The sequence below is a fragment of the Scleropages formosus genome, chromosome 4, assembly GCF_900964775.1.
Source record: "Scleropages formosus chromosome 4, fSclFor1.1, whole genome shotgun sequence".
In the NCBI taxonomy this organism is placed as follows: Eukaryota; Metazoa; Chordata; class Actinopteri; order Osteoglossiformes; family Osteoglossidae; genus Scleropages; species Scleropages formosus.
The window spans coordinates 3,487,892-3,767,994 of record NC_041809.1 but is presented as its reverse complement, the minus strand read 5'-3'; the positions used below and the strand labels follow the sequence as shown (position 1 = coordinate 3,767,994).

Below are 280,103 nucleotides of genomic sequence, written 5' to 3'. Positions count from 1 at the left end.
GGTAGCTGATGGAAGTTTCCGGGGCTGAACGAACTGTACTCAGCAGTGGTTCGGAAGTGACCCAGATTGCGTGACTGTCACGCGGAACACGGGGAGCCGGGACGGCTGAACCCAAGTCCGGCGTTGTTCGTCTGAAGTTGAGGGAAGAGGCAAGTTCTCAAAACCAGGGACGGGCGAAGGGTCGGTCGATGGGCGAACGGGACGGGAACGAGGATCCGTGGACGTGGTCGGAGAACGAAGCAAGGAGTCAAAAAACCGGAGATCGTGAATAGAGTAAGTGTGTGTGTAGTAACGCGAGGAAGGGCGGTTGTCCCAAACGAGATTCCGCAACGGTACGGGAGCTGAAGAGGGTCTTTATAAGGTGAGCGATTACTCAGGAGCTAGTGCGGAGTCAGGTGTTGTCGCTTGTGTCGTGGGCACGGACGTGACAGTGACACCCTGCGATGATGTGTAGTAAAGTTCAGAGTACGGGAAGTCCTCCAGCACGCCGTAGGTGTCGGACGTGATGGTGACCGCATATCAATATAGAGATGTTTCTGCACGTGCCCGAGTTCACCAAAGCAATTGTATTGTTTTGTTTTACGTGAACTGACATTACGAACGGGAACATGAATATCCACACGAAAGTGTCGGGTGCAGTCGTTCTTCCAGACTTTTTTCACGCTGTGAGTTCAGAATCCCATTTGTGTCTTCAAAAGAGTCCCGCTTTTGCCAAATAGCATAAACAGTCTGCATGTGTATGTGTTACTTTTACTGGTGAATTTTTTAGAGCATTTTCTCGATCTTTAGAAAACGAAAAGCAGCCGCTGGAAAGAAAGAATCCGCATGCATTGCGCTGCGATGAAGTAAGAGGAAGATGCTCATTTGAAGGTTGTCTGCTCTGAACGCATTCAAGGTTGCTCACTTCCCAGCGATTCTACAAATCAAAACAGGAAAGATTAGTCATTAAAAAGAATTTTTTACAAAAAAAATGTAATTTTCTTGATAGCAGCACAGGCCGTGACATGGCGGAATGCTGCTGGATCTCTCCAGGCTGTCTTTTATTGCTTTCAACAGTGGTGCAAGGCTGAGATGGAAGCAGTCACCAAGCTGAGATAAAATCTGAATGTCTGAATATTTCATCAGTTTATTGAACAAGGTGCAATTTGGCCCGAGGCGCGTACGAGAGAGAAAGAAAATGCTGAGCATTGTTTTACACTGTAGCTAGAAGCACAGTTACAGCGATGGGATCTTTACAGAAGATAAATTTTGCCGTTAAAACCCTGTGAAAGATGCACTTGTGCGTTCATGACATTTAGCGGAGCAGCACCTTGGAAATTTTCCCTCAACCATCTCCAGCGTTAAGAGATCTCAGGCATTCGCAGGAGCATCTCTATTTTTAGTCACCAGTCACCTGTTTGGAGCACGACTGCGCAGAAAAGATTCACGAACTTAACATGAAGGGCGACAAGGTGGCACAGCAGGTAGTGCTTGTGCCTCATTGATCACGCGTGGCTCTCTTTTCCCCATGTTCAAGTGAGGTTTCCTCCAGGCGCTCTGGTTTCCTCCCAAACCCCAAAGACATGTGTTTCAGGTGAACTGGTGACTCTCAGGTGACCCTAGCGTATGTGTGAGCGAGCGAATGAGTGTGCGTGATTGCCTTGTCATGGACCGTGTCACGCCCTGTCCAGCTTGAAATCCCACCCCCAGCTGTATAAACAAGTAAATAATTATAAGTTGCTTTGGAGAAAAGCATCAGCTAAATGCAAATGAAAGGTTCTCACCAGATGTTATCCATCACAGATGTGCATTCATTTGCAAAGGGCGTATAGCCACGCTGATGCTAATGCATCCTTGTGTTCCGCCCCATTTTTTAATGCAGACTGACGCTTGCCAATCACAACCCGGTCAAAACCTTCTAGCGTCTTCTCCCTCGTTCTGCGGTGACGTACCGCATTATATAGGTAAGCTGGAATTCTGTATCGCAGGCAATAACACAATAAGAAACAATTGAAAGTGAAACATAACACTCAGAAATGAACAGCAATATAATAAAAAGTGGATAACAGAAGTGTGAAAACTAAGTACACTCCACGAACCGCAACCCTGCGCTGGACAAGCGGTAATTGATAACGGATTAATTAATTCACTAGAACACAAGAACCGAAAACATTATCCAAAAAAAGATAAAAAAGGATGGTTTTCGGAAAATGTTCCAACGGACGCTGGGATTTCTGAACAGGGACGAAAGGAGGACGGAGACAGTGAAACGGCAGAAAGAGGAGAGAGAAGGTAAAACATTTCGGTATTTCATGCAGAGTTTTGCCGATTCCACGTGTTTCAGCTCCCACTTCCTTGTCTGAGCGAAGCTGCTCAGAAAGAGGACAAAGGACACGCTGTGAACGGAAAAATGACTCCCAAGCTCGTTTAATGAGAGCGCCCTAATCAGCAGCAGCGAGCGCAGAGGATTTAAGGGTAACCCGAGGGTCTTTTCTTTATCCTCCATTGTGTTACTCAACAATCCCATTCGCTTCTGCCCCTTCGACCCTGAACTCCGAAAGCGGCGCGCGCGGAGACGTCCCGGCGAAGTCCCGCGCTCATTTGAGCGCGAATTAGAGCTCGGAGCGACGGTCGCGCGGTCTCTGCCGTGATCACCGCGCCCGGATGAGAGGGTCGCCTACCGCTCCCAGGCGTGGGTTCCAGCTTCAGCCGCCTCTTTCAAGTCACCTGAATTCACGCAGGCCAACGGCTTAAGAGGAGATGGTGCGAGTGGCGCGGCGCTCCGAGAACGGACGACTAAACCGTCCGGCACCGTCTCTTGGATGTTAGTCTCAAAGAGTCGGCGCAAAACCAACTCCTTTCATGCGAAAGCAGCCGTCAGCTTTTAAAAGCGCACACTTTGCCAGTTTTAAGGCAGCGCAGTTTTATAATATTTTGTTGTGTGATTTTGGTGATTAGTTTCCTTTTTTTTTCTTTCCCCCCCCCTATTTTGATCCTTAAGGGGTTTTTTGGGAAATCTATAATGCAGTCAGACCGTGGACTTCGATCTGTATCTCAAGGACGGGCCCAGAGCAATAAAGAAGCTGTCAAGAAGAGGAATGTGTGGTCTCTCCGGGAAAAGGGCCCTTCTGATGTGGTGATGACACAAAAAGCAAACGCTAATAAGCACTTACTAGCGCTCAGTGAATCCGGGAGCTGCTGGCTCTGTAGACGATTCCCACCGGTATCCCAGGAAACCGGTCTGCTTGATCTTTACCAGTGTGTGTGTGTGTGTGTGTGTGTGTGTGTGTGTGTGTGTGTGTGTGTGTGTGTTAGTGGTCTGTTGTAACAAAGAGAGGCAGTTTCTTTGCCTGCTTTCCCAGTGAGTGGAAACACGGAGATGCCGCTCGGGCCAAATCAAAGTCGGTAGGAAGGTTATGGCCCGTTGTACGATGTGGAGGAGTTCCGCCGAACATCACTCTCTACACTGCTTTAAAACTGGACCACAGCAAGGTGGATCGGGAGACACTCTGGAACGAGTATATCTATACATTTTCCTTAACCACTTGTTCTGGTCAGGGTCACAGAAGTTCAGAGCCTATCCCAGCACCACTGGGCTCGAGGCTGAGGAGGGGTCCATCACAAGGAAAACACACACACACACACACACACACACACACACACACACACGAAAAGGGCAGAGTCAGCTGTTCACCTCTAACATGGCTTTGGACTGTGGGAGGAAGCCAGAATGTCAGTAAAAAGGAGACACACGTGAACACGAAAATTCCAAACGGACCGGACCGGATTCGAAGTGACGTCCGAACCCGCAGCCCGGGAGGGATGCCGCCTGCTGCGCCACCCCCGTCCGCACTGGAACAGGTTGTGTGTAATGTAGCATATTTTTGCAGGATGACACACAACGTCTTTTCCGTATGTTTTCTAGAAGGAACTGAAAAAAATTATTCTCTGTCCACTTTAAGGCGGCGATCTGCCTGTGGCCGGCTGGCCGAGCTGCGTGCGGACCTGTGGGGGCTGAGCTTTCTATTTAACTGAACATAAGACACAGCGTGCAGAGCCATTGAGAAGAGGCTTTACGGAACAGCTCCCGTGGAACGATGACACGACTATTCACACGTTTGATCCTCTCACTTTTTCCCCGTATCCTGCAACACACCCCTCTCAAGGGCGTCGCAGAGCACGCGTCTGCCCCCTGACCCCGCGACCCCCTTTGGTCGGACCCCCGATCCCACGCCCTGGATGACATCAACAATCAAAACAGCGTGTTTCCTTTAATGTCCCCTCTCGGGACCCCCCCAGTCCTATGCAATGGGGTGGTGAGGGGTTCTGGGAAATGTCACCGAGCCCCAGGATTCTGGGTAAATACCAGTCCTGTGGCGTTCTCGCACCTAAGAGCCCCGGATCGGCTCTCTGGAGACGCTGCTGGAGAGCTCTCGGTCGCCGTCGGCAACGGGTGATGCCGAAGCACGTCGCGGTCCAGATGGACTCCGAGAGGCGGTCGCACCGTGCGGACGGGAGGGGTTCGGACAGACTCCCATCCAGAGGGTCCCAGAGGGTGAAAGTTGAAACAACAGCGCTGTGTACAGGCGCTCATTCGCTCACGTTACCGTACTTCCAGTGTATTGTTAGAGCTCAGACGTTTGTCGACTGGGGGTTTTTGATACACGACTTCTTCGCCCAGCCAGTCTGCGCAAACATTTACGCAAATTCAACATTTTTGGTACAAAATATCAGCGCTTGCACTTGTCTTCGGCCGTCGCTGGCAAGTTCTTCCGCATCCCGTGTATTTTATTTATCCCGAGAGGAGTTTCGCTTCGATTCGGCAAAAAATAAGCATGTATGTTTACGTACGTTTCACACAGCTCAGGTCATCACAGGCATTGTCACCGGGAGGTCGGAGATCGGTTTCAGATCCCTGCCGGGCTGCTCACCTGCCCGCTAGCGAAGCCGCCGTGTTTCGAGCTCGACGTCCCGCTGCAGTCGCTGAGGTGCCGAACGGCCCTAATTGGCTGGATGTATTGTGTGTCACGCCATCTTTTACCTTTTCTTCTACTTGTGAGTTATAACAAGGAGTGCCAAAAACAGGGTGACTGCCCATTAAAAAGGTGCAGGTCTGAACATACTGTTAGATGTTCCTCCTTCCTTTTTCATGGTTTCACTAATTAGCAGAACATTCCGATGCCCCCCATCAGCTGTTCCTGTAATTGTGAGCCCGCGTACCCCCCAGCGGCCCCATTAAACTGTCCCCGCATTGTGGGCCATTTCCGTATTACGGTTCATATCCTGAAAGGTCTGCGATGTTTGAAAGACTGCCGATGCCAAGCGACCCCCCCCCCCCCCCGCCCAGCCGCCCATAAGGTGCGGATCCCTGGGTCGTCTGTAATTGAAATACGTTTTTCATTGCTTTTCCATGCCAGCCCTCTGCATGTGACAGGAACACGTCTGGTTCTGATTTGTCTCTAATGCTTGGTAGCAAAACGTGTGTCTGTGGCCGAATAATCAGTAGCACACGCTTTCACGGAAAACGGCGCTGTCGTTTGTCCTCCATGCCCTACGGTAATTGCATGTCCTTTTTTTTCATACTTTTGCATTTTCCACATTCCGTTCGAAAGCGTGTCGGCTCCTGATGGACTGGCTGTTGTGATCAACCCATCAGGATGTTTTATGAAACCGCTGGGGGATCCATTTGAGTCCCAGCTGAGTCATTGCAGAATTCACCACCGAGGGATTCGTGTGATGGAGTTGGACTCCCAGCTGAGTCATTGCAGCCAAAAGAAGGGTTGCCATCGAAACACTTATTTTTCATAATAGTTCCCTAATGGTTTCCATAAGCAGGAATTCACATTTTTATCAAGATGCAAGTTTTTCAAATTATTCAGTGGAAACAAACTACCAACGTGCACATTTATCAAGCGGAGATCTAGCATTTCTACTATCAGAGGAGCAGAACCGGCGAACAGTCGGTGCTGTGAGTCCGTAGAGCGCGCACTGCATCATCTCACTGGTGAGGAGGCCCTCTGGGGGCGGGGCGGGGCGGTGTCTCCCGCGGAGGCGTCTGCTCTTCGACAGCCACGTCCAAAGCCAAGGTCATCCTTCACCTCGAGCATCCCGTGGGGCTGCGCAGGTCAGGACCGTGCGCCTGATGCCGGGCCTTCGACATAATCGCAGCACGCTTCTCTCCTCGAAACGGCGGTGGCAGCCTCAGCTGGGGGCCCTTGGTCCCGCGCCTCTGTTCCAGTCCCTGAATTTCACATTAACTTGAGGGAGCAGGACGTGTCCTTTCCGATGCCCCGGGAACATCCCGGCACAGCGAAGTAAGAAGGGCGCCGAGTGCCGAACCTGTGTGCCGTATCGATCCGTCCCCTGGCCGCAGGAATTTCGCCGCGTTACAGCCAACAGATATTTACCAGCACTAAACCAGGAAGACTCTCACTGTATTTTTTCCAAACTGTTTTTTTGAACTTATTGGAACGCAGTGCCCTTGGTTGAAATGCATTGCTATATATAAGCCGTCGTTGACTCATATTTGTATGCTTTCTGTCTCATATTTGAATATTCTGGCCTTTTCTTTAAATATGCTAAATAAAAACCTGCGCTTTTCTAAATGCATTATGTCAAATCACATTTTTCTTTCCCACCGCTTCGATGGTTTCATTCAGACAGTGGCGCTCGCAAGCCTAGAGATGGGAGCGGAGGATGAAAAATGCAACAATGATGGGTTTCGTGGGGGAACCGGCGAAAAAAGGGAGTTCTTTAATAATTAAAGTGGCCCAGAGGATATCACCTGACCTTTAAGGTGGAGTGAATGGCGAGGGCTCTCTGCTCACAGCTCCACACCCTGCGAGAAGACACCTTTCCTAATTAATGTTACCCACAACATCAGATCGCCCGCTCCGCTCGACCCTCTTACCCTCCGTGCTCACGTCGCTCCCCACCGACCACGAAATGTCAAGAAGGCAAACGAAGGAGCGACTGGCATTCGGAGGGAGGCGCCACACACTTTGCTCCGGGCCGCGTGTAATTGGCTCCGGCTCGGTGTCACACGCCCGCTAGCGCGGAGGACGGGAGAGCAGCGGGGCTCTAGACACCCACCTGCCACATCCCAGGCGGTGCTGGCTGAACTTAGGCAACTGCAGCCCACCTGGATCTGACAAGCTGACACAGTTCCGTATCGTGGTTCTTCAAAAGACAGACTGCTTGCTTGATATAGTGCAGCTCAGTGGCAACAGACAGCCAGGCTGTCCACGCTGTGATTTACACTTTCTCATTTCGCCCTTAGCACTCGTCCCCAAAGCCACGAAGAAATTAAGCTCATGAGTCGCACCCCTGCCCCATCCGCTCGACCCGTGGGCTGATGGGCACCGATCGATACATGAATGACAAGGCGTCCTCGGAAGGTTTCTCCTGGTTGACTTTAGAGAAGTAGCCGAGCAGCAACGCGCCACCCTCTCCGCAGGGGCACAATACGGAGGACAAACACATCTGAGATTACGGTCCATTGAAGCTCTTCCACGTTACGTTTGTACATGTAACTTACTCGGGGTTGTTTTTTTTTCTCCGTTTGCCTTAATTTCTGGCTGAAGCTGTGCACACCGAGGGGCCTTCTCCATGACACTAACAAACGTGCCAAGCGTCACGACAGCACCGAAGGGGACCTGAAAGCCAAAATCGGTTCCTCCTTTTAGACACGCGAATGAGGAAAGGGTCCATCCACTCGTAGCAAATACGTCAACAGCGGAACATCCTGCATTCGAATGAAGTGAAACAGCTTCCCACTCTCCCCTGTCAGAGTATCATTAAGTATAAATGACTTTGGAGCACGCAGAACGGGGGTGTTCAGGATGATGCTGACTGTGGCCAGTTGTAGGGCGGAGGGAACCACGTGGCAGGATCGAGGCACGGGGCAGCGGGTTTTCCAACAAAACAGGTTTATTTCAAACACACCCCCCAGAAGAGAGCCCTTTCAGGCAACCCACTAACAAAACAAAAACCGCCCTCTCCAAGCTTTCCTCCAAAACAGGCTTCTCCGAAAACACCGCTCTCCAAAGCGCTCAGGCCAGCTGCCTTTATAGTGCCTTCTTATTAGCCTTGAGTGGGTGCAGCTGGTCCTCGATATTCACCAAGGGCAGGGGGCGTGTCCTTGAGAGCTGTCCATCTTGCAGATCCCCCCGCCTGCCCTGGATTGGACCGTCCAGCAGCTCACGCAGTGATAATAAAAGCAATATGACTCTTTCAAGGCAACGTCAGGTCAGTAAATTCAAGTGAACGCTGCAGTTTAAATGCTGATTTACTGGCAAATATGAGGCTCGAGGTTCCTCTATTCCAATTACAGTGTGAAAGACAATGGACAGTGCATGTTATGAGTCATAACCGTCTGCACGTACAGCTAAAATTCCCAAAGTGTTACAAACCCATGGGCATGAGATACAATGAGAGTCGACGGTCAGAATGTGCGGCAGCAAGAAATGTGGACCCGAGAAAGCGTTGAAGTCCAACTGTCATGGATCCCACACGGCCCGTCTTCCTCCGCGGCCGATTCCTCAATCGCGCCGAATCCATCTCTTTAATGACGTGCGCCTTCGTTCCTGGCACGCCGCACAGGGCATTTGGTGCGCAGCGACAGCAGGAACAAATGCGGGAGGCGGGGGCGATGGTGGACACGGGATGGTGGATGGAAGGAGAGCTGCGTGAATAAAGGGGGCTGCTCTGGTGTGTGTCAAAATGCAGGAATGCATCACATTAATATCAATATTTGGTATTACCCCCAGCCTGGGGCGTCGTGCGTAAACACACACGACAACGGGAACAATAACACTGTGAAATATGCTCATAAATTTCAAGGCTCTGCCGTGGTCTGGAGCTCTATTGGACGGAGCCGTGCTGCAAATTGCCTCCTTTTATTTGGGTTTTTCACTTCGATCGGCGACAATATCCTGCTCCGCAAACGCCATCGCTGCTCAGCTCTGCCTGGAAAGCTATAAGAATCTAGAGTGTAAGAACACACATGCGCATGTGTGTGCGCGTGTGTCTCTGGCTCCGTGTATTCATGCGTCGCGGTAACTGGTACGTGCGGTACTCACCGGCCCCCCGTCCCTCGCCGACCTGTAAAGACCGCTGGACCCCACCTCTCTCCCACCACGCACGCACTTCAGAGTCTCACCATGAGGGTCACGTACGGGTGTTCACGATTTTGCTGGTCTAATGCAGGGTCGTGGCGGTCCTGAGCCTATCCTGGAAACATAGGGCATGGTGGCGGATGGATGGAAGACCAGTCCATCGCAGGGAAATTATGTAGTATATGGACATACAAACACACACGCACTCGGAGCAATCTGAAGTCACCCATTGACCCGAAACACGTATCTTTGGATCGTGGCAGGAAACTAGAGCACCTGGACGAAAGCCACGCAAACAGGGCTGCAACGCACAAACGTCCCACAGGCTGACCGTGACCAAACACGCAGCCCCAGAGCCGTGAAGCGCCAGCGCTACCTGCTGCACCACCATACTGCCCAGTAAAAAAGTAAATAAGGAGAAAGTTGAGTGACAGAAGACTTACAATGTGAAAATTGTGTGGGAATTGAGGCCTTTCCGCTGCCGTCAGCAGACACGGAGCAACCGACCGGAGCAAGGCCCCTCCCCACCCTCATTTCCGCCATAAAGGTGTAGTAGGATATAGCAAGAATAGCCAGTGAGCAACCGGGAGGGCCGTAGCTTTGCGAACGCACCTCATATTCACCCACCCGGCACACACGCCACGTGTCCACACTTATTGTCAGTTACTGAAAATATTCAAATAATTACAGTGCCTCCCCAGCTCCACCTATGAGAGCGCAGCCTTTAATGGCAGGGAGTAATTATCGAAATGTCAATGAACCTTTTTCCAGTGCGGCTCAACCCGTCTCTGGGAGGCTCGAGCGTTTTTTCCGCAGCTTTTCTCCAGACCTTGTCCAGCTCGGGCTCCTGGAAGGCCTCCCACTTGCGTGTACTTAATTGGACCCTTCATTAATCGTTCGTGCCACAGGTTCGCTAATTATACGCTTTTCGGTGCCGCACGGAGGGACGCCACAAATATGAAAGCTAATTGATCTCGGGATTTTTCTTCCTTCCTTTTTTTCCTTTCAAAACCCACATTTAAATTGCCTCCAGGCCGCTGAAATGGCCCGTGGGGTGGAGTCCAGGGCAGCAGAGAGGACAGTTCTTATAGAGACGTCCTGGAGGAAGACAAACGCGAGACTCTGCTGCTGGCTGATTTACCGTGGTACTCAGCCTTCAGTAAATATCTTGCCCTAAGAAGAATAAAACTGTTCGCTAACTCTGCGGAGGTCCCGCTAACAAAGGCAACAGAGAAATATAATGTGAGAGCGAAGGGTCAAAGGGCGCGCTTCCACAAAACAAGCAAAGAGAGGATCATAAAGCATCTGTGACATTTCACATCGCTTCTTTTATTATTATTAAATTCACAAAGGCTTTTAAAGCTCTCAGTCATACAAGGTATTATGTCCATAAAGTACCTTGAAAGGAATGGTCCACGACAGGCCTTCTGCAAGGGTGCCGTTGTCCGGTCCTTCAAGGCAGAACAAATGCGACTTAATCGTACGTGGCGCGGAAGTGCGTGTCGCACCTGACGCGGTGTCAGGTGCTCCGGCGGCACGGCGCCGAGGTGAAGCCATCGGGCATTAGCTGTGCCGTTACGTTGCCCTCCTGAGCTCCCGGGCTAACGGACGTGAACCCGCGGCGTCGTCCGAGCCGAGGCCGCTCCCTCCGTGCCCCGATTTCCCGCGGGAGTTCGATGCGCGGTGACGGTGTCGCCCCGGCTCCTGCCCCCAGCGGTGCAGCCTGCAGAGAGGGCGTTGGGCGCACAGCTCCGCCTGCTGGGGGACCGAGTGATCGGTGTAAATTATTATTATTATCATTATTATTATTGTTATTACTGCTATTACATTTATTCATTCAGTTGATGCTTGTCTTCTAAGCGACTGACAGTATTTGTAATTATTTACAAATAATAATATAATTATTGACCCAGTTATATTACTGGGTAATTTTGACTTGAGCAATTTAGGGTAAGTACAATGTTCAAGGCTACTATAGCAGGACTACTATTCTTATCGTTATTACTATCTATTTACCCATCATTATTTAAAGCGCCACTGACTTGGGGGAGGGGGGTTGAAATTCAGGTGCATCTCCTGGAGTCGGGAACCTGTCCGAGAGGACTGGAGGCCTTGATGAAGCTCAGCCACAGGTTTGCTCACCTTGAGAGCCGGTGCTGCCCTCATTCACAGGCTAACCTGCGAAAGGTCAGCAAAAAGCACGGAGGTCGTGGTCGGGGTGGGGGTGATCACAGGAAAGGTACGTATGTTCCTTCGTTGCATCGGCAGAGGAAGAACCCAGAAACATTCAGATTCTGAATATAAGCTGCAATACTCTGTAAGCTCCTTTCAAGTCAACATGAGAAGCCCAAACCTTCTCATGGGTGAGGGGCGGCACCTCAGTGCCCCATGATTCCTGGCCAAACACGGCACGTAATGGAATAAAATGATGTCCAGTAACGCTCTGCAAGTGGATGATTTGATATCTTGTTACCAAATAAATAAATAAAAAATAAAACCTTGTTACCGGCATCCTGATCCACCTGTGCTCTGAAAGCCATCGTCTAGGATTGGTTAAGAGCAAAAGTAAGGTACACACACACACACACACACACACACACACACACACACACACACACTTTCAGAACCGCTTGTCCCATACGGGGTCACAGGGAACCGGAGCCTACCCGGCAACACAGGGCGTAAGGCCAGAGGGGGAGGGGACACACCCAGGACGGGACGCCAGTCCGCCGCAAGGCACCCCAAGCGGAACTCGAACCCCAGACCCACCGGACAGCAGGACTGCGGTCCAACCCACTGCGCCACCGCGCCCCCAAAAGTAAGGTATATTCTTTTAAATGATCAGTAAAGTTAGGTTATCTCTTTTGAAGGATGGAGACCCCAGCCTCGTGAAAGCCTACTGGATGATCGTGAATTGATTTATCTGACACTTTTCTCCCGAGTGACTTACAATGTGAGCTTTCTACACTGACTTACTTAGCCAGATTAACCCATTCATACAGCCGGGTAAATTTTATTGTATCAGTTAAACTAAGTAGCTTGATCAAGGGTACTGCAGCAAGAGGTGGGATTCAAGCCACTAACCGCTACCCCACCTGCTGGCCTAGATGTTGTAGCTACAGGGCTGTGTGTGGACCCATCCCATCAGCCGGTCTCTTTGTGCTCATGAGTTTTCTTTGGAACTGTAACACTGCTTGGACGCCAAAGAAAAGACATTACACTGATTATTACCACGGGGGTGCGGTGGCGCAGTGGGTTGGACCGCAGTCCTGCTCTCCGGTGGGTCTGGGGTTTGAGTCCCGCTTGGGGTGCCTTGTGACGGACTGGCGTCCCGTCCTGGGTGTGTCCCCTTCCCCCTCCGGCCTTACGCCCTGTGTTGCTGGGTAGGCTCCGGTTCCCCGTGACCCCGTAAGGGACAAGCGGTTCTGACAATGTGTGTGTGTGTGTGTGATTATTACCACCGTCCAGATATTCCCATGTCCATCTACGTGCTCTGTGGTATAACTAGCCTTGAACAAGCTACGATAACTGACCTAGAAGTGTGATATTAATATTTCCAAATCAATGTTACACTTGCTTTAAGCATGAAAATGCATCAGGATATGACATGGAAAACACACATTATGTAATGCATACTAAAATCTAAAAAAAAAATAAAAACAGACATGGAAAAGGAACACAATTAATATCTCTCTTGCCTGATTGCAGGCTCTGGAGGAGACTGTCACTTACGAATTTTGACTTGAACGGCTGTGTGTCTGAAAGTTACATAATGAGATGGCAACCACGGAATAAACGGATTTTAATAATCAAATAAAGGCTGGAACACGCGTGGTGCTCTGAGAGCAGAGACTCTTTAGAGCCGTCGCAGACCCACAGTCCCTTTAAAATGAAAACAAACACGCAATTCTCCCCAGTAGAATCTGTCACGTGGAATAGAGAACAAGAGCGTTAAAGGGAATAAATTTGTTCCGTCCCTTTAAACCTTGGGGCGCCACTTTCTTTTTTGTTCGGAAAAATCTTCCTGTGCAAAAATAGCAGGATTAAAGTAAGTTTGTTTTTCTTTTGACATGCCTTTTTCTGTCTTTGATGACTTTCATTTAATTAACACTAATGGAAATTTTTTTTTTAATTATTAATTGTGCAGCAGGGAAGCAGTGACTGGACACCTATGTGTGTCATGAAGGCTGTTATTTGGGATTATTAAAGACGGGTGAATGAGCAGTGTTGGTATGGCCTGGTCTCGCATCAGGCTCCTCCCACAACCCCTCCCATGTCCCCTCCTACAGTTCCACTGATGGTTCCTCAGGCCGCAGCAGAAGGTCACTTTCCCGAGGTGGCTTGTTACGTGATGCGTGCCCGTTTCCCTCATACCCGACAAGAAATCACAGGACTCATCATTTCCAGTGGAAACGCTTTCCAGCTCTGGTTATCACGCTGATGGTGCGCGTTCTTGCCCTCCCTCTCAAACCCCGCTGGTAAAACACCTACGTCTGGTTAACAGCGAGAACATCCAAAGGTCCAACTGATGTCCCTGTGGAGCCCAAGGAATAACCCAACCCTACACGAAGCTCGTGTTGCCTGGAGAGTTGTCCCATGGGGACCTATACAATAGCGTCCAAGACAAAGTTCAGAAAGGGAACTTTACAGACCTTTCTGCAGGGGGTGACCCTGGACAAAAGTGTCACCCTAAGAGGGGATGACAGGTGACCACAGATTTGCACAGGCAGCCAACCTGTAAAGACAATCAGGAATAAGTCCACCTGGGTTCAGAACTTGCTGCTCATAGAGGAACCAAAATCCAGTGGCTGGCCTTGGGTTTGGAGATGACGGCAGAAGGTCCAGCTGTTGTACATCAGCTCCTCACTTTGGAGCAAAGACCGTTGACACAAGCATTAGGCACAGCGCATTCTCCATCCGAACCCAGGTCATCGGTCTCGTTGCCTTCCACCACTCACGCCGTGTCCAGCCAGAGGCTGTAGACTCCCAGAACCCACCCTGACCATTTAAAAAACACAACTGACCCTCAGCACTTGCTGAGATCTGAATACCACAAGCAACACTGATTAGTTCTGCTGTACCTGCAAGGTCACGCAGTCAAACTGACGTCATCAAGTCAAAGAGCTAGAAAATCCGTACAGCCAGTCAATGTCTTCTAAGTCAATTTTATTTGTAACTGAGAGCAAATTTTCCTCAGGTTGACCTGCAGATGACCTCAGGTCTAAAACATTAACATGCGCTCCATATGGGGTTAAGCACTGGCAAATCATATTTATAATAGCTGTTATAAATATACAATGTATGCATAATTTATTTCAATGGAGTCGGTGCTGCAAGATTCAGCTGTGAGCATCATATTTTCCGCTTTTCACATGGCTGATACATCCCTGCAGTAAAAACCATATTTAACTGGTGGTTTCATAGCAGTCGGCTATTTTTACTGCATGGTGCGGTCTTGTTTTATGACCAAAGAAAAAAAGGAAATACATTTGGAACGTAGGTAGAAGTATCACTTCCATAACATCTGCGTATATGAAAATGCAAAGTGATGGATTATGCATGGTTTACTGTCCCTTTGATCTTGCTAATGCCGATGTCAGGTTCTGTAACGCTGAAATTATTTTAATACAGGGGTTACGTAAGGTAAATGAAGATACAATTAAAATCGACGATAATTAATAGTCAAGCACCCCCACGGAGGGTTATGTGTAGATATATCTGTGAGGGGTCAGTCATTCATAAGCAGAACAGTATAAAAGACAGCCAGTTTTGAAAAAGTATTGAAATGTATGCAAGAGTCTACCCTACTGCAATACACACACACACACATTTTCAGAACCGCTTGTCCCATACAGGGTCACGGGGAACCGGAGCCTACCCGGTAACACAGGGCGTAAGGGGAGGGGACACACCCAGGACGGGACACCAGTCCGTCGCAAGGCACCCCAAGCGGGACTCGAACCCCAGACCCACTAGAGAGCAGGACCGTGGTCCAACCCACTGCGCCACCGCACCCCGTCAGTTCCCTACTGCAATAAACAGGTTTTAATTTTATGTAATACTTACTCCGTGTAACATAAGCAGCGAATGCCATTGATATTTTTCCCCAATAATAAAGCCAAAGGAACCAGCAACGAGGAAGCATGAACAAAGCCCTGTATATACTAACACTTCCAGCTACCCATGCACTCACTACACAGGCAGATTTATTTTACTATTTTCAATCATTTTTAAAATTAGTATCAAAACAAATCTAATAAAACTGTTGATGACAATAACAATACATCATCTCCTCCACCAATGTGGAAAATCTGGAGCGCGGTCCCATTCATTAAATGAGCACGTCCAGCGTTCATCAGCTCCTGGCCACTCTCGGCGTTCTTTATTATCAGCATAATCAATAAAACTTTAATACCATAAACACCCCTCAAATTATTTATGGGAAGGTTAAATGAAAAAAAATACTTGGTTAGGCTCTTCATTTAAACATTTTAATTGACTTCAAGCTGCATTAAAATTAAAAATAATTCTGGCCCCGAAAAAAAGGCATTTGCTGCACTACTCAGTGCTGAACGCAGACCAGTTCATCCCATAAACATGTGCAGCACTCTTCATCCAGCGATCAATCGGCCGCAAGCAGAAACACCGGACACGAGCTGTAAACACCGTGGAGGTGAGTTCAAAGACGTTAGACACGCACTACTTCGCAACATTTAAAAGAAAAATCTAACAATAACCTAAGAAAATGCAATTAAAAATAAACACGGTAATATTCAGATCTCTAACAGAAATTGTGAGACGAGGAACCGGTGTACGTTTGGTTCGTATAATCCATGCCTCAGCATCCTCGCATAGAACTGAGAAACACCTGTGAAAAGAGGATCTGATTTCCTGTCTCGGTACCACTCAGGAGTAATGTAGTGCAAATAGGCTGCAAATGTCAGGATTTTAGCAAGTCAGGAGTCATTTTCGTTTCATTTTAGCTCTCGGAAGACTGTACACATGTACCTCAGGCCATTCGTTGAAAGGAAAACAGGAAAGCAGGAGAGGCATACAGCCGTGGCCACGACACGGTCCTCCACACCAACTGCTCGGCACAGAGACGCCGTCCATGTGGGAAGTGCGAGATTTGCTGGACACGGGACGCGTTTGCACGGCGACGGGGGGCTCCGTGGACGACGCTCCTCGGACAAGCGTCTCTCTCAACACGCTTCACGTCGGCCGTCCTCACCTGTGCGACAGCTTGACTCTCCCACGTGCTCGTTCTTCTCGAGGTCGCGAGTGCCGCTGCTCGGTCTCCAGCTTGTGAACGTGGTAATACGAGTTTAGAGGCAGGTATAAATGGGACAACGTAGTAAGATGAGGGGATGAGGTGTGCGTCAGGGCCCTGATGATGCGTTCGGGTCCTACTCGTGCGTCGGGGTTCCCGCGATACGTTGGCCTCCCACCCATCGCTGGGCCCCGGTGACCTCTCAGGGTTTCAGTGATGTCATGGGTCCCAAGTGATGCCTCGAGGTTTGCGCCTTGTGCTGAGGTTTCACCGGAATGTTGGGGTGTGAGCCACACGTTAGGGTTCGAAGGACAGCTTCCAGTGATATTTCGGGGTCTGAGGGATGTGTCAGGGTCCGGATGTTAAGCACGCACGGGTGTTCGCAGGGCGCCCTGAGGGCCTGCGAGTCTCTAGGAGGGGCGGAAATTAGGAAACATCGGGGCGCCCACAGCGAGGAAGGGGGGGTGGGAGAGAGAGCGAGTGAGTGTGAGAGAGAGCGAGAGCGAGAGAGAGAGAGAGAGAGAGAGAGAGAGAGCGAGATGGTTACAAGTGAGTCGCTTTGAGCAGAACGCGAACAGCGCCGCACGCCGGGGACGCGCTCCAGTCGCGAACGCGCCGCAGTCGCTCCTCCTCGAGCTCCGATCCCGAGTCGCGCGGCGCTGCGCTGCGCTCGCCTGCCGGCCAAGAAGCTACGGGGCGAAGAATGAGGAAGGAGTGTGCGCGCACCGGCTTCTCCCGCACGGCGCGTCAGATCCGCTGATAAGATCGGCGCGTGCATGGCCGTCCGGGAGGGTCGGCGTCCTGCGGATCTCATATAAAAAGCGAGCGCGAGCGCGAAGCCGAGTCACTTAGTTTCCGCCGCCGCCTGCACGCTCGCGGCGGGTCTGCTCCTCCTCCTCCTCCTCCTCCTCCTCCTCTGCTGCTGCTGCTGGCCATCCATCCATCCATCATCGACCGTCTCCTCAGAAGGTACGGAGCTGCCGGCTCCTCCGCGGGCTCCCGCATGGACGCGAACCGCGTGCGCGCACACCGGGTCCGGGGTGGCTGCCTGGCTTCGGTCCGGAGCGCAGGTCCTCGCTACCTGCTGCCGATCTGATCGTCGCGGGGACCGAGGCTCGTCCTCGGGCGAGCCGAGCGCGCGCCCTTCCTTCGCGTGTTTCTATGATCCGCGGCGGGTTCGCGTTTTCGAGCGTCTCTCCTCCATCGCTCTGATTCGTCTGCAGTCACTTTGATCATTTGTATCGCTGCAAAGTGTCCTTTTAAAATGCGTCTCGAAGCGCCCCGACAGCAGTCGCGTACGTGAGTAAATGATCGCAACAGCTACTTTGCAAAGTCAATCGATCATGTGGCTGAGCGCTGCACCCAAAACTCACTTTGGCTTCACGTACCACCTGCGCGTGTGTGAGGGAGAATGTGTGAAACAATGTGTTTCTTTTATTCTTTTTATGATTTCCACATTTTATCCTCTACTACACATGATTTTCTAGAGCTTCTCCCATTTTCACCGGATTTTTGCGAAGCTTTTGTGTGCCAGGTGTGCATATGGTCATCATGTGTTTGTGCGCCGATGCGTCCGAGGAGCGCGCGAGACGTGTGTGTGCAGCGTGTACGTGGACGTTATATTAGACACGCTTTGACACACAGCTGCGTTCCGCGGGAAAAGCGCGCGAGCTCCGCCGGCCGGGACAGATCATGGCGCGTTCGGACACATGGATGCGCGCTCCTTTGCTCTGTCATTTTGCTGTCCATTTAATTTGACTGTTACAATTACTGTCTCCGCCCGCTGCCGCCGGTGGGTGCCCCATCTCATCGTCTTCATCTCCGTCCGTGTCCCTCATCAGCACCGTCATCTCCATCCACCGCGTGCTCCCGCGTAGTGACGCGCCGCAGCGCGAGCAGAGCGACCGTGACCCCCCAGACCGCATATTTCGGGTCTCTGCTCGAGCGAGATAATCATGTCCCAGTCCTGTGAAACGGACGGGGACACTTATTGTGATACATTAATTTTCATTTTTATATGAAGTAAACGTGGAGGGTTCACCAGAGGAAGACTGCTATTATTATTATTATTATTATTATTATTATTATTATTATTATTATTATTATTATGCCAAGCGATTCTGAACATGTTTTAACAGAGTTGGCTGCTAAACACTACACTTATACACTTAATGTTGCAGCTTTCTGGTTTTTCTTTTCCCCCCAGAAAATTATTAACAATCCTTCTCTCCTCTTTGTATGTACAGGCGTGGGAAGAACTGGACTGTAGGATCCTTCTTGGCATCACCATGGAACGCTCGCAGATGTCGTCCCTCTTCTCCCTGTGTCTCAAGCTCGGAATTGTACTGGCGGTCTTGTTCTTGAGAATTCCGCAAGTGAACACCGAGAGCCCAGAGCCCATTCCCGATCAGGATGCCCATCCGGTAGCCAACAGCACGCATTCATGCTCCGGAACATATCAGTGTGCACCAGGTGTGATCCTTCCGGTGTGGGAACCCCAGAATCCATCCTTCGGGGACAAAGTGGCCAGGGCCACAGTCTACTTTGTGGCATTGGTGTACATGTTCCTGGGAGTCTCCATCATTGCAGATCGCTTCATGGCATCCATCGAGGTCATCACCTCACAGGAGAAAGAGATAACCATCAAGAAGCCCAACGGAGAAACTACCACGACCACGGTGAGGATATGGAACGAGACAGTGTCCAATCTCACTTTGATGGCCCTCGGATCCTCTGCTCCCGAAATCCTGCTGTCGGTTATTGAAGTGTGCGGCCACAACTTCAATGCCGGCGACCTTGGCCCGAGCACCATTGTGGGCAGCGCGGCATTCAACATGTTTGTCATCATCGGGATCTGCGTCTATGTCGTCCCCGACGGGGAGCACCGGAAGGTCAAGCATCTGAGAGTGTTCTTTGTGACAGCCACCTGGAGCATATTTGCGTACATCTGGCTTTACTTGATTTTGGCTGTCTTCACCCCAGGCGTCGTCCAGGTGTGGGAAGGGCTGCTGACTCTGTTTTTCTTCCCGTTGTGCGTCGTGTTTGCCTGGGTTGCTGACCGCAGGCTCTTGTTCTACAAATACGTGTACAAACGGTACAGAGCCGGGAAACAGCGGGGGATGATTATCGAGACCGAGGGCGATCGACCGCTTCCGTCCAAGGTTGACATTGAGATGGATGGCAAGATGCTCAACTCCCACGCTGTTGACTTCATAGATGGGACTCTTGGTCTGGACCTGGAAGACAAAGACCTGGACGAGGAGGAAACGAGGCGGGATATGGCTAAAATCCTCAAGGAGCTGAAGCAGAAGCACCCTGACAAGGAGATGGAACAACTAATCGAGCTGGCAAACTACCAGGTCCTGAGCCAACAGCAAAAAAGCAGGGCCTTTTACCGTTGCCAGGCCACCAGACTAATGACGGGGGCAGGGAACATCCTGAAGAAGCATGCCGCAGACCAGGCCAGGAAGGCTGTGAGCATGCATGAGGTGCGTTCCGACATTGCCGAAAGTGACCCAGTATCTAAAATCTTCTTTGAGCCAGCTTCATACCAGTGCCTGGAAAACTGTGGCACCGTGGCTGTGAACGTGATGCGGCGTGGCGGCGACCTCAGCAAAACCATCTCCGTGGAGTACCGCACCGAGGATGGCACCGCCAACGCCGGGTCCGATTACGAATTCACGGAGGGCGTGGTGGTCTTCAAGCCCGGCGAGACGCAGAAGGAGATCCGCGTGGGCATCATTGACGATGACATATTTGAGGAGGACGAGAACTTCTTGATCCACCTCAGCAATGTGAAGGTTCTTACGGAGGGCACCGAGGAAGAGAACCCCGAAGCCAATCACGTGGAGACCATAGCCTGCTTGGGCGTGCCTTCCACTGCCACGGTGACCATCTTTGACGACGACCACGCCGGGATCTTCACGTTTGAAGAGTCAGTGGCACACGTGAGCGAGAGCGTTGGCACTATGGAGGCGAAGGTCCTGCGCACCTCCGGAGCACGTGGGGTGGTTCTTGTCCCCTACAAGACCATCGAAGGTACGGCAAAAGGAGGAGGCGAGGACTTTGAGGACAGCCAGGGAGTGCTGGAGTTCCAGAACGATGAGATTTTGTAAGTACTTGTTCGCATCGACCATTGACCTGCCTTTTTTTCTGTTCTACCATTTGAAAGCCATGCAGTCGTGTTCTTTCACTGACCGCACACTGCTAGACGGTAGGATGGCATGTGCTTCATCCAGAAAGATGTCAAATCATACTTAGACAAGCCAAGCAGTCTTCGGCAGTGTACCGAACTGCAGGTCTTCAGTGTGCTGTCAGTTAATCGTGTTGTTCGGAAGAAAAAAAACACATGACTGTTTTCAGTGTTTTTTCAATGCCTGCGGTATGACATGGTCATGGTGCCGTGGTGAACGTTGTGCTTGTGTGCTGCAGCAAGTCGTCATCGACCTCCCCTGTTCCTCCACTGCTTCCTCTCCTCTCTCGTTTTTTTTTTTTTTTCTGCTTGTCCTTGGGCTTTGCTTCCTGCTGTTGAACTGTCCATCCTATTTTCATGGACCTGGTCCAGCTTCATTTCATACGCTAACCTCTGACCTTTTGGGGCATCCTGGGATGATGCTCAGAGATGCTGGAAATGTTCTTGTCCAGATGTGACTCTCTTGGTAAACGCCTTAACTTGGATGGTTTTTTATGATCCCTATACTTATGTTAAACAACATGAGCTGAGCATGGAATCTATTTTTTAGATATTTCCATAATCTGAGCAACAGGAAGGTACACATTGTACTGGTAAAACAATCATTTTTGTGTATCAAGCCTCTTTGTGGCCATTTTTTTGCAAATTCATTCTGATCACTGGTTTTCTGATATTATGGTCTTGTTAGATGCTACAGTTGCTGAGAAGACATAGACGGCTCGTGGCATTTCTTTGTCAAACCGCATTTTCCAGCTGTGTTCTGTGGTGCAGCGCAGGGAGGCCCAGAGTTGCTGCCAGAACCCTTTGGCTCCACCTGAGGTTTGAAGGGTCTCTAAATTGCACTTTCCCACATGGACGAGGACACGGATGCAGAGGCCGTTACCATGTTGGGTTTCAGCACAGCCTTCCCGGAGCACGTAGAGTAGTTTTCATGGTCCGGCAACACTTGCGTAGACAAAGTGATGGGCTGAGGCTGGGGGTTCGACGTGTTCACGGTGGCGGAGGAGAGTGGATCCAGGGAGGGTAGTGTGCCACCACTGGCAAGATTCGACCGCTGAGGTCTGCGGCATTGTTTCCTATCTGAACTCTCAACGCTCGGTTTGAGGTGGAACGCCACCAGATTGGTTTAAAACCTTGACCTGGAAATGAAAAAGGATGAAAATAACAGGAACGGGAGGCCCTAGAAAGAAGAAGAAACGGAGGTGACATTTCGCTTTAGCGAAACAGATTAGAACACGGATGTTATAAATCACGATGCCCGTGGCTACCGACATCCTAATTTTTCATCACTCTAACTTTGTCAAAGTGTGATGGAAAGTTTTATATTTCACTCTGATAGAGGGCGGAGCATAAGTTTCTTTTTTTTTTTTTGTCATAAGCACTGAGATGCAGATTCCAAGTCTGGATTGGAGTGAGTTTGAGGGCAGCTGTCTTCCCAGAGACTCTCCAGGGAAGGTCTTGTGGTGGCGGTGAGGGAATTCAGAAGAAGTGGGAAGCCATGGGAAAAGAGAGTTTGCCCCATTTACTATGACAATGCGATTGGACGGATGATTATTCGCCGCAGGACAGATCGTAGGCAGACAATTACCACAGGACTATTTAAAGATCGGATACCTATTCTTGATGGTGCGCGCGCACACACACACGCACACACGCACACACGCACTCACGCGCGCACGCGCGACAGGCTGGAGATGCTGGGCTGGGCTCTTTTGGGTGGGCCCCCCAGTTTACATCTCGCTGTCAGTTCGACACGGCCTGGGTGTATGTTGTTGAGATTTGGAGGACAGGAGTGTTTGGGACCTGCCGCTGTGGTTTGTATGTGAAGATAAAAAAATGTCAAGTGTGGCAAACGGCTTGTCGGAGAGCCCTCTGTTGCGGCTGGGTGGCATCATTTTTAATTCATGTCACATGGCCTGCAAATCTGCCCCTGTTTTCCACACCCTAAGCGGTCACACTATTATTTCATGCACAAAGTGCAAGCGCACTCGCTCCTGCCAAGTCGGAGATATTCCTAATTCTTGGGGGCCGGAGAAGGCGGAACGGTGTAAAATGACGACCGTGTCTCCGATCGCAAAGGCCGACGTAGATGTGATGTGACGCTGACGTGCGCGAACGGCCTGGTGAGATCCGCCGTGCGCCGGAATGTGTTGATCGCGAGCCGCTAAATACCTGGGACTAACAACGTAGCACATTTTCGGTTTACACTTAGCAAAGGGCAAAGAGGACAGTCCACACTTCCCCCGCGCTGTTTTCCTTCTTTATTCCCAGTGATGCGACATCCACTTATTTGAATTTGAAAGCGCACGAGAAGGAGCTGACCCGTGGGCAGGGGAGAGCGTACATCTTCACATCTTGCCAGAAACGAACTTCAGAAGGCATCACGTTGGGGGGGGGGGCAGGGGGCAATCTTCTGAGCATTCAAAAGGAGGAGGAGCTACGTTCCTTTCAGAGGGGAATCAAACGTTGGCACAAATTATTCCAGCATTCTGCTCCTCGGTGTGTGAAACCACTTTTATGAGCCCTCTTTGCTTCTTACTGGAGTCTCCTTGTGCAGTTGCTGGGGGTCCACTGAGGACACCTTTGGAGGGTCTCGTGAGGATACCAAGGTGTGTGTTGGGCCCTGAGATCCGTGTCATCTCCGCTGGAACGCCCAACGCCTTTGCTTTGCTTCTTGCCTATGCCAATGGCTAGACTTCTTGTCCGGCTGCCTTATTTACAGCTTGAAAGGGATGGAGCTCTGCCCCGGAGTCTGATAACGAGGTACCCCGACAGTCACCGGCAGTACTTCCATTAGCGCGGTACCGTGCGTCATCCGTGACGCCTTAGCCGCCGGAGTTTGCTCCGACTTGCATCGACTCGCCTCTTTGAAAGATCCCCGGCGCAAGACGGAGCGGCTGGGAGGCCGGTTCGAACGAAGATGAATGGACTGCCCGATGCTGTGTTATGACTTTTAGTGCAGCTGTCAGTGTTACCGCCCGACCTGGTGTTTCGACATGGCCCGTAGTGTCCTCCTGTGACATGATTTAATTAAAAAGCATAGAGGAGCATTAAAAGTAGAGTGTCTGGCAGGGCTAGATATGAGTCGTTAATGACGCTGTGTCGCCGTGCCGGTGGAAGAAATCTTTTTGCGTATTTAACATGTGACAGCCCAGTCTTGTCGCTCTGACCGTAACTGGGGGGACCACCGTGAGAGGGACTCGCCTCTCGAAGGCGACGCCGCAGCACATGTGGTATGCGGTCGGAGAACTCGGGGCCCCGCGTTCCCACCCCGGCAGGGTCCGCTCTCTTCCGATCTGCGTGGCTCGCACCGCAGCGTTTCCTGTTTCCACGTTTTTTTAAGCATGTCAAACACAAGGCAAGAAAGGACACTAGCGAAGTACAGTGTACGCTGACGTACACTTGCCGTACGGGTGTGAGAGGACAGGTTGCTACAGGAGACCCCATGGGGTGCGGCGAGAGCCTCATATCGGTCATCACGTAACGTGTACAAGTACATGCGTTGTGTCCACACTGAGCACACAAAAGACCCATGTTTGTACCGTGTTTATGTTAGCTGACGCAGCAGTGGGGCAGGAACGGGGTTTTTCACGTCGAATTGCAGGGACTACCGTTGATCGCAGGTCCTCGAGACGGGGTGCGGCTGAGGAAGGGCTTCGAAACCTCAAGAGAACGTTGCAGATGTCCTCGTGCGGCTTGGGGAAGGCGTTCTCGCTGTCACCTCTCCTCGGGGACCAGGACGCGGGTCACCGTTGGCCAAGCTGCGGCGCAGGATTGCTTAAATGAAAAATTAAGTGGAAACAGCTGCTTCGGCGAGGGGGTGTATCTCTCGGCAGCAGATGCAGCTAAGTGCAGCACGTGGGCACGGTTGCCACGTAGGGCGGCGCGGCTCGAGTACGTTCGGCCGCATGCGGAAAGGGTGCGGAAGTGGCTCGCGGGAAAGCGGAGGGAAAGGGCTCGGCGCCAACGGGTCAGGCTCTTCCACAAAGGCCTCGATGACGTGGAAATGTCGAAATCACGGCGCGTGACTATTTGGTGTCTGGGCCGATAAAGGCTTCTGACCATCTTCTGACCATCTGACCACAGTTGCGCATTGGAACCTGTTGCCCAGTGCGCTGTAGTTCCGCCCTCTGCAGTCATCGCCGCTGTCTAACTACCGTTCTTCGTCAGGTGACATTTGAGAGCTTCCTGCTTGGGCTCTCGCTCGACCGACGACGGGACCTTTTAAAGGGCCCCTTGCTTCCTGCTCTTTCGTGCTGTCACTGTCCCCACCCTCCCAACATTTCCGAAAGGTCTAATGCCGCGCCCAGACTTTGCACCATTTCCTCGGCAATCTCGACGTAGCTTAGCAACACCCGCCATTGCCACCACCACCATCACCACATCGCCAGAACACTTTGAACACGCTCTCGGAGTGCTCGTCAGCGATTGGCTGCCGTGGAGGCAGCAACGTGTCTAGCGGTGCTATTCCACCCTCATGTAAAGCGGGAGCCCCACTGCATTGTGGGGGAAGTTGTGGAATCTAACAGGATGTTGCAGAACTGTCTTTGAGAAATTTGTTGCCACAGTTTCTGACCAAAAGGTGAAGTTTTTGCTTAATAAATACATATGTAAGCATTTCAATGATAATTATTATGAATCTCCGTTTAACGGGTAGCGTAGGGTTAGAGCTGCTGCCTTGGGACCGAAAGGTTGCAGCTTTAAATCTCACCTCGACCTGTCATACCCTTGAGCAAGATACTTACCCTAAATTACCCCAGTAAAATTACCCAGCTGTGTAAATGGCTAAATAATTGTAAAGTAGCTAAACATTGTGAGCTGCTTTAGAGAAAACAGTTAAATAAGAAAAGGTGAACAAAGTGACTTCCAGTGTCAGAGAATCTACTTCCCACTGATATACACATTTTTTTATGGCATGGTAATTTTACTGAATCAGTTCAGGATAAGTACCTTTATCCAGAGCACAGCGGCAGGAGCAGGGACTGAACAGGGAACGGGCGGAATAATATTTATGTAGCATTAACAAAGCCCAGTAAACATGTACTATGTTGTGAGTGTCGAAGTGTTAAATTACCGCACGGTACCACGGGGCTCCGATTCAGGAAACTTCATTTGGGTCACAGTTTAAAAGATTTGTTCAAAGTCGTTTGTGATTTAAATCTATTTATAATGGCCGTTTAATAAATTTAGGACATTTTTTTTTAATCGTTAAAGGAAGGTTATTTGACTTTTGGGCACCGGTGTATGAAGCTGCCTGAGGACTGAACAGCCCCAACGAAGAAGGGTTGTGGTTCTCATGAAGAGGTAAAGGATGCTGCCGCTGATGAGGGTGACGGTGAAGATGGCGTTCCTGTCGATAATGTGAGTCTCGATCCCAGACTCTCTTTCGGTGAGACGTGGGTACCGCACGGAAGCGGGACGTTCTCCGCAGGGGGGCTGCCGGTGAAGGGTGCTCTTCAAACCAGAGCTCCCAGGTAATTATGTCCCATAAACTGTGAGAGGCCCGGGATCGCTCTCTTCTTCGTGCGAAGGGCCGGCGTCCAAAACCGAGGTCCAGCATTTGTCCGGGGAGTGGGGGTAACCGGTGTGGGCCCTACTCTCTGGGTGGGGCTTGTGGGCCGGACCCGCCTCGTCCCACCGCTCACAGCATCCGTGATGTTTCGCGATGTTTTTGCGGTGCTCAAGGGCACGGAGAGGACAGAGCGGCGGAGCACAGACGTGGCACCTGCATCGTCTCTCTGCTGATGGGAAACGTGTCACTGTTCAGTGCCACCGGTGACCCCTGAGGATGCAGCGTGTCTGTCTGGGTAGCGGGGAGTTCCTGAAAGAATGCTTCAAAAAAGTGTGTGTGTGTGTGTGTGTGTGTGTGTGTGTGTTGATTTTGGACTCACCTTGCGCGGGTCCTGCAAAGCTCTTTGCTTTCTGTGCACTGGTGGATTGCTGGACTACTGGAGGTTTATCTGATGCTGGTAAGAGCTTTCTCCCCCCAGATACACACACACACACACACACACACACACACACACACACACACTCTGGACCTGTGCCCCCATTCCTCCGGTTTCTTGGGCCTTTAATATCCCTCTATGTGGCGCTTTCAGGAAGGAACACATACAGTGCATAATGAATGAGCCTTGGGGGGTCAATATCACCTCCCCACCACACACACACACACACACACACACACACACCAATCCACACCTCTTGCTGTATCAGAAGACGACACGCTTTCTACACATCTTAATATTTTAAGGAATTTAAATAAAACTGAGTCAGCCATCATACGCAGCCTTAGTGAATAATGTGCGATACGCTGGATGTGTCGATGACATGATCGACGTAGGTACGGGTGTGTGCGAGCGTCACATTTCCCACAGCGACGGTGGCGGGCCGTCGGTGCAGAACCTGCTGTGTCTCTGCCTTGCATTTTGGGGAACAGCAGGACTTTGCACAGCCAAGTAGCCTGGGTTGTGCCGCTCGGAGCCGCACCAGCTGTTCCCACAGCCTGGAGACATTGGACCCAGTAGAGCGTGTCAGTCTGCATGCATGTACATGAGTGTGTGTGTGTGTGTATGTGTCTTCACTGGACGGTCTTTGGGTGGTCACTGGGCAGTCGCCGGGCGGTCATGCATCATGACCTCTAAACACGGGGCTGGCTGCAGAACCTGTCTTTATGGTCAATCACAATTTTCCCGGGTTAGAGCTCCTTCCTCCCTTTTTCAAACGATAAGAGCTGATGTGTTTTTTTCCGTCCTCGCCAGATACACTAATTATAGACGAGGAGATGCGGACGCACACTTGTTCTCTTGCACAGAATGAAATCGAAACATGAAACCGTTAAAAAAAAAAAACCACACACGCACACACACACACCGTCCGGTGTTCATAGGTATCAGGTTATTTTTTTAATGATGTTAAACCTTTGGCCGTATTCCACCCTCGGTGATCGCAGGATCCTCACTAATAAAGGTGTGTTCATTTATTCATATGGTTATTTATTTATTCAGGATGTGCAGTGGAGGTCTCTCCCAGTCAGAGACCTCTAGAGGGATACACTAGTGCGGGTGTCTCAGGTCATTGAAGGGGGGGGGGGGGGTGAGTGGCATTGTTCTTGTTTCATGCAATTTGAGTTTTGTGAAGTTTCAATAATGAGGTACAATAAAGCTTTACAATGTTAAGCTCCTTACAATGACGTACCCATTTTTCAGGCTGGGTAATTTTACTGAGCAATTGAGGGTAAGTACCTTGTTCAAGGGTACTGCAGCTGGAGGGGGGAATTCAAACCTGTAACTTTCAGGTCCAAAGGCAGCAGCTTTAAGTACTGCGCTACCAGCTGACCATGTGAAGTGTCCTGCAGGTAGTGGTGTTTACCACAGCAGGCCATCACACATATACACACACAAAAGAAAAGAAAAGGAAAGGCACCTGAGTGACAGGACAAGTGGTCAGGGATGGTGAGTGAGGAATACATACGCGCGCACACACCATCGGAACCGCTTGTCCCATATGGGGTCGCGGGGAGCCGGAGCCTAACTCGGCAACGCAGGGCGAAAGGCCGGAGGGGGAGGGGACACACCCGGGACGGGACGCCAGTCCGTCGCGAGGCGCCCCAAGCGGGACTCGAACCCCAGACCCACCGGAGAGCAGGACCCGGTCCAACCCACTGCACCGGTAACGAATAAATAAATGTTAATTGTAACGATACTGTAAACAGTAAATAAGAATGAAATCGTAGAATAGTAAGGACACTCCAGCAAGTGGCGTAGCCGCCTGGGGGGTCATCGGGGTCCCCACTATTTGCAGCGGTCCGTTTGCTCCTGAGCCGAGATGTCGACTCCCGGCGTTTAACCTAGAAAACATTTTGCCCACTTTTTGTTTTCTTTCTCCAGAGGACTTTCCCTGCCTCCCTCCCGCATAATGAATAATAAAAGGCCGGGAGGATGCTCTTCCGAGGCGTGACGGGGAAAGGCCGTGTCGGGCGGTCCCGTGACGCTCTCACCGGCGGTCCGGTCCGATGCCGCGTGTGCAATTTGAAATCCCTGCTCTGAAGAACGTGCGCTCACGTTAATATTTTTAGAAAACATTTTCACTGTGCGGCTCCAGTTTATGTCCTGAGGCTGTTTCTCCAGCGGGCGCTCAATCGATACGCGATCCCACGTTTCACGCTGCCGTCGGCCATGACCTTTGTTCAGGCCTGTCGGGCGGGTTCGGCTCAGGGATTTGCCCCGTATTGTTCCGTTTCCCCGATCCGATGCAGGAGGGCTGCCGTCGTGACCCCGCTCAGCCGCTCCCTCGGAGCCAGGAATGCCACGAGGGGTTGCCATGGATACCGCACCGCGAGCGACCGGGGGCGGTCCCGTGATTTCTCACACGTACCAAACCAGCGGGACTCGTGCAGCCGTTTAAAGTCTCGCAAAGTGCGTTCATGTAGCCGGGGCTGCGGTTATATTCCGCTGACCTTTAGTGTTAGAGCGATGCGACCGAGAACATCGGCGCCTCAACCCGCAGAGACTCCATTTCCTCCGTCTCCAGCGTCCAGGACAGGAGATGCTGTCAGTGAGGGACAGAGGACTATAAAACAGAGATTAAAACAGCATATCATTGTCATTAGATCTAAATCATCATTAGTTTAGGATGGAAAGCCAGCCGCGCGCACACACACACACACACACACGCACACACACACCAATACTCGCACAGATGGGTGATACTACTGCTTTTACTAAAGCTTTTAGCTGGAACTGGGTGATGGCTTTTAAAAGCGATGACCCCCTAGATAAGACTTCCGCCCACTTCCCACCTGCAGGTGTACAGAATTTCATTATTGTCGTATGTATGTAACAAACATAATGAAATTCTTGTGTTACAGTCCTCTCTTCCCACAATAATACAGACAGGGGTGTCCAAAAAAATACAAAAAACAGTAACAATACAAGACAAAATAACACAGGGCAATAGAATACAGTAATACAAGAACAAGACAATTCAACAGTAAAATTTATTTTAGGTGAGAAGGCAACGTGGTGTTCTGCTTCCGGAGGCTCGTGCTCAGAACAGGCCTGGAAGCACCTGGCGAACACGCACCGTCCATGTGCCCGCGTCACTCCCTGCCAGGCCGTTCACCTCGGTTCACAAGGACTCGGTGTGATTCGGGGGGGGGGGGGTCCGGCATAGGGCCTGCCGCTGCGCTGTCGTGAGTGACGAGAAACCCGATAACATAATAGCGGAGTACAGCAGGAGGGCAGGTGGAAGGTGGGAGAGTCCCAGCGCTGGGCCTGAACAAAGGCCGCCTGAATACATGCGAATAGGCGCCGGGACGTTCGCTCGTATCTCTCAAGATCCGTTGAGCTGACGTAGCCGGACTAGAGGGTTTCCAAAACAAGGGCTGGCAAGCGTTTGCCGCGGTTCCGTGCCCCCCGCAGTCATCCAGAACCACAATAGTGGCACTTTCCATTTACACACCTGTGGTGCGCATGCAGACTCGCGCCTTCTCGCTACAATGTCCCCGTATGGTAATCGCTTGGTACCGGCGCAGGTTGGCCCCGGGTGAGAATCGGCCGTAAAGGTGCCGGAGTGCTTCGGCGACACCGAGTCCCGGAGGGGAGCGTGGCACGCCGGTCAAACGGAGAATTCGCGCACCGGCCGAGCTCTCGCGCCACGTTGAGAGCCGATGGACAATACTTTGTGAAAGCGGGACGTGTGCACTTTTGGCATTAATATTCGTATGGGCATCCCGCACTTCTGTAAGTGTTCCGCTGCGCGTTTCGCATTCGGTGCCCTGTTCCGGGTTCACGGCCCCTGCGACTTTCCATTCTGTCAGGGCAGCGCAGGTGGCCTTCCCGTAAATACCGGCGTTATTTATCGCGCGTCCTTCCGCCGGCCAACTCCGGCGTCTCCGAGGAACGGCGGCGACTCCGCTGCCCGGGGGAGGCGACATCTTGTTATGCCGGAGGTATGAGATTTAGAGCCGGGCCAAAAGACCGGCGGCTCGTGGTGCTTTTCCACAAGGAACGTTTCCCCACTGCTGACAGGCAAAAGGAGAGTCTGCCCTAAGGCAGCGTTCATTTTATCGCTTTTTCCGCCCATGGAATACATAGAGAAGGAGAGTGGGAATGACCAAAATAACTGGCCCCTGGGGGAATGGAAACGACGAAGGGTTGGCTGCGTGTTCAGGTTTGCGTCACACACGGGGCAGGGAAACCCTGCGTGTGGGTCTCAGGAAGCGGGACAGGCCGCACGCCACGGCGGGGGGGGGGGGGGGGGTCCGATCAGCTCGACGTCAATTCGGAACGCCCACCCTCATCTCCTCCGCTGCGTCAGACTGAATGCGGATCGCAGGGCGCGGCGGGCGGCCGATACCGGGCCTCTGGACGGCAGAGTGCCGAGCCGCACGTGCGTGTCGCTAATGAAAAGCCCGTAGAGCGTTAATGCGGCGCACGCATTCATTGAGTCACACATTCGTCTCACCGCTCAGAGGCCTTTGAGGAAACGGCGCGCTGGAGACGGAGCGATTCCGCACACGCCGCTTAAAGCATCGCATCGATTGGTCTGGACCACAAAGAGATGCCGTCTCCTTCTCCCGCCTTCTTCCCTCGTCCTCCCAAAGGGATCCCTCCAGTTCCCTACAGGGAAGGAAATGTGAGGTTGTGGTCGTTTGCGTTTGTTTCGTACGACCATGATATAGGCATCGAGAGGGGACATGCCACGGATGGTAGGCTCCAGGGAGAAAACGTGAGATCAAACCGGGCCCGGTTTTCATCTGGTGCTGGGGGAGGAGCTTCTGGTCTGGTGGGTGGTGCTACCTCTCAGGGGGGCAGCGCTTCTGTGTCAGATGGGCGGAGCTGTATTTCAGACGAGCGGCTCGTAGCTGCGGGCGTTTGAATGCAGATGAGCTGGAGGAGGGGGGAGGGAGCTTCCAGGGAACCCTCTGAAGGCTTTTTTGATTACCAAAAGGAAAACGTGTTTCAAAGTGCTTCATTAAGCCATCGACGGGGAAAGAGCTCCCTGTTGTTTGTTTAGATTTATTCGCCGGTGCTGAATGAACAGACGCACTTGTCGGAGACGTGTAGTCGGCGTCGGATCGGATAAACGTGCGCGGTGAGAGCCAGTGACCCCCGTCGCACGTGCCGATTGCTCTCTTCTCTGAACAGCGAATCATAGCTGATCGTTTTGTGTTTTATCAAATTGGGAACGAGATGTTCCGATTCGTGACGTCCCTGAGCGCACCACACTCTCCGTATAAAGAAGAGTATGCATGACGGCGTGAAACTGACAGGGCGAAGAAGTGACCCAAGGCCCAGGAGAACTCCTTCCTTACTGGTTCTGGGTTCCATGGCCCTCCCTCTGATGGACTGAGTCTGCTCACCTACCCGGTCCCAGTACTGCTCTCTCTTTGGACGAAAAGAGAGCTACATTGTCCACAATGGACCACATCTGTGTACGTCTTACTCTCCTAATGACTGTCGATGTCTTTGTCCCGCTAGGGACAACATTGTGATGCCTCTGCACCCTCCTCATGTTCATGGTCCCTGAGGAGCCCTATCTGAGCCAAGTCCAAATGAGGCAGTCCTGCACGGCTGCTGACCCACAGGTCGTCGCCAGGGTCCAAACCCATTATCGGACCCTAGCCCAAGCCAGACAGCGATGGGGCAGCACATGCCAATGCTCCGTGGGGGTCATTGCCTGCCTGCAACAGAAGCGCCGTGCAGCAAAGCAGGGTGACCCCAGGAGAACAGGTCAGGTGCCATAATTGGCCATCTGTCTGCGCGCGTCGGTGAAAAGAGAAACCTTTTAAGGATCGCTTTTAATAACAATGGCAAGAACCTCTTCCCATCACTGGCAGCTTTCTCTCCTCCCCAGAGACTGCAGCTGTGTTCTTCAGGGGACAGAGTTCTGTATCTCTCCTACTTGAGCTGCCTGAGCTTGCAGCTCCTTTTCCTTTGAGGGTGATGAGACACCCCAACTGACCATCTTCATACATCCCGAGTTACTTCTGTGGTTGTTTAACACTGTAACACAACGGATCGCTGTGGGCAAATTTAGTCCTCTTTGCCCACTTAAAAGTGTAAACAAATCATACCGCCATCCACTGGGTGTGCTGAGTGGTCCCAGAAGCACATCAGTGCAAAATTAATTGATGTTTATGCTCTAAATGGATGTACACAAGTTTCCTTCTGTTAAATGTTCTCTTGTACAGTCGAGAGGCGCTCCTACGTAAAGTAATCCAAGCATCTCTTTGAAAGCCGTCCCCTCTTCGTTGGCCTCCGCGGCGGGGGGAGCTTTGGGTATCACAGGCAGAACACCTATGGGATTGTCAGCACACAACGAACCTTTGGCTCTGGAAAGGCATCAGACGTGTATTTGCTGTCCGGCGTTTGTCCCGGGGATCTGGAACCGTGGCTCTCTCGGAGGCCGCTCTTATGCGAAATTAACTCGGAGCAGGAAAGAAACGGAACTCAAAAAGTGCGGCTCACCTTATGTCCCAGAAATTCCACGGCAACGAGGAGCATGAGGTGTGTAAATGAGGGCACCCATCCCGCCTTAATGGGGGCAATATCCCGAATCCCTCTGGGGTGTGTCCTGCTTTATCTGCCTGCGCAACAAAAACCCATTTTCTGCGTCCTGGTTTATTTCCTTATTTTTAGCTGGCATTGCCGCCGGTGTGCCTCGTCATTCAGTCGTCCTCGGGAGCTGTGGAATTGGAAGTGGGCACAATGACTGTGATGACTAGGATCTGAGAGATGAGAAGTAGCACCGGGCAGGGCCTCGATGACAGGTCTGCTCCCCTAGCGTCTGGAGAGCGCCTTCCGTATACTCTCTGGGACCTGGGAGATGAGGCGAACGCATACGGCGCCGGAACAAGATTAGCGCCAAATAGCTTCCTTGCAACACACAGCTGTCAGGCCATGGAACACAGTCCCAAAGAGTAGGAGAGCCTTCACAGGTCTCCTTATCATTGCCAAAAATATGAATGAACACTGCTCCTCTGTAATATGAAATCTCACCTTTGAGGTGAGCTCATTATTCTCCTTTATGGAGGATTTTTTGCTGAGTCTGAGGATATGCTAACGAGGGAAGGTTATTTCAGGTGTTTGGTTTTTTTCATGACAACTGAAGCAGAAGAAGATGGCATAATGAGAAGATAAGATGATGAGATTTCGGAGCACAAGTAGTCTCCTTCCGCAGCACCCGAAGGCCTCTCAGGGAATGTGGAGCTGTTGACTTCTGACTTCCAGGAGACTAAATGTGAAAGGATGTCCAAAGAGCTCTTCAGTGGCATCAACCTAAGTGCTACCTGGTCCCCTATGGAAGAATTCAAACATTGGGTACACTCTTGCCTCTTTTCAAACAAATGGGACCCTGCCAGCACTGTTTGTTACAAGGGATGAGCGCCAGCCCCTCCGCCCCTTAGCCCCGGCTCTTCGGTTTTTGGATCGCTTTGTTGACTCTGTGGTCCAGATCCACTTACAGGGCTGTAATGGAGAAATGGTGCAGCTGAGAGCGCTCTCTCTGGCAGTCTGGACTGCGTGTCATTGGCTCTGTGTTGGTGGATGGTGGAGCTAGAAGCCACGTGTTGTTCTCTTCAGGCTTTTACATCTACGCCGATCAGCCAAAACATTAAAACCATCTGCCTAATATTGTGTAGGTCCCCCTTATGCCGCCAAAACAGCTCTGAGCCGTCGAGGCATGGACTGCACAAGACTTCTGATGGTGTGCAGTGGTATCTGGCAACAAGGTATTAGCAGCAGATCCTATAAGTCCTGTAAGTTGCGAGGTGGGGCCTCCATGGACCGGACTTGTTTTTTCCAGCACATCCCACAGGTGAGCGATCGGATTGAGATCTGGGGAATTTGAAGGTCATGTCAACACCCTGAACTTTCCAACAATTTTTGCAGTGTGGCAGAGCGCATTACCCTGTTTCCATCAGGGAATACCGTTGCTATGAAGGGGTGTGTAGCAGACCCACCCGAGCGATGGCCAAGACTTGACTGATGATGGTTTAGTTGATTTATTGAAACTAACTTGACAACCTCCACCAACGTAAGAGCTGGTAAAAAAAAAAAGAAAGACAAATATTTAACATTTAGCTTCCGTTCAGTCCTTCGGCAATATTATCTGAGTACGTTAAACAGAGCCGTAACATAACCATCTCATTTCCATGGACAAAACAAGTACAATTACAAAAAAAAAAAAGAAAACATTTACAACAATATACATGTACAAACCTTGTGCCTCTTCGGAGGGTTGCGAATCCTTGCATTAAATAAATTATTTAGTTCTTGTAGCACGCAGCTAACCACAAGCTGGGCTAAGTTTATCTGCGCGCCAACCGCATTAAACTAATTCTTCAAATCTAAATGCAGGGCTCTTTGGAATACACGATCATGTCAAAATAAAAGCCCCCTTATAATGACCGTATGCTATTGCAGTTATATGACAAAATAAAAGTACAAATACAAAAGGAAAAATTTAACAAAGGTATTCACAAAGGAAGACAAGTTTTAAACATCAACTGGGGTCCTTTACAGGGTGTATGTGGTCTGCAGCAATCTTTAGGTAGGTGGTATGCGTTAAAGTAACATCCACATGAATGCCAGGACCCAAGGTTTCCCAGCAGAACACTGCCCAGAGCCTCGCACTGCCTTCTCCGGCTTGCCTTCTTCCCATAGTGCATCTCACTGCCATCTCTTCTCCAGGTAAACGATGCACACACACCCAGCTGTCTGCATTATCTAAAAGAAAATTTGATTCGTCAGACAAGGCCACCTTCTTCCATTGCTCCGTGGTCCAGTTCTGATGCTCACGTGCTCATTGTACACGCTCCCAGCGGTGCAAGGGGGTCAGTATGGGCACTCTGATCACTCTATAGCTACGCAGCCCCATATGCGGCAAACTGCGATGCGCTGTGGTCTGACACCTTTCTATCGTGGCTAGCATTAAGGTTCTCCGCAATTTGTGCTACAGTAGCTCTTCTGTGGGATCGGACCAGACGGGCTAACCTTCGCTCCCCATGCGCATCAGTGAGCCTTGAGCGACCATGACCCTGTTGCTGGTTCATCGGTTGTCCTTTCTTGGACCACTTTTGGTAGGTACTAACTACTGAATACTGGCAAGAGCCCACAAGACCTGCAGTTTTGGAGATGCTCTGACCCAGTTGTCTAGCCATCATGATTTGGCCCTTGTCAAAGTCGCTCAGATCCTTATGTTTGCCCATTTTTCCTGCTTCCAACACATCAAATTCAAGAACTGACTGTTCACTTGCTGCCTAATATATCCCACCCTTTAACAGGTGCCATTCTAATGAGATAATCAGTGTTGTTCACTTTACCTGTCAGTGGTTTTAATGTTGTGGCTGATAAGTGTATATCCACAGTAAATCTTCCCAATGTGCACCACGCCTGTCCATTCAACACCAAACCACAAACAAGATGCAATGCATGTCCACAGCTGTGTATAGTTGGCATGAGAACAGAAATTTCTCCTGTATTGTCAGAAATATTTCCCCTTGTGTTGAAGTTTACAGTAAATTATCCAGAGAGGCAGGTGTGTGTTTTCTGTTGTCTTCCTAAAGACCTGAGATGTTATAGTGCTGATTAGTGATGGATTATTTTGACTAAAAGCACTATTTCAACTGTTCATGCAACATTTAGCACGGTCCTATTGGTGACGTGAATGATGGGAGCCTCAGAGCTGGTACTGGAGGCATGCTGGGCCTTGGCTGGATTGTCTTTCGGGACTTCAGGGTGCAATTTAGAGGTTGCAGCAACTGCGACGTCACTCAGTGCCACGCTCCACCAATCTCCAAGTGTCCTTCGAAGGATATCTGAGCATTTATCATGTTAAAACTTATGTACCGACTCAACCAGCCTCACACCTGCAGGAGACTGGAGAACGTGTAATAAAAACATCCAGCAGCTCCCTCGACACCCCTCTTCCAATCAGGTCTAACAAAGCTTCGGCATCAACCAGCAGACCGGACCATTGCAGCACCCTCAAAACTTGCACATCCACTTCACCGCCATGGTACCAGAACCAAAATAATGAGTGTTGTACGTATAAAAAGTATGTCTCGGGCTTCCTGAGGGATATCAAGTGTCTCAAGAGAGGTGCTGTGCTGGGGAAAGGTGATAGGATGGTGTCTGCGAACTCCATGAGAAGCTAAGACTCGCCTCGGCGTTCTTCATGCCAACATAATTGGTTGCTTCGTAGGCTGGGATGTTATAGAGACCATGCCTTGGATGCGGCTGCAGGGCTGTGTGGATGGGTGCGAGGGTGTTTTGCACTCTCCTCAAACGGAGCTCAGCAAAGCTCGGCTTCTGTGAAAGGGGTTGCGTGATCCCCATGAATTCAAATCCGTATAAAGCCTTGTTGGTTCTCGTGGCCTTTGTCAAACTAGCAGTGCAAAGCCAATCCTCCCCACCTCCAGGCTGACATGCCTCACTGTGTTTGTGCCGAAACCTCCAGCCCTCTAGTTGTCAGGATGAGTCGGTTATTGTTTTCCTAAAAGGCACAACTTCAGACAGAGGTGAGAAGTGGGAGCGAGAAGCAGAGCGTGGTCCGTCTCTCTGAGGCTTCCAGCTCTTTCCTATAGACCATCGTATTCTTTTATCCGGATCTGGTTGCACTTAAACACAGGAAATTCTCACCAACAAAGGAGGATTATTACTTGTGTTTTTATTCGTATCATATTTTTAGATGTCTCTTTTAAAAGGAAGTTTGACCTGCTGAGTGCATTTCCTATATTTCTGAGATGTATAGGATTGTAAGATGTAGTTCCGTTTCTGTTGTTCTCCTCTGTTTCAGTCTGTTCTCCACCACACACATCTTTTTAAATGTATACTGTCCAGAAATTCTGCTTCCCAGAAATTTTTCCCTAGTTATTCGTACGAGAGCTCTGATCTGTAGACGACCTTACCGTTGTGGAATCATTAGAGTCCCCGTAAAGTCTCCACAACGCCAACCATGAAGAACCAGGCCAGCTGCCACTAGTGTCTCTCATTTTCGGCAGGACCTTGCACGGTTGCATCAGTTATCTCTCCAGGAGTGACTCGGTGCCCCGACCGTCATTCTGCCCTCCTTCCAGTCCATCCCTTGTAGGTCGGGTCTCATTGCCTTCCACCGTTTCATCTCCATCTGGAGCTCCAGCCCCAGCTTTAGGGACAGCGCCCTATGAGCTGCCCAGATTCCTCATCTAGACAGGATAGACACATCGTGGGCATGGGACGCTGAGGATGTTGCTTGGACAGCTCGAGCAGCTTGGGTGTTCACAGCTGTTGTCAGATCTGCGGCAGCTCCTAGTATGGGCGTCCGATCTGCTGCGTGTCCCTGCTGCCTCCTCAGCATGGGATACTCCCAGCTCACAAAATGAGCTGTCAGCTAAAACACGGGGTGGTCGCTCACAGCGAGGAGCACCCGACAAAGATCCACCGGATGCCACATGCCATTGGTTACAGGTGTTTCGGGCTCCAGCTCTTTCTTTCCGTGCTGAAAGAGAGGCGCTCTGTCGTCTGTCACGGCCACACGGACGCTGTCTCGTACGTCTGTGGCAGCTGCTTCCTTTGATTAATGCAGGCGGGGCCTCGGGTTGAGGGAGACGCGGTCGCAAGGAGGACGTCCAGCTCAGTTCTTGGTAGATAATTAAGGCAACGACAGGGTTTGGCTGGGTCGCTTTCCAAAATCTCAGCCCTCCCAGGGCCTCTTCAGGCAAGGACAGCCTGCCTCTCCTGTCCAGAGAGAGAGTCTGGGTGACAAATTGCCAGGCATGCGTGGACACATATCGCACTCTGTGTCTCCTGGGTGCTCCTTCTTTACACTGCGGTGTGTTATATCAAATAATATCCTTCCAGTGCTCCTGTGCTTTCCAAGCAGGAATCAGTGATGTTAATGTACAGAGGACTAGTTAATGTTTCTGACCTCTCCTTGAACCCTGCAAATCAATAATAATACAGAATGAACCATGGAACCATAATGCTTGTTGCTCCAAACAGCTGCAGCAGAAGGGTGGTCATAAACATTTCCCGTTGCCACGGATTCATCACTCTCTCATCCTCATGACTGTAATAGTCACTGCCGAATTCACATGCAGATCTTGGGCAGGCATAGATGGAGGATGCTGCCACTACCGGCTGGACCTGTAGCACTCTGCATACAGTAGGTGCTTTCAATGCGTGTGACGATGGACATCAGGTAAATCAAATCAGACCGACTGGACAATGGCATGCTGCTTTGGGCAGAGCCCGAACTTGGGCTCGTTGAATCGACAAGCAAGGCCGAACTTGATTGCGGTCTTTAAAATAAGGTGTTGGAATGGACTTTACAGTTGTCCCAGTGGCCAGCATTAAAGCATCTGATCGAGCGTGTCTCGAGTATCAGTAAAAGTCAAGCTTTAATTGATCGTTTGGCAGATCTCACATTTTACTTCATCTGCAGCGTTGGCATTTTCCCTCAGTATCTCCGTCTCTCTCTGCTCCTCTCACTCTCAGTTTTCGCTGGGAGTCGATGCATACTTGAAGCCGGTCCTGTTCTGCAGTTTGCCTGAACGCGTGCTCTCTCCCGCTTTCTTATTTGGAAAATTGATGAGAAAAAATGGGCATCATCTGATGGTGGCATTCGCTCAAGCTGCTGAGTACGTCCATCACCTGAGTCCCAAAGGACAACGGGCCATGTGAGGACAGCTTGTTGGAGGAGGTGAGGTTCAGGCCTCTTTCTGGTCCTTTGACCCCCTGCTGCCGCTTCCTCTAATTGCCCCCGTAAGAAGGGCCAGTAGTCTTAAGCCTTAAGCTGCCTATGTCGCATGGCTGAGAGCAGAAGCCGCATCCGCGGCCCAGAGCCTCGACAAGGACACCGAGCGCACGTTTAGGAACCGAGCTAATTTCTCCCGAGGAAACGGCTGCGGACCAACCCTAAACGGCGCTCTTTCTTTCTGAAGCAAAGCCAACTAGCTGCCATTCTGCGCTGTCCACATGCGCCTGAGCGCCGTTTCAAGGAATTTTTCCAGTTTGTTGCGCAAAGACCAATTAAAATACGTGGGAAATGTTGTCAGTCTTTTTAAAGTCATATCATTTGGAATGTGTTTTCGGTGTTTCCAGCTTTGTTTGCCGCCACAGGGCCCGAGGAATTTAAAGGCAGGGGGTTAAGGCTTGTTTCGAAACCATGCGGAATTCCTTTCTCGATACACTGGACACACACTGATTACTGGGGTACACAAATAACATGAGTGGTGCATGTCTTCCGTGCTGCCGAGATGGTCTCGATAAGGGGGCAAGGTCACTTACGTAACCATCTTGACCCGTTGAAGCCATCTGATGCCATGGCCCCGTTACACTCAAGGAGCACAGTGTGACGTTGAGTTATTTGGGCCAGAGCAGGTGCCCCACCCTGCTACCCAGACACCCACACCTTCCACCCCTGCAGGGCATCTTCCATCATTCCCTGCTATTGTTCTGTGACCTAAGGACAATTTCTTGTTTCTCGATGTTCTTGCTGCCTGTAATATCCAACCTCAAGGGCGAAGTCGTTGGTTGATGGCACAGTGCGCCCAGTCGCCGACGTCGAGCACTCCGCCGTCCGTGCCGTTTGTTCTTCTGAGCGAGCCTCTTTGTCCAGCTCGCTGTTCCGAAGCTGCTCCTTGGCACTGCAGCGAGCCTGGGTCCTCCCTGCAGCGGAGCTGCTTTGCCGCAGTGTCGCTTTGCTCCTCCTTCAGCACAGGAAGGGACTGAGTATGTGGGGGGCCGTGTGTCACACTGGCTCTGACATCAACTCCTTCCTGCCGGTAAAGTCGAGTCGATCTGTCGCCATGACTTCTTCCTGTCTGAGAATTTGCTCTGTGGGCTGATCCTCCAAGAAGGAGCCTGCATGGACACTAGATGCGGGCCCCCCCGGATGTAAGATTCTGTCATGGTTTCACAGGCCTGGTGCGTGTTTTGTAGGTGTGTGAAAGTTGGTGACTTTTTCCACCTCGCACACATCGCCTAGTTAACTACAAAATCATCATGAAGCAGCCATGAGCAGAGGTGGAATGAGGAGACCTAGTCAGACACGTTCAGATGGAAGGCAAGAGGCGGGTGGTGCGTTTGTCCGAGATTGGGCTCCCGGATGGGGGTGACCGATCTAAACGCCGGGAAACGGCACGAGCCTCTTTGTCAAATTGCTCACATCGCCATCGATGGTCCTGGAGCTGTGGCTCAAGGGGCTGTGCGTGTCTGCACTCAAACAGCCCACATGCCCTTTCCCAGGGTGCCTCTACAAGACCTTTCTTGATTTTTTTTTTTTTTTTGGTGTGTTGATTTATTTTTAAAGGAGAGCTGTTGCGAAAGCAAAATGTCCCCTTATGGAATAAAAACACGTACATGCGGCAAACACACACAGACACGCACAGACCTGTTCCCACTAGTATCGTACACACATTGACAACCATGTTCTCTGGATATCATGTGTTTTATCTTGCAGGACCTCCTGCTTTCCTGTTCTGCCCATCTTCACATTTCTCTCTCTCTCTCTCTCTCTCTCTCTCTCTCTCTCTCTCGCTCTCTCTCTCTCCCCCCCCCCCCCCTTTCCCCGTAACATCCAACAAGCACAATGACAGTCCTTTCAAAGCTCTCCTCCATCCTAACCTCCTCGATCTGCCCCTGCTGCCATTTCAAACCTTCCGGTTCTCCCCTCCTCCGTGCACGGCATGTGGCCGTTTTTCTATAAGTGCACCCTGCGGCGCCCACCAAACACCGGTCGCCCCTTCTCGGGTCCGTTCTCCGATGAGCACTTCAGATATCGCCGAATGGATTACCGCAAACTGGCGGAATCCAGTTGCCATGTAAGGAATTGCGAGCAGAATGCCGCCGGCGAAATGGCCACGACTCCCTCCCTCTCCCTCCCTCTCTCCCTCCGACTCTATCAGCTTGGTTTTGATTTGTTTGCTTTGTCCGTGCGATGGTTACTGTCAGGTTGGCGAATGGTCGAGTGGTGCGCTTTCCATCCGGAGAACTGGAGAGCGATTCGTTCGGCCCTGCTAACGGCCTTAATCTGTCCTCCGTAATCCCTGGGGCAAATCATGTTCGTCCTCGACGTGCGAACAGGGCTGCGATCGTGGTGCAGCAAGACACCCGGTGCCCACCGGGAATAAAGGTGCCCTCCAAGGCGCAGCTGGCCACTGGTTGCGCAGTCAAGTGAGAAGAGCTTAGTCCTTACAGACCGGGTCCTCTGGGCTGCGGGTGGGGCTCGGTCGTCCACGTCCGGTCGATGGTGTCCCTGGTCACTCCAGCTGCGCACAAACCCCAGATACGGATCAGGCCTCATTCCTCGGCTGCAACTGAGGAAATAGACGCATTCCCCTCCAGCAGGCGTTTTGTTCCGCAGAGCCCATCCTCTTTATTAAATAGTGGCTACACACACACACTAAGCTCACACCACCGGGGTCGGGCTTTGCCTCGAGCGGGTCCGTTGGGTTTGTTAATGTCCCTCACAGGAGCACAGTGCTCTCCTGGCAAACCACATGTGACCAAGACAGATGATCTATGGGCCTTTTCTCCAGGCATCCCGAGAACACCAGAGTCTCCGTCCAGTTTCGAGGGCCACAGACATCCTCGTAAAGAGGTCTCAGCCGCGTGGACTTGAAGGCCGTTACATTCCACAAATGCCCAAAGCCTCATGTCAGAGCAGTATTCCGAGCTTTAAAGGGATTCTGTGCTCTTTTTATGAAAGCGTGTTGGAATCACCGGTGCCTCACCAGGGTTTGTTGTGGACCCAAGCTCAGGGAATGATGGGGGAGGGGTGTGTCACCTCGGAAATCACTCAGGGTGGGCAACAGTGAGTTTTCTCCTGCATTCTTGCCAAAGGAGACCAAACATCAGCGAGATGATTCTGATTTACGGTCAACGCGCCGACTGATGATAGAGACAGGCGAGAGCGAGTCGGTGCCTCCTTTGTGTCCAGCTTCCTGTATGGCTGCCCAGGTTCAAGTCCCCGAGTGGACCTTGCCGATTTGCTTCCGTCCAATTTGATCATCTGATAAATCGATAAACGTCTCGCTTGGAGAAGACGCATTTGCCGACCTACTAAAATGAATGCGTACCAGCTGCAGTGCGGTTCTCTTCTCTTCTCTTCTCTTCTTGAGCTAAAGCACTGCAGGCGGGAGCACGTATCCCATCGGCCCTTGCAGTTCTGCACTCGCAGATGTTGACCGAGGGGGTGGCCGAGATGCCGGAATGCCGGAAAAATGCCAATCCAGATGGTCCCAGGGAGTCCGTAAGCCAGGGAAGCTCCCCTTGAGTCCAGAGGTTTCATCATATTTCTTGTAGCTGTTGTAGGTTCACATGAATTTTTAGAAGTGCGTAAATCTGAATTATTATTTGCATTAATTTTTCGAAGACGTGGAAAGACGAATAACCGGTGCCTGCTGAACCTGTTCTTCTAAAACTTTGCAATTTTCCAGTCAAAGGACCCAGATTTGACTCCCACCTCCTGCTGTAGTACCCCTGATCAAGGTATTGAGGAACTGATGATTACCATGCTGTATAAGTGGGTAAATCAGTGTAAGTACCTTAGTGTACAAACCGCGTCATGTAAGTCGATTTGAGCGTCAGATGGACAAATCGGTGTAAACGTAGTGTAATCCCACCTCCTTCTGACCCGCCTGCAGCTTTATTTCTGTGCTCCACATCATGTCAGACACCGCGAGTACACAACCGTCACGCGCAGATACACGCCGAGGCCCGTCTCAGATTTACACCGATTTACACTAACGGAATTTTCAATTAAAACACCATAACCGAGCGCCGCTTTATTTGCCGCTTTATTTGCCACGATGACTGCCACCGATCTGATAGTGGTGGGAGCACAAAGGAGCAGATGGATGTGTGTTTAACAGAAACACAATTAAAGTACACAGATAGCGATCGTTATGAATTATTAACCTCATTGCTGCACTGCGGTCCCGTCTTTGAAATGAGCCGCGCTGTTTGTTCGGGCAAATGAGCCGCTCTGTCTCTGTATCAGAAACATATCGCAGGCCGTGTGTGAAGATGCAGCAGAGAAATAAATCCCTAGAACCCCACGGGGGGATGGATAATATGCGCTTATCTGCCAGCGCATGTGCCAAAGCTCTTCCAGGGCCACGAGTTTTAGTACTTTTTGAAGTTTGCAGAATGAAAAAAGAACGTACGAGGGTGACCGAAAAAACTTTCGCTCCGGATGGTTCCGTTCCTGATCTGTGTCCTGCACGACCAGGGCTGGTCGATGCCCAGGTTGGGCGACGCGCGCGACACGAGCTCAGATGATAACCGACCAATAACTGCTCGCGTGCAGCACCGGCAGTTTCGTCAAGTGAGCGTTTGTACCAGTCGATCATGTGAGACCTATTACCTGCAGAATGGTTAGCAGTGTCTGAAACGTGAAGGAATCACTGTGGAGAATTTCGATTATGGGAAACGCATCTGGAAGACGGGATGCTGGTGCCGCGCAGAGACGGATTGGTCCCGGATGCTCCGTGGCCTCGTTGCTTTGCGTCCTTATTGTGTACCATGTTCTGATTTCTTAATGTTTTTTTTCCTTACCGTAATTCCTTCTCCTGCGGAATTCTTTTCAGAACCAGATGTGGGCTCGCATCGCAGTCCCAGTGCAGAAAGCTGGGTCTCGTTTCTCAGTTTTTTCCGCTCTGCCTGTTGAATCGAACACCGCAATCCACCTTTAATTAAGGTTATGAATGGTATGAATGATGAGGCCCTATTTAAGTAAATCCAATCTCGCTTTTTTGGGGAAGATGTATATTTTCATTTTAACTCGCGTCTGAAGTGAAACCCCCACCTCCCGATGCACGCCGTGCCTGCTGTGTTGATAAGGTGCTCAGTGTTCATCTTTTCCAACAAAGATGCTGATGCGGAGGATGTCGTATCGATCTCCTCCTTGGCTGCTTGGCAGCGGCGGTTATGGATTATATGTGGTTATTCACTGGTACAGCCTCTGCAGCTGCAGCTGGGATTACTCGAACCTGGGTTCATCCTGAGCACTTGTTGGGGGGGGGGTCAGCGCAGAGGGAAAGGAACCTCAGCTGTGGGGTTTTTCGTGGGAGCGAACACCATGGCTGCGGAAGCGTAGGTCCCAGAAGTGTGTGTCTCTGACGTGCGCTGTCCATCCTGGGGGGGCATCGGGTCAGACCTGCAAACTAAGAATGTGGGTTTGCATCCTTCTTCCGCTGTCCTACCTTTCAGTAAAGTACTTGCCCTGAATCAGCATAGCAAAAGCTCCCCAGCTGTATAAATGGGCAAATCAGTGCAAGTACTGTAGGTTAGTGCGCAAACATCACACTGTAAGTCACCTTGGAGAATGGAATCGGATAAAAAAAGAATTATAATATTAATAATTCCGGTGCAAACCTCAACCTGACATCCAGGTTTATCTGATCTTCTTGATATCTGTTTGGTCAGTATGGAGGGCCCTGTGGAGGCACTAGCTCTTCTAAAGAGTGTTTTTTACTGCTGCAGATCTGGTTCCAGCTTGTTGACGTAAGTAGTGTTAGTTATAGGATCTCCGTGGTTCACAAGGCCATCGCAGCTCCTTGGATTCATTCATGACAACAGATGTTCTCCAAACAGGCCCAAGCTGCTATTTGCCCCAATCTGAACCTGCCTGTTCTGACATCTGTGTGTGTGTGTGTGAGCGGCTGTAAGATTGCGTGTGGGACCAGAGATCATTAAGCAGAAATGATGATCAGTCAGTATCATCAGTGGATCAGAATTAAATATGCAGCACGTACTCTCATTTAGTCATTCAGCTGATTGGCAGGTCGGGGCAAACTCTGTGCCCCTCACTTTGCAGCAATAAATTTAATGTGTCAGGTAACAGTCGTGCCCCCCCCCCCCCGTCTCTGCATAGTCAATGTTATTGTTGGGGGGGTTGCTCTGTAGATCCTACATGGAGGCCTGGAATTGATTATGTGAAAAGGAAGTCAGCAGGTCCTGAGTGCTGTGTGTTGGGGAGAGTATGGGGGGGGGTTGACAGGACCTCCTCGGTCGACTGGAGGTCCTAAGTCCACTGGAGTGTATCGATGTCCCCTTTCTTTTTGTCCCGCTTGACTGAGAGCTGTCGTGTTCATTCGGCTTCTGCACACCGACAACCTGATCAAACGCATTTACAGAGACTGGACCTTCAGCAAAGTGGGAGGGGCTTCTAGAAAGGCTCCCCTCTGCAGATTTCAGGTGGACCCCCAGTGGAGGCGACATTTCCTCACCTTTATTCACAAGTCCTCCTCTGCCTGGCATGACACACCTGCCCTGTGCCATGTGGCGCAGGCTGCCGGCGCGTTGTCAAGGCAACCATGGCAGAGTAAATATACCTATTTGTCCCTGAAAAGCATGTTCAGCGGAGAAATATAATCCAAGACTAGTCTTAGCATCTCTTTGAAAGCAAGCCCAACAGACACAGGGGATAACTGCTCAGGAAGGACTGTTATCCAAAGCACCTCACGGTTTTTACATTTATCTGACCCTTTTCTCCAAAGTGACTTAGGATTATTTAGCCGCATGCGATTCATAAGTAAACCTAGTTTGTTACTTTCCACTTGATGCACATCGCTCGAGTAGGTGCATGAAACGCAGGGTAGATGAATGCTGATAACCTTCCTACAATTTTTTTTTTTTTTATATAAGATACACAAACACTTACATACAATTATACAGCTGGGTTATTTTACAGGAGCAATTTAGGGTAAGTCCCTTGCTCAAGGGTACTGCAGCTGGAGGTGGCATGCGGTGATTTGGTCCAAATCCTGCAGTTTTTACCACTGTACTAGCAGCTACCTCAGGTTTTTATCACTGTACCCTGCAGGATGTTTCGCGGAAACCGCTCGGGTGCAGCACCTGTCCTCTACGGTATAACAGCAGGCTCCCTCCTGACATTGGATCATTCTCCTCATAGGTTAAATTTGCCTTAGCAGTTAGCGGAAACTCCACCCCACTGCGTGTGCCTCTGTGCCCCCGGTCAGTGCTGCCGGTCAGTGCTGCAAAGCTTTCTTGCATCCTAGCAACAGCAGAATTTCAGAAACAACGTATTGCCTGAAACGCAGAGAGTACAAAAGATATGTGCGTATTAGCAATAATATTTGTACAATCAAGCTCTGTCTGCAGTGAAGACCCACCCGCTGGACGTGCGGAGTGGTGTTTTCTGACCCACAGGGGCTGTTCCTGTATCTCTTTCGCATGTTGTTGATTCTCATCGTCACTCTTGTGATTACTGGTGACCTGTGCAGCTGGTTCTTTTATCCACAGCAAATCTGAGTCATTGACCCGTGTATACAGTTGGGTATTTCTGTTGAAGAAATTCAGAATAAGTACGGTTGCATTAATATTTATTCGTTTAGCAGACGCTTTTCCCCAAAGCAACATACATCCCGGTACTTTGCTGAAGCACTAGGCAGTGGGACTCGAACCTGTAACCGGCAGAATTTGACCTGGAGCCCAGCCGTCGCCGGATCGGTTCTGTTGCTGACACCCCGATGGCGAACCTTCACTTGAGCACTGCCTTGAAAAGACCGACACCAATTCTAAAGGCAGCAACTGCTAATGAGCAGGAAGACAAATCAAGGCTTTTAAATTTCTTTTGAGATCATCGGCGGTGATACATTTTTACACTTGCTTTTCGTTTCAGGCGTCTTGACCTTTTGGAGATATATCTGTTTAGAGGACGTTTCAAGTCACGCGCGCGGAGAAAGCGGGTTTCTGAAAAACACCGTTTTCCTTGCAGCCGCTCGCTCTCGCCGTTTGGGAAAGCGCAAAGCGGAACCGATTACCGTTGGAGATCGGTGTTACCGTTCAGTTCCGGGGCGCGACGTGGCGGTCTGAGTGTCCGCAGAGTCTCCGTAACCCAACTACGGCAGTCGCCTGTCTATGAACCAAAAAAATCACCTTCAAAGTTCACTGAATGTCACGCAACGTAAACTATTTATGAAACCGGCTGGCTTCTGTGGTGCTGTAATTATCTATTAAGTGATGCCGTAGAGAAGGTTTCTCAGCATGTATAAATGGGGGTTTGTGGCGGAACCCGCACCAGCACACCCCCGGCAGCGTCACGCAGCAGTCACACTGCATTTACCCTCTCGACGGATAAACGCTTCCGGTCACGACGAGATCTCTGTAAGAGCCGCGCACTGCCGTGTTCACGCGTCTCCAGACGGCGCATCCCGAACCAGACCGTTCGTTAAGTTATTCCATTTTTCTCCAACGCCTCCGTCCCGCCCCACACGACACCTGTCAAATGCATCCGGGCGAAATATCTATTACTCTGAGTAGCCCGAGGGGCCTCGCTGGAGACGACGGGCCGTGACGATGACCTCGTCTGCATGGGGTCCTCACGTACCGTCGCGGTGCCGAGATCCTCCTGTACACCTGTCCGGGAACGCGGGCCAGCAGTTCACCTGGAACCCGGGTGGCGGGTGAGATGAACGCCATCGGGGTTCTTTGCTTTGTTCCCGTCACGGTTCGTTCTAGTTCTGAGCAGGGAATGGCGAAGCAAAGGTTTAAAAGTCTCCTTAGATGTCCTGGCCAAAGTGGGCCATGGAGCAGGGCTCACCTTTCTAGGGCTCTTTCCCTGAGACGGTGATTCCTGGTGCCTCACTGCTGCCGGGATGCACCCTACGCTTTGGGTGATGAGACAGGAAACATTTTAGGTTGAGGCTCCAGCAACTGAATATTTCTGTTGCTCAATTCGATTATAACACGCTCCATATGTTATGGAATGTGTAAGGCTTACTCACCATAATCCACGCGGTGAAACAGCAAATCAATTTTAATTTTTATTTTCCTTTACTAATTTAATGGCTCGATCGCTTTTCAGGCTGCGCTTCACGGGGACAGTTTTTGACAGAGTTGGTATTCCCGTGTGACAGCTTAAGGACCCCTTGTTTTTCATTACATATTTGGGAACAAAAAATGTACAGATTTATTTTGGTAGGCAAAGTCAAACCCGTGGTCCAAAAGGCCATGGAAAGAAAACAGAAAAAATAAACTTTTTTTCTTCCCTAATTTTCCATCATTTTCAGTCGATTCCAGTCGAAGACCAGACGATCGGCCAGCGGCGTATCCCCCCAACCAGACTGTTCAGGGTGTCCCTTCCACGGGGTGTGACGTTCCGCTGCCAAGTTGACCGCTGTCTTTACACACTGCATGTCACACAGTGCAGAGGTTTAGATCTGGCACTGGTTGGTCAATGGACATCTGGTCATCTCTCCTTTGCCCCACCCCCTTTTACAGGCCAGTGACTGATGATGTCGTTGGTAACCTCTTGGTTTTCGGCCCTTTAAGTCTCATTGTACAGGAGAAGTATGCCTTCATCTTTCAAGGCCTTGGGTCTCACAAAGCCCTGGTCTCCCCAGCAGCATTTCCACTGTGGGAAAGGAGCGCCGTCAAGGGCAACTCTAGTATGCTCGTGAAGAATTTTTTATTTTTTAAAAACTTGCTCAAATAAATACGTATGAGTTAGCGCAGATAATTGCTTGGCAGGTGGCAGGTGTTTCATACATGCCAAACCTTGAGTCACGCTAAACGTTAATTGCTCTGAAGGAAGTAATAATAAAAAGGCTTGAGCAATGCTAGTAAAGCAGGATAACTGAATTCACTGGCACTCGAAGGCTGCTTGGAGGGAGGGTTCCAAATGGAAAAGCTCAACCAATAGGGGGCGCTCTCGGGTACAGCCCAAGTTTGGCGGTGACGGCGTGCGATGCAGGATGCGGTTTAGAAACAGTTCCGCCACCACGCAAGGCCTCTTTGCCTCATGGATTTCCAACAGAAGCAACTGAGAGTTTCCTGAACAAGGTAAACGACTTGTAATTCCATGTCAGTTACCGCATTTGCATGAAAGAAAAGGAATACAAGGCTTAGAGTTTCCATTAGCTCTCCGGACCTCATTTTCAACCTTCCCTTTCTCCTCCTTGCAAGCCCTCGTGCTTTCTCTTCGGGTATCCCTGAAACGCTCCGCTCCACGTAGCACATCATCCACGTGTCCTCAAAAGCAACAATTTAACCCCCTTTTTTTTCAGATTTTAATCTCGTAAAACTGGGACTAGCGGCGTCTCGGGATGGTGGCAAAAATGGGTTTGGAAATGGATTCACGGTGCTTTTTTGCCACGGAGGAATGAGCGGCGGAGGCATGCAGGCGAAGGAGCAAACGCGGCCCACGTGTAGAATAGGAGGGAAACAAACGACGCGGTACACGGTAAAGACTCGAAGGTTCGTTTTACTCGAAGATGTGCATTTTATACGGCACCAAGCACACTGATGGAGTTTTTGTGGACGGAGGTCTAAGGATCTCAATTTCTCCCTTTTTTTCTTTTCCACTTTAAAACTTACCAAGAGGTGATGAAAGTGTTGTCAGTGTGTTGGATTAAGTTACATTTACATTTCTGTGCCTCTCGCGCTCTCCCTCCCTCACTCCCTCCCTCCCTCCCTCCCTCCCTCCCTCTGTCGCTCGCTCTCTTTTTGGCTCAGTGCCTTGTTTTGAAAGGCAGCATAAACTCCAGCATATTTTCCATGACTTCAGCCTGAAACAAACGAGTATACCGCTTTGCCTAGCGACCGCGGGTCCGGCGGCAGGGTGAGAAACATCCTCCGCGGAGGGCATGGAAAAAAGCGGGCAGGGGTGGGGGTTGGGGGGTAACCGGGCAACTCGGGAACGTTTGTCTAAGCGACGCATTTGTGCAAAGTGCTGTTAGCGCCCGTGCCAATCCGCTAACACTTTGTCCGCGATTAGCGAGCCGGTGATTATTCCACGATGGAATAATGAGGGTCAGTAATGTTTCCTCTTCGAGTCGAAGCGTCCCCCCTCTTCAGTGTCGGGCCATCTGAGCGACTCCAAAACCTTTCTTAGGAGCAAACTCATGAATATTCAGCTTTAGAACATCCTGAAGCGTTTTCCCGTCCTCTCCGCGTGTCCCGCTTGTCACGTGGCGCCTCCAAGCCCTTCAGTTCTGTTTCTTAAAATGAACCTCTTCGTAAGCAGATGTAGGAGGCTCGGGGATAAACAGCTCGGACGTCCTGACGTTCCCTTCCAGCCCAAACTCCTGGAGCTCTGCGATCTGTACTACGGTAATCACGATATCTGCGCAGATTCTATAAAAAGTACACCTACACCTGTGTTTGTGGCACAAGTCTTTGAGAAAAGGCCAGGGCTCTGCAATCAGCACTTGCAGAAAACCTCCACGGTCCAAGAGAAACACAGATATATATAGAGCAGAGCAGCTGAACGGGCATTTATCTAACCGTGCAGCCTTGGCCCACTTTTCAGGACGTCTCTTCTGCTCCGCTGGCTGGTGCATCGAAGAATTCCTACTAATCGACTTAAAACTTACACAGTTAGTTAAGGGATTTGTTGCTGGACTAATCGCTCTGCACATCTTTTTTCCGTGAAGCAGTAGCGGTGCATTAAGTCGGAGGCTGCGAGCGCCACGGACGGGAAGAGAAGGGCGAGCGCTTTTCCCCCAGCTTCCCCGTCTCAGGAATCCCGCGGCTTCCCGTGCGGCAAACCCCCACACGGCCATGGCGGCTCGAACACGCCGTCAACCTTCTGTCTTCCGACATCCGCCGCCCGCTCAGGAAAGACCGGGCAGGAGCAGCTATAAAGCCTCATTATTTTCAGAAACATGTCTGACACTTTAATAAGGGGGGAAAATCACCCACCAGAGACACTGCACTGCTGGGAAAATGATGGCTTTTGTGGACACAGAGAGGGTGTGTTGTGTCTCGCTGTTGTTCTGGGGAGCTGACAAACAGAGGGGGGGGAGAGAGGTTGATGTAGGATAAGAAAAGGGCCGAGGGAGCACGTGCCGGAATCGTCCGTCTGCGCTGTACAGATGCAGAACGCAAAGTCTAATAGTGTGCAACTGGATGCCTGGATGGCTGTGGGACAGGAAGAGGGACAGTGCCTGATGGCACAGGCTCTCTCCTGGCTGCTCCTCTCACAACCCACTAACATCACCGATGCCTGGGAGAATAAAGACCAGCTCAGTTTGCTGGCGTAAAGGGTGTGGAGGGAGAATATCCTCAGCGGGAGCAATTGCTCTGCCTAATTGGGCAGTTTAAATACTTGAACAGTTTCCTGGGAGCAAGAATGGGGTAAAATGTGGTGGCTGAGCTCCCAGAGGCAGCAGGTAGGGTGGCGGTCACAGCCGTCGCCTTGAAATCATAAGACCGGGGCTCGAATCCCCCTCCTGCTGTAATACCCTTGATTGAGGGACTTACCCTGAACCGACAGAGTAAAAATTACCCTGCTGTTTAAATGAGTAAATCAGTGTATGGGAATCTGACAATGTCAGTCGCCTTGGACGAAATGATCAGATTTCAGCTCTTGTTATTAGCAGTAGGATGGCTGGGCTCAGGCTCACGTTCCTCGGGCTCTTCCTTGTCCCCCTTCATGGTCAGAGCTCGCCAGAGATGGCCGTGCCGTAATGCCGCTCACTGCGCCCGTACTGTGACTGTATCTGACAGCAAGGATTCGAGGCACAGATTAGGTTATTGATGCTTTGCTGTTGTCGTTTTTATTTTTTAACTTGTTTGTCCTCTTATGGCTGAGCTCGTGGAGGACAATAAACGGCTCACCGTGAGCGCGGGGCTCATATCGATCGCAGGGTAGCGTGGAGCCCAGCTGCCTCGCGGCGTCTCGGGTGCTACTCTAATAGGTTTATTCCAGGGAGGTCCTTGAATGGACACAAGCTGCATACAGAGCAGCCCCCCTACCGCCAAACCTGCCTCCACCCCCAGAGGTGTCCCTGTGCTTTCAGCGTGCCGGCCTGGGGGGGGGGCAGCTGTCGCCTTGCCCTTACAGCTCTACCGGACAGCTGCAGGTTGGGTTTTCGCAACGAGCTCTCGTGATGGGCCCAAGTGCGGAAAAGCCGTGGTCGTCGGCTTGGCTAAACTAGCCTCCGTTTCACTTCCATTTACTAAAGACTCCCCTTCGGCAGTTCTTTCAAGATCTGATGAAAGATGGAATTGCTACAAGATCTTTCTTAAGCTCCAGGTGGGGCTGCACTGTTTTCCCTCCCTTCTCCTCCCGATGATCACAGGCCACTAAGGGGTTCATCAGCAGCTTTCATTCGACGCCGATTCCGCACCGAGGGCACGGGGCGGGGGATGACAAACAATGTATTTGCTCTTATCTATTTGTGGAAAGTCTGTTTTTGTAAATATTTATGGCACTTGAGGGTATCGTTTTGATGCACTGCGTGGAGTCAAGCTTTTTTCCAAATGTCGTTCCGTTTATTTTAAGCCAGAACCATCATCATTTTCATAAGCTGGGACTTCTCAAATGGTATGTTCTTGTACTGTTTCCAAAAAAATGCTTTTTTGTTGGGGGGGGGGGGGGGGGGGGGGGTGAGGTTTGGGATTTAATATGGCATTTTAGCTGTGCTCTCTCTGTTGAGGTCATAAAAATACCTGATGTAAAAAATGTAGCAGCGAAGTATAATTACCGTAGGAAAGCCGTTGAATGAAAATGCATCGCGTTCATTTGAATGGAACCGTTTTCAAGAAGGCATAACAACCGTTCAGCGCTTCTTTAGCCTCCTGCAAAGGGCTCACAGTCATGTACAACTATTGTGCATTAATTATTCAGTAGCCCAAGAAATTGGCCAAGTGCTGCGATACTTAAGCTCATAGCGCTCATTAAAATAACATGTCTGTATTAAAGAAGCACCGTGTGCAGAATGTGTCCTCGGGTTAGTGTCTATGGAGGGTGGAGCCAATTAACGCAAGCGAGTCTGTCTTAGGGAAAGGACGTATCTCCGTGTCCACGATGACACCTTTGATAGCTGTGCGTAGCAGCCCATGTGCAGAGCTGGAGGGCGAATCGGACGCGAAGCCCGAGGTTTGTAGAGATGACTTGGAGCTGCTTGCACTCAGGATGTCCAAGAAGACGCTTTGCAGAAAACCCGGCCTCAGTCAGGCAGCCTGGCAGATTTGCTGGACACTGCGTGCTTGGGGGTGGGAGGGGGAACCGGTGGCGCAGTGGGGTTGACCGGGTCCTGCTCTCTAGTGGGCCTGGGGTTCGAGTACGACTTGGGGTGCCTTGCAGCGGACTGGCATCCCGTCGTGGGTGTGTCCCCTCCCCCTCCAGCCCTACGCCCTGCGTTGCCGGGCTAGGCCCCGGCTCCCCGTGACCCCATATGGGACAAGTGGTTTCAGATGATGATGATGATGATGCAAGCCTCGCTCTATTAATATGACAGACACTTGAGCTCATTTTAGCCAAATCCTGCATCTTGCAGAACGGTTCTTTCCTCCCGAGTGAACGAAGGCCTCTTCTCCTTGCGCTTCCTACCCATTGTGTGTTCGGTTTAATCAGCTCTCATTAATAAGGAGGCATCCTTTATGACCATGACTTGCCAAGTGAAATTACAACCCTTAAGATTATGGGCAGGATTGAGTGCTGCTGTATTACCTTTCAGTAAACTCATTAAGTACCAGAGACCTTAGTTGGAGGGCTTCTATTAGTCTCCTGTGGACGTTTGGATATTCATTATCCTGAAGCAGGAAGCGCTGTCTGGAGAGCAAGTGCCCCCCTCCCGCTTCACTGTCATAGCTCATGGACTCTCAGTGAATAATTTAGTAAACAAGTCCTTAATGTAATTAAAAAACAAACGTGAAGCAAACCATCCGGTCGTTCGCCGGATGCCACACAGGTACACGTGTGAGGCGCGGCTTTGGTCGCCGCAACCGATCCGCAGCTGCGGCGCATGTGGGGTTTTGACGTGTTGACAGAGCCGCGCTTTCCTCTGTGCAATTTGACAACGCCACGGCGGGACCGACACGGAGGGAAACCTCCTCTCTGTGAACGCTAAGACACCGGAGGACCTTTCGTGTCTCCCAGTGGGGACCTGGAGTTCTCATCGCCTCCGTCTTCAGTCGCATTGGTTTTCTTCACTGTTTAGGCCTTTTGCTTGGCACGACGGTTTCGCCACACAGCGCGGCTTTTGTGCCGTTAAACACGCTGCCCGTGCCTCTCCCTGCAGCCTGACTTTGTTCCTTTTTTGAGTCTAATTCTAATCAAATCGGGTTCAAGTCAAGTTACACGTATATTAGCATTATGCTAATCAAGTCACGTTAACCAGCAATTAGCATCAGGTCCTGACATCGTGCTAACCAATTTGTATATTAGTATTATGCTAATCAAGTCCAGTCCTAACATCATGCTAACCAGTAGTTAGCGTAGTGATTAGAGCTGCGTTTGGATTTGCAGGCTGTCACCTCGCTGCCTAGTTCCTGCCTTAGTACCCTTGGTCTTGAACCCGTCCTAAATTGTTCCAGAAATTTCCCAGCTGCGTAAACAAGTAAAAGTCATTGTAAGAGAAGTGTCTGCTAAATGAATAACAAAATTCATAACTTACCATGTTATGCAAGTCATAACCTTGTACTAAGCCTGCTAAGTCGTAGCACGAGCCAAGGACACCACGGCGCAGCGATAGCGCAGTAGCGCGGGTGCATCTACTGTAACTGTGGAGCTACGTCGCTATATTCATCGGATATCTTCAGCCCCCAAGTGTGCAGTTTTCTTTTTCTTTACAAGTGCATTTATCTGTCATTTTTATCTCAGACTACTTGCAATAGCACAGCTAAGAACCTAAAAAACTCCAAGTTGAAAGAAGGAACAGAATATTATGTTTGAACTGCAGTTTATATTCATTTCTACAACGTGCAGCATTTACACCAGGCCAGGGATTTCTGCAGTGCTTTGACCTTCATGTATAAAGTGCCCAGTATGGAGATGAAGGTCTGAAGTTTAAATTATTACAGTTGTCAGTTGCTAAGGGCATATAGCACACGATGAGTTCGCCGGGGGTGCGCTGCTGGGTCCACTGAGAATCAAAACTATATAGGCTAAATTAGATGATGGGATATTGTTGGATCTTGGACTTTAACCAAACGGCACCGAGCAGTGCGAATTCAAATGAATTCCGTAAATGTCACTGTGCCCTGATTCATCATTAGGTCACCGTTTGTCGGGAATCTTGGCCAATTTTTTTCTCGGTTCTCAAAGCTGAAATGGAAAAATTTCTCTGTTAGGCAGACTTTGTCATAGCATAATAATTGATTTAGGCTCTTTAGGTTTCGTTCCCTTTTCTTCCCCAGCTTAATTTGTTTTTATGAAGTCTGGCTGTGTTCTCTAGGGCTGGGGAGTTATGGGTTTATGGCAAAGCAGAAAATGTAAAAATAATTGTGGGTAGCTAATCATCTCCATGAATTCTGAAATGGAAGCGGAGTGCAGACCTGTCATGCCTGTTGGCGTGGAAACAGCAGGGCTAATGACAGATTCCATGGGCAACCTAAGTATGATGTATGAGCCCGGGACGGTCATCTCGCAGAATTAATGTTTGCCATTACGATGACTGACGGCAGAGTGGAATTCTTTTGTTCGGGTAACGTTAATCACCAACGCAGAAAGAGAGAGGCGGAAAGATCAGACGGATATAAGGGGCATCGGAGACGTATAGATTTGCCCCTTCCTGGTGGTCCGACATCCAAACACTTCAGCTTTCCGAGCATGCGGTCAGCGCGCCATTTTGAAGCGAGTTGGTTCTCAGCTGAGCTGTCGGCAGGCCGCCTCAATGCATGCTGGGAGGACAGCACCACGTGGGCCTTTGCCGTTGAAAGCGAGACACCAGAGCGTCCTCCTCAAGGTTTCTGGAGCATCCTTCTCCTTCCCGTAGGAGTGGGATTTCATTTACCGACCTCTTGCAGGCAGCTTTACGGGGGCCTTTGTTACCACGTAGGGCAGTGACATAACTGCCAGATACCCATGTTAGGGGCACCGTTCAGGTGACGCTCACACACTCTAGTTGTGTGTTTGCACACACCTTTTGAAGTCAGAAGCCATTTTAACCCAATGGTTGTTTCTACAACTACAGAGCACGCAGTACGTAAATAGACTACCTGTACATGCAACCTTTGGATACCGTTGCAGTGGACAGTTATATGTATTTATTTGGTTGACACTTTTCTCTGAAGTGATTTGCTCATTTATGCAGCTGCACAACTTTTTTGTATCACTTGTCGCTAGGTACCTCAATCCACAATACTACCGCAGGAGATGGGATTCAAACCTGGGCTGTTTGAGCGCAAGGTGGCACCTGTAACCATTACGCCATCTGCTGCCCCGTATGCATCTGACTGTTGCGAAATTATCCGAAAGTTTATCACCACAGGGTGACTGTGCTATTAAAAATATGTTCCCTTGATTTATTTGTACCTCCTAAACTAAAAACTACAATCATTTCTCAATGTAATTATTGTCAATCATGCATCAGTTAATTGTTCAGGGGCGAAGAACAATTAATGAACCATTATTTCATCAAATAATGAGTTAATATATCATAATTACATGTATAAATGTGCTGTGAATGCAATATTTGACAGGAAAAGGAGCACGAAATGCTGATGTGCAGCATGTCAGATCACGGTCAGATCTCCGTCAGAGGCCCAATCAGGCCTCATTAATGGCGCAGCTGGCAGGACGAAGGGCGCGCGCAGTGGGCCAGGGCTGGAAACTGCTGCGTAGCAGGGCAGCCCTCAGCCAAGGCTAATTCCCCGAGCTGGAATTTATACGTTAATTATTAAGCGCTGCTCATTGCCACTGGCTTTGAGCGGCTTGTGCTGCGTCATCGCGGGTTGCCATTGGTTTCAGCTGCGGGGGAATCGGCAGGGACTCAAAAAGCCTTCCGGCAAAAAGCGGCGCCGTCCGTGTAGCTCCTCCCTTGTCGTGTGATCAATTCAATCGGAGGAAATTATTTCGAGGGGCTCGGCCCGGTCACTCATGGACCAGCGCGTGACGTCTTTCTGCAACGACTGTGACCCACCGGGGTTGTCCAGTGCAAAGGGGGACCTAGGGAATGTTGGGACTTCCATTTGACAAGCTGACACCCAGCAGGTAGTGGCGTTGGGTCAAAGGGAGACGTGTTTCTCCCTGATCTCCGTTTGCACCTGTGCATTTTGTTCATTTTTAACCGGCTCTCTTTTTACACAAATAGAAGTGCCCGTGGCTTGTAATGCTACCTCTTTTCAGAGTAAGTGTAATGCAATCTTCTAACGCCACTCCTGATGTTGCTCACCAGAAATGGCATTTGTTTTTATTTGGGGTTAAAGCAAGCTGGCTGGGAGATCGTTCTCCACCTGCGTTCGGCTCAGACTTTCCGAGAATTGCAGCGCTGCCTTTTCTCGGTAACTATGCACAGCAGGTAATTTGTAAGTAAAGACAGCAGAAAGGTCGTGTCTACCTGCTGTATTCAGACATGGGTCTATGCACTTACATGAATGGCTTTATTATTTACAGCCCCCATGATGATGATAATAATATGCTTTATTGAACTCAGAACCCACATTGCAGAACTTCATTGAATCTTCATCTATAATTTTCCTTACCATAGTCTGTGTGATGCAGCAGTTTGCATGAATGTTCGTCTCCTACTGTTATAGCAGTTAATCCTTAGTTTATCGCTGATTACGTCACCTTGTTTGTTATTCCTGTAAAGAGTAACTAAAGACATAAACTAAAATAATGTCTATCCAAAGCGACAAGTGTATGCCATCAGCTGTCTTCCATGGGTGCAATTTGTATTAGTGCTCTTTAAGCTCCTGAAGATGCAGATTAGACTCTCCTTTGAAATCACACTGGAAAGGGGATTATGAAGATAACCTGGATCTTGACAAAGCCATCTGTCTGATCGTGGCTGGCCACACCAGGTGAATGGCCACTACGTTTCTCAAGTTATGGGTCTCACCTGAATTCATAGCTCAAGGTGATCAAACAGTCTTTTCTGAATGGCAACCAAAAATGGTTTATGTGTTAGTCTAAGTTTGCGACAGGACTCAATAAAAAGTGCGGCATAGGCTACGGCTGTTTCAGCCACTTGGTGAGGACTGTCTGACTGGTTGTCAGAACATCTGCCCAGGTTCCCTCCGGCAGAGTGTCAACACACGAGGTTCCAGTCAGTCAAAGTCTCCTAACAGCCGGGCATACTCCCAAATCCCATTTCCAAGGTCGCGCCTTGTCAGAACTCATCTTAGTGGACACAGAAGTCCAGTGCAAAAGAGCTTGCTTTTGATTTCAGGTGCATTGTGGAACACGTTGTCATTGGGACCGCAATGTCCGATGCACTCGTCACGGTCTAAACTAGAGCCCAGCACTTGGTCTAAGTAACGTGAAGAATGATCTGCAGCAGTCAAAGCCCCGTGGTGCATTGTATCCATCACTTACCTCTAATCAAAGTCGTTCATACGCCAATTCAAGTTCCACAACTTCTCAAAGTGGTTGTCAGGTAGAGCAAAGGGTTGAAACTCTAACCTCCAAGACACTGGATTAAATGAGGAGGAAAATATCTTCTCCCCGATTTGTGATTCCCTATTGAGGTTTAAAAAAAACTGGCCTAATTGTTGACTGGGACATTGTAGGAGAAAGCTTTGTAGAGTCATGTCCTTCAAAGGTCATTGGCCTCTTTTTGTTTTGTGGAGCAGGAACACGTGTGCTTTTACAGCGTCCTGTCCAGCAGACACCGTGGTAGGACATGACCCTTCTTCCTCCACAAAGGAGAGCATAGCATCGGCTGCTCATCTGCACGAGCTTCATTTTCTTGACAGCTATGCACTGAAAGTGTCCGGCGAGCTGCGGGTGGTTTTCTGAGCCATTCAGGGTGAAGGAGTCAGGACCACAAATGGTGGGGTGGGATGTCTGCCAAATCACCTCACTGCTGAAATGATTCCTCCAATGTCTAGTAGGATGTGGAGAACCTGCAACATCCCTCTCACTCTCAGAATACAGTACTAGTATCAGGCTGTTTATTGAACATCCTGTGTCTTCTCTGTTGTCTCAAAAATGGTACAAAAAGGCGTGAATTTGTGGTCATTGTTGAGCCTACGGGTCTTTGAAGAAAATCAACCAAAGTGTTTCTGAAAGTGTTGCACTGTTTTCATCTTTCACCCCTTTGTTATGTCTCGTTGGTAATGTTTAGACCCTCTCCGTTTCTGTTGTCCCGCTGGATTTCGGTCTCCAGATGCCGTCATCGCGCTCTGGCACAACTACTTATGTGCTCGTGTCCAGAAATGGTGTCATTCTCAGATTCAGTACCCTGGGTCAGGAGTGGGTGACCGATGCAGAGGCCCAAGGAGAGCACCGCATCACGTTGATGAGTAGACCGGCCAAGCGAGGAAACCTCCTGTCCGCAGCTCAGCAGAGGCAGGCGCCTGCCAGTCCGCAAGGGAGCCTCGGCTGACCGCTTCCTTTCCGACTCCAGGGCATACCGAGTGTCACCAGGAAGGACGGTGGCTATGCGACTGCTGCTCGTTGACATTCTGCAGGTGTCTCGGGCACCAAGAAGAAGTGTGATAGTGCTGTTGCTGGTCACAGTTGCTGGGAGATGTTGCTCAAAAAACCCAGGTCGCCCGATCCAATAAAAGCCACTTCAGCAGCTGAGTCACCTGGGATCTTCCTAATCCCTGCTTTCCAGCTCACCGATCAAGGCTATCAGTGTGAGCAGGAGTGCGACATGATAGCCAAGCTCTGTAACTCTTCAGAAAGAGGAGGCGAGACACTGGACCTGAGAAACTGAACAGGGACTCTGGAGAGTCGGGTAGAGTTGGGCTGAAGTGGGTCTATCGTAAGAGCATTTGACGCCTTTGGAACAAGTTCTGTCTCTGGCGTACGGGAGGCTTCATTTTAATTTTAACGCTTAAGATGCACAACAACTGAAAGGAGTTCCGGAATGCGTGGCTACCCTCGTGAAACTTCTTAGATACTACTTTGTTCTGACACGTGTGAAGTTTGCCAGTTCTCCACATACTGTTCCTGCCTCCATGTTGCAGCGACCCAGTGCTGTTAATAAAGTTAAAATGAAAATTAAAAAGCCCATTTCGAATGCTGCTGTTGCTCATCTAGGCCACTGGGGCTCGGAGAAACGGCGAAGCATTGAGTTGGATGTGATGAACAGCTTTAATCTCTTCCCCTCTGCACATCACCGCCCTCATCCCTGGTTCTCTGGCTTTCAGGAGGAGCCGAAATGAACCGATAGTACTGTTGCTGGGACGGAAAGCTCCGGAACATGGGGGCAGCACGCCGAACGCTGCCTTAGAACCGTGCGGTGGCTGCACCTCCAGCATTAACATCTCTGCCTCGATGCTTTAGTTGCAGTAGGGAAGGATGTGTGTTAACATTAGTCACCTGGTGGCAAGCAATTGATTAAAAATGAGCCCAGCAGTAGCTGTAATGCTGATAAATATGCATTTATTGACTGGATCTGAGCTGGTGCATTACTCCCCCAAGTTAAATAGCCTGCGGTGCGTAACTTCAAATTAACATAAGGGATGAAAACCATAGAAACGTTTGCAGTTGCTTGCATAAATCTGGAAGGGTTGCGTTTGGCACGGACTGTATTTTTCCGCGGTGGAAAGACCAGTCTGAACACGGTTTGTACTGCGGGTGAGGTCAATCGAGAAAATGGGGGCACGGTGCCACACCTGCCCTTACCGTGAACCACGCGCCGATGAATGAGGCGTGTGGCACGGCGCCTCCCAGTGAGACCCGTGGGCACTGCAGCGGCACCACGGACCTCCGGGAGGGGAGGCGATCTGCCATTTTGACACGTGAGCGTCGACGGATGGCTTCGCTTGGCGAGCGGCTTGTCTTTGATGGCATTGCGAATGCAACTTTTCTGCCTATGCAGCGAATTGAGGCTGCTCTCTCGTGCCCCCCCCCACCCAACCCCCACCGCTCCACAGTTGCCGGGGAAAGTCTTTGTCTTCCAGGAGCAGTGATCTATGAGCGCAACACATTTCAGATTCTAATTGCCTTAATGGAGACTTGTTGGTCCCGGCGGAGTTCTTGATTTAATTGCACCGGTCAGGATCGCGTTGCTGGGTTCGCTCACGGCGCCCGAAAGCTCGGCGAGGGCCTTTTCCATCGACGGGGGGGCTGTCTGTGTATCAACAGTCTTATTAATTAATGTTATTGTGAGACAAAAAGCTAATGTACTCCGTCTTCGAGAAACTGCAGCACGCTTAAAGACAACCTTTTTTTACATCGTTAGTGCATCGCTGCGTGTGTGTGTGTGTGCGCGTGTCCACGTTATCCTCCAATCTCTGTGAGATACACCAACAGCCAGAAGAATCGGCGGTAAAAGCGGGCCCTTTCTCTCGTTGGGCGCGATTGTTTGGCTCGCACAAAGGAGCGCACAAAGGCGCGGAAAGGGACGCCCAAAGCTTTCCCGTGCAATAAAAGCGTGTGTCAGTACACGCCGAGCCATCTGTCAAATCACAAAGCAGCGCTAATTACCCGAGCCGAGCGCTCCCGGCAGCGCCGTGCCGCTGACCCGCCGGCCCATCGAGTGTTCCGCCGATGCGGCGGCTCTGTTTGGCGAACGCCTCGCAGTGCGGGAGAGGGCGCGACCTGCGACGGGCTACGTAATAAAGCCAATACACGTGGGTGTCGTGTAGCTGGGGGTCTCACCTCCGCTTAGCTGCGTGACGGTGACCGACAGCCCTCTTTTCTAAAGGAAAGCTGCTGCCGCTCACCTGGGTAAATACCCCTCCGCCAGGCTACTGCCCTCCTTGCTTGTTTACCAGCTGTGTGGCGATCACAGCGCACCTTGAAGTCCTGTTCTTCTACGCATGACTCCCTCTTCTCCTTGGTCGCCTCCTCCTGATTTGGGGAGTTTGCGGGGCTGCCGATATCATGCCGACGCGTCCGTCGGAATGGCACGGGGTGAACCGTAGACCCGCGGAGCCTCCCCTTTTCCGACAGGTTGTGCCCTTACAGGGAGGGCGCCTCCTGCTGGCAGTCCCTGGAAGTGAGCTGCTCCCACTCTGGTCTTCCTCAAGCGTCCAGCTCGTGAAACTGGAGCTCGGTTCATTTGGCCTGGTGGCAGTTTGTCTCTCGACTTGCGTGCGTGAAGGTTTTTGGGTCCAGCTGACAATGAATTAATCGGGGAGGGCCAACGCCTTTGGTCACTGTGGTTACTATAACTGTCTCACGTAATCCACACTTTGGAGCAGAGCGATAAAGACGGTGGCAGTGTGTGCGTATGTGTGTGTGAAATTACATTCCATCCACACTTTGCAGACCAAGAAGGCAGAAACAGCCCATCTGGTCCTCCTACACACAACTGTTCACTCTGAACCTGTACCTCAAATGTGCAGACCCTATAGCTCAAGAACACCATGGCTACAGTGCATGAAGTGATATTAGGGAGAATGTGTGTGCGTGTGTGTGTGCGCGCGCGTGTTTCTGTGCGGACCGGTCTGCCGTGCTTCACAACATTCGCATCTCTCACAGCTAAATAAACTGCGCAGACAATGTCGCGCTCGTGACAAATTGAAAACGCCTTTTGATTAAATTAAAACAAATTAGCCGCACTGCAGCGCGGTGCCAGCCGTGCAAATAGAGGTATCGCAATTTAGATTATTTAAACATGCGCTTCTTTCAATTAGAGCAAATCATTTCCCTATTCTCCCCAACAGAATTACCGCACATTTCAATGAATTCAGCAGCAGCGTGCGATTATTCATATGCAGCCAAGGCCTCTTCCCCTCGTGCCGAAGTGACGGGAAAGATCATTTCTAACACCAGATAAATTTTCTTTTTTTAAAGGCTGCTGCTCTTGCGCTGCCTGGTTTAATTCATTCGTGCATCCATTATCGATAGCCGCTCGTCCATTTCGTGGCTGAACCACATGCCTTTGAATCGTGGGAGGAAACCAGAGCACCTGGAGCAAACCCACACAAACGGGGAGAACATGGCAACTGCACACAGACTGAGCCAGATATGAACCCACATCCTGTCTTGCAGCACACGCGCTTTGAGGCAGCAGCACTACCTGCTGCAACACCCTACCACCCCATTGCCTGCGTTTTTTAGATGTTAATAATTGTTGACTTCCTCACTTTTCTGCAGTCCCATCCCTTTGACCGTGGGCTCCCCCTCCCTTCCCCTTACGTGTCCCTCTAAATGTGTACTCGCGGCACACATGATGCACGCACACGCCAAGGTACGAAATGCCCGTTCGGATTGAATAGACGTTGACTGGCGGGTCTGTAATTTCCCGTCGCGGGAACTGAACTTCGCAGAATCATTTCTTCGGCCCTCGTTTCCGTTAGTCAGTACAAGGCCGTGCGGGCGACCTTATTTTGATACCGTTGAAAAACTCTGTCACGGTTTGTCACAGAGTTTGGACTTGATGGAGGACGACCTCTACCTGTCTAAAACAAAGGTGAGGGAACGTCAGTCCCCAGTTTTTCACGGCCAGAGGCAAAGTAATTGGATACCGTATGAACTGAGAGTAAGAAACATATTTGGCAGCACAGACTCAGACCAGATCTGTTGGAAATCTCTTCATCGAAACCTTTAGTTCCTCTTCTTAGGGAAAAAAACAATAGATGACAATGATTAAATGTGTTTTGCGTCCAATTAAATGTGTTGCTTTCTCCAGTCACATCGCGTGGACTGGTTCATCGCCGCCGTTGTTTTTCGGATCCAGGTTCAAGGTGAGAAGCCAGGAATTGGTCCTCCACCACCATGGATCCCACTGAGCAGCCCCATCATGATGACGGCTTAAGAGCCACTTAAGGGTAGCGAATGAAGGGAACGCAGTCCATTACCTTCAGATTGGGTCCAGCACCGAAAAGCTCAGTCCACCGTCTACCCTGGACCTTGTGCAGCCAGGCTATACACTTGTACCCATGTGCTCCTTTTCTTTGTGGATTGTTGGACCTGCAGGACTGGTCACGGTCACGTAGCCTTTGAATGACAGCTCCCCTAGCCACAGACCAACTACAGGAGATTGGAATGCGAGCGCTGAGCTGCCTCCTGCTGTTCTGTTGCGCTCCGGTCGCTGGTTTCAGTCTTTAACAGCTCAGGCGTTACCACCCTGAGCAGTGAGCCTCTCACATTCACCCTCTTGTCATCAGCTGAAGTGGATTAAAACTGAAGCTACATTAATGGGAAGTTATGCCACCCTGTCTTCATTCATGCTGCGCAACTGGGAGCCAATAGCCTGAACCCAGCCAAAATATCAACACGTCATCGTAATCGAAGCTCGGAAAAAGACTATTTAACGTACGCCAGTCAAGCTTGATGGGAAATGAATTTTTCGAGAGCCGCGGCGCTCGTATTGAATCGCACGTGTAGCAACTCCTTGAGATGTGCAGAATAAGACGATAATAGGTGGTGTGCTTGAGCAAGCAGGCAGCTGACACCATCGCCTTACACACGTCACACTCTATTAGCCACCGAGTCACTCGGTTAAATCGCGTAAACAGGCTTAGCAGCCAGGCCTAGTCCCTCGCCGTAAAAAGGATGTCCTACGCAATCCGGGGGGTTTATTTTTGTATTCATCTTAATGTTGCGTTCTTCTCTGGGGCACGTGGCCCTGCGGATTCTCCGAGAACGCAGGGTTTTCGGGAGAAACGGAAACATGCTTCAGCAGGCTTCACGCACGTCTTCCGTGCTCCACAGGCACCAGACTAAAGCCCACTCATGTAGGACGATTGGCGAGAGATGAAGGAAGTATCTGCTGGCTGTGTAATCCTCAGGGAGAGGCGGGGCTTCTTGGCCCGTGGTGGCAGGGGGGATGATCGCAGAGACTTGCTTGAGATGGGGAAGTGGGCGTAATATTTGGTGTCAGTGTTCTACCCAAGAGGGGTATGAAATAAAATAGGTCTTGTCTTGTATTAGTCACTCTCCTGAGCGAAAAACCATGTCTACCATCAGGCTTCCTGGGGTTGTCATTCATGCGTTGCCCATCCTGTCCTCTTTGGCTCAGCTTATTGACAACCCCAACCTTGCCTCTATGGAAGGTTTGATGACTCATATTATTCATAGGCCCATTCTGGACTCTTTGGACCTGCTGTTTATTCATTTATTTGCCACTTTTTCTCCAAAGCAACTTAAAGCATTAAGCTACCTACAGTTGTTCACCCGTTACATAGTTGGGTAATTTTGTTTTTATTTAAGCAATTTAGGATAAGTTCTATGTTGAACCATGCTTGAGCCTGCTACCTCCAAGTGCTCTAAAGCCAAAGGTGGCAGCTCTAACCACTATGCTTCAGGACCCCTTGGTCATTCACAGCCTACCTTGGCCTCATTGCGCCAGTCAGTCACCCTTGTTGGGCTGGGCTGATCATTCATCTACAGACGACCCTGGCCGACTCCATATGGCTCATGACTGCTTTCCTCGCTGCTTTCCTCTTACTTGGCTTGAATTAATTGAATTCTAACTCATGTCACTCACCTTTCCTTCACTTCCCAGAGATCACGACTTCTTCACAGCCTTTGACTTGAGGAATTTTGTTACTGTCACTCATTACATTGCTGGAAGATACAGGGACAGTTTCCTCCCAGTCACACGATTGTTTGAGCTTGTAATTCTCGTAACGCTCTAATTCACTGACATGTCAGATTTGTATTCGCTGCTCCTGACATCTCAAAGTGGGCTGAGGTGAGGAGATGGAAATGTGAATCTTCCGAACAGATGGGATTATTTGGAGGATAATTAGGGCCCCATTAATGAATAGAAGTAGAAAAATGGGTATATTTCCCAACATGCGGACAACTCCAGTGTTGAAATCGTGAGTCAGCTGTGTAATTCTTCACAAGGTCGGTGGACTGATTGCCCTGGACCAACACCGGCATGGTCACATCTGACACTGACAGAGCTGTTCTTTATCGGAACCATTCCCTTGAAGGACATGCAGTGGTGCAACGAAGCTGCTGTGGAACCTCTCCTCTTGACGAGATGTTCTGGATGCCCATTCGTGTCGCTGCCGTGAGACCGGTGCTGGCAGTGGCTGTCTGAAACGGAGACCTCGTGGCGACTCCTCACGCTTAATTACCATCTCCTGGGTGTAATTAATGCTGGTGTCAAAGCGAGAGAAACATATGGTGCTTCCATACATCTGTCTTACTCTAAAAGACACTTTTCGTGCAAAATGAAAGGAAAAGGCGGCATGTGCTACGAAAATGAGCTGCGTGCTCAGTCCAACTCTTGTGCTCCAAAGTATGTTTTATGCATGAAAAGAGTTTGATGGGGATGTTGATGAGGAGAGTGGAAGTAATCTTTTCCTTGGGGTGTTTCAGTCAACCGAGGGGCTCTGAGCTTGTAAATATTTACCTCTAATGCGATGTGCTCCAGCAACACTGCATGCAATAACACTTCGGGAGACGAAGTCGTAAAAAGCCGTATTGAGCGGCGTGGGCTTCGTAAATCAACACATTCTCCAGCACCCTCACCGACTGAACGCCAAAGGGTGCCCGCGTGGTTCCTTTTCAACGTTCATTCAGCGTGCGTTAAGCAAAATGAACAAAGTGTATTGGGAGACACAGGGAGAAAAAAGGGGCGGAAGAATCGTTTCTTAATGCCGGAATTCCCAACGGTCAGTGCCGCTCGGCGCGTCTGCCATTTACTCTGCAGCGAGGCAGAGCCAGAATGTTAAATGTGAGCTTCTGCATATCAGGCTGACTGAAATAACAACGGGAGGTGAAGTATTGTCCCGCAGACGTCGTTTGTCTTACTTTTCAGCCTGTAGTCCGTGTATCTCTTGAATTAGATGAAAAAACCACTTAAGTGGTTCTCCATTAATTCCTGGCCTGCGCTCTTTTTCTCCTTCCTCTTTTCAGATTTTTTCTTGTTTTGGTCTGCGTGTGCCGTTTCCGTGGCAACGACGGGCCCGCTTCAAACTGAGGTTGTCATTTTAAAAATCATCTGAGAAGCAGGTTTGGACAGGGATCCGCGTTGTGTTCGCGTTGTTCTCCCCTTTAATTCATTAACATTCTGGGGGGCTTTTTTGCCATTTAACTCTGCTCATCCGTGAAGCACCTCACTCCCAGCGGACAGATATGGATCTCGGTTCGGCAAATAAGCCAAACTGAGAAGTAAAATGAGGGTCAGAGCACTTTCTGTTGTGCAGTCACTATACTTTGATACCATTAATCTGCAGTCGGTGTTTCAGCAAAGCTGTCCATCAGGGACCCCCAGCCTTCCCATGACCAAAGCCTCTCAGCTTAGCAGCCAAGTCGATGTCTTGCTGTCAGCTCCCTTTTCCGCAGGATTATCTGAGAGACTGGAGTCCCAGCAGGCCCTGTGTTTCTCCAGTGCTTTCCTCGTGGAGCACTTTGGTAAAGTGTTTTAGCCATCGCTTTGTTTGAGGGCTGAATGCAGTCGCTCCCTGTCCCGGCAGATTCTCTCGCATCTTCCCTTCAGTGCTGCCCTACTGGATGCCATCCAGGTTGCTCCACAGGAGCATTCCCATATCAAGCACTCACAGGTAAATGGGCAACTAAGCTGTAGTGAGGGCACTTTAAACCTAGGGTCGCACTGCAACCTAATATTTGTCTCAGCTGTGTTTTTTTACCGTAGCTCCGAGCTGGACCAGCTGGCTCTTTTACTCAAGCGATTCAGTGTAAGTGCCAAGCTGGAGCCTACAGAACACCACTCTGTGCACAGCTCCTGCTCCAGCCCCATCTGGACTCCTAGCGAATCCTTTCTGGATGTCCTTCCAACACTCGCAGGCAGCATAGTCCAGGTGCTTGTCTGGTTTTCGTGCCCACGCAACACCCCCCACACAACCCCTCTGGTATTCATGTGTCACCCCCTCCCCGTCATTCCCTGCTCGGATTGGGTTTAGCACCTGCGTTTGTCTTCTCCAGCAAAGTCAAACCAGTTTCCAGATCTTCAGGGTGCTTAACAGGAAAACCACTCAGGGGTCACCTTTCCATAGCACTCAGTCCACTTAACCCATTCTCAACTCAACCTGTTGCCTACATCTCCACCACATCTAGAGTGCAGCACTTGATCCACTTGTAGGAGCTGACATGTTCTTCTTTTCTGCTTTGTATACACACCACCACTTGCACTCACCAGCTAGTTTATTAGTTAAAGCTGGCTGGTACAGACTGGTGGTGGGGGTATAATGGCATGGGAAATGTTTTCCTTGTACATATTAGGTCTTTTAGTACCAACTGAGCATTGTTTGAATGTACATTGTTGTTGAGCAGGTTCAGCCTTCCAAAGCAGTCTAGCCTTTCGCAAGTTGACACTTCCAGTAGGATAATGTCATCTCAGGATGGTTCCACAGATATGACTGAGCCCTTTCTTTATTCTGTGGCCTTCATAGTCTCCAGCCAATGGAGCATCTCTGGGATTACATTTACATTTATTTATTTAGCTGATGCTTTTCTCCAAAGCAGCTTACAATGTTAAACTACTTATACTTACAAATTTATAGAGGTAGGTAGTTTTTCATTGGAGCAATTTTACATACCTTTCCCAAGGGTGTTACAGCTGGAGGTGGGAATCAAACCTACAACCCTTAAGTCCAAAGGAAGCAACTACACTACCAGCTGTCCCCATGAAGTGATGAAGGGATGAAATGGAATGTAACGTTAACAGAATGAATATGTTGTTGAAATTGTCAAACACCTTGCTGCTGAATCCATACACAATTTTATTCTGGCAAAAGGGACTCCCACCCAGTTCTAGCTGGTGTACCTACTAAAGGCCGTCCACTGCTGAACCATGGTACCAGTGAACTTGTTTTTAATGAGAACTGTCTCTGTGGTTCTCTTACTGGCACGTCGTTTTGTGTTTGTACACAACGACCCCATATGTTGCCCTGGACGTAAGCGATAGCTAAATTAATAAAATGTAAATATTTATGTTTTTTCACTCATTCTTCCTGATACCTTTGATTGTATGTGTGCATTGTTGTGGCAGTACTTAGCACAGATTGTATGTGGGCTGTTCTGGATTAATGCAGATCTTGGTGTTGCTGCCAGCGGAGGATGAGCCTACGGGAAGAACTTGTTGATGGCAGTTTCCATTCGAGGTTAATTGTCTGGTGACCTGGTCGAATCTCGTTCCTCCGCGTGGACCTGCAAGTGGTTTGTGTGGGAATATTAAAGGCCCCCATGCAGAAAAGGTTCCTGTCACAGCTGGCTTCTCATTTGGTTTCTTATTCTCTGTTTTTTTGACACACAGAGGGAATACTGGGAATGTTGGAAGTGTCAGAAACCACCTCCTACCTGCAAGATTGTGTATGGCAGTGTTTACCTTTGGAGGAAAGTCACTTTTGGCAGTGCGTTTTGTAGTCAGATATCATACATCAGTAGGCATGCTGTGCCAGCTCACGGTAGCAAAGGGGACAAAGGTAAAATCAAGTGGGACACACAACATTATATTTACATTTATATATTCAGCAGATGCTTTTCTCTAAAGCAACTTCCAATGAACTCTATGTAGTGTTACCAGCCCACACACCTTATTCATCGCAGTGAATTACACTGCTAGATACACTGCTTACGAGGGGTCACTCATCCATACATCAGTGGAACACACGCTCTCTGTCACTCACACACTATGGGGGAGCCTGAACAGCATGTCTTCAGACTGTGGGAGTAAACCAGAGCACCCAGAGGAAACCCACGCAGACAGAACATGCCAACTCCACACAGACTGAGCGGGAATCAAACCCACATCCTCCTGCACAACCCAAGTGCTCCAAGACGGCAACGCTACTTGCGGTGCCGCCCGTAGATAATTAAGCAAGACTTGCTTTACACAAGAAACATAAGTTCCAGTAAACCTTCACTGAACTGCCCAACATGTATGTAAATTGCATATAAGTGTTCATCAGGCAGCAGTGATGTCAGATGTGGTGAACGCACAGAGTAAAATGAAAGTTGAGGAAATGCTAATGGAATGCAAGTCTCCAGAGGAGAGGTATGTGAGGTTGCGATTGGCATGTGCTCAGCAGCTCCGTGTCTGAACTTGCATTCCCCGTTGGGCTGGTGCCACAGAAGCGCGTGCAGATCTGAGACGCTGCAGCATCTGGAGAGGTGGTCTCCCTCCAGCTCCATCAGTGGTATCTCTCCTTCTTTTGACCTTCTCTGCGAGGAGAAGCACAGATGGGAACCTTGGGAGAGGTGAGGAGAGCAGCAGCACCAGTCTCTACCCTCTGAACAATATCACGCCTCTGTGTCATGATCTTTGGCGATTCCTCGTGTTTATTTCACCGCAAGAGCTATCCGACCATCTGGGCTGCAAGGTGATGCTGCTGCTGGGCTCTTGTGTGTTCCTTCAGACCAGCAGAACAATGGACTCTTCACAAGATCCAGGTCATCCATGCAGACTGGAACCACTGGACCAAGAGCCAGAGACAGTGTCTCTTAGAGGGTTTGTTCATTAAGAAGGGAAATTCTGCCCTTTTTAGTCAGTTCTTCATGATGTCACAGCAGGTGACATAGTGCTTTGAAGTTCTTGTAGTCAAAGGTCCTGGGGTTCAATCTCCAGTTTCACTGTAGTACCCTTTAGAAGCCCACTTACCTTAAATTGCTGCAGCAAAAATTACACTGCTGTATTAAAGGGTAAATCATAGTGAGTAACTTAGTGTACAAACACAACACTGTAGGTCTCTCTGGAGAAAAGCCTCAGCAAAATGAATAAAAAATAATGTAATCTCTGGTGCTCCTTCTCCAGGGGCCGTGCCCCGGGTGCGAGTAAGTCCCCTCTTTAACACTCTGTTCTCACTCGGCAGGGCTGGAGGGCTGTGACGATATACTTTTTAATGTATTCATCTTTAATGAACGCTTTGAATATTAATAATGGCCAGTGCTTTGTGTGGAGCCTCATTTTATTTTCCAGCACACACCTCTCTTTTGAGAGTTGGATAGTTGGGTGGGAAGCATTGGATTGTGGGAAGACGCAGTATGTGAAATGGCAGGTATTTCCAGCATATTATTTTTCCATGGATGCCACACTTATGCGACGTTCTTCTCCCAGAGTCCAAATATGTGTGTGTGTGTGTGTGTGTGTGTATATGATGAAAATTTGTCTGTTGTGTCTCTTTGTGTGTGTTTGCTCTCTGATGGACTGGCATCCCGTTCAGATTGTGCTCCACCTTCAGACACGCGTCACCACACTGTCTAGCATTTGCACATCCCAGAAACAACCCAGGAGGGTCACTTCTGGGCCAAGAATTGGCACCGACTCAGACTCCTTACCACTCATACTGCTTTGACTCCTGAACACTAGACTCCTCAGCACTTAGTGACGAGAGCCAGGCCCTCGTCCATCAGCCGGCGCCTGCTTTGCGAGAACCGGGCAGGGACTTCCGTTACCTCCAGGAGCACCCAGCACCCCAGCGAGCCATCAGATCCTTCAATCACAGTCTCTCTGTATCTCATCCTCGAGTGTCCGCCACGGGTTTGAGCAGGAGCAAGGGCTTTGTGAGCCCTTCCCTCAGCGCTCCCACGGCCTGGACTTTTATGCACTCAAAGAGGTCTTTGTTTTGACAGTTGTCTTGGTACCACAACCTGCCCCCTTATTTATGTGATTTCTTGAGAAATACCATTTACCGGTCCCATAGATTGCAGGGTGTCATAAACAAGAGGAGAGCAAATGCATTGTGTTTTAGTTAAGAGAACAAGCTGAGACACTGGGAACCGGAAGTCAACAGGGAAGCCTGTCCAAAACACTCTTTGACACAAAGCATTGACCTGCAGAGTGAAAACGCCCTTGTTTTGGTCTGAGGAAGATGTCAGTGCCGTGAGTGACCAGGTACTCAATGGGATGGACCTGGCCTTCTCCGTGTCACCACTCCCGCCTGAGAAATCCCTCTGCTTAGGGGCTTCTTTGACCATTCGGACCACTGAGCGCCACGGGAGGGTGAGAGAGCTGACAAGGCCTGTGAACTCCAGCAAGTCCAAGGTCAGCTGGAGGTTAACCAGCTCATTTGTGCCATTAATATTATACGAGTCTTGCGTGCAGTTGCGACATCTCACTGAACATGCCCGTCATGAATCACAGTACTGATTAAATTCCATTGCCTTTACACTATAATTCACTGGTGATTCCTGTGTAATGACTGTGAACTGTTAAGTATTTATAAACCCAGAGAGGCCTCAGTGAGTGTTGCCCAGGAAATTCAGGAGCTGAGACCACTCTTAGTGCAGCAGGACAATTTGAAAAGAATCCTCTTTTTCCCTTGTCTCCTTTCCATCCCCGTCTTCCACCTTGAAGTTTACAGAGATGAAGGAGTGTGTATCATTTGTCCAGAGGCCATGCATATCGTATCGCACTGTATACACACACCCTCGCGCTCATTGCGTCGCGCCACCGCGACCGTGCTGATAACACTCTGTCTTTCTCGGAAATGAATTAGCTGGGCTTTGGAAATATAATCACCCTTTTATCAATGCTGCTTTTTAGCGTTCCGGCTGTAATGGTGGTGTGTCTTCTCCACTCGAAGGTGTACTGCCAGCGCCCGGCTGTGTTTACCACACTCACACATTCCTGTGTAAGTTGTTTATTGTGCAGAATACATATATTTCCAGTTTATATACAGTGCAGGTTGGGCACGTCTGATGTTCTCGGCATCTCCAAACAAAGTGCCCCGAGGCTGAAACTCTACCTCTGCTTATTTATGTAAAGATAAGTATAATGATTAGGAGTTGTGATTCTGTGCAGTGTTCTGAAAGTCTGGGACATTTGTCTTCAACATTAAAATCTCGGGTTTAATATTGTTTTTAGTCGACCGACTGGGTTCCGCTGTGGCTCTTTGATCCGACTCTTGGTAAGGAAGTGCATTTCCGCGGTGAAGATGTTTCATGACTCACACAGCAGGGATGCATGGCATGAAATGTAAGGTTAAAAAAAAAAAAAAAGTTCTCGTTCCAAGAGCAGCACTACTGTTACTAAACGAGGTTGAAGGTATAAAGATAGTAATAACCTGAGGGCTAAGCGAGAAAGGAATGACCGAGAGCAGGCCACTGCTTGTGTGTGTGTGTGTGTGTCCGCAGCAGCATAATCTTGGTGCACTTTCTGACACACATTGGTTTTCCTGTTTACACCCTCCCCCCAACCCCCCTCACTCAGTATCGACTGCTTCCCCTTTCAGGCAATATTAAAATTTAATTTATGGCTGGAGTTCTATTTTCCATCGTGGCTGCCCCCTGACGGTCTAAACGACATCGTGTCTTCGGGTCATCGGGTTCTCCTTTGGTTCTGCCATATGTGCTCTGCATACCATGGAAGGACCGGAATGGGGAAAGGTCAAGGTTCATGTGTAAAAGACATTGCCCTTATATGGTGCTGCTGACACTGGCTACTCCGATGGCCACCGCGGGGACCTGGACAGTCGCAGGCAAAGTAGTCCCACCCAGCACTGGGTTTCAGAGGAAGCGGTTTTGTGCCGCAGCAAAACAATGGGGAAAAAAATAGCTTCATCTTCTCAACAGCCTTGTGCGTAGCGACTCGGGGGAGTTACTAATCAAAGAGGAGTGTATCTGAGGCCTGACGACCATCACTCATACACGGTTTGTCAGTTTACACCCCGCAGCTTCCATTGCTGCGGCTGTAGGGGTCACACCCTCCTCACTTTTTGCTGGACGCCGTGAGGCAGAAGGACAGAGTCCGACAGAGAAAGAGGAAACAAGGTCAGAAGATGTCTGAGGTCATTAGTCACCCTTGGTTTTACTGCAGACATGGTCCTCCAAATCTTGGCCAGCCTCATTGTTTTGGTGTCTGTGGTGCGCTGCTCCGTGGATCACTTAGTGCACCGTCTTCCGTTCTGAAAGAAAATGACCCAACTGCTGTGAAACCGTTGGGGAAAACGTCGCTTCGTTTCACTTCTGTTTACAAGCTGTTGGGACCTTGGCTCAGATCTCGATTCGGTTTTGTTTTCGGTGCTGCTGAGAACACGGTTTTCTTTATGGTTGGGAGCGTGAGGTTGTTCATCAGCAACGATGCAAAGGTAACCTCCAGGGCCCAGTCTGCCCAGCAGCATCCTCACTCTACCCAGTAGGCATTGTGTTCTTTTTTCATGAAGAGCCTGCTTTGGGGCTGTTGGAGCCATTCACTGATGTCATTTTGAGAGAAAAAAGCAGCCAAGTTCCTCATAACAGGAAACGGGGATTGTGCCTGCAGAAGGTGAGATCATGGTGGCCGCGAAAGAGGAGCTCCCACTTTGCAGCTCTGTTGAGTGTCAAAGAGCCTCCGCTTTGCCTTCGCCTCTGATCCGATTGAGGAAGGCGCACAGGAGCAGGTAGGGACTGCAGCAGGGTGTCACGGCGCTAACATGATATTTGGGAGGACCTGCAGGGTCAAGTCGCGGTTGCGAGCATGGTGAGCTGTTGACACGCCTTCGCTGGAAAACGCTGGGATGACAGAGGTGCGAGGAGCCTGACGGACTTGTCCCTGCGAGTCCCACACGAGTGCACGTTTAGTCTGTGGTTCCGCGGAATTTTGCCATCGCGTCTCCTCTTCCTAGCCTTCGACGAGCAACAAATCTGGGTCTCTGTCCCTCTGAAAATGAACGGAACGTGGGGGCCAGCTGTTCCAGACTTGAGCGTTTTTTTTATGATCTTGAATTTTTCCATGTCAGGGGCGCATGTCCTGATGAGGAAACAAGCTACTTCAAGAACATACAACAGTTCCAGCCCATATATCATGCCTTTTATAACCGTACTGGCCTGCGCCCCGGTACACATTAGCAACAATAATTTTTTTCCCGTGAACACAGACTGTTTTTGTCCCATGCAGCTGAAAGTCGTTTCGTGTAGCACTTGCGTCCCGAAAGCTCAACACCGATTCTCGCTTTCATCCCTGGCTCTATCCAGCTGATCTGGCATCGTGCTCCCTGTCTCGGTCACCCGAGGGAAAACTCAGCATTAAAATTTATTCGTTTTGTTGCGGTGTCGTCAGGCATCCAAAATATTTTCCCAGCGCTTGCCACGTCCACCTCGTCGTTTCGATTAGTACCACTTGAATCTCGGCTCCAGTTCAACCCAGTGAAATAAGCGCAACGCAATGAGATTATAACTCGGCAGCTGTTATGCGGTTGAAACTATTCCGGAAGTCCTGGGTCAGAAGTTCAAAGAAGTCCGAGAGCATCACCTGCAGCTTTGTCTTGTCAACCGGTCTTGCTGGTTGTCTGCGTTAACTAGTCCTGCCTTAGTATTCCAGTGCCTTAGCACCTTGGGCTCCCGACTTCCAGCATGGGGAGAACATACGGCAAAATGAAGAACATTAAAAAGGGATTCTTTACAAGCCAGGCCACAGAGGAACCCTCTTCTCTTTTTTAATTTCACCATGTCTGTTTTCCTGTTTCAGACACTTAACTCACTGAGGTTATTTTTTTCACTCAAGTGGCTAAAGCTGACATTCCCTTAAATCACACAGAATAATTGAGAAGGTGAAACAGCCTAAAGTGTAACTGTTCTGCATTAATGCAGCTGCCGCATACTGTAAAGTACCCGTGAGATAATGCGGCACATTTATGCGCAGCCTTTACGGCGGATTGGCTTTTTAAATGTGCAGAGAAAAAAATATTGCTTTCTGATGCATAAAAAAGCGGAATAGAGAGCAAGAGTCGGCAGTGTGAGGTTTACAGCTCGCCGCTCATCCTTCCAGTGACGTCCCGAGGAGACCGGTCTGCAGAGAGAACCTTCTCCTCTCGCCTTCTTGGCTGCTGTGTGCCGGGCTGCGTGTTGCGTGATTTATCATATGACGGGCGGCCGGGGATCGTGGGCCTGTCATAACAGATAAGCAATATATTTAAAGGGCACTTTGTTAGCGAGGGGGGTTGCAGCACAGGGAGTTTACTGATGACACATGAACGAAAGTCAGATTGCAACTTGTTGGTTTTCAGTGGAAGCCTTAACCATCCACAGCATGCAGTGCTATGGATTTTCCATTGGTGGGTGGGGGGAGAGTAAGGGGGAGTGGAACAGCAGTGCTGTGGGGTGCTTGCCGGGAGTGACGACAAGGGCTGCGTGCGGTACGAGCGGAACCATGGGCCAGACCTCCTCCTCGGTCTGCCTCCCATGAGCAGAAGGCACTGTCAGAGTGGATTTACCCACACGCGCTTCTGTTCGAAGGCGGAATGTAGGGCGATGGCGATCACCCAGAGCTTTAAACAAAATGCCGATAGATGGGGGTTTGAGATTTAAAAAAACTGGGAGCAAACAATGTTCTGTGGCAGTGACACTCATCTTTATTGCTTTGTGTCGGAGAGAGAGACGGGCGCTGCTCTGAATACCTGAGCGCGAGTGGCGGTGGCACCACCCAGGGAAAGCCCTTCTAACGTCCCGCTTCCGCACCCGTCTCCTCTGGAGCGGACAGAAACTGATCGTCTGCCCAAGTTCTGTCAGGCTGCAGGAAGCCCGTGGACAGGCTGGACAGAGGTTAGGTAAGGGTTCGAGAAGAACGGGACATGGAAGATAACCTTAATGAGGGTGAACGTCCCCTTCCGGAAGGTTTTGCCCACGTACAGTTTGTCTTGCTTTTCTTGCCTCCCTCCACAGCGCACTGGGTTTCCAGCCCGCCAAACCTCTCCATGGTTTCCATTATAAACCGAGATGCCCCGCATTGAAAAGCCTCTCGGGTCACTGTTCGATAAGGCCGTCCAACCCTTGGGTTAATTCCTATCTGAAAGGAGCTTCATTTGACTCATAATTTTATGATTTTACTTTTGTCTTGAGTTGCTCTCCGGTTGACATTCCTTACTGTCGTATGCATCCTTTTCCATCTCTGTGATTAATAGTTGTACACCAGCAGGGCACTGAATGAGACAGAAATAGGGCACCTCTATAGATTGGAAGTGTCTCTTTAATCCCTGTATGATTTATAAGATAATCTTCCTATCCACGTCGTTGGCGTGTAACAGCACGTTACTTCATTACAGTGCAAATCAATTTTGAGAGGAGTTAATTTTATTTATTTGGTGGTTAATCATCACAGACCTGTTGCCCTCGTGTCAAACTGAGTAAGAATATTTTGTGAGCCATCTTGAAGAGGGAAAGCTTTCAATCTTTTATTCCTTTTCTATCAAGGCCGTTGAACAGTCATCAGCAGCACCGTGACCTTTCTAGGTCACTATTGATTGGTATTGATACTTTTATCCGGATAAAGCATTGGCTTAAGAGAAACGGTTGGGTGATTTGTAGAGGATCCTGTTCTCCCCGGTCACCTTGATGCTAGACCCCTGTGAGATAATCTCTTGGGAATGACTGCCGTGATGATTCTCATTCGGCCGCCCAAGCCAGCGTCAGATGCTGGTGAGAACAGATGCGCCTTGGGTTCAGTTGCCACGGAGTTTGTCAGTGGTACTGAGGGGAGGTTCACTTCTTCAGGCAGATCTTTCAAACAGAGCTGTCTTGGCACAGGGCTGCAACCCCAGGGGAAATGTCCTTTCCTCCGTTATCACTCCCCTCCGTCCTCATGGATTTCAGCTGTTTGACGATGCAGCCTGAAGGCCTGCTGGTGTCACATCCGTTTGGGTGCCCTTTATTGGCTCAAAAGGATGGAAAAGGTTCCCTTGACTCAGTAAATGGCACTTTGAAAAATTATGGGGTCTGGGGACATAGGCTTGTTGAACACATACAGTATGACCAACTTTAGTATCATTCATGAAAAGTGTATGTAATCATTAACCGATTTTGCTCCACTGCAAAGCACCTGGTCCGTTCTAAGGACCGTCCTCTTCTGGTCACGAGGTGGAATTGCTAATTTTCTCTTCCATACAGCTGCTAAGAAGTTATTTCTTTGGTCACTCTCACTGTCATCAGGCTCATCAATGGCCTCGTCATCTACTAGGTTTATGGAGCTTTTTCTTTGAAGCAAGCTTAGCATTATATCCTACCTGTGCTACAGAGAGCTGACCAAGGAAATGGCCAAATTTGATTCCCCTGCCAGCAGAACCTCTCTACCTGCCCCCCTGCTGCCCAGCACCACCACCCAAAAGGGACAGAAGAGCAGGAGCAGCAGCAAAGTGAGAGAATCCATAATTAATGATAAACTAAATGTAACAAGGGCTGTTATCACCACTGAGTTTTAACATTACTTTATACTGGCGCTCAGAGAGCCGGAACTGCTTTTAATTAAGTTAATTATATAAGACCTGCCTTTTAAGTGCCTGCCTACCCCCTTGGGACGGGCGGAGTAATGGGACCAAAAACTAGGTGAAGAAAGTATCGGCCTTCTTTCTGTAGCGACACAACACCGCCGTTCCAGCACAGAAGGCGGAGCGAGACAAAGGTGTTACGTGAGTGAGTTTTGTACTTTCTAGAGCGGCAGCTCGGGTTAAATTGGTCTCTCTTGGTGTTACAGAGGCCTGTCCTTCCAACACAGTGCACAGTGCTCCTGGACTCCCTACTCAACTTAATGCATTGGCTCCATAGATCCTGAGACTAAACTATTAAGCAGCACTGGACAACACTGGGCTTCATGACCACATTATTGAAAGCTCACAATTCAAATATCTTGCGGCAGATTTACGTAATATATGAGCGAGGCTGTTACGCAGAAGAAGATAAAGAAGATGTTCTTTTACGCCAGTAAAAACTGCTGAGCAGAGATTCAGTAGGAATCATCCCCTTCCTCGACTTTACATTTTCACAGTGCTTTGACAGCTTTGACATTTCTGTGTTTGACATACAGAATCTTATTTAAAGTTAGTTACTTTGGACGGAAATCCACTACTCCTCACACATTAAATGGCTGTAGATAATACATATTGGTGCTAAAGTGTGATTTGTATTATTTTCATCGTAGAATTGTTTTTCGGATTATTACTTTGGGATCTGGTACTGTGCGTAAGGCTGGTATGTGAAGGGATCTGGTATTGTGTATAGCGGTATGTAATGGGAACGGAGCAAAAGGTTAGCTGCCTCAGTTAAGAACAAAAGCAAAATGTTCAGGTGAGTGTACCAGGTGATGGGCTGTCAGAGGACTGGCTGCACTAAGTCTAGTTTGTGCTTGAAGCTATTGAAAAGTGCTTGTTTGTCCTCAGCATTTCAGTGCATCCCACTGGTATCTAAGGCTTTTCGTAATCCAGGGGCATTCCTGTGGTCAGGACTGCCCTTGTACCCCAGCATGGGGTAACCAGAGAAACGGTGGATTGAGGGACATACCCATCATGAGCTCTGACCCTCGGGAGTGGCGTGAGACCAGGTTTGTCACGTCTTGTGTGATTCTTTCCAGCAAAGGGAAACTTGGGCTGGCAGACTGCAAGGAAATGGTAAAACAGCCAGCCAATAAGATAAGCAACTTAACAATCGATAGCCCAACGGGAGGATTCGCTCCGACAGAAAGATGGTAGGGAGGAAGTAACACGACCAACAAAACGGGAGGAAGTAGAGAAACAGGTAGCCAGTAGAGAACAAGCAATAAGCTAGATAGCCGACAGAGAGGAAGTGCTTAATTAGCCAGCCAATAGCAAGGTAGCAGTTAGACAAGAAAACCAATAGGATGGAAGCAATTGGCCAGTTAGCAAATAGAGATGAAGCACTAGACAGTCAGCCAACAGCGAGGAAGCAGTAAGATAGATAGCCAGTTGTCAGGAAGCAATTAATAGGCAGCCAATAGAGATTAAGCACTAAGAAAGCCAGCCAATAGTTTGGAAGCAGTTAGCCAGCTGGCAAATGAAGAGGATGTACTAAGACCGCCAGCCAATAGCGAGGAAGCACAGCATGCTCTCGCGAAGAGCAGATGGCCGTGGCGCCACCTGGGGCGCTGGCACCCAGCGTTGCCTTAATTATCCCGTTCTCTTGAAAAGCTGAGAGAGAAAAAAGAGGGAACATTTGAGATGTTCTGTTTCCACCGAGCGCGAAGATTTACAGTTTTCCAACCGACGTGTTTGTAGCCAAAGAGCGCACCGTGTGCCGTCGTACAGCAGTTGCCGCCTGGAAGCCGTCAGTGCGGCGCGAGAGTGGCGGTGCGGCGCGCACTTGTTTTAAGTAGATGGATTGCCACTGTCACAGGACCCGTTTGCAGCAGAATTCCATTTTGACTTGAAATGTGGTGCCGGTCCCTTGTCGACCCCATGTTTTGTATAATTTGCCCACATAAGGAGGGAACGGACAGGCGGTGCTCGGCAAGGGAAAGTTTAATACGACTATGCCACGACGACAGGTCAGCACTGGAGGAGTGGTCTGACCCAGCAGCCCCAAACCCGGCTCCGCCTCGCCTCCAAATTCATATTCAAATTTGCCTTGCATGCATGACAACTTGACTTGTGCCTCAAAATCAACTGACAGCAAAACGTAGAAGGGACTGCGTAAGAGTTCAGCATCGCACCAGCAAACAAACGCATGAGAAAATAGCAGCATGCTCCTCGTTTCTGAAAGGTGTCACGTGCTCACGTTTCGTAGCAATTAATTGTGTCGGAACGTACCGGAAGGGGCATACTGAGCCGTCAGCTGTCTACGGCTGATGTCTTCCTCTCGTTTTTTTCAGTGTCGGGAGGAACAAATTGCATGTTTACAGCCTTCCTATGTCCTTCTCCCGGTCTCTCTCTTTCTCTGCCCCCCCCCCCTTCCCTGTGGGTGATCAGTCCGTCTGGCAGAGAGCCTTGAAGGACGCGGTTTCATGTGTCCTCGTTCTCGGATTCTGCCGTGGACAATGAGGAGGGAGAAATAACAGGATTTATTACCAGTACGTTTTTTGTGTTGTGTGAAAACCTTGGCACGGGGGGGGGGGTTGAGAGAGTCCGACGGGGGTGGCTGAAGGCACACTGGGCTGACAGTTACAGTAGGAGATAGGTTTCACATTCCAGGACCCAGTAAAAGTTGTGAGCTATGGTGTTACTGTGCAAAATTTGCAAAACCGCACATTTGGTTAAATCTTACCCACAATGCAGTGCTTCCACGAAATCATTTAGTTATGTCCAAGTCAGGCTTTGGTTAAACGACTCAATATTTAGAGAGAAGTGAAGTGCTGCATACTGGAGTCGATGGCTTCTTTCCTCTGGTTGGAGTGTTCATGGCCACGCCATGCCTGACGTTCTTTTTTCTCGAACCCGACCGCAGAGACCACCTTCTTCTCCGGCACATTCCACAGCTGCTGTCTCCTTTGCTGAAAGCCTGAATCCTCAGTGTTCTTCCTCTTAGACTGTATCCTCGTTTTGATCGTCTGTGGAGAGGGAGATCGATGTTGGTGGTGCGGGGCATCACAAGCGTGGCCTCCATCCTCCAACCATGTCTCGCGGAATGATGGCCATCGATCAACACCTGTGTGTTCTCTCTCCTCAACCCTGTCCACATGGTGCCCCTCAGCCGCAGGGACATACAAAACATTTTGAGTTGCTCCCGTTAGACAGAACGAGGATGCGTTAACCCACTGGCACCCCCCCACTAAGGCCTTCGCAACTTCCCCAGGGTTGACACCTTGCTTATTTTCTCCCACTTGCGGTTGTCCAACAATGGCAGCGCATTCAATCAAACATTGTTTTGGGTGCCGTGGTTCTCCATGTCGCCAGGAACATGTCCAGAAACTGGACGCCAGTTCATGATCACCAGGGTCATGTCAGGTCCTCCGTGTCCATTGACTCTGAGTGTCCCCAAGGCAAAGCCCTGGGTTTCCTCGGGGTCAGTTACTGCAGAGTCTCATAGTCCTCCATCTCTAGCTGAACCCACAGTTGCTCTTTCAATATCTTTTCAACTACTTATATGAAATAAGTGGGGAAAAAAAACAATAGTGATATTTTGCACTTCACTTTAAAGAATTTTCTTGCCTTGTTATATTTCACCCAACCAGCTATCAGCACAAATGAAGCCATTGCCCATCCTGCAGTCCAGTCTTGCAGAAGCTTCTTCTCACAGGACTGACGGAGGATGTTGGCCGGCTGTGCTGTTTCCAGAAAGAGCTTTCTGTGAATTCCCACTCCGTGGCCCTTTGGTGCTCCTGACAAAGTTGACTATGCAGGCAGAAGCAGATAACTAACAAAAGAGTTGGAATGGTGCCCCCTCTTTTTCAGAGCCTAGAGTAGACATTTCTTGCTGAACTCAAGTCGCGTGACAGAGCGTTGCCTTGTAGCAGAGTCCAGCTTCAACCACAAGTCATCTTCCTGTCACCCAGCACATGGCCCAGAGGACTGCGAAAGTCCCTCTGGCCTCTGCTGAATAGTGCAGACCTTCATAAAACCATCCACCTTTCTGCCCCAAATCCTGAGCACCACCTGCAGGTTCTAAAACCAGATCTTGGGTTTTGTTTGTTTTCCTTTGACTCTGCTCAAGCCAAGCCGCCTTGTCTGCTCCTTCGCTGACAAGTCTAGGTAGACTCAGGTCTTAACAAAATTAAGCAGAGGGCACTGCGCTCAATTAGCATAATATTTACATGTGTTTGGAGTAAGGGGTTGAACTGATTTGGCAGGCGGGAGATTATAAGAACGTGTTTATTACCTGTGATCAGGGGACCGATAGCAAACAACTTTGACAGAGCTGGACGAAAGCCCCCTCCCAGCTGTTTGTTTCTGGAGCGCTGCTTTCTCGGTCATGGAGATAATAGGCGTTTGATCTTTTGAAAAGCGGCATTCGACACATCGCTTGTCTGTTGCCACAAAGCTTTGAAGAAATCAGCTTTCCTGCTGTTACTCAAAGCATTTGCTCGAATTTGGGGCTCCAGCTTCACGGAGCGTCCGCACGCACAGCTGCCAGAGTGGCGTTCCGGTGAAGTCCAGTTAAGGTGACAAGACAATGGACCAGTTGGCTAATGGACCCTTGCGGCTCAGAATCAGTAGGGCGGTACCTGGCGCTCATCCCCTTGGGGTGCTGCACTCGGCCCGAGGCGGTCGTGTACAGGCATCGTGCTTTTCCAGACAAACAAAGCCCTGATTGTGCGTGACAGCGGAACACAGTCTGAGGTCACAGGAGGGATGTGAAGACGTGTCACTTCGCTGGGCTCTGGTCACCCAGAACTCTGGGTGCTTTAAAGGGGACATGGGGGAAAGAGGTCTATGCAGCTGGAAGGGAGAGCACTTCATCTCTGAGAGTTTATGAAAAATAGGCCCTTCGACATGGGACGCTTTCCGGTGTTGAGGATAAGAAGATCACCCAGATGATCTTCAGTCTTTGCTCCCAGGGGGGTCCTGCTGTGGAGACCAAGAGTCACGCACCGTAAGGACGATTTCTGTCAGTCAGTAACGCTCCGAGGGCACACACAGACAGAATACTGGAAATTAATGGGGATATGTTATTGTCTGCAGGTCTCGGGGTTCCTATGTCCTCATTCCAGACCACCATCCGTGTTGCTTCCGAGGACGGAGATTGCTGTTCCGAGGTCTGCGCTTTCCATCCGTTCGCTTGTTTGTAGCTGTGCAAACACCGTGGCTTGGTGGACCATGGATCACTGCAAAAATCCAAACTGAGCTGAAATGTAGGGCGAAAAGCGCAGACTACCGTGTCTGCAAAGAGACCGCAAACAGAACCCAATAAAATGGTGTCGTTTGCTAAGCCCTGCCTGGTTTGTTTGATTTTCCCCTTATTTGCGGCACTTTAACCTTGACAGCGGCGAGGAGAAATGCCGCTCTTCGTCTGCGGCTTGTCTGCAGAAAGGCTCTGGTTCCTACAGAGCATCAGAGGGATGCGTTGCAATCGAACGGCGTTGAGTTCTGTTCTGTTTCCGCTCAAAAATCCGCTCCACGCGTACGGCCCTTTCCCGTAGTGTTCTGCAACTGTTACTCATCTGCGCTTTATTGTTACACTCGTTCCCGCGGTATCTTAGCGCATTGACAATTGTTGTTTTTTCCCTATTGTTATTACAATTATTGGTTTTATTTATTTAATTGTCTCTTTTTTTGCTCTTAGCAACCATTAAAAGCACAGTGGTAAACACTTAAACATAATGAAGTAATTACACATGTCACCAGGGTTTACAGTAGCTGTGCTTTTTGCCCACGAAAACATGAGCTATTAACATGCAACTGGACCAGCGGATTGCTTTTTAAAACAAGCGCACTTGAACCTGTCCACCTTGTTGGTGGCACCGGAGACGTAAGCACGGGCAGCCAGTGAGCGTCAACGCTCACGGTGATGGACAGCCGTTGGGTGAACCTGGAGCTCCGTAGCACCCGCTCTACCCAGCCGCTTCCTCTCCATATTTGTTAAGCTGGTGTAAACAGGCTTCCCGGGGTGCTCCATGTGTCCAGGAACATTACTTTGAGTGCCTTATTTGGACAACTCGGCTCCGGAGATGGGACGGCTGATTTGAGCTCCCCGGAGAGACAAGCCAAAAGTCACACTAGTCGAGCTAGCAGAGAAGGCAGAGATACGCTGCTCGTGAGAGAGACCAGTCCACCTGTAAGGGTCGAGCCCGGCATCCGCTCTCCAAAGCGGACCGCGCGGCTCCGAGGTAGCGGAATGATGAGGTCCACGTTTTCCGCTGACCCCTGCCTACACGCCACAGTTTGTAAATGTCCGCCGTTACTATGGACATAAGCTGTATGTGTACCGAATGCCGTTCCGTCTGCTTTACCCATCGTCCATCACGGTAGCTCCGGCGCTGTAGAGACACAGCCGAGCTCTTGAAGGTTCGCTAAAGCTCCCGAAGGCTCGTCTTCCGTTCTTGTTTAATCGGGGAGGTTGGGGGATGGGGGGGCAGACGGGGTCCATCCATCTGTTTAGCAACTCGCAGCTCCTCAGAAGGCCAAACGAAACTCAACAGGCATGTTGGACCGGGGGACTCGGGAGCAGCTCTTCCGTCGTCACGATGGTTCAGAGAGGTTAATTCCGCATGCTACTGAGGAGTCCGCATATTCATTCCATGTGGTGACACTCTTATTCCGTCCTAAGAAATATGAGTGACGGGGCCATCTTGCTGCGTAGTGGGTAGAGCCCTGGCCGTGAAATGAAAAGAACCTGGGTTCGAACCTCCCGCAGGTCCCATGGCACCTAGAAGCAAGGTGTTTACCCTGAAATGCTACAGTTATCCAGCTGTAAAAAGGGGTGAATCAACGTAAGGGGCTTAGTATACAGACCTAACAATGCAAACAAACCTTGGAGAAAGGTGTGAGATAGAAGTAATAGTTAATAATGATGAATGAGAAGGAGCCCGTTGGCTTCATTTGCACTTGGTCCTGGATCACCTTCCTCCACCGACTCCAGCAACGGTGGCTCCATTCTGCCGTTCTGCGGTTCCACTCTTATATAAGACGTGGTAAAATCCTGCTAATATTACATGTGTGCAAGTACCTATTTCTGCCCTCCCCGTGGCACTGGAATACTAATTTGGCTCGCGCGGCGTCATAAAAGCGCAACGGGGTACGGCGTGCCGCAAACGCGCTTGCTCACCCCGCCCCCCCGGCAGCACGCCCCCACACTTTCGCGGCGCACGGACACGGTTTTGTTCGCATCTTTGTTTTGTCTGCATCTAAAATCCGTCCACCCACAAACGGTTCGGATGCAAATATTTCACGGAGAGCGTGCCAGAGGCCACGCGCTCTCCCGAAGCACTTGTTGGGCGTTTGTCAGTCACGGGCGCACGTGTGTGTGTGTGTGTGTGTGTGTGTGGGCGTGCGATGCTGTTTCTCTGACAGAGCTTTTCGACCGTTATGGTGGAATAAGGGTGGTTACTCCGACTTTATTTTGCAGCTCCGCAGCGATACTCCAACAGTAAATGGGGCAACTGGTAGCGCAGAGCTTATAGCTGCTGCTGCCTCTGGACCCAACGGGCACGGGCTCAAATCCCACCGCCAGCTGTAGTACCTTTGAGCGAGGTACTTACACTAAATTGCTCCCGTAAAATTACCCAGCTGTAGAAACGGGTAAATAACTGTAAATACCTTAACATTGTAAGTTGCTTTGGAGAAAAGTGTTAAATGAATAAACGTAAGTGACAAGGATGTTTCGTTAGGAGCAATCACATGCTGGATACTTCACTCTTGGGTCCAGCTCTGATGGGGCTGTTTTTTCTTTGTTTGCATGTCTGTTTGTCTTGCGGTTGTTCTCCATTTCCACAGAATTGTTAGATAGCTCACAGCTGCGTTGTACAGGCGTTTCAAACGAGATGGGTGAAATATTTTTAAAAGGCCTCGCACTACGGTTGAGGAGGCTCGAATCGCATTCAGAAGCTCTGCTTTGGAAGTCACGTCCCCGGAAGCTCGCCGCGAGTGCCGGACGTGTGTCCTGTTTGGTGGGAACTCGTCGGCGGGACGTACTGTCTGTGTCCCTACCGAGCGTTGAACCCGGGACGCTGGCGCACGCAAGTCAAGTGTGCCATCTGCTGTGGGTCAAGGTGATGCCCTCATAGATGGCGGGCTGGTAGCTGGGTGGACGATGGAATAAAGTCCGCAGAGAGTACTGGATGGGAACTCTTGGGCGCCAACTAGCGGTGAACCGCAGGATCTCGAGCTCCATCGCGCACCCAGAAGGCAACCGTAGCTCATGGGGCGAAAGACCCGGGCGGCCGGTGACCACCGGAAGGGCGCGAACCGTCCGACCTCCCCCTCTGCCCTCCGCCCCCAGTGCGGTGGCGCTTCCGGCTATAATTTTTCGTGACGATGAAAACCGCTCTCTGATACGTTCCGGAACCCCCCTCCTCCGGCGCGGCCCATTTTCACGAAGAACAGAGGAGCACTTTCTGCAAGTCCCTGCCTTACCGTGGTGACCCACATTCTCCTTTCCTGAATCGTGCAGGAAGGCTGAGCATATCTACAAATGTGCTTCATTTGCAGCGTTGCTGCCATTACCGAGATAATGCCCGCTGGGAGAGGGACGGGCACGTCCGTTACGGAAAGGGACTCGCTCTAAACGGTGCGGCTCGGCCGGTTTTTTGCGGCGTAGAACAGCGAAATTGCTGTAAATCTGCGCTTAGTGTCAGGAATAGCAAATCAAGTTTCCCGATCTGTGTCAATAGGCCATTTTTGGGCATTTCCATTTCAGTTCATGCGGTCGGTGGCGCTCCGGTTAGAAAAGCGAACGGACAGACGCGCCGGCATCCGGAATGCTGAGCAGTAAATCATTTTCTGCGCGTAAATCATTTATGATTTGCAGGAAATTACATCTGAGCCCTTTGAATGCGATCCAGCGCGAGCAGCACCAGGGGTGACTTCAACTCTCGGACCTCGCTGGCCTCCGGTTCTCGGCCCCGTTTCACGTTTCGTTAGCGGGTCTCGGTCACAGAAGCCGAGGTGCGCGCTGCGTGTGTGCGTGCGTGCGCACGTGTCCACTCTGCGATGTGCGAGAACCACTGCGCTAAGATCTGGAAACCATCGAGCCCCTTTTGTATGTAATCACATAGTTTGTTGCCATGGCGACTAAGTCTTGCGCGGCATGTGAAACGATGACTTTTTTAATCTAACTCGGTTATTAATCTGTACCTCTGTTGGCTGCATTTTTTGGCTGTCAGGTTCCAGCTGCTGCGCTCTGCAGAAGTAGGTCTCGTACATTTACCACGGTACAGCTCTCCTCCTGGAAGGGGCACCAAGGAAACCAATCTTTTCTCACGAAAAAAAGGCTCCATTGAGTGCGCATTGACTGCAGCGGGCTCTCGACCATAGAATTTTGCTTTCTTCATCCCGAGTTGCCGTTGCTGGAGTGACGGATTGAAAACATCATTATTTATTTATTCCGATGCTTCTCTCCAAGGTGACTCATAGTGAGGTTTATGCACTAAGCTACTTACCCGTGATACTGTCCCAAATAATTTACCCTTTCAGACATCTGTGTAATTTTTACTGTATTCATTCAGGCTAAGTGCCTCGATCAAGAGGTGGGATGTGAATGTGGGACCTTCAGGGTATAAGGCAGAAGCTCTAACCACTATGCCACCTGCTGCCAGAGACACAATACATGTGTCATATGGGTGTTCCCTTTGCTAAGAAGGCTTTAAATGGATGTCCATTTATATGGTTGTGAATAAGTATTTTATTGATCAGGTCGGTAAAATGCAGGTTAAGATGACTCCTCAGGAGGCAGTGCTCCTCAGGGTCACATGGAAGTGGAGGGCAATTCATTCATGAATAATTCACAGCATTTGGGGAAGAGCATAAGTGCACGTGTGTGTGTGTGTGTGTGTGTGTGTGTGTGTGTGTGTACGTTCCTACATTCCATCTGTGTCTCACAAGAACTTTGAGTGTAATTATAATGTGTCAAAGGAGGTGTGTGTCATTTCCAGTGCGTCCACACGCACGCGACGATCCCCTGCACGACACACACACTCCTCGAGCAGGTGTGCAGCAGCAGTGTGGTGAAGTCCGACCGGGACAGTTCAGGAGACAGGCGAGATCCGCAATCCCCTGCTCCGGGATGCGACGCTCGACTGCGGGCGCGAGCCCCGCTGCGTCGGGCTCTTTATTAAGCCAAGCGCCGGCACGGTGGCTGTGGCCGGAGAGAGCGTCTGCTCTGGATCGCACATCAGCAGCCAGGCGGTTGTACAGTTACCGGAAACCCTGGAGAGGCAGAAGTTTGCTCCCCATCCCCCCCCCGCAATGCCCTCACATGGTGCTCATGGGCTCTCGGCAGGGTGCCCGGTGTCTCCGAGACCCCGGATGAGTGCCACGCGATTGCCACCGTTTGCGGATGCGATGCCAGCTTGGCATTCGCAGGTCCACTCCAGTGGTGAGCGTTCACATCGCGCCATTCCCAGAATTCCCTGGGGCGACTCCAGGAGAGAAGGTGCCCTGGATGCCGATTGCCCGTCTCTTTTGGGCTGGGAGGTGTTGGAAATCAGGAGTTACGGGGTCCTGAAAACACACACGCAGAATGACACAGAGATATGATCGATCACATACTGTAGTTACACAAGCAAACGCTTTTATTCTGTTTTTATTTCTGTTAAAACTGCGGATTTTTTTTAATCCAAATTTATTTTGCTTTAGAATTGTTTCAGGGTCTAGAATCGTCTAGGTGGCGTGGTGGTTACAGCTGAATCCCACCTCCTACTGTGTTTTTTATCTATTTTATTTGATTGATTGATTGATTGATTGATTGATTAAGAGAATAGAACTAAACTGAGTGTCACGTCCACGCCCACAACTCAACCGACAGCACCTGACTCTGGTCCAGCACTTGACTAACTGCTCATCCTTTAAAAGACCCTCTTCAGCTCCCATATCTTTGCAGAATCTCGTCAGAGACAACCGCCCTCCTTCATGACATCCAGTTCACACTCAGCCCTTGTTCTCAGTTCTCGTCCTCCGGTTTTCGTCCTTTCTCTTTGTCTCCTGACCTCGTCCGTGGATCCTCGCTTTAACTCCAACCTCCGATCGACCGACCATTCGCCTGTCCCCGACTCGGAGAACTTTCCTTATCCCCTGAATCCAGACGAACGACTCCGCGCTTGGGTCCCGCCGTCTCGGTTCTCTCGGCCCCGCGTGACACCGAGTCACAGCGGCGCAGAGACAGAAATCGTGCTCTGAGAAATACATCCACATACAACAAGGGTGTGCTCTTACAGTATTTCATGTCGGATCATGTACTACTGCCTACAAGGATCCAGAAAGGTGTCGACATTCCGAAATTGGACTTAATTATTATGCAGATCGAGTGTAATGTGTTTCTAGAGAACAAAAGAACAATAAAAAAGCTCTTACCGTGTTTATGGAGAGAACATCAGGTACAAACTATCACCGCAATCAGTATATTATTGTATGTTTCACTGCTGTAGTACCCCTGAGCAATGCGCTCACCCTGATTTGCTCCGGCTCTCTAAGAGGGTAGATGAGTATAAATAGCTTAACTCTCTTTGTCACTTTGGAGGAAACCATCAGATAAATGGAAATGCTCAGCAGTGATTTATTTGTCATAAATATGTATTTATTCAAACACATGGACTTTCCGGCAGGTTCTGTGCAATAAGTTGTAGGCGTTCATTTACGGTGCGGTATTAGTTATGTTTCCAGCTACTGCGGTACTAAATGGTAGGCGAAGGGAAAGCGGGCAGAGAGGAGGGAAGGAGGCTGAAGATGGAGGGAAGCGGAACTGAGCTCGTGGGACACCGAGTTTGATCTCCGCTTGTTCGTTGTCTCGCGCATTTCCGGCGATCCAGCTCATTGCTGGATCGCGCTCCTTCTCTGCGCTGTGCTATAATTCGCCGTGGACAGATGCGGCCGCGCACCATAATTAAATCTGCCTCTGCCGGCGGGCAGACCGGGCTGGGGCCGCGAAGCCAAAACCGAGCGACTCAGCGGTTCTCCTGTACGGCCCCGTCGCCCAGAGGATAAGCGGTTCGGTCAAAGACGATGGCAGTTTTTACGGGGGTCAACTTGGGTCGTCTCACGCGTGATTCGATCCAAAGCCCCGGGCTGCGGCTGAAGACAGACAGTGCGGTTAAGGAGCCGTTGGCACTGTTGTTAGAGCTGCTGCCTTTGGGCTTGGGACTGACAGGTTTAAATCCCACCTCCTGCTGTAGTATCCTTACACTTATTTATTTAGCTGGTGCATTTACAGCGTTAAGCTACGTACACTGATTTACCTATTTATTCAGCTGGGTAATTTTTACTGTATCAGTTGAGGGTAAGTACCTTGACGAAGGGTACTCCAACAGGAGGTGGGATTAAAGCCTGCATATTTCAAGTCCAATGGCAGCAGCTCTAACCAGTATGCCACCTGCTGTACTGTAAGTATGGTACCCTGAACCGATGACCCTGTTGTATAAAAGGGTAAATCAGTGTAAATGGCTCTGGCTTCACAGGAAAAGCGTCAGACAAATGAATGAGTGTAATGTAAGGAGGTAGCGTGATGATGTGTCTTTCATCAGACCTGCAGGCTGCAGGAGCTTGTCAAGTCGCTAATGTTATCACTCTGAGACGCCAGTCAGGCATGTGTTCTAGCCCAGGGCTGTAACCACCGGGCCCTTTATTACCTCTTACCCGCCCTGATGGCAGGTAACACAATACATGGCAGGGCAATTCTGCGTTGCTCCGGTGATCCAGCTGCGGGGACCGTGGTCAGTCAGCCTCCCGCTCCTTGGAATGGACAGTTGAGTCAGGGGGATCGTCATGAATCACAGTCCCCCTCTTTACTGTGGTCCCTGCGCTCAGGGGCGATCGGGAGGAGAGAGAGGGAACGCGCCGCCGGGAGAACGTGATTTGTGTCGACTTGCTTTCCCTGCCAAGACGAGCGCCGCGTATTAATCACCGAAATACTGCTGCAGCCCGTGCTGGGAGGGCACTGGCCTTCGACCCCCCCCTCCCTCCCGACACACACCAGGGCTTCTTAACTGAGGGCCCCTTCCTGTGCTTCCGTGTGTTTGGCCGTTATTGCAATGGAGTGGAGGTGCGAAGTGCTGTGCGTGGAGGGTAAGTGGCTGCGGGCGCTGCTGCTCCCTTTCGAGTCGGCGGTTCTCGGTACCGTGGTACTCAAGGTCGTTTACCCCCGTGTGTACTGTAGAGCGTGTTTGGAACGGGTTACAAAGCAGCAATTGCGGCGTGTGTTTCCGTAGATGAGCTCCGTGCCCTGTCATCGCTTTTTCTTTCTTTTTGCACGCCACCCTCTGCTCACGGTGGTCCCGTGGAGCCGTGCGAGCATGGCCACTGCATGCCCCTTCCTCCTGCCGCTGCCCCGCCTCCGCCACCCTCACGCCTGTCATTTCCTCACGCTCCTGCTTCTGCAACCTGTTGTTCTTCTCTTTCTGTTTCAGCAAAACTATAAAGATCAAAATAATTGATGACGAGGAGTATGAGAAAAACAAGACCTTCTTCGTTGAGATCGGGGAGCCGCGCCTGGTGGAGATGAGTGAGAGGAAAGGTGGGGGGACCTGCCCTGAGGCCTAGGCCCCACTGCCTGCCCCATCTGCCACCCCCGAGTCTGGCCTCCCCTGCCGGATCCACCCTCGACTAACGTGTGTTCACACCACTAGGAGGCGCCGCACAAGGAGAGGCAATCCAGCAGCGAAACGAGACCCAGCCCGTTTCCTGGATACGGGCGACTCCCTCTGGGGAACCAAATCTGACCTCTTTAACTCTGTGAAATATAATGCGCTGATGCAGCATAGCTTTAAATGCAGTGAGTCCAAAGATGCCGAAGCCATATTTACGTTACGGTGGCCAGCGCTGCCTTCGCTGCCCATTGGCTCGAGTGAAAACGCGGTCATTCGCAGTGACGCATGACACCGGTGCCTCTCCTTTCTGTACGCCCAGGCTTGGTTTGAATGCACTTGGGACAAACGTCCGCCGCCCAGGCCGAGCACGCTCCGCCACGCGTTAACGCGGCGCGGCACGGGCGGCGCGGCCGTCGGTTCGCGCATGAGTGTTTTATGTGCATGATTCCAACCTCCCCCCCCATGTTGTCTTGTGTCCCCGCAGGAAGACCATAACCATTAAAATACTTGACCGAGAGGAGTATGGTAAGCAGTCCTACTTCTACGTAGAGCTGCAGGAGCCACAGTGGAAGCAGCGAGGATGGACAGGTGTGAGAGTTCACAGTTTGAAAGGGCACAACGTCTCAGAGCTCAGGCAGCTTGGCCCCCCTCTCTCTCTTTCTCTCTCTCTCTCTCTCTCTCTCTCTCTCTCTCTCTTCCCCCCCACTTCCACACCGTGTTCCTCTCTCGCCTTGCTGCACTTACAAGGCTGGACTAACAGAAGCCCCTGACCACAGTAAAGGAGACCCCCACCAGATATTACCCAAACCGTCTATGAGGGTACGGCGGGCTTGTTGCGTTGACTGCTCTCCACATCAGGGCTCCGTGGTGAGAAGCATCCATGCTATGCTGCACCCAGCACAGCAATGACATGGGTTCCTCCTTGTGTCGTCCCCCTCCCCCCGTCTTCCCGAGCCCGGGGCCCCGTGGTCGTAAAGCTGTCATGGTCCGTAGCCCCGTGTGGGAAGCGGATTGCGCCCGGTGACACAAAGCCCTTCCCCACTAACCGTTTCCCCATGAAGAACTAACGCGCTGCGAGCAACACATCCAGAGGAGGGGGTGGCAAAAATGTAGCAGTGCCCCACGCTTAAGGTCCAACATGTAAACAGCAGGGTTTTCCATTTATTAGTAGAAAAATAACATTCCTTTTAATGGAGAGGCCGCTCCGCGTCATTATTAATACCCCGGGAAATTGACGTGTCGTAAAGGAAGTAACGAAGCTCGGACAAGTACAAACTGTTTAGTTAGCAGAAAACAGAGATTACCCGTTTGCGGCATAATCTCCCCAACTGGTGCTGGGTCTTAAATGGATCTGTTTTACAGGAAGATAAATATTTATCCAGCTGCTAATACAGAAACGTTGCCGTTCGAAGGGAGCGTAATCGCACCATTTGGCGCTCACCGCGCTCCTGTTCCCTTTTACGCCGGAGCCTTAGGTTAAAGGGCCATCGAAAATTTACCGTTATTAATGCCCGTTGTTTTTGCAATTGTTTTATTAATGAAGTGCATTACATCGCTCCCTAAGCCCAGTTCTAGATGTTTGTCTTCCTTTTTTTCCCCCCAACATGGCCACCTTCCAACGATATCAGTCATCGGTTTGCACGCAGACGGCAAGGAAAGCAGTCGTTCATCGTAGCCCGAGCTGCACGCAGCGGTACGAAGGCTGCCGGAAGACGTTCACCCAACTAACTATTTACATTATTGTGTTATCGTTCGACGGAACCGTATGATCCGTGTCGAACCGCTGCGGCGCGCTGGATGCGAGGAGCAGAAACAAAGTGTTCTCGCACCATCGTTCGCCCCTCACTGGAGCGCGCCGTCCTCGCCGTCTCACTCGCAGATGTACTCAATAAATTACCGCGGGCCTCGGGAGACGACGATCACAAAGAATCGGCAATGAGTGACTGAGCGGAACAAGCAAACACTAATTAAACCGCTCTTCTCGCTTTTGAACTGTACTTTTAAGCCATGATTCGTCTCCCCCCGGTTAGCGCCGCTCGGGGAGATGGCGGAGAGCGCCTCCTTTAAGGTGCGCTACCGGAGGCCTCTCGAAACACAGTCGTCAAATAAGCGTAATCCTCAAAAGTCGCTTTTCCCTGACGAGCACTTCTGCCAATTAAAGTCTGACTAAATCCGAAGTGAATCGCGACGACGGCAGTGTCGCGCGTGAGCTCTGCGGCGTGCCGTCGCAGTCTCCGCATGTCACCTGGAGAACCAAGGGGTTTGGCTGTAGCGCAAGCGTTTATTCGGCCATAAAATAAATTGTTTCCTCGATAGACCCCTGCTAGCTCATACCTTGGCCCTAAATATCCCATATTTAGAAGGAGCTACACTAAAAAAATTGAAAAAGCAATAGTTGTTATGCACCTAAGCGCTGTGGGTCCCCAGAGATAAAAATCAACATATATTTGCAAAATCTGTTATCCATGAACATTGAAGGAAAATAATGGTCACAATCTCGTGATAATTTTTTTAAAAATATTTTTTATATTGTCATAACTCATTTTGCTCCTGTTGTCTACATTGTAGTCGTAAATGCTGTAGGAGTCGTATATTGCTTATGTTCGACAGACTCCTAGAGAAGGACCAGTAGTTGAGGTAGTCGACTTTTCAACTGTAGAGCAAAACATACAGTTTATGTAGCTACAGCTGCAAAATTTATGAGATATTGGTTTATATAATAAAAGAGGAATACAGAGTAGCGTTTTTTTTTTTTTTTTCATTTACGAAAATATAACTTTCAGCTTTAGCTATCCGTCAATCACATATTTTTCTGAAGAGCGTTTTTCCGAGCCGGAAAACGTATGATCGACAAGGAACCTGTTTCACCGACCCTTTAGGTTGTTTGAGGTCTCTTAGCTGAACTGGGGTCGCATGACAGGAAGTGTTGGAACGATTGGCCCGAGTTCCGGAAAGTTCCGCCCTCCAGAAAGTGCCGGACCCCCGATGTCCCCCACCTTGCATGTGTCCCTCTTCCACCTGATTAATGTCCTGTAGTTGTCTGCTTGTGTTTCACGAGTCTAACGTTGATCTTTCTTTTCTTTCCTTCCGCCTTTATGTTTCTTGCTTTTCTGACTTGATTTCTGTGTGTTCTGCTTATTTTCACATCTTCAGCCATATTGCTGCATGAGTGTGGTAAGCTTTTCTCCTTTTATTCTTCTTCATTTGTCTTTTTCATACGCAAAATGCTCTTAGTATTATTTGATTCTGCTGTCTCAACTGCCTTGCTCTCCAAATTGCTCATGTCTTGCTTGTCAAATGCACAAAAGATGCACTGACTTCTGTTCTGTTAGTGGAAATTTCTGCTGAAAAGCTATTGAAAAGCTTCACAGTTTCATTGTACAGAAGCAGCAACATTCATAAGTAACTAAAAAAATATATGGCTGTTTAATATTTATTTTAGAAGTGAGTGCATCTTGTTTCAGATTTTAATTGGGTTTGTTTTATTTTGATATGCATTGCAGCACTCGTGTTTTTACGTAGTATTATTAACTGGCAGATATTTATTTATGTACATTTACCCAGCTGGACTGATAACGTTAGTTGTGTAACACTGAAATAGTTAGGCAACCCTAACCGTTACAGTAAGTAACATTATCCAGGTCAGACAAACTATATAATTCCTAATTTTATTTACCTTTTAAGTTGCTTTCTTTAAATTACAGTGTTTGTTCTGTCTCATGTATCAACTACCTGTGTTTTTCCTTTAAATTACTCAAACTTGGTAAAAAAGAAACAATTCAGACATTACTGTTGTGGTTATAATGCAGCTCCAATCATCATCTGTGATTCTACCGTTTAAAAATGCAAATATTTGTCTTGGATGTTTTTTTTCGCCTGTAATGGAAGTGCTTGGAAGTTCTCTGTTCAAAAAAGGAGGGATTGAGCAACGTGCAACCTACGCCATCCTCCAGTTCGTACGTTCAAGTACCTAAACTGTGAGGATCTGCTCTGCCGAAGAGACCAAATTAGCCCAGTAATATATGCATTTTTGAGAATGTTAAAATGAGCCTGAAAGAGATCCGATTGCCTGTGGATTACAGAATCGCACAAGCAAAATATCACCAGTAGAATCATTTGCATAGTTTATGATTAAAAAAAATATTGTTTTCTAATCATGGCGAAATGATGTTTATCCAGAAGGCTGAAGGGGCTTTACGTTAGTGCTATAAATAATTTCCTTTGCCTAAAAACATTGTTCTTCTGTTTCCTTGTTTTTTCCTGTTAAATAGATTGGATCTCAAGCTTCAGAAAGGGCCCATGACTTCATGTCAGGGAATCAGTGCTGTAAATCATAGGGATATGAAAAGCAAGGAGCCAAGACCGAACTGTAAAACGCGGTACAAATTCCCCATTAGAAAGCTTGACAGAAGTCTTGATGACCCACTCCCACTCAAGTGAATTGAATGGGACAGGCTTCTAGCATTTAAACCGGGGGATATTATTTTGTCAAATACAAAACAGCCAAGGATCGGAAAGATTGTTCTGTACCCTGTTATTTCCGTGGTGCTGTTACAAAATTGCTCACATTTCCATCAAGGAACACTGAAGAGTATGCAGGGCCGTGTAAAGTATTGCACGCTGTCAAATACCTTGAGAGTGAGCGTCACAGTGAGGTTAGATCATTTAAATTTTGTCGTGGTTCATCTGAGAGGTATAAAAGGTAAGAGCAAAACTCTTAAATCTGATGTGGTAAAAAGCAAGCGGCGTTTCACGGTCAGGAGTGTCAACCTAGTGCTGCTACTCAGGACCACCAACCTGCCGTCTCCAGCTTCTCCTACCACAGAGGTAGGCTACGCTGGTCATCACCTGGGGTGCCTTCCACCCCTCCTGGGACGTAGGCCACCAACAAGGGCTCTCCTGGCATCTCTGTCCCTTCCCTGACCTGAGATGTCTTGAAGTTTCGTTATTGGCGTTTCTGTAGCTGGAAAGGTTTTTACGGTGTGGGGTAGCTAGCCCCACGCCCAACCCTCCTCCTTTCTCAGCCAGGCTCGGGACCATCCATGGCGGAGTTAGGTCATCACCTAGAGAGCTTTAATTACTCAGATGAACCTGCCTTCGAAGACAAAACAGTAATACAGAAACCTCTGGGTTTCCTTCATCTAATGCCCTCCAGCCCCACAGCACATGCTTACGTTTCACGGAACTTTATTAGGCACAAGTTTCCCAGAAGATCCAGGTGTGCGATGGGGGATATATTTTTCCAACTTCAGCTCTTATATTAGGCGAAGAGCCCTTTTGTGTGGAACGGCTGTGTTCTACCAAGAGTGCACTTTTGTTTTTGCATTAAAGCAAGAGCCTGTAGATACTCCCACACGTTGGGGCCAAAATGAACGTATACAAGTTTCGCTTAAGGTCCAGAAACCCAAACTGGGGCCCAGACGCTTGTTCCAGCATGTTCCTTTTCAACGTTGTTCAATGAGAGATCAGATTGGAGTCCAAGAGGATTACATATTAACTTTAAAACGCAGGAAGTAGGAAACGTTCCCTTGCAAATCCTCAAGTGAGGGAAAAAAAGCAGAGTTAATTCTTGGAGGACCTCTACTTGGAAGAGCAAAGAAACTGCAGTGTGGCTTTTTCCAAAAAGTTGAAATGGGCTCCTGCATTGCAGCATGGATGCTCGCACCTCCTCCCTTGAGCTCATAAGCCCATTAGGGAGGGGAGAGCGAGAAGCACAGTTTTGTGTAATGCAATGGCAGAGCCACTTTTCACACTTAAACTCCTTAGTCATAGGCCTACTCTTATTTCCCCCCCTGGAATGTGAACATCAAAGCGTGGAAACCTGCGTTGACCACGAGCCATGCACGGCCATCTAGGCTGGCTCCGCCACCTTGGGTTCAGGCCCCTTCTTCAAAGGAAGAGGGATACGAAAGAGACACGCTTGTAAATGCAAATGAGAGCGTCTGAGCTCATCAGCCAGTCGGGACGGGAATCTGGCAGGTAACGGTCCCTCGTGGGGTGGGGACACCTGGAAATTTGCACTTCACACTGCGGAAGCTCAAGCTCATTTCCAGACTGCGAGACTAACGGGTCGCTGGGAGCCGCGGGACGGGACAGCTGCCGCTTTTTCCTTGGGTCGCGGAAGATGGCGGAGTTATAGAGAGAGGAGGATCGAGAGAGAGGGACAGAGAGAGGAGAGCGGCAGCAATGTTTAAAACACATGCTTGCTGGGTGAAAAATAAAGATGCGTGTACCCGACGGTGTGACTACACTTGATGAAACGCTCGAAGCCTAATAAAGTACAAATACGTGCAGACGAGAGCGTGGCTATTTGCGGTTTGACGGCTGTGATGCGGCCAACAGCTTCTCGCAGATCTCGGGGAGTCCACCGTGGATCCTTTTTGCCAAATTGGACATGAGATACCTCTGGACTGGAGGAGGCAGGGTCCTGAGAGTGTGCTCAGTCAGACCGGCAGTGCAGTATTTTTTTTTGTTTTTTTTTTTACCGCCGCTGTACTTCCCAAGTATTTTCCTGGCAGTCTCTCCTGGGCTGCACAGTTATTTCCAGTCGACAGGAGCGGGACGTGTCGGGGTTGACATCATCAGCTGTCTGCAGGAACGCCGCACAGGTGACGCGCACACGTGTCAGCCCAGACCGACGGGTGAGGGGCCCGTTCCCCACCCTGCCCTACTTCCGCACACAGTCTCCACGAGCCGTCGGAAACCAACAGCGTCAAAAAGCATCACAAGCGTTGCGCCTGCAGCGTGAAATTTGTGCGCCCTAATAACCCCAACTTAGCTCGGGAGATGCCATCAGATGTGCATTTAAGTGGCAAATTATAGGTCTCGCCGCTTCATTTGAGGCCAGCCATGTATTTACTTTTCAGTGCTGGCTTCGCGGTCATGTTAAAGTGTACTCCCAAATTTGTTTTAAAATACATTTCTGCTGGCCCACTGGAATTTGGTCCAAGTCTCAATTATCTTTTGACAGTCAATAAAACACTCTCCCAGGGGATTCAAGCCCACTTAAGCTTGATGTGTATATTGCAGTAATTTTGTCTGCATGAAGACAGGCGATAAATAAAGGCTTTGCATCATCCAGCACCACGGCGGATTGAGGTCCGGCATAAAGTCCAGGGAAGGTGGTGGGATCTAGCAGATCGGCTGTTTGCTGCCGCCCATCTATAGCTCAGCCTTATAGCTTCTTCTTCAGTTTTCACACCAAATATCATTATTTAAGATACAGATATAGAAAGGTTTTTGGCCCATGCAAAGAGCTTTCAAATCATTATGTACAGCATGTTTGGTCAAAAAATTTTTCATGAAAGATTTTTGCAGCGTTTGTCTTATTGTCAAGTGTGGATTTGTGAATTTGTACCCTGTTTGGATCAGACCTTCACTGATCATCTTAGCCCTAGCTTGCTTGGTTTCTTGCCTTAAGCGGCATCGTTGGAGGTAGGTGATGAAGTTCCAGCACCTGGTACCGTCGCTAACTTCCTGAGTGGTTCCTTGTTCCCTTACAGAGGAAGAGGAGGCAGGCGGCGAGGAAGAGGAAGAACCGCTCACTGGGAAGGACGAGGAGGAGCGCCGTATCGCCGAGATGGGCCGGCCCATGTTGGGGGAGCATGTGAAGCTTGAAGTGGTCATCGAGGAGTCTTACGAGTTTAAGGTAGAGCAGTGAGCACTTGCCACTCCATCAAAAAGATTAGCTTGACCTCACAGGAGGGCAGCAGAAAGCTTTGCTTAGAAGATCTCGGAATTTTTCGGACCCTCTTTGTTCACAGGGGTCTCAGAGGTTAATTGCACATGGCCTTTCAAAGTTATTGCTTGACCCAGAGACCCGCAACTTTTTTTGACAGCCTAACATCTCAGACCTGAAACGCAATGGTGTTGACCGTGCACGAAACTTGTCTGGATTCAAGGCTTCCAGATCCTAAAATGACAAAGTTGGCAGCAAGTGAAATAGTCCAGTCAGATCCCATCAGACTGGGAAAGAGGCCCATTGTGGTTTTTGGTCTTCTTTGGTCTTCTTCCCAAAAAAAAATATAATTGTGGTGCATCCAGTAGTTTCCTGGTGAGGAAACCATAATGGCTTGCAAAGTTAATCCATCTGCAGCGAGATTTCATTCTTCTACTGGCCATTGCCCATATATGCAGCCCTCGGGAATCCCCTTCTCCTGCTCTGATGCTGTCAACCAAAAAGCTTGTTGACAGACTCAAAGCTCCTGAACTTTTGTTGTTTCGGGCTGAAATTCTTGTTTTTTTAGAAGAGTGCAGGGCAAATCCTGAAGGAAACGTATAAGGTCAGCACTCAGCATTAATTCCTTTTAAGGTTCTTATTAGATTCTTATTGGGTTCTTCCGCAGCAGCAGCATCAGCCTTGGCTTCTCCTTTCCTTCGGAATGCGTTGCCTGCAGGCCGTCATGGCCACATAACTCGCCTGTTCCGCTTACGTTTTTAGCGGGAACTTGGAGGGGTTGGATGGTGATGGTGATGGTAAGAGATGTCATGGTTTATGTGATGGCTTCACCACTGTGCTCATATTTACTTTTCACTCTCATCTAAAATGACAACATATTCCAGCGTCAAAGCACAGTGACACCTTGGCATGGCTCCCTTAGTCGCGATGTGTATCTACATTAGAGTGTTGCGTAAGCTTCTCTTTATGGGGTCTATTAAACATTGATGTTTTTTCTTTTCAGAATACTGTGGACAAACTTATCAAGAAGACAAACCTGGCCCTGTTAGTGGGGACAAACAGCTGGAGGGACCAGTTCATTGAAGCCATCACCGTGAGCGCTGGTGAGTGTCTTCATAGCCCTGCTGTAGTACCTTCATGTGCCCTCTGGTGGCTGTAACCAGTGATGTGCCTCCACATTGAGTCTTCTGGTGCTGGTGCCATGGTTTCAAGGGCTTTCCACAGCTCTGCTCTCATTTCTGTGATCAATTTACAGTATTTCATTTTTTTTCTGAGTCCTTCGCCACCAATTAAAGCAACAAGTTTCGTCTTGTGAGTTATGATTGTCTGATAATCCCAAGGCTTGCATTTTAGGACAAGATACAATTTGATGTTCCACCCAACTCTGGGAGACTCTATTAAAAGACCTGCCTCAAGTCTGTTTCCCATATGCCTCATGGGAGGTGAAATCCACCATGACTATGGCTCAGTTTCCTACTCTTCTGCAATCTAAATCTAGGAAAAGTAAACCCTGTATCTGATATGCTATAGTGAAGAGTTTCCGTTTTGCCTTACCCCAGAGCTTTGAGGACTAGGCTGACAACATTCTTACATAGTTGGCATAACATATCTACTGGTGAATGAAAACCAGATTTTCTCTCTGTCCTTACATGTCTTCACTAGGTCATTCGTACAAGCAAAGATCACATGGTGACGCAGCTGTGTCTCACATGACTGCATTTCTGTTAGGCGGAGTTAATGAAATATCTTCGGCTTGTTTACAGAAGTGTGCACAAAATCGAAAGGCAGAAGAAAAACGCTGCCGTGACCTCATCTCTGTGAAATTGAAACTTCATAGCAGAAAGGGTTTTATTCCATAAGAAAAAAAGAAGGAACCTCAGTCTCCCACTTGACACAGCGCGTGGTACCTTTGATTATCTCGGCTTCCAACGCCCCCAGAGCTGCACCTTTCTTCAGTCTGCATCAGCATAGCCCTGTAACGATGCCTGTTCTAGTGTCCATGGATAAGTCTTCCATGATCGTGTACCTCCATCTCGCCTCCCAATCACCAATGCAGCAGTAAGGTGTTGATGAGTAGAAGGTACTTCCTGAGGTGACAGACATTCCACTTGCCACTAAATTGGAGAATGAGAAGACAGGGTTCTCGTCATCAGCCTTGCTGATGGCTCGTCTGAAATCTAATCTCAGCTTGAGCGCCTAGGGGAACATTACTGTGTGATTGACCCATTTGGCCTGAGGGTAGCTCCGCTCTTGGTTCTTCCCGGGGCCAGAGGGCAGACGGTCCAATCGAAAATCTGGCTTTTTTCTTGTTGCCCTCTGAGGATCCTACCGGCTTGCAAGACTCTAACAGGCAAGCCAGAAGTAGCAGTAGGTCCTTCCAGAACTAGGTGTTAGTGTCTCACTTCAGCTGCACACCTCTTGGCAACAGCACGTCCGCTCCGGTTTTCTCATCTTCCTTTTCTCTGCCAAATTTCTGCCACCCTTAACAACTATGCTCAACAGCTCCGGATGCTCCGCTGCTCAAAATGTGCAGCGCTGTGCAGCTTGAAAAATTGATCAGGCTTCTTCTTCCACCACCAGCCTCTTCACTTCTTCCCACATTTATTCTTCTCCAGATGGGAAAATAATTGTTTTGTGAAACATTCAGAATATGTGAAAAAGCTCTCAGGGGAAGAAGAGTGAAAGGAGAATCAGTAAAACTAACTAATGGCATTTATTAAGGGCATTACAGATCTGCGGAGAGCTGACGAATTGCACCGCCATGGCAGCTCACAATGTTCATACCTTCCTTCAGTTCTGTGGGCCGCACAGCTCATTGATACGTGCTTCTCGCTTATGGAGGCAGATGAGTCAGATGTTTTTTTCCTGATGTTTTGCAAATGTCACTCTTTCGAAGTGCAATTAGATGATTCAGAGTGATGCACCTGTTGAAGTGATTAAATCGTCACTCTGCACTCTGTCCCGTAATTTTTCTCAGCCGGGGTTCGAGTAGTCGAAGATTTTTTTGTTCCTCAACCCAGTTAAAGGAAACTTGTCAGTAAGAATGGAGACACAGACATAACCAAGACCTCATTTCGCTGATATGTTTGACCGCTGAGTTCATCAGCCATAACCGCTGATAGCCAGCTGATTTCCGAGGCTGCCAACTGCAGGAAACTGTAATCAGCTCCCCGATAACAATACAACGTTATTTATTGAGGAAGACAAAGTGCCGGCGGGCTTCCGCTAACGCTTCATCGTCAGGTGGTGACAAACCAACAGCCTCTCACCTCAGGGGAAGGCTAATTTCCTTTTCATCTAAAGTGTGACTTTCCTCCTGATTGCATCCCTCTGGTGACTGATCCGCACATCTTTATTAAACTGCAGTGATTTTTTTTCTGGGTTGGAATAAGGAGTCCCTCCAAACCCAGTTGAAGAGGTGATTGGGCACTATCGGGCAGATGGGCCTATTTTATTGTCCTTGACGCAGTGGGGGCTCATGATCATTTCTGCCTCTTCTGGCGGAAAAAAGATGTGACAATTGCAGCAGGTTGGAATAGAGGTTTGGCATGAGAGGCAGATCCAGGCTTGCCTGCCGAGGTGCCCCAGTCTTGCCTGGTGCCATGGCTTCTCCCTTTCCAGTTAACATGAGCGAGACTTTCACTGGGGCACCAGCTTCCCCTGTTCCACCCATTTCCAACCCCGCTGCCCCGTGCCCTCCATGGAGCTGGTGCTCGGAGGGCCACCCCATCTCTTTGGCAGTGCTGGAGGGACAGTTGAACTGTCCTTTAACAGGTGTCGTGGTTTTACACTCAGAATCATTCTGGTTTGGGTCTACAAAACATTGAGATGAGCGCAGCTAAATCAGCTGTGGACCCTCACAAAACACAGATTGTGAATGTCGAGAATGTTCCAGACATGAGGGCACCATATCCGATAGCCAAACCAGATGAATCGCTTCAAGTCAGAAATGATCTTGCACAGCAGGCCGTCCCAGCGAATAATAACCATGGCTAAGGTGTGCGGTAGCTTAACTAAGATCAATCACTTAACTGCAGTGAAATGCTATTATTGCAGATTGATTCTTGTCACAGGGCCGTTGGAACGGTCGATTACGGAAGCGTTGTAATTAATAGGAATCGGAAACGATTGCCGCTTACATCGACGTTCGCCGAGCACACGGAATGACTGATTACCGGAGCATTTGGATTCTGCATTGCCAACACACTTCTGGTTGCGTCCTGACCCTCCGGTTTTGCACAGCTGAAAATCCAGAATGCAGCTGCAGTAGAAAAACTTCAGTCGTGATCATAACAAATGAAGAAATGAAGCCCACAAGAGCTTTCCTGAGCCCTTTTTCCCCAATCCACCTATAGGAGAGAGCTGCACTGGTACCGTGGAGGCACACCAAGAGTCTCCCTCGCAGCAGACGGTAATGAAGCAGGTGGCCCAGACCTGACCTCACCACCATGGGGGGCGTGGTAATTAAGAGCCCTTTACCACCACCACAGAATTCTCTGAAACCCTAAGAATTTCCCCAAATTAATGACGCTAATTATATTAGAAGTCGTTAGAGAGAGGCTTCCCAACCAAGAGGTTTCCTTGTTTTGTTGCATGAACAGGGATTTCTCTTCATAGGGCCACATGTTTTTGTTTCTATGTGAGTGTGAGTGATTTTCAAAGCCAGCTCTTTGTTCCAGTTTTATTAATTTATTTATTTATTTATTGCTCTTAGTAGTACTAATACGAATTTGTTCCCGCAAGTCTCTGCTCCCCTCCATTAGCGTGATGGACATCAGCGGGTCGGAGCTTCTGGAGGTGAGCAGGGAAACCTATCCTCCCTGCTGGGTCAAACAGTGGAGTTAGCGCGTTTTTGTTTAAGTCTGTGTGTGTGTGTGTGTGTGTGTGCATCTGTGTTCTTCTGCCCATGCCAGTGCACATCTAAAACATATTTTTTCCACATTTTCCCCACACACAAATTCATCACTCACCAACCCAGGATAATAAGACCCTCAGGATAATGCAGGGCATTATATTAATTACCCTTGAGTAGAAACTTAGAGATTGTGGGAAGGACCCAGCGACTGATTTAATTATGTTTGTTCCCGAGGAAAAGTAACAAAAAAACAGTCTCAGTTTAGCCATTGCCTGTAATGGCGGATGAACTGGTGCTAACATTGCAGACAATCCCCCCCCCCCCCCCCGGTTTGCTATGGAAAAAAATCTATGAACATGTCTGGGATTTGAAGCTACCCAGCAGCCCACAGGAGGGCTTTACTACTTCGGCCTTGAGCTTTCGGACTCCATATGATGTGGCAACGAGGTTCGTGACCAAAGTGGGACTGAGGGTTGGCGCCTCCCGAGTGAAACGCGCGGAAGCTCTGGGAACCACATCGCTGAGATCCCTCCTGACTTATACTCTGCATAATGCCTGTGGCATGTGGTAGGACTGGGAGAAGGGAAGAAAAGTCACCCTGGAGGTCATCCCCGAACGACGAGCACGAGCTCGCAGTCCACGGAACGAACGAATCTGTGCGGAGCTTCTTCATTTATTTGATGATTATTACAGCTAAACTGCGCAGACTGTGGTACCGCTGGGAATGACGGAGCCGGTCGGCAGTAGCCCGAGCGTCGCCCCACAAGTCACAGCGAAGCACGGAGAGCCAAACGCGGCGCGCATGCCGATGGAGACGAGCGCTGTCGCAGTGCCATTAATCTCCCCAGCGGGATGCAGGCGGGAGGCGGCACAGCGGAACGAATCACTGCGAACTACGCAGAGCTTCCTCTCGCCGCCCGCTTCCTTAATGAACTGCTGTCAATTAACGGGGAGCGCGGCTCTCTGAGCTGCCACCGTGCGATTAGAAGGTGCTTTTTCCCGTCCCTTTCATCGCGAAATGGGCAAATGACGCGCACGGGTGCTGGGGCTGCAGGGGCGGTCGCACTCGGCGGGGAGCCGTGAAAGGAGGCGGCATCTCCCGTATTCGGGCCCACACAGCTGAACGCCTTCACCGGAGCAAGTGGGACGGGACTGCTGGGCATTATCAACTCCAGCGGCCATGATCCTCCTTCACGCCCGCTGCCCCTCCGTGTCACCGTGTGACAGGAATAAAAACGAGGAGCTCTTTCCTTCCTCAGGTTCTCCTGCCCTCACCTCGCGTTCAAGGGCTAAGTGGTCAATTTAGGGACATTTCAGCTGGACGCCTTGGTCCTTTCAGCAAATCCGTGGAATCGCTGTATTCATATCCTCCTGTGCCTCTTCCACCAAAATTCCCACGTCTTTTGAGACGTTTGGACATCAGCCCTCAAACGAAACCTTCCGGCAGGGCTGGTGCAAAGGTCTCCACTCCTAAAGAAGCAAGCCCTCATCTGGCTTTCCCCTTGGGACACGAAACGTGCTCTGTCTCCCGACCCCCTCCCTTCCTCTGTTGCTACGATTTAATTAATAACTGGGGAAATATTTGTCCCTCGACGAATGCATTCCAATTCTTCGCCATGCTTCAGTAAGCCCTCATAGAGCACGGCAAAATCAAACTGGGACATCTCCCTCACACTCTTCGACGTACAGTATTACGAGGAGGGCAGAAATGCATGTCCACAGGAGAGAGCGGGTCGCGATAATGGGACACGTGGCTGCCTTACGCGGGCGTGAGCCAACATTACCGAGCCAGGTGCCGCAGGGCTCTTTTTGAAAAAGACACAAGGCCTTCGCTGGGCTGTGACACAGTGATCGCCTCTTTGTCTTTCCATCACCTGTGTCTCTCACTCTATTCTAACCCTAGCCCTTCCTCACTCAAAGGTGTCAGAAGCTTCTCCTTTTCATTGTGGAATTTCCTGAAAATGGCGATTCCGCCGGAACAGTCGTTTAATGAAACGCCAAAGCCATGAAGACCCGCCAGAGCTTCAGATGATGAGCACTGGTAGCGAAAGGTCCAATGGCTGCTCCTTCTTCACACCTTTCCTTTGCTTCAAACTGGTTTTGGGCGTTTGTTCAATGAAGTACAAAGGAGCCAGGTGTGTGAGTCCAGAAAGTTCCATCTCATTTGGTGGCATAGCACTAACCGTACCCTTTGTATGACGACTCTGTCGCAAGAAACTTCTTCGGCAGGAAGCAAAACGATTGCAGTTACGTCTGGCCAAAGAGCTGGAAGAATGCTGCGATCATTTAATTAAATCAAAACAAGACATATAATTAAGTCAAAGCATGTGGCTCATTTATTGGACCTCCTAATGATGTTTGTTTCGCGTACTCTATGTATTCCTTGGTAGCTTTTGTCCTTGTCTGGGAACAGGCACCTTTCGTTTGCACCCTTAACCACATCAAGTGCTGCACACCCCAGTACAGCACCTGCGGACGAGTACAGGAACCGTACATGTTTATTATTTTATTATTTGAACTTTATTATTACCATGACCCTTGCCTTAGCCGAAGCCTGTCATCGTTTTCTAAGGGAATCTGCACTATCCTACAATAAACTACTCATTAATTCGCCCATTTCTATAGCTGGGCAGTTTTTACTCTATCAGTTCAGGGTCAGCAGATCTGCAGCATTTTACAGCGAGGTTTCAAACCCAGGCTCTTTGATTCCATGGAAATGGTTTGAACCATTACCACACCTGCTACCTCTTATACACGTGCCCTTGGCAGAAAAGAGTGAGCGCCCAGTTTTACCCTGCTTCCTCTGCGTCGTACTACACTGCATTCAGCAGCACTCTCGAGAAAAGCCTCGTTCGCTTCTCGTTTTCTGTCAGCAAACACATTTCTCATCAGACAGTATTTCGCAGCCGGCGACATATCGTGTTTTTTGTGTCTGCTCGTACGAGCTTCTGGATACGTTCTGATTCACGACAGAAATGAACCAAAAGCACGCAGAAGAGGATTATTAATGATGACTGTACGGTGTGTACCGCGTTCAGTCAACATGCACCTTCCTTTGGATTCAAATGCGTGATGAATGTGGCGAAAAGCGGCGGTGCGGCAGTTTAGTTACATCTGCGCCGGGGGCTCCCCTCGGCGCGAATGTGATTGTAAATCCGGGTGCTGAAAAGCACTGGGAGGCGAGCTGGTGCTCTTTTTATTCCAAACAAAACTCGTGGCCTTGCCTACTTATGTGATTCATTATGAAATATTGTCTAATTGAATAACATCAGCCGGTCGGGCTCGTTCCGCTTTCTCGTTTTTTGTAGTCGTGGGCTTTTTTTACGTTTTCCTCCATCGCCATGTACCCTGCGAGCTAGTTGTCGCTTTCTCCCAATTAACCTTGAATTTGTGTGACCTGTAGGGCTCATTCCATTCAGATGTCACGTGACTTGAAGTTATGCTCATCCGATCTCGAACCTTGACTTGCACTGCGCTTGTCTTTCCTTGAACCACGTACTCACTCATCTACTCTTGAACGATGTGATTCGCCCGTCTACTCTTCAACCATTTGATTTACCCTGTACTCATTTTTTCTTGAACCTTGTGATGTACCCTGGACTCATCTACCCTCGAACCATGTTGCATACCCTGCGCTCATCATGTTGTTCTGACTTTGCCTGGGATCGTTTGTCTTCTCTTGAGCCTTCTCACTTCTCTTATTCTAGCTTCGATCAGTGTGACATACTTGAACACATATAGGTAACTTTTCTGTTTTTCTCCACCCAACTGAACTGCACAACAAACAGAAGCTTTGGCTGAATGGAGCTACTCCTCGCTGGTGTGTAAACCCAATGCTAATGTATACACATAAAGCAGCTGAAGCGACTACCAGATGTAATTTTACAGAAGATTAACAGAGGTGTCACTCTGCCACAGGAAAAGCTATTCTCCTCAGTAGTTGACAGGTAAGTTCTTAAGGTGTATAAATACAGATGAATCTGGCCTGATTCTTTCATGTGTTATAAACAGATGGGTCATACATATTAGCAGTGCACTCCAGCTTTCTCCCATGCTGAGAAGACATGCTGATCAGATAAAAATAGTGGTTCTAGTTAGTGGTTCTAATCTGTCTTTAGAATGAAATTTTCCCAGTTTAAGTCTGCTCCTCATGTAGTGTCCTTGATCAAGGTACTTTCCCTGAATGACTCCAGTAAGAATATTCCACTGTATGAATCGGTAAAGCAGAGTGAAGTTGCTCATCTAACATTGTAAGTCACCTTGGATGAAGGTTTTAGTTAAATTGTCAATGGTTGAATGGATGGACTGGCAGATGGGTGGCTTAGGTGGATAGATGGACAGAGGAATCGATGAAGTGGTGGGATGAATGAACAGATTCAAGAGTGGATTCAAGGATAAATGGATGGATGGATGGATGGATGGATGGATGGATGGATGGATGGATGGATGGACTCCACATAAAGTCTTTCCCTGTTGTGCTTCTTTTGAGAGAAAGCGGACAGTTTTAGACAGAATACTCTGGTAGTAATGCTGGACTTTTGGGAAAATGTCTTCTTTTCACCCTCAGGACTCCTCCCTCCCAATGCCACAGTTCATACACAAGTCTAGCAGTGAGATTAAGGCACCAGAGCACATATGCACCTGCAGAGATGGTTAAGATGAATGTAGGCAATGGAAGCGCTGGTCCAAGCAGGAGAAGCTGATCCTCTCCATCGATGTAAGCAGCTTCCAGGCCTCTAGGCTGTATGTCATGGTCCAGCTTTAACACTGTGTGGGTTGATGGACAAGCAGAGCTCTGAGAGCGTCCTGCATTAACCACTAAATCTGTCCCTACCTCCATATTGCCTCTGACAGCAACAAAATTTTACAGTTGCTCACTGCTGCCCTTGAGGCTAATGGCCCAAGACGTGTCGACTGAATTTATTTACTCGCTCATCCGGCAGACCCTCATTCAAGGTGACTTGCATTTTACATTACCCATTTATGCGGCATATACTCATAAGGAGCATACGTGCAAGATTGGATTTTGCACTCAGCCTGGACACAAGTCCAACCCCTTAATGAATGATTCACACTGTGTGTTGTCATTTTCCGAACGCTATGAGTGGCTATTGACCTGTATTACAGAGAGGTCACGGTGTGTAGGTCCCTCAGCAGTGCAGCGGTACTTCGGACGAGGGAGCCGCAGGGTTCCTCACCGCACGCCATTGTGCCGTGTCCCTGCCGTGTCCACAGCGCTTTGTGTATGACGTGAGTTTTTCGTGTTGGGGCAGCAGTTACGCTCCTGCTGAACACGTCCAACGTTAACCTGTGTTTCTCGCATTGACGTTCGTTTTTCCCCCACATTTTCCGTGGGACCCTTCCCGTTAGCAGGTGTTGCGTTCACATCACAGAAGCTTTTAATAAACAACAATGTCTGAGTCACGCATCGGCAAAAGCGTGCATAAAGGACACAAAAATCGGTCGACATCATCAGCCCCTTTCAGAGATGTGCGGAAAGGCTTACTCATCTGTGCTCTTATCCTCGACGGTCGGAAACGGCTCTCCGCGCAAAAGCGAAAAGACGGCTGAAAAATAGAAAATTCTGCTACTAATTCGGGCATGTGAGGAGCCCACCAGATGTTGTCTCCGTTAATATCATTAGACAAATTTCCCTAATTTAATTTGGGAACCTTATCTCTCTGTATGCTAGGAACCTATTTTGAGTCTGCGATGGGCAGGCGGCTTCCGTGGGGGACGGAAGCCCCGAACAAACAAAACCGTATCCTTACCGATAGGGTAATTGGGTTGGCTGCGTTGACCTCCTAGTGCAGCATCTCGAGATAAAAAATTGATAAATAACGTTTTTGAGCGATGGCGATTTGTGACCAACGCACCTTGGTACCGTCTGGCTTCCCACGTCACGATGTCGCCGGTGCTTCCGTTCAGCCGACCTCCCTGGACCCTCACGGAGGCCTCGAGGATGTTCTTCCAGGTGTGCGAAGGGTCTTTCACACATCCGATGTGCTTGGTGTGTGATGGCGGAATGAAGAGTTTTGTGAATATTAACGCTTTTTGCTCTATGTATTGGTACACTTTGTACTCGATCGTCTTGTACACCAGACAAGCCGCCCGGAAACCCTGCACGATGAATCGCTGCCTTTTTCCACTAACTAATGATTTACACCTTAAACACCAGGTGTGCTTGGTAATCATCTAAATTATGGCATCAATGCAACATTTAGCCACTCCAGCAGAACAGAAAACAGCCCCCCTTGGTGATTCACATTGGGCAAAACTGTCCCCCGTCATATGAAAGTCTGGCAATTGAATGCAGGGTCAGACGGTGTCAGTCATGGGGGAGCTAGATTTGTACAGTTAATCCGGGGACCCGAGGTGGATGACTTACTGCCCTGAACTGCTGTTGAATCGTGCGATTTAAGTGATTAATTCTATAATTAAGGCTTAAAGGAGGAGTCGAGGGGGAGCGATAAGAACCCCATGACCATCTGGAGCGGTCTGACCCATTCCTGATCCTGGGAAAATGGCTCCCGATTTGTGTGATTTTTAGATCAAGTTCTGGAGCACAAATTTCTTAGTTAATGTAGGAATTATTTCCGAAAAAGCGGTCACTCTTCGAGCCGTTCGCGGATCCTTGGATGTTCCTGACGGGAAGTTGATTTCTGGCTGCTGTTCAGCTCTACAGCCCCGTAACCTTTCAACACGAGCCCAACGTGACACGAAGAAGGGTCTTCCGTCTGGCTCAGCCGACAGTCCGCCTCCGTGACGCGACACGCGTTTTGATTTCATTTCGCCGAATTAGCCGAAGTCGCCCTCATATCCAGAATCTTGTCCGACACGGTAAGATCTGGCAAGTTGCTTCGGCTACATAGACGAGACGCGGCCGATGGTTCTTTCGTTTGTCACGCTGCCCCCTCTGCTCAGCGTTCTCCGAACACCATTCAGGTGGACACGGTCCCTCCGAGTCGTCCAATTCAAAGGCACGTCGAGAAGCCCCGGAGGAGCCCTGCAGCGAGGCCGGACAAAGAACCCGGCAACTAACACGGCCGTGCTGCCGTCTGATTCGCTGCAACCCATCCCCATGTGTTGAGCGTTGATGGCAGATGATGGCAAGCGGCGCTCGGTTTGTTGTGCGGTTGATGACCGCTGACAAGGAAAGACACAATAGGAGCACATCTGCGTTGCGCGAACGCGCCATCTCTTCTGTGAATATTCCGGATGCTTTCGGAGTGCGGTCTAACCTCGGCTCGCGTCCCTTTGTAAAGTCGGCGTCAGCACGTAGGTGCCGCCGCACATTTCTCCTCGCTCCGGAAAGGAAAGCGAAGAACAAACAGAGTGACGGTAATGGCTTTTCAAGCGAGACGACCTTTCGTGAGCGGCTCTGCTGTCCCTCGCACAAGTGTCCTGACATTCAGCGTGAAAGAAAAGGCTTTTTCAAAAAAAACGAAGCGGGGAAGGTGCCAAGTGCGCAGTTCCTGATGTGGGTTAATTTTTACCTCCTGCTTTATCTGGCGCTCAGGGAAAGAAGGAGCATTATGTGGAGAAAAGAAGGGCACTTTAAAGCTCTGTCCACTCCGAGCTGGAGAGAGTGCCATTTCTCAGGTGAGACTGAAGGTTGTTATTATGGCCCCCCCATAATGGTCTCCCGTCCCTCCCTCTCCCTCCCTCCCTCCCTCCCTCCAGGCGAGGACGACGATGACGAGGACTGCGGAGAGGAGAAGCTGCCCTCCTGCTTCGACTATGTCATGCACTTCCTGACTGTGTTCTGGAAGGTTCTGTTTGCCTTCGTCCCGCCCACGGAGTACTGGAACGGCTGGGCCTGCTTCGTGGTGTCCATCTGCATGATCGGCCTTCTGACGGCTTTCATCGGCGACCTGGCTTCCCACTTCGGCTGCACCATCGGCCTGAAGGACTCCGTCACCGCCGTGGTGTTCGTGGCCCTCGGCACCTCGGTACCCGGTGAGACCCCGGTGATCCAGCTCCCCATATTGTTTGTTCACGGTATTGCTGTGAAACCTCCATATCTGAAGGGGCTCCCATAATCCCTCTTCTCATAGTGCGGGTTCTCTCCATAACTGAGCTGCGGTTCAAAGAAAGCGGCGACTTAGGAGCAGATGACGCTTGCAAACGTGAGAGATTATTTTAACGATTGGCAGTAAAGGCTTCTCTTTTGCCTTTAGTCTTGAATAACCTGGAGGGGAGGATCCACTTCATAATTCGTGCGGTATTTCATATTTCACGGTGCTCTTCCAAACACCGCCAGGTGCAGCTGCACTGTAGTGACCGTCAATATCGGGGTTACGGGACACTCTCTCAATAATGCATGACCAGTTATATTAGTCTGTGTTATTGCTTTCGGTCCCCCGCCTCCGTTCGCACCGCCTCGTTTTCGGCGCCGTCCTCCACGTGCCGTCGGCTGCTCGGCGCAGACACGCGACGGCCACGGCTGCGCACGGCCGATTCGATTTGAATGCCGCCTCCTCCCCCCGTTCCGGGGTAATTACTGCAAACGGGAGTCCGCGGTGCATCTCTAACTCTCGGATTAGCCTCATTTGTCATGGTTTGCGGAGCGAGCGCGGCGTAATAATCCCCCGGCCGGGGGAAAAAACTAATTGCCGAACGACAGAAAGTAATGCAATTCTGCCCTTGCGATGTGTGGCAGTCTGGCTTCGGCAGCAAACGCGGAAGCAAACGCCCGGCACCGTCGAACCGGGCTCGGGAGAGAGGGACGGCGCAGACGTCCTCCTCTGACGGACGGCCCGGGCTGGATGGAACGCTGGAACGCAGGAGGCGAATATGAATGAACCCCATGAGCGCTTTGCTTTTTCCCTTCAGCTTGCAAACATTAGGTTGATGAATTGTGCTGGAAGGGCCTGTGTGCGTGCATGCGTGTGTGTGTGTGTGTGTGGCTAGTACGCTCCACTGCCCCTATACGTGTGACAATAAACAAATGGGCAGTAGGGCTACGGAGGCTCCGTCGTGGCTTTCGGCTTTCGGCACGGCCACATTTCCAAACGCGGCGCAGCTGTCCTCACCTTTCCCGAAGGCCCAATTAGCAAATTGCAGGTCTGGCAACAGCTCCTTCCTGCAGGGCCACATGAAGCTGTTTTTTTTTTTTTTTAATTTAATTTTCTAATTCATACTGTTTACATAGTGGTTGCAGGTCACTGCCTCTCCACAATAGTCCTCATGCAAATGCTTGATGGAATCTTTTCTTTCTGTCCACCTTCTGAACACGTAGCATGTATTAACAACCGGCCCTTAAACATTATCTCGGTTTTTCAGCAGAAATGCTCCGCATCCTAGGCTTGGTTTAAGGTCACAAGGTGACATTGACACAAAGTGCAGCAGGAGTCCGCGAAGAGACCTCGATTTGGCCCAGACGCTGCTCTCCCTGCCCTCGGGCGAACGGGTAGCCTCGAGAAAAGAAGATCGTCCCCAGTACCGAGCGCCGATGTTCCGCTCCGCTTTACATTGCGCTCTCGCTTGTGCCTAAAATGACGGCTCTCATGCCGTCTTCACCGGACCTCGACCACGGCGAGCTTTCGCTCGCTTGGGCCGAACCGGAGCCGACGCCGGAAGGACGGGTCCGGTTCCGAGTCTCGCAGCCCGGCGTGAGACACGTGCGCTCCTTCTCATTCCGGCCCTTAAATCGCCCTCGTAAGGCAGCTGCTCGTGTCTCAAGAGGCGGCGAACGCAGCGTAGAGATAGTACCGCTGTCAAAGTGCTGCTGAGCTGAAGAGACACAGCTGACCAGGTCCTACACGACTAGCTGGGGGATTCAGTTGTTAAAGGTCCTCTTCTGGAGGTCTTTGACTTCGCTCCCGTCTTTGGGTTGTGATCCGTGTCCGCCCGGGTGTGCCAGAAATCCGGACCCCTATCTGAAGGGGCTGTGCCGGTTTCGAACCGTTTGGGCCGATCTCACGTGGCGCAGAGTGTAATCTGAAGCTGGTTTGCTCCAGCCCCACAACCCTTGATCGGAATACTCACCCAGAATGGCCCCGGTAAAACCCCCTGCTCTGTGTTTGAGTCGAACGCTGTAAATTGCTTTAGATAGGAGCGTCGGCTAAGCAATGAATTAATAATAATGAGCGGTGGAGCGGAGCGGTGCGAACGAGCTCGCGGCTGCGGAACGAGGCCCTCCTCGTTCCGCGGGTGCCGTCGGTTATGTCCGGACGATCCTTCTCCGCGCCTGGCGCCCCCTGCCTGAGCACGTTTTTTCAGGACGGTCACGCGCACGGTTGCCGCGTGCGAGGTTCGCGAAGGACGACCGCTGTTCCGATGCGCCCTGACCGAGACGCAGCCCGAATGCTTCCCGGGACACTAATTATTATTCGTGTGTGATGATAGAATGAGGAAGGCATATTCCCCCACCTCGCTGTTTGCTCCCATGTACCCAGCGCCCGCTATCAAAGTATACAAATATTCCAGAGCCCCTTTGTGTGATTGTCAAATTGATTTATCGCTTTTGGTAATTTAGTCATCCGCGGGATCCGAGAACAGACCGTCGGTTTAAACCACGGCTGGCAGCGCCGACCGAAACAGACGGTCGCATCGCGGTTACACTTCCGATTTGGCCGCGCTAGAAAGAGACTCGAAACGATCTGTCGCAAACCCTCCGGCTCGCGGGGACGGTTGCGGTCTGAGGAATTCTGGGAGGAAATCCACGACCGACCTCGCTCGTCTCGGTTCGCCGCTCTCGTTCCCTGCGAACGCGGCTGCTCTCAATAGGCTCCTTCTGTCTCTGTTCCCTCTCATCCTCCCCCCTGTGCCAGACACCTTCGCCAGCAAGGTGGCGGCCATCCAGGACCAGTATGCGGACGCCTCCATCGGGAACGTGACGGGCAGCAACGCGGTCAACGTGTTCTTGGGCATCGGCGTGGCCTGGTCCATCGCCGCCATCTACCACCACTCGCGCGGGAAGCAGTTCCTGGTGGACCCGGGCAACCTGGCCTTCTCCGTCACCCTCTTCACCATCTTCGCGTTCATCTGCGTCTTCGTGCTCTTGTACCGGCGGAGGCCCGAGATCGGCGGCGAGCTGGGGGGCCCGCGGACTCCCAAAGTGCTCACGGCGCTGCTGTTCGTCAGCCTCTGGCTTCTGTACATTCTGTTCTCGTCGCTGGAGGCCTACTGCCACATCAAGAGTTTCTAAGGGAACGCGCTCGGCGAGAGTCCGCTTTCGGAGGAGTCGACGAGGAAGCTGAGGAAGAACTTTTTCGCGCTCTTTTTTAATCGACATTTTGTCATTTTTTTTCAACGCCCCGCCCGTCCGACCTATTCGCCCCCTCCCCGCCATTGTTAATCGCTAAAGGGATGAATCGCTTCTCGAAAACGAAGGGAGGACAACGCTCGGAAAGAGGCGGCCTTTGCGAAGGAGGAAGGATTTTTTCCGAAAATTATATTTCAATAAGAACAGGAAAGACCAATATGCAATGAGCAAAGAATGATCACTTAAATACTGCTTGAAAGATGTCCATATTGGTTCCTGTATAACCACGTTTAGAAAACTATTACTGTGTAGCATGTCTCTTTCATAGCAGCTCCATGGAAACCCTAATATATACTTTTACATGTTTGTAGAAACAAATGGATCGGGGGAGGGGGGGTGTGTTGTTAAAATAACTAAAGTCTGAGCCCAACGTAATGCAGAACCGCACCGATGCCAAACAAAAGCAGCCCGAAGACTAGAGATGCTGCACTTCGCAGAACGAACGCCCCGGGGGGTCCGACCCTTCTGAACCGTCCTTTCGGTGCTTTCTGTCGGAACTCAAATTAGGGACGGGAGCTGCCGCTAACAACCCGCCAACCCGCAGCCTCCGATGCGCCCGCGCCGTACCCTACGCGTAGAGCAGGTAATAGACTCGAAGCGTCCGCGTTCTTCTGTTGGCTCATCTCGCCGCGCTTAGTGAAATATTTGGATTCGTTTCTTATCATACACGTAAACGCGTAAGGAAACCTGGTAGTGAATGTCGTTCAAATTAGCGTCAGTTAACGCTGCCTACGCTGCGGTGCGTTAGTGCGGAAAAATGCCTACCGTGTGTCTCAGTAAGAGAAACTTTTCTAAGGCTTTTTTAAATCACTTCCTTAAAGATGTTAACGGCCTCTTGTGCGGTCGCACGGCGCTCTCGCTCACCGTCCCCACGAGCTCTTCGGTGTCAAATACTCGTATCAGTGATGATTATATTTACCGTAACTCTTATTTCTCTATATATGGTGTGTCTGTGAGCAGCGGTTGTGACCCCTGACACCCGGCCCGTCGCCTCGGTGCCTTCGCCTACACCCGAGGAGGGCTCCCGAGGGGCGGCGGAGTCGTATCGCCGCGGCAACCGCCGTTCCGCTTCCGGCGCGCTCCTCCGTCGTACAGGTCGGCGAGACACGTTAACGTGCGGCTAGTTAACGCGAGCGGCGACGCGGCCGTCCGCGGATATTTTGAACATGTGAAAGTTACGCCGGAGAACATGGGAGAGGCTTCGCTTCAGAGCACCGCTTAGACCACGAGAGCTGCAGGAACACCAAGGAGCTGCGGATGGTACCTGTATATTTATACATTAGAATTGCTTTTTTTTTTTTAGTAATAAGGCGTACTGGAAGCCCACATTTCTTACCAGTCTTTCTTTTATACGCTATACTCTCTCTTTAACAGCTGTAAAATCTATAGCTTAGAGCGGCTGCACGCGGATCGTCTCTTTTGGGGTTCGAGCTCCTTGCGAGATTCTCTTTGCCTTGACTTTGCGGCTAGAAGCGGCCTCCGAAGGGGCGCGCGCCGGAGGGCGAGGTCGCCGGCCGCGGCCCGCACGCCTCGCCGGGGGGACGCGGCCGTAAGGAAGGCGCCGGCGAGCTCGACGCAACGGTTCGCTTTTGTACGTGACGTTTCCTCGGAGCGGCGGAGCGGACGAGCCTCGGCACTGTTCCGCCGCTCAGGAACTTTAACTTTCGGAGCGTTTGTACGGAACTTGACCGCGCGGGGTTGCGGACCGCATCCCGCGCTCTCCGACGTCGAACTTTTCCCGACTTTACAGCTCTCTTTATCGTTTTTCAGGTTAAGAACTGGGTCTGGGGGTTTCTAGCAGTCTAGCTTGATCGCGAGGGGAAAACACGCTGCGAGCTCTCTAAGCCCCGCAGCGTGAACTCGTATCGTCCGTCGAAAGCTCGTTTTCTTCCCTCGTCGAAGCAAGTCTACGGCAGCGGAACGCGTCATCCCAGGACCCCGTATCTACGCGCGCTCGTCTTTTTTGTGCTACAAAGCAAAGGAAAACGCTGCGCTCCCGACCGTCGCTAAAAACAAAGAGGAGCGACCGCGACGCCCCCGCCGACCAAGACTTCGCCAATAAGGGCGAAAGACGCGGAGAAAGAAAGCGAAGAAAACGAGAAGGAGACGGGGGAACGGACTGGCGCTCCGCTCTGGTAATTGCGTCTCCCGCCAACGAAAACGGGACAATAAAAAAGGAAAAAACGCGTGTCAAGCGCAGCCATACGTCGTCTCGTCTCGTCACGTCGCGGCGGAGCTCCCCGGCCGAAGCCCTCCGCTCAGCCTCGTGTGTCTATGGTGTGTGTGCGGCCTTCCGGCGCCGCGTCCTCCTGTGGCCCCCCCCAACCCCCCCGCCATATCCATATTTGGGAATGTTTATGTGGTACTTGTAAACACTGTGCATGGATGAAAACATGTCTGTATATAGTAAGCAGTATCCCAGTCAGTCCTTACCGTTGAGAAGGTTTGAATGTTGTATAGATTTCGACGTAGGTTTCCTTTTTGTTGGTGTTCTGTTTTTAAAACGTTGATTTAATTCAAGCATCTGTGTTCTCCTGATCGACCGAGGGCAGTTTCCCCTTGCGCGTTCGGATGGGTGGAAAAAGGCAGTATCTGGTGTTCTTGTGCGAGAGGGTAAACGCCACAGGAATGTATGCGCCGTCGAGGTCGTGAGGCTACCGGGATCAGCGGCATCGCTACCGCTTAGACTTGTATTATTGTTCTTCTTATTATTATTATTATTGTTATTATTTTACAGTCAAAAGAGAACTGTGTAAATCAGAGGATATTTTATCACTCCGAAGTTCATATGTATATATACTGTACAGCGTTTCCATGGTGACACCGTACACTACTACGTCCTTACAGACAGACAGTTCAGAGTATTTATTCTGAGACCCTTGGAAGCCACAAGAATGACAAATATTGCCTTTTGTAGAAGGAGCTCTGCGAAGCCGGTTATCTTGTTTTTCCTCTGTGCTCAGCAGTGTGTGTTTTGCAATATTTTTTCCTAAGCGTTCGACGACTCGCTCTCTCGGAAACTTTGAGTACATCCGGAGATAAAAACAGGGAAATTCTATCGGCCTGTCCACGCGGCAGGAGAATTACAACTACGACGTTACGGTACAAGGTTGACGTCGGCTTCCGTTCCCGGGCGGCCGCGGGGCGGCCCCGGAGCGGCGGCCGCTCGGAGGAGCCCGGGGAGCCTCCGGGTGCCCACCAGTCCAGCCGCGTGGCGCTCGAGGGCCGCCCGGTACGGGGAGCTCGATGGCGCTCGTCGCAGGATCATAGTGCACTTTACGAAGGATCTACTAATATCTACTTATGCCCTATATGTTTGACGTGTTTAAAAAAAAATGAATAGCCGCGTTGTTGCAGTTTTGTTTAACAAAAAAAAACAAAAAAAAAACGTTTTGGAATTTGATTGTCAGCTGTGTTTTGAGCAAAGTCTCGAAATAAGAGTAAATTTTAATCTGCGGTCGAAGACGTAGTGCTGGTGATAGAGGCGTGTCCAGGGTGACGTGTCACGTCCAGGGTGACGTGTCACGTCCCAGGCCGTGCGCAGGGCATCGTGTAGGGAATAGGGAAGGGGGGTGCGTTCAGGGAATGAGGCTCATGTCCACGCTGTGGTCATGGTACGGTAGCCGTGCACGGCGTGTATCGATATGTTCTCAAGCACCCTTCGTTACCTACGCCGCAGCCTCGTTCAGGGTTTGGATGTATTTTTGAACATTTCCTTCGTCGTGTTAAATTTTACAGGGTTCGGTGTGGGATGTGTTTGTTGCTTCGTTGGTTTCGGTTTTTTGTTCGTTTTCTTTTTCTTTCCGAAATATCTGAATATCATGAGTTCTGTTTTCTCTGTTTGTTAGTTTTCGTTTTATTTTTTCGTTTCACACATGGAAGGAAGGAAGTATACACTAACTGTGATTGCTATACATGGTACACTTCTTGACACAGAAAATAAAGTTTGGGATATCCTGTTTCAAAGACTCTCGAGTATGACGGTGTTTGTGCAGGTGCCGTAGGGTTGCCGTCGGGGTGCGCTTCGCTTCCCTCGGATCAAGAAGGAGATCTTCGTACGAGGAAGGATCCGACAGCGACGGAAAAACGCATCGCGGTCTCCTCCGCTGGAACGAGGAGGTCCGCGAGGCCGAGCGCCGGACGCCGCCGGGCCGCCTCTTCGTCCGTTGTTTTTCTGTTCTCGAAAGCGTGCTCGGCAACGTAGTAAAAACGGGGTACGGGTTTCGACTTGTGACTCGGCCGATCGGTTCACGAATATTACTAAACGCACGTTCCATCTGCCGGGGTCTTTTCCAGAGTTTCGGCGGAGACGGACGGCGAGTTCCTGGGAAGTCGCTCGAGCACGAAACGATATCTCTTCAGCTTCCTGTTTTCTCTGTTTACGGAGCTAAAAACAGTCCCCGGCCCTGAGAATCCCGACGGTCTGGTCGCGGGCTTTGCGATTCACGTGCATTTCCATACATGGCAAAGGAACGTCCGCTCCCCCCCCCGCCCCCTTCACACGTAACATGTGGCGCCGAGTGCTGCAGAGCTTCGCGAACACTCCGTATGTCGCCGCTGTCCTTCGGGTCACGGGACACTTGCGCGCGTCTTCCGCTGGACGCGTCGCTGCCAGGACGGCGGGCCTTAACACATTGCCTCCTCTCTCGCTCCCATCGGGGACCAGTTTCACAACCCTGCTGCGTCCTGCACTTATTTGCCTCATATCCGTATTACGGGGGGGGCGGCGGCACAGCGGGTTTGACCAGGTCCTGCTCTCCCGCGGGTCTGGGGTTCGAGTCCCGCTCGGGGTGCCTTGCGCCGGACTTGCGTCCCATCCTGGGTGCGTCCCCTCCCCCTCCGGCCCTACGCCCCGCCTTGCCGGGTTGGGCTCCGGCTCCCCGCGACCCCAAATGGGACAAGCGGTTTCAGACTGCGCGTCTGTGTGCGTATCCGTACTACGCTCAGAAAATGTGTAATTTCACACTTGATCGGTTTCCGCGGCGGGAACGTACAGCCACAGTTAAGCACTTTTCCGGGGTGAAGTGGCAGCGCCCTCCTCGAACACTCGGTCGCTGGGCCTTAACCGCTACGCCGCATGCGGCTGCGTGAGTGTACAAGGGACGCGGTCCTACATCTCCAGTCCTGCGCTGCACCTAAGGGGACGTCTGGACCACGGTGTTCTTTACGGTCGCTTTCAGGACCTGCGTTACCCTTGTGTCACAGTTTATCAGTACAGAGAATGTGAATGTGATGCTCTACACGGTAAAAGTGACTGGTTTTCATACAACGAAAACTTTATCGCTGCGATCATCTGAAAAGAATGATGTGAATACTTGCGGTCCTTCGCTCAGCCGTGGAGAAGCCTCTTTCTACCTATGCGCTCGTTCTTTAACGGATGATCTCGCCTTGAAAAGGTCCACAATCCACCCCCCTCTGCCACTCACTCGAACCGCTTTAAATGCCAAGTTTTGTTTACAGCTTCTGCCACGTCGTTCCGAGTCGCGCTTTGTTCGGGAAACTGCCTCTTCTGCCTCCGTGGAGCACGACCGCAAATGCAGGCGTCGCAATGACCGCGATCGGAGGAGTCGTGGTAACGAGTTACATTTACCCCGTTACATGTGCTCGGTCGCTCGCATTTCAGGAGAAGCTCTATTTTCCCCAGATGGTTTGACATTGACACTTTTTGCTTTCGCTCAAGTACATTTGAAAAAACGCAAGTTTAAATGTATTGAATGGGTCGAGACCCTTAGGGTTAGGGTTAGGGTTCGGATAAACCCGAACCCAAAGTGTTTTCATATTGTCACATTTGAATTTTGTCAGCCTTGCGCAGCTGTTACGTTATGAGTTGCGCTGAGCTGCAATTTTTTTATTAATATAAGCACACAAACTATGCTAAGAGGAACGGCACTGCTATTCCTAATATGTTCCTGCCCAGTAATACTAAAGTAAATGTTTGAGGAAAAAGGAACATTTTTATTTATACGCACAATTTATCGTTGGTCTGCAGTATTTTAATTTGCTTATAATTGTCAGGGGAGAGTTGTGAATGAATTTCTAATTCATCTGGTGCATGAACTCCACATCCACTGTAAAAAGTTGTTGCCCTTTTCCTGAATAGAGCCACTGCCTTACAGTGAAAGGTCACAAGTTCAAATCTCTTCTCCTGTTGGAGAACCAGTGATCGTGGTACTTATCCTGAATTGCTCAGTAAGAATTAAGGTAAGTTGCTTTGGCCAAAGGTGTCAGTTTAATAATAATAATAATAATAACACCACACACAGTGTCTGAACCACTTGTCCCATTCGGGGTCACGGGGAGCCAGAGCCTAACCCGGCAACACAGGGCATAAGGCCGGAGGGGGAGGGGACGCACCCAGGACGGGACGCCAGTCCGTCACAAGGCACTCCAAGCGGGATTTGAACCCCAGACCCACTGGAGAGCAGGACCCGGTCAAACCCACTGCGCCAACGCGATAATAATAATAATAATAATAATAATAATAATAATAATAATAGCAGCTGGCAGACTGTGGTCTTTTGTTTGCTTTCTATTTATTTGCTCAGTCTAATCGACAGTATCTGATTGGGTTTTTCGGTGGTTACTTTTACCTGAGTATTGTTTTTCGTTGCTTTTCCTCCTACCCACCGCTGGCTCTGATCCCTCGAAGGTCGGCTGCTCCAAGGTGACGCGTTATTGTAAAAACAACATAAAGGGGGATCTGGATTATACAAGCGAATCTGTGTGGCAAAAGACTAAGACTTGCCCCTCTGAATTATCATATTTATTTGTAAATGTGTGTTGTAAACATAGCCATAGGTGGTACAAAATAGCAAAAACAATGTTTGCAAAGTTCCCAGAATGTCCCCATTAGTGTGCTCAGATAAGCCCTTGAGTCATATTCAATTATGCCATTGCCAGCGAGAAGGAAAAGAGGGGTGGGGATTGTGCAAATGAGCATTTGAGAATTTATCTTTTACATAATGTGCAGCAGAGCCCCGTGCTTTCCCAGCATGCAGTGCAGCTCAGCAAAAGGAACTTGTTCAATTGTCACATCCAGTAAACTGTGAACCGTGGGCCTGCGAAGGTGACGCTGTTCTGGGGAGCGACTGGTAAATATTGGATTGCAAGAGCTTTCAGAAACGCCGCCGCCGCCGTCACTCCCACCGCGATTCGCCGGGCGAGGCCCCCGGCCGTTGCTCGGCTCGCGTGCGCGTCGAGGCCTCGTGAGCGACGGCAAGTTGTTGCCCTGGGCGTGGACGTTTTCGCAGCCGTTTGTGCGGCCGCTTCCTGGACGGTACCTGGAGTTCATTTCCGCTACTTTATCAGCGTCCCGTTGACGGCGCTCGGGACTAAACTCGCCGCTGCTCCGGGACACATTTACATCACACGGTGACTTGATGTCGCTGTCAACGCATCTAAGTTCCAGAGCAAGATAAGTGCTTCTATTATTTCAGCATTTTAGGCTGCAATTGTTCTGTCCAAACCCACTGGCGCTTGTGAGCACTGGAGGGTAAAGCGCTCTCTCTGCGGTCCAACAGCAGCATCCCGGCTGGCGCCTGAAGCAACTTCAAGGTATGAATTCAAGGTTTTCGACAGTAACCACAGAAAAAGAATATGTAGGGTACTTGAGTACGGGGTCATTGCGAGGGCATACTGGTTCCCGCACTGATGGAGATTAAGGAAGTGTACTTTACCACTTGTACCCTGTTGAAGTCAGTCCTATCCACTGAGGGGGTGGGGTCGGGGGAAGAGCCCCTAAGGAAGAGACCCAGGAGGGAAGCACTATTAACCAAACCAACGGTGAAATTGGGGGTCACAGATGGCTTCCTCCGAAAGGAGGTTAAGAGCCGCAGTAAAGAGAGGCTCCGCCTCCCTCCTTTCTGTAAGAGCACTTTTACGAGCACATTTACCGTACGCTGTATTTCACTCCCGTACAGTAACACAACGAAACGCAAAGCCCATTTTACGGCAGATGAGATGTCGCTGCTTAATTTTGTGTCTTGATTCATGCCGAACGCCGGTGCGAGGCGTCTCGGAGTGTGGCCCGACATTGAGGGTCACGGTACGAGTGAGTTAAATTAGTGTACAATGCGGTATACTAGGGTCCGGGGTGAGCTAAATTAGTGTACCTCATGCCACGGTTGCTGCCAAAGCTGCCGTCTTTTCCCATAATGCAATTGTCCTTGGCATGCGCTCCCGCTCTCAGGTTATTCGTCTGCGAAGCGTCACTGTTTCCTGCCTCCAGACCAGTGAGCAGCGGAGACGATTGGCCAGTCGACTTGCGGTATTTACCGCCGTCCGGCCGAGACACCGTCCGTCATACCACCGTGGGGTCGGAGGCACTCAATCCTTTCTCTTTTTTCCCCCTTTTCCATGATCTGACTATTTACTCCCCCCCACCGCCGGCCGGTCGGCACAAGACAACAATACCATCGCTGTTGAATAAACATGAATGAACACCAAGGCTGCTGCTGTTAACAAAAATTATCCATGTTTATGTAATAAAATACTATTGAAAGGTTAAAGGTCTGTCATCTATTACAATTACATTTACCCGCCCCTTTTTACCACACTCCATGGGGATGATGGCAGGAGTTTGGCACATGAAGCAGCTTTGCAGGTAGGAGAACGCGCATTTCCACTAACAGCGGGTGACGCACTGCTTAGCGCTGTTAACTTGACACCTGAAGGTCCTGGGTTCAACTCCTGCTCTACTGTAATACCATCTATCGAGGTACTTACCCTGAACTGGTGCAGTAAAATGACCCAACTGTGTGTCTGGGTCAATCACTGCAAGTCACTTCGTTTACAAACCCAACATCGTAAATGTCTGTTGCAAAAGAGTCAGATAACTAAAAATTGATAACACTGGACATCTGAAAGCCTTGATTTCTCTAATACTATAGTAACTGTGTTTACCATAGTACATTGAGTCATTTAGCTGATGCTTTTCTCCAAACAACTTACAATGTTAAGCTACTTATAGTTATTTACCCATCTATACAGCTGGCTAATTTTACTCAAGCAATTTAAGGTAAGTACCTTGCTCAGGGGTACTACAGCTGGAGGTGGGGTTCAAACCCATGACCTTTGGGTCTAAAGGCAGCACTTCTAAACATTATGCTTCCACTGTCCCACAGTGCATACCTTCTTAATGATCCATTTCGGCACATGAACGCTGTTCTTCTCGCAAACACAGATATGCTACGGTACAGGCTATAGACCGAGGTGGAAAGGCGAGCGAAAAAAATGCAAATGAGTCGAGACGAGAGCAGCGGCGTGGTTTGTAAGGGCGGACGGCGATGCGAGCGCACCGTTCGGCTACGTTTTCCCTCCGCCCGAGTGGAATTAATGAGCTTGGCTGCGGTTGTAAGGCTCGTTTCAAAGGCACCGTTTACTCAGGACGACTGTTCCATGCACACATTGGCGCTCCGTCCCAGCATGCTTTGCGGCAGGATAGCCACCGTTGTCCTTCCACAAATGTGCCGCGCCGGATTTCGTCCGCTAATGCCCTTACCCAAAGCGCTGACCCGCACCGCACCGGCGACCCAGGCGAGGCGCTTTTTCTACCAAGGGCAGCGAGAAGCGCCAAACGGAACGCAGTCGGGCCCCCGGTTCGACTCTTAATTTATTCTTTTGTTCCATTTCTGGCTCTCTTGCTCGGAGAAGTTTGCGAAACCCCCGCAGGACTGTCTGTTCCTCGCACCGCGGCTTGGAAGCCCCACAGACGCGTACCAGTTCCAGTTTGGAAGCCGCCGGTTCCTCGAGCTCCTGCTGAAACGCTTTGACTTGATTCGCTTAGCAGATGGACCTTTAAGGGCAGCGCTCACCTTCCCGAGCTGCAGCGTCCGGCTCCCGTCCGCAGAGCTGGGCTTCTGGGGGAACGGTTGACTCCAAGCGCCTTGCCGGAGGACATAACATCTCCTCGTGCGATTCACCGCGGTACACACACAGAGAGAGAGAGAGAGAGAGTTCCAGACAGAGCCCTGCTGTCGTATCTGGATCGGGGTTCTTAGCTTTAAAACCTCCAGTAAAACTCACAATTCTGCAACGGAGCGACATCATAACCTCCCGACACGGCGACCGTGTTCTTTACATCTACTGCATTTATTCACGTAGCAGAGAAAAATGCAAAAAAGAGCACCACGTCAACGGAAGGAGGGATTTGGATTCGGACACGTGCTTCCAGAGTACAGTCAATTTGTCACATACCATGGTATAAAAAAGTGCACATCACACGAGTAGCTGCTTAAAGGTTTATCCATTATTCAACAATTTCTAATCGAAAGATGGTTAAATGTCAACATTTACACGTTTCTCATGCACTGAAGAGATCAGGGGAGTGCGAGTCCGAAAGAGGACAGTTCGTAGGCCCTTCGTAAGTGCAAAGAGGGATTCGGCAGTTCTGAGTGAGAGGGGGAGGTCATTCCACGACGTCGGAGTCAGAACCGAAAACCTTTGCGCTTTTCGCGGTGGACCTTTTGTGTGCGGGACCACCCGGCGGGCAGAGGTGGGGGAGCGTAGCAGCGTGGTAGGGGTGTAGAGAGCGGTCAGGTCTCCTAGATGTCGGGGAGCAGATCCGTCGAGGTCACGGTGCTAGAGGTAGAGCTCGACATCCGGTCACGGCCGAGCCTGCAGAGAGACGGAAGGGATCCCTCCTCCGTTTCTTCCGAGTCACAGTCGCGCTCATTTGGTTTTTATGTAAAGAAAACGTCAAAGTGCCGTGTCTTTTGTGTGAAAATCCGCGCGCGGCTCTCTCTCGCGGCACCGATCGCTCCACGTCAGGCCCATTGTCAAAAGGGACTTGTTTTCAGTTCGACGCTTTAATTGGCGCCTCGTCGTCCCGCCGCCGCGTTCGACGCCGGCGAAGAGTCGGCGTGATCCGCGCCTTTGACGGCGACGGCGCTCGTGCCGAGGCCCCACGCCGACACCGTCCGCGCGTGCGACCAGCTGTCGGATAAAGAGCACGCCTCGGCGGCGTCCCTCCCCTCTTCCGCACGTGTCTCGGGTGACTGTCCGCACGCGGCTCCGCGTCGCACGTGCACCGAAGCGGCAAGGACGACGGCCACCCCGACCTGTCGGAGGAGGCGCTTTACCCTGCTGTCCCACGTGTCCTCGGAGCTATAAGCTGCCTGCGGTTCGCAGGTCAGAGGTCTAAACCCGTAGAAGCAGAAGTCGGGTCTCGCGCAGAGCTGCGCGAGCGGGACGAAAGCGCCGACCGGAGGCACCCGGTCAGTGTCCGGTGAGGCCCAGGGGACGATGCGCACGACACGTGAGTCAACCGATCGTTTCCGTTTCCGCTGAAGTGCGTTCGGTGACATACGGAACAAATCTGCCTCCGGACTAAAGCTTCATGGGCTACGAGCGAAACGGAGGTGTCTACGGCTGTGCTGAATCTCAAATAACTGTGCTGGACCTTGTAGAACCGTACCGGACCATGTAGGACCGTGCCGACCTTGTATCGCTGCTAGAGCCTTTCCAACCGTATTGGACCGTATTTAACCGTGCTGGACCACGTTGGACCATGCCGACCGTTTATGGCTGCTAGAGCTTCTCGAATCATTCTGGACCGCGCTTAACTATACTGCACCATGCAAGACCATGCTGGACCTCACATAACCGTGCTGGACGTCGTAGAATCGTACTGGACCTTGTAGAACTGCGTTGAGCTTCGTTAGAACCGTGTGGAGCGGAAAAGGAGTCACGCAAGGATGTTCATCGCACGGCGCGCTGGAAAAATGTCATCAAAATGTCGTTCGACTCATAAATGCGGCGCGGACGCATTGCAAACACAAACTGTTCGCCGAGGGGTCTCCCGCAATCAGACGTCCCTCGCGAGCGCGGTAAAACCACGTAACGCGGAACACGCCGCACTTCTCGCGTACTCTGCGGTGCCTGGTGACGCTCTTGGCCTTTTCCTGGGTTCCATCTGTTTGTTCGCTCTCCCTCCTGTCTCTCCTCCTGCGTCTTCTGCTCCCGCTGCACAACTTCGGTCCGGTGCAAAGTCGAATAAAGTAAACTCGCTTTTAACCCCATTTCTGCTACGTGCACCTTACCACTTTATGACGACTTTATTAAACAATTGTCTCACTTGTAGGGGTCGGGCGGAAGTTCTTACAGGTGCGCAAAGTGCTGGTAGCGCAGCGGTTGGAGCCGGTCGGACCCCAGGGCTGCGGGTTTGAGTCCCGCCTCCATCCGTCATACCCTCGAGCGGGGTATTTTCCCTAAATTGCCGCAGTGAAATTACCCAGCTGTATACATAACTGTAGGTACTTTAACGTGGTAAGTCGCTTCGGAGAAAAGCGTCAGCTCGCTGAGCGAATGAGTCCGAGAGTTAGTTCGACTTGCAGTCGCGGTGCACGACGGCTCTAGTAAACGTCCCGACGAGAACGCGAGAAAGCAGTCAGGAAAATGCTGGACTCCATCTGCAAAGGTGTCATTTTCTGCACTCTGACTCTCCGGGCTCAAATAATCCATCTGGACCAATAAACCAGACCTCCCGTATCGAAGATCAAAGCTACATTATATTTACGGGCTGCGAGAGACTCGGAAGCCTCTTTGAGACGTGATGCGAGACGCTGGACGGAGGCGAGTGCGTTTGCTTCTCGGGACCCGCTCACCCACCGGGGGTCGCGACCTCAAGCTTCCCCCAAGGCATTAACTTGACCCCGGGGGGCGTAGCGGTCGGAGCTGCTGCCGCCTCTGGATTCGAAGGTCGCGGGTTTGAATCCCACCTCCTGCTGTCGTTCCCTCGATCGAGATACTTACCCAGGATCGCTCCTGGAGAAATTACCTGGCTGCGTAAGTGGGTAAAACGCTGTAATCGGCTTAACAGTGGAAGTCTCTTTGGGGAAAAGCGGAAACGCAAACGCATCGAGAGCCGAGCGCGGCCGACCGCCCCGAACCGTCCCGCGTGTTACGGCGACGAGGACCGCGGTCGTTTCCCGGCGCGGCGGGGCCCGGCGATGAGCGCCACAGCCGCTGTTCGCCTTGCCCGGCCGAACAGGAAGTAAGCGGCGTCGACGTAGCGGAAGCGGATGAATGAGCGCGGACGGTCCCTGGAAGCGGTCGCGGTCATTCGCGGAGCGCCTTATTAGCACGGCGGAGACTCTTCTAATCGACTCGGTGCCGTCGGCCTGCGTTTACGGAGCCTCCGGGGGGGGTTAGGGTTTGTAGGGAAAATTATGAGCGTTCTACACGGGCACGTGGAAATTTGGACTGCGTCAACATGCAGCAGAGACACGCAAGGTCTTGCCTAAAACGCTCGCGAACAAATACGTGCCGCACATTTCTAATGCACGTAATAAGAGCGGCGCCACGGCGGACCCACGTCAGCGACTCGTAGCTCGAGGCGCCGGAGGTTTTATTGCACGTTCCGTCTCATTTTCACGCATCGTGGAATTCACGCGGGCAGCGTGGGGTGTGTGTTACTGGAGCGATGCAATGGGGGGAGTCGGAGCAATTCTGGAAACGCTCGCAGCAACACCCGTTCACGTTCTTATGCAGGGATTAGAGAGTATAGTTTAGTGTAGCTCACACACACACACACACACACACTTTGAACCCACTTATCCCGAGCGGGGTCACGGCGAACTGGAGCCCAACCCGGCAACACAGGGCGTAAGGCCGGAGGGGGAGGGGACACACCCGGGACGGGACGCCAGTCCGTCGCAAAGCACCCCAAGCGGGACTCGAACCCCAGACCCACCGGAGAGGAGGACCCGGTCCAACCCACCGCACCACCCTCGCTAAAATATCATCAAATCATAATTTTTTTATGTAACAAGAAGTGCTGTTAACCAACGTTCTTAAAGTGGAATGTTGAGAAGTCAAACGTTCATATTTCGGAGAGTCACCGTCCTTGTGTTTTCCTTTCCGGCTCACTGACAGTTACCGTACAGGTCCGGTGTACCTCCGGTGGACCATTTACGCACCGTCACAGTAAAAGTCCCACAGCCCCCGTCAACGTGTAACCCGCACCTTAGCCGCACGGTCACCGTGACGCGACCAGAAGGGAAGACCCCCCCCGTGAGCGGAAGCCGTTCCTCCGCAGCCATCCGCCCGCAAGCGGCACTTCGGTCAACGTGACGAGCGCTTGCGACCGACCCCACGGACCACAGCTTAAATAAAACGGTCGAAGCGAAGCGAGCGCTCCGGCGAACACGGCCGCGGGGGGATGAGAACGGTCGCGGTGCCGCACCACGTCGACGCTGCGGTCATTCCCCGCCCATGGGATACGGAGCAGCAGGGCTTCTCGTCCACACGGCGATTCCTGTTCGGATGAGTTGCGTGGCGTCGCCTCTGAACGGGAGCGTGAACACGTGTGACTAAGAGGGCACGTCACGTGCTCCTGTGCCCCACGTCCTTTTGGAGAGCGGGACGTTAACGTGCCGGGCAGTCGCCAGAGCGAACCGGGTCGGAGGAGCGAGCGAACGCACGCACGCTCGGCCCGGGTTCTAAACCTCCGCCGGAAGCTGCGGGGGGTCGGGACCCGGGGTAAGCCGACACCGATGCGACACGTGAGCTAGTTAACGTGTCCCGAAGGGATGGGGAAAAGTGTCCGGGCTCCTCCGTGGTGCCGCTCCACCGTAGCCATCGTCCCAGGACGCAGGAAGCAACCGCGTAACAACCGATGACGACCGCTGCCTGTGACGTGGTTCCTGGGACTTCGAACCCACTAGTTAATAGTGGCCGAGGGAAATCCAGGGTGGGGTCGCAGCAGGAGTAGCGTGGCGGTGAGAAGCAATGACAATATCACATACTTCTTGCGACGGCACGGCAGTGCTGGGGCCCCGCAGGGCCTGGGCCGTGTCAGCGGACGCGGGTTCGATAGCAGGTCGGTACGCGCGCAGTTTACGTCGTGAACGGGTGGGCGAGAGACGGGAGCTGCGGGGAAAGGGTCTGTTTTTTGGGGTCGGTCAGTTTTGGTTTGAAATAAATGTTTTATTATTGAAAAACTTGCTGCCTTGTGCCCTGGTCCTGCCCACCGTGTTCTCACCATGTTCTCACCATGTTCCCGTGCGTTTCCTCCATGTGTCAGTGTACCGTAGTGCATCTAACACTAAGTCCCCTTGGATACAGGTGCGAGACGAATACTCGTTCGTAAATACTCGTTAATTATCGTACGTCGCTACGATGAAGCGAAATTAATTTAACGAACATAAATGCAAATGTGACGTATCGAGTCGGACATTTCGGCGTGTTTCACGGGCGCCGGCGTGCTGCGCTAATGTGACCCCGCGGGGGCCCGCGGTCGGCGTCGGCCCAACGGCACGGCGCTCTTTCCGACCGCTGGCAGGTTGCGCTTACGTAACTGTCATTTCTCACAGATGTCGGACAAAAGACAAATTAACGCGTTTGCAGATATTAAAGCAAATGTTCCTGTTGAGCTGGGGGGGGGGGGGGGGGGGGTCAAGGGAAGAAAATTATTGCATTTCTTTTAATTCTGCAGAAGAGTGTGTCTTCTTCCTTCGGGCGACTACTTTTATTGGAGGACGAGTTCATCGACCGTGGATTTATAAACAAACCACATACAGCATAAGCTCAGGCGCAGTGTAAATTATTACCGTTACTCGGCTCGCGCTTGAAAGTGCGACTTCCAGGATCCGATCCATTTACGCACCAGGCTGTTTTTACCACGGGGATACACGGTAAGCGCCTCGATCGGGTTACGGAGGTGACCCAGGGCTGGCGGAAAAGGGTTCCTCGTTTGTCACGAGCACATCCCCCAGCAGGGGGCGCCGGTGCGAAAGCGGACGGGCGCGAGCGGACGCGAACGCGTCTAGGACGACGGGCCCCCGTCGGCGGGGGGCGGGGCGTCTCCTCCCCGGGCGAAGAGATCCGGCAGGTTCTCGACAGTCTCGCGGAAGTGCTCGTCCACGTCGCGATGGCGCCGTGCCGGGAGAACAGCTGCTCCAGGTACGCCTCGACGCAGGACTCGGCCGTGAGCGGCGGGCCGTCGTCTAGGGGCGGCACGTCGGCGGACTCGCCCAGCTCCCTGTCGCGGACGCTGTACCCCGGGACGGCAACGTCGGCCACGGCCTCCTCCGCGGGCTGCCCCGCCCAGCGCCTCGAGATGCGCACCGCGCCGGCTTTGTAGCGGCGGTAGGCGCTCAGCGGCTCGGACAGGTCGCGGCGGTACGCGGCGAGGGCCGCGCGGGCCGGTTCCGCGCCGCCCCCGTCCATCCGGGCGGCCGGATGAGCATGTGGCCGTGGAGCGCGCCGCACGGCGCCCTTGATCTGCGTCAACCGGTAGCTCAGCTCAGCCTCCAGGCGCCGCGTGTCCTCGCGCAGGCGCCCCGCGTCCGACGCGTGCATCCGACACCGCTTCGGGTACTCCTCCGTGACGTCGCGCAGCTCCGTCACCTTGCCCTCCGCGCCGGCGCCGGGGGGGGACCTCCGGCTGGACGCGTACACCGTCTCCATCGCCATGGAGATGACGAGGGCCAGGAGGCCCGTTACGCGGGGCTCCTCGGTGAAGCTCCTTGAGGTACGCCGGGGCCCTGTCGTCCACTTGCTTCCGCAGGCGCCGCGGCGACTCCTGACGCCGCACGTCAGCATGACAACGCAAACAACTCACTGGTTACCTTAACCACATGTTCGCTACATTACAGGAATATTCATCACTGCTCATATAACTAGAAATGAACCACATTAGTTACACTAACTACATATAAACTATATTAGAGGAATATTAGCGCTCATATTTCAGTAATGTTAGGCGAACCAAATATGGTTGCATTAGCCATATATTAACAAATTTGAATGAACAATAGAACAGCAGGGCGCTTTGTGAGACTTCACCCGTTATATCACGTCTTCCAGGCACGGGTCTGGTTCCTTGAACGCCACGGGCGGGCGGAGCTGGGAGCGGTCCAGCAGGGTCGGGTCAATGCCCACGTCCGGCAGGGCATCGGCCGCCAGCATGGCTTCGTAGAGCCGCGCCCCTACAGCCGCCCGGTACTGCTCCTTGTCCTCGGAGGAAACCGCCAGCCCCATGTGTACTGTGCCGGGGGGGTCACAGCACAGCACAGTACAGCTTATATTTTAATCAGTTAGCGGAGACCAAAGCGACTTACAGCGTTAAACTACACACGCTTATTCACCCATTTATTCAGCTGGGTAATTTTACCAGACCACTGGAGGGTAAGTACCTTGTTCAAAGATACTACATCTGGGATTCGAACCTGCAACCCGAAGACAGCTGTTCTAACCACTACGCTACCAGGTGTCCCACAGCAGCCTCCTCGCTGTCCATTACCATGAAACGCAAAGTTTGGAATAATCCGTGTCCTTTCATTCGGCTTCGTTGCGTCTTTTGTTTTTTTAACGAAAACATTTTAATAAATAAACATCAAACCACCACCTGCAAAAATGTACATTCGTAGTTTACATCCATCACTTAAAGAACACTTCCATTTTTAAAAAGTAAGACTTACCTAGTTGACCCCACGCAGCTCCTAATAACTTAGGCTTTAACCTCGGTGTTTGTTTATCCGGCTGCCCGCTGCTCTTCGAACCCTCGGCCCGCGGAGCCGCGCGCGGCGATCCGGGGGGTCAGAGGTCACCGACCACAACGGAGCACGGTAAGAGAGGAGCTGTTTGGCCGGAAGGGCACTGACTGAGCTGAGGTCACCGTACACCGCGACCGCGACCCCGACCCCGGCAGCCCCCGGTCGGCCACTCCGCTCATCCTCCGGCGGGACAAACGCCGAAACCCCGCGTGCACGCCCACACGCGCTCGTGTCCTACCTCCGGACGCAGAGAAACGGCCGAGGGCTCCGATACAACAGAAGCAAAGCCGAGACGGACCGGCCAGAGTTTACGGTGACGAAAAACTAGAGCGCCCTCTAGTGGCGCCCGGAGGTCAGGCCGGAAAAAGCTCCGCGGCTCCGGGCGCGCGGTTCCGCCCGAGGGTAAGCATAGCGCCCGAGTGCCTCGGCGTACCAGCAGGGGGCGTCACCACACGGTGACAGCATTTGCGCGCGTGAGCGTCTGACCTCCTTCGCCCGTGACCTTTGACCTGCACCGCGGCAATAAACATCTACTGCCTCCGCGCATAAATCCTGAAGGAGGGGTTAAGGGCTCTGGGTGGAGCTCTGCACAGCGACATGATCTCTCAGCTCCGGGCTACAGCGGTGTGGAGTCACGCCAGCCTTTGACCGAGTTCGCCGGGTACGGCATTGCGGGGTTATTAGGAAACGCGCTCGGTCCGTCGCGACCGGGTGGTCCCCGTGCCGACCGTGTCGGAGACCGGTGGGAAGGAGCGGGGGGGGGGACGTTCCATCCGCCGCCTCCCACACCGCTTCCTGCCTATCGCTTCCAGGCCGCTCCAGCTGGGCACCATCACGTGTGGTCAGCCCGCAGCGGTCACTCCTCTGTTCTACACTTCTGTAGTCACCCTGCGAAGGTGTGTCGAAAGTCAGCCGTCAGAGCCGATGAAAGGCGGGGGGGGCGGGGCCTCTACCTTCATCTCCCGCTTTTCGGAGATAAATATGTAAATATCTGTTTTGTGGCCCAAAGGCCGGAAACTTCTGAGTATTTTCATAAAAATGAAAATGAAGCCGCGGGCCTCCAACCGCACTTTTTAAATCGCTGTTTTAATTAACTTGATTCCATTTGCTTCCATAATATGAACGAATCTCTGGCAGTCGGTCGGTGGAGGGGTGGGGGGGGTGTCTCCCCACTAACTGAGCCGAAACGAGGACCCTTTGACCGCGCGACGTATTTACGTTTGGGGTTCAGCAGCACCGGGGGGTGCAAAAGTTCGAAGGAAGACGGTTTGCGTGAACGTTTATTTGTTCACGTCTGCTTAACGGAGATTCAGTGCCCTTTAATGTGGCCTCTATTAAATTACCTTTTAATTGCGTGGTAATTGGCGCTTAATTACCCTGCCGGTACCAGATGAAAAGTGACTAATTTCACCTAAGTGTAATGAATGACTACAATGGGCTCTAATCTTATTTCGGTCGCCTCGCGCTCCTGCGCCGTTTCCCTCGCTGGCGAGGGAAGCCAGATGTTGTTATTATCATCATCATTATTATTGTTATTGTTATTATTATTATTATTACAATGCCTGGATCTAGTAGGGCTTTTGAGGAATAGGGCCATTCTTCACAGCACAGATTCATAGTGAAAGAAGCAAGAAGTACTGCGCTCCCACACACACACACACACACACACAATGTCTGAGATCCCTCCCATCAAATCCTGGGCCACACCCTCTGCCAACACACACACACACACACACACACTGTACAGCCCCCCGACAGCACATCACACAGGAAACCCCAAGGTCTGACTCGTTGACAAGCCGCCAATAAAACATAACAAGTGAGCTGTCACCACCGTGGCCCCATTGCCCCCACATTGCTTGGAGTGGGCGGAGCCAACGGGGTGTGTGTGTGTGTGTGTGTGTGTGTGTGAGTGAGATGTTTTGCACCCCAGCGTGGTTGAGTGGCAGTTGTGCTGGTAATGCCCCGCCCTCTCTGTGGGACATTTTTTTTTTTTTCTTTTTTAACCCTTTCACACGGAGCTGTACAGACACACACACACACACACACACACACACACACACACACACACACACACACACACACACACACACAGAGTGACCTTTCCTGTGACCTTCCTGCTGAGCAAACCTGCAGCTGAAAACCTCGCCTGCTGCTGCGTAAGCCTTTAGCAACGGGGGCGGGGTTACATTATCACTAGCGGCACCCCCCATGGAGTGGGACTAGAGCAGGAGCCCTACTGAATCCTGGAGCTGGATGCGGGTCCGATGATGGTCGACTCAGCCTTGGCATACAGCCAGCTGGGCAAGACAGGCCTCGGGAATATCGCAATCCTTGAGGGAGGAGTCGCACCAGTGTCTGTGTGTGTGTGTGTGTGTGTGTGTGTGTGCGCACACTCACACCGAACCACCACAGCGGTACGCCTGTGCCGTGTCCACAGCCCCTCCTCGGCGCAGATGCAGGAAAACGTTGGCTCGGCGTCCCATTCGGGGTATCGTCACCAGGCAGGGATTTGGACGCGACCCACTTTGCCAGCGGTACCTCGCAAGGAGGGACCTCACAGGTCCGGGGCCTAAGGAACAGCGAAAAGGGGTTTCTTTCTGCAATGGCACCACTGTCTGTGTGTGTGTGTGTGTGTGTGTGTGTGTGTGTGTGTGTGTGTGTGTGTGTGTGTGTGTCTCATGTAACGGTGTACGGAGGCGGACATAATATGTGTGTCCCCTCAGGTCGTTAAATATGCAGCCAAACCTACATATAATATAGTTTCACATACAAATGTGGTAAATATAAATGCATACACACACACACACACACACACACACACACACACACACAATGCACATCCTCCTCCATGTCCACTCTAGAGGACAAAACGTACATGCTGCAGTGCTGAGCCCTAATGCACCTCATAGAGTACATTCTACACTATTAAATGATGTTACATGTTTGGGGGTGGGGCTTGGAGAACTTTCTGGAAATCATAGAAATACATCCTAACAAAAATATTCTTTCGCTGGGTCTCAGTAGGATAACTGATATATTTTTTTCAACCTATTTCCTATTTACATGTTTGGTTACTTACATGCGTATCTACGTACACATATGTCGCGTGTATCGCTCCAGCAGGTGTCGGGTTTTAGCCCCGCGATGCCTTCGATGCGGTTCGGTCCCTCTCTCGCCTCTCCGCGAGGGGTTCGTCTCGGCGTGGCGTCCAGCCAGCGGGCGGGGCCATCGAGGGCCCGTCCGCAGGGGCCGCGTCCTCAGAGCCGCCGTGAGACGACGGCACCGGCGCTCTGCCGGTTCGAGGGCCGAACACACGACTCCAAGTCTCTCATCATTCAGCAGCTGTGATGGAGAACAGGACTAGGAAACTTCTGGAAGGTTTGTTTGTGGCAACATAATCCATACTGGAACCCGAACCCATCAACGGGAGCGTTACGCTCTGGGCGTGTGTGTGTGTGTGTGTGTGTGTGTGTGTGTGCCAGTGAGCCTGCCTTCTGTGAGGAGGGCATCATCAGGCACCTGAGAGGCTAAAAAAAGTAATTAAGCTCGTACAGTATTTGTAAGACTGGCACAGGGTTACATCATCAGCAGGTGAGGAGGGTAGGGGACGCGCTGACCTGGAAGCGACTCCTTGGAGGTCGTCCCACAGCCGACGCGCCATATGGCCCTTCGCGTGCCGTATCACGTAAGCCCTGCGAGAGGCGCCGCATATCGACGCGCATCCTAGACCAAAGAGCAGACCCCCCCCACCACACACACACACACACACACACACACACACACACACACACACACACTCCTCAGGCTCTGCAGCTCACAGCAGCCAATGGGCTCACGGCACAGCGTATCCGAGCCTCGGCCTGCAGGGAAGCACACAGTGGCGCAGCAGCGTCCTCTAGTGGACATCTGGAGGACGGACACCGAGAAACACCGAACATCCGTAAGAAGTGCACCGGGTCCGAGTCCTGCTGGTCTGGAGCCTATCCCAGAAACAGTGGGCTCTCTCACACACACACACACACACACAATTGAGTGTGACCAGCTGACCCCAAACACACCCCTATGGACTGAGGGAGGAAACCAAAGAGCAAAGTGAACACATGATCTGAGCTGGACTCGAACCTACGCCCAGACAGCCCAGGTGCACCGGCGATTAATCACAAGCAAATCAGAGCTTTATAATAAATAGCACTTCGCTCAGTAGCAGCACACGACCCCCCTGCCGCTGCTCGCGGCTTTTCGGGGGCCAGCAATCAGCGAAGGTTATTAATAATCCTCTTGCATAAGACAATTTTTATTAAATGTATTATTATAAATGGTATTAAATGTATTATAATAAATTAGTCTGTTCTTTGCTCCAGGTCACACCAGCAAGAGGTACATTTAAACCTAGAACCTTCCGATAACGAGGCTTCAACCACTACACCCCCTAGGGACCATAAGCTGAAAGGAATGGCTTCCTAAACGTTAGAAACTGGAGACGCCGGGGATCGAACCCGGAACCTCATACATGCAAAGCATGCGCTCTACCGCTGAGCTACATCCCCAGCACGCGCGTTCCGCTGACTCCGGCCGGAGAGACACATTCCGAAGTGCTGTGTCAGTAATGCCCGGATGTGCCGAGTAGGACAGGCTCGCATAAAGCGTGTTCAGCATCTGATGCTTCCCCGGAAGGGGGCGCTCTATCAGTGGGGATGTAGCTCAGTGGTAGAGCGCATGCTTTGCATGTATGAGGCCCCGGGTTCGGTCCCCGGCATCTCCATTGTACCACCCGCGAGTAAGAAACGCTTTTAATACATTTTTGAAAATAATAAATGCGTTAAAATTAAATTCGTTGAAGAACTATGTAGAAAACATAGTTGAAATAACAATGAAACAGAGCAGGAATGGCTTCCAGGAATGCAAAAGAGAAATCGATTGTAAAAGAGTTAAAAATTATTATATCTTCTATATGAATTATTATTATCATTAAGCCAGTTAGCTAAATTACTATTAAATTATTCATTTCTACATCTCGGTAATGTTTACTGTACCGGTTCAGGTAAGTAAGTAGGCTGAAGAACTGCACTACTTTTTAAATAACGTCTTTACATACTGAACTTTCTTCTCCTGTAGATGTTATTTGCGTTTAAGTTGCGTTCACCATTCCTGCAGAGCGCTGCAGATATAATTTCTTCATCTGGGGATGTAGCTCAGCGGTAGAGCGCATGCTTTGCATGTATGAGGTCTCGGGTTCGATCCCCGGCATCTCCAGCTATTCCTACTTTATGCACTTTGTTTACCTCGTATTGAAGAGGCTCCTGCTAAGAACGCAACTGTAAACGGAGTAATTCGTAAAGGTAATTGTAAAATCGAGCTCCACTCTGTGTCCGCTGCCAAACCGAGCTCGATTCTCCCGGAGATTCGACTCCTCGATGCCGCGAAACTTGGGCAGTTAATGTGAATCACGTCATCGTGGAAAAGGGAACGAATGAAGCGGGGGTGGGGGATTCCAATTACGCTTAATGGCCAATGAGGTTCCACATATTGAATAGGGGTGGTTCAAATTACGCTTAATGACCAATGAGGTTCCACATATTGAATACTGACCAATGACGTCGTGCTGTTGATGTTGGTTACTGATCAATGAAAGTGTCGCTTATATCCACTGCCGGAAGAACGTGAAGTTAAAAAAAAGCGTAATACGAAAGTGACGTCAAAAAGACAGACTTAATATAAATACAAATGTAATTAATTACCTAACTTTTAATTAGTTTTAACTGCTTTCCATTTTCTCTACTTAGTTTAATGACTTTTTTTTAGTTTGCGCAAAAATGATTTGTATTTATTGATAAAGCAAGTTAAAATCCGTTAAACTTCAGGGTGCAGTATTGGTGGGTAGTTTGTTTATTAGTTGCCCGATGTATATTTTAAATGTAGTTTTAAGTGGCATTAATAAGGGCTTACAGGCGAAAAGACGTGACCACGTGGAGATGCCGGGGATCGAACCCGGGGCCTCATACATGCAAAGCATGCGCTCTACCGCTGAGCTACATCCCCGTCTACAAATTTAGCCATAAGGCTAGGTGCAGCTCTGTGCTCTTTTCATTTGTCACACACACCGCACACAACCTTCTACTCTCCCATGCTTTCCCAGGGGGGTCCCCATGAGGACAGTGAGCCCAGAACTCCCACGGTGCCATTTTCCCATCGGATCCTGCCTCCCCCCGCCCCTCCAGGTGTTGTGTCAAGTGGCTCCGCTCAGCCCACTTGTCTCATTTACATGTGTTTTACCCCAAAGCCCATTGAAACCACTGCTAATTCATTCTACAGCTATTAACTTCTGCAGGTGTTACTTGGACTAATTAGGATGTGACGTCACGCAACTCCTCCCCCCCATAACTGTGACTTTCATTGTGCGAAGAAAGGAATTCGGCAAATACACAGAAAACGCCGTTCACGCACACAGGCGCCCTCTACTGGTAGCAAGGTGGAAGAACGCGGGAAGTGACGTAGGACGAGTGGGTCAAACGCGATCCGGTTCCGGGTCGACGCTGCCGAACTGGGTTCGCGCGATGGATATTTCAATGGCTGGGGAGCGTAAAGGCGTTTCCAGAGAAGACCTCGGACACATGGAGGAGACGGACGGTGACTCGGGCCCCCTGCGGTTCTACTGCACGGCGGGGAGGGGCCTCGAACCCTTCCTCGTCGACGAGGTGGGCCTCCGGCTGGCGGCCAGCGATGTGAGTAGGCTCACGAGTACGCGTGCGCCCCCTTGTGGCCGTCGAGCGCGTTCGCAGCAGGGTTGGTGCGACGTAAAAACTGCTCTCTCCCCCCCGGTAGGTGACCTGCGTGTCCGGGAAGGTCTTCTTCAGCACGAGCGCCCCCATCAGGGCGGTGGCGGGACTGAAGAGCGCAGAGCGCCTGTTCCTGCTGCTGGAGGAAAGGGCGCCCCCCAGCGGCGACCTCAGCTCAGGTGATGACTTTAAAAAAAATAAAGTGTTGTTATTATTATTATTATTATTACTATTAATATTATTATTGTTATTTAAGAATAATGTGGGGCTTTTTTTTGCCCCGTACCCTTAAATAGGTGTGGTTACTCAGCATCATGGACCTTTAGCTCCCACTTCTGAACGTGACTTTTGATACTCTGTGTAAACAAAGTCGGTGTTACAGCGATTTACCTGTCATATCGCTGGGTAATTTTTACTGTATCAGTGCAGGGTGAGTATCTTTCCCAAGGATGCGACAGCAGGAGGCGGCACTCAAACCCAGCACCTTGAGGCTGCAAGGCCCCGGTCCCGAACGGCTGCGGTTCTCACCCCCAGGGCTCCAGCTGAACGGCGGTCGCGCTCTGCCCGCAGGTCCGGCGAGACGTCTGATCCAGGAGAGCGTCGTCACGCAGCGCCACCGCTGGACTCACGGGCTCCGTTTGTGGCGCCGTCTGAGATGGGCGCCGGGGGAACCGGGCCTCGAAACGTCCGTCGCCGGCCGTGGCCGGAAGAGGAAGCGGCAGGGGGCCGAGCGCTCGGAGAGGGACGGCTCCCGGCAGGAGCGCGATCCCGAACGCGAGGCTCCGTGGGTGTCCGACGAGGGGCGCGGCCCGGCCCGGACGGCGCGCCCCGAGGACGGTGACCCCGGCGACGGCCGGCTCCGGCCGGTGACCTTCAGAGTGTGTTGCCGCAGCAGCGGCGCCGCGGCTCGCGGGTTCAGCCCCCAGGTTAGCGTCCCGCTGCGCGGAGTGGCCTCGCGTCGTGCCTCCCGCAATTCCCGGCGTCTTCCTGACGCGCGTCGCGTCCGCAGTGCCGTGTGAGCGGCGAGCCGCCTTTGATGCCGTGGCCGTTGCGGAACGTCGCTCATTCCCTTGATGTCGTTGGCAGGACCTGGGGCGGCTGATTGGGAGCGCCATCAGCAAGCAGCTCTGCTGGAGGGTGGACCTGAGAACGCCCGATCTGGAGGTACGACCGCACGCGGTGCCGGCGAGGTCGAGCGCGCCGCTCGGGACCACTTTCACACCCTCTTGGTTTCCTTCATGAGGAGAGCGACATTACCCACGCTGCTCTGTTTCTCTGTGTCTTTTCACGTGTAGGTTAATGTGCATTTAACAGATGACCGCTGGGTGACCGGGCTGCCACTTTTAAGGTCGGTCAGTTAAACCACGGCTTCGAACCTGTAGAGCCTTGCGTCAGTTCTGATGCTAAACGCTGGGGTCCCCCCCCAACCCCCAAATGCCGTTTCTGCCTTTTTCCCAGGCTTCCCCTGGCCCATCGAAGCTACATCAGGACCACAGGGCTGAGGTCAACGGTCGCCTGGGCAATGGCTTCGGTTGCTGAAATTAAAGTGGGTGCCTTGTCGTTCCTGGGCTGCGAGTTCGAATCCGACTCAATCCGTGTGCAGCTTGCATGCTCTCGTCATTTCTCCGTGGGTTTCCTTCGGGCGCTCTGGTTTCCTCCCGCAGTCAAGAGACATGTTTCCAGCGAATAGCTGACTCTAAATTGCCCCTCAGTGTGTGAGTGAATGAGTGTGTGTTGCGCTGTTCTGCTCCAGCGGGCTAATGATTGTAGGTAGTACAGTGTATCTGGTAATGGAAGTCCTGCTCCCAGGGCAAAGTGAGAAGACTGCAATGCATCATGGGTATTTTTGGGTCTGTCCAAGCCACCCAAAGGAACCGGGGTGACTGCTTCTCTCTGAAGGTCTGCTCTTTCGGCCCAAGCAGCCGGGCTCCCTGGTGCTCGACCCGATGTGCGGCGTGGGAACGGTGCTGTTGGAGGCCGCCAAGGAGTGTCAGGTGGGACTAGAACCGTTATTTCCGTCACATGACACCGTGACACGTGTGGCTGAGCCCCCGTGTGTAACGGGGTGTAGCGGACACGGACCTCCTCGAGAGAAGGACCTCGGTCTCGGACACGCAGTTACCCCCGACGCGTCCCGCCCCCCCCATCCTCGCACTGCGGCGTGTTTCTGCCGGAGCGATGTTGTTTATTTCGGCACTTTTTGTTCGCTCGTTAATTCGGGGAGCCGCTTCTCATCTGCCCGGCGACATTTGCGAGAACAAAGGCTGCAACAGGTCTTTGGTGTTTGTTTGGGTTGGCGCTCGGCGGCGCTCATTACCGGCCCCGTAGGCGTCCGCGCACCACCCCTCCCGACGAGCGTGTCTCGGAGCGGCATCCCTCCGCCGGAGACTCGGATTTACCGCGGAACATACTTCAGCTAAAAGTGCAGCGAGGCTCTGCGTACATAGCGGGTACATTCGAGGTGTGCCTCACCTGTCCGAATCCACAAGCGTGCTCAGATGAAGATGATTGCTTATCATTCACTGTGGATGTGTGTGTGTTTCCATGCAGAATGCCTTTTTTGTGGGCATGGACATCGATGCCTCGCAGCTGATGAAAGCCAGTGAAAACATTCACTTCGCGGAGCTCAGTGAGCGTATTCATCTCGTGCAGTCCTCTGTCACCGGTACGACTCATGGTTCAGCCATTTACCCTGGTTTTACTGCAGTTCAGCTCAGTACATTACAGGTATTTATATAGCTGAACCTTTTCTCCAAAGGGGCAAGTGGTTTTTACCCCTTTACACAGCCAGGTAATTTTAGTGTAGTAATTTAGTGTACATGTTGTGCTCTAGGGAGCTACAGCAGGGATTTGAACCTGCAACTTTTGTGCTTGAAGGCAGCAGTTCTAACTGCTACACTACCAGGTGGCTCCTTTGAAACCTTTTCACCAGTGTAAACCTGGTGTGTTTCTGTTAATACAGGCGTGTGAAATAGCGCAGCCGTAGACGTACGAGTGCCGTGGTTTTACCGTAGTTTTACTCCTTGCGGTTTCCGGCCGAAGCAGCGAAGGCAGATGGGAGCAGCAGTGACGGGAGCCCTGGAAACAATGAATATTTCATCTGACCCTTTTGCAGCGATTCCACTGCCCCCCCGCAGCGTGGACGCTGTCGTCTGCGACGTCCCCTTCGGGAGGAAGTTTGGCAGCAGAGCTGACGCTGCGGCCTCTTTGCCGGCCGCCGTGAAGGAGATGGCGAGGTGAGCGAGACCGCGATGAAAACACAAACGTACGCACACCCACACACACAGAGCCCCGGCGCGCGGTGCCGTCACCTCGACGAAACATCCATTTGACGCCTCGTCTCGGTGCTGCGCTCTCCACCGATGACGTGTGTCGGGAACGCCGCTCTGCCACATCCTGTCGCTGCATTTCAGCACGTGTCCCGCAGCCACAGAGGCACCGGTTGCCGCGGTGACGCCACGACACAGGTGAGGAGGCAGCCGGGAGCGGTCAAGCGTTCCGTGACGGAGGTGTGCTCTGGATGCAGGGTGCTTCGTGTGGACGGGGTCCTGGTCCTGCTGCTCAGCCCCCAGCTGTCCGTCCTCCTGGGGAAAGCCCTGGGTCCCCGGTCCCCGGCCGAGAGCCTCGGAGACGAGACGGGAGGAGTCCCCGACATCGAGGCCGCAGGGGGGCGGGTCACACCGCCGCTCTCATCCCTGCGGCCTTGCAGCTCCCACCGAGTGGGTCTCGGAGCCACAGACGCCATCATACACAAGTACAGGAAGGGGCCCCCAGGGGCCTGGAAAGATGACTGAGCCCCAGCTTGTGCACTGAGATCATAGCAGGACCCTGTGTGCGTGTGCGTGTGCGTGTGCGTTTGTGTGTGTGTGTGTGTGTATGTGTGTGTGTGTGTGTGTGTGTGTGTGTGTGTGTGTGAGAGAGAGAGAGAGAGAGAGAGAGAGAGAGAGAGACTCAATACAGAATACACGGCAGTTCTGTTGAGGCACAGTGTTACTTTTATAGAACTGATTACTGCGGGGGCAGCTAGGAGCCCCTCTATGTCTTTCACATTTGACCGATTCTCAGCATTTCATATTTTTTAAAAAAATAATAATAAACAGACTTCCGCCAGTGTTGTGTTTTAGATTTTTATTGATTTGCATTTTCAGAATGGAACACAAGCTCACAGAACTGTTTCAGAAACACCGATGGTCCGGCAGTCCGGCAGGGGGGGCGAGCCTCAGACGACCTTCTCGCTCTCGTCCCTTGCTGTTGGCCTCGGACCGGATGGGGGGTGAGAGGTCACACTAACAAGCGGGGTTTGCTCCCGGTCACGTCTGTGCTCCCCGAGGCACTGACCACAGTGACAGTTTTTAAAACATCTTGACCGGGTTTCCATGGAAACGACCATCGCGCTCCTCACACGTGTGTAGCAACAGAGGAATGAACACTCCCTAAAGAAGTGGCCTGAAGGGGGGCTCTTCACACACCCTCACCCAACACATCGCTGACCAGTCTTTCACACACTAATACCCATAATTCCATGGGGGAGGGAGGGGGATTCGAACGCAGGACCGTCATCAGAACAAGAGCTGAACCACGCAGTTCCTCAGTGGTCTCGGAGCCACCCTTTGAGACACAGATTAACAGCTGGGAGCAGATTTACAAAATCTGGGGCGAAAGGCTCGTGACCCCAACCTCACCGAAGCGTCTCACGGTCATGTGACGAAAGGGGTCGTGGGGAGGGGCGGCCCGTCAGACAGACGAGTCCCGGGCCGACTTGGAGCGCAGGGCTTTGGCGCGGCTCACGAACGGGAAGGTGGTGCACAGGCAGCCCGACGCCACCGTGAGCCCCAGGCTGACCCACGCGCAGAAAATGGACCAGCTGTAACCGCGGTCCACGTCGGCGGGGAGCCCATAGATGAAGGGCGGCACTCGGGACAGGTCGTAGGAGACGCTGGCTGCGTAGGTGCACAGGGAGATGGTGCAGAAGATACCTGAAGAAGAGGCACGAGATCAACCTGAGGGTCTCTGCGGGCGAAACTCTTTGACCGTGGTCATGCAGCAGTTGCAGTACCACGGAGTATCTACAGGTGTGTTCCAACCGTGAGAAGAATTAATTCCACGGAGCGGATTTGGCCGGGGCCTCCCTTGCGGCGGGCCTGAGGTTCTAGTCCTGCTTGGGGGTGCCTTGCGGTGGACTGGTGTCCAGTCCTGGGTGTGTCCCCTCCCCCTCCAACCCCGCACCCCGTGTTGCCGGGTTAGGCTCCGGTTCGCCGCGACCCCGCTTGAGATAAGCGATTGTGCGTGTGTGTTTATCCTCCAGATATTTACCATAGAAGTTTGACTTTTTGACACAACAGGTCTCACTTCTGGCCCCACCGCCACTTTAGAAGTGACGTTCACTGTCGGTCTCACGGACGTTAAAGAGCCTGGTAAGATTACGGTAAGCGTGCGAGTGCGTGGCGGAGCGGGGGCTGCTTTTTTAAAGGCGGAGTAGGTAAGGGCGACGAGACATCGGACGCATGACGCCTCTGAGGGTTTTGAGCCGAGATGGCAGCCTGCGAAGACCTCGAAGAGCGGCGGGGCGAGCGTGTGCGGCGTGCCAGCGAGCGGATGTGCCGCGGGGCCCCGCCTACCTGCCATGAGGAAGAGAAGGCCGGACACGTGCTGAGTGAGGCTCTCCTCCCAGAAGAAGCTGACGGAGGCCACGATGCAGCCGCACAGCAGAACGGCGGCCGCCATGCCCAGGAATCCCGCCGTGATGCGTCGCAGATCTTGGGTGGGGGGGAGGCAGAACCACAGCTCACCGGAGTGAATCTGGACTTTACATTCATTCACCTGAGACTTTTCTCCAAAACGACTTACAACGTTAAGCGTCTTACACCCATTTGCCTGTTTATACAAGTGGGTAATCTTTACCCATCAATTCCAAGTAAGCACTTTGATCAAAGGCGCTACAGCAGGAGGTGGGATTTGAACCCGGGGCCTTCTCGGGAGCACGCCGATCTCCTAGGTATCCCGCAACGCCACGCTTCCCGTAGGACGCGAGAGCGGCTCCGTGCGCCCGACGGAGCCACGGCAGGTAAGTCACCTGGATGGGAAGTCTTCGGTGTCACTTCCTGTGGGGGGTGGGGGGTACTTACGCAGGAGGTGCCACTCGTCCTGCTGGATCGTCCTGGTCAGGTTGAACGGGATGTTCCTCAGCCGGATGGGCTGCGAGAAGTGGTACTTGACGGGGGTGCATCGCTGGGCGATACCTGTGCGGGAAAAGGGTTCGAGTCACAGCAGCACACGCTCGGCGCCAGGGGTTCCGGACTGATGCGGACCCCCCGAGGCGTGCCAGCGCTGTGGGGAAACTGCGGCCGCGAGGGGGCGCGCGTGGCGCACTTTAACGTGGACGCGGTGAACCCCGCGCTCGGCCGAAGCAACATACGGGGTGAGACGCGCAGCAAAATACAGTAAATCCAGGTGATCGGAGGGTCACGTGTCACACCTGGAAGCACGTGCATTCGTCAGCGGTCAGATAACGTGAGGACGGAAGAGCAGCGACGCACGAAGCCCCGCTCCACGTTTTCCCGCACGCGCGTGAAGGAATGAAGAGTCTCGGCGGCGCTGCCAGGGGAGTGTAAAAGACTGAGGTGTAAAAACAGCACCGTTCTCGTCGGCTTCCTTCATCTCCGGGCTTCGCAATGAATGATGATCTTTATCTTTATCATCTTGCCGTCATTTCTCTGTTAGGAACTAAACTTTATGTCGAGTTTTTTTAAACTTTCCTCACGCAGCAGTCTGTCGCTAATTTTAGTCTCACCACTTTTTTTCGTTTCTGCTGTCTGAGGTGTCACACTTGCCGTATCTTTTTGTTTTCAAATAACCGCGAGCGTGCGTGCGTGTGGGAGAGAGAGAGGTGCGCGCGCGCGCTCGGTGTGTTTCTGCTCCTCTTTCCTGCGCGATTTTCAAAGCACATGCCATGATTCTGCTTTTGGCACAAACCAGGTACAGTTTCTTAGTTACTATGAAATGACACAACAACGGCCGCGTTTTACCGCCGCTCGACTTATTACACCGTATCAGTGTCACTCGGTGTCAATTTCCCAGTAACTCGATTGTGTCACCGGCGGGACCCGTTCGTTCGTTCCGCTTGGGATCAGCTGCAGGCAGGAGGTGTGTGTGTGTGTGTGCGTGCGTGCGCTTACGTGCTGGATTCGGCGGTGTGTGTTTTTGGAATCCACTGGTTCTTGGTGGAAACAGCGTGGGAATCGATCGGGGCGAAGGACTCCGTGCGTCTCGCGCTCTCAGTGCCCCCCCCCCCCAGTCAGTGTCCCCGCGGTGTCCCCGGTCTCCCAGGTGTCCCCCAGCGTGCGGACAGCTCGCGCCCTACCTTTGGCTATGAGGCTGTCGATGTCCTCGTCCACGCCCAGGTAGTAGCACTTCCTCCAGAGTCCCGCGTGGGTGGAGAAGAGCGGGCGCCCGCACTCGGTCTCCAGGACCCCCATGCCCACGATGGAGCGCCAGTTCTCCAGCAGCTCCTCCTCGCGGCTGCCGACGTGCACGGCGCGCAGGAGCGCGAGGCTGCGCCGCGAGCCGCCGCCGCTGCCGCCGCCGCCGCCGCCGCCCCCCACCAGGGGCAGGTGGTAGATGGGCATGAGGCGGTTGCGGCTCCGGGGCTCCCCGGACTCGGCGCCGTGGCGCTCGCAGTTGGCGCGGTGCCTCGCCGTGTCCGTCTCGTACCAGTGGTCCGTGAAGATGGCGGTGGTCAGCAGGGCGAGCGAGAGCGCGCTCAGGGCCAGGCTCGCGGCAGTCACCGCGCGCTGCTTCTCCATCATCATCCGATGATCACCGGGAGGAACATCGGCGCAGCCTCCCGGCATCAGCTGACCGCGCGCACCCCGCCGCGGACCACGCGGTCCGTTCTGCGGCTCGCTCGCCCAGGTCTGACCCGCGCGCCCGCTCTTGTCTTCGCCCGCGCCTCGAGGACCGACGGCTGCCACGCGCGACGCGCGCGCGCACGGAGCGTGCCGGGGACCGACTGGGGTGTCACGCTCTGCCGACACCAGCGAGCAGCTGTGGGTGGGTCGCGATGGCGGGGGGGGGAGGGCGGGGGGGGGGGAGACCAGTGGTGTATTGGTTCTTAAATGACGTGTGTTTCTGAACCCTTCGCTAAAGCGCAAGCAACGATGACAATAACAAACACATGAATGAATGAATGAATGTTTATAACAATTTACGTTTCCAAAACAGATCCAGAACCAGAGTCCCAGGTGTAAAACTGCACAAGGAGCCCCATCATTTCTCTCCCTTTCTGCACCAGTGGGTTCTGTCTGTTCCTCTTGATGTTGTTCTGCATCAAGGACCCCCATCATCTCAGTGCACCCCCACCCCTCACCACGCGGTCGTTTTAAGGACTCGGACCCCAGTCTGCAGACAGTGGCCCGCTGGGACGTGACCTGCTCTTCCGTCCCCTCATTTAGAGATCCAAATCGCTTTGGTGGCATCTCCGAAAATTTTCACTGAAACGGCAGATGCGATGATACGAACACGTTGAAGATGTGAGGAGGTTCCCGGACTGACAGAGGCCCTCCGGTCACCCTGCAGCGCTCGTGTTAAGGAGCCGGGGATTATGGGAGAAATGCCAGCAGGCAGGCAGCGCACCGTACTCATTCGAGGTCCCCAGGAGGATCCCTCACTGATGGTGCGGAACCCAGATGGACGTTTGATTGCGTCTTCTTTGTGGGCTAGACAGAACACCGTCCCATCATCGGGATGTGGAGGTCAGGGGTCTTGGTGATTGACGCTTCACACGGGTTCCTTTTTTCACCCTGAGCAGGATGTTCGGTTCAGGGTCTCGGCTGCAGTACAAAGTTTAATTTGAGGATTCGAGATCCGAGGAGCGTTCTTCCGGGGGGAGGGGGCCACAGCTGGACTTACTGCACTGGTCACCAGACGGTTCGCTGGTGGGGGGGTGCCGGGGCTGATTGCTACCTCCATGTTCCATCATGGTGTGCAGTATTACTTGTCAACGAGGCTGATGGATGTGTTTTTACCGCACCCGGCGCCAACTCCGGTGCAACAAATTACCAGTTTAATTGTACAGTTAATGTCACAATGTTTTTTATTCCCCAACCCGAGCGCGTTCGCAGCCTGGTGCCGGCACGCCGGGAAGTGACTTGGCGCGCTGGGGGTTCGGGTGCGGAGGACTGACCCGCTACCTGCCACTTCCCATAGATCTCAGCGGCGCTGCGAGCTTTTCCGAACTGCCATTTGTTGTGTAAAAGTAATCTGTGCCGCTGCAGCTGGGCAGCTGCCCAGAATATAAAGCTGGACATGAAGCAAATAACTGCTGCAGAAGTAAATAACTAATTACGAAAGTGTTTTGATGTTTTTTTAATTCATTAGGTGGGTAGCTATTAAATAAAATGAATGCGCCCCCCTGTTTCCCCTTAGTCGCACACTAAAATTAATGCACAACGATGGGCTCTAATTTAAACCTGTTAAATAATTCCGGGGACATTCCTGGCTCGCAGCTCTTCTCGCAGCGGCACTCGGCTTCTTCTCATCCCAGATGAAGCTCCATATTTAGTATGGTGGTTCATGCCTCTATTGGCAGAGCTGTTGATGCGGAACAGTGGGAGCCGAGTGCATTTTTTTCACCCCCCCCCCCCCGCCCCCCGGTTCAAGTACACAAAATTCCAAGGCCTCGCACTTCTCCATGAATAATACACACCGTGTGAAGTTTGCAGTTCGGAATCCAGCAGTCTATACCCCCGCGGGAGTCTAACTTTGGTTATGCACTCGGGTTCTTGTCAGCAGCTGTTTACAACCAGTGCTTTGCCTTATTAAGATTAATATTCGCACTGGAGGTGATCGTAAGTACCGCCGAGACTCAGTATAGTAAAAGCGCTGTAATTCCCTCATCCCGATTCTTCGGTGCACAAAACTTCAGGTACAAGGAAAGAGGAGGCAGTAAAGGTGAGAAAGGTGAGCTGCAACTGACCGTATTTCACAGTCAGATGTCATTACCAGCATCTTCTATGTCAATAAATGAATAAGTACATAAATAATAATTTCTGTTATTTCTTATTTCCATGCACCAGCTTTAATCCTTAATCTTTAATACCTCTTTGTTCCACGGAACCTTATAATCACTCTTTGTTTAGGGCTCTGAAACGGCTGAGAGCGCAGGAACTTTTGTCACTTCCTTCTCGTTTCCACCCTTTATATAAGAGACAATTGTAAGTTGTCTGAGGTGTGTGATGTTGTGTGTGTTCCTGCGTATGGAAATGAGTTAAAGCCATTATGTGCGCTGATTAAATGTGACCCGGGACCTGTGTACAATATGGACCCGCTGTGAGACCTTCACCCCAAATCGGGCAGCGATAAGCTGCACGTCTTAAAGCGCCGAGGCGTTTCCGCAGCCACGCAATGAACAAAATCCAGTTGAAAATGGGGGGGCAGGGTCCTGTTCTTCAGCAGGTCTGGGGTTTGAGTCCTGCTTGGAGTGCCCTGTAAAGGACTGGCATCCCATCCTGGGTGCTATCCCTACGCCCTGCGTTGCCGGGTTAGGCTCCGGCTTGCCGCGACCCCACTCGGGACATGCGGTTTCAGTCGATGCGCGCACGTGCGTTTGGAAATGTTTCGAAGGACCGGACCGGACGCATCTCCGACAGAGTCCCAGCAAGACTCAAAAATCACAGCAGGAGAGAAACGTTTTCAGATATGAAAGTCGTTGCTTATACATGCATGTGTGCGGCTATCCCAGAAATCCTTCATCGACGTTAATGGAGAAAGGGAGGCAGGTTTTATGGAAATGACAGGTGGCTTTTGAGCAGGAGTGGTGCAAAGCGTGTGTGAAATGGAGCTCAAGTGTTCCCCGCCCACCGCGTAAAGGTCAGATACGAGAGCTGAGTGGCGGAGGCAGGCGCTCTGATTTCACACGGACTTTGTTCGCGGAGACCCGCAGTGGCTCTCATCACCCGCAGCTGGACTATCAGCCATGACCTCTGACCTCTCCGGCAGCACAGCACCGAGGTCCGTTCCCTTCCTGGAGCGCTTATCGCAGGCTGCTGGTCAGCGGCCAAATCAGGGGTCGCTGCATCACTGCTATTTTTAGCCTTGTCGAGAAAGCTTTCGTTTGTCCACATCCCCTCGACGCATCCTCTGGCGTGCGTCGCGGGTCGGCCGTACTGGGCCGATCCTCTTGCGGTTGCCGTGGGAACGCAGACCAACAGGTCGGTGCGTGTGTACGACGATGGCAACTTGAGAAGTGCGGCATCGGTACTGAGCACAGAAGTTCTGTACCATCACATGGCATTTTACTTTAGATGCGCCAGAACATTAGATCAAAAGAAGCCCAAGCGCCAATCCGTTTCCCTCAGGTGTATCTTCCCGGAAGATTTCCTTCAAACCAAACTTTGCTTTGAAATTTGTTTGGTAATTAATTCACATATAGAAATATAGAGGAATGTGTGTTTCGTAACTAGCATCACTATAAGCCCTAAACGACTGTATCGTGCCTCTGTGTTAATTTGGGATTTTGTATTATTTGTCATGACAGATATTATGTGTTAGTAAGAAATCACAGGATGCTATTTTTGTAAAATTGAAAGATCACCTTTCATACCTGTTTGCCCACATATTAACATATCAATATGTCAGTTGGAAACGTTTCCTATAGTTCAAATGTAAATTATGCTGAAGCCTTCAGCATAATTTACATATTTTCCATGCTTATATTCCAGTTATTAGATACATTGTCACACACATCACAGTATTTATTCCGGTCATTAGGTACACTAGTGTAACACACATCACAGTTCATGATATTCCAGTTCACTGTCACACACATCAGTATTTATTTATTCCAGTTATTAGATACACTGTAAGTAACACACACATCACACAGTTCATATGAAACTTATGAAATACGCCGTAACACACACACACACACCGCTGTCTTTACTCGAGCTGTCAGTGTCTCTCTCTCACACACTCACACACACACACCGCGTCCGGGCTGCCGGACACACCGAGCGCGCACGTGCACACGGCTCTCCGCGCTCCCCGCGCTCCCCTCTCTCTTTGACGCCTCGCGCCGCCCGCCAGTCCGTCGGCGCGCGCTCTTCCCACTGCTCCGCGTGCGCACGCGTGCCGCGCGCTGGAAGCCATGTTAAAGTCGCGCTGAAGTCCGGCCGCGATTCCGCGCCGCATGTCCGTTTCGCCCGTTTGTTCGCGCGTCTCTTCGTCTCCCGCGTGCCGTGAGCGTCCGCTTCGGGCTCGGAAAGGCGGGACGGAGCCATGCAGTCCGGTTTGGACCTGTCCAGGCGCAATCCGCAGGAGGATTTCGAGCTCATCCAGAGGATAGGAAGCGGCACCTACGGGGATGTGTACAAGGTGGGTGAGTGGCGGGGTGAGAAGAAGAAGAAGAAGAAGCGTAGTTAGTAGTTACTGCTAATAGGCTAGGAAGGAAGGAGCCGAAGCGAACTGCGAAGCAAGCGCGCCAACACACACGCACACACACACGCACACACACACACACACACGACGGTACGGACCCGGGCAGCCCGCCGGGAGGAGGGAGAGAGAGAGAGCAGCGAGGAGGAGGAGGAGGGTTTCGTGGCTACTACTTGCTAGCCGCGCTCGTTGCTCTGCGAGAACCAGCAGCAGCATTTTAGTGGTGCTGTTGTTGTTGTTGTTGTCGTTCGTGTTGCTCTGTTTGTGGTCGCTGCTGTGTAACGTTGGGTAATTTTACTCAAGTCGGAGTCAGTTACGTCACGGGCAGTGAGTGTTTTAGTCTGTGTGTGTGTGTGTGTGTGTGTGTGTGTGTGTGGTGGACGGTGTGTGGTTCGTGTCACGTCCTCCTGCCTGCCTGCCTGCCTGGTTACCCTGGCCTGTTGTCTTCCATGTTTGTGGAGAAGCTCCTGGAACTACAGGGACCACAGTGGGACAGTGGTTCACCACAGCACTGCAAGTCGCACTGGGGGAGGGATTTGGACAGGACAGGGACAGTAACAAGGATGGGGTTTTGGACAGGACAGGGTTACAGACCAGGGACAAGAACAAAGAGGGGGATTTGGACAGGACAGGGTCGTTGACTGGGGACAGGACAGGGACAGTAACAAGGATGGGGTTTAGGACAGGGACAGGAACAAAGAGGGGGATTTGGACAGGACAGGGTCATTGACTGGGGACAGACCAGGGACAAGGATGGGGATTTGGACAGGACAGGGTCATTGACTGGGGACAGGACAGGGACAGTAACAAGGATGGGGTTTTGGACAGGACAGGGACAGGAACTGGCAGAGTGACAGGGATGGAGGCAGACCGGCGACAGGGACACAAACAGGGTTGCTGGAGACCAGAGGACACCTATGACCCGCTGTCACGGAACACGTATGAGACGGCAGTTTTCCCGCACGTGTCCGCACGTGGCGGTGCTGCTTGAGACCCCTAAGAGATAGTAACCGTTACTCTCACTGGAGATGTTCATCACTGGAACAGAGGACACTGGACACGTCTTGTTCATTCTATTTCGCTGCCTTTGGCTTCTCGCACTTTATCAAGTGCGGAATTTCCTGCATGTGTAGTATAATGGAAATGTTGAAGTAAAGAATAACTCGATTGACATGAATGCGCCGTGTTTTACCGCAGTCCTGCTTATTCAAAGTGACCAGCAGTGTTTTGACTTGACTTGACTCTCTGGAGATAATTCGGTCTCGCATGATGAGACATCGGTCCGAGCGTGTTTTGCGACACGGACACGAAAGCACTCGAACCTTGATCTCGGGCCGGTAGGGCATGGGTTCCGTCCCACCAACTCCCCTTCATACATCCCTTCCTTTGCTTCGGCAGCTTCGGTTAATGTCATATTAGTTTTCACTTCTGTTTTTCACATTTAACAAAAACAAGGAAATGAAGTTTTTGCTGTGCAATGAACTGCTGCAGTTATTATGAATAATAATAATAATAGTCGGGTGCTTTTCTCCAAAGCACTTCACAATGAGAGGTTTGTACACTGATCTACTTAGACGAGTAATTTTTACTGTATCAATTTGGAGTAAGTACCTCGATCGAGGGTGCAGCAGCCGGAGCTGTGTCTGTCCCTCGGCCCGACATATAAACGTCCCGGCGGAGGGAGGGGAATCGATCCAAGACCGTATTTACCTTCATGTCATGTCGGAGAAACGGCAAACGAAACACTGTAACGTTTCTCTCTTTTCATACATGTTTTTAGGCCTCCTAATCAATAAGTGCCTGTTGTGTGCAGCAAAATGGATATTAGATGCCAGCGGGGGCCGGGTGAGCGCAGGACAGGCGAGACGAGTCTAAGGGCTCGATAATAAAACTCTAACATAGCAGGTGGCACATTGGTTGGGGCCGTAGCCTCATGATCTGGAGGTTGTTGGTTCCGGTCCCGCTCCCGCTCCTGCTCCGGTACCCTTAATCGAGGGATAATCAGGTATACTTTTTTTTTTTTTTATTTAAAAAGTCTTAAATGGTGATTCACTTTGGACAAAAGGGTCAACTAAATAATACCGGGGACAGACGGTACTGTAGTGGTTAGAACGTCTGCCTTTGAATCTAAAGGTTACTGGTTCGATTCCCGCCCTGAATCGCTCCAGCTGTATAAATGGGTAAATAATTGTAAGTAGCTTTGGAGAAAAGTGTCAGATAAATGAATAAATGGGACAGCTGGTAGCATAGTGGTTAGAACTCCTGCAAAGGTTGCAGGTTTAAATCCCACCTCCAGCTATAGTACCCTTGAACAAGGTACTTACCCTAAATTGCTCCAGTGAAATTACCCAGCTGTATAAAGGGGTAAATGATTGTAGGTTGATCATAAGTCACTTTGGAGAAAAGCATCAGATAAATGTAAATAATAACGATGATGTAATTTAAATGGAACGTCTGACACTTTTGTTCCATGTTTTCTTTTAGTTTGTAATAATTTGGATGTTTGGGACGTGGGTCTAGGGGTCGCTCGCCGTCTCCTCTCGGCTCGTGTCCGGCGTCATGGGACATGGCCGCACGGCCCCAGGTGCTCGGGCTCCGTGGGGCGAATTAGCGCAGGGGTTTGAATATCTGCTCATGATGGACCGGTTATTAACCGTCTGCGCCGTACTGTACACGTGACCCACGTGAGGGGAGAGCGGCTGTCAGGAAACCGCGCTTCGAAGCGTCATTTGGTCGGCTCCGTGTCCGACGGCGACGTGCTCCAGTTTGTCGGGACTGTGCAGAATTAAGGTTAGAGTGGTCCGCGGGTTCGAGGTGCCGCTGCCACCGCCGTTTCACGCTCAGAGGAAGGCAATTGGGAGCGGTGTGGTTGGCGGTTTTCCTGGTCCTGAGAGACCTTTTGTGTGTGTGTGTGTGTGTGGAACCGGAACTGGTAAACACTGCAGCCCAGAGATGTTTTCTCTGGCCTTTGGAGTTTCCTGCTCTTTCAGGAAATGCAGCCATTTTTTCAACAGTCTCTCTCTCTCACTCACACACACACACACACGTGCAGCTCACCTGGGATACCTTGGGGGTGTATCTCACACTTTGCCCCACTTTGGAAACCTTGCACCGCTCCCTCCATCGCCCTGGATGCCGGGTCTCTACGCCGAGGTTGCCGTTGGTAGTGGTCAGAGGAGTGCCTTAACCGCTCTGTCCGGTAAACTACTGCGTGTGCGGTCGCTCAAACACAACAGGACCATATTTCTGTGATTGCGCACTGAACCGTTCCTCTCGTCCGGGTCGACAAGCCGCCGACCACCTGCTGATGGGTTGGGGTTCATTTCCGGTGGACAGCAGTCCGGCTGCGTTTGAGGAGCTCAACACCGGGTTCAAAGAGATGCAGTTTTGCTGAGGAGGAGTTCAGAACAACTCGTTAGGTCGTCTCCAGTCTGACTTGACTGTAGATTGTTGGTTCAAATCCATGGAGAAGAATTAAAGCAGGGGTGGCATGGTGGCGCAGCAAGAAGCACCTGTGTGGTGCCCACTGTACACAGACCGAGTGGGGATCGAACCCAAGATGTCTCGCACCACTCGGGTGCCGAAGCTCTTCACGTGGGGTCGCGATTTGGCCAGGAGGCTGAGCCAGGATTTGGCCAGTGTGACAGCGTGAGGCTGTTGGGGGTCCAATGGGAGCTTTTGGGGGGGAATTTCATCAACATTTTTCCAGAAAGTAGAGCAAATCAGTGTCTCCCGGTTTGGGAACCAGAACTATCTGGTGGAACCACGACCCCGGGGGTCAGGGGTTAGTAGGTTTCCAGAGCCAAAATGGTGCCCAGGCAGCTCTGCACCAGGACCAGTTGCTTCAGTCGGTTTCTGGGTGCAAGGCATGGGAGGCCTTTATGTCGCCACGGATGCTGACACCGGAAGGTGTGTGTGTGTTCGTTCACAATGACTGAATGGCATTGTGCCATATGGATGAGACATGTTTCTACTCTATGATCGCTGCCTTCACCGCTGGGCTATTGTGTCAGGACCCTCACATCCGCAGTTCACACGGAAGCCTTCAGTGGGCTAATTGACCGAGAAAGAGGTGTGTGTGTTGAGTGACGGCGTGGGAAGGAGCAGGGGCCAAGAGCTGCCGGGGCGGCTCGAACCACGGACCTGCCCGTGAGCCGGGCCTTCGGGTCCGTCTGTGGCATGAATTGTGAGGCCTTGTTCGGGTTGCGCTGTAGCGGTCGACAGAACTGGATCCACACCGGTGTTTGTACCGGAACTCGAGCGCAGAGTCAGGAACGACCAGGGGAACATGCTGTACGCTTATTTCTGGGGGTCATTAGCAATATATCAGCGTGCGGCACAGTGGTTTCAGCTCACCTCTGGGCGCAGGTTCAAATCTGACCTTTGATGAAGGTCCTTACCCTGAACTGACACAATAAAAATTACCCTGCTTTATAAATGGGTAGTAAATCGGTACAAGTTAACGCTATAAGTCGCTTTGGAGAAAAGTTCCACATAATTAAAGAAAAAAAAAAAAGAATGTGGATGTAAATAAATCCCAGATCACTTTCAGATGTCCCCCTGGTTACTTTCAGTGGGTGTCTAAAACATTCTTTGGTGTACTTGTCCCGCGATATCAATGTGTAAAGTAACAGTTTAAGGCTGTTTTAGTCCTTCCTAACATTCAAGGTAAGAGGGTCGAACTCGGCTCACGGCGACCGCCATGGTGGTTTCCGTGGTAACCGAGGGTACGCACACGGTTCAGCATCGCTCCCTTTTCCGCGCATCTTTTGGTTGCGAACGGAAGGAAAACCTACATCCTGGATTCTGGATTCGAACCCACCACCTGCTGTGCCGTGCCTGACATTTAATTTAAGAAAAAATGCGGCTCTGGCTTAGATCAACGAGCTCCGTTCCGGTCCAGGTTGTCGTGGCGCGTTCCCACCGACGTCTCTGTGCTCCCGAACCACACTGTGGGATTTCATCTCCACCACGGGGACACCTGTGAGGTCACACAACGGGCGTGACGGCGGTAGCGCCGGTGGTCCTGGTCCCTTCGCGTTTTCCTGCGTGACATAAGTCAGCCTGGAGCCACATGACAAATGGGCTCATCGTAATACTGCTCATGAGAGAACAGTGCCACTCTCTCGGGGGGGGGTGGACTGATCAATAGATTCTGTTTCAGTGCCCGGGGGGGGGGGGGGGTCGCCAGGCTGTGGCACGGGTTCGATGGCTGCTTTTGACATTGCGCATGGAGGCAGACATGTCCCAGAGGGTATTTGTGCCTGTAAATGGTTAAACGTGACATCAAAAAGTGTCTCATGGTGGGGACGGGAATGGGGTCGCAACCCCGCAACCACCTAGAGCCCCTGGACCCCGGGACCACAACGAGGAAGGTGTCGAGAAAATGGGCTGCGACTCGTTGCCTCGGCGGGAACGGAGTTGCTTCGCTTCGTTGCAGCCGCCGCGTTTGAAGGGTGTGGAGAAGGACCCGTGTGGTGCCGCCTCCCGCCGTAATAACTGCTGCGATGGAGCCGAACGGCTTCAACAAGCGGCGAGTCGGCGCTCGCGGAGTCTCATGCCCTCGTGCCCTTTTGGTCGAACGTTTCAAAACACGTGAAAATGGCGCTAATGAGACCCGAGGAGGAGAAGCGTTTCGCGAGGTCGAGCGCTCGTTCCCTCGAGACCCCCGGTGTGTCGGGTGCGAACGGAAAGCGGACGTCTTTAGAAGGTCAAGAAGGTCCTCGGTCCTAGGTTCGAGAAGGTCCTCGCCGAATGGCCGTCCAGCACACGCGTTCCTGTTTGCGTTGCGATGCCTGGGGTTCGAGGACTCCTGGCCGGTGGCAGTATTGACTTTGGCAGCATGCGACACAGTACGCAGCACTTCGGAGGGGTGGCTGCTAACGTAGTGGTTAGAGCTGCTGCCTTGGGAGCTGAAGGTCACACGTTCAAATCCCACCACCGGCTGTAGTACCCTTGAGCAAGGTACTTACCCTAAACTGCTGCGGTAAAACTACCCTGCTGTATAAATGGGTTAATTAGTGTAAGTATATTAAAACACTGTTTGGTAAAAAGGTCAGATAGATACATGTAAATATACCTTCCTGATGTGGTAAATATACAGTGTTAATGTCCTGTTTTGTGTGATGTTTACTTAGATCTTACTGGGAACTTGAGTCCCGTGACATGAGGACAAAGTGAGATTCAGACCAAGACGACACGCACCAGGCTTCTGGATGGTGCGTGAACCTCGGAAAATAAGACTGTCGGCCAGAGGCTTCACGTCCAGTTATTTGTTTTTACCAGTTTTTTTTTTTTTTTTTAAAAAAACTTGGTTTTACTCGGCTGATGTGTGTTGCTCAGAGGAAGTTTGTACTTTGAGGTGCTCTCAGCTCCCACTGTGCCGCTCCCCCCAGCAGTTTACTGTATCAGCAGGTAGGTACCATGCTGAAAGGTAACGCAGCCGGAGCAGGGATCGAAACCCCGCTCCTCCAGCTGCGAGGTGACACTCGAACCACTACACCCCCTGCTGGCCCAGAATTCTCGAGAACCACTTTGCTGCTACGCCAGTAAATTTTGCGTCATTCCGTGTCTCGGTAGAGTTTAACTCCTGTTTGTCCCCTCCTTTGCCTTCCTGACAGCAGTCTTGTGGCGTGTGATGCTCCGCATGGCAAGCTTTTATTAAATAATTAAATGCGTTCGCAAAGCACACGCCGGCGTACATAATTAGCGCGCTCTCGGCGACGTCTGATTCGGGGCCTCGCTGTCTAAACATGGTCGCGCTCTCGCTCATTTGCATATTCATAGGCTTCTCCCCTCTTCTGGGCCTAACGAGCAGGGCCCCCTCGCTCGCTCTAGATGGACTTTCCGTGTCGCGTTGACGGCCGAGGTGCGTCCCTCGGCCTGCGCCCTATAATAAATCCCCCCCCACTGGACACCGATGGCCCAGGAGGTCTTTGGAGTGGCTCGCTTCCTTCGAGAAAGAAAGGCCAACGAAAGCACCGCTGGGGGTGTTTTCCTGCGGTTGCGGGCGCCATTGTTCTCGCTCCATGGGCGTATGAAGGAAGCCCCGTCCGCCGTCTTTTCCTCTTTCCCAGCAGCTGTTGACAGGGAGCATTAAGAGAAAAGCCAGAAAGCCGCGACCGCTCCGTGTCGGGGGCTTTGGGGGTGAGCCTGAGCCTCCTCTCCCCGTGACAACTTGCATCGTTCCGGCCGAGACCCTTAGACCCTTGGGCCCGGGTGGCGAACGGGCTGGAGTCGGTGCAGGGAGACGGATGTGACCAAGGGGCGTTTGAGTCCAACGGTCAGACCGTTTGGTGTCCATCTAGGCAGCAGGGGGCGTAGTGGTTAGAGCGGTCTCCTTGGAATCGCACAAGCTGGGTTCACAGCCCACTTCCTGCTGTAGGATGCTTGATCGTGGTACTCGTGTCTTGCAGTGGCTGATGGGAATCAGGTCCCGCTCTCCTGTGATGTGCGCGACCCTTTCGCAGTATGTCACCTGGGCCGTGTGTTTGGGTTCAATATGTTCACCGGCGTGCGCCAGCCGAGCCGAATCCACCATCCCCAGCCGGCGAGCCGCCGTTCCGGGCTTCTCCTCTCCGCCACGACACGCGTTTCCTCAAATCGTCTGCCTTTCCGCCGCCGCCAGGGAGGGGGATCTTCTATCGGTCAGCGTGAAACAGGCGGTCGGGCTGCGGAGCCGCGGTCCGTTTCATCCAGGCCTTGTTAACCTTGAGTAAACAATGGGGGGTCTGCTTTGCTGCGGTTCTGGAAGGTGGCCCCCGCTTCGATGAGTCGTTAGCGGCGAGCGAGTCCGCGTGCGGCGCCGGAGCCGGCGCTAATTATTCGGACGCGTCTGATGGGGGAAGTCATTATCTGGTGCGTCCTGTCGCTGATCCGCGTGTGGTGCGGGCGCCCAACAGCACGCCCACCTTTACCGCAGGCAGCTCTTCGTGAGATCACACATCGCGCGCGCCGTCTCGTTTTATAGCCGCCTTCCTTTAATGATTTTGCGTAAATGCGGCAGTTAGGCCTGCCGTCCTCGGTTATGTGCCGCAGTAGCTTCTGAAGAGGTGTTGGGCGTAGGCGACTTTCGCGACAAAATTGGATGTCTTGTCGGTGTTTGTCCTTGCTTGGAGAAAGTAGGTGGGTTTAAGAAGGGGCGGGGCTTCCAGAACACCTTACCTTGCAGAGTGGGTCAGAGTGCATCCCAGAACCGTTGTGCTGACCAGCAGTCCTTCCTGCAACCCAAACGGCAACCTGCCCCCCTGCTGCTCAGGGGGATGACCGCTTGAGGTGGTGTTCGAACCGGGGTCCCCTGAGTGGAGGCCAGGCTCTCTAACCACTACAGCTCCTGCTGTCCAGAGTGCACCTGTTTGGTGAATGTGCTTAACGGGAGGGGTATGTGTGCTCTTTTCCAGGCGCGGAACGTCAGCACCGGGGAGCTGGCCGCCATAAAGGTCATCAAGCTGGAACCCGGTAAGTCCCCCCCCGCCGGCCTTGTGCCGCCTCTCGTGCAGGAGGGGGCGATGCCTCCTTGTCGCAGGGAAATGAACAGCTGTTTTCTGACAACTGAAGCAGAACCTTCACCATGTGGGGAGAGAGATCTCGCACCAAATTGCCAGCATTACCGTGCTCCTGCTCCTTGGGGACCGAACCTGGAGCCGCCGCCCCCTTCTGTTCTTTGCTTGTGATTTCCCTCCGGGGAGGTGGAAACGCCGCTATAAAGGAGGAAAGCTGCGATGTGTCGCGCTCTGTTTTGCGGTGTCCAAACCTGCCGCTTGAAGGAATGTGCCGTCAGAATGTACGCCCCCCTGTAGGGCTTTTCCCCACCGAAACTAAGGGCATCCTACTCACAATGCCTTGAGGTTAATGGGACAGGTCCCCTGCCGCATGCATGGAACACCCACCTGCCCTTCCAGATGTGATTCCCATCAGCACATTCCTGGGGAAGAGGGAACGCCGGGAGGAAGCGGGGGAGGGGTGCCCAACATCGAGTCGCCGCCTGGTGCATGCTGGGAGTGCTGTTGCTGCGAGGGAGAGGAGTCGCATTTCCGATTTTGGTGGGGAAAAGCCCCGCGGGGGGGGGGGGCGCACATTCTGACGGCACATTCCTTCGAGCGGCAGGTTTGGACACTGCAAAACAGAGTCCGCACCGCTCCCCGCTTTTGTCTGCCCCTTGTTGTGTCTGCACATTGTCACGAGACAAAATGCCACCCGGCCTGTCGGACGAGTGACGTTCTACACGGCTGGTGACACAGACCATTGGCGTGACTACCGTCGAACCGTGGGCCACGCGCAGGACCCCCTGAGCAGGCTTTCCATCCAGAGTGCGATGGGCCGGGAGATATTGTGAGATATTCCGTGTTTCCTGCAGGTGTGTGTGTGTAGGCGTGTGCAGGCATGTGCTTCCCACTCGCATAACTCACCTTGTTTACTGGCTGTGTGTGTGTGTGTGTGTGTGTGTGTGTGTGTGTGTGTGTGTGTGTGTCCAGGGCTGCTTTGGGGAGATCACTCTCTTAATCCCCAACCCGGCTTGTCAGTCGTCCTGCCCGGGGGTGTGTTCCTCAGCGCTAAATGAGTTGGTTAACCCTAGTAGGGTGGCAGCATACGGTGTAGTAGTTACAGCTGCTGCCTTACACTGATAGGAGTCTGGTTCGAATCCCACCTCCTGCTGTAGACCCCTGAGCTGAAACTGTAAAAATTGCCCTGCTGTTTAAATGGGTAAATCAGTGTAAACAACTCATTGCTCTAAGTTGCTTTGGAGAAAAGTGTCAGGAAATTTTAATAATGTGGTCGTACAGTGCAGCCCCCCCCCCGCCACCATATCTCCGACCCTTGGGAGCAAGCGCTCCGTCCATGGGGGTCTCGGTCTCCTATCAGCAGTGGGGTGTAGGGAGATGGAGGTGCGGTAACTCGGAGAACATTCCCCGCCCCCTCGTTCGCAAATAACCTCCCCGTGTGTGTGGGGTGGGGGTGGGGTGGTGCTGACTGAGAGAGCACCTGAGTACCTGCTGTTTGTCCCTTAAAAAGAACTCCTGTGCAGACACGCATGAGCTCTCAGAAGCGCGCGCACACGGTGCAGCTGAGCCGGGGATCCCGGGAGCTGCTGTGTGACGGTTGACCTGGTTGTGAAACCCCCTGTGAAGCCCTCAGTGTCCCTGCCCTGCCCTGCACTCACACCCCAAGGATGGTACTCCAGTCCATGGGCATTATGGGAAGCTATCACGGAGATGGCATGACAGTGAGACATACCTTGTTATACCTTCTTCACTCACAAAATGAGGTTTTGTGTGTGTGTGTGTGTGTGTGTGTGTGTGTGTGTGTGTGTGTGTGTGTGTGTGTGTGTGTGTGTGTGTGTGTCACTGCTCTGCTCAGGGACCTGGAGTCGCAGTGCCAGTTTCCGGAAGCAGACGCAGCTGCTCTCAGTGGCCCCTGGCCGTCCTCACGCCTGGAACCTGGACCCGTAGACCAAGTGCCAGCGGCTCTCTTAGGAGGGACGGCTTGAGGGGTTGGAGCCCAACGCAGTTTGACATCCAGGACGTGTCCTTTTGACATTAAATATACATTTTTAAACGACAGCCGCACCTTTCCGGTTGGATCTCTCTGTGCGCTCCAACCTCCATCGACCACGTCCGGTCACAACGGGGGGATGGAGGTTTTGTCTGTCCCCTCTCAGGAGTCTCTGGGGGGCGTAGAGGACAAAACGCCATTTGGATCCCATGAGGACACAGTGCTGCTGCTCCGCCCTCTTCATCGTAGAAACAGTCTGCACCTAATGGAGCGCGAGAGGCGTAAAACTGTGTTTTCCCACACGATCGGGTGTCCCTGAAGAACATTTCTGGAGGTGTGCGGAGGCGTGACCGCTGCTCATTAATATTCATAATAGCCACCATGCTCCTGAATGAAGGTGCTACGTCAGATTAGGGCTCCTTAATTTAATTTTTCGTTAGTTGTGTATAAATTAGTGCGAAAGAGCGGCGCAAATAACGCCAGGGAAGAGACTGGCGCGAGACGCCCAGTAGGGGGCAGTCTAACAGGCCCCAGCTGGACCCACAGCTCCCAGTTGCTCCGCTTAATAGTCGTCTGTCATGCTACTGCTTTAAGCAAACGTATAAATAATGACGGCGCCGTTCCTCTTCTCGCCCACCTGGACCCGACCCTCATGAAGAGTCGCCTTAATTTCTGCAGACCTGTGTGTGTGTGTTAGGGACCGTTTTTGAGGTTAAGATAATGAACTCTGAGTGAATCAGCAGATGAAAGCACTCAGGTCCCTGCTGCACGCGCACACACACTCTGAGCCTCCCACTTCTTCTCCCCACTGAGGCTCCATCATGGTACCGTTCAGCTGTTTCCCCACTCCTGTAAGTGACAGGATGACCGTAACCGCTGGAGTGAGTGAGGAGGACAAAATCGCAGCCATCTCGCATGCACTGTGGCATCATGGACCGATTCAGGGGGGGAGGGTGGGGGCATCCTCGAGCACTCCAACCCATTTCCTTGGTTTTGATCTGGGTTTTCTTGATTTGACTGCGGTCGTCCTCCTTCCCTCGAAGCATCAGTCTGACCCAAGACCTCGCTTCCTGTGTGCGTGAGCGCATGCGCAGGTGCCTGATAGCCGCTTATCCGTCGCAGGGTCAATGTTCTGAGCCTATTGCGGGAACATGGGCTGAAGCAGGGTACACCTTGGACAGGGTGCAGGTGTCAGAGGGCAGTCATGCTCACACACACACACACACACACTCTCTCTCTCTCTCTCTCTCTCTCTACGGCCAATGTAGAGTCCTTTTTCCCTGAAACACACATTTGGACTGTGGAAGGAAACCAGAGCACTCGGAAACCAATGCTAACTCAGGGAGGGCACGCAATCTTCACGCAAACTGAGCTGCATTCGAACCCTCACCTGAACCCACAGCCCAGCAGTTGTGAGGCTCCAGCTCTACCCGCTGTGCCACTGTGCTGCCGAGGAGTGTTATTTAGCTCCGAGCTCATAGTTTCCTTTTCGTAGATCTCGGTGCCTTTTTCTGCAGCAGGAAGCCCACCTCTTGCGGGAGACCAGTCCTTCAGCCGGCGGGGTGTTTTTAAAGCAAACTAAGGTTGTGTAATGGTAAACACACACCTGGTCTGCAGTTCCTGGAGAAACACGTGATGTTTTTGGCACGACTCTGAACTGCTCTTCGGCTTCCGGAAAGAGCAGCTCCGGCAGGAGGGAGTCGCCCACGAGAAGGACTTGACCGCTGTCGCACGCGTAGGGTTGGCTCCCCCACAGTCTCCTGTCGAAGGTGGTCTCCCTGGAGATGCCACCAAGGGAGGGGCTGGAGGCACCTGGTAGCGCCGGCAAAACCCTCCCTGACTCATCTCCCTCGTGGGGGTGACTCAGCGCTGCGTGATGCACAGTAGCATGTTAACCTGTTTGACTTTACTCCTTTTTTGGCTCTTGGCCGGCTTCCCGAGCAGCTCCTTCGGACCTCTCTCACGGTTGGTCTGCGGATGGGAGTTTTGAGAACTAGGTTGGAAGGGAGTCGTTCCTTCAGGCAGTTGTGGTAATACACCTCATGTGCTTCGACATGTCGGGATATACTGTGGTAACCACCTCAGCACCTTGAAGGGCAGGTCCCTCCCCTTTGACATGGAGATGCAATGTTGGGCCTTTACTGTTCGCAGGCGCTCAGTAGTTGGGGTGAAATGGTCACGGATGATGGTGTTGTGAAGAATAACTCCTCTTTTTCCGTGTTAAGTGAAAGTGTCCATAGGGTTTTCTGTTCTCCTGTGTGGAAGATGTTGGTGTTGATGTTTTTCATACATCTTGCGATGCACCTGGACCACATCATCAGTGACTTAACGTAGAGCGACTGGATGTGTCAGGTTTTTCGAAATCAAACCAACCAGGTTGATCAGCCCAAGCCCCTGCAGCCTACTTTGATGGACACACACCTTGCTCACTTTGATCTACAAGCTCCTCATACTCCCATCTGCTTCCTCTCATTGGCTTCCTTCAGACGTTCCACCTGTGGGACTGTAACCTCCAACAAGATGACTTTCTTAGGTGTTCCTCAGAGCAGGACCCCTTGAGACCCTTCTTGAATGTTGAGTAAGAGTCAGCAGTTCTGGCTGAGGGAGCTCATTCCACCACATTAGAACCAGAACCAAGAAGCTTTGGGCTTTCTGATAATCTGAGGGTCTACTCTCCTAAACTCTTTCCAAGAGACCTTGCTTTGCAGTGCCTGTTTCTACTTTGTCCAAGCTTCCTGCTGCTGCTGCTGCTGAGGAACTTTACTACCTATCAACCTCCACATGTTGAACAAAGTTGAAATGCCGAAGATGACCGTTCCTGACACACGGGACTCCTCACGTTTTGAAGAACGTCAGATAGCTGCCTAGGAATGACTCCATTGTTATACCCCACCTAAGGCTGTTCCTGGTTACACAAAGTGCTTGTCTTTGTCAGGATTAAGGACACATGACTGGGTTGTCTTGCCAGTGAAGGGGTGGTGCTACATGTTTTAAAGGTTGCGCATGTCAAGTACCTTTGGGTACGAGGCTTCTTGAGGACAACAGTCTGCCCCTAAATTCCTCTGTGGATTCTTGCTTCCTGTAGCAACTTCTGCCAGCAGAAATCTTGGGGCCGTTGCCTGGCAACAGCATGTTCAACCTTGTGGAGGCAACTGGGCTTGGGCATCAGGATGGGACACCTAACAAAGGTTGCTCTTCAGGCGAGCTCAAATTCTTTGTTAATGTGGAAACATCTTAGTGGCAAAGGGTTGGAGCCCATGGGTCCAACTTTTTGAGGACATGGACAAACCGCTGTTGAAACCTTGCTGGCCCTGACATCGGTTTGCACTTTAAAAATGTCAGGAGAAGATACATCCGTGGTCTGCTGTTAAGTTCAGAACTGAAGTCAGCGGATGCATTCTTGGCAGAGGTTCTGAACTCCTCCATGTCTCATTTTGCAGTCTTCTGTGAATGCTTGAGATTGTTGACTGGTGACACTAATACAACAACTGGCATTTCTTGTAACGCGTGTGTATTCTGCACGGCTCTGCTTTCCGGGTATTGTGGTGCTTGGGCCAAAGGGCGCTTGCTTACTCTATTTCAAGGCTGTCATTACCCAACAATGGCCCGTTCGCTTTGATATACGGACCTGGGCTCTGCTGCGTCAATCGATCGTGTTTTTGCCAAAGGCGAGAGCACGAGCGCATATTTCCATGCTGTCGTTTCTATTTACGGTAAAGGAATTCTGGAGACTTGACCTGAGAAAAGTAGCAGATGTTAGCTTTGGCTCCTGCAGCTACGGCTGAGGTCCGTAAGCTCCTTTCCTCGGAGGACGCGTGCTTTCCCGCCGTTAGTCCCATCACATCAAGACCCGTTGCAGTCTGGCACTGTAGTTCAACGGTGCTCTGCCACCAGGATTCGCAATCGTGCCACCCCCATCTCCCACACCTCAGCCTAGTAACCCCAGGTAGCCACTTGGACGAGCTGCTTATTGGAAGGCGCTGAATGCGAGGCAGGAAACAAGCCTTGGCACAATGACACGTCGCCCTTTGACCTCTGCGTACAGGGTGTCCACAGCCATTGCTTTTTGGCGAACAATAACATCGGATGAACTTCAAGTCTGTTCTCATAGCTCACTCTTAAATGTTCATAAGTTCAGCATCTTGAAGCACTTAACGGCCTGTTCTGTTCTCCCTCTTTGTTTAGAAAGCACCAAGTACGTTGAGCTAAGGTATCTTCAAAGTCCGCGAAAGCTTCATCTGTAGCCTGTCCCCCATGCGGGTTCCGTCATCCGACTTTTTTCCACCAGCGGCTCCTTTCTTTCTGCAAGTCATGCGGTGTGATTAATTCCGGCGAACGCCATCGACCCAGAGTCACACCTCTGCCAGGGACGCTCTCCCAGGGACTCCGCGGCGCGCTGCCAAGGTGACCGGCAGACGTGTGACACCGGGGGCCTCGCAGTAGGCAGGAAGCGCAGAGATGTCTACGGCGTCGACCTTGCCGGGTGAAACCGAGACCCTCGGCAGGAGCAGGACAGCGACTTCGGTTTGAACGCGTCTGTCGCTCTCATCTCGATGACTATGACGCTGAGTATCTGTGATCCGTCCCGGTGAAGACTGGTACTATTTTTAGGAGTACTTTCCGTCTTGACGTCTCGTTCCCTTTCACTCCGGAACACACCGTCATCTCCTGAACTTGTGCTATTCTTCATTTAGCCGTCCTTATGGGTCCAAGGCCCACTTACAGCACTCTTGGGTGGACGCCCTTACATCTTGTCCCAACGTCTCGCTCTCCCGTTTCCCACCAGACGGGGAAACCCTGCTGCCATTGGGTGGGCCCGTTGCATTGCGGAATCGCGCGTTTTGAGCTTTTTTCCATCAGACAAATGGTTCTCCTGCACTGCTGTACCGTATCGACAGCTCTTCCTCTAAAGGCGCTGACGTGGCACGGGAGCTTCGCTGAGGAGGGGAAAGGCTGAGCGAAGGCGTGTGGCGGAAGGCCATCTCGCATGATAAAAGTATTGGAAGTGATGTCAAGGGCTTCTTCGGCACTATGCGAAGTAGCTTCTGGAGATATTTCAAAGGCCATGATGGTACCATGGACGATTCGCCTGACTCCTGACCCATTGCAAAGCTTGGGCTGTGGAGGTTGACGGTAGATACTTGAACGTATAGGGAGATGTGAGCTGTTCTGTTAGGATCCCATCGCGCTCGACCACCCGCACACCCCGCCACCGCACCTCACCCCGGAAGTTCTATCACGGCCAACTTCCCGCTCCTCTCTCTCCTGTAGGGGAGGACTTTGCCGTCGTGCAGCAGGAGATCATCATGATGAAGGACTGCAAGCACTCGAACATTGTGGCCTATTTCGGCAGCTATCTCAGGTACGGCCCGGGGCCTCCGCGGTCCTCTGCACACCCGCCCCCATCTCGAATTGCTCTGCTCGTGAGCTTTGAGCTGACTTGACACTGCCGTGCTGCTGTTGCTGATGCAGTTTCTTTGCCCTAATGAAAAAAACGTGTTGTCAGATGAGCTTTGCCACCTTTGTGGATTTCCCTAATAGCTACAGTTTTTTTTTTTTTTTTTTTTTTTTTTTTTTTAAAAATTTAATTTTTTTTTTTTTTTTGGTTGCAAAATGTACTCACTGTTCAGAGCGTGGGGAAGAAAGATACTTATGTGCCAGCCCTGCTGTACGTGAGTGTGTCGCAGCGAGCTACTTTGGGAGATTAGTGAAAGTGGAGTCATGTGATATGACCTGTAAAGAGAGTTTTTCTTCCCCCCCCCCCCCTTTTTTTTTTTTTAAACCGCACCCCTTCACTACATTTGTACCCTTCTGAGAGGTATTGATTTGTATATCACTTTCCGTTTTCTTCCAGGAGAGATAAATTATGGATATGCATGGAATATTGTGGAGGAGGGTCTCTACAGGATATCTACCACGGTAAGGACTGCGGGAAGATAACATCCAGCGTCAGGTCAAGTTAAGGTGACCTTCCGTCAGCCTGCGTGAGGAGAAGCACAGTTTCGAGAGTCTGTTCTCCTGAAGACTTTTTTCTGACCTTTTTGCAGATGTTTTATTTTTGTTGTGTAGGTGGTGTGGACATCATTTGTCCAGTAGGTTTCCAGATCAGTGCTCCCCGCATTTATAGAAAGTGACAGCGTGAGGCTGCGGCTCAGTGTTGCGAAAGATCAGCAGCGAGGCTGTGATACATCCACCCTCTCGCTAATGACTCCTTGCAGCCGGAAGAGCTGGGCCACAGCAGGCCGCCGCGAGGGTGCGACGACGCGAGCCGCAATTAGCGCCGGCGCTCGCTTCCTCTGCGTGGGGGGGTGGGGTGGGAAGGGGAGGGCGGTGATCGCTTCTGATCTGCTTGTGTTTCAGCCAAAGATGTACGTCCCCAAACATTTCTAAACTGACCTGTTGGAATGTGTCGCCAGAAAGTGGCGGTGGATGCTGCCCCCCAACCTCCCCAAGCTAAAAAAAAAAAAAAAAAAAAACTAGCGGTAGATCAGGGACAAGCTGAGCAGCAGCGCACGACGGGCCCGTCTCACGGCTCCTCTACCATCAGAGGGAAACGTCCTGAAAAGGTTCACGTGTGTCATCTCTTTGCAGTGACGGGGCCTCTGTCAGAGTCACAGATAGCCTACGTGTCTCGGGAGACTCTTCAGGTGGGTAACCATGGATACAGGCTCATTTCCCTTCTCCCCCACCGCTTTGTCTTTCATTAGTAACAAATGGTTGCTTTAACCACTCTCGTGTTCCCAAACTTAATCCTAACGGCTTCCTGCGCGTCCTGGATCGAATCGGGACCGTGGCGACTCCACCGCTCATTGGCTGCTGCTCCAGATGTTTGCCATGTGCAACAGGAGCAACGGCAGGGCTGCGGTTCTGGAGCGCAGCTGTCTCGTGGACGGGTTTTACACTGAACCCCCTTGTCTGTGCAGAAAGTGTCCATGTTCACTTGTGTGTGTCTGTGAGTCGAGGAGGAGCTTCGTGTCACAACGTATTTCAAAATGTCTCTTATGTGTTTGCTGCCTTTTAGGGTTTGAACTACCTGCACAGCAAAGGAAAAATGCACAGAGACATCAAGGTGAGACAGAGGTTCCAGTCTTCATAGGGTTTTCTCAGTCTTCAGTCTGCATGTCGGTCCACTCGAACTGTCTGTTCGTGTTCTGTGTGAGCGGCAGGGCAGGTGGGCAGCTCGTCGGGGCTGTTGGTTTAGTCCCGGAGGGGTGTGTGGACGGTGCCTTGGCTGTAGAAACGCTGCACCGTGTGTCCCCCGGTCGTGTCCCGTTGCGCGTGCTCTTGTTTCTCTCGCCTTGCTCCACGAGGACAACGCAGGCAGAGCGTATTTATCATTTATGGCGGCATAAAACGCACAGCCTGTCTCTCCTCCTTAGGTCCCGCACTGCGGTGAAGGCTTTCCCATACTGAGTCTGACTCTTCTGGACAGGCTGTGCTAAGAAGGATGAGTTTGATTGGTGGCTGAGTGGTCGTCTGATGGGCTTCCTGTTGCCATGGACATTTTTCACGCACTGTTTGATCTATGGGGAGGAGGAGGAGGAGGAGGGGGGGAAAAGTTGTGACACGAGCGCTCCTTTTGATTGGTGCCGTCTTGTCGTTAGAGTGGATTCTCTTTATGATGGACTGTGAATTTCAATTAATTTTTTCTCCCTGGAAGTTAATGTCTGCTACTGATTTGTCTTTTTCTTCTTTTAAGGGAGCGAATATCTTGTTGACCGACAGCGGCTATGTGAAGCTGGGTAAGACATTGCTTTCCTCTTGCGTTGGGTGGATCTCTGTTGGCCAGACAGCTTCCATCTTCCCGTTGAACGATCGATGTGTGTATGATGCAGCCACCCCTCCCCCTCCACAAGCCCTTCTCTTGGAACGCGTGCCGTTGAGGTCGTGTCCGAACCCATTACTGCGCCGCGGAGCTGATGGCGCCTGCACGGGATGATGGCCGACTCGCCCTCGGAGCGACAATGAGCGCTGCGAGCCAGGCCCTCGTTCTCACAATGTGTTAACTTGCGTAAAGGCACGTGCGCGCACACACACACACACACACTGGCTCTGACACGAGGCTGCGCTCACTGTAGTGTCCACTCACATGCCTCAGATAAATTGGAGACACGAGAACAACAGGCATCTGTTATGCTCACATCTCTGCCACCAGGGTGGCGCTGCTCTCCTCCTCAGTGATGCGTGTGTGTGTGCATGTGCGCATGTTTTAGATGAGCGCGATGGGCAGCGCTGATGAAAACCGGGAGCATATCTAAAATACCGAAAACATCTGCTGTCACCAGCTTTGCTGTATTGGGCTTTTTCATCCTAAAAAGTAGGCATCTCATACCCTCAGGTGTAAAGGTCGTACGTTCGAATCTCGCTTACTGATGTAGTACCCTTGAGCAAGCTACTTAACGCTGAATCGCTCCAGTAAAAATTACCTGGTTGTATAAATTGCAAGTAGCTCAACACTAAGTCCCTTGGAGCGAAGTGTCGACTAATTGAATAAATGTCATATTAGTGATTCCTGACCGCTGTTTGAGTGCTGATCTGAACTCGACCTGTTCCACCGCCTCTTTCTTGACATTCCAGCTGACTTTGGCGTCTCGGCGCAGATCACGCTAACGCTAGCCAAGAGGAAGTCCTTCATCGGCACCCCCTACTGGTAATGTCGTCGATCCCTCTCTCACCTGAGCGTACATAGACATTGGTGTCAGTGCTCGGCATCGGTCCAACATGAGCGCGTGTAGTACACTCCCCAGGAGCCCTCTCTGGTACATCCTTGCAAAGGTGATCGAGGACACTTCTACTCAATAGGCTCTTCACGAAGCCTGCAGGGTGTGGGTCCAAGGTAGATCGTGGTTTTCGGATAATCTCACATATTGTATGACTCCAAGACCAAGCAGAGCATCTTCTGCGACTAATGAGTGTTGGCCCTGGTCTTCAACAGCTGGCGATGTTAGAATATGTTTCAGTACCAGACTCCTGAAACAAGGGTCTACACCAGTTCAAGGGCCTGATGTTGAGTGAAGACCAGCATTTGGGTCATTGAGGGGTGGCCAAGCAGTGGTCAGTGTGTGAAGACTGTTCTTCTGTCCATGTGTCCAGGATGGCCCCCGAAGTGGCAGCGGTGGAGAGGAAGGGCGGCTACAACCAGCTGTGTGACATCTGGGCAGTGGGTATCACGGCCATCGAGCTGGCAGAGTTGCAGCCGCCCATGTTCGACCTCCATCCGATGAGGTCAGTGCTGGAACCACCACGATTCTGGGATCGAGTTGCGCCTTGAACGTCATGTCACCTGATCTCTGCTCGTTGATTTGTCCTTGAAATTTATCAGATATTTGCTGTTGAGTGGATTTTGTCTTGCTTTGCCTTGGTTGTGTTCCTCCAAAGGTCTGTTTGTTTCCGCAGGGCCTTGTTCCTCATGACTAAAAGCAACTTCCAGCCTCCAAAACTGAAGGACAAAATGAAGTGGTGGGTGCTGAGCTCCACAGTCATAAGTTGAAGTTCGAACCGATGACTCGGATGACTTGTAACGAGGGTACAAGTATTTCAGCTAATGTGTTTTTAGTCTTTTTAATATGAATGTTTGAGTTTTCTTTCCCCCTGCTGCCCACGTGTCACAGGTCAAACAACTTTCACCACTTTGTGAAACTGGCCTTGACGAAAAATCCAAAGAAGAGACCAACAGCTGACAAACTCCTGCAGGTATTTTTTTTTTTTTTGGTTTGTTTCCGAGGAAATACATAGCTTCGTGTCCAGTTTGACAGACGGTCGTTTCACCAATAAGACGCCGGGCATCGGGGTCCAGCGCTGTGGTCCGGTTCTGTCCTAACTTACTTTTGTCGCTTGTGCATCTCCCAGCATCCCTTCGTCTCGCAGCCCCTCAGTCGGACCCTGGCCATCGAGCTCCTGGACAAGGCCAACGACCCGGACCACACGGCCTACCCCGACTTTGACGACGACGAGCCGGAGCCCGAGGTGAGGACACGTGCTCCTTCCCGCCGGCGCACATCCTGGCCGCACAGCGGGGACATCTGTCCGCTGGGCTCCGCTCCAGAACAGCTTAACGTCCTTTGGATCCCAGACAAGCAGAGTTTTTGTTCCGAGTCCAAAAGGTCGGACGTTTCAGTTCTTTTCCCTTACTGTGTGTCCCTGTCCTCTCGGTCTCGCTCTGCGCTCCACACTGCTGTCCTCCATCCTCAGTAAGTTCTCCCAAGGCCATCGAGCGCCCTGCTTGGTCACCTAAAAACAAGGTACCCAAGGTGTGTGTGGCTGAGCTCCTAACCGCACTCCCAGTGCCTCCCGCTGCCTGCAGGGATCTGAGCTTCTCCTTCCCTCTTCCTTGTGTGGAGTCGAAGAGTCTGTCAGTAGTTTAGTTTTGACTTTGTGTGTGGAGATGTGTTGGAGGCATGCGTTGATTCAGCATGGCATCTTACCGAACGGAACAGGTTCGCCTGCAATGCAAAATGCGGGAAAAGCTGACGCAGCAGAGGCGGCGGCGCTTTTTTCATAAGATGCACGTGCTTGGGATGGCGGCACGTGAGAGGACCGCGCCTCTGCCGATGTTGTGAGTCCAGGAGATGCTGAGGATGCATCGCAGACAGGACAAGTGGAAAGCGTTCACTTTATTGCAGCTCTAAGATTATGACGATTCCTGCCCTGTTCAGAAACTTGCAAAATTATGGAGAAAAAGGCAATACATTATGACAGATTAAGGATTAAACACTCTTTTCCCGTGCTTATTCTCCACACCCTGTGCTCACACAGGTTTAGTCAGTGTCGGTGAAGTAACCCGGTCGAATCCGCCCCGGTGTCCCCTGGATCAGGGAGAGGAGGGTCGAACCCACAGCTGATGGCTGTACTGGTGTGTCCTTGTTGTCATCCACAGGCAGGAGGTGCGCCTGTCTATGCAGAGTGTGTGTGCGTGTGCGTGTGCGTGTGTGTGCGCGTGCGCCCTCGAGTGCGGTATTTCATTCAGCGAAGCTGCTTTGGACCCACTGTGTGCAAAACTAATAGCACTGAATGGGTTTGAAGGCCGTGGGGAAAGCAGGTGGTCTCATGTGTAATGCCATCACTATGCAGTGAAAGGACCTGGGTTTGAATCCCACTGTTGCCTCCGTGTGCATGAACAGGGTACTTACCCTGAATTAATACAGTAAAAATTACAGTGTAAGTAGCTTAGTGTACAAACCTGATGTTGAAAGGCATTTTGGAGGAAAACGCCAAATAAGAGAATAAAAAGCCATGTGAATAAAAGGTTGGTGCTCTTTCCCCAGAATCCTGAGGTTCTTTAACCCGTCGCCGAGTTCCGTGTCGGTCAACGTGCCGTTGAGGTACGTGGGTGTTGTGGGCCCGGTCGGCCCGGGTTCGTACCTCCCTCCTTCCTGCCTCCGCCACCTGCCACTTGTACGTGCGGCTCGTGGCCAGACAAGCGGAGCTCCCGCCGCGAAGGCAGAAATTGCCGCAGATTACAGCTTCATCCACGGTTTCCCTTGCTACGAAGTGAGAGGTCTTATACGGTGGCTTTGTCACTCTGTCACAGGTGTTATCGCTACTAGAACCGAACTAGAGCTTTTTGGTGCCAAGAGAGCAATTATGGATTTATTTCAAGCGTGGATTAATATCTATTTCTGGAATATGAATCATCATCATCGTTGCTCCAAGCTGCTGAACTTTTTTTTTTTTTTTTTTTTTTTTTTTGCGCTCTTGTTGAAGTTGGGGGGGGGGGGAATTGGCCAGAACAGAAGAAGACGGGGAAAAGAGCGAAGAGGCGACATGCGAGTTTGCGGAGCACCGTGAAACTAATTGTTTAGCTGCTTAACAGAAGGAGGAGATGGATCCTCACTCCGGCTCTTGAGATGAACTCGGCGATGGGTCGGCGCTTGAGGTCCGACTGCGAAAGGACCACCGCGCACGCGCCGCCGACCGGAAAGCCTGAGCGTGCCGTAGAGCACGTTTTGCGGCGTTCTGTCGGTACCGCGGTTTGACCGCGTTTCTGTGTTTCTTCGCTGCAGTCTCCCGTGTCAGTTCCTCATCGCATTCCATCCACGAACCGTAGTGCTCGCGAGGGGAAGACGCTCTCCGAGATCAACTGTGAGTGCCCCCTCCCGGCTCGGTTGCTCCAGTTGTGCTTCTTGCTTTTTGTCACTCTGCTCTCTTTCCGTCCCGCAGTTGACAAAGTCAAGTTCGACCCCCCGCTGAGGAAGGAGACGGAGCCCCACCACGAGTCGGTAAGTGCCGAGCGCCGTCCCCCGTCTACCCGCAGTGCGCCAGTTGGTAGGCTGGGGGGGTGGAGTCAGGGTGAGCTTCGGTGCCTTTCAGCCTCGCCTCCTCCCTCCCTGCGTGTGCGTGCGCCCAGTGGGGGGCATCAGCGCCTTTCCGGGGCTGTGAAAGTGACTGCGTGGGGCCCCCGGAGGCACACGCTTCGATCAGGCCACCTGTTCTACACTGGGTGGTTCGTTACATTTACGTTTATTCAGTTAGCCAGACACCTTTCGCCAAAGACGAAAAACAACTCGTTTTGAGCAGGGTCGCGGTGGACCGGAGCCTATCCTGGGAGCATTGGGTATAAGGCAGAGGGCAACATGCCAGGCCATCGCAGGGTAGCCACAGACACAGCTCTTCACACACTAAGGGGCAGTTCAGCGCCGGCAGTTCAGCGCCACCAGTCCACTTGAACGGGATGTCTTGGAACTGTGGGAGGAAACCGGAGCTGGGATCGAACCCGTGGTCATTTCATGAGATCACATCCAGGGGCGCACCCCAGAGGCTGTGAGACGCGAGCGCTGTGTGCTGTGCCACCGTGCTGCCTTTCATCACTTTTCTTATAAATGAAATGTTACTGTGGCTGTTTGTACGTATTGAGATGCTGACCGCTTTGCAGCTATTCATCGTTTTAAGCTCCGCCCCCTGCGTGGCCTCTCTTGGCACGGCGAGAGCGCTTCACGTTGCAGCTCTGTGTGTCCCCCCGGCCTCCAGCTTGCACTCAAATAACCGCCAGAAAATGATGCTTTTTTTACACTGTGTGCGGTAAAAATGGCGCACTAAGACCTACCAAATACTACAGCAAGACCTCTTCTGATTTTCTCTCTCTCTCTCCCTCTCTCTCCAGTTTCCTGTCGTCCCAAATTTCATCCCTTCTGCCTCCCTGCTTCATATGACTTCTGTCTCCTTTTGCTTCTTAAATGTTGTTTTTGCCTTAGCTGTGTTCTACTTAATGCTGGTCTTCCTTGTGTTCAGAGGAGCCGTCATTCATCACACCTCTTTAGCCGGAGTTTGCTCCAGTCGCCGTCACGTGATCCGTTCCTCGGCGTTTCATTGGATGTAGGTGCACAATGTGGGGAGTCTCATTGGCTGCGATGTGTCCCCTGTCCACAGCGGCAGTTACGGTGCTCTATTTTTATCCCGTGTCAATCTGGCATACCTCCGGCTACCGGGAGGGCATCGTTGCCCTGTCTTTCCCCCCACCATCATATTTAATTTTTACTGTGCTGCAAATCCTCAGGGCCGCTGTGTGTGTGAGTGCCTGGCGGGGGGGGTGGAGGGGCTGGGAAGTTGCGCTTGTCCTCTAACCACACACACACGCACACATTGTCTGAAACCGCTTGTCCCAAGCAGGGTCGTGGGCAAACCGGAGCTTAACATAGGGCGTAGGGCTGGAGGGGGAGGGGACACACCCAGGGCGGGATGCCAGTCTCTCACAGGGCACCCCAACTGGGATTTGAACCCCAGACCCGCCAGAGAGTGGGCACAGGCCAAACCTGCTGTGCTGCTGCACCCCTCATTCTCCTATAACCAGTTATTTCTTTTTAAAATTTTTAAAATTATTTATATATTTTTTTTAAAGTTCAAAATATGCTCATCGTTCTCCCTTCATTTAATTCTTCTCCTTTTCCTGCTAGGCTGATGAACAGTTTGCTTTGTTGCCCGCTGTGATGAGAAGAGACCCTTTGAGTGCCAAAATGAGAGGGAATCCTTCTGAGTTGCACAGTTTTGTGCCTGACTTACAGAGGGATGATGCAGCACCCCTGCGGGAGGCACTTGCCCCATATTAATGTAGTAAAAGTTACCTGGCTGTATAAATGGGTAAATCACTGCAAGGAGCTTGACACTGTGAGTCAGTCTGGGGAAAAGCGTCAGTGAAACTCGGGGGGCCTTAAGGCCCTCAGTCAGATGACGAAACACGACGGCCTTAAACCTGCGGCGGGTTTTTGGTCATGCTTCCTCGCTATCGATGCGGTGACGTCGCCCAGCCCCGTCCTTCAAATCGACCCATCTGGGGGTCATGGTCGGCGTAGAGCCGCCTGCTCTTTGCCCCTCGTTTACCCCAGCAGTCTGGGCTTTTGGGGATCTGCTGTGATTCTGGGTAAATAACAGGTGAAAGGAGAAGCTCTCGCTCTGCCGTGATATAGATTTTGGCTGGAAGAAAAGCCAGAAGCCCGGGCTCCTGCTGGCGATCCACGGTGAGAGGGCCTCTGTCGGGCTGTAGAAGACGACCTCTGGCCACGGCGACGTGTCACGTGGCCTCTCCTCCGGAGTGCGGGAGGACGGGCCGCTGAGCCGCTCGGTGCGGTATCGTCTGTCAGCTCTGTTGTGGCCCCCTGTCAGCAGAAATATAAGCAGCGAATAGATATGACGGCTGTGGCGCTAGCTGAGGTACTGCTGCAGAGGCGGAAAAATCGATTGCCGGCTGCGGCTCGATGGCCTGATCCGCCGACCCAGAGGCAGCAGACGATCGCATCCGGCGATATCGGAGTGGGGCTGCGGCATCGTCCAGAGACCGAGCAACGCCGTCATTGTTATTACTGCTGCTTGTGTGTGCGCGCGCGCTTTTAAATCAGAAGAATGTTTGGACTGCTTGTTATATGCAGTGGCAGTAAACATGAACACCCCCCCCCAGGAACTTCATTGGGTTATTTCATGGTACCAGGTGCTGATCAGCTATAAATAAAAATACTGTAATGTATTATGTATTCTGATTATTAATATACAGCAACAGGTATGTACTTGTTCACGCCATCACCGTGAAGGTCCAGGGTTCAAGTCCCATTCCTAGTGTAAAACTCTCGATCCAAGGTTCTTACCCTAAATTACTCCAGTAAAAAATAGCCCAATGTATAAATGACCCAATAATTGTGCATACCTTTTTGTACAAACCTCACTTTGTAAGTAACTTTGCAGAAAGCCATCGACTAAATGAAGGAATAATAGTATTTATTATCAGTGAGCTATGTTGAAATAAAGTAGCAGAAATTGTGGAAAATAGATTAGACAAGAAAATCACTTAAAATGGAAAATGTTTGCGTCTTTGAAAATTCATACTTCCATCCTCCATGAAACGAGGAGCACGTCTTGACAGCTAAGGCGGCATTTGCAACAGACGGCGAGCTCACAAAATTATATTAAAGATACACAAAAATGACCCCAGCATAGCTTTTTCTCCCAGTAAGGAGCGGAAGTATTTATTTGCACCACAGGCCCCTCGCGCCCGTCGTAACGGCTTACTCCGTGTCTAGGAGCCGATCTTGAGTGGATGGGGCCCTTTCCTTCACCGCGTGCCGACGTGAAGTAGTGGGTACAGTTGGGGGCGGGGCTTCCTGTTTCCAGTGGCCTCTATCATTTGCATCCTAAGCAGCTTCCAAATTGGGCATTGCTCATCAATTTTAATAGGCACTCAAGAGCAAGTTCCTGTGACCACTGATTTATATATATGTGTGTGTGTGTGTGTGTGTGTGTGTGTGTGTGTGGGGGGGGTAGGGGGGGTTTGACAGTGCTGTCAGCCACAGCTCAGCTGTAGCACTCCAGGGATGCAGAGCTCCCAGTGAGTGTCGGGGAGGCTACTGGTGCCCGTGCCTCCTCCGCTGGTGCGAATCATTTAGCGGTTGGGCGACAGGGACCACGTCGGGGCGGAAACATGTGGGGTAATTAGCATTGGCAGCTCCACAAAGGACGAGTTTGCTGCCGCAGCTCTGATTACTCGCGCGCTCTGCCCTCATCCTTTTTCTCGCCACTTTCTCTGCCAGCCCCCCCCCCACAGCTTGGGTCGTGTTAAATGCGGTACTCGGGTTTACTGTGGTAAAGGAGCGGGAACGAGGCCGGGGATGACGCTCGTTACCGCGGTCAAGTCCCCGGTCGGGGTTGTGGCCCCTCGCTGCTCTAGGAGAGTGCGATCAAAGACTCGCTGCGATAAAGACCCATCGCTTCGGCTCCTGAGGGATCGTTTTCAGTCGGTGTATTGATGCGTATAATCAAATATAATCGCGCCGCCGAAGGCCTAAATTGCAGGGCTTTGTTTTGGCAGCTTCTGCACAATTTGAGCAAATGCACGTGGCTATTTTTAGCATCGCTGTTTGATTAATTCGCTCTTAACCCTAATTTCAGTGTGTCCTCCGCGCGTGTGTCTGTGTGTACGCGCACGCTTCCAAACAAGTGTGCTGTTTGTTTAGGGCTGCTGAGGATCACACTTGCTTTCTTCATCTTTTTCTATACCCCCCACCCCAGGGAACACCCCAGTGGTGACACTGGATGGGAGTTAATTCCATCTTCCCGACACACTCCTTTCAAACTGAGCCCATCGGTTCCTTCACCTCCGCTGATCCCCGTGGCTCTGAAGAACATTTTTATTCATTTTATAACAACATTATTATTCCGATTATTTCTGTTGTTTTATTTTTTGCTAGAAAATGTGCCGCGTAGATTTTGCACTCATTCAGACACGAGGTGAGCTCTGTGTCCCCCTTTCGCTTAGGACACTCCGCTGGACTATGGGCATGGACCTCAGGGCCTCCTGGGAGGGAACAAGTAAGTGTTTTGGGCGGTGTGTGTGTGTGTGTGTGTGTGTGTGTGTGTGTGAGAGAGAGAGAGAGAGAGAAAGCAGTGGCTCATGGATCTGTCTCACACCTGCTGTTACTACCCAGTGACACACAGCTCTGAGTGTTTAAGTAGCAGGAAGAGAAATGGGAGGCCGGTGTTCTCTGTGACACACGCACGCACACACACACTGGATATATGACAAAAAGCTGTTGTGTTGTAATAACCTGACTGTATGGAGAGCAGGATCGGACGAATGTGGACGTGTGTCCTCCTCCGGTCTCCATGTCCCCTCACACGTTCCTCTATCTGTCCTCACAGGAGCCTCCTGAAGTCTGTGGAGGAGGAGCTACAGCAGAGGTGAGTCCTGCAGGTCTGAGAACATTCTGGAAGCGTGTGTGTGTGAGTGGCTCTCTTTCCTGGCTTGTTTAGAGTACCCCTGCCACTGGCCTTTGTGCTAATCCAGCCCACGTAGCTGTGTGCCAGTTGAGCCCCCGTCCCTCCCCGGCTTTCCTAAAGCCTTTATATTTACTCCACCTTATTTTTCTTTATTCTTTCAATTAATGCTTGCAGATCCCACTAAGCTATGCTACCTTATTCATCTCCTTAGGGGACATGTGGCACATTTAGAGGATGATGATGATGGTGATGAAACGCAACAGTAAGTCCCTCCCTGTTCCAGCACATTCCGCCCTTTCCGCATGTCCCTCTAGAAACGGACGAGGAGAGATAGGGACGGGGAAAAGGGATTTGAGAGAAAGAAAGAAGGGCGCTTTCCCGTTTCATTTGTCTTCAGTCCGCATGCCTCCCCAGCAAAACCCCTTCCCCCCCCACACACTACCATGCCCCACTCCTTGTGCTGCCCTGCTCTGTTAGCCCTGTGTGTGGCACTAGTGCTCCCCTTTGAACCTGTTCTGTGTTGGTTGGCTGTGTGGTGACCCTTGACCCCGGCCCTGGTGCGTGTTCGTACTGCCAGACTCCAATCCCCCCCTGCCGCCGCCTCGCTTATCCATTAATGGTGGTGGTTGTTGGTTTGCTGCCTGCGGTCTCACACTTGGGGGCTCCTGCAGGCGCCAACCCCTATGACCGAGGCTAACTGGGCGATCAGCCAGGTCATGTTGCTTTAACCACCTCCCTCCCATCCCCCAGCTCCACCAGCGCCACCATCAGACGCAAGGTGCCCCCCCCGCTGCCGCCCAAGGTAGGACCCCTGATGTTCTGGATGCAAAGGTAGCTGAACGACTGTGTTGACGGAGGAATGCTGTGACGTCACACACCTGTTAACGAGTTCGAGCCATTGGCTGCACACGTTAAGCGGCAGGATTAAGGTTCCTGAGCTCGATGTCATTGAGGACGCCATTTCTGATGTAACTGTATGAAACGTATGGAAGAGAACATGACAAATTCGGTTCATTCAAGACCCCAGTATCTCAGTTTTTCATATTTGGACGTGCGGTGTGTTGTTGTTATAATAATAATAATACCTGTCAGCTCTGTCCGATTGTTTGGTTTTTCTTCTTTTAGCCCAAGTCCATCTGGACACGTCAGGAGAGCCTCTCCAGAGAGGACGACAGCGGCCAGGGCACCATCAAGCGCTGCCCAGCGTCAGACAGCCCCGCCCGGCCTGTTTCCGGCGTCCCGCCTCGACCACCGCCCCCACGGCTGCCCCTCAACAAGCGCAGTAGCCTAGGTAACAGGGGGGAGACCCCGAAGAGAACCCTTCTTCCCGTTGACCATCAGTTTCCTGGCAGTAGATGTGGGCGGGGCATTCCTAGAGGCCCCCCCCCTCTAATTAGCATAGTCTTCCCCATCCCTTGTGGTTGTACTGCTGATGATCCAGCCTACCTCTGGTGCCAGTGCAGTCATATCAGGGATTCATGGTGACCTCGTGTCGTGTCCGTGGGGAACGAGAACCTTCTCAAATACCAAACACTGGCCCTCCCAAGTTGTTTAATGTTCACCTATTTACACTGCTTTCCCCCTTTATACAGCTGGGTAATTTCTGCGGTATCGGTTCAGGGTAAATACCTTGTTCAAGGGTACTACTGCAGGAGATGGGATTCGAACCTGGTCCTTCCGGTGCAAGGCAACGGCTGTAGTTATTGTCATCACTTGCTGCCCCTACGAGTGTATAAAGACATTATATTACGTTTTTAGGAATGTGTTCATTGTTGGTTATGTGGAATAAAATAACTATGAGTGAATATTGATAGAAGGTAAATGTTACATGGTGTGTGAAGGGCTGTTTTTCCCCATCGTGAATCCCACACTGGTGCGAACAGGAGGAGTACAGGAAGTACAGGTGTTGGGCGGACAGTTGGGGGTGGGGGGTTGGGCTGGGAAAAAGGGCGAATCGGTTCAGTTGTCCGTGTGTCCAGTCCAGCGGCGGGAGGAGGCCCCCTAGCAGGATGAATTAGGCCGAGGAAGCAGGTCAACCTTGAGCGATGAAGGCAGCCGTTTGTCCGAGGTTCGCCACCGCGGATGGAGGGGGGGGGCGCACTGGGCAAAGGGGAGCTTTAATCCACCACCTTCATCCACAGGCAACGGCATGCAAGCGAACGGAGAGCGGCGCAGCAGCGTGGGAGAAAGGCAGTCCACACTGCCCCCTACTGTCCCCCTGCGGAAGGACAGGAAGGAAACCCCGGTGAGGTAGACCGAGCGCTATGCAGTTGGCAGTTCCCGCACACACACCCTGACGCTTGCACCGAGGGTCGTGGGGGGGCTGTGGTTTTTGGGGAATCGGCTGAACTAAAGTGCTCTGCAGGAGGATATTTCAGCCTCTTTCTTAAGGGTGTCCACATTTTAAGTGTTTAAGTGTTCGTTCTCGTAAGTTTAATAATAATTCAGTACTTTATTTAAATTTACATTTACATTTATTTGCTTAGCCGATGCTTTTCTCCAAAGCGACTTCCAACGAACTCTAGGTAGTGTTACCAGCCCACACACCTTATTCACCGCAGTGACTTACGCTGCTAGAGACACTACTTACACTGGGTCACTCATCCATACATCAGTGGAACACACTCACCCACTATGGGGGAACCTGAACAGCATGTCTTTGGATTGTGGGAGGAAACCGGAGCACCCGGTTTTTAATTGTTAATTTCATGCATCCAATTTAATTAGTGTGAATGAAAGCGTTCAATTTAAGTGTTCCTTCTTTTCCTTGAAGACGGTACCCCAGCTTACTGTCGCTTATTGTCCTTTGCAGAAACCCATTAGTAATGGTCTCCCACCGACTCCAAAGGTCCATGTAAGTATGAAGCAGTGAGACTAAAATTGTCCCTTGGAAATATGACGGATGCTTTGAAAGGAGGTCCAAGTTGCAGTGCCTTTGCTGTCATTATGGATCATAACCTGTCATCAGAGAGATGATAAGTGTAGGGGAAAGTGGTGCGCGGTGGTGGTCTACAGAAGCGGTGGCGCACGTGTCGAGCGGTGAGGAATGCCGTGTCGCTTAAAGGAGCTCAGCCTCAGTCGCTGTCCTCTTTTCTGGACAGATGGGAGCATGTTTCTCCAAGGTCTTCAACGGGTGTCCATTAAAGATCCACTGCGCCACCTCTTGGATCAACCCTGACACTAGAGGTGGGTGGACTGCTGCAGTCCTTGGCAAACACACACACACACACACACACACACACACACACACACAGTGAATGCCTTATGTGTGTATACTGTCTGTTCAGGGTGTGAGTTTCCTCTATCGTCATGGTAACAGGACTCTGTTAATTGATTGATTACCGTTTTGGGTTTGATTTATGTTTATTTTTGTTATTTCTGAAAGTCCCTCCACATACTGCACAGATGAATGAACAATCATGTACTGTCATACAGTAAAATTTCCTAGTTGGTTGGTTTGAAGGTCGACCAGTTAGTGTAGTGACATGTCTCATTGTGTCATTCTTCATCCTGTGATTTTCCCTTTTCACGTGATGTTGTGTGGCGGCATGCTGGCACAGCGGGTAGGGCTGATGCCTCACAGAGCCTGCCCTTCAGGGTATAGGTTTGACTTCATCTCAGTCATGGTATTGCGATATGTGTGTGGGCTTCCTCCGGGTGCTCTGGTTTCCTCGCACAGTCTAGAGATATGCAGTTCAAGTGAACTGATGACACTAAATTTCCCATAGGGTGTGTGTGTGTGTAGGGATTCTGTGCTGTTCTGTCTGTGCTTTGATAGAGTTCATACAATATGACCGTGGCACTCTTACCCCAGGTTGCTTTGAAATTTCATTGTGGTTCGATATTTCAACCCTGTTTTTCCCTCGTAAATTTTCTATAGACAAAGTAAACTGCTTTCAGCGGGTCTTAGCTGCTGGGAACAAGGTGTTTTTGTGTGTTGGAATAGGTTTATGGTCAGGAACAGGGTCAGGGAATAGGTTTACGGTTAGAAGTAGGGTTAGAAAATAAGTTTACGGTCAAGCTTAGAGTCAGGGATACATTTCGGGTCAGTGATAGGGTTGTAGTCAGGTTTAGAGCCAGTGATGGGATTAGGGCCTGGAACAGGGTTAGGGTGCTGCAGCAGGTACTGATCCCGTGTTGGAAGTTCATCTGGCTGAACCTCTTTGCATTTAGCAGCGTATTTGTTGCCGCCGCACCTTACGCACTGACATCTTATGTGTTTTGGATCGGTGGCGGTCGAAGGGCACACTGTGCACTTGTCCTCCAAGTGGGCGCTGAGTGTCAAACCCACTTCCTCCGTTCCAGACCAGTATCTAATATTCGGAGCAGAGGAGGGAATCTACACGCTAAACCTGAATGAGCTTCATGAGACCTCTATGGAACAGGTGTGTCTTCGAGCGCCGCTTCCCTCTGTGTTTGTAGCTCATGGCTGGAGCTTCGGTGTTTGTGATCCGTCTTTGTCATTTGGGATTGTTTCTTATTTCACTGTAGCTCGAAAATAATTGCATTTAAATAAGTCTTAGTTTTATTTACTACAAGACGCAACGTTTGTTTGGAGTTACAAACAAATTGAGTTACAAAGTCTGCGTTTTGTTTGGAATGCCGAGCATCACCCTGTGCTTCGCTTCCAGCTTGTCCCACGGAGGTGTACCTGGCTCTACGTCATGAACAGCACCTTGCTCTCCATATCCGGTAAGGGAGGCCTGGTCTGCGTTACGTTCTCAGCGAAAACTCTTCGCTGCGACACTGGAACATCTGTTGTGGTGGCAAAGTTTCCTGTTTCTGTCGGGTTATGAAACTTTGCTCAGTGTGTGTTGTGCATCGCCCCAGGGAAAGCGTCCCAGCTCCACTCCCACAACCTGGTGGGCCTCTTCGACCACGCTCGGCACATGCAGAAGCTGCCGGTCGCCATCCCTACGCACAGACTTCCTGACAAGATGATCCCCAGGTGAGGAGGCCGTGTGTGTGCCCTGAGCAGCGAGAGGGCTTTTTTTCCCCCTGAAACGTGTACAAAATAACTTTTTAATCAAATAAAGAGGAACCTGAACATGTTGGAGCCCTGGGCTGAAAATTAACGTTTGGTCTTTGAATGCGTTTTCTTCCAGGAAGTTTGCGGTGTCCAGTAAGATTCCAGATACGAAGGGATGCCACAAGTGCTGTGTAGGTGAGCACGTTGGACGTCTTAGGCTGATGCCTGTCTCACCCTGCTCTTTCACTTCTGCCTGAATCTCGGTGCGAAACTCCATGCACCTGGTGCAGCTTTCCTAGAGTTGCTCACCAGTATCATCTTGTTCATGTGCTGACAGTGGTTCTCTGTTGTTCTTGTGATGCCTCCCCAGTGAGGAACCCCTACACTGGCCACAAGTACCTGTGTGGAGCCCTCCAGTCCAGCGTGATCCTGCTGGAGTGGGTCGAGTCCATGCAGAAGTTCATGCTCATCAAGGTGAGCCTCCTGGACAGGTTTGGGGTTAAGAGGAGATGGCGGAGGGGTCCCGCAGCGGAGCAGCACCCTGACGTCCGCTATCTCTCCCATGCAGACCATCGACTTCCCTTTGCCCTCCCCACTGGAGGTCTTTGAGATGCTGGTGGTTCCAGAGCAGCAGTACCCGTTGATCTGCGTTGCCGTCAGCAAGGGCTTTGAGCTCAACCAGGTGGTGCGCTTCGAGACCCTCAACCCCAACTCCACCTCCTCCTGGTTCGCAGAGTCGGGTGAGTGCTGCGGGGGGCAAACGCTGGTGTCACTCAGGTTGCCAGCAGAAGGTCTCGCCAAACAGATCAACTGGTTCTGTCCTGCAGCCTGTCTGCCTGCTGCTCTGCCATTCCTCTGATCACCTGTCTTTCTCTTCGCCTCTTGCAGACGCTCCGCAGACCTGCGTGATTCACGTCACCCAGCTGGAGCGGGACACCATTTTAGTCTGTCTCGATCGTGAGTTTTTCCACACACCCCCCCCCCTTCCCCCGCTAGTTGCCCCGCCCCCTTTTTTACCTGCCCATACCATAGTGTTCTTTAACTTATCGACGAACATAACAGCACTGGGTCACTGCAACACAAGGACAGAGAGTGCAGCGAGGAAGTGCAGATACGTCCACGTGCATGAGACGAGGGGACAAGATCAGTGTTTTACAGGTGTGTTCGGGTAGCGCTGAGAGGGTCCTAAAGGTGTCTAAACGCTCCAGAATTGGTGGGAATTTTCATGCCGGTCAAATGTTCCTCTAGCAGAACAAAGTTAAACCCCTTAATCAGCCAGATACTCTATTTATAGAGGGAACTTCAGGTGTGGGCTGTAAGAATAAAAAATACTTTCTTGCCCACATCAGCCTACATTTCATATTTTAAAAAGAAAAAGAATTTGGGTTTAAAGAAAATAAAGGGAGACATCAGAATTTTTTGTGTTAGTTTCTTTTTTCTTTTTTTTTTATTGAATGGTTGCGCACACCCCATTGCAGTGAGTGCTCTCACATTCCCAGAGGAAACGTGTTCCTAGTGCCACAGATCATCTTTACACTGGATTCTCAGCTTACAAACTCACCTGGGACCAGAAGTGTGTTCGTAACTCGTTTAGTTTGTAACTCTGTTGCTTTGACTAACGAAAAGCTTAATGGTACAGATGTCCCTCCATTTGTCTGTCTGTCAGGCTCTGTAAAAATCCCATATTTAGCTGTAATAAATAAAGAACAGTAGAATTAAGGCGATGCCACACACTTTTTTTTCCCGTTTGACTACGCTTTACTGCCATCTATTGGCTTGGCAGGTAAACACGAGTCATGTTCACTGCAGGTAGGAATTTTCAGAAATAAAGTGGGGGAAAAAATGCAATTAAAAACAAACTGGGAAAGTTTTGTGTTCTTGAAAGTTTGTCGCTCTGACATTCATAAGACGGACAGTGTATTTGGCCCATAAATTCAGGCAATTTTGGATTGACCGCTGGAATGCGCCATGTTCCGTATTCAGGCAAAGCTTTACTTTTCATATTGACTCCGTTTCTTTCTTCATTTGCAGGATGCATTAAGATCGTGAACTTGCAGGGTAGGTTGAAGTCCAACAGGAAACTGTCAGCGGAGCTCACGTTTAACTTCCAGATCGAGTCAATTGGTGAGTTTCCCGAAATACTCGATACAAGCCTATGTGCCTGCAAGGGGGCAGTAGGTGGCGTAGTGGTTAAAGCTGCAGCCTTGCACTTGAAGGACCCAGGTACTTAACCTGAACTGAAAGAGTAAAAATTACCCTGCTGTATAAATGGGTAAACATTGAAAGTAAGCATGGTGACTTGCGAGATAGATGTCAGAGAAATACATAAATGTACAAGGTCACATTTCTGTTTAGTTTAATCAGCGGTGTTTTACAGTTTGCCTCCAAGACAGTGTGTTGGCCTTCTGGAAGCATGGGATGCAGGGGCGGAGCTTCAAGTCAAATGAGGTCAGTAAGTGACCAATCAGAGCAGCGCCACAGGTGGCGCATGCAAATTTTTGTGCATCGTCGTGAATTATGCAGGTTATTAATCGTCTTAACTGTGTTGTGCTTTCTGTTAACATGCTAGATCACGCAGGAGATTTCAGATAACACTAGGATTTTCAGACTCCTGGGATCTGACAGGTGAGGAAGATGCCGAATTGAAGCCGTGGCCTGAAAAGGGAGCTCTTAATGGCCATCGTGTTAATGTTATTGTTAACGTTAATGTTACAGCTGTGTTGTCTTGCAGTACGAAGCACTTGGGTAACTTTCTCATAAACCCTGACTTCCACTTTGACAAGTTTCTGTTCATGCTCAGTCCTCAGGGTTGCTTTGCAGGCTGTTTGTTCCCTTTTAGAAAGAAAGTGTCATTTTATTTAATGAGGGATATGAAGGTTTCAGATGGCGCAATGAAGAATATTTTTCTTTGAAGCATGCTACCTTCTCGTGGCACCGCACAGTGCTTCACACACAGCCCCGGCGTCTATGAACTCTGCAGGTCGTGGTGCTCGTCTTCTTTACCCCCGACCCGTGAGCACCGCACAGTGTGATTGCAACCGCCTTGTCTACAGGCTGTAGTGCAAACAGATGTGTGTGGTGGGTTTTAAAAAAAAAAAAAAAAAAACAAAAAGTGGTAGTTTGATTAGCACATCTCACAAGTCCAGAAGAGCCTGGAGTAAAGAACATGTATTGAACAGGGTGAGAGGTGTGTTGGAGATGGACAATGATACCATTCATTCATTCGTTGTCTGCTTCATTTCCTCCTTCAAGGGTTGTGGTGCTGGAGAGCAGGCCCACTGACAACCCCACAGCACACAGCAACCTGTACATCCTGGCAGGGCATGAGAACAGCTACTGACTGCAGTGCATTATGGGAACAGAACAGCAGACACCACTGCTGTGGTACCGCACGCAGCGGTGTAAATGGGTTTGCTTTGGACTTGCCTTCATTCTTTATTTTATTTATTGTGGCATAACGGAAGAATAAAGGACTTCTTATTCGAATTCACGATTTAAATGTTGCCACCGCTAATAGCATCTTATACTACCACACAAGTGCTTAATTGACTTATATTTAATTGTTGTAAATATAGATGCAGTAATCTTGGAGGAAGCTACTTGATCTGCTTTGAAGTTGTGCACTAAAGGTTGGTGATGGAGACATGGGTGCGTACAGGTGTCTGCTCTTTTCAGGTGTAAACGGTTGTTGGGCGATAGCTGCTGGGTACTGGTTTCTGTCAGAGGTCTTGTCTGGGGAGGTCAGACTAGGAGGCACTTTACAGGAGTATTATTTTTCTCTCTTTCTGAGCAGTGCAAGAAGTGCCGATCCCGATGAAATCAGTTTTTCCGTAATTTAAATACGAGGTGAAGATTCTTTGATACGATCATCCTTTACTACTTTGCTTTTTTTTTTTAAAAAAAAAAATAAAAATAGTGAATTTTTAGATGATGAAATGCTGCGTTACACACTGTCAGAATTTGCACAATAGGTCAAAGGATTTTGAAAAATGTGATGTTTATGTATATGTCGGTGTGTATGTTTGTGTGTACACCTTGCACAGGAGTTGCATTATGAATGAACACACACGTCAGTATACATACAGTATTGTTCTCACAAGCTGTGACACTGTTTCAGTATACAGTAATTCCATTACCAACTAATTCAGTAATAAAGATCTGCTTTTTGTTTTAACGGTTCCAAATATACAGTAATTTTAAATTGTTTAAATTTTTTTTTTTAATGTTGTGCTTTTCTAAAAGTATGGCGATAATATTGGCTTTTAGACTACTCTTTGCAGAACTCATTCCGTTCTTTGTGTTAGTCTTGGGGTTTTGTATGGTTTTTTTTTTTTTTTTTTCCTCTTTCTCCTTTTAACCTTGTTTTTCCTCTTTTTTTATTTTTAAGTGTTATGCCAAAATGTATCCTTTTTATGGCCAAATGTAGATGGGTGTCTCTACCTCGTCCAGTGTAATCTTAAATCGTTTTGGGATGTCTGGAGACAGATAAAGACTATTTTCTACTTGACAGTAGCAAGCAACACTATACATTCATCCTGTTAGGTTCTAGTTCTAGGACTGAAATGGGTGTGGTGGTGGTGATGATGATGATGATGATTGCAAAACTAGATATTTCTATTCTGTAGCATTAACATTTTTAATATTCCAGCACATTATGTATATACTGTAAAATAAAATAAGTTGGTTTCAAATACTGTATAATTGCCTATTTTGTTTCATATGTTTGATTTCAGTGTTAAATTGGTGAAAAATTGATTTTCTTTGTGCATTGAAGAAGCCGTTATATTTTATAAAGCTGTTGTGCAAAAATGGTTCATAATTAGTGTTAATGTAAGAGACCTGTATGCTTTTTGGAGTATGCATATTAACTTTCATATGGGGGAATCACACAAAAGGAATGAGTGATATGAATATATATATTTGAAAATATCTGCTCACGCAGTGGAGGGAGTAGTCAACCTCGAGGGAAAAGCAGGTCGTATTCATTTTGCCATCAACACATTTAGCATTAAAAAAAAGACCCAGTTGGCATGGAGGCTGCATGCGGAACGTATCCAAAGACAATATTTGTGGGCATGGTCGTCTCCTTCCGTGGCCTGGCGCTGGTCACTCGTGAGCCAGGTTCCGGCTCGGTTGTCCGGGGAAGGCCGCGTTTCTTTGAAGGCAGTTGGCGAGTCCCCCTTTTCCGGACGGGAACGCTGCGTTTTCACTGCAAATCAAGCAAGCGTGCTGGTCTCCTTCCCACCCGCCACTTCAAAGTGCCCAACATGACTTTGCCCAGCGTTTCTCCAGCGGCACCTCCGGTGTTGCCAGGATGACACAGGGCTTGACTGCTCCAGTGCCAGGAAGATGGAAGCACGTGGGGTTCAGCTCAAAGATCTCTGACAGAGGGATCGCAGGCTTTAAATCTCAAGAAATGAACATGGTTGTCTCTTGACAGAGCTTAGCCTCTAAAGCTGCCTTAGGGTTTTTCTAAAGTGATTCTGGTCTCCAATAACTGGACTTCAACTGTAGAGCAATTATGTCACTTTCCTGCAGGGTTACACTGCAGCACAGCGTCTTTACCTCACGCTGGGCCCGTAGGAAGTGGGGCCGAGCCCGAGTAAACCTGATATGGACGTTCACTTCGCTTCCTCCCTTTGGACACGGTCATCAAGTTGTCGCTCTCAGGTCTGACACCCACAGGGGCAATATGTACGCATCTACCTGGAGGGGTGTAAAGAAACCACGTTATCGCCTGCGTTTCGGAATACTCCTCATCGCAACTGATTCGGACAAAGGGCCGAGTTAATGATCTTCAGTTGGAAGAAGAGCAGCAGTTGGTTTGCAGCGTCATTGAAACTGGTTGAGTTCATCACAAAATATGTCAACTAGTTTATGGGATATTTAATGGCATTTCTCTTATTTCTGAGTTTGTACCGAACCCAAGCTCTCCATCTTTCGGAAGAATGGAAAAGTGGGATTGAGTGCAAAAGAAGGCATGAGGCGCTTAGTGTTTAAGTAGCATTGCACTAGCAAAGAGTAAGTAGTTAACTTGTGGTTCGGTTGCAGTTTTCACACACTTGACTAATGTACCGCTTCCCCCTGAAACATGTCTCACTATTTGTCTCTCTTCCGCGGCACTGAGGGGGAAAATTTGAACAGGGAGGATCAGTGCTCCTGTTCACCACTGTTCTGGGATCAGTTGGACCCGCACATTAGTTTGCGCTTTGAAAGGTAGGGGTGTGGGGCGGCGGATTCCGGATCAGTGACTGCGCAGGAGCGGGCGAATACCAAGGCCGCGCATGCGTCCTGGCGCCAGCCTTCCGCGAGGCTGCCCGCCTGCTTCGGCAGCGCCGTCAGCAGCCACAATACAAGCGTCCAAGCAGAGCGTTTCGGCCGAGGAGCGCGGTGGCGTGGAGGGGCGGTGTCTCCGGAGGAGGAACCGGCTCGCCCCCTTCTCCCTGACGCACAACAGAGCGGGAGACGCTGCCTGACCATGAGAGACGTCGTAGAGTTTGATTCCTGGAGGGTGGAAAGGTGAGCCGCCGCGCCCCCCTGCCCCTGGTCCTGCCCCGGGAAGAGTGGCTGAAGAAGAGGGCGATGAAGACGGACGCCGGTGTTCATGGAGGAGCAGAGAGAGGAGAGGCTCCACGCTGCCCGCTGAGGGGACACCACGGACACAAGGCTTCGGCCATGAGCTGCCTGAGCGCGTCTTCGGCCCGGCGCGTAGCGGACGTTAGCAGAAGCTGAGCAAGCGACCCACCCACCCAGAGTGCGAGGAGGAGGCAGGAGGAGCCCCCTCCCCCGTCCCCGGTTGCCAATGGGCTCCACACGCTCGGGTACCGGTGTGGCTGAGCAGGCGGCCGGGCTGTAGCCCCGTGAATGGCCCTTCCGCTCATGTTGTTGTCACTTTTTCCGTTGAACTCTGAGGCGGAACCCGCGGCTCTCCGGCAACACGGACTGTGTGTTGTGAGGTGAAGTCGGGACCAGCGACACACGTTCTTTTCAGCGAGCGACTCACTGGACTTTCGCTCCGCTTTTCATTTGTTCTCTTTTCCTCCTCCTCCTCCTTTTTTTTTTTTTATCCCTCATTGCTCTGCCGCTGGGAGGACGATACGAGACGGGACGGGACGGTGCGGCACGAGCTGGGCTGCCGCCGTCTCCTGCTCCTCCTCGTCGCACGCACGCACGCACGCACGCACTCACCCTTCGCGAGGCGCGTCTGGCCGCCTCTCGCCTCCCCCGGCGCGGGTAGCGCGTGACCGAGTCGCGCGGCGGAGCCATGCAAGCGCCTCAGCCGCAGTACGACTTCTTCGGCGAGGAGAACTCCCCGAAATGGCGCGGTCTGCTGCTGCCCTCCCTCGGCAAGGTGAGCGCACCCGCACGCGGCGCGTTCGGAGGGCACGCGTCTCGCGCCGTCCCGCTCCCAGCACGTGCGGCGGCGTGTCTGCGGGTTTGCCGGTGGTCGCGCCGAGCCGAGGGGGGGTGTGGTCTGCCCACGTGGGCACACGCGCTCGCTGCGTGGACGTGTTTACGCGGTATTAGCGTGACTGTGTGTGTTGCGTGTCTGTACTGTCCACGCGGCGGGTCGCTGTGCAGGTGATCGATACCTGCCTTATTATCGAGTTTCTGTTCGCAATCACTCAGTCATGTTAGAGCGGTGCCGCTGGTTACTGTTACTTTTTACTCTACAGTTGTGATGTAAACTGTTTTCCCTTCTGTGCTTCTTGGGCCTTTCTTCATTCTTGTACAAATAAAGGAAAAGCGCAAAAAAAAAAAACAGTACAGGTAGATCTACTAGATGGTCTGTATTGTTGGCAAGATTATTGCTGTATGCATTTTGCTCAGGCTTTTCTCCACTGGCTTACAGTGTTGAGATAGTTAACAGTGATTTACCAGTTTAAACAGCTGGGTAATTTTTGCCATATCGATTCAGGGTAAGTGCATCGATCAAGGGTACTGGGTGGGGATCTGAACCAGGGTCCACTGAGTGCAAGTGGTCCTGCTAACCACTGTGCCACCTGCAGGCTCAGGTGATATCATGGATGGAGATATGTTGTACGTACACACACACATACATACATACACGCACGCACAAAACCGCTGAAGTGGAAGTACACGTGGTCCCGACTTACGATGGGTTTCGCGGAACGAAACCCCGTCGTGAGTCGAAAATGCATTTAATACACACTGGGAGATGCGGATCGCTGCCGCTGCCCAGCATCGCGAGAGAGTGTCGAAGTACGGTTTCTGCTGAATGTCTACCGCCAGCCCACCATCCTAAAGTCGAAAAATCATAATTCGATCTATCGTAAGCAGAGGAGCATCTGTAGTGTGATCATAGCAGAAGTGTTGAAATAATTTGCATCGTGTGGAAGTTATAGAGACCGGCGCCCTTGTTGGGCTCTCGATAAATGACAATAGGTCGCACTTATATACACACGCACCCGCCCCATCTGAAACCGCTTGTCCCATACAGGGTCGAGGGGAGCCGGAGCCTAACCCGGCAACACGGGGCATAAGGCCGGAGGGGGAGGGCACCCCAAGCGGGACTCGAACCCCAGACCCACTGGAGAGCAGGCACAAGCCAAACCCGCTGCGCCACCACAGTCGCACTTATAATATATACGTATTTAGATTCTGCACTAAATGAGAGCGTTGATTTGAGTGACCTCTATCTTCTGAACTCCCTGGCAGCTTTTTCTTACAATCATTTTTGTCAAAGGCATAATGTTGAAATTAATGAAAGTATGACTGCATCATTACGGCATGTCTACTGCTGATTATTTGGCGGTACCATATACTATATAAATGGAGTGCTTCATTTCTTATGCACATGAATAAGTGAAGGCTGTTATGGTCACTTGTGCTATAATCAGGCCCACGAATCTGTGATGATTGTGATCTTAACTGTTATCCCTCTTTCATCAGTCTTGGTTGTATGCTGTGGTATCCTTCTGTACACCTTTTATTCATGAAATGTTCCTGGCCATATATAAGCATGCACTTTATAGCTGGGTTTGCGCAGTTTCTCGTTAACTCGGTCATTTAGCGTAAGTTCTTTAGCGAAAACGCTCCGCTGATTTCCCGGCAGCGTCTCGCTCGTCTTCTGCTGAGGCTGCATGTCTGTGACTCCTTTGGCCGGACTAGCAAGGTGATTCTGAGATGAGTCGCCTCGTGAACCTGTCTCCCTCAGCAGGGCAGACCTCCAGTCAGCACATTGCTGCCGAGCCGCTCTTTGCACAGCGGCCAATGTTGACCTCAGATTAGCGCTGCACTTTGGGCCATTGTCCTGGTCTTCTAAATTACACGCTATGGGATCTGTCCGGCGGCCGGAGAGAAAGGAAGACGAAGGAGAAAGGCCCGCCGGTGACGTGGTGAAAGCCATGATCTGGCAGCCGCTCTCGGTGTTCGCGGAACCTTATTTTAAGTGAATGCTCATTGAATTCCAGCTCTGCCAGAGATGGGAAGTTCTCAAAAGAGTGTGACCTCAGTGCTGACTGTAAGCGAGATGCGTCGGCGTTGTGTAACACTAACGTGACAAAAAAGCCATGATTCAGCCCTAATTATGTGTGTTAAATGCTGATGTCAGGAATAGGGGTGCTGCATGTAAATGAGGTGTAAGCGAGTGCATTATTTGATTTGCAAATGATTGCCAGTCTGTAATCTTTGTGTTTTTCTGTGAGATGCATGTCGCTCTGGAGCACGGTGTCAGCTAAATGGATAAATGTAAATGTATCGTGAATGAATCTGAATGATATTGATGCAGTGGCCTGTAGTTAAGGAATCGGGTAGCAGTCTCACTGGGTACCGCTGAACTGGGGACTCTTTGGCACACTTCTGGGTGAAGTTCGCTTCTCCACATCATGGTGTTTAAATGACTCTAAGTGGGTTTGGATGATCTGATGACAGAAATGGAACACAGGGCTGTGATCATGGCTTCCCTTGCAGGACGGATGGTTTACATAAGGGCATAGAAACAATTAACGTGCATGAATTGTGTATAAATTGTATGTTTGCTAATTTCTCGCATTATTCCTATTAAAGCAATACTAATATAGCATATATGCTCAGTACTTCATGTTTTGATGCTGTACTATTTTCACTTTCATTTCTAAATCTCTTTCACTTTTTCTCCACATAGTACTCAAGTTTTCATTCGCTAGAAAAAAGTAACTGGAATCAAATGACAAGTGTAACATTCTGTAAATGAAACAACATTTTTGTAATTGAAGCGCAAATAGATGCAGTCAACGTGTCGCTGATAGACACGCTGATGGAGCCAGTGAGAAATGTGGGTGCCTTTGCAGAAGTGTGGGCAGCCGGTGTTGTCACACAGCAAATGGAACAGTCGTTCGATGTTACGCCCAAACTCTGGGACTCGAATATAATAAGGTTGACGTGATAAGTCAGGGACCACCTGTATTGCTGCGCCCTCGGTATGACATGTTCAGTGACGCACACCTCCACCCAGGCTCTGCGTTTTGCTGGACGGGGGAACCTACTGCCTACCGGCTTGGGAGCCATACACTCAATGAGTTTTCAGCCTTTACTGGCAATATAGACATATTTAATATTGAAGAAACTGGGAAGCATGTTGAATTCGTGAAGATGAAGGGGTCTGCCCAAGCTGGGGGTGCAATGAATCTTGCGGAGCTCCTTGACAGATTTTTTTTTTTTTTTTTTTTGTATGTGTGTGCAACCAAACTATGAGAAAACTTTGGAATTTGCTGTGTATTTGCTGTTAACCTGAGCTGCTTTGAATGATCCTGGCAGAGCGGCCGTTTTTCATATTCCGTTGTAAAGTGTATTTTGTGGGGGGGGTTGGGAGTTAGTTTTCATTACTGACGCTTTGTCTACCTCTGCTTACAGGTGTACTGTTGAAGAGTCGCCTTGCTGTGCTTTGGTGCTGGCCAGATGGTCAGCCCAACGTCTTTCTTGCATGTCCATGGTTCTCCCTTACGGTGGTCGGTGGGGTTGGGGCTCAAGCTCAGTCGAGGGGGGGCTGCATGCAGTCAATTTGTAATAAATGGGGGGAGTTCAATTTTGAGGAAGTGAAAAAAAAAACAGATTGCCCAATGAGGACTGATTTTACCGTATGTGCGTCTTTGTGTTTGATATCTGCGTGTCTTCGAATTGTTTCTCAGGAAAGGGTGTGTGTCCTTCGTGTTGTAACCGCAGTTGACTTGAAGTGTTCCACAGTGAGGTCGACGTGCCGCACGGAAGGACCAGGGTAACAGTTCTGTCATCCCCCGCAGAGCACTATAGATAAAGGAGGAACCCTTCTAAGGTTTGTTTTGATGGGCGTCTGGAGAGAGTAGAGTGGTTCCTCCCAAAGCCTTATGGGTATTGCGGACAACGTGATGCCAGAAAAGGGTGTAGCACAGAGGTTTCCCGACAGCACTGGTTGTTCCAGCAGTGCTGGGGGTGGGGGCTTTAAGGGCTGAGAAAACCGCCCTGCTTGCTTTCTCCTGTGACTCTCAGGCCGCCACAACAGACTGAGAGGGTGATCAATAAATAGGGAGTAGCCCGGACAAGCACGGCATGCTTCTCTGGAAGTGACAGAAGAACCTGTGTGTGCGTGCATGGGTGTCGGTGTCTGTTCTCCACCTTTCTGATGGGATGCCTTCTAAAAACAGGGCCAATCCTTCAATCCCAAGTGTGGGGCGAGCGCTCTGGCTCAAGGGCTGCCTGCACTGGTTCTCCAGTGCTTTTGGCTGTTTTAAAGAGTGGGATGGAAGTACATGTACATGGCAGTTATTTTGATAGCTGCCTCCCCCCCTGTCTGTAGTCAGGAGGATGAGAACGGAGAGGGAAGTGCTGTCATTTTTTGTGGGTCTGACCTGCCCTGTAACCATATCAACATTCTTGTGTGGTTCTTGAACATTGGCAGAATTCCCCCATGACACCCTCCCTTCCCCTCCCTGGACCATTACCACCACATGGGAAAGCCTGTACGAGACAGCAGGCCAACACGGCAGAGTCTTAACCACGAAACTGCAGGATGCATCTGCGTGATTGGTGCGTTTCTAAAGCCGTCGGCGCTCCCAGAGCTGGACCTTGCGAAGTGCCGCAGCGAGCTCAGATGGACCAGAAGCAGTGGTTCTTGGTAGCTGGATTTGTCTTCCCCCCGGAAGTGAGCGTGTGTGTTTAAAGGAGGTCGCGGGGTTGCAGGAGCCCTTCGCTCACGTGTGAGGACCACGAGCCCGCGGCTCATTTTGTTACCACGAGTGTCACCGTGGACTGAGAGACGTGCACTGAAGTCCAATGGCTGTGCTCATCTCTCAGGATTCGTCACTCTGCCCTTGCTTCCTTCGGTTTTTCTGGGTTTTCAGTGGATATTTAAAGCAGAGGGGTTTTTTTGCATCAAGTGTACATCTTATTAAAAAAATATTAGCGTGACGCAATCAGCGGAGACATTTGAAATGTTACTGTGTTGACTTGGACAACGATACCGATGAAATGGGACGGCAGGTTTCTCGTGTGTGTGGTACAGGTACCCGTGATAGTGTATCTTTGCATTGACACTATAGAAAGTTCTCTGCTGATTTGTACAGTCTTGTCTTCATTAATATTTTGTACAATTAAGGAAAAAAGTCACCTTCTGCTTTTGCTGCCTCCCGTTTTATGTATTGCAGCTTCGATTAATGTTAGTGTGGTGCACTGAGGGATACCCGTGTCGGTGGAAAGGAACTACCCCCCCCATCCGCCTGGCAGGACTCTATACTCTCCCCTGGTCACAGGTAGCACCTCCAGGAGGACATGTTGAACACAGTTGCTTTTATGCTTTCACTTCAAGCTTCAAGCAAGGCCCAGGTAACTTCATCCATGTCCCGGCTTAATTCCCACTCTCTCTGTCAACAAACCGCAGCATGAGTGTTTCCTGCCAAAGAAAGCGAGGTGGCCGAACGAACTTTTCCTCCGACCAGAATGGATCGTTCGAACAACACGCTCCCTGTTCCTTGTACTCATTTTGGCATTGGCATCTTTGTCTCGGTGAAGATTGTGTGCAATTTCCCAGGAGCTGGACCTGGGCTCCAGGACAGCCGTCATGTTTCCGATCTGAGATGCTACATGTTGTTTTGAGCAGTATTGTCTGCAGCAGCTTACCTTTTGACTTGTGTTTGCTTGTGTTCTGCTGCACCTGTATCCTGTGTGTAAGAGCTGGAGTCCAGGGGACTTTTCTGTGTTCGTGAGCTGCGTGTGCACTCTGAGGTCTCAGCTGACGCTCACGCTAGTGCCCTGCGTGTGCGTTGTCCCGTAAAAAGTGCTGCGACACTTTGGCAGTGCTCCTTGGGAGGACGGAGCATGTTGTGCGTCGCCAAGCGCAGCGCGGCGCAGCACACCTGGCCGCGTGAGCTCAAGAGGAGGGCTTTATCTGCCCTCGTGTTGGAAAATCAAACAGTATTGACGCACTTGTTTCAGGGTCAGGATCTCCGTGGGGGCGGTAGTCTAGGTGTGGGCAGGTGTAGAAACGGGAGCTCTGCGTTTTATTTATGAGTATCTGTAGTATTATTATTGCTTTTTTCAGTTTTTAATTGGTGCCACTTTACGTTTCGCTGTTATTCCACTGGATTTGATCAGGACACTAACGTTCATAAACGTGTTAACTTCTACATTCACTGCTTTTCAATTAGCCATGTTTTAAATGCAGCCTACTAAGCCTTCCCTTCAGAAAGCATTTCGCTTGTTGAAGTTCTGATTCTGCTTAAATAAGAGGGTAGGGCATTGTTTTGTTTGTGAAGATGGATGGACGCGTGCTATTTTACCATGGAGGAGTGAAGGGACGTCTTCGTTCACCGTAATCTGACTGACTGCTGCGTGGGGCTGCGCTGGATGCCGCCGCGCTGGACGTTCCGCCCAGTTGGGGATCGATCCGAGTCCTGTTGCGATTCTTAAATCCTGCCGTGGTTCTGAGCGAGGCTCTACCCAGGTAGCCTTGTAGGTCAGGTGGGCAGTTTGGAGCACAGTCGCTAGGGGTGTGGGAGGGAGCTGTTGAGAGCACGGATGAGTTTGGCCACATGCGTGTGGTGACACGGTCCATCTTTATTGTGCGTAGATATAAAGGGTGGGCTGCGTCGAATGTGAAAGTGTGGTGACATCTTTTTCAATGTGGGTTTTTTTTTTTTTTTTTTTTGGACATACTAGCTGCCAGGAAAAGTACAACACATGCTCTGCTGGTTAAGGAACTTGTGACTGAAAGGTTGAAAGTTCAGATCTCTGAGGTATAACAATTTTTGTAATCCCGAGGAGGGTAATCAACGTAAAATAGATCTGCTAGTAAATGGAACTCCGTTAATGAGTTGGAGTACAAATTGTAAAGCTGTGTGCGAGTGAGAGGAAGAGACGGTGACTATGAGTAAAAGTACAAAATCTCTATCCATCCATGTGTGTGTCTCGTGTAAACAGCCCGCCGCTGTTCTTGTCAGGGACACAGCGACGCTGCACTGCTCTAGGTGCATGAGTGCATTTGCAGGACAGCCATCTGGCCATGTTTTGACCCCAGGTCCTTGAGCAGGGTGTATCCTTAGTTGGACAGCCCCCCCTAGTGGCCCTACAGGTGATCTGAGAATAATGTGGCTTCCGCAGTCCGGAGATGCAGGACTTCGACATTTGTCGACCTTGTTCTGAGTTCTCTTCGTGCCGAGTAAAGTTTTGTTGACTTCCCAAAGAGCTGTTCCTCTCACTTCTGGTGGGAAGGGGGCTGACTGTGCCAAGCACCTGCCCAGCAGGTGACCCCTGGCAGCACAGCGCACTGCGATCTCTGGACTGATTTCTCTGGTCCATCTTTCCTGCTCCAGTTGACAGTAGCTTGTCTTCAAAGCCAGTCTGTCATAATTTTTCTTTTTAAAGCTGTGTTTAAGTATTTTTATTAAGCTGAATCTTTGTCCGCTCTTCGCTGGGGGGGGGGGCGACTGTGAATATGCATCTAAGGTGGCCTGTGATTGTTTTTGTGTTTAGAGCATTCGGAATAAACGCCATAAACATGAGATGTTTTGTTTGGTTCGTTAAAAGGTTATGTGTGCTAAGGCTGCGGTCGCTCACATGATGAAACTTTCCCTGGGCGGCGCTTCCCCTCCCCCTTCCCACCCAGTTCCGTCTCACTACCCAGTGGGGTTGGTGTGGGAGTGTAGTCCACTGCTCATTATTTCACCACTTTACAGTGAGACCGTGGAAACGAGAGTCATGGAACTGAATGGAAAAACGAGAGCGAGCCCCAAAGAGGAGGCATAACGGTCAAAACGGTCAAACGGCTCAAACAGGGGTCCGTGTAGACATTTGGTTGACAGGAGTTCAGCTTTCGTGGTAGGCGATCATCCTGTGAACCGCTATTGGGACGTTTTCCAGGAGATACGCTGCAGTGTTTGCCCAATGCGTACATCTCCGCAACTCTAGTGTGTCAGTCAGCGTGAGACTGTCAGGTTGAGAAGTCAAGAGAGAAGGATTGTTGCTCAAAATGTAAATATTTCAGAACCAGTAAACAGCATGGAAAATCCCAGCCAGATTCCTGTGGCTCACCGCAGTCTCAGAATAGTCGCCAGCCTGGCAAGGCAGTAAAGGCCATCGTGGGGGATGGGGTGGTGGCCCTGCCGATTCCTCGTCACCACTGCCCCGACATCGTTGTAAACATAGCTGAGTTTTCATTGGCTGACTGCGTGCATGTCGCTGTCTGTCTGGTTAGTGGTTTAAACTGTTTTGCCTAGATGTTTCTCCAAGCTCAGGTGGTGAAGGTGTGGATGAAATAAACAAGCACCTTGTTTCCTTGAACACTTTTTATTTGTCCTTCTTGAGACTGCAGAAAATTTTGGGATCTGCTGAAAGAAAGCAAAATCATAGTGCTTCTTGCATGTTTGTGACTGCTTGAGAACTGCGGTGCCTCCATGCTGGATCAATCGATTAACAGCCTAGGGATCAATAGGAGCGCGTTTGCCCGATCTAGAGAGTCTGCCTGCACAGTGCTGTTTGAGTGCTGCGCCTACATGTGAGGTGCTTTGTTGACATGCGCTTCCATCCTTGAAATTCAAATAAATGTTGCCTTCCCGAGACTCCGGGAAAAGGGTTTCAGGAGTATTTCTGGAATCGCAAGGAAATTTTCCAAGCTCCAGTCCCAGACACGGTATGATGTAAAGCGCAGAATAAGGTGCATCGGAACTGAGCATTGACGCATGTTCAGCTTGGGAGGTGCACTGAAAATCATGTTCTCTAGAACGGACAAAATTGCCTAGACCTCTAGAAAATGTTAGTTACGAATTCAAGGATCTCCCCACATGGGTGGGTCAGTGCAGCCGAACGGCTATTCATACGGACACGCATGCAGCCACGCAGGATGGATACTTTCTACTTTGTTTCCCTGCAGTGGCGTATTAACTGGTAGCCCTTGGTGACCGCAGATTGTGAGCAGCTCCCATGGGCCGTCGCTCGGGAATGCACGACGCAGCTTTGTTCTGTGGACACTTGGCACACCCACACGTCAACCAAATGCCTCTGTGGATTCAAAGCACAGAAGGGAAAACGCAGGGGGTATAAAAAGCAGATTATAACCTTGCACTCAGCTGTATGCAGCTGAAGTTGATTCACTCCAGAAGAAAAGGGCTGCATCTGAGGTGCCTCATGTCTGCTTGATCAGTTGTTTAAAATGTTTGCGCTTCTCCTTCACTAGCTGTGCCCTCCTTGAGTTACCGCTTTCGGGGGTGGGGGGGGGCAACAGGTGGTATACTGGTTTGAGCTGTTGTCTTGAAACCAGAAAGTCTTGTCTGACTCCCACTTGGGCTGTAGTAGCCTTGATCAAGGTGCTCCCTCTGAACTGATGCGGTAAAAATTACCCAGCTGTTTAAACGCGTAAATAATTGTAAAGATGATTATCCAACACTGTAAGCTGCTTTGGACAAAGTAGTCATATAAATGTGTTTAAATATCATTTGCAGGCCTGTGATCAGGTTGAAGGGGCACAGTGTTCCTGTTCCAAACCCACGATACATATTCTTTCTGATGTTTAGTGATGGAGTTTCCAGGGTAACCATTACAAGCAGTTTTACATTTACTCATTTAGCTGACACTTTTCTCCAAAGCCACTTACAATGTTGTGGTTACAATTATTTACTCATTTATACCACTGGGTAATTTTACTGGAGCAATTTAGGATAAGTACCTTGCTCAAAGGTGCTACAGCCAGAGGCGGGGATCGAACCTGCGGCCTTTGGATCCAAAGGCAGTGGCTCTAACCACTACGCTTCCAGCTGTTGACAGGACTTGTTTTAGGACTTGACTGTTGAACCCATGTACCTAAGAACTTTCCTCTCCCTGTTTGTCCTGGGTGAACAGGAATGCCCCTGAGGTTGTACTACCAGCGCCAGCATGCCGGCCCGAGCACCAGCTGCCATCCCTGCAGTGTGGGGGCACGTGACAAGTACATTACTCTGAAAAAGTACTTTTCCATCAGTTCCGCCCTGTTCTCAGTCCTTCCTTCACATAGCAGTAATACTCCATTAGGGAAAAAGCAGGAGCAGAAGTTTTTACTTAGTCATACACTTTGCGCCAAGCCGCTGTGTCAAGAGATGTGTGTTTTCTGCATTTTTCACCTGCTTTTGTTGGAGACTCTTTAGGGATTCAGAAAAAGGTCTAATGATAGTTTTAAAGCCTCCCGCTTGTTGACACCTGAATTTTCTTAAGCTTGTTTTCGTGCTGCACTCTTGGCAACTTCTGAGCATAACAAAAATTCTGTGGACAATGATGTTGAGCATTTCTAGTGCTTTGGTCTCAGTGATGCACCACCAACCAGGTCATAAAGTTGAGAAGGGTGCTCAGCTTCAGTCACGGTGGAATTGTGGGCTACCTACTTTGCACTATGTCTGGAATGAGCAGCAGCTGCCCACGAAATTGTTGTTCTGGTGCCAAAGCATGCCTGCGGAAAAATGAAAGAATTGCGCGAACACTGTGACCTTGCTTTGGACTACCATGAAACCACAACTCTTATGCAACGTTTTGAACTTTGTGTAAAGTTTGTGAGCTGCTTTGCACAACCGTAGAGTCTCTCTCTAACAGCGACCCTGTTTTGCGCATCGTGACAGGTGCTGAGCCAGGTGCACCCCAAGCTGTCGTCCAAAGAGGACGCGTTGCAGTACGTCGAGGAGCTCATCTTGCTGCTGCTCAGCATGCTGTGTCAGGCTCAGCCCCGGACTGTGCAGGATGTGGAGGTGAGTGTGTTCAGCGCCGCCCTGCCGGACCTCACCGCAATCACAGGCAGTCATCTGCTTTGCCCGTTGTTGTAGCAGGACTGTCGTAGTAGAAACGGGTGCTTTTCTTGGTCCTTACATGACTTAAATACGTTTCTGATGCAGTTTCACATAGGTGTTCCCCCTCCCCCCCCATTTTCATCGATAGCTTGGATCACAGTGGTCCAGAGCATGGCCTGGAAGAATAGGGCATGAGGCAGGGTGCATCCTGGCCAGGACACTAGTCCGTCACAGTCAAACACACACTGTTGATTCTCACGCCATGGGCAATTGCATTCTTAGATCAATAATTGTATTATGTTTTTTTTTCTTTTTTTTTTAACAATTACATTTAATGACTCCTATTACTAGACATCACGTTGATATTAGAAAAAAGTTTCTTCATGCTGTTTGTTCCACTGCAAGAGTTTCATCCCTGTGGGTTTGCTTGTAGCAGAGCACTGGATAACGGTGTTTGTGGGATCAGTAATAATTCTGGTGAAATAAGTTAAATTAATGAAAACAGAATTCCACCGTATTGTGTCAATATTGTTTCGCTTGCCGTTTTCACATCTCCTGTTTTCATATGTCTTGTTTTCAGTCTGACGGATCACAGGAGCTGTGGAGGTGCATTGTGATTAATGCTGTAAATGTTTTGCGTGGTAAAACTGCAGCAGTGGTGCTCGGTTTTTCTGTACTTGTCCAAACCCAACAGTGCTATTCTCTTGGCTCTTTGAGTAACTCTTAGCTTCCCTTGTGAATCCCCATGATTTCATTGTCCGGGATAGAAGAAAAGCCTTTTTCTGCAGGTTTATTATTTCACACAATTCTTGTTTCTTGCTCCTGTTTGTAGTGTTTCTCTTCGAAAGGAAGTTGTTCCACAGAAAGAATTTTGTTTACAATATGTGAACAATGTGAATCCCGTACATCCTGCATATGCACATTTGTTTTCACCTTAGCTTTGTTACTTTATAGTTTGGTTTTTGGTTTCACATAAAATCCGTATTTCTGAAGGGAGTCGTAGGGAATCCTGTGCTGTTCTAAGGAGTTCGTCACTTTTTTTTCCCTCTCCTGTGTGCTAGGAACGGGTACAGAAGAGTTTCCCTCACCCTATCGACAAGTGGGCAATAGCGGACGCCCAAGCAGCGATAGAGAGGAGGAAGAGGAGGAACCCTTTGGCGCTGCCTGTGGACAAGATTCATCCTCTGCTCAAGGTGCTCCTTTCACTTTGCACAGTGAATTTTGAGGGATGTTCTGGAATGTCATCCGGTGGCTGTAGTACTATGATGGACAACAGGGGGAGCCAGTATGTTGCACACACAACTTTCGCATAAGTGTCCTTCACAGTGGAAGAACCACTGCAACTTCTCTTATCTGGTCATTTTACTCATACAGCGAGGAGTTCTGTACAACCGCTTGTGTTAGATGTTTTGGGAGAGTGATACACACTTGTCTCAAACAGACTTTTGTTCCTCATCGGTGTCAGTCCAGATGTTTTCGTTCATTAACACAGAGTTCTTCGATAATAACGTCAACTGTTATATGTACTTCCTCCTACTTCTCAGTCATGTTTACCATTTCAACCAGCCACAATCATTGCTTAAGGTAAATACCAATCGCAATTAAAATGACAGATTGAGTACTGTTTATTTGTTTAGCTGATGCTTTTCTACAATGTATTGCTGTTTACCCTATTACAAAGATCAGTTCAGGGTAAGTGCCTGGCTCGAGGTTTCTACAGCAGGTAACAAAATGTAACCGTTAATTCGGTTATTTAAATCGAATTAAGATCATGTAACACCAAGCAATAGTCAGCCCCCTAACAGCACAGTATCTGTGTGCTTTGCAGAGTAAAAGACATAGACAGGAGTCTTGCGAGATTTATTTCTTTATGTCATAAACAACTGTGAGAAAAATTCATAAATAGTTTCTGTACAGGGTGTACCCTGTCTAAACCTCAATGCTTCCTGGAAAGACTTTGAACCGTTGCAGCCCTGCACTGGACAAGTGGATAATGAGTCGGGGGGGGAATTTAGCATTAAACATTCAAAGATAAGCTGGACATTGAAATAGCTAAAATAATAACTTCTATGAGATGTGCGTCGCTTTGGAGAAAAGCATCTGCTAAATGAATAAATGTGAACTAATGTAATCTAAATATATTGGTACTATCATTTTCATGTATAAATTTTGGTTTGTTTTGGTGTTTTGATTTTAACCAACATTTTTCATTTAGGAGCTGGTATATTCTCCTTATAACAAATAATGATTTGTCCCCCGTCACAATGGGAATTCACCTAATGGGATGCTTTTATTGAATAAATTAGCTCTGTTATGTGAGGAATAGGTGTACATAATTCACAGGACCAGCAGCAGATTTTTTTTTTTTTTTAATTTTAATTAAATTTTTTGTGATTTGTGCTGTTTGTAACCAGTAGTTGTTCACTTAAAATTCTGAAATTGGCAGAATGTCTTGTCTGTTGCAAGGAGGAGGTTGTGAATCTCAAATCCATTTCAGGGCTTTCATTTATGTGGCTTCTAACTTTTCCCACGATTGTCCATATGGCAGGAGGTGCTGGGATACAAGATCGATCACCAGGTGTCCGTTTACATAGTGGCTGTGTTGGAATACATCTCTGCGGACATCCTGAAGCTGGCTGGCAACTATGTGCGGAACATCCGGCACTACGAGATCTCACAGCAGGACATCAAGGTGGCCATGTGTGCTGACAAGGTGAGAAACACGCTGGGTCACACTTAGCTCTGGCAGTACTGTGAGGGTCATGGAAAGGGCACCGATCTCTCGTCTTTCCTTCTGTATTCCTAAATTCATAGATTGCCTAACTGCACAATTTAGGGCCCAAACTCTGGAGCTCTCCTGCATCTCCTCACCGTTTTTTTTTTTTTTTTCTCCTCAGTGAGATCAGGTGTCCTCAGTCAAGGGTTTCTCAGTAGCAAATCTAGACAGCAGAGCAGTAAGACTATAGCTGCTTCTGGTGTTCTGAGGTGCAGAATTGGTTATATGTGAGGAAATGACCATCCACATTACTCTATTCCAGTACTCTAATTCCCTGTGTGTCTTTCTCCCCCTCCTGCGGAAATAGGTGCTCATGGATATGTTTCACCAGGACGAGGAGGACATCAGTGACTGCATTGGTGAGGAGCCTTTGGTGTCCGGTGAGGAGAACTACTATGACCTGGTCAAGACCTTCATGGCCGACATGCGGCAGTATCTACGTGACCTGAACCTCATCATCAAGGTGTTTCGGGAGCCTTTCGCTGCTAATGAAAAGCTCTTCTCCCACAGTGTAGGTCCTTGGTGTTTTTCTTATGGGTGGGGCAGGGTGGTGTTGCGTGGTTTGAGTTCTTTTGGTTGTTGTGGTGTCGGCTCCTGCCACAACTTCTCCATGTTTTGTCCATCTTTAGTTGACTTTTTCCACCAGCAAGATTTTGTTGCCTTCAGTACATTTTTGTTTCATTACCCTCCAGAAGGAGGCGAGAACTTGAAAATTTTTTTCTGATTAAGTTTGCGCACGCAAGAAATTTTGCATGATAGATGCGGATTCAGACACGTTTAACGTAACTGAACAACATTAAAGTAATAAAGTGTGGAAAAAAATACAATAAATGCTATGAAATATTAGTGTTTTTTCAAGAATGAGTATGAGCATATCTAAACAATGTAGAAATAGAAGTGGAAATAGCAGCAGGACTAAATATAGGTATAGGTGTAACTGGTGGTGTTTAATAAAAATAGTGCTGTAGGATATATACAGTGTTACCGGTCCAAAGAGTTTAGGAGCTGGATACCAACAGTGGAATCTTAATGTCTGTTTAGCTGTGGTATGGGTTATAATATGCACTTAAGAGGTTAATAAGGGATGCTGCTTGAGGGGGAAAAGCAGTTTTTATACCTTGTTGTTTAAATCTTGGTTGCCCTGCATCACTTCCTGGAAATGAGGGTTTGGAAGACAAGTTCACTCATTCTTTGGGAGTTCTTTATCTCCCATGATTTCATTTTTCATTGGGCTTCTACCTCCCAAATTGCTTGGAAGATTCAAACCATAGTGTGGTCTGTGATTGTAATAGCTACCACTTCTCAATAGCCACTTATGAAGCTGGCATTGATCTTGCCATGCATTGGTTAGTTGCCTCAGTTGAGTTGTCGAGCGTAGGAACCTTGCGTCTGAACCCAGAGAAAAACCATGGCCCCCCTTTTCACGTGAGAGCTTATCGAGGACCGTTGATCACAGTGCCTGTCCAGGAGCTCGTAGCTGAGAGGTCTTTCTCTTCCTGTAGGATGTGGACAGCATCTTCAGCCGCATTGTGGACATCCAGGAGCTTACACTGAAGCTTCTAGGACTCATTGAGGACACCGTGGAGATGACGGATGAGTGTAGCCCCCACCCCCTGGTGGGCAGCTGCTTTGAGGACCTGGCAGAGGTGAGAGAAGTGAGAGGAATGTTTGTTCTGTAAAGAGCAGCTTTGAATGGAATATGATTTGAATCGATATGAGCAAGGCTGTTTTGCAGGAGCTCGCTTTTGACCCATACGAGTCTTACGCTCAAGACATCCTCCGGACTGGGTTCCACGACCACTTCCTGAGCCAGGTCACCAAGCCTGGAGCAGCACTCTACCTACAGGTCAGATGGCACCTGTTTGAGTCTATTCCCACCGGAATCCTGTTTTGCGTCCAGTTGCCCCACTCCCAGAGTGGCCACACCGTCCTGTAATAATACAGAATTCCCACAACCTTTCTTTGCTGCCTCAGTGTTTGTGTATTATTTTTTCCAGACTCTCTGACTTGCTCTTCATTCCTATGATCCTTCTGTAAAACTGCTTCTCCAACAGGCATCTTTTAATAGACCACCTTTCCCTGAGCATTTCATTAGCACACTTCCGTTGCTGTGTGCGCTTCTGTTCCCCTTCTGTGACGCTGTTGCATTTCGGTTTGAACAAGGGATTGTGGGACTGATGAAGCACTGGTTCCAGAGAAACATCTTGTTGAAAGTGTACTATGACATCATTCAACAACGCATTGCTGTCAAGCACAGTGACATGGTGACATTAACACGGCTGCACTGGTTGTTAGAGAACTTTGCTCGGTGTAGAGCAGTTCCTCGGTGTCAGGCTGTGAATAGGTGTGAATATTCATAACTGCACGGTGGACTTCGGTGGCGATGTCAGAGGAAACAAGTCTGCCTGGACCTGACTAAACTGAATGTGCAATCATGATATCATTTCACTTTGGTTTCTTTCGATTTGATGTCCTTGGCTGTTGCAGTGCATTGCATTGTCTGAGCACTCCACAGGCAGGCAAGCATTTATACAGCAGCTTTTTATGAAGGGCTTAGGGGTGAGGGTGTGAAAATATTCTACGTATGTGCAGATCACTCTTTATCATCAAATGAAGTGTTGCCGTCCTCTGCTTTTAAATTATTTTGTTTTTGTGATTCTATTTTCTCAGTCAATAGCGGAGGGCTTCAAGGAAGCTGTCCAGTACATTCTCCCCAGGCTCCTGCTGAACCCCATCTATCACTGTCTGCACTATTTTGAGATCCTGAAGGTACGTCTGAGCAGGGACCGGAGCTTCACACATGCATTCCCACTCTTGCACCTCCGCTCCCACCTCAGTAGTTTGTAATCCTCTTCACTTTAGTGTGTAGATGTAAGGTGTTGGAACAGCTCCATTGCTGGCTGGCACCGTTAAAATTCAGGCTGTGAGCGTGCCTTTGTCACAGACTGCGCCAGTATTCCAGCTCGTTGTAAACAAATAAATCCTGTAGTGAGACAGGGAAAAATAAATTGAATAAATTACCTTTTTAAGTGAACAAGTCAACTTAAATGGTAAAGTAGAATGATATTCTGCAGGCACCAGGGTTCCCAAGGTGTTCACTGATATTTGGTATGCATTTCACATCGTTCTTGAATTAGACATCAATGAAGACATGCCGGCGGTCAATCAAATGTTGCCATGCTTAATTCCTCTTGTGCATACCGAGTGTGTGCAGACATCACCCCGTCTGCATCCGAATAAGTGCACCCAGAGACCTTCAGCCAGAAGGAGAGACCTTCTCCTTCTCTTAATGTACAATTCACTCATAAATGAAACATGGCAAGTTATGTAGGGAGCTGAGCATTGAAACACTGCTTTTCACTGGTAAGAGCAAATTGTTGAAAGTTCATTGTTTGTATATGGTTATGACTCTACATTTTTTTGTCACTGTTATTATTACTACATCCTTACTCTGCTTTTACAAGTGTAATGTATTAAATTGTTGGATATTGGAGCATAACTTGTCATTTTTAATTTGGAAAAATTATAGTGCAGTCCTGAACACACAAATATACATGAATATTTAGTCATTCATTTAGGGAAGGCTTAGTGTATTTGAGCTGAATTTATCATCTGAATGGCTTTCATGGTAAGGGAGGGTACAGAACTGGTTTGCCATTGCATTCCTCTGCACGTGTCTTTGGGCTGTGAACACAAGGAGAATATGAAACTCGGGCTGAGCTGAATTCAATGCGTTTCCCAAAAGTGATGTACAACTCGGAGGAAAAAAAGTACATTTGCTGTTTTAGTGGCAAAACTAAATGCTTTGGGTGATTAGTAACACAGAACAGTGATCAAAACATAAACAACCCTGAGAGTATTAAAGTCTGGATATAATAAAGAGGAAAAAATTACCACGCAACACTGCAGCACTATTATATTTAAGGCAGCTAACCGGCCGTTTGCGTGGTCTTCTCCTTGCTCGCATCAAGTTAAACTTTGGCCGAAAACCAGTGCTTTTATATTGCATGTTTGGTACAAATTTCTCTTGTAAGTAAAGGCAAATCCTTATAAATAAGGGTCCACCTGGGAGTTGGATGTTAATAACTGAGTACTTATGATATGGCTTACTGCAGCAGTGTTTTAAACGGCAGCCTTCACAACATGAGTCAGTCTCCTTAACTACTGTGCTAACCTGCTGAATGACGCTTGCTCTGCGATGAGTGTGCCTAATCCTCAATCCATCAAATGCGTTAACCAACTCCAGCCTGGTTGGTCTCAGGGTATTGGCATGGCATGAAGAGTCCTTCTGGTGGCGCTGTTGTGTTATGTTCTGAAACGTGCTGTTGTGGTGAGTTTCCACAGCCTCACCCACTTTACCTCACTGAGTTTGCTCTCTACTGCAGCTTTAATTGTAGAGCGAAGGACTGCTCAGTCACCGTTGTTACCAGTGTGTCTCTTGTAAGGCAGCAGGCTGCAATAGTCTTCCCCAACTGCGGGGGGGGGAGCATAGGTGATGCTGGGGTATTTTACTCCTGTATGTATGAAGACACTGGAATGCGCACAGTGACACTGGCAACTCCAGCTGCTGCAGTGTTGGAGACGAAGCTCAGGCAACGTTAGCGCCCCCACCTTTACAGCACCGTGTCCGTAGCTGGATCCGTGCTCTCCACCTAAGCGTGTATTGCAGCTTTCCATTGTTCTCTGCTCTGTCAGTGTGTTGATGGAGGAGCTGCAAGGAGTGGGGCAGTCCTGAAGATCTGTCACTTTGTTGTAGTTGCCCCAGTTAGTTGACCGCCGCCTCCACCTGGTCAAGGCTGGAACTGCGCTTCAGGAGTCCGGCTGTGTCATTCTGGCTGCAGACTCGGGCAGGCAGGGATGGGGTGGAGCTGTGAAAGTGGTAGAGGGTGAGATGTGTAAGCCTCTTATAGGGAGAGAGAATTTCTTATAAAATCTTATTGTTCTCAGCCTGATTGGTCTAGTCCTCAAACTTGGAGCGGGGTTTGGGGGAGGAGCCGTTTGGCTCATTTACCTCAGCTGACAAACTGCCAGGATTTTCCCTGTTAGGAATAAAAGGGAATTGTATTTAGACCCAGCCAGCGTGCCTGGCCGCCTGTCTGTTGATCTCTTTGACTCAGTTGCAAACTGCATGGTCACCGCAACCGTCTTGAACATGGTTTGTTTAGTCTGCGGTTAGATGGACAGACGGACAACCCGTGTGATATTTACCGACAGTGACTCCCCTGTTCCCGCCGCTGCAATGATTAGAACGAGTTGATGACAGGCAATTTTTTGAGTCACACGTGAATATATTTGAAAATTCCAGACAGAAAACAAGTGAGAGGATGACCAATAAAACATCAAGGCACTTAAGGTTAATGTGTTTTGTCTGGAAAAGCCACTTTTTGGTTGTACGGAAACCGGGGGGGGGTTAACGTATGCTCGGTGTGTTTGTTTTTGTGTCGCGCTTCACGTTTCACACGAGAACCTGTTCCTGAGAAAGTAAATCTGATGCTGATGGTCCTTCTGGGACCTTCATCTCATGTAAACCGAGTACACAGGGTGGAATCTAGGTTTAAGAACAATGTGTTGTCTGGTGAAGCGAGACATCCGAAAGCTGCTAAATACGTACCGCCTAATTGTAGTCAAGAGAATGAGGATGAGACATGGGAAACTAGTTCTCTGGGACGCGCTGATCTTTTTCGTGAGGAAAGCTTCATGTCAGCAGCTTGTTGCTCTCTGTCCACTCCACCTGACTTTTCCTATGTTTCTAACTTGCCGGGTTTCTTGCCCCTGTTCTCCCACCTCCCTTCTCAGCAACTAGAGGAGATGAGCGAAGATGAGGAGGACAAGGAGTGCCTGAAGCAGGCCATCACTGCCCTGCTCAACCTGCAGAGCAGCATGGAGAGGATCTGCTCCAAGAATCTGGCCAAGCGGAGGCCAAGGTATCCCATCCCGACCTCGTGCACATATGGCCGTTCCGGCAACTCCTGCAGGCCAGATCTGACCGAACCTGACCAGGACCTTCTTAGTCCACATCCCTCACTGCTCTCGCTCTGCTCTTGCGCACGCCCCCACACACACACACACACACACACACACACACGCGCGCACACACACACACCACCCCTAATCAGCTACCAGCCCCTCCTGCTGCCTCGCTCAGTGCAGGGTGGGAGGGGAAGCTGTGTCAGGATGCTGCCCAGTACGACCCGCTATTGTTCATCCGCAGGTTGGAGAGGAGGAGAGAGAAACAGACGATCTTCAGCAGCACGGCAAACATCGCTTCGCCTCAGACCTGATTTTCTTTTAGGCTCTCAACCATTTTTAAGTTCTTTGTTTTTCTTTTTTTTTTTTTTTTTATAAATTGTTTTTCATACTTCTGGCTAGAAACAGAGCATCAAGTATGCGGACGTAGGGAATAACTGCTTATTTTTCTCATTGTTTTTTCTTCTCCGTCGGTGGTTATTTTTATGGGGAAAGGATGGATTATCCTACGGTATGTTTTCTGCTTTCCTCCATATGGGTGTTGAGGTGAGAGGAGAGCAGACTAGTAGGACAGAGGAGATTTGTGGCGGGGAATAGGATCTTCAGCGATTTGTCTGTGACTTGTCTTGGGTCAACTGGACAAGGTTAAAGGCCTTTGCTGTCTTCCCGAGGGGCTGGCTGGAGCCGTCTGCTATGCAGACACTGTCTCTACACAGCTGAATTGGCACATAACGTTTGTTTGGAAAGCACTTTTGTTTACTTTAGTTGTTGCGTTATTTTTTATTCCAAGTTGTATGTTGCTTTGCAGAAAAGCGGTCAGATGAATTCATGTAAACTTTGGAGAGGTAAATTTTCTTATTTACAGTAACTTTGAGTTTGCGTGTTGACTACTTGAGCTTTGTTTAAGGCAACTTGAACCCTTGGTTTTTGGCCCTCAGTACTGCCAGCTGACTAGGATTTTTGTGTTATAGCATTAGTATAACCGTACGGTCCGAAACCCTCCGAATCTAGGGTGGATCGAAGTTGGGGAGCTTTGCCACGCGCTTTGATGTGCTCGTCGGAGGAATGAAAAGAGATCCAATTTACCTGCTAGCTGGATTACTGCTCTGTTGCGTTTGAACTGTAAAATGTTTTTATTATGCTGATAAGTAGTCTTAATTTGGAGATTGTTTTTTCCATTGTCAGTGTCCTGTTGATAACTCAAATGTTTGTGTATAGCTGAAGCAAATCTTGAAAAAACTAACAAGGCAGAGAGGAGGACAATGGCTCATTGTAGTTCAGGTTTGAGTGACGTATTGTGAAATATTGCGCTCTGGTACAAAGTTTCTAAATGACTTCCAGAAATTTGATTTATTTAAATGTTTTTTTTTTTTTTTTTTTTTGGTTCTGATCTGCCATTTCTCCTGTGCGCAGCGAGTCGGCCTGCCGCTTCTACAGCCAGCAGATGAAGGGCAAGCACCTGGCCATCAAGAAGATGAACGAGATCCAGAGGAACATCGATGGCTGGGAGGGAAAGGACATTGGCCAATGCTGCAACGAGTTCATCATGGAGGGCACGCTGATGCGTGTGGGCGCCAAGCACGAACGCTACATCTTCCTGTTTGACGGCCTCATGGTGTGCTGCAAATCGAACCACGGGCCGACGCGCCTGCCAGGGGCCGGCACTGCCGAGTACCGCCTCAAGGAGAAGTTCCTGATGCGCAAGGTCCAGGTCAGTGACCGCGACGACACAGCCGACTGCCGGCACGCCTTTGAGGTGACGCCGCGCGACGGTGCCGGCGTGGTGTTCGCTGCCAAGTCGGCGGAGGAAAAGAACAGCTGGATGGCAGCGCTGATCTCACTGCAGTACCGTTCCACGCTGGAGCGCATGCTGGACCTGGCCGCACTGCAGGAAGAGAAGGAGGAGCAAATGCGCCTGCCTGGGCCTGAGGCCTACCGCTTCGCCGAGCCTGACTCGGAGGAGAACGTGGTTTTTGAGGAGAACGTGCAGTCCAAGTCGGGCATCCCTGTCATCAAGGCTGGCACTGTTCTGAAACTCATCGAGCGTCTCACGTACCACATGTATGCAGGTGAGAAAGGCCGCAAAGCAGTGGGGGGAGGAATGGGGTGAAGTACACAGTGCACAGTTCACAGGGCTTAATGCCGGACCAGAGGCCTTGTTTGTGTCATCCAGGCTCTAAACCAAGACCCAGATTCTTTAAGGGATTTCATAACAGGTCAGAAGGGCAGCTGAGCACGTTGTTCTTTCTTAAGATGTTTACCCTCAAGGTGTATGTGCAAGATCCTCGAGCCATATTGCCGCTCATTCGTGAAAGTCCACTTTTACCTTTTCAGCTATGCTGGTTTCATGGGCATCTGAGGTTTTGTTTCACAGTGGTAGGGACTTGAGTGGTTCTACAGACACGTTTACATTTGTATTTATTAATTTGACAGATGCTTTTCTCCAGAGTAACTTCCAATGAAATCTATCTAGTAGTATCAGCCCACACCTTATTCACTCAAGGTGACTTACAGTGCTAGATATACTTACGATCATCCATACACCAGTGAAACAAGCTTTCTGCCTGTCGTTCATGCGCACACACACACACTGGGTGATTTTTAGAGTCACCAGTCCACTCGAACAGCATGTTTTTGGACTAAGGGAACAAACAGGGGCACCCACGCAGACACGGAAAACGTGCAAACTCCACACAGACCAAGCGGAGATCGAACCCACATCCTCTCGCACCAGCCAGCCACTGTGAAACAGCAACGCTACACGCTGTGCCACCATGCTGCCCCATGCCCCTCACGTGTCCTCCGGTCTGCCTTCTGAGACTGTTATCTGTGCTTTATTTAAAACCATCTCTGCTATCACTTTTAATATTGATAGAGTCCAGATATCAGGGCCTTGAAAATAATGGTCTCTTGTATTTAGTGATGGCAGATTTTTAGAGGACCTTGGACTAGGAAGATGGCAGGCATGCCTTCCTGCCCTGGTGTGAATTAGCTCCTCCCACTGAAAGGTGCATTGTTCCATCAAGAATGCAGTACTCACTGCAGAACTTGAAGGCTGCAGTTGCAGTTGGTTAAGCTTTGCTTATCGCCTCTGGGATTTGCGTGTTTTGGTTATGTAAATAAATAGTTTATATGCCATGTAAGAATTTTGGGAGGTGAGAGTGATTTTTAGTCATGCACTGTATCATAATGACTCATTTCAACCAAAAGCAAAGCAGAACTCTGGAAAGACAGGATAGCGGGCGGAACAGGTTTGTCCTAGAGGAAAAGGTGAGATTCCACAGATTACAGGACCAAGGTTCAGGTGCCGTAATATGTTGCTTCAGAGTTTAATCCAGCCTGAATGTGAGGGAAGTAATAAGGGTGTGCGTGTGTGTGCGTGTGTGCGCGCGTGCTCTCACCCAGGAGTGTGACGCAAACTGCTTACCTCAGCCAACATTGGCACTGAGTCCTCATTTGCAAATCCCGGGCTGCTGTAATGCACCTATTTTAGCAGGCTTTATTTTTTCCACACAGAGCCAGCAGTGTTGAGTACAGTTTATTCCCCTTTGCCACCCAACATTTGTTCACTGGATCCTCAATTTACAAACACAGTTGGGACTGAATTTTATTCCTAACCAACGTCGCGATGCCACAGCAGAAGGAACTGCTGCCTCACGGCACCTCGGCTGTTTGGTGTAGGTTCGCAGTCCCAGGTTGAACATGTGAATTTCACACAGATCGAGATGGATTCGAACCGACGTCCAAATAGCCCAGGTGCTTTGATATAGCTGCAGTACAAAAGAAATATTTTGTTAGATGTTTAAATTTTGAGCTCCCTAAAAATGAAAGCGCTTTCCGTAAATCTCTGTTAATTAATTAATTCTGCGACCATGTTTAGTGTTCTTCATCTTATTATTGATCGCTGGCACTCACAAACACAGTGGAAGTTAACCAAATGAAGGCAGTTCCACACACCTCTTTGTCTTCTCTCTGAATGCAGTTTACTACCATCTAACGGCCGTACTCGGGAATGCAGGTGACTTTCGCTCCGCAACAGACAAACTTGGGAAAATGGAATAGTGAAGAAAATGCAAATGAATAAACAAACTGGAAAATGTTTGTATCTTCGAATTTCTCACTCGAACGTTTGTAACACGAGGAGTCGGTGCGTTGCATTTGGTGACGCGTTCATTTGTTTTTATTTTATAAGAAACTTGAATCTTTGGCTCATTTGGAAGGGAAGCATCCTTTGAATAATCGTAAGTCATCCAGTATTACCACGCTTGGCTCATTATTAGCTAATTGCTGTGTATTTGAAAACTAGAAAGGACTCCTGTGGATTATGGGATAGAATTCCTCTGCTGGGTGGAGCTAGTATTCCCACCTCTAAATACATTTCCTTTTAAAAAAGAAAATAAACTTTGGAATAACTATAAAGTCCTTCTGGGACCCTGATCGGCCTCCCCCTCCCCTCCCGGTCGCTGAACCCTAATAAGCGGGAGGAAGCCGCCTCTTTAGGAAAATGAATTGAACAGCTATTTTGGGTCGAAGGGGAAAAAGGTGCTTCCTGCTCGCAGCACCCCAGAGAAAGCCCACCCTCTCCCACCAACCCCCGGGTGATGGGGGGGGCAGGGAGGGTGACGACCTGCGTCCTCCCTCCACTCCACCTCCCCCATGACCCAGGCTAACATCCAACATTCCACTCTTGGGAGTTTCCGCTGCACGCTATGGGAGGCCGTGACTGAACACATCGCAGGCTTGGGAACGTGTTGTGAGAGGTACCGGGGGGGCGGGGTAGCAGTGGTCAGCAGTGCTCAAGTCGCTGCTGAAAAACAGTGGTAGGTGTGTCCAGATTTGTTGATGCGTTAGCGTTTCGGCTTATTTGCAGGTCTGCACACGTGCGCCTTCGCTTTCCCACATTTCCATACATGTGACCAGACTGTCCCACCGCAGTGCTCCAGGTAAAGGAAGGTGCCTGTTTCTCTAAAGCCATGAGCATCAGACTGGAGTCTGTTTCCTGTCTGGGTCATAGGCCTCACTACATGGCGACTTGTATTAACGGCTTCCTCTCTCGACTCAGTTGAGTTCTCAGGCTGCCCTCCCCTTACTGGACCCCTGCTGTTACATTTGAACGCACGGGCGCACATAGACACGTGTGCTCAGAGCAATGAGTGTGTCTGTTCCAAAGAGAAAAGAAATGTTGACCCAGACTGAGACTTTTACAGTCTCACTGTCTGTGTTTTTTAGCCTTTTCTGCTCTTTTCCTGTTTTGGACCAGTTGTTCTGACATTTCCCGGCCACCCTGTGTGACTTAAGGCTTCATCTCACTTGTGTAAAGACACCGCTCGTCTCCCAGCACTCTGAAGTACACCGTTACCCCTTAATGGTATAAATACTGCTGAAAATCTTAAAGTAAGCTGTGGCTTTAAATTCACCTTTTGGAGTCCTCCATGTGACACTATGGACATAAATACAAAACAGTGGCTTGTTTGTTTCTTCTGCAGATCCCAATTTTGTGAGGACGTTTCTGACAACGTACCGGTCATTCTGTAAGCCGCAAGAGCTCCTGAGCTTGCTTATGGAACGGTGAGTTGAACTGCGAAAGGAAGTAAAGACCAGCACACAGGAAGCCAGCGTCCACCACTCCACAATGGATACAATGGCCTTTCTTGGTGGTGTTCTGAGTTGGTTGTGGGTCATGTGATCATTCTTTTTGTGAGCGCTAGGTCTCATTTTTCTGCGGCCCTGCAGGAAAGATTTGAAAACAGTCGTGACTGTAGGGCTGCTATATCATAATGGTTGTAGAAAAGATCTTAACTACCAGTGAATGCGCATAAATTGTGAAAAGAGTACATGTATTTCTAATGTTTGAAAGTGTATTTTTTTGTGCAGACATTCCTGGAAAATGGTGGTGTTTTTGTTTGTTTGAACAAATGGCAGTGAACAGTGGCATTTTTGTTTAAGTGAACGATAAGACTTTGTTAAGGCATATCATTGAAAATATAGTTTCCTTTACCCATTTCTGCTTTCTTAGGTTTGAGATCCCAGAGCCAAAGCCTACAGAAGCTGACCAGATAGCGATGGAGAATGGAGACCAGCCACTCAGCGCTGAACTAAAGCGCTTTCGGAAGGAGTACGTCCAGCCTGTCCAGCTAAGGTACTCTGTGTGCATAACCTGGAAAGAGGTTTTCCATGTTTTCTGAAACTGTATCTTTAAAATTGGCCATTCTCCATCACTACAGTATAACAGAAGTTAGGTTGTTGGCTGTAAATCTTTCAGTCCATATGTCGTCTTTAACCACGAGGGTCTTTGTGTCATCACAGGGTTCTCAATGTTTGCCGACACTGGGTGGAACACCATTTCTATGACTTTGAACGTGATGCAGAGCTGCTCAGGCAATTGGAGGACTTCATCAGTATGGTCAGAGGTAGGTCCAGGCAGAAGTTAGCATTTTTAGCTTCCGGTGTTGGTGCTAGACACAATTTGTGAGCAACTTGTAGATGCCTCTTAACCCTGAACAGAGACCCGTGAGTGGAAAGCAGGTCCCGATCTTACATTTATTGGCCGATGCCCATGTGCTTCTCAGGCAAGGCCATGAGGAAGTGGGTGGAGTCCATAACAAAGATCATCCAGAGGAAGAAGCAGGCACAGGCCAATGGGCCTAGCCACAACATCACCTTCGAGAGCCTGCCGCCAGCCATCGAATGGCACATCTGCAAGCCAGGCCAGACCGAGCACTTTGACCTGTTGACCCTTCATCCCATTGAAATTGCTCGTCAGCTGACCCTGCTGGAGTCAGATTTCTACAGGTTCTTCCCATTCTTTCTACTCCTTTATCTAGGACTCACAGATGTTTGTAAGACTAATATAGGCAGAGATTAGGCTGCTCTTAGTCCACATTCAGATTCTAATACAGCAGTAAGGGAGAATCATACAGAAACTGCTTCTCGATAATATTGCATACTGTCAGACTATTCTGTGGTACTGAATCAAGACCTCTCACTCAGTTAAGCGGTTCCATTGAAATCTTGGAATGGCACACACTTTAATCCGTGGTTTTTGTCATTTGCTCGCCCCTATGAGCTGCTCTTTGTGTCCTGCAGGGCTGTCCAGCCATCAGAGCTGGTTGGTAGTGTTTGGACAAAGGAAGACAAGGAGATAAATTCTCCCAATCTCCTGCGAATGATCCGTCACACCACCAATCTCACGCTCTGGTTTGAAAAGTAAGTACGAGCCACTGCTCAAGTTTTGTTCAGAGATGTTCCCTCCCATTTGTCCTTCACTGGGAAAAGGCAAGTAGGGCTCCGTTGAAGTAGAGGTATTTAAAGATGCAGAAGGACAGATGCCTAGAACTCAACAGTCACAGGTGGTTCCCTTGGCTGCTAGGTGCATCGTGGAGACTGAGAACCTGGAGGAGAGAGCAGCAGTTGTGGCTCGTATCATCGAGATCCTACAGGTGTTTCAGGAACTCAACAATTTCAATGGCGTGCTGGAAGTGGTCAGTGCCATGAACTCCTCACCTGTCTACAGGCTTGACCACACCTTTGAGGTACGGTCTCTGTAATGGGATTCCCATTTGGAAATGTGTTGTTTTCTAAGTTATGTGTATTTTCCCGGGGTTCTTACTTTGTATTGATTTATAACCATTTTCTCCCAGCAAATTCCAAGCAGGCTGCGGAAAATTCTGGAAGAGGCACATGAGCTAAGTGAGGACCACTATAAGAAATACCTGGCAAAACTCAGGTCTATCAACCCACCCTGTGTACCTTTCTTTGGTACGTTCACCGCCTTCCTTGAAAGAAATTGCACTGTCCTCCTCCTGCCTACCAATCACAAACAATGTGATAGCCAAGCATCCACTGTACTTCAATGAACCCATGTGTCTGTTCTCAGGAATCTATTTAACAAACATCCTGAAAACAGAGGAGGGGAACCCGGACTTTCTGAAGCGGCACGGGAAGGACCTGATCAACTTCAGCAAACGTCGGAAAGTGGCAGAGATCACCGGAGAGATCCAGCAGTATCAGAACCAGCCTTACTGCCTGCGGGTTGAAAACGATATCAGAGTGAGTACTGCCCTGCTGCCAGCTGAACAGATCTCATCACTTGAGGAGGGAGTAAGCTGACATGGGTTTAATTTTAATTTTTTTGTTTTTAAACTCTCCGCCACCTTTTTGTTGGGGAAACAGAAGTTCTTCGAGAACCTGAGTCCCATGGAGGACATGATGGAGAAAGAGTTTACAGATTACTTGTTCAACAAATCCCTGGAGATTGAACCCCGCAGTGTGAGGACTTTGCCGCGATTTGTAAGCATCTGCTTCCATTCTTCCTCCAGGCCCCACTGGCTCCTGTGTTGTGGGAGGTCGCAATGAGTGGTAGTAATGAGAGCTGCTCTTATGTTCCATTGTGGAACATCTACTGCACACAGTATTAACAAAAGTATAAGAATTTGTAGAATATCATTTGTAAGGAAATCCTGGTGAGGATATTTTAAGGAGATCTCTAGTTATGAATGGACTCTTCCAGATTAAAGAGGGTTACTTGATAACTGACTGCTTGTGTCTTCTTTGACTTCCACCCACCCATCCACCCACTTGCAGTCCAAGAGATACAACTATACCCTGAAATCACCAGGGGTTCGTCCGTCCAACGTACGACCCGGCTCCATGCGCCACCCAACGCCACTGCATAGTGAACCACGCAAGATCAGCTACAGTCGCATCCCTGACAGCGAGATGGAGAGCGCCACGTCTGCACCCAACTCACCCCTCACACCGCTTACACCACCCCCACCTCCCTCAGGGGCCTCCAGCACCACCGACATGGGCAGCGTCTTTGACTCTCCCCAAGGCCCCTCCAGTCCCTTCCACTCCAGTAAGTACTGACAAACCTGCACTCACATTAACACACTGGCTCGTGCGAAAACTCAAAGTCATAAACTTGCACACATGCGTTTACTTTTACAAGTGCCCATTAAAGCACACCTGTGCAATTACACACTTAAAAACCTTCAGACCAAAGTTCTTATTCTTCATAGATATTTACAGATGGCACTTGGTCAGTAATGTCTTTAACCACTCTTTAAAAATGCTTCACACTGAGCTGATGTATTGTCTCTTGTGCTTGTGTACAAAGCAAAGCTTACACTGACCAACTCTACTTGTATTTCTTTGAGAGCAGTGAGAAAATAGCATTCATAACAGTTTTCATTAATGTTGTGATGGGGTTTTGTTGTATAGGGTCCTTCATAAAAATAAATTGAATTTTAACAAAGACTGGAGGGCCGTTGAGTCCTCTCCACCGATGCAGCATTGTCAAACCTTGTTGAGACATGACCGTGGACGATGGTTATCCTGGAAGCCTGCACTCTATTCAGTTGCTCTCTTCTCTCTCTTTCACAGACAGTGAACCCATCTTTGTTCCAATCTCGCTGCTTCATGGCCCACGTTAGTATTAGCTGTCCATCTGTTTCTCCTGGCCTGCGCCAAGCATGCTATCATCTCATTCACAGAGCATCCATCAGCTGTCCCCATTCACCCATCCACATACCAGGCTTCACAGTGTTACTGCATGGTCTTAACTATTTAACACTGGGGGACTAGTCGCAATATCAAGACTGATTGTGCCAACCCTGCAATACTTGGTTTGAGGCTGACTACTGTCTATGGAATTTTTATCCTGTGCAAGTTTTCATTGTTGAGCTTCATCTAATACCAAAGACCAAGAGGGCTCTGCTTGTATTCATTTTGAGGCGTTTTCCATGGTAACAATGACATTTCAGCTCCTACCGCATACACATCTCTGGTGGATGCTGGCGTCAACCTGCAAACCAATTCGGATTTTGCTGGTGGTTGCTTCAGTGTGACTTCCATGTTTGGAATAGTGGAACGGCCCTGTGAGCGCATGGAGGGAATGTTTCTTCTGATGTGACGTCTGCCCGGAAATGCATTGGCAAGAAAGTGGCCTGTTGTTCACTTTGACAGTTCACTTTTTAGCAGGAGTTTCCATCCCCAGTGGACAGAAAAATTGCACCCAGATATGACGCCCTTTGTAATAAGTTCTGAGATTTGATTTTGTGGCTCAAATTTCCCTTTTTTGTCCATCTGAGTCCTCGGTCTCATTCCAAGCTGGCTCCTGCAACCCATCAGCAGCACGAATTCCTTAGCTGCCTGTCCCATGTCCCTTCTTACTGTGTCACATGTCAGGTCCCTGACCTCATTATGAATCTGAATCGAGGCAAAACAGTGTTGGGTGAATCTCAGGAGGTCTTTGTCTTCCTCTGTGTTAGGATCCTCTTCTGTCTCCTCCATGGCAAGCTTTACCAGGAGTGCCGAAGATGCTCCCGTTCCCCCACCTGTGCCACCCCGAAGACGACCCGAATCTGCACCTGCAGAATCCTCGCCTTCTAAGGTAACGGTGGTAAAGTGAAATGTAAACTAAGATTGGCTTGAGAGTAAACAAAGTAGCATTGACTTGGAATGACAGCTTAATGAAAAGCCAGTCAGCTCACAGTGAGTGTGTTTGTGTGTCTCACCCACTTCCTAGATGATGTCGAAGCAGTTAGATAGCCCACCTGCCATTCCACCCCGGCAGCCCACCGCCAAGTTGTACTCCCCACGTTACTCCTTGTCGGAGCGCAACTCGACCTCTGAGCCTCCAGACAGCCCCCCCACTTTGCCTCCACGGGAGCCTGTGAGAACGCCGGACGTCTCCTCCAGCCCCACTTTGCACTTGCAGCCAGCTCCTCAGGGCCGTCGGACTGATCTGCAGACCTTCTTCCCTCCTTTTAGCTCCCTTCTGCCTCAGACTCCCTCACCACTAGGGCATCGTAAGCACCTGCCCTCTTCACCCTTCATGCCCGATGATGGCGAGCATTTGCCTGGACCCATGGGGCCACCTGTCCCACCCCGCCAGAGCACCTCCCAGACCATTCCCAAATTGCCACCGAAGACGTACAAAAGGGAGCCAATGCCCATTCACCGGGAGGGTCCACCCCTCTTGGAGAATGCCAATTCCTCATAGACTCTGCAGAAGAGCCTTAGTGCAGCGAAGGTAGGGTGGAGGCTGTGCACTGGGGGGTGACGAAGGGAGGCAAAAATGTCACCCATTAACACTAGAGACTGCCAAAATAGCTGATTGGGCTTTTGTGTGAAACTGACATTGAAGCTGAATTCACCTTTTTCCCCCATCCTAAAAAACAATGAAAAGCAAGGATATTGCCTTTTTTTTTTTTCCTTGGTCATCTTTGTCATTGTCAATTGTTAGGATTGACTTTGTCTTTTCTTTTATTAACTCGTTTGAGCGGGCATGTTGGCAAGCATGGGGAGACCAACTCTGCTGCACTCAGAAGAACTTAACATGTTGCTAACTGACACAACAGAATTACAGTTGGTATAAAACTATTTTTCTTAAAATAAATATAAAAAATGTTTTAAAAAAATAGTTAAAATAACATTGGGGGGGGAAAAGAGGCACTAAGATATTGTTTTAAAGAAGCTCTGTGTAACATTTTGATTTGGAAAAGAAAACTGGGAACTGGAACGGAAAGTGAATTGAAATATCCTTCCACATCTCTGTCATTACAACAAACATCACACAAGCTCACCAAAAAGGCACTTATGAACCACGTGCATCATCATCTTCAGATCAGATTGTTGGCTGAAAAGGAGTGGCTTGTTCTAGTAAGTTCAGTATACCAACTGTAAGGTACCCCCACACCAAAGAGGTACTTTAAAGTATTCATAAATGCAGAACTTGACCTTTTTTTAGTTTAAAAAAAAAAAAAAAAAAAAGCCAGAGAATCCATTGCCTTAAGGGAGTAAAGTGGTATTTTTAATATAGTTTTTCAGAGATCAAGTGTGAGGAATTGCATGGTGTACACCCAGCCTTGAAAAAACTATACAAAAAAGTAATCTTTAATATTCCTTTAATATGGGCAGTCGGTCTCTAGGATACCAAACCTGATGGTCCCTCTGACAAAATGGGACCCAAGTGTCTTTTGAGCCATCCTTCTTATTTCAGCCACAATATCTGCTCGTGGGTCAGCACTTATGAAGAAAGAAGGAGATGGGTGGGCAAGACAATCCCAGCACTTCCAAGCACCTCAAGCCTTTCCAATGAGCTGCGATTTTTTTTTTTTTTTTTTTTTTTTTTTGGTCATTTGCCTATTCTTTGCCTTATAAAAAAGAGCTTCTGTGATCATTATCAGATGTGGACCTAGTTTATGTAGCATCTCGAGACAACCTTGTCATGCTTCTTCCTTCACTCTGCTGTACAGGTGTCAAGAGCTGGTTGAAGAACAGTACCCCGTTTGTCTGGTGTAACGATAGGTTATGTAATTTCAGTGGTCGCAGAGCTCAGAGCAAACAGGTGTAAGGTGTTACCTGGTTTATCTGTCTCCAGATTAGTTGCTAAGAATTACAGCAGTTGCCAGTCTACGCAACGTATTATTACTTCTATGATACTGAAACATGATACTGATGAATGTTCATTGGGTGTCATTTGTGTTTCGAAATCATCAGGAGACTTAGACTGAGTGAAATGTCCAGGATGTTAATTGAAGTTTTTATTTTCTTTATTTTTCTAAATTTTATTTTCACATCTGGAGCTGTTTTAAGAAGCTGAATATATATATATATATTAAGATTATTTTCAGTTGATCTGAAAGCAAACAAAATATTACATCACATTTCAATTAGCAGATTTTAAAGTGTAAAAGGATGAAAACATTAAGAATTCTCTCAGGGTTAAGTACCTGATTAAAGACAGTAGGCTGAAGATTTAGAAGACTAATGTTATTCATCTCTAATATATACATTATCTTCAAATGGTTTCCTGAACCCCTTTGGGGGCTTTTGCAGGTAAGTGAAAGACCAAGGTTTCCTTGAAGGAAATTACAAACACAAAGAAGAAAACCCTCATGAGATTCATAATCAGTGTCTTGGGTCTCGTTTCTAGGACAATGACGGTGTCAGCCTGCCGAAATGAATGTTACCAAGGTGCTTTATATTTCGTATGTTTTGAGACTTGGACAAAGTCTGGAAAGCGGGGTGGTAGCTAGTTGTCGAAATCCATGACCTGGAGAGTTAGACTTCACCACAAAAGAAAGGAAAGGAACAAAAATCATCCACAGTGACTCCAGGTATTAATGATAAATAAATAGAAACATAATGTTCATACATCCTTGTACACCATCCTTAATTACCCTCCTTTCCTGCACTTAAGAAGAATCAGTGTTTTAATACACTTGGATCTTCATCAGGACTTTGATGAAAACATCTGATGTTTGGGGATCAGGTACAGTATTGTACAGAAATTGTTTTTCATATATTCAAAAAATTATGGAAGACCTGGTTTGTGGGTGTTTTGTCATCTGCTGACGTAACAGATAAATGGTCTTTTTTGTGTCCTTGACTGTTTACCAGTTTATTTCTCTGCCTTGGGCCATGTGTGTCTGCTACTGGTAGTCTGTGCTTCCAAGACAAAGGAGACAACATTCTTGACATGATGTCTAGCATTGAGACAGTCTCGGCAACAACATAAAAAACCACAAAAGCATAGAGTGCCATTAATCAAAAAAATGCTCTGCTTATAAAACCATGAGCTATTTGAAGTGTAGAAAAGCAAGAGATCCCATGATTGTGTTTTTAGGCTTTTTAAATTTGCCATTAAAAATGTCTTAGTGCAACATAAAGACCGTATCTTAGCTTGTTATGTTTTTCTCTTTTTCACCAACAGCATAAGTCTTTGAAGTTGAGGAAACTGTACAAAAATGAGTATATATAAAGCTGTCTTTCAAGGAAACATTACATAAAAAGAATAATTTCATAGTCATTATCCAAACAGTCATTATAACATTTACTAACATACCATGTTCAAAGAGATGTTGGGCGGCAGTGAAACGGAGTGGCAGCTGAAGAGATATAGCTGTCATTAAAATGAGAGAGTCCGGTAACATTGACCTGCGAGGCACAGCTGTCCCTGCTAATGTTCCTCATGACGCAACGCCAGAGTAGATGCGAGCGCAGCCGCGTGTAGCCCTGTAGGTGGCGCTGGGTTCACACCGCCGTTCCCCTGTCGACGTCTCCGAGACGAGTGATTCGGGGCGTCTTGGTGGACTCGTGATCGCTGTACGCCTGAGACTCTGACTTCTCGCTGCCTTTGTCTTTGCAGTCACCCCCCGACCTCAGAGAGAGCAGAAGATACTAGAACCACTGCAACACACTGCAAACAAGTACAGTAGGCTCTGGGTTATTTGGCCGTGTGTATTTTTGTGTTTATTTCTTTGTCGGATGTTTTGTAAAACGCCTGCGATCGAAAACTCGCCCAGTTTAGAACTGCATACAGCATCAAGCAGCAATGTCTGCCCTTCTGAACATCTTACTCCACACAGTCTGTGTCTGCCTTTTTTTTTTTTTTTAAAAAAAAAACCTTCATTAGCTGTGTGCTGAGTTGTGACCATATAACAACAACTCTGGTTTAATTATGTTTTTCCTTAAGTTATATTTTAACAACACTGAAATAATGGTTCTTGTCCGGGGTTGAAAGTGATCAGCTTTAATAGGCTCAGTAATGAAATAAAAAACCAGAAACTCTTATTTCATATGCAGCTCATCTTATGTATGGTTGCATATTATCTGGATTTTTTTTGCTATCCAGCCCAGCATACTTCCCATTGAGGCCAGATAATCAAGAGTCTACTGTCACCAGCCTCGAAGAGTGGTGTGCTGTAAACAAAGACGGTATTGCAATACTGCTGCCTTACATAAGATGTGTTGGGAGATGGTTATCAATGGCAGAAGAAGAAATTTCCATGAAATATGAAATGACCTTCAAAATTGGTAGCTATGGGCTACAGATGCCTTTCCATGTACAATAACAGCTGGCAGATTTCTCATCTGGCTGTTGTTTCACAAACATTTTAGAATTCTGTTTAAAGCCATATAATTTGAAGTGGTTTACAGAGAAGTGTGTGCGCCATGCAATTTTTTTCGAAATCTCTAGGTGTCCCTTCAGTTGTCAAGATTTTCTTTTCCCCATTTCAGCTCGACAGTACCGAGAAAGGAAGACGCCTACAGAGGTGTCAAACCTAAATTCGGTGATGATCAGAGCATGACGAGTATAACATCACACTGGAGCAGAGGACACTTGATGGGTTTAATCGAGAGATGACTCACTTTTTCTTGAAGAGCTTCTTGAAGGAGCTCCTAAAACCCCCTTTCTGATCCTGTTTGCGGCCCCTCTCGCTGAAGGCAGCCTGGCTGTTCTCTTCGGTGCCGCCCCTCCACTTGGTCTCCTCCGGCCAGACCTGGCCTGTGGGCTCCTACAAGGGAAGAGCAGGTTAGCCTGGTAGAACCTCCTCCCTCCTTTCTTCCAGGAGTTCTACCTGCTGTCCTAAGGTTATCGGTAGTCTTTCCCTTGAACAGCATGTTGGAATGGATGGTGAGAAAAACAAATTATATTTGTGCTGTGTTGTTGATCGTAGACGCAGTGCAATCAGACTTAGGAAAGCAATAATATTAAAGTATAATTTTGGGACAGTTGGGAGTTTTTAAAAATTGCATAGTAATTTTCTGATTTAACCTGACATCCACATTGAGGAAAATGGCTTTTGCATTTTAAACCAAAAATAATCTCCAGTGCTGCCAGCCCACACACGCACATTCGAGTGGTTTACACCTGTCGGTGGAAGGAATGCTGCCTTCACCTTGTCATGATCTCGGCGGAGCTCCTCCTCTGTGGTGGTGCAACTCTCGGCGTCCACTCTCTGCAAGGGGCTCAAGCTCCTCTGTAGCTTGCGGTTGGCGGAGCCCTTGCTGGACTGACGTTCCACCTTGGTGTGCTGTTGGCTTCCATGAGGGCTGTGGCCTTTGGGGTGGGCCAAGTCAGCAGGGCCGCTGCCATCAGAGACTGTGGACGTGTCCAGCTGCAGACCGTTCAGGGACTTGCTCTTGCGCTGCACAGCCTGCAGAGATCTATGGCGCATCAGGCCTGTCTCATCTGGTGACACGGAGCCCCGGTTGGGGTACTTGTAGCCACCGTCCCGGCTACCGCTGCTGCTTCCTCCAGGATAGGGCTCCCGGACATGGCTTTTGGGGCAGCGCACAAAGGCGATGTCAATGCTGGAGTCAGAAGAGGCGCTGGAGCAGTGGTCAAAGAGCGAGACATTGTGGAGTGAGTCTCCATCCTCGTAGAGTCCCTCCAAGCTGGGTGTCGCACCTGGTAGCAGGAAGTGACCCGTGGCATCAGCCAAGACAGATCCCGGTGGCAGGCGCCTGCATGCCGGTGGCTCCACAGTGGCACTTTCCTGGTCGGCCTCTGGGATGCTCTGGAGCGCTGGAGACTTGAGTCGTGGATCCATCTCCGAAGCATAGAAGGAGACTGGCGAAGCCCCATCTTGGGAGTTGTAGTGCCGTGGGTCGGCCTCCCAGTCCTGGAAGCGCTTGCATTGCATCTGCTCCAGAAGCCTCTGCTTGCTCCTCTTTACCTGGTTGGCATGTTGTCTTGGAAAGAGGAAGACAGAAGAGGTCATTGGTGGCCATTCTTGAGCAGTTGGATGACTTCAATTGAACAGTTAACGCTCCTAAGCTTTAAACTCGGCACAGGGGCTCACAGCAAGCCATTGCTGGTGGGGAAGGGGGACCCCATCTGTTCAGCTGGAACCCCACAGTCCACTGTCCTGAAGAGCTGCTTCATGGCAGACCTGCAACCCAAGAGAGCATTTGTCAAAGAAAAGCAGCAGCTGACTTTTTAACAGGATCAGAGAGCCACAAGGGTCACATTATCCAAAAGGAGCACTGAAGTCTTCCTGATTCTTCCAAAACACAAGCTGTCATCACAGCTTCCACCACAACCAGCATTTGGACTGTGCTAAACAAAAATGTTCCTCCTGACCTGGGTATAATGGATTCCAGGTGGGCTAATGGCGGCTTGTTTTGTTGCCAAATTAATATAAAGAGTACTTCAAAACACCTTTTGAGCTCCTTCCGGTTCTGCAGCAGCAGGTCTTCGTTGTGCTGGAGAAGGTGGCTGTACTGTCCCGTGAAAGCTCTGAATTGCTGGATACAGACCAGCAGCAGGTAGTAGTCTGGATGCTCCACATCTGTCTGCTTCAGCAGGTTCTGGAAACATGATGTACCGTTTGCGTTGAATGTTTGGGAAGGGGGAGTAGCAGAATATACTCTCAGTATCTCATGAACATCCATCCTCTGTTTTGATATAGATTTGACCTCTACACACCACCATCTCACCTGCAGAAGCAGGAGGTACTCTGGGATGCGCTGCACTGGCTGGAGGAGCAGGGTGTGGAGGGGAGGCCGCATTTCATCCCCAACAATGTCAGCCTGGATTAGAGAAAATTGGACCTGTAGCCACATGTGCCCATCCACCCTCATCGTTTTCAAGCATGATAATCGAAATCATGAGACATCAATCACGGAACCAAGGAAGCCAATGAGGAAAGGGCTTAACAAAGAGCTTGTTTCTGGCAACAAGAGCCCCCTTGTGTGATGACTGTCTTGGAAGTAATCTGCAAAAATTGTTTAAAGCATCACACAGAGATAACTGGCAGAAAACAATGTGCGGACACTGTGTTCCGCGTCGCGGCTCTTGGGAAACATCTGCGTACATCGTCTACAGCGAGCGAAGCAGCACTCGGCATTACGCATTCATAGAAGTGTCTTTTTTTTCCAAGTCTTGAAGTCTCGACAGTTAAAGCACCAATGTTAGGTTCTGGAAGAAACCAAGTGAACGCAAACAAAAGAAAAAGCAACACTGTGGTAAAGTACTATTTACTTGACTTTACCTCAGACAAGCTGGCGGCCTTCAGAGAAGCAGCACTGTACATGTTAAGTGCTGACAGACATTCCGGAAGCTCCTTCAGGTACGCCACGTAGTAGTCCAGGAAATCACTCTGCAGAGTTCAGGGGAAACATAGCCAACTAATCAGCTCTAGAAGATTTTATTTTTGTTGAAAATAATACATATTGAAGCAATGCACCACGAGACCCTCGAAGGTTCCTGGCCTTTGCTCTCCTTGCTCAGCTGTAAGCAGCGTTTCAATCCACTACCCGCTTTCCCTCCCATTTACTTCTTTGCTGGTGAGCCTCATGAACACATCTCCCATGATGCCTTGCCACTGGCACTTGAGCACACGCTCCTGCAGGATGTGCAGCAGCTCCAGGTGCTGCTGGATGAGGAAGCGCAGGGAGCTGGGGAAGGGCCTGGGGGAGGAGAGACTGACATGTGAGAAACCGGGGGAGTCACCGCGATCCGACCTCGCTGACCGCATCCACACGTGGCCCGAATGGGTGTTGTTTCAGGGCAGCTGTGTGTCGCACGACTGACAGTCACGTGGAGAAGATCCATGAACCACGAGGGGAGAAGATAGAGACCTTGCCTGCTGGGCCTTCTGTCACATGTCCCAGTCCATTTCCCAACCCTCTCACATGCTCCTCAGATGCCTCAGTGACAAATTGTGGGAATTTAAAAGTGAGTAAAGATAGAAAAGAAAAAGAATCCTACAGACCGCTGGGAACGGGACGAGGAGCCAGTAGCACTGTCTGAACAAACCCTGGGTCTCAATCGGCAACCTTTTGAGGTGCCAGCCGTGCTTAGGCTTCTGAGCCGCACTATCCATCACTGCTGGAAGCGGTGGCCGAGGAACTCTAGCGTTTGCAAGACGGACTAATTTCAGTTTACAGGTCCTCCCGACCAAAGACACAGCAGATGGCTCTGCTGCTTCCTGCTCAGTTTCAACTTTGGGGGGGAAACTGAAGAAAACGGGAAAAGTGCAATGAAAGAGAGCAGCATTATGGGAATGTTCAGCAGAGGGAAGAAGGCACTGATGGTATCTGCAGCTGTGGGTCTGTTTAAAGCGCCGGCATGCTGCAGTCCTCTCCGAGAAGAACATGACTACATCAAGGCCAACATCTCGCTGCTTACGGTACATGTGGCCTTTGGAAGAGCTCCGCCCCTCAGCGCCGGCTCCTCACGGCACTCTTATCTAATACATTCATTTCCTGGCCCAGATATTTTATAAAGTCCTGTTTGGATCTAATTACACTTGGAGCTCTTACAGATCAGTGGTTTTAATGGGAGGTTTAATCAAAAAAACAGTCAAGTGTGTTGGGGGAAGATGGCTGGACTGAGGCATCTTAGGACATTTGTTAAAGCAAGAACCAGAACAAAGATCACAATGTCCTTTAAAGGATCGATACACAAATAAGGTACGGGTTAGATGGAGCTGAATCTTGCAGGATTAACATCATGCAGCTTCCTGGCGGTACATCTGTTGTTATTCCTTTCTCGTGTATGTAAATCCGCACGGCCACATCACCATACCTTCAAGTTATGGCCACTTTTGGATATCATGACTCTTGTTCCCCAGTAGAAGGATCTACCTTTTATCTTTGACGTGCACGGTCTCCGAGCCGTTGAAGGTGATGTTGGCTTTGAGCAGGAGGGACAGGTAGGAGACGTACACCCTCTCGGATTCCAGCAGCTCCAGAGCAGCCGTCTGCCTCTTACCTCCCCCCCCCAAAGACGCAGTGCAGAAACACAGCTGTCAGGAGGTGGATATTAAATTTGTGAAATCTAGCGGCGTCATCTAAATGATAACCGGGCAAATGAACAAGGCTGTCCAGAACGTGCCATAAATTTGTCCGTTTAGATGCGGCAAGGAGGTCGTTGTGACGAGAATTTGACGGCATGCTGACACACAATTTAACCTGCATTGCTTTTTAAAAAATGATGTGTACTATTCTGGCCGATTGCTGAAATAAAGTGGCGTTCCCTGAGAGGAACGAGACAGTTTAAAGGAGAGGGCTGTTTGCAGGCCGCCACACTGCATTAAGGGGAATAATGATGAAACCACAAGCTGTAAATCCAGGGTCTGCCGTGCGGTGAAGGACATTCGAAGACCAGCTGTTTTCACGCAGCTGGCTGTGTGTGTTGAGTGCTGTCCGAGTAATTTCGGACAAGTAACCTTTGAACCGTACAACTTGGCTGCTCCAAACCCTGTAGCTCGAACAGGACTCCACTCACCGTTCTCCTGACTCTCCTGTCCATCTGTCGTATCCCTGCTGTCCCGCCGTTCCCGCCACAGAGGAGATCTGGATGCGCCTCGCATCTGCTGCGGACGCCCGCCGTCCTGCTCCGAGTTGGTAGCTGCCATGTAGACATGCCACGGAGCAAGAGAACATTTGCTTTATTGTTTTGGTACTTTCCTCTTCGAATGTTCTGTCTCTTACCATGGACGTCACAAGCACTTACATGGCACAGACGTGGTGTGTTTCTGGCCTGAGCCATTCGGGAGGCTTGAGAAGTAGTGCTGGATGATACTGAGCTCCTGTGGATACTTGGGTCCATCTGCCAGAGGATCGTCCTTCAATTCAGCCTTCCTGTGACGTCCAACACAGCGTGACCGTGAGTCCAGATGGCTGTTGGCCAGAAGGCCGCATTACAACAGTGGAGAAGCGCCCTGATCAAAGTACCTCTGCTGAGCCGAGAGAAGCTCCCTGCCCACCTCCAACTGGAAGAGCTCCAAGCCACGCTGCATCTCCTTGTGTCTGCTGTTGATCTCCTTGATCTGGGACAAGGCGGTGCTCAGGTCCTCCTGCTCACATCCGTGAGGAGGAAATGTATTACCACCAGAGGTGAAATGCTCCAATGTGGACTGTGTTTAGGATCTAGGCAAGTATAGCACCGTTTTTAATTAAAAAAAAAAAAAAAAAAACCACCAGAGATTAAGTTTTTGGTTTCCATAGGTCTGGACCCTCTATTAGTAATGGATAAACTTAACAACATGATGCTGATGGAAGGAAGCTGGTAGATGAATGAATGAAACCAGTGATGGTCAGTTGTACAATATGTAGGCTAAGGTAGTGGTCCCTCAAACAGATACCTTAAAGGTGTTCAAGGAGTTCTTTATCCCCAATATCTTCTCATCCACATCACCCTGGTAGCTCATCATCCTCTCCTCAAGGCTTCCGTCTTGCTGCTTAAGAACAGAGAGCTCCTGGATCGCCCCCATCAGGCCTGCTTTCAGCTCCATTGCCATGGCTTGGAGCTGTCCACAAGGGTCAGAGGTCATGGATGGAAAATAAACCTCTACCAGTGGTTGCGTGCCCCTCAACGCAGGGGAGGAGAATGGTGTCACAATGAACTTTGATGATCTTCCATAAGATTTAACATGTTCGTAACAAACTTTTCTATCTGGTCATGCAGGATGTATCAGCAATGGCATCACAGAGCAGTAGGGTCACAGGTCAGTTGGCAGAGCGAGATGTTCCTAAATTCATAGCATCTAGACAATCACGCTGCGTTTGTTATCAGGCCATTTATTCTTGATGGTCTTCATTTGTTTTCCTGGTCAAGTATTGTTCTCTTTACTGTTTTATCATATTTAATTTTGTGGAGAACTGTAGTTTTTTTCCCTTTTTTTTTCTTTTAACCTGCCCGCTGTTCCTTGGGCCCGTTATTCGATTTAGACAGAGATAAGTGAATCAGTCAATGTGAGCCAGTCAGCCGACCTGCAGCCCTGCTCTGCGGACAGTCATGTGAAGCCAATTTTTGGAAGCTCCTGCTTCAAAGTGAGCGCAGGCAGACTTCCATCCCCAGACACGGCAATGTTCGCGTATGGAAGGTCAAAGGGCAGGCGTTGCGAGGGCAGTGATCCCAGTCCTGGTCCCAGCAGGCCACAGCGTGTGTGTGCAGGTTTCCCACCTAGATCTCCAGCGCAGAGTGTGAAGGCTACGTTACTTCAGCTAAGGAAAGTACTGAGTCCGGTACTAATCCGTTCTCGGACCGGAACGAAAACCTGCACGCGGAGTGGCTTGCGGGAGCAGGACTGGGGCTCCGGGATTACAACCCTCATGCAGACTCAGAGCGTCAAACACATGCTGCGTGTGTGTACCTGAGCGATCTGCAAGTTCACCTCCTCCATTTCGCTGTCTTGGTCTGGAACGACATGAAAGCACCACTCGTCCGTTACGTAAAAATAAGTGCAGATCTTTTTGTGAACCATTAAAAAAAAAAAGCACCGTGGAGTGAATTAATGGGACGACTGCTTTGTCCTCTTGCTAATTCCTATTTAAATACATTTATCTCACGCTTTTCTCCAACGCGACTTACAATTATTTACCCATTTATACAGGCAGGTAAATTTACAGGAGCAGTTTAGGGTAAGTACCTTCTTCAGGGATACTACAGCCGGTGAGACTCGAACCTGCAACCTTTGAGTCCAAAGACAGCAGCTCTTACTACTACGCTACCAGCGGTCAACACCTTACAATGTCATCATTTCAAGAAGATTTGGGTAAGTAATAACGAGCCTTTGCTGAACAATTGAGACTTTTATGTAATTTTAATCTCAACTGCAGATGACCCAACATCGCATTTTTGCATATTCATACACACACACACACACACACACACACACACACACACACACACACGTGTGCTAACGCCTCTGCCGTTCTGACATCGGTATTTGTTTCTCATCGCGATGAAAACAGCTAAAAAGTCTTCAGTGGAAAAAGCAGATTTAGCACATCCAGTTTGGCAAAGACCGTGACTTGTGGAAAAAGGCAACCGTAAGGTCAGTGGTAACCGAAATATTCCGAATGAGTCCATTTTAAATCACCAGAAGGATTTTTAATGAAATCCAGTTGTACGATTTTTCATTTACAATGGGTGCATTTGAGCTGCGTGAGCACCGGAAAAGGTCATTTCAAATGTCTCCTTATGCATATCATCGTTGCATATTTGACCCGCTGCTACACTGACATTTTCCGAAAGGCTGTCGCAGTCCAGTCGAACCCTGAACGCAGCTCTTTTTCGTGGTTTGTTACCAAATGGCACATGCAGAGCTCTAACGGGGATATAAAACGTTGAAAAAGACACATCTATAGCGGATAGCAAGAAATGTAGCGTTTCTTTCATTGCAATTAACTGAAATGAAGACCCTGCTAGGACGACGTCTGGGGTCTCGCCGCCGGAGACGCAACAGCTCTGCCTACACGCTGACCTCAGCTTGGGACGAGCATTGGGAAAACGTGAAGGACACAAGAGTCCATAAATTCCTTAACGTCTAACGAAAGAATAAGAGCCAAAGGAGACGTGTTTGCCCCGCAAGGTTGTACCTTCAGGTTTGCCGTTCTCCATGGCGTCCGGCGATGGAGGCTGCAGCTCGGAAGGCGCTCGGTGCCTCGCCGTCAGCTGTTGTGCGCGCAGCCCTGCCGAGCTCCGCCACTTAACCATGTGAGTTTGATGATGCTTCGCACAAAAGCGGCCCTTGTTGGATGAGACATGTTGGGCGGCGGGGGAGAGGGAGCCCTGGAGGAAGGTTGACACCCCTTCTCCGCAGCACGTGGAACAGCTGGAGGGTCTTTTCAACTTCCTGTTTAACCGAAGACCTGTTTTAGCACAGGACCGGCCGTCAATCAATTTATTGAGCAGGCAGGAGCCGGCAGAGCGATGATACCTGGGATGGACATTCTGGGGGCAGCAGGTGGTGTAGCGCTTAAAGCTGCTGCCTTTGGACTCGAGACCCTGGTTAGAGTCCCACCTCCTGCTGTCGGACCCTGGAAAAAGGTACTTACCCTCTTCCAACTGTCCTTTATGGACATGCAGGGAAATTTTAAAACAAAGACACATCAAGTGATCTGCCACATCTACTCTACTGTATATTTTGAAACATAAGTGAATCCCCAGCTCAACTCTTCAAGAGAAAACCGTCCTCTTTGAGAAAAGGATTACAGACACCATGCGCAGGTAGTCAGTGTCCTCTCGTGCTAAACTGTCCCACCTGTCACTTGGTTCGTAATGCAACTCACACCTGCAAGTGTTAGAAGTTGCTTCTCAAGGCTGTCAGTCATTCAGATCACTTGGCTAGAAGCTTCAGATGCCTCTTAAGAACATTTTACCTCATCTGTTTGCACTGAACGAGGCCCGAGTCAGTGCTTTGGCTGGTATTCTCCGGGCCATGAAGCAACATCCACGTGAAGTGAATCATTTACGATGAGGAGAAAAATGGTGCAAGGCCAACAGAAAATGGGCACTTTATGCACTGATGTCATCGCTGCTTGAAAGATGATTACATTGGCCAACAACTGCTTATAGAATGAAAGGGAGAGGACTTTGCTGTTTCTGCTATTCAGTCAACAGCGATAGTTTTCTCTGGTTAAAGCAGAGAAGGCAAGAGAAATCACAATAGGTAGCAAAAAATGGAAAGCGTGTTTCTGCCAGTGTGTGATTAGTGTCCCGGGTGACTGCGGTCACATCGCCCTCCCTCTTCATTCGACTCGACACGATGCAGGAAAACAGGAAGCTGTACTGGGCGACCACTTACGTGATTTATGCCTTATTACTAGCGTCACAAGTTTGAGCCTTGTGCCCCGCTTGCCACAGCGCTGTAGCATCAGGAATAAAAAGCCGGTTCAAGCAAGAACAAGAGATTTGTGTTTCTCCGAAGGTCACACCATTCCCACAAATCAAGGCCGCTCCAAGAACAAAGCCGCAATTCTTGCGGGCGTGTTGGGGCCATTCTGCTGGCCTCCTGCACCCTGACGTTAGGTATTCCCGCATTTAGCCCTGTCCTGACTCGGGCTTGGCCTCCTGCCTTGCTGCCATCTCCTGTCACTCTGCACTCTCTCATCGGTGCTGGGATGAAGAGGCCTTATATCTCACTGATGGGGAGCGATGGATCCGAGGTGATGGCTTCCATTCCAAGATTTGCAGGTCTATCTGATGTCATTCCACCTCTGTTACGTCAAAGTGGTCATATATGCAGTTCGCAGCTTCAGTCGGCTGAGGGTAAAGCCCGTTGCTAATCGAGAAGGTCATTTTGAGGCATGCTGGGTTTGTGCCCTGCGGCTTATGATTGCCTGTGATACCCTCAAGTTAGGGTTAGGATTAGTTGTGTATTCAATATTAGTATTAGCTGTGTTGCTGAAACAGAGGCTTTCCCCTGGAGCAGGTGCTTCTCTAAAATGTGTTTTCACTCACTCACATGAAAGTGAATTAATTTCATATACACTAATTTTATGACATGTAGTAAGAGAAAATCTGCAAAATTACATTATGAAAAATAACTATGCAGATGGATGTTAAGTATGAAAATTGCTACAGTGTTTCAACCTCGAATACAGAAAAACAAATACTCCGTCTGTGCATCAGCTTCGCATCGTTTAAACGTTACAGTTTGGGGTGGGAAGAACCATGCAGCAGCAAGGAGAGCCGATGGTCATGAAAGACTGACTGTGTTCTCTCGGCAGGGGGAGCAACACATGTTCCTTCGGGGTGTTGTTATGCCAAGATGACCACAAGGTTAAAGGGCAATTAGATGAGGCTTGTTCAACAGATCCACCATGTCATGCTCAGGCACTTTAAGTTAACTGATGAGGACACAGCTCAACAAAAAGCATCACTGTTGTTGGTGGTCATTACTAGCTTTCAAGGAAAATAACTCATTTTGAGTTATAAACGCTATCAATAAATTTGTGCCATTCTTCCTTTGATTATGGCAATAGTCAAAAAGAGGAAGCCGGAAGCCAGAAGCCAGATCCAGTTTCATTATGTTACAGTAGCTCTCTTTTCATTGCTTCAATGATACCTTATGATTTCTGAAATCCGTCTAAAATTCTGGATTATCAGCCCAGCTGAAATTGAAGGGTGTAAAAGACAAGTGTTCCGAAGGCAAGGCGAAGAGGAGACGCCGTACCCAACCTGCGCCTATTTACTTATTGACCTTCATTTCCAATCCCGGTCTGGTTTTATAGGGGAAGTTCCACTGGTCCCATTAGTTCTCGATTGTCTGTGATCTTCTGCCTTCCAAGCTGCACAAAGACACAATGTCATTGTCGTTATTCCAGATATGAATAATCTAAGCCATTGAAATGGAGATCATTAATAAAACAGTAAAGGTGGTCTTATTCTTTCTTACCAAGTCATCAAAGGCAGCGGTTCAACTCATTGCTTCCACTGCAACGGTACAGTACCTGGAAGGACTATGGTGAGAACTATGGCACGTTACCTCAGTCCGAAGGGGAACATTTACTAACAAGACGCCTGAAAGAAAACGTGAAGTTTGCGGATGAAGGCGCTTTCCTTGAGTTCAAGCGAAACGACATTCGTGAAAACGTGTTTCTCGTTACATTTACATGTATTCATTTAGCAGCTGCTTTCCTCCAAAGCAACTTACAGCCCAGAGAAAAATCACAGCAGCAGAAGGAGAGATTTGGATGTAAACACATAATGACAATTCTAGTACAATTAATTTGTCACATTCCAGCACATGATGAACTAGTCACCTCACACGAGTAGTCATAGTATTATAAGAAATCTGTGTATAATTTTGGGCAAAAAAATCACGTTCACTGAATGCTAAAACGGCTTGAGTTGAAGTTGAAAACAAACAAAAAAAACATGTTGACTTTACAGAAAATAATGAGAAAGCAAAGCCGTTTTTAATTGTATAACTTGAACTTTAACTTGTGGACTATACGTATAAAAAAAATAAAAATCTAATTATAGTTGTACGCGTGCTTTCTTACAGTTTTGCTCTCCGATGATTTAATCGTGTGTGAAAGTTCAATTTAGTGTTGGAAACAGAAAAACTACAACAGGAAGAATGCAACGTACACCGGAAGCAAAGCCTTTGACCTTCCGGAAGTAAATCCAATCAAAGACATGCCGAGCCGCCGGTGCGGCGAAGAGGACCTGTGACAGTAGGTAACGGCTCTCTCGTCAGATGTTTCTCGTGTCTGAAGGTCCAGCTGTGACATTTGCAGAGGAGCGACGGCACTAAGTTTATGTGTCCGCCCCTCGGTGTTTGTAACAAACTAAGCGGGGATGTTGTTGAAGTGGTGTGTGTGTTTTGTTCGTGTGTCACTGTCACTGTGTGTGTGTGAGTGAGAACGCGCGCGCCGCTGCGCTCCAGGCTCCTCGTTTCTAAAATAATATCCGAATTCAATCAATGTGTCTGACCTGCTGTCCGTGTTCAGGGAGGAGACTCAGGCTGGAATGAGCGGCCGGAGAAGAGCGAAGCCCAACAGGGGCGGGGGGCGTTTCAATAAGCCCAGGTCGGGTGGTGGTGGTGGTGGTGGTGGTGGAGGAGCCCGGAAGGGGCCCAGCAGCCTCTGGGACGATGGCGACGACTTCAGCCTCGATCTCGGGCCCAGACCGAGCAGGTGAGAAAGCTGCCCGTTGAATACGGCCAGTTTGTTGCTTTCAAGTGGAGGCTGAAAGTTTGTTTGGCTCTTTTTCGCTGTTCCAGGACTGCTTGTGCCGCGTTCGGCCGTGGTGGAGGAGGACGGGGAAGGGACAGGGGCGGTGGGAGGGTCTTGCCAAAGTCCCTTCAGAGCCATCGGACCCGGCCGCGACGAGGCGACGACAACGACGGCGGCGGCGGCGGCGGACGGGACAGAGAGAGGCCCAGGTCTGAGGTGCCGCAGCTACCGATGCAGCGTATTAACATGACCTCGGAGAATCAGGAGCGCGTGAAGGTGCTGCTCCGGGAGCTTCAGACGCAGGACTTTGAGGAGCCGTCCGGGTGAGCGGGGGTTGCGTTGCGGAGCAGCGCTTCGGAGTCGGCGGCCTCCGCCGGAGGTCGTCTTCTCTGACCTGCCTCTGGAATGGGAGTGGTGCAGTTGAGGTACAGGCTTGGCTAACCCTCCTGGCTTCTCTCAGAGAGTCGGGCTCAGACTTTGAGGAGGAGGAGGAGGAGTACGACGAGCTGGACTATCGCGAGGACGGGCAGTTCTGGGAGACCCGCGACGACCCTGTGGAGCGTGCAGAAAACCCTGTGATGGAGGCGGACTCGGAGGAGGCGCGTCGGACGCCTGAACCCGTGGTGTCTCTGTTTGCCGTGGGAAAGCTGTGCAGGTACCGGCACTCGCCCCCTCTTTCATTTTTACATACACGCAAACAGATCGACCTGCAGGGCGCAGATGAGTACGTCGGTGTCGTTGTTGCTGCAGGTATGGCTTTGATAGGGAGCGCGGCCGTAGAGCCCTGGAAGCCGGCACTGGCGAGTTGGGAGCCACCCTGGAGCGCCTTCTTCAACAGGTCTTCTCGGAGAGGTACGGGGCCGGCGTCGTGGCCCCCGAGGGCCTGCAGAGCATCCCCATGGACGAGTGTCTGGCCCAGAGACAGGAGGAGGTCCTGGCCCTCACAGCCATCTACGGTGAGCGCTTTACGGAGCGCATCAGCAACTACGTGTGGACGGTCTCCCTGGATTTGCAGTTCCTCGCCCAGAAAGGCCGGGACAGAGCTCCTCCGAAACAAGGACAGGCCCAGCTCAGAGATGTCTGCAGGTTCTACCTGAAAGGGGCAGGGTGCAGATTTGGAGACAAGTGCAAATTCAAGCATCAGCTCCCCTCTCAACCTCCGGATGCAGGGGGGCCGAGTCAGCCGCACATCTGCAGCTACTCTCCCCCGGAGTACGAGCTGGAGGTCCGCTTCCCCAAAGGCAACCGCTACCCCTTCCAGGCACCGCTTGTGGCCTTCGGTACCAATGATGAAAAGCTTGGCCCCGCGGGCCGACTCCACGTTACGGAGCACCTCTACGGCGAGGCCTTGGCTGCAGCGCGCTCCGGGGAGCCTGTGGTCTACACACTCATTACGTGTTTGGAAGACGAGAGCAAGATGAAGGAGCTGCTAGCGGCCAGTCACCACAAATACAGCTCCCCGCCTCCATTGACCACAACTAGCATCCCCCAACCTAGAAGCTGGCCTGCAAAGATCACCACATCTGGGCTGGAGCCAAATGGCAGTGACATGGTGAACCGCAGACAGACAGAGGGTTAGCTCTTAATATTAATATGTTAACTACATACAGCAGTTAACATAATGCTGATATGGTGTCCTAATTTGGAGGACAGAAGGAATAACTTTTTTTTTTTTTTTTTTTTTTTTTTAGCAACATTAATATTTTGATTTTTTTTCGATGTTTCTTTAGTTTTGGATAAATTAATCTAAATGTTTGCAGTTGAAACAATTGAACTTTGTGGTTTGTGTGGTCCAGTGCGGGAAGCTGTGGACTTAAGAGAACAACTGGAGGAGGAAGAAGACGAAGAAGAAGAGGACAATGAGGAGGAGGCCAAGGAGATTGCTGTGGAGACCGAGAGCTATGTCAACCTGAGGAAGAAGGTTGTAAAGAGGTACGAGGGCAGAACGGAGAACCTCCAGAAGGACGATGCCAGACTGTGCCGGGAGTTCAGGAGCAAACGGGTGAGCCCTCGGACAGTGCGTTCGGCCCCAGAGTGCCTCGCTTGGGTTCCCAAAGACCCCGACATCAAACCCTGGGGTTACTGCCTTATTGAAAGTGATGCTATGAATGTGACGCAACACGTCCCAGAGCCTGTCGTCCACTTAATGATTTTATTTCCATTTTAGTGAGCTCCCCTTTTGATACTACAGTCTAGTAGGGGTCCTTGAGGACATTAACTCATTGTCTCTGGACCTGTCTGCGTGACTTTTAAACCTCTACCTTCTCCGCTCACATGGAAGTGTGTTCAGTCTTCCAGGCGGTTTCTCTCAATGCTCCAGCAAAGGCAGAAACTCCCCGCTTGGCAGGAGAGAGAAAACATCCTGGATCTTTTGAAAGAGCATCAGGTGCTGGTTGTGAGTGGAATGACGGGGTGAGGGACCTCTCTGTCAGTCAGAGCGATTTCATTTCGTTTGCGTTTACCATCATTTTCATGACCAGAGTAGCTTTACCGTGAACTGCTGCCTACTTTTCTCTCATGTTGGCCAGGTGTGGCAAAACCACCCAGATCCCCCAGTTCATCCTGGACGCCACACTGCAGGGCCCCCGAGGTCTGGTGGCCAACATTGTGTGCACACAGCCACGACGCATCTCCGCCATCTCCGTGGCCCAGCGTGTCGCGCAGGAGAGAGCAGAGCGGCTCGGCCACTCCGTGGGCTACCAGATCCGCCTGGAGTCGGTCAAGGTCGGTGGTTCTCAGTTCCCAGCATGCTGCACGCATGGAGCAGTACACAAGCCATCATGCGCAGAATCGATGAGCTGAATGTCTAAAGATGCGTGTTATTGATCAAATGTTTACAGCTTTTGCTGTATGAAGCCTGTAAGATGACTTGTACCTTTTCCATGAACATATAGGCATTTATATATGTTTATATGTGGTGTTCTGAGCGACGTGATGGTAATGTGTCCTTCTGCAGTCCTCGGCCACTAGGTTGCTGTACTGCACCACCGGGGTGCTGCTCCGCAGGCTGGAGGGGGAGCCCGACCTGCGAGGAATAACGCACGTTATCGTAGATGAGGTGCATGAGCGCACTGAGGAAAGGTGAGCCGCTCACATTGAATGGGATCCCACTCATCCCCAACTCGCAACACCTACAGTCCCATTTATGCAACTCTTGCCTTTATTAGCATGCAAAACATGATCTGTTTGCGTTACAGTGACATCAATGATGACATCATTCAGTTCTCTTTCAGTGACTTCCTGATCCTGGTTTTGAAGGACCTAATAGCCCAGAGACCAGACCTGAAGATCGTCCTGATGAGTGCCACCCTCAATGCCGAGCTCTTCTCACAGTATTTCTATGACTGCCAAATGGTCCACATCCCAGGTCGGACGTTTCCCGTTGACCAGTTCTTCCTGGAAGATGCCGTCGCCATGACTGGGTAATGTGTTGTGAACCTTTGGAGAAGACTTTCTCATGGGTGGTGTTATGGAAGTCAGCCTCACCTGTGCTCTGTGTGTTTACATACAGGTACGTGATGGAGGATGGCAGCCCGTACGCACGCTCGGGGAAACAGGGCACTCAGCCAAGCAGGAGGACCAGAGGGGCAGACCTGGTGGATGAGTTGGGCGACGACATGTGGTCCTTCATGTCCTTCCAGAAAAAAGACTTTGTGAAGGACTCCATCCCTGACCAGCAGCTCACCTTGCAGGAGCTCACTGTGAGATACAAAGGTAGAGGCTCCCTGTCCCTGGGTGTCTCTTGGCTTCCTTAATGTTCCTTTTAAATTAACTGGGGTGGAGGTAATGAGATTTCTCACATCAGATCAAAGTTATTAATCTTGAAAAGTTATAAATTTCAAAACAAGGAAGTGAACTCATCTCCGGAAAAGTGCACGAGCTCAGTTAGGACACTGTTTTAAAAATGCAAGTGTCCCCTACCTTCCTCTCTTCAGTATATTTCCTGCTATTAAGTGTAGATCATATTGAAAATGAGATAAGTAAATATGGCAAATTTTTTTTTCTGTAACAGACACAAAAAAGTCTGTCCTGAAGACAATTTCTGCTATGGATCTAGACAAAATCAACATGGATCTGGTGGAAAGTCTGCTGGAGTGGATAGTGGATGGAGACCATGACTACCCACCAGGTGATATCACAGAGATACTGATATTATTGTTCACTCTTGATCATTTGGTACTTACTGACACGCACATCATGAAGTGGATGGGAATGCACTGAAGTTACGCCTCTGAGAAACACACTTCCTGTTGAGGTAGAACTTCTCTTGTTTACCATCATGTTTCACTTTGGTCGCGTCCTCTCTCGTCCAGGTGCCGTCCTCGTGTTTATGCCAGGCCTGGCTGAGATCAAGATGCTCTACGAACAGCTGCAGTCAAACAGGATGTTCAACAACAGGAACAACAAGCGGTAGGGTGTCATAGACTCTCAGGTTTTTACACATCAACGTCTCTGCTTTTAATTCTCCCTCACGTCCTACTTTTGTACACAAATGCACACCGATGGTTCTGTGGAAGCAACTTCAGCATTATAAATGATTTTTTTTTGCTCATTACATAGTTTTTATGTAGAAGTATGACAGGATCCTGTATGAGTCGCTGAAAATTCAGAGGTGCTGACGCAGACCACTTTTTGGCAGGTGTGCAGTGTACCCACTCCACTCCTCGCTTTCCAACGAGGAGCAGCAGGCGGTGTTTAATCGTCCACCTGAGGGCGTCACCAAGATCATCATCTCCACCAACATCGCCGAGACGTCCGTCACCATTGACGACGTGGTCTACGTGGTGGACTCGGGGAGGATGAAGGAGAAAAGGTGACCTGATTGTTTACGACTATTGATCACCCAGTTGGTCCTTTTCATCGGTGTGCCATGTGACCGCACCCCCCACCCCACCCCCCACTCTAGGTATGATGCTAGCAGGGGCATGGAGAGCCTGGACGATTCGTGGGTGTCGCGTGCCAATGCTCTGCAGAGGAAGGGACGCGCGGGTCGTGTCGCCTCGGGGATCTGCTTCCACCTCTTCACGAGTCACTGTTTCCGGCATCATCTTGCCGAACAGCAGCTTCCCGAGATCCAGAGGGTCCCACTGGAGCAGCTCTGCCTCAGGTACAAGCCCAGCCCCATCTTCTCTGAGCGCTGCCACTGTACCTCCCTTTGCTCCCTGAGTCCAAAGTTGCTGTCTGATCTGAGCAGACCTCAAGATGAAAGTCTTGCAGACGTTATTAGAGATAGTGCGGCTCCCTTTTATGTCTGCCTAATCTGAAGGAGGCAGCTGTATAGAAGTACATGGTGGGGGGGCTAATTATGGCTCGGACAGTAACTCCTACCTCTAGCTTATTAGCAGCAGTGCGCTGGGTATTTCTGTACATTCTTTATGTGCCTTTTCGCAGGATCAAAGTCCTGGACGTGTTTGCAGAGCGCCCCCTGGAATCTGTGTTCTCACGCCTCATCGAGCCGCCGGCGCCGGGGAGCCTCAACGCCGCCAAGCAGCGCCTGCAGGACCTGGGTGCCCTGACAGCCGAGGAGAGGCTCACGCCGCTCGGGTACCACCTGGCATGTCTGCCCGTGGACGTGCGCATCGGAAAGCTTATGCTGTTCGGCGCCATTTTCCGGTGCCTGGACCCGGCTCTCACCATCGCGGCCAGCCTCGCCTTCAAGTCCCCATTTGTAAGACACGGCAACGTTGGCGGCCCGTTTCACACTGTACGGCCAGAGAGAGAGAAATAAGAATGACTTTCTTCATTCTTACACTTACATGTTACACGCACAGTATGTTCTGTGCCACTTAGTTATTTGTTCACGTTGTATTTAATAGAAGTGGAGGATGACCGAAATTTTCCGGCTAAATCGTGATCACATTTTAACAAAATAAAAAATTAAGGTTGAGAATATCTGAATGTGGATGTTTCTGTTGGACAGGGCCTGGAAGGGTGCTGAATTATTGATGCGGGTCAGTCCAGAGCCACCTTCGGTCTGAACTGAGTTTCCTTTCCTCTCTCATCCTGTGTTCAGGTGTCTCCGTGGGACAAGCGGGAGGAAGCCAATGTGAAGAAGCTGAGTTTCGCTGTGGCCAACAGTGACCATCTGGCCCTTCTGCAGGCCTACAAGGTACACCCCCCCCCCCACCTCCAAATGCTCCGGGTCACATTTTGCAATAGCAGTACCATTTGCACCTCTCACCCTTCCTCCTCCTCCTCCGAGCATTAAAAGGATTTACTGGCATGTTTCGCACACCACGTTCTTTCGCAGCAAAGAAAGGTGGAAAAAATGCAGGAATCGCCTGGCATTTCTTTGATGCGTTTAATTTTCTTGTCTTGATTTGCTTGAAGCGCACAGGACTGTCATTGTGTTGTGGCAGCTGGAGAATATGACTAATATTGATAGAATGTACTGCATCTTATGTAATAGCTGCTAGAAGATGACAAATGTATGTTTTCTTTGCAGGGATGGTGTGCTGCAGCAAAGAATGGCAACCAGGCCGGGTTCCAGTACTGCAGGGAGAACTTCCTGTCTGGACGAGGGCTGCAGGTGAAACATTTCTGCCCTTAGTTACCGGTCAGGTGCTCTGAGGGACCATGCAGACGCAGTGCAGAAACTGAGACGCTGCGCTGAACCGAATGCGGCGCTACAGTGCGATTCACGTCAGGTGTTCCTCCGTAGCGATGGTGGCTCCTTAATGTTTCGTACGCTGGTTCTCTGTGGTTCTCTGTCACTCACCTCGTGAGTTCTCCTCAGGAGATGGCCAGTCTGAAGAGGCAGTTTGCTGAGCTGTTGTCGGACATCGGCTTCGTGAAGGAGGGCCTCAGGGCCAGGGTCATCGAGCGCACGTGTTCCAAGGGCATGGACGGTATCCTCGAGGCCACTGGCTCTGAGGTGAGGCTGCCTCGAAATGCTCATTTGCTGAAAGATGCCAAGTGTGTTTTTCGCTCTTGATCTGAAGGCTGCTGTTGACTCTCCGAGGTCGTGAGTGATCCGGAACTTTCCCTTGCCCCTTCTTCCTTATCACCTGCCAGGCCAACCTGAACTCTGACAACATCAAGCTGATATCTGCCATGTTGTGTGCTGCTCTCTATCCCAATGTGATCCAGGTGAGCCCAGGTGGATCTGGTCATGCCGAAAGCCTCCAGGAAGGGCATTTGTTCTTGTAATAAACGCTGAATCCAGTCGAGTCATGCTCTTCTGCCAAAGGGCTAACAGGAACATTTTTCATGTTGATTTTGGTGAACAGCAACAGTCCTAAGATACCATTTAACTAATTGTACTGGCTTTTCAGCCTTCATGAAGGAATAAAAGAAGGGTACGAAGTGTGCACTACACAGTTTTAGCAATGCTGCAACCCGCCATTTTCTGCTGATCCAGGTGAGAGCGCCGCAGGGAAAGTACAAACTCACCAGCAAAGGGGCCATGAAGATGCAGCCAAAGGCCGAGGAGCTGCGCTTCGTCACCAAGGGGGACGGCTACGTGCATATCCATCCCTCCTCTGTCAACTACACGGTGCGAACCCCCCCCCCCCCCCCCCTTCCAGGGGGCATGTAGTCACTGCGGGGGGCCACCCTGCTCTCTACATGGTCCCCTTTGTCCGCAAACAGTGATGTTCTTCTCTGCCGCTGTTTCGGGAACTTGAGGCGTGTGAAACCACGTGTCCTGCCGCATTCAGTCTTTACTGTACAACTGTTGTTTCTTTGCCTCGCCAACACTTTTACCAAAGGGACAAGGTTCGAAATTCCCCTCTTGCTGTAGTGCCCTTGATCCAAGGTAACTTTTATCGTGAGCTGATACAGTAAAAATGAGCCTGCTGTATAAATGGGTAAGTCACTGTACAAAGCTAGCAATGGAGGTTATTTTGCAGAAGAGCATGATAAATGAATAAGCAATAATAAATAGCATCATTAATAATATAACCTTGGTAAAGGGCCGTAACAGGACCATTCCTGGGACTTGAACGTGGTACCCAGTGAACTCTTTCCAACCCTGTGTGTCCAAGCCACCTGTTGTTTGCCTGGTTTTCTAAGAGATGTGAGGTCTTTGCTACATTTCCAGGTCCGTCACTACGACAGCCCCTACCTGGTGTACCACGAGAAGGTGAAGACAAGCCGCGTGTTCATCCGCGACTGCAGCATGGTGTCCGTGTACCCGCTGGTGCTCTTTGGAGGGGGGCAGGTCAACGTGGAGCTGCTTAGAGGAGAGTTTGTCATCTCCCTGGACGACGGCTGGATCCGCTTCGCAGCCGCCTCACACCAGGTGACCCACAGTGTCGATCACCCACCTGCATGTTTCACTCTGTGTGACTCTGAGTGCCCGAGTGTGAAAATATCGATACGGGGAAAATTAACGTTGCCAACAAGAACATTGAAGCATCATTTTGTTATCCAGTAAAATGTGTAATTTCGCTGAGGGTCTGAATGCTTTTTGGAAGCCACTGGATGTGTGTTGCACATAGTATGGTGCTGCAGCCAAAGTGAATTTTCCTCTGGGATTAATAGTTTCATTAATACATATCACATTAGCAATCTCAACAATCACAACTGAAAGCGCAGATTCAATACTGTTATTGTTACTATTTGTTCATTTAGCTGGCACTTTTCTCCAAAGCACATTGCAGATTTAAGCTCCTTATTGGAACATTTCAGGGTAAATACCTGATTGGTGTTACTGCAGCAGGAGGGGATGAAACATTTGTGAGTAGCACTACACAGGCTCTCTAAAGGCACAGTGAAAAAGACAGACAGTGATCTTGAACATTGTTGCTTTATATCATAAAGAGCTGTGAGCCAAATTATTGCAATGACCAGGGTGTGCTCTGCCTCTCACCCTGTGCTTCACGGACGGACAGACTTTTGAGACTGCACTGGACAAGCGGTGAATGAATGAATGAAGACAGTAAAGACAAGCTAGAAAAACATAGTTTTTTTTAAATAAATATTTAGTATGTTATCGTTATTGACATATGTAAACTTTTTTTGGTATTTCAGATTACTTTTAGGTGATGTATTTTTTTCCTCCAGTAACTCGTTATGCTTTGAGCCTAAGGAATATTGTCAGGAATCGGTGAAATGCACAGCTCGCCCCATACCAGAGTCGGGTCCCCAGTGGCTGCTGATTCACCCCCTGCTCACCACCACCACCCTCCACCTCCCACAGGTAGCTGAGCTGGTGAAGGAGCTGCGCTGGGAGCTGGACCAGTTACTGGAGGACAAGATCAGGAACCCCAGCATGGACCTGTCCGACTGTCCCCGGGGGTCTCGCATCATCAGCATGATCGTCAATCTCATCTCCACCCAGTAGACCCAGCGAAGCCCTCGCAAAACTTTAGTAATTTTATTTTTACAGGACAGACCTTTGCCACCATCTTGGAACTTAGTTTTGCAACTAGTCCTCAGTTGGGTGTATGAATTTTTAAGAAGTGCCCTTTCATGAACTCTGACCTGAATGTGTGAGGTGGCTCAGTGTGTTATTCTCATGAGACAGCGTGGATTCTCTTGGGTTTACATCTAAAATTTCTTTGTCTTTCTAATGCAAAACAGGACCTCTTTAATGTGGTTTGAAACAGTTATGATCAATATTACTCCCCCCCCCTTTTTTTTTTTCCTCTTTGCTCATTAGCAAAAAAGTAGCACTTTTTGTTTTAAGATGTGATTGTTCACACACATTGTATAAGACTGAGTCCACATTGGACTTTCCTCTTGAAAATTGTGTATTTTACATATTTAGATTTAAATAGGAATGGAAGTTTGTATTTCTTGGGAAATGGACTTTAAGGCAATATTTTTTTTGTTTTCTGTTTAGTTGAACTACATAAAGAGGGCAGCAATAAGAGGGAAGAGTATTTTGAAATGAAATTATGGAGCTCAAACTAAAAGGATTATCACAATGAGAAAATATTTACTTAGCTGATACATAATGTCCTTAATCTATTTAAAGTAAATATATGGGTGAAATGCAATTTGAATGAGACCAATGACTGGTCACAAAAACTTGCAACTAAGAAAGGGAAAATAAAGAGTATGACCATGTCTCAAAAATAAATGCATACTGTTACATGTTTTCAACAGTAAATAAACGTTCTATTTCCTGAGCACCAAGACTGAGAAATTGTTACAAAAACATGGTTGTAAAAAAATTATTGGGAGCTGGAATGAAAAAGAACTACTTGAATATTGCTTTTTGAAAATTAAAACAGTTGTATAAGGCTACCTTACAACTTGCCATTTTTTCTTAGGCAAGTTTTCATTGGGTATCTTTTTAGGAACACAGCAGGAAGGCCCATTGTGGGTTTTAAACCCAAAACCTTGTGGCGTCTGTCTGTTCAGGTCATGTAGCCCAGTGAGGTTCAGCACTCTTTATATATTGAGCCTATTTGCATATGTACAGATATTCAAATGTTTTCCACACTGAAATTAACTTCTATTTTCATTCGGGCTTCAGAATTGGGTGGCAGTGCAGTAAAAGACACTTCACGGGGTTCTGAATTTACTGTAAACAGTATTTCTGCAAAAATATTTAATAGTAGTGACAAGTGTATAAAATGTCAGATTATAGTTTGAAGTGTTACTATGTTTTACTGATAGTTGGATCGTGAAATACAGTTGAGGGTTTGCAAAGCTGCAGGAAAGAACAGAAAGACTGCAGTGTTTTAACTAGTTGACCCTGAGAAGAAGGTCAAGTGTCTCTCACACACATCTATTTACATGGACAGTTCAGCAGAGGGTGAAATATTCTATTCTAAGCATATTTTTCCACATATCTTTGTGTGGAATTCATATTAATGTGCACATCTCTGTGTGTTTGGGTTTGGAAGCTTTGGGCATTAGAAGTAATAACGGTTCCATATGACATATATTGTACAAACAGTCAACATGCACGTCACACGCTGTAAAGACGGGAGAAAAGAGGGAGTTAATTCTCCCTATCCCGAACACTCTTTGCTCCATGTTCTCTCGTCGCAACGGCCGTTGAAAACGGTGAAATACTGAAGACGAGCACGCAAAGGGAGTTCCTTATCCTTTTCCCCCTCGTGCTCTTTGTTTCATTTTCTGTGTCATCGCACCGGCTGTTGAAAGCTGCGAAGGACTGAAGACGGAAAAGGAGGAAGTCGCTCGCCCTAGTTGCGGTACACTCTTTGCTGTTTCCTGTTAGCGAAACGCTGGCTGAAAGCCGTGAAGGACCGAAGACGGAAAAGGGAGAGAGTCGCTCATCCCTGTTTCTGTACACTCTCTGTTCTTCTCTGTCGCCCCAGCTCAGCTGCCGTTGAAGCGACCGAGCCGAGTGTCATGTCGAGGTTCGGACGACACGGAGGAGGTGAGTTCGAAGCGAACCGCGGTTTTTTTCCCCCCTGAACTGGATGAAATACTTATTTCGTGTGTATTGAAGTTTTAACTGCGGCCGCTTAGGCTCTGAATCAAACGGGCTCGGAAAGGGCTGTTAGCGCTGTTGCTACGTGTGGAGCTAACGGCCGTAATGGCGTCTCCACACCGAGCGAGCGAGCCGAGCGACATGAGAGCGAGCGAGCAAGCGCAAGGCGGGCGGGCGGCCGGCCAGCGCTTCGCTCTCTGCTGGAAAACGGCGTGGAAGAACTCGTAGTGTTCACTGGAACGGGATCCGGGTGTGTGTGTGTGCGAGTGTGCGAGCAAGTAAGTAAGTCGTCGTGTGTCTGTCCGACGGACATGAACGACGTCGAGCGTTTCTCTCTGCGCTGAAACGGAAACGCGTCTCGCGAATTTCGTTCGACTTCTTTGAGCGCGTCGTCGAGGTGCGAAACCTGCTTAATAATATTATTACTAGTTCCCCTCCTGGCTACTCGCTGCCTTTACCTGTGCTGTAAGCCTGGTTTAGCACAGGCCAGGTTAGGAACCCAGTTCGGTAGCACGGGATTAGTAGTACCTCACTTAGGAACCCTGCCTGGCCTGGTGGTAGCACGGGATTAGTACCTCGGGACGGGTTTGGTAGCAGCACGGGATTACGGATTAGTACCTCTGGTTTGGTAGCATGAGATTAGTACCTCTGGTTTACTTTAGGAACCCTGTTTGGTATCACGGGATTAGTACCTCGGGTTTGGTATCGTGGGATTAATACCTCTAGGACCTTTACTAGGAACCCTTAGTAGCACAGGGTTAGTACCTCTGGTTTAGGAACCCTGGTTTGGTAGCATGGGATTAGTACCTTTGATTTACTTTAGGAACCCTGGTTTGGTAGCACGGGATTAGTACTTCGGGTTTGGTATCGTGGGATTAGTACCCCTAGGAACCTTTGGTAGCATGGGATTAGTACCTCTGGTTTAGGGACCCTGGTTTGGTAGCACGGGATTAGTACCTCTGGTTTAGGAACCCTGGTTTGGTAGCACGGGATTAGTACCTTTGATTTACTTTAGGAACCCTGGTTTGGTATCACGGGATTAGTACCTCGGGTTTGGTATCGTGGGATTAATACCTCTAGGACCTTTACTAGGAACCCTTAGTAGCACAGGGTTAGTACCTCTGGTTTAGGAACCCTGGTTTGGTAGCATGGGATTAGTACCTTTGATTTACTTTAGGAACCCTGGTTTGGTAGCACGGGATTAGTACCTCTGGTTTAGGAACCCTGGTTTGGTAGCACGGGATTAGTACCTCTGGTTTAGGAACCCTGGTTTGGTAGCATGGGATTAATACCTCTAGGAACCCTTGGTAGCACGGAATTAGTACCTCTGGTTTAGTATCCGTAGTTTGCAGTGACTGTGATAAACCAGCGGTACTGCGGTGAAGGGGGATGGAAGGACGTTGGACCTTCTGTCTGTTTTCCTGGTAGGTGGGAAAAACTGTCGCCATGAACAGGGCGTTAAACACTTTGCTCGGTTTTGTTTCGCTCATCCCGCTTTAACCAGGGTGATCCGAACCCAAAACCCACTAAAATGCTCAGGGTTAAAAGCGGGTCGCGAATGATCACTTTTTCCACTCTAACTAGTTAATGTTTTCGCACCATTCGTTGTGCAAACATGTTGCGTAATTCTCGAAGGAGACGTGAGTTTTACTGCTCGGAGAACCAAATGACATTGGAAATAGTACTTACATTTACGTGACGCTTTTCCAAAGTCACTTACAGGGTCACAGCACCTATACTTCACCCACGTGTGCAACGGAGTAACTTTTACTGTATCAATTCAGCGTAAGTTCCTTGATCAAGAGCACGACAGCAAGAGTTGGGATTTGAACCCAGGTCCTTGAAGTACAAGGGTAGCGGATCTAAGCAGTACGTCTCTCGCACGCGCACAGCGTTACCTTGTGAGATATGGATAAGTAATCCTAAAAACAGTGCAGAAAACACCAGCGTACACCAGAGTATACCGGTGTATTAAAACCATGAGAGTTTACACTGAGGTAGAAGTGGAGGAGACACTTAGCTGTACCAGGGTATCACGAGTCACCTGGAACAGGGTTCATATGGACTCGCCAGCTCAGTTGGTGAGCGGTGTGTTCGAAAACGTAGGGAAATGTGCTTTTTTTTTTTTACGAGTTTATTTCTGCAGAAAAAAAAAAACGGGTCACGTGCGCTGAGATGACAGCACGTAAATGAAATACGTGCAAGTTTACTGTGCGTATCTATAACTTGGTCGTTGGCGAGTCAGAAACGTGCAGAATTTGATCGGCCGACCATCCTGAAAGTTCTCCTCGCTCGTCAGGTGCCACAATTATGCTCTCTTAGGGCCACGGCTGAAGCGCTTTGAGATCGTTTCCATTTGTTTGATTGGAAATTTAAATAGTTCATGTATGATTTAAGTAGAGGAGTTTAACCGAACGTTACGTGGGTCTTCCTGAACTTGACCAGCGCGGAAGATCTCCGTGTCCCGTACCGGAGATCTCGATGTAGGTGTTCGCCGCTCGCCAAATGTGCCACGGTCCTCAGGATTAGTTTAATGCCAGTGTACTTGCAAATTATTTTTAACCTAAGAGTACCATTAAAATATGCAAAGCAGTTAGTCACCGCTTCCTTGGACAACTATACGAGTGTGTGGGATTCGGCTGGGAGTCTTAAATTGCTTCCGATTCGGAGAAGATTACCTGGAGAACTGCGCGAAACGCGCTGCCGACACGTCGGTGATTACGTGCGCTCTTATGCCCCGTGCTTGTGTGTCTGAGACGTGTTTCATGAGTGTGCGACTGGGAACTTTACCTGTCGTTACCCAATTAAAGGGTCAGCGAACAGTAAAAAGTTTTGCGATTGCATCTTCGTGGTCTCAGATGAAAATATTTGTTCCTGTGTTTATTCCATAATTTTGTTTTTTTTATGCTTCTCATAAAATGCATGTCACTTCTGAATAACCAGTATCAAATATGTTAGAAATGTATATGGAATTGCATTTGTCATAATTTGATACAGAACCATCAGTGAGAATGTACTCATGTTTAGGTTTACGATCTAGTGCAGTAATGGTGTGGTTTGTAGGCACCTGAAGATGTCTACACAAGATCTTTAAGGAAAGAGAAGTCTGTTTTATTTCTGAGTCAGTTATGTCTATGGACCATCCCCTCCTCTTCACCCCACAGTTTACAAGACATTCTAGATAACTGTCCAAAGGGAACTGTGAATTTGTATCCCAGAGTAAACCAGTCCATTTCATGCAGGTCTTTGATCTAAGAATGAATTTCAGCCAAAGCTTATGGAGTCAGTGGAGGGTGATGATATGTTAGACTGCTGACCTCAATACAGTTGCCCATTGCCTTATATTTAGGTTGAAAATGCCCTATGAAGATGTCGGAGACTTAAAATTTTTGCTTTTATGGATCATATGGCCTATACATCCACAACTGGAGTTGCAGTGCCACTTTTTTTTATTTTTCCTTCCAGAAACTAAGGTTTACATTGGTAACCTTGGGACGGGTGCAGGGAAAGGAGAACTAGAGCGGGCGTTCAGTTATTATGGACCTTTGAGAACATTGTGGATTGCTAGGAATCCTCCAGGGTTTGCCTTTGTGGAGTTTGAAGATCCGAGGGATGCAGAAGATGCTGTCCGCGGCCTGGATGGAAAGTAAGTGGATGGTTCTGGAAACCTGGAGGGGGCCTCCGACTGCCGAGTCGGGGCCTTGGTCGGAGCACTGTTCCCTCCCCAAAACCCGAATGGGGTTAGAGGGCTTCTCAGGGTCGTTCGCAAGTCTCTTATGCTATATTCTCTTTTGAATTATAGAGGGAATGTACATGTGTAGCATACAACTCGTGCATCCGTTTTTAATTGCGTAACGAAGAATTATAGACGTAGTCAGTGGGACCTAAATTTAGACTTTATTCACCTTGTATGCCGTTTTCTTCCAGCCTAAGATGAGAGGATCTCGGGGAAATGACTCTGAAAATGAAAGCTCTCTATAGTTTTGTATTTAATTTAGTGTAATTTCCCGAAACTGTTACTTTATAAACTATAAGCCTCAGGGCAGTAACTGAAACAAACATCAAATATTTAAGAACTTAGCCTATATAAAGCAGCTGGGGAAGAGCAGTAGCTGGCGACGAAACAAAGCTAAGGTGTACGTGTTCCCGGTGGGAATTTTAATAGTTCGTTCTTCTTATTTTAGTTGGTTATCGTGTCTTTGTGTAAATATGAACGCAACGTAGACAAGTCTTTGCCCAGGGTGCACAAAACAAGCGTAAGCTTTGTATAATACAAAACACAAACGACCTAAAGTAATTACTTTTCGCGCAAAGGGAACCCGTACAAACAGCTTGGGCTACGTAGAGTCTATTAACGTTTTTCCCGGTTAATATTTGGGAAATAAACGAATGTATCGCCGCCTTTATACGCGCTTTGGAGAGTCGAAGTTCTCAAGATTTCAACCCCGTTTGATGACTTTATCGCAGTTGGAAGAATTATGTAAGTGAGAAGATTGGTGTCAGAAGTGGGATTCCCGTCACTCGCACACCCGCGAAAATAGCACCCGTGCGCTCTTATTTCCGCCACTGAAGGGTGAAATGGCGGCTCTTACCACCAGATCTGCTGTAACTGCTGCGGTCGGTGTAGAGGCTGCCGCTCCGTTTCAGTTCCTGCCCGGGGCTCATGGGTTCCTTCGGGGTTCTCGCTGCAGCGCACGTCGAGCAGACCCGTCGAAAGCGTTGCCCACATTCTGCCCTTTCTGCCCGTGTTGTAAAAAGAACGAAGCAGGTGAAATCCCTTTTAAAGGTGTCCTTTCTCAGCACCGAGACCCCAGATGAATGGGAGCGTCTGCCATCAGTTGTCAAGGATGTATATGACATGAACGTTTTTAGTATAGGCCACTTGGATGTTAGACGGCAGGAAAAAGCTGTGATGACCACTGGAATGTTGGCTGTGCGTGCGTGTGTGTGTGCGCGCACGCGCGCGCGGAAACGTCAACGGTGTCGTTTGTTTCAGGGTAATCTGTGGGTCCCGAGTTCGAGTTGAGCTGTCAACAGGAATGCCGAGGCGCTCCCGGTACGACCGGCCCCCCACCCGCCGCCCTTTCGACCCCAACGACAGGTGCTACGAATGTGGCGAGAAGGGCCACTACGCTTACGACTGTCACCGCTACAGTCGCCGTCGGCGGAGCAGGTAAGTAGGGCCCCGGAATGTGCCGCCTTTCATTCTCAGTGAAAGCTACTGTGGATAAAGCTAAGAAAATAAAAATGAAGTAATACTGACATTGTGTGTGTTTCTTGCAAATATGTTGGTGTTACTATTTTAATTTGCTGTTCTGACTTTTTTTTGTTTTTGCCTTTTTAAATTAACATTCTGAACTGTTGCTACCATATTAATAATTCACCTGGTCAAAACCTTTCAGGTTTCTCCGTTTGAGTCACTCGTCTGATTGAGAGTGTGACAGGCCCCTTTTCTGTTTCGTGAGACAACTCGCAAATCCAACACTTAAGGTCCTTCTAGACCTTAAGGTGACCCGCATAAGAGGCCCGAGGCCCCAGCCCCCCGCCCCGACCCCCGAGCGCCTGCCACTCCTAGCTGCATCTTAACGTTTCATAGAGGGCAGAGAACTCACTTCAGAGCGAAATGAACTGCCAATGTGGTAAATTTGGCTATCAGTTTGGGCCACGGTGTGTAAAAGAGGAACGAACCCAGGGCTGACCGCGGTGCCGTCTAGAAAAGCATCCTTGCATCTGTGAAGCCCCGCCTTGAACGGTTTGGCTGTCAGTGCGATCATCGTTAGCGTGAAGAACGCGACTAGATGCAGAGAACGGCTGATAGATGCTGCTAGAACTCCTAGACCTTGGTCCAAAGAAGGGTCGACCTGCAAACTTGCAAGGTTTATTTTAAGTACCAATTAATGTTTTTGTTTTTCTCTTCTATTGCTGTTACATGTAAAACCAATTAAGAGTAAAAAAATTTTTTTTCCTTTTTTTCTTAACAAAAAGAACTTTGGAACCATGTATAATGATAGTATATTTTTTTAATGTAAATGTGAGAAATCAAGTACTGTATTTCTAATTTTAATACTGATGTAGTGTTTTCGGTTCCTCTTGACTGAAGCTAGTGACAGGGAGCCAGTTTGCTAGTGTAACATTTGTGCAGTGAGCAGATGGAGTCAGTGTGCTGGTGGGCAGTGCTGCGTGGGCGTGCGCTCATCTTGCTTTCTGTCTCTGGATGCGGTCAGGTCCCGGTCGCGGTCGCGCTCCCGCTCACACTCCAGGTCCCGGGGGAGGAGGTACTCCCGCTCGCGCAGCCGCAGCCGCGGCAGAAGGTGGGCGTTTGACTGCTGCTGCGGTGCGTCGGCCGTTCTTTGACTGTCGTTCGGAGACCGCCTCGGCTCCCCGTGTCTCAGTCGTCTTGTGCGTTTTAGGTCAAGATCGTTTTCTCCAAGGAGGTCTAGATCCGTAACCCCCAAGAGATCAAGGTTAGTCCACGCTTTTGTTAAATGAGGAGATCGAAGATATTTTTGCTGGCACGTGCCAAGTCAATGCAGCGGACCTTTACCCCGCTTTTTGCTTTTTCTTTTCTTTATCGACCAGGTCGAGATTGAGATCCAGATCAAGGTCTCGATCAGGCTCGCGTCAGAGGAGCAGGTAAACTTGACCTTCGTGTCTTTGGACGTTAAGGACAGACGAGCGTTGCCACTTTGAAAGTGTTGTCGTCGCTGAGAGTCAGTAGCGTAACCGTGAATTCATTGTGTATCCCACGATGGTACCGAAGCTCCTCATCCCCCGTGTTGTTGAGCCGATACCAGTGAGCGCAGTGGATGTGTTCTCCGTGGTCGTCACGCCCAGCGTGCGGTGACACCGTGGGTCTGTCGCTCCTTCCGCAGCAGCGTAATGAGCTCGTGGAGATGAGATGAACGTCAGTGATTCCCTGTGGGTTTCCATCTCTCTCAGGTCCAGCTCTGGCGGTAGATCCAAGTCGAGTTCTCCAACCAAGAGGTGAGTGAGCCCTTCGTCCCCGACGGATGTTTGCAGCGTTGAGGAACGGAATGGCGGAGGAAGACTTCGCACAGAGCACGCTCTGTCGCTTGCAGCGTGTTGCACGTGCGCGCGCACACGCGAGAAGACCGTGATGGGAAGCTGTCGGTTCTGTTCCGTTTTCTCTTCCATTTTACATATGAATCGTTTTATCACGCTTTCCCAGGTGTGCTTCGGTACCCGAGTTTCACCTCGCTTTTTTGTGTTTCGCTGAACATGCTAATTTCGGAACGGGAAAAATGCACTGAACGCAACAGACGTTGACGGTGCTTCCGGTCTCCACATTTGCAAACGTTCGTAAATGTCAAAAGACCATTTTTGGTCAGCGAGCGAGAGGTCATCTAACATTCCCGTTTCCTGGTCACCGGAGACTGCACGGTGTCCCTTTACCTTGTTTCTCTGCGAAGAAAACGGTGGTCGCTGGAGTGCTGCCTGCTCTAGTAAGTGGTAGTTTTCAAAATGTCACAAGTAAAGCTAAGAGAAGGTGAATTTCTCTGGTGCGCGAGCCCTTTCGCCGCACTGCGGCTGGATGGGCAGCTTCTGCACATCTTCGCTCTTCATGGTGACGGTGGCGCCGTGACGGCACCGCCAAAGGTTTTTGCTTCCTTCCTTTTCCAAATCACCGATCCCAGCACAACCGCTTCAACTCGTGAGTGCAGCTGGAAGCGGAACTTGCTTTCTGGTAACTCTCGTTCGTAACTGCAAAGTCACGACCAATAAGAACTTAACGGAGCTAAAATCAAAATGAACCTAAAATGAGTCAAAATTCCACACTCTTATTCGGTGCTAATGTCTCGCCGATTCATCCCATAAATGCGGTACAAACATCGCGGCGCACGAAGCGCAGGCCGTAAACACTGAGGGGTGAGTTCAACGAAGGCGCTTCCACGCTCTGCTCAGGAATGTTTTGCTGCCATGTATCTGTTTGGAGGTTTTTTTTTTTTCCTTCTTTTACTTGAAGCAAAATGCCAAGAGAAGTCTTAGGAAGAGCCCAGATGTGGAAAAAGAGTGAACTTGAAATCCTTCCATTGTGGACAAATATGTCACATTAATATGTTAGATTATATGCACAGTATGTACTTTTTGTTTCTGCTGGGTGTGAATAAACATCACAAGGTCATGGGTTTTTTTTTTTTATTTTTTAAAAAGGGACAACGTTTTCAAAACTGGACCTTGATTTTGATGTATAAAAGAGAGAAGGATTTGTTCACTCTTGAAATTGTCTTTTGTAGTGTAGCTGTTAGAGCTGCTGCCTTTGGACCCAAAGGTTGCAGGTCTGAATCCCACCTCCAGCTGTAGTACCCTTGAGCAAGGTACTTACCCTAAATCGCTCCAGTAAAGTTACCCAGCTGTACAGATGGGTGGGTAAATGTAAGTAGATTAACCCTGGAAGTTGCTTTGGAGAGAAGTGTCAGCTAAGTGCGTGAATGCAGTACTACAGGTAAACGCAGTGCACTGAGCCCTTACTTTCCACTTATTTTAAAGTGATACCTTCAACTTCTCTTTCTTCCACAGCCGATCAAAGTCTAGATCACCTCAAAAGAGAAGGTACGTGTGGGTGCTGTGGACACCGTCTTTGTGAAAACGTCCCAAAAAAATGGTCAATAAATGAAGGTAATTTTGTGTTTCTGGTTCCAGCCGGTCCCCTTCAGGAAGCCCACGAAGGAGCGAAAGTCCAGACAAAGATGATTAAACTTTTTATTAAACCTTATCTTTTAGGAATTTGTTTACAATAACAGTAAGGAATTTTGTCTCTGAGAATATAGTTTCAGAGTGTGTTGGTTTTTGTTCTTCCTGGTTTGTACTGCATTTTTTGACTTTCTAGAAACAGTAACACACTGAATCCCCAAAACTGATTTTTGTTTGAAAGGGATGCAGTATATTTCTATTTTAAAAGTGGTTGTGTGATGCTGTAGGAAATGTGTATGAGCCCCCCCCCCCTTTTTTTTTTTTTTTTTGTATGTGTACATTAAAGTTTGACTTGTAGCTAAACTATGCGTGGAGAATGTGGTATGTGAACGACTTGTCCGGGATCCGCGGTCGCTGTTGCCGAGCCCAGCCCAGCCCATCGGTCTGCGTCATATTTTGCGTTTTTGTCCATCTTTCCAAAACTGGCAGTGCGCTCTAATAAAGCGATGGATGTTAAAGTGCTGCCGTTGACTGGTCTGCTGTGTGTAAATACTGTATGGTGACTAACGGAGGACAGTGTGTGCAGAATGAAGGGAAAGGTGTAAAAATGGTGCTGCAGTTGTTCCTCCAGTGAAGTGTGAACCGCTGCTCCTACTGGACCCGAGTCTTCAGGTGGGACCACTGTGCAGAATAGCAGTAGAGGGCGCTAGAGGTCTGTGGACAGACAGTGGTTGAGGTTTGTAGAACTAGACATAGTGACACTTAGCAGATATTTTTCTTTTTTTTTTCTGCATTGCACTGTAAAAGACCCAAGAGTAATGAGGGAAAGAAATGTGGGTTATGAACTTTTATCAAGAAGTACTTGAATAGTGAAGGCCTGTTGTACTTTAAAAACAGTGCATGAAATATAGATTTTAAAAGTTTGGTGAATTGTATAATTAAATTATACCTAGTACAGTAAATTTACCTAGTTAATTTAGGAAGCTACGTGGTTGTGACGAGGCTAAAGGACACACAGCAACCGGGTTTGTTCGCAAACCTTTTGAGCAGGTTTTTGTCGTGGAGCCATTTTCTGAAGTCAAGAAAAGGTAAATTCCTTCCTTGGACAGGTAACCTATAGTTTTTGTTTAGATGGACTCTGCTGATCACTCCGTTTGGCTGTTCCCGACACCAGACTGCACCGGAGCGATCGCCATCGGCTCACTTCACACCTTTATCTTCTCTGTCCCGGAGAAGAGAATCGATTTTGTTGCCGTAGCCACCGAAATGCAGAGATTGTTGTCTCAAAAGATAATGGAAGGAATAACAAAGGGTGTCCTAAACAGGCAAAGTGGATGAAGGTTTACTGATATCAGATTCTTCACTTCCACATGGAGGCTGCTGCTGTTTTCCTCGACTGAAATATCCACCGTGATTCAAAGTAAAATGTGAGAAGTAGCCGGTAAGTATTTGTGCGCCTGGCTCATTAACGTCAAACCCCCTTGGAGATGTCAAAACTGCAGCGCTGCCCGCTTTTACCACCCGCCGCCTGGCCTGAAGGTCGACCCCGCCAGCTAGTGCAGATTCTTGCAGCCAATAACACGACTCCCACATGAGCAGCTGGGAGGTTCGTGTCCCACTCTTTCGTTTCAAATTAAAAGTAAAGAGCTGAAAAGTACCATGATTTAGCATCACTTTTAATGACGTTTTCCCTTTTCACTTACAATTCCAGAGAAAAGCAGTTCAGTGTTAGAATGTGTAAAATTGACATTAAGTGTGGAGCGATTTAACAGTCAACGCAACTGGTGGGTAACATTCACGTTATTTCAATCTCTCCACTTATCTACGCAAAGGCATCTTGGAAAGACCTCAGACTTTGCGATCCTCGCTCTTGAGCAGCATCACCTCATGAGCGTGTTCTTCTCAGGGGCTCCTCAAACAGCGGAGAAGGTGAAGCGGGTGGTGTGACTGTACTCCTCTCCGGGCCTCAGCAGCGCATCGGGGAATTGGGGCTGAAAAAGAGGAGGCAGGAGGTTATCTGGAAGATCCTTGTTCTACGTTTCGTCCAGAAGGCCCCGCATTATAGAAGGAGGTAGGATTTTAGTGGGAGGGCAGAAGAAAGGGCACGCAGCAAGGTAGGCACCCTGGTAGTGACTTCTTTCACTTGTCCGGCGGATCAAACTGAGCTGTGCTCCCGGTAGCACAGACAGAACCCCCACCACTCTTCCAACTCATTTCTCCTCTGGTTGCTCCAAGGCAGACAAACGGCATCAGAGCGCTGCTGGTTTACTGTACTGGAACTCGTTCAAGGCTGAACCGCTGGCCTTCGTCTGCCATGCAGCTCAAGGCGATCCCTCTCGCTGAACACGCCGCCATCTCGCTCCAACGATACACGCATTAATCTGTCGCTTCTCTGGGCCTCTCCTGACCTCCGCACGCCTGTCATCTTCTCCATTTCTCCAGAAGTGATGACTTCTAAACTGGTGGTTAAAGTGGCTGCTTGAAGCAGTATTTATAGGCTGTGAGCTCATGTCCTCCAAAAGTCTATGTCTGAGCACTCGGCTGGTTTCCTGTCTGCTCCGGCAGAAACCTAGAGCCCTTAAAGCCCCCGAATACCAACCCTGGGTGTCAAAAGAAGCACCAAAGGCGTTAAGATGAGGACGCCCAGCAGAGCTGATGGGCCGAAGCGACGGGAGGAGGAACGCAGGGAATCGCGCGCAAAGGATGGACGAACCGATGAGCCAATTAGCCATCTGCTGCCGCTGTCTCTTCACGGACGTCCGGACCCAGCGCCATCTCCCCGCTATTTGTTTGTTGCTATGCAGCTGAATGGCATTCTGACAGTCTGCCGCGTTATGTAACGTGAGCGCGATGTGTGGGTAACGGGGCCTACGCTGGTTGCTAGGGATATGCAGCTGCGGAGGTGGTTGCTATGGTACGGAATACAGAATTGAGTCGGGAGCTGACCCGTCTCCAAGAGTTGCGCACCACATGATCGGTGTGCGGGGCTCGGCCTGCCTAAAGCCTTTCTACAATTTGTCGTCTGCAGTACAAACAAACCTGCTTACGACTTGTTGACTTCGGGCAGGCCTGTCGTTTTCGGCGATCCTGAGGGTTTGCAGCCGCAAGGGTCCCGGAGGAGGTCTGCTCTTATACCCCTTCCGGCCGACTCCTCGCACCCGAATCCAGCAGGCGCCCTACGCGTTAGGGAACCGCGATGAATAACCAGAACCGAAAAAGGGAATCGAGTCGAGGACGGCCGAAGGGCTCACGAACCAAAGCGCGTGAATGAAAAGCGGAGGCAAACGCACGTGACGCAAACGAAAAGGTCTGACCTGACCTCCCGCAAACGCTGTGATCGCCGAAATCTGCCACGCCGTTTCAAGCTCACTTCTCATTTTCTATTTTTGATGCTTTCTGCCGCCGCCACTGCCCGCGGAGTTTAAAGCGGAGCGTCGAACCCGTGCGCGCCGTGGTTTGATATATATGCAAATTGAAGTGCTTCTCAATCTGTCATTTGCCTGCTCGCTTTGTTCTTGAGCTCAGTCCAATGCAAATGGCAGCCTCACGGTGGGCACCCCTCTCCCCTCTTTCCCCCCCGCAGCCTCCCGTGACCACAATGCCGGCTCGCGCCGTTCAGAATGTGCTCCACGTAACTGCAGCTGGCTGAAACACAAAGGCTATAATTACCGGCCAGAAAATTGCCAACCATTAATGCACCAGAAGTAGAAATAGTGCGCTATTAAGTTGCCACCGAAAGCACCCTGCCGTGTCTCGAATTGAGCGCCGCTTTGTTTCCAGAAACCTTTTGCTTCCTCCTCGGAAAGATAAAACCGCCGGCGCTCACTGTACACACAATAATGCGCCGCTCTGGCAACAATTATTCGCCGTTATTGGCGTAGCGATTTTGGTTTTCCGAGGCCCGATGCCGTCGGCACCAACCCGTGCAAATTAACTTAAGCGTGAATGTCAATTTAATACACGCACCTCCACTGCAGACACACAGCACTGATTTGACAAATTGCTGCCGCCACCGCCGGGGGGGGGGACGGGGGTTGGGGGCGGGCTGGGATGAGCGGCGAGATGGCGGCTGGCAGGTGCCGGTGCGGGGTTTGCCCGCCCGTCGCGGTCACGGTGAATTAGGCCGGCAGTATCCGTCGAACGTGACCGGACCGCTGGCGAGTGGGATTAGGGACCCGGCGAACGAAGCGTGAAGGGCCTCGGCGGCTTGATGTGGGCTCCTTCCTGCCAGGGTGGGTTTCAAACCCCCTTTTCACTTCCCCTGCATTTCGTTTCTGGGAGGAAATGGAAGCGGCCGCCGTTCCCCGCAGAAACAGCCGAGTGTCCCGGAGCAGCGTCCCTGGGGCCTCACCTCTAGGCGCGCCGTCGACTCTAACCGCGCATTGCGTTGAGACACGGATCACGTGTTCAAAATCCCACGACACGCAAGACTCGCGTGTTTGATTAGCGCTCAGAATGGCCACGACGGCAGTTTTTCCTCTGCTCATTTTGTGTTGCCCACTTTCGCTAAGTGTCAGCTCTGACCCGCTTACCCTGCTCCCTGTACCCGTTTTGGAGTTACACCAGCAACTCGCGGCACGGTACGTGAACCACATTTGTACAGCACTCTTACCGCGGTAAAGACTGAGGACTTTCTTATCACGAAAGCCCTGAGATCTTCGAAGGCACTTGATCTCTTACTGTTGTGTTGTGCGGCGTCTGGAAAACGAAAGGCCGCAATATGGAAAGGCATATTTACTGCTCCATAAATCTTTCACGCTCGCCATTACGGGCGTTTCCATTATGCAGCTCGATGGCGCGAATCGCCGCGATAATTTCGATGTTGCGCAACTTTGCGTTGAAACTGTATTGGGGGAGAAGAGCATTAAAAATGCAACCCGCCCTTTGGCAGTAGGTGAGCTACGTGCTCCTGTGTCACGGCTCGAACCGCAGCCCCCTCTTACCGAAACGCCGTCTCCGCCCTCATCCCTCAGGCCAACAAAGCCCAAATGCTAAGGTTCACGCACGCCAGATGGGTGGGGGTGAGGCAGTAGGGAACGAGGGCAGTTCCTACTTCCGAAACTGCTCCGCCTGAACAGCGGGTGGGGTAGCAGCTGGAGCCGTCGCCTCTCAGTCCAGCGACCCGGGTTCGACTCCGCACACCTGCGCCGGCGCCCTCGATCGAGGCGCTTCCGCTGAATCGATACAGTAAGAAATCCCCATCTGTATCGATGGGTCGATCCCTGTAAGTAGCTTAGTGTACAAACCTCACGGTTTGAGTCGCTTTGGAGGAGCGGCGGCTCAAAGAGTGAATTAAGGAAAAAGAATAAGCGACGGACTTGTTACGGTGCCTCATCTGAGCTGCTCCCTGCCTTCGCGTCCCCTTCGCTCGCTCTCTACGTGTCCCTCCCTCCCTCGAGCTTGCGTGGAACGCCAACTCGCTCCCGCCGAGCGCTTCTCCAGCTCCGCTCACTCACCCTCCAGCCCCCCCCCCAATCTCTGTTTCACTTCTTCTCTGACTCTCCGCCCCCAGAGAACAGGGACTGAAGGGGATGCTGTAGTGTTGGCCGTCAACGCCCCACGCGCGTTAGTCATCGGCGCACCGAGAACACGACCACATCCCATCCCTCCGGTGCCTGGAGGACGAGCTCTGGCCCTCGGGCCACTAGAACTTTCCCGGTGCCGAGACCCGCCCGCACGACGAAAACTCATAATGGCGCATCAAACGAGGCTGGGCTCGTCCCGTTTTCGCCGTTTCCTCCGAGTTAAATGAGCTAAGAAACAAGGAAGGAATTCTATCAACGTCTGCACTGCTCTGTGCGTCATCGCAAGCGTGCGATGACCGAGAGCCTCCCCGTTTTTCGCTGCGGCAAAGAGCTACCGTGAAACGGCGAAGTCGATCCGCGTTCAAAGCCAATGTTTAAGATCCTCTTCGAGGAGCCCGACGTGGAGCCCTTTGATTGCGCGCTTCACGCATCCTGAAGGGAAGATTTACACTTTTTCCACCAGCGAAACCAGACCCCTCTCTACCGGAGCAGACAGGCGCTCCTTAAAAACGCAAACGCGCCACGTCGGATCTTTCTCTCGCGTGCGGCTCTTTAATCATTAGCCTAAATGGGCGTCGTTAAAGCCGTTCCTCCAAGATTCACGATTCCAAGAGCAGTAGGCCAATAAAATATTTGAAAGCCTTCAAAGCAGTATTTAATGTGAGTAGTTGATCAATAAATCAGGCTAATTAAATAGTAATGGGCTGGGAGCACGAGGAAGCGCCTCATCCTCTCATCGGAGGGGGTTTCGGCCGCCGGGGAAACTCTCGCTTCCCGCTGTACCTTGTTGACGGCGTCGGGCCAATTCTGCGTCTCCAGGCAGAAAGCGCTGTGCTTGGGGTAGGTGGCGCCGCCCTTGCCTCTCGCCGTTCCGTCCAGAAAGTTGGCGGTGTAAAACTGCACGCCGGGCTGGGTGGTGCTCACCTCCAGGAGCCGGCCGCTCGCGGGGTGGTGGACCCTGTGGGGACAAAACGAAAGAGCGGAAGGGAGGGGTGACCTTCCGCTCTCGATGAGAAACCGCTGGAAGACGCATCGCCCGCGGTCCTCCGGCTCTACGTTCCTCAGGTGACCTTCCCTACCGTGACACGGTGTCCGGCGAGGGAGCGCGGTGTTTTCATAGAGATCGATAGCTTCTAATTCGATACATCGTGTCTGTTTACAGGCTTACCATCATTTGTTCCAATTCAACATCCAGCAAGAAGAAACATGGATTTTTTTTTTTTTTTTGGTGGCCGGTCAATAACAATAGAAGTAAATAAATGGGATGTGAGCCCACAGACACGTTGTTTTTCCCCTCCCGCCTCCTGGGTCCCATCAGCTCCAGCTGCTCGTGCCGCGGCCTCCCGCCGCCAGCCGGACAGCTGCGCGGGAAGCTGCTCGCCTCGGCACAGGCTCCTCCCGCGGTGCGTCTGGCACGGCCACGCACAGAGGAAGGGGCCGCGAGCTGCGGCAGAGATGCCGAGGATATGCGGGGCGCTCCATGGCAACCGTGACTCCTGCTTTCGGGAGGCCTAACGGGCCGAGCGTGTGGCCGGCGCCGTTCGCCGAGGGCACGGTGCGAATCTGACCCCTCTCGTACCGCGGTCGGTAGGTAGCAACCAACCTGCGCTGTGTTTCAACAAGACCAGCCTGGGCTGCGTGATCTAAGCCAAGTGCTGGAAAGCTGGAGCAGCATTTCATTGCCCACCGCTGTCATCCAGTTCAGCCTCTTGCAGCTCTTCAACATTTTCTCATGTGGTTTGTAGCACTTCGGCAGCGCCGCGGTACAGCGCGTAGCGCTGCTTCCTCAGAGCTCAGTGCAGCCGGTTTTGGATGTGGGTTCGAAACCAGGCTGGTCTGTGGGGAGTTTGAAAGTTCTCCCCGTGTCTGTGTGGCTCTCCTCCAGGTGCTCTGGTTTCCTCCCGCAGTCCAAAGACACGTTTTGGAAAAGGTGAATCTGATTTGCAGACCGTATGTGATCGGCCTGCGCTGGACCGCTCTCCTGGCCAGTGTGTATCCCACCTCTCGCCCCGTGTTTCCGGGATAGACTCTGGAACACGGCAACCCTGCGCTGGACACTTACTGACACTGGATGGATTGATGGTTTTAACACTTTGTTTGCAGAAGAGGCAAAAACATGGGGGGGGGGGGGGGGCACAGCCGGTTGCTAATGGCAACGGAAACACCGTGACAAGTTCGCGCCGCTCGGCGAACTTGAGCACGCGGGCCGACTGCGGGATCTGACGGCGCTCACGCCGTTCCCTCGAGGGAGTCTGCCCTCCGGTTACGCGGCCTCCTCCGCTCAGGCCCCAGGGCTCGTCAGCTCGGAGCGGCGCGGTTCACGGGAGGAGTGTCCCAGCCACACGCAGGCACACATCACCCCGAGGAAAAGTGGGAAAAACCTCACGCCGCGGCCCGGGAGAGGAGGCGCGTAAAGGGGGACGCGAACGTGACGCGAAACGCCGAAAAGTGCCAGTTCATCCGTTTCCCGTCGCCGCTGCCGCCGTCGTACTTTCCCGACAGGCAAAAAACTTGCTCCGCCCCCGGGGGTAACTGCAGTTCCAGGCGTGTGTCCTCCCAGCACCGAACGAGGACGCGACAGAAAACTTTTAAAGAGGTCTGACTCGGAACGGCGCCCCGGTCCTCCGAACTCGGCCATTAGCGCGTCGGGGCGTCAAAGCTGACTAACGAGTTGCGCGAACAGAAAAGCTGCGTCAGAGGGCAACGATCTTGTTTCCTGCGCTGAAAGCGCCCGCGTAGGCGCAGCCGGCCGTGAGATGCGGTTAAGGGTCAGGGTTGTCTAACCTTGCGCAGCGTCTCTCTGCCCGTGGCTCCCCGGGGGACCGCAGGCAGAAGTTGTGGTCGAAACCCGGACCCGGCGCGTCTCTCAAACGAGGTCCGATCAACACGGGGCTGCGGAGGTCAAAGGGCGTGCCATCCACCGCTCTCACTTCCCCTGCGGAGAAGAGAGACACACAGAGATGTGATTTATTGATCTGATGGCCACCAACCCCCCAAAACCCCCCCCAACTTCTGTCAGCTGAGTCTGGAGAAGAACACGAAAAAAAGAGAAGTTCTCCATCTCCAAACCGGCAACGCCAGGCGAGGCGGTTATCTCAATATTGTTTTTCATTCCATTTCCGATTGGTGTGTGTGTGTGTGTGTGTGTGTGTGTGTGTGTGTGTGTGTGTGTGTGTGTCAGTGAACAAGCGATAAGCTGCCAGTTTGGCAGGATCCCTTAGGACAATATCAAGCTAAAATCTTAATTTCCAAAAAAATGTACTTTGTGTGGGTTATCCCAGTCATCACGATGTTCTAGGGCACCACTTACTGCAGGAAGGGGAAAAAAATCTCTGGTTGCGTAACCAGCGTCTGATCATATTGCTCATTTTCAGCGCGCTAAGCAGCACCACTTATGACTCACATTTCCTTTTGTGTCCACCCCCCGCTGAACCCCTGCAATTTCACAGCTTAAAAATATCTCTCCCTTTGCGCCGGGTATCAATCAGATCGACGGCGTCGCTTATTCCCCGCTTTTCATGTCCGGCACCGGAAGCCAGACGGAAATTAAAAGGCAGAGAAAGGCTAATATCGCGCGGCGCGGCGTTCGCCGGCGCGACGAATCGCGAGCAGAACAAAGCGGCGCAGCGGTTAGAACTGGAGGATCGGGGAACCGCAGCGAGAGCGTGTGGGGGTCGCCCTTCGGCGCAACAAGCGCAAACTGGATGTACTCGTTCGGGTCTCCGGCGGACGGGGGGGCGGGGGGTCGTAGTTCAGCTCCGCGGGACTCGGGTTCGACGCCCCGGCCGGAATTCCACGCGGAGCCGCTTCGGCCTCCCGGCGGACGCACCGAACGCACCGAGCCGCACGCCGACTCGGGCTCCTAGTCGTCCGTCCCGCTCCCCGCGGGCTCAGCCAGCCATCGGCCGCAATGAATTCGCCCGTCTGAACCTCTGCATCTGCCAAAGTGCCTCTTGGTTCAAAATGTAAACGTCTCTGGCTGCGATTCAGGCCAAAGGGCCACATTCTCAGTACATCTCCTCCAGTTCACAGCGAAGCTATTTGCCCAAAGTGGGGAAGGGGGGGGAATGCAATTCCATCCATACAAGAGCATAACATGTGGGCAAAACGTAAAGGGCAATAAAACACGTCCCCTTCTGCGTACGGTAAAGTACCACCCTCTCGCTGGAAAAAACACCACTGTTCTATTTTACTACCCCATCAAAAACTGTGATCCCCCCCCCGCCGACAGACAGAGCGGCCGCAGTTATTTGCCATCTGTGTGTGTGTGTGTGTGTGTGTGTGTGTGTGTGGGGGGGCTAGCCTTTCTTTCACTCCCTTTTAACCACAAAGGATCAGGAGACCAGGGACCGCTGACCCGTTTTACCACTCTTTGGGATAAACCGGTGGCACAGTGGGTAGTGAGTGTCTACACCTCTTGGGCTGCACAGTTGGACATAGGTTTGAATCTGGCTCAGTGTGTTTGTGTACGTATTTCCCACGATGCCCCCCAAGATGCCTCCTCCAGCTCAGTCCCTTGCACCCCCCGCTAAACCACGACCCAACGCCGCAGGCGGATACGACGCTGCCGTTCGCGTTCTCGTTGTCGGATTGCTCCTAACGCGAGTCACGCGCGCTTGCCGCACGCTCCGGAAGCAGGGGAAAAGCTTACTTCTCGTTTTAACGTACGCTGCCGTTTCGCTTCGCGATATCCGCACGAGTGCTCTCCTCCCGCTCGAGTCCGAACGAGCGGTTGTGCGAAAATATAAATTAATAGATGCGTGTAGAAGTGAGGAAGGGGAGGGTTTTGCCGGGATCCGCACGTCCGTATTTAACGTCTCTCCCGTCAACGGGTTCGAGTCCGGCGAAGCGTGTTGCCCGGCGACTGCCCGGGGAGGCCGGAGGTCATCTTAACGAGAGGGGCTGCGCACGGCGGCCTTACTTCCTAACAAGCCCCCATTAGTACTCCCATCAGCTTCCCGGGACCCGAGCGCAGTCCCGCTTCAGATACGTTTCAATTCCGAGGGATCGCGGAGCCTTAGCTGATGGCCCCTTCACCCCACCCCCGCCGTGCCGGATCGATATGAAACCCTCGAGCACGCGTGTGTGCGAAGTGTGTGTGTGTGTGTGTGTGTGTACGCGTTTCCATGGCAGCCTGTTCTGAAATTCGGCTGCTGCGAGAGAGAGCGACGGCAGCGCCTCGAACCGCTGAGCTCTCCCGCGTGAACCTCGCGGCGCTTCTCCTCGGAGCTGCGGGACGAGGCGGGTCTCGCCTCAACGGAGAGTCTCGACAGAAGTCAACGAGATCCTGCCCGCCGTGCTTCTCCGTACGCAACAAACCCCCAGGCTGGTTTAGAGGTGCCCGCTCCAGAAGAAGCACGGTAAAAACCTTCCGTAAGTCAGGCATCAGCCCCGCTAAGAGGCTTTTTAGAGACACGCGCACATGTCTGTTAGACCCGAGCGAAACGGCACGCTGCGGAGGCGCTACCAACCTGTGGGGATCATGGTGTCATCGACAGGCAGGAAGGCATCAGCTGTGATGGACACCACATGGTCATATATGTCAGGAGCCCCCTGGAAGATGGACATGTCGGTGATCCACCGAGGAAAGCAATTCCACAGCTTCATTTTACTTCATATATGTTCATCAAGGAAGTATCTCATGCAGTTGGAAGACAGCGGGATGTATAATGTATGTAAGGTAGTAACAATCGAACGTCACAAATGTTATCGTGTGGCAAAGAATGTGAGGAATATGGGTTATTGCTCTGTTGAAATGGACACGGGGGGGGAAGGGGGGTTCAGCAAGTAGCGCTGGTGCCTCATGGATCCCGGGCTGTGGGTTCGGACGTAGGTTCGAACTGGGCTTGGTCTGTGTGGAGCTTGCACGTTCTTCCCGTGCTCTGGTTTCCTCCCACAGTCCAAAGAGGTATTTGAGGTGAATTTGTGACTCCAAATTGCACTCACTGTGTGTGTGAACGTTGGAGTAAATGACTTGCGCGTGATTGATGGATGCCACGGCGTCCCGTCCGCCGTGTAGCCTGCCTCGCACCCTGTGATTCCAGAATAGGCTCCGGACCACGGCGACCCCGTACTGGGCAGTCGGTTAACGGTAACGGTTGCGCAAATGTAAAAAACGGAGAACGCGTGTCGGCATGCTCCTTTCCACCATGATGTAACGGAAGCTGAAAGAGAGCAACACGAGAACACGCCGCTCTCCATCGCACTGCCACATCCCTCCTGCGTGACGGTGGTGACTCCGTGACGGTCTGCGGAACGAGGACCGCGCGCACCGCTGAGCTGACCGCACGCACGTTTCCCTTACCTGGCCAGCCAGGTTGAAGTAGGAGTGGTTGGTCATGTTTATAGGTGTGGTCTGACTGGAGCAGGCGTGGTACTGGATGGAGAGCGTGTCCCCCTCCAGGGTGTAGGTGACGGAGGCCTTCAGCTCGCCAGGGTAGCCCTCGTCGCCGTCGGGGCTGGTCAGCGTCAGCTTCACGCCACCATCCGCCGCCTGCGTGGCCCAGATCGCCTGCAGCACAGTGGGACGGGGTGAAGGCAAGAGGGATGGAAGAGACAGCGCCGCCTAACTGCGGTAAGCGATCGTGCGTCACGCACCAACCGGCACAATTATTGATCGTTTCAGCAGCATTTAGAATCAGAATCAGAATCAGAATCAGAACGAGCTTTATTGCCAGGTATGTTCACACATACAAGGAATTTGTCTTGGTGACAGGAACTACCACAGCACAGACAGAATGACAGTGGCAAGATAGATGAGAAGATAGAGTATGTGAATAAGGGATGAAAAATACTGGGTACTGTATATTTTCATATATTATATACAAAAATAGTCACTAGTTACAAAAGGAAGGGAGTGTGAGAAGAGATATGATGTGATAAAAAGTCATAAATATAAATAGCATTATGTATTGCACTGGTTTACTCTCTAGGGGAGAGATTTAGGTGTTCATGAGGTAGATGGCCTGAGGAAAGAAACTTTTCTTGTGCCTGGCTGTCCTGGTGCTCAGTGCTCTGTAGCGCCGGCCAGATGGCAAAGGTTCGAAGAGGAAGTGGCCTGGATGCGAGGGGTCTAGAATGATTTTGCTAGCCCTTTTACTGACTTTGGACGAGTGCAGTTCTCGGAGAGCTGGGGGGGATGTGCCGATGATTCTTCCAGGAGTCCGAACTATCCGCTGCAGTCTTCTCATGTCTGACTTCGTAGCTGAGCCGAACCGGACAGTTATAGAGGTGCAGAGGACGGACTCGATGACTGCGGAGTAGAATTTCATCAGTAGCTCCTGTGGCAGGTTGAACTTCCTCAGCTGGCGAAGGAAGTACAACCTCTGCTGGGCCTTCTTCACGATGGAGTCTATGTGGAACTCCCACTTCAGGTCCTGTGAGATGGTGGTGCCCAGGAACCTGAATGACTCCACTGTTGCCACAGTGCTGTTCATGATGGTGAGTGGGGATAATGCTGAGGTGTTTCTCCTGAAGTCTACGATCATCTCCACTGTTTTGAGCGTGTTCAGCTCTAGGTTGTTATGACTGCACCAGACAGCCAGCTCTTGGACCTCCTGTCCGTAAGCAGACTCGTCGCCATCCCGGATGAGGCCGATGGGTGTGGTGCCGTGTGCGAACTTTAGGAGTTTGACAGAGGGGTCTTTAGCGGTGCAGTCGTTGGTGTACAGGGAGAAGAGCAGTGGGGAGAGCAAACATCCCTGGGGGGCGCCAGTACTGATGGTGCGAGTATTGGATGAGAATTTTCCCAGCCTCACTATCTGCTGCCTGTCTGTCAGAAAGTTGGTGATCCACCGACAGATGGAGGCGGGCACAGAGAGTTGGGTTTATTTGGACAGGAGGAGGTGTGGGATGACGGTGTTGAAGGCTGAGCTGAAGTCCACGAACAGGATCCTCACATAAGTCCCTGGTTTGTCCAGATGTTGTAGAATGTATTGCAGTCCCATGTTGACTGCATCATCCACAGACCTGTTTGCTCGGTAAGCAAACTGCAGGGGGTCCAGCAATGGTCCAGTGATGTCCTTCAGGTAGGCCAACACCAGTTTTTCAAGTGACTTCATGACCACAGACGTTAGGGCGACAGGTCTGTAGTCATTAAGTCCTGTGATTTTGGGTTTCTTCGGGATGGGGATGATGGTGGAGCGTTTGAAGCAGGAAGGAACTTCACACAGCTCCAGTGATCTGTTGAAGACCTTTGTGAAGATAGGGGCCAGCTAGTCAGCACAGGTTTTTAGGCAGGCCGGTGAGACGCCGTCTGGGCCTGGTGCTTTCCTTGTCTTCTGTTTGACGAAGACCCGACGCACCTCCTCTTCGCAGATCAAAGGTGCAGGAGGGGGGAAGGTGGGGGTTACTGGAGGTGTTAATTGATTCGTGGAGAGAGGGTCTGAATGGTTGTGGGGTGTGAGACAGGGTTTATCAAACCTACAATAAAACTCATTCAAATCGTTGGCTAGTTGTTGAGTTGACACGGTGCCGGGGGGTGGTGTCTTGTAATTTGTGATGTCTTTCAGGCCTTTCCACACTGATACAGGATCGTTGGCTGAAAACTGTTTCTTCAGCTTTTCAGAGTAGTTTCTCTTAGCCACTCTGATCTCCTTTGCCAGTGTGTTTTTGGCCTGTTTATACAAGACTTTAGCAGAACTTGTCAGAAGAGCGACCTCTGGATCCTGCTGATTTGAATCAAATGAAGGATCTGTCACCTAATCAAGGGGGGGGACCCAGGAATTCACCCATGAAGGTTCACGAGAAGCTCCTGAACAAACCTCTTAAGACTACATGATAATCCCATCTGAACCCATCAAGGTCCTAGGCTGCTAGATGTCCGTCCCACCAAAGCGGGGAGGGGTGACGACCTTTCCTACGTCATCGCCTGCGGACAGTGGAGTTTGACTGACTGCAAGCCTCGGCAACGAGGGTAACAGCCAGAGAGAGTAAGGAGGGATCTTACCTTGTTATCCCCTCTGTGCCCATCCAAGCGTTTTACCTTATCGCCTTGTGCCCGAGGGCCAGTCCCCAGAGGGAGGGGGCCACATCCCCGCGTTTACTCAGTTCACTCTTTACTCATATGCTGATGGCATCGCGTTGATTGACACGCAGCTTCTACGCAAACAATCTGAGAACCGGCCACAGGGTAAGTGCCGTCAGTTTTAACTCCGGTAAAACACACTGGGGCGGTTCACCTCCATCGTTAGGCTTTTATGGCCCGATGCTCCTCGTTTATTTTATCAATCACTATGTTTGCTCAAGAGGGTTCAGCTGTGATCTGAGAGGGACTTACGCCAGACATCAGGCATAACGAAGGAATAAGAGACTGCATCTGTCTTGGGATACGAGCGCAAACTCCGATCGCATACTGAGCACGAGAGGTACGCTCGCCGAAAGGGAGAGAGCCGCCGATCGCGTCAAAACGGATTTACGCGTCGGAGGGATGAACCGCGGAGGGAGATTCGTTTCCGGGGAGACCGTCTTGGGGCCTTCTTCAAAAGCTTTTCAAGGTGACACGACTTCCGCCTTCATCGGTTACGCGTTGCTAAGGCAGGCCGGGCTCGCGCCACTCCGGCCGGGCTCTTCGGATAACGGGCGGCCGCCGTCTTTGCGGAAGGTCACCGGCGGCTCCCTGCGTGTCAAAGAGGAAAGCGATCCGGCGCCGATAAGAAAATCCTTGCTGCGGAGGCGAGGATTGCCTCTGCCCGGCAAGCGGTGCTTCCCAGGATGCACTTCTGTTCCAGGGACGGATGGCGGGGGCTGCTATTCCGTCACTTACACGCTGCCCGCAAATGCAATTGTTTGGAGCGGCGGGCGAATCGTTCGCCATTAGTGTGCATTAGGGCGGACACAACGCCGGTCAATACTCTCCAGGCCAAGTGTGCCTGCAGGGGGAGGGAAACGGCCTTAATGACCTGGGGGGGGGGCAGAACTTTCCATCCTATAAATCACTTGTTTTTTTCTTTTCTTTTTAACAGGTGTTGCAGCACAGCAGCGAGCACATTAATGTCCCGCTTCGTGCGGTCCTGACGCAGGCCAGGATGGAATTCCTCCTCCTCTTCCTCCTCCTCCGTACTGCCGCCAACAGCAGCATCGCTGCGAGCGCGGAGCAGGTAAACGAAAGACGAAGGGGGCCTTGCCTCGCATTTTCTGGATGAGATATAAGGGGTGGCAGGTGGGGCAAGGGAGCCCAAATATCCACGTGTGACGCTAATTATGCGAGTCTGGCTTTAACCCCGAGACGAGCTGCGGCCGCAAGGTCGCCAACAAGGGCAGCGCCACGCTCGCGGGAAAACCGCCACTTACGCCTGTCGTTCCAGCAATGGATTTTCCTCGTTCCAGGCTTGTCTGTAGACACGCGCAACGATAACGCACGATTTGAATACAGAGTCGTAACCCACCCCCCTCTTCCCTCCCCACGGGCCCAGAGGAGCAGCGATTCCCCTTTGATTCCAGGTGTCAGCTCGGGGACATCAGATACACACACTCCTCAGCCACTCCAGAGCCAAGGGAAGAGGGGCAATTAAAAGGCGCCGCTCGGTCGCTCGCATAATCGCCCGAACAAAGGGATGTCGCGTGGCTCCGTTCTTCCTCAACGGGGTTATTTACATGCGACTGTCGAATGGGCAGCAACAGAAACGTGTCAAGATGCCACTACGATACAACGAGCATCAAAGGAGCAGTGATATAAATAAAACTGCACGACTCATAAATATTGAAGGAAGACGAGACCGAGATGAGGAAGTGAGGATTCCCTAAAGGGTAAAAAAGAAAAAAAAAGAAAAAAAAAGATGGTAAAATGTGGAGCCGCTCCTCTCTTGACCATTTGTGTGTGAGGCCAAAGGGGTCATGGATCGCTTATGTGGGCTCATTTCTCTTTTTTGCTTGCTGCTTGTTTTTTTATTGATCACTTTACCTTATCAAAACCCCGCAGTCCCCCGTGAAGGGCGTTGGGGCCGTTATTGATGGCCAGCTGATACTCCTTCCCATCGACCGCAAACTTCCCTCCGGCGATCCTATTGGCGACCCGTCCGACGACCGCTCCGAAGTATCGGGTATTATTCAGATAACCTGCAAGAAAACACTGGCGTCAGAGGCACCCCCGCAACCAAAGGCGGAAAAGCAAGGATCCAACATCTCTGGCGCGACTGTCCGTACATGAGCGGCGGTGGAATCGGCGAGTCCGCAGGCCCGGCAGCGCCGAGCATCAAACGCGAGACGCATTCGGTGAGAGGCGGTGCGTTCGAGGTAAGAACGAACACCGAAACGAGAAACGGGGCCCCACGAGCGCAGCGTCTTCATCCCCCTAAGTGAACGTGAACATTTTCGAACTCGTGTTCACTTTCGTATCTGCAGGCCTTGGCTTCTGTAACAATCCTCCTTTCTCCGGGCGGTTTCGCAGCATAACGTCTCCTCTACGAACGTCGTCTCGACGTAACCGATCCTTCCGCGAACTAATTATCGCCCTACCGCTACGGTCCGTCCTCTTCTGCCTTTCAACGGGAGAAAAAAATAATTAAAACGCAGAAAAATTCCCACTCCAGTTCCAGAGTGAAGTGGTATCGGTCAAGAGGAGCGTTCGCACCCGCAGCCCCGGGGTCCAGGGTTCACAAGCTGTTGACTTTCTTCATTTTACTTTCGCTAAACCGTTACTCTCAAACGTACCTTCACTTTACCATTTCAGCATAGTAATACAGTGGGCATTTTACCTTTAATGTACCTTTAGTGTCAGGACATCAGTGCAATATTACTGTAAGAAACCATGTTTAGTACCATGTTTAGTACCACTTCGCTGTATTCATTATGAGGGGATCTTCTTCCATAATTTCAATTCTGACATTCATATTTACTCGCTGTTCACGAGCCTGTTTTCTGTTAACTTTGGTCTCAGGCGGACACACACCCCTTGACCGCTCCGTCTGCCGACGGTGTGTTTTACCGTTACGCTTTGTACTCACTGTTTTACTGCTCGGTTTTCTTACCGTCTCTCCCTGCTGGGTTACGTTGTCACACTGTCACACGAGTGTGTTCTCTCGCACTTCATGAGCGTTTCACCGATCTTACGCTTTTCCTGGCTTTTCTTACAGTTTCTTACGCCGTTTCGGTACTGTGTTTTCGTACCGTCCGTCACACCGTTTCAGCGGTTTGCTCCGACTGCGTTACGCTGCTGCGGTGTTGCAGTAAGTTACACTGTCCGCGTCACTGATTTGTTACACTTTTTCATTGTAGTTCGTTACACTGTTTCACTGCATATTTACTCGTATTTGTTTTTGTGACACTTTTCTCCAAAGCCATTTACTATGTTAGTCTACCTACGTTTATTTACGCATTTATACACACACACTCCCGTGGGTCTGGGGTTCGAGTCCCACTTGGGGTGCCTTGCGGCGGACTGGCGTCCCGTCCCGGGTGTGTCCCCTCCCCCTCCGGCCTTGCGCCCTGTGTTGCCGGGTAGGCTCCGGTTCCCCGCGACCCCCCATTTATACAGCTGGGTGATTTTACTGGAGCAATTCAGGGTAAGTACCTTGCTCAAGGGTACAACAGCTGGAGGTGGGATTTGAACCTGCGACCTTGGGGTCCAAAAGCAGTAGCTGTAACCAGTACGGTACCAGCTGCCCCCAAACTGTTTGTTTACTTTGTTACAGTCTGTTACTCTGTTTCACATTCTTCTCTTTGTTAGTTCTGCCCATTTTCCACTGTTTCACTGCTTTGTTGTTCCACTATGTTACACTGTGTGTTTGTCAGCAGCCCGTTACTCTGTTTTCACACTGTTTCACTGTGTTTTCCTAGTCTCTCAGCAGCAGCAGCAGCCTGCCCTGCTCCACTTAACTCGTCCTGTTGTTCCTCCTCGTTACCTCCTTACCTCGGAGGCTGTCGAAGCCCAGCACGATGTCGCCGAGCTGCCCGCTGCGGTCCCTGCACCAGATGGACGTTATTGCGCAGCCCAGAGACAAGAGCTGTACGGAGACGGTGCGGGACCGCAGGGTCCAGAGCTCCACGAATCCCTGTCCGGGAATCTGCCCGAAGGGCTCCTGCCTCACCTCCGTCATCGCGACACACACGAAACACGAAACACACACACAGTCCTCCTCACATGATTTACTCCACTTCCGTCACGGGATCAAAGTCCAGCGCAAAGAAACCGAACTAAACCGAACCGTCGAGCCTCCGAAATCCGGCGCTCCCCTCCCCCGCCCCCTTTTCTGTGTTGTAAACCACCGAAATAAAATCGCTTTTGTGTTTAGCGACGTTCCACAAAGTATGTTGAAACCCTCTGTCGGTGCGCGAGACACACCGAGTGCCGCGTTGCATCATCAGAAGGCGACAGAGCGCGCGCGCGCGCGCCTCAGTACAGTGCGGTAAGCGTAGTACAGTGTGTACAGTACAGTACTAGCAGTGTACAGGGCGGCGGGACTCGATCCGACACCCTTGCGGGTGCACGTCCGTGTCTCCTCGCGCACGAGAGCCGCGGAGTCGCTGCGTGCGCGTGAGGAGCAGGCGAGTCGCTCCTCCGTTTCTCGAGCGCGCGAGCGACACTCTGCTCAACAGGTCCTTTCGAAGCCGTTCCCTCACCACCTACACCCGTGTTTATTTCTTTCTTTCTTTATTTCCACCAGCAAATTAGCCGCATCGCTATAAATTATAGTCGCTGTAATTATGTTATAAATTATTTAAATAGTGTAATTAGCACTAAATATGTTTTTAGGTGGAAGCCATGGGAGCACTGGCAGCTGAAGCAAATGTTTCTCATTAATATTGTAGGCATTTTTTTATGCAATTGTCTGAGTGCCTTTTTTATTTTCATTTTATTTTATTTTATTTTACTTGGAAGGGGGGTTTACGCCATTCCGCTTTCCTTTCGCGCCCGAAAAGGGCCTCGTTTTCCAAAGAGACCAAACCGCGAGTTCACCTGTGTGGATTTGTCTCGGGGGCGACCGACGTATCCATTGTAACGCCTTTGCCCTCCACACATACCGTATTGCTGTGTTCAAACTGCGGGAACACGTGTCGTGGCAACTGCGTCGTTAATTCGCTCTGTTTTGAGGAGGTTCGGCAGGGCGACGGGTGTCGCTGAAGCCGTTTTCGTTTTTACCTGACCTCTGACCTCTCAGACGGTCTCCTTTGACGATCGGTATTCCCGCAGACGTCGTCCGCAGCTGTGCGGTCAGGGGATTTAATCCCATGGTCGGCTGCGCTCTCCTTCCATCTCCTCCCTTTCCCCGTGGGCCGCCCGCTTGATCAACGTTCAATAGTACGTCTGAGCACGGGGGCCCGTGAAGCGTGTCGGGAGCTGGGCTCGGGCGATATGTGGTCCCGAGAGGCGCCGGGGGGACGCGTGGGACGCGCGCGGCGAAGCGCCTCTTGTCGAGTCCGCCTCGGCCGCGCCTGTCGGGTTCTCGGCTGGAGGCGTAAGGGCTGCGCTTGTGTAAGGAACGGACGCTCGCTCAAGTGCCGCACCTTTTAGAAGGGCTTTATCTGCAGCCCCGTGCAGGCAGCAGGGGGCGCAGTAGTTAAAGGCCTCGGGCCCAGGAGGGTTTCGTTTTCAAATATTTTAAACTGGTTATTTCGCACAAAATCCTTGCGTAGAGCATCCAGCAAATGGGGGGAAAACCGTCCAGAGCTCTGGATAAAAGAAGCTCTTTCCAGAACCGTCGATCCCTCTTTCTCGAGGAGTCAGCAAGACAGGAAAAACTGGCTCAATTAGGGAAATAATTCTTTGGATTGGGTTGTCGCACAGCTCAGCTGGAACGAAGGGTGCCTGGGGGCCGACCCACTGGGAACAGACGTGGCACACGAACGCCGGATGTGTATGTTTTAACACACATTTTAATGAGTCGTATTTGCTCGGTAAAAGACTTCCTTTACCGATAAACAACTTTACAGAATGCTTAAAGAGGAAATGTGGTACAAGAAGAAGGTTTATTCAGGTCATTTAGGATCAAGGCTGAACAGCGGGAAGCACAGGAGTAATTATAGCTGCACACCCTTTGGAAAGTATGTTATTGCTCCGTTCCGACTGACTCACGTTTATGTTTTCGTGTAAAATTCAATTAATGATAACAAGCGCCAGAGGAACAATACAGAAAATCTCAATGGCAGACTGTGTCATTTCCCATGACCTTTTCAGACTCTAGCACATGCCAGTTCATTGGAAGCACTGTGCTATTTA

The 280,103-nt window shown here is 50.3% G+C and overlaps 10 protein-coding genes, 1 long non-coding RNA gene and 4 other non-coding genes across 23 annotated transcripts; 8 read left to right on the top strand and 7 right to left on the bottom strand.

The window, feature by feature from the left end:
- Positions 1-16,904: 16,904 nt before the first annotated feature.
- slc8a1b (solute carrier family 8 member 1b) lies at positions 16,905-119,858 on the top strand. Of its 3 annotated transcripts, none has more exons than XM_029251503.1 (7): positions 16,905-17,334; positions 18,612-20,476; positions 92,575-92,678; positions 99,593-99,738; positions 100,772-100,871; positions 112,307-112,582; positions 115,399-119,858. In XM_029251503.1, exons 2-7 carry the CDS (start codon positions 18,654-18,656, stop codon positions 115,773-115,775), a joined length of 2,826 nt encoding a protein of 941 aa, XP_029107336.1. In that variant the 5' UTR covers positions 16,905-17,334; positions 18,612-18,653; the 3' UTR covers positions 115,776-119,858. The 3 variants fall into 3 exon arrangements, with proteins under 3 accessions (XP_029107336.1, XP_029107335.1, XP_018595680.1); XM_029251502.1 differs by lacking the exon at positions 92,575-92,678 and adding an exon at positions 91,911-92,017; XM_018740164.2 differs by lacking the exons at positions 16,905-17,334; positions 92,575-92,678 and adding exons at positions 17,444-17,660; positions 91,911-92,017.
- Positions 119,859-131,282: 11,424 nt separating this feature from the next.
- Positions 131,283-133,653, bottom strand: LOC114910441 (uncharacterized). The gene is made up of 3 exons (XM_029251469.1): positions 133,313-133,653; positions 132,678-132,877; positions 131,283-132,414 (listed from the first exon to the last, which is right to left on the bottom strand). The coding sequence occupies exon 3, from the start codon at positions 132,303-132,305 to the stop codon at positions 131,418-131,420; it is 888 nt and encodes a 295-aa protein (XP_029107302.1). The 5' UTR covers positions 132,306-132,414; positions 132,678-132,877; positions 133,313-133,653; the 3' UTR covers positions 131,283-131,417.
- Positions 133,654-137,865: 4,212 nt separating this feature from the next.
- On the bottom strand, positions 137,866-137,937 carry trnaa-ugc (transfer RNA alanine (anticodon UGC)). The gene has a single exon. It is a non-coding gene; the product is annotated as a tRNA-Ala (tRNA).
- Positions 137,938-138,080: 143 nt separating this feature from the next.
- On the top strand, positions 138,081-138,152 carry trnaa-ugc (transfer RNA alanine (anticodon UGC)). Its single transcript has one exon. It is a non-coding gene; the product is annotated as a tRNA-Ala (tRNA).
- A 419-nt stretch (positions 138,153-138,571) lies between these two features.
- On the top strand, positions 138,572-138,643 carry trnaa-ugc (transfer RNA alanine (anticodon UGC)). Its single transcript has one exon. It is a non-coding gene; the product is annotated as a tRNA-Ala (tRNA).
- A 714-nt stretch (positions 138,644-139,357) lies between these two features.
- On the bottom strand, positions 139,358-139,429 carry trnaa-ugc (transfer RNA alanine (anticodon UGC)). The gene has a single exon. It is a non-coding gene; the product is annotated as a tRNA-Ala (tRNA).
- Positions 139,430-139,857: 428 nt separating this feature from the next.
- Positions 139,858-144,059, top strand: thumpd2 (THUMP domain containing 2). Of its 3 annotated transcripts, none has more exons than XM_029250848.1 (10): positions 139,858-140,112; positions 140,213-140,345; positions 140,737-141,092; positions 141,253-141,330; positions 141,462-141,514; positions 141,625-141,712; positions 142,089-142,160; positions 142,717-142,831; positions 143,282-143,402; positions 143,580-144,059. In XM_029250848.1, the coding sequence occupies exons 1-10, from the start codon at positions 139,945-139,947 to the stop codon at positions 143,635-143,637; spliced, it is 1,242 nt and encodes a 413-aa protein (XP_029106681.1). In that variant the 5' UTR covers positions 139,858-139,944; the 3' UTR covers positions 143,638-144,059. The 3 variants fall into 3 exon arrangements, with proteins under 3 accessions (XP_029106681.1, XP_029106679.1, XP_029106680.1); XM_029250846.1 differs by having other exon boundaries at positions 139,860-140,112; positions 143,693-144,059; XM_029250847.1 differs by having other exon boundaries at positions 139,881-140,085; positions 143,693-144,059.
- Positions 144,060-144,403: 344 nt separating this feature from the next.
- Positions 144,404-148,160, bottom strand: LOC108926986 (transmembrane protein 178A-like). Its single transcript, XM_029251370.1, has 4 exons — positions 147,527-148,160; positions 146,292-146,405; positions 145,785-145,922; positions 144,404-145,142 (listed from the first exon to the last, which is right to left on the bottom strand). Exons 1-4 carry the CDS (start codon positions 148,014-148,016, stop codon positions 144,901-144,903), a joined length of 984 nt encoding a protein of 327 aa, XP_029107203.1. The 5' UTR covers positions 148,017-148,160; the 3' UTR covers positions 144,404-144,900.
- Positions 148,161-152,076: 3,916 nt separating this feature from the next.
- LOC108927121 (mitogen-activated protein kinase kinase kinase kinase 3-like) lies at positions 152,077-189,916 on the top strand. 3 transcript variants are annotated; one of them, XM_029250958.1, is made up of 33 exons: positions 152,077-152,535; positions 160,995-161,052; positions 168,358-168,448; positions 168,941-169,005; positions 169,678-169,733; positions 170,108-170,155; positions 170,786-170,828; positions 171,664-171,736; positions 172,180-172,311; positions 172,483-172,545; positions 172,698-172,779; positions 172,936-173,052; positions 175,089-175,167; positions 175,246-175,304; positions 179,822-179,874; positions 180,205-180,243; positions 180,494-180,544; positions 181,033-181,084; positions 181,408-181,573; positions 182,424-182,527; positions 183,095-183,136; positions 183,384-183,468; positions 184,588-184,667; positions 184,914-184,974; positions 185,113-185,230; positions 185,388-185,446; positions 185,622-185,725; positions 185,820-185,991; positions 186,140-186,409; positions 187,283-187,375; positions 187,629-187,699; positions 187,821-187,876; positions 188,504-189,916. In XM_029250958.1, exons 1-33 carry the CDS (start codon positions 152,440-152,442, stop codon positions 188,589-188,591), a joined length of 2,826 nt encoding a protein of 941 aa, XP_029106791.1. In that variant the 5' UTR covers positions 152,077-152,439; the 3' UTR covers positions 188,592-189,916. The 3 variants fall into 3 exon arrangements, with proteins under 3 accessions (XP_029106791.1, XP_029106792.1, XP_018595717.1); XM_018740201.2 differs by having other exon boundaries at positions 152,079-152,535; positions 186,140-186,208; XM_029250959.1 differs by lacking the exon at positions 180,494-180,544.
- A 2,399-nt stretch (positions 189,917-192,315) lies between these two features.
- On the top strand, positions 192,316-224,682 carry LOC108926987 (son of sevenless homolog 1-like). 2 transcript variants are annotated; one of them, XM_029251375.1, is made up of 23 exons: positions 192,316-192,602; positions 203,302-203,427; positions 204,528-204,659; positions 206,015-206,179; positions 206,550-206,753; positions 207,745-207,888; positions 207,978-208,088; positions 208,913-209,011; positions 212,039-212,166; positions 213,623-214,278; positions 217,696-217,777; positions 218,226-218,348; positions 218,516-218,619; positions 218,779-219,001; positions 219,296-219,415; positions 219,579-219,741; positions 219,850-219,967; positions 220,086-220,258; positions 220,382-220,498; positions 220,793-221,066; positions 221,594-221,638; positions 222,481-222,602; positions 222,738-224,682. In XM_029251375.1, the coding sequence occupies exons 1-23, from the start codon at positions 192,516-192,518 to the stop codon at positions 223,212-223,214; spliced, it is 3,993 nt and encodes a 1,330-aa protein (XP_029107208.1). In that variant the 5' UTR covers positions 192,316-192,515; the 3' UTR covers positions 223,215-224,682. The 2 variants fall into 2 exon arrangements, with proteins under 2 accessions (XP_029107208.1, XP_029107209.1); XM_029251376.1 differs by lacking the exon at positions 221,594-221,638.
- Positions 224,683-224,872: 190 nt separating this feature from the next.
- arhgef33 (Rho guanine nucleotide exchange factor (GEF) 33) lies at positions 224,873-235,493 on the bottom strand. The gene is made up of 15 exons (XM_018739997.2): positions 235,334-235,493; positions 234,106-234,149; positions 233,095-233,259; positions 232,685-232,806; positions 232,464-232,591; positions 232,236-232,358; positions 231,593-231,719; positions 230,281-230,413; positions 229,996-230,103; positions 229,442-229,534; positions 229,164-229,312; positions 228,805-228,894; positions 227,899-228,694; positions 227,369-227,514; positions 224,873-226,376 (listed from the first exon to the last, which is right to left on the bottom strand). Exons 1-15 carry the CDS (start codon positions 235,449-235,451, stop codon positions 226,250-226,252), a joined length of 2,469 nt encoding a protein of 822 aa, XP_018595513.2. The 5' UTR covers positions 235,452-235,493; the 3' UTR covers positions 224,873-226,249.
- Positions 235,494-235,979: 486 nt separating this feature from the next.
- On the bottom strand, positions 235,980-238,809 carry LOC108927074 (uncharacterized). Its single transcript, XR_001965533.2, has 3 exons — positions 238,745-238,809; positions 238,135-238,259; positions 235,980-238,027 (listed from the first exon to the last, which is right to left on the bottom strand). It is a non-coding gene; the product is annotated as an uncharacterized LOC108927074 (long non-coding RNA).
- Positions 238,810-238,844: 35 nt separating this feature from the next.
- dhx57 (DEAH (Asp-Glu-Ala-Asp/His) box polypeptide 57) lies at positions 238,845-249,495 on the top strand. Of its 2 annotated transcripts, none has more exons than XM_018740281.2 (23): positions 238,845-238,922; positions 239,195-239,380; positions 239,467-239,742; positions 239,880-240,074; positions 240,170-240,993; positions 241,216-241,421; positions 241,710-241,831; positions 241,948-242,143; positions 242,376-242,500; positions 242,653-242,841; positions 242,931-243,133; positions 243,432-243,548; positions 243,733-243,829; positions 244,059-244,232; positions 244,326-244,526; positions 244,811-245,087; positions 245,433-245,528; positions 245,865-245,948; positions 246,156-246,293; positions 246,434-246,508; positions 246,780-246,914; positions 247,461-247,661; positions 248,562-249,495. In XM_018740281.2, the coding sequence occupies exons 2-23, from the start codon at positions 239,214-239,216 to the stop codon at positions 248,703-248,705; spliced, it is 4,242 nt and encodes a 1,413-aa protein (XP_018595797.2). In that variant the 5' UTR covers positions 238,845-238,922; positions 239,195-239,213; the 3' UTR covers positions 248,706-249,495. The 2 variants fall into 2 exon arrangements, with proteins under 2 accessions (XP_018595797.2, XP_029107325.1); XM_029251492.1 differs by having other exon boundaries at positions 238,869-238,918.
- Positions 249,496-250,563: 1,068 nt separating this feature from the next.
- On the top strand, positions 250,564-259,937 carry LOC108927148 (serine/arginine-rich splicing factor 7-like). Its single transcript, XM_018740256.2, has 9 exons — positions 250,564-250,718; positions 254,238-254,418; positions 255,769-255,945; positions 256,997-257,083; positions 257,183-257,236; positions 257,352-257,405; positions 257,712-257,756; positions 259,311-259,343; positions 259,434-259,937. Exons 1-9 carry the CDS (start codon positions 250,691-250,693, stop codon positions 259,486-259,488), a joined length of 714 nt encoding a protein of 237 aa, XP_018595772.1. The 5' UTR covers positions 250,564-250,690; the 3' UTR covers positions 259,489-259,937.
- A 1,142-nt stretch (positions 259,938-261,079) lies between these two features.
- On the bottom strand, positions 261,080-278,236 carry galm (galactose mutarotase). Its single transcript, XM_018739971.1, has 7 exons — positions 277,797-278,236; positions 275,850-276,004; positions 271,254-271,460; positions 270,421-270,502; positions 267,734-267,884; positions 265,733-265,907; positions 261,080-261,415 (listed from the first exon to the last, which is right to left on the bottom strand). Exons 1-7 carry the CDS (start codon positions 277,981-277,983, stop codon positions 261,338-261,340), a joined length of 1,035 nt encoding a protein of 344 aa, XP_018595487.1. The 5' UTR covers positions 277,984-278,236; the 3' UTR covers positions 261,080-261,337.
- Positions 278,237-280,103: the final 1,867 nt, after the last annotated feature.

Bases quoted from the DNA above. Each gene is read 5' to 3' on its own strand.
- slc8a1b (XM_029251502.1), top strand. From the start codon at position 18,654: ATGGAACGCTCGCAGATGTCGTCCCTCTTCTCCCTGTGTCTCAAGCTC. The intron at 100,872-112,306 runs GTGAGTGTCTTC...CCCTCCCTCCAG, and splicing joins AGCCATCACCGTGAGCGCTG to GCGAGGACGACGATGACGAG. The intron at 112,583-115,398 runs GTGAGACCCCGG...CCCCTGTGCCAG, and splicing joins CCTCGGCACCTCGGTACCCG to ACACCTTCGCCAGCAAGGTG.
- LOC114910441 (XM_029251469.1), bottom strand. From the start codon at position 132,305: ATGGCGATGGAGACGGTGTACGCGTCCAGCCGGAGGTCCCCCCCCGGC.
- thumpd2 (XM_029250846.1), top strand. From the start codon at position 139,945: ATGGATATTTCAATGGCTGGGGAGCGTAAAGGCGTTTCCAGAGAAGAC. The intron at 141,713-142,088 runs GTGGGTGCCTTG...CGGCCCAAGCAG, and splicing joins CTTCGGTTGCTGAAATTAAA to CCGGGCTCCCTGGTGCTCGA. The intron at 143,403-143,692 runs GTGAGCGAGACC...CTCTGGATGCAG, and splicing joins GCCGTGAAGGAGATGGCGAG to GGTGCTTCGTGTGGACGGGG.
- LOC108926986 (XM_029251370.1), bottom strand. From the start codon at position 148,016: ATGCCGGGAGGCTGCGCCGATGTTCCTCCCGGTGATCATCGGATGATG. The intron at 146,406-147,526 runs GTAGGGCGCGAG...TTTCCCGCACAG, and splicing joins CGACAGCCTCATAGCCAAAG to GTATCGCCCAGCGATGCACC. The intron at 145,143-145,784 runs GTAGGCGGGGCC...CCTCTTCTTCAG, and splicing joins CCTTCTCTTCCTCATGGCAG to GTATCTTCTGCACCATCTCC.
- LOC108927121 (XM_029250958.1), top strand. From the start codon at position 152,440: ATGCAGTCCGGTTTGGACCTGTCCAGGCGCAATCCGCAGGAGGATTTC. The intron at 169,006-169,677 runs GTAAGGACTGCG...ATCTCTTTGCAG, and splicing joins TCTACAGGATATCTACCACG to TGACGGGGCCTCTGTCAGAG. The intron at 179,875-180,204 runs GTAAGTGTTTTG...CTGTCCTCACAG, and splicing joins GGCCTCCTGGGAGGGAACAA to GAGCCTCCTGAAGTCTGTGG.
- LOC108926987 (XM_029251375.1), top strand. From the start codon at position 192,516: ATGCAAGCGCCTCAGCCGCAGTACGACTTCTTCGGCGAGGAGAACTCC. The intron at 214,279-217,695 runs GTGAGAAAGGCC...TTTCTTCTGCAG, and splicing joins CACGTACCACATGTATGCAG to ATCCCAATTTTGTGAGGACG. The intron at 219,742-219,849 runs GTACGGTCTCTG...ATTTTCTCCCAG, and splicing joins GGCTTGACCACACCTTTGAG to CAAATTCCAAGCAGGCTGCG.
- arhgef33 (XM_018739997.2), bottom strand. From the start codon at position 235,451: ATGGTTAAGTGGCGGAGCTCGGCAGGGCTGCGCGCACAACAGCTGACG. The intron at 232,592-232,684 runs GTACTTTGATCA...TGGACGTCACAG, and splicing joins CTTCTCTCGGCTCAGCAGAG to GAAGGCTGAATTGAAGGACG. The intron at 232,359-232,463 runs GTAAGTGCTTGT...TCTACATGGCAG, and splicing joins ACACACCACGTCTGTGCCAT to CTACCAACTCGGAGCAGGAC.
- dhx57 (XM_018740281.2), top strand. From the start codon at position 239,214: ATGAGCGGCCGGAGAAGAGCGAAGCCCAACAGGGGCGGGGGGCGTTTC. The intron at 242,501-242,652 runs GTGAGCCGCTCA...GTTCTCTTTCAG, and splicing joins CATGAGCGCACTGAGGAAAG to TGACTTCCTGATCCTGGTTT. The intron at 245,949-246,155 runs GTGAAACATTTC...AGTTCTCCTCAG, and splicing joins TGTCTGGACGAGGGCTGCAG to GAGATGGCCAGTCTGAAGAG.
- LOC108927148 (XM_018740256.2), top strand. From the start codon at position 250,691: ATGTCGAGGTTCGGACGACACGGAGGAG. The intron at 255,946-256,996 runs GTAAGTAGGGCC...GGATGCGGTCAG, and splicing joins AGTCGCCGTCGGCGGAGCAG to GTCCCGGTCGCGGTCGCGCT. The intron at 259,344-259,433 runs GTACGTGTGGGT...TTCTGGTTCCAG, and splicing joins AGATCACCTCAAAAGAGAAG to CCGGTCCCCTTCAGGAAGCC.
- galm (XM_018739971.1), bottom strand. From the start codon at position 277,983: ATGACGGAGGTGAGGCAGGAGCCCTTCGGGCAGATTCCCGGACAGGGA. The intron at 270,503-271,253 runs GTAAGGGAAACG...TCCATCTTCCAG, and splicing joins ACTTCAACCTGGCTGGCCAG to GGGGCTCCTGACATATATGA. The intron at 261,416-265,732 runs GTACAGCGGGAA...CCTCTTTTTCAG, and splicing joins GGCCCGACGCCGTCAACAAG to CCCCAATTCCCCGATGCGCT.